At 34.6% G+C, this 288,358-nt stretch overlaps 2 protein-coding genes and 2 pseudogenes across 10 annotated transcripts; all 4 read right to left on the reverse strand.

Annotated features, from left to right (window-relative positions):
• Positions 1-6,608: 6,608 nt before the first annotated feature.
• MON2 (MON2 homolog, regulator of endosome-to-Golgi trafficking) lies at positions 6,609-122,289 on the reverse strand. The gene is given in 36 exon segments (XM_036018725.1): positions 6,609-8,283; positions 16,374-16,456; positions 18,490-18,697; positions 21,807-21,930; positions 23,269-23,329; positions 31,782-31,972; positions 35,653-35,781; positions 36,066-36,083; positions 36,703-36,846; positions 42,035-42,663; positions 45,899-46,097; positions 47,818-48,111; positions 50,434-50,596; positions 52,676-52,851; positions 54,648-54,758; positions 56,055-56,156; positions 58,920-59,010; positions 59,096-59,165; positions 59,244-59,274; positions 59,276-59,328; positions 59,708-59,809; positions 60,146-60,262; positions 62,381-62,565; positions 63,262-63,343; positions 67,153-67,385; positions 74,419-74,572; positions 75,483-75,619; positions 76,025-76,149; positions 85,502-85,696; positions 89,332-89,457; positions 90,242-90,339; positions 92,188-92,317; positions 96,513-96,644; positions 97,634-97,761; positions 109,007-109,070; positions 121,768-122,289. Coding segments are annotated over 36 exon segments (5,160 nt in total). The 5' UTR covers positions 121,879-122,289; the 3' UTR covers positions 6,609-8,119.
• LOC118499041 lies at positions 99,610-103,800 on the reverse strand (annotated as a pseudogene).
• A 32,329-nt stretch (positions 122,290-154,618) lies between the features above and the next one.
• USP15 (ubiquitin specific peptidase 15) lies at positions 154,619-268,102 on the reverse strand. Of its 9 annotated transcripts, XR_004901539.1 has the most exons (23): positions 267,958-268,100; positions 245,492-245,619; positions 239,765-239,895; positions 226,318-226,444; positions 219,286-219,431; positions 216,934-216,995; positions 203,824-203,910; positions 197,435-197,579; positions 174,343-174,516; positions 173,037-173,195; positions 172,733-172,957; positions 169,093-169,176; positions 168,905-168,999; positions 168,618-168,809; positions 167,638-167,753; positions 167,191-167,463; positions 166,712-166,782; positions 166,251-166,366; positions 165,446-165,595; positions 163,772-163,875; positions 160,788-160,876; positions 156,994-157,153; positions 156,467-156,579 (listed from the first exon to the last, which is right to left on the reverse strand). XR_004901539.1 is itself a non-coding variant. In XM_028533127.1 (22 exons), the coding sequence occupies exons 1-22, from the start codon at positions 268,044-268,046 to the stop codon at positions 156,397-156,399; spliced, it is 2,946 nt and encodes a 981-aa protein (XP_028388928.1). In that variant the 5' UTR covers positions 268,047-268,102; the 3' UTR covers positions 154,619-156,396. The 9 variants fall into 9 exon arrangements, 7 of the variants coding, with proteins under 7 accessions (XP_028388928.1, XP_028388930.1, XP_028388929.1 ...); XM_028533127.1 differs by lacking the exon at positions 156,994-157,153 and having other exon boundaries at positions 154,619-156,579; positions 267,958-268,102; XM_028533128.2 differs by lacking the exons at positions 156,994-157,153; positions 203,824-203,910 and having other exon boundaries at positions 155,239-156,579; positions 267,958-268,102.
• LOC118499042 lies at positions 255,166-260,113 on the reverse strand (annotated as a pseudogene).
• Positions 268,103-288,358: the final 20,256 nt, after the last annotated feature.

Below are 288,358 nucleotides of genomic sequence, written 5' to 3' on the forward strand. Positions count from 1 at the left end.
CCAGGCAAGTTGTCTCAGCCTCAAAACCCTGATTTCCCTCTCTGTAAACTAAGTATAGTAATACCTACTTTGCAGGATTTCTGTGAGGATTATCATTCCTTATAGGACTAATATAGGTAAAGCCCTGGCTCATACATTTCCACCTGACTGCTGGAAATATTTTGTAGAAATTTTTCAGCATCATACATTTATTACACAATTCAGGTTCTCAGAAAAAGAAAATTTAAAACAAATGATTTTTTTTGCAAGGTGGAGGGATGGTCTAGCATTGCTAGACAGGCAATACTAAAATTAGCTTCACTAAATTAAAAATAAATAGGAATGCTTGTAAAGCAAAAGAAATAATTATAAGAGTCTAATCCACTAGAGGATTATGTTTTTGACCTGACCTAGAATTTTTTTTAAGTTCAACATTTTTTGGCCTGGAATGTTAATATAAAGCTCTATATCTGCTTTCTTTCATAACTAATGATAGAGATATTTCATAATGTTCTTCTGTGTATTCTTTTATTTTTTCATTTTATATATTAATAATTTCAACAAAGCTCTCAAAAACACACCTTTCTTATTCTATTTTATAAAACAACTTTCCAAATTAACAGCATATGTAACCCATCTTAAACATATTTAAATCATTACTTACTAAGTCTTGTTAAGCAGACTCAGTGATGTGGGGTATTACCAATGTGTTGAACTTAGGATGAGAAAGCAAACACAAAGTATATTAAAGAAAAAGTGAATCATTTATCATATCTGAAAGTAAATTCTCAAAGTGGTTACAATGTTGAGTTATACTGAGAAAACTAGCACTGCTAGACAATAATTAAAAATCTAGAGTCATGCTGAGTGGTAACTGTAAAGCAAATTAAGGACCTATACAATCACAGCTATAACTATGAAGTTTTTGTGGAAAAACTATCCTTGGCCAGAAAGAAAATCTGTGTTTGAGGCCAAGAGACTTTCATCATTATAATACATAACGGATACATCTCAACCACATAAAAATTGCAGGGAAAGTGCAACAACAGCAGTATTACTTTCAAGAACTGCGTTAGGAGCTAAAAAAGAAACTCACAAAATTAGATAAATATATCCAGTCTGACATAAACACCATATGGGTAACTGCATTAACAGACAGGAGTTGTATGTTTTATGTTAAAATTATGACACAGAAGTAGTAAAGACTGGAAAGCAAGTGCAATTTGCACAGTTGGGTCTGAAGTCTAATATTTTATTTTATTTTTCTAGATAAAAAGAATAAGTTTGTAATATTATAGCTTTGGAATTTTTCTCATATGTTGTAAACTTCATAGAAAGCAGAGTTGTTATATTGTAATAGTTTCCCAAGTAATGGCATGATTTTTATCTTTCCTGCTTGTACTATTTATTGAATGTTAGTTTAAAATAAAACAATGTAACTAAATTTGCAGCAACTGAAAATGGTATCAAAATTCAAGGGTAATTTTCTTTTTCTTATCTGAGAGGCTAGAATCAATCAATCCCACAGTGTAATTAGAAATGTTTCGACTGACCATATCTCTATCACTGTAAGCACCAAGTGCATGGACACCAAAGGTATCCTAGAAAAACCTGGAGTGGAGTACTATAACATTCTAGGTCTTCTGTCAGAAGAATACTGCTCTGTAACAGAAAAACTGAGACAGCTGAAAGACATGGGCAATATGCTGCATCAAATCCTCCTATTTAGAAAACACAAGTCTAAAATAGCTCAAAGCATCTGTCTCCAAAAACAAACAAAAGACAAAAAAATAACCCTAATGTAAACTGATTTTAAAGGCTCCCCTTTTGAGAAAATTGCTATGATCTATCCACATAACAGACAGGACATGATTATTCCAAGTTTAGCTGCTGAATTAATCATATTCAGAGCAATCCCATTCTGTGTGTGTCCTTGGTGCTGAATCCTATGGCTTCGAAAGATAGTAGGAGCTCTAGTCACAAATTTAAGTTGTTCAATTATTTTATGATGTCAGGGAGACCTCACCTTTGAAAAAAAAAAAAGCAACAGTGGCTAAAGCAGAAGGTACTACCAGAGTCTCATTCAATAGACAGTTGGCAGTTAGTGGTTCTACCACTAACATATGATATCTCTTGAATAAGCTATAGGTGAAATTAGAGGAAGAGCTCGAAGAAAAGAGGCAAAGAATGTGAGAGATGAATGAAAGGAGAAAATAAGAAAAATAGGTAAATGTATAAAAAAGAAGGTAAGATAAACATAAAAATTTTTTTGAAGGAAGAAGGGAAAGATCCCATCAGTATGGGATAAAAAGGGAGAAAAATATATAGTCAAAGGTCTTAATTAGGATATATAGTATTACATTGATCAAAAACAACTTGACCCGCCATGCTCCTAGAACAGGACTCTTCTCTGGTTGCCCACACGCCTCCTGCACCTACCATGGCCACCATTCAGCAACTGGTAGGAAGATGGCGCTTAGTGGAGAGCAAAGACTTCGATGAGTACATGAAGGAACTAGGTGTGGGAATGGCTCTGTGGAAAATGGGTGCCTTGGCCAAACCACACTATCATTACTTTTGACGGCAAAAACCTCACTGTAAAAACTGAGAGCACATTGAAAATGTCAGTTCTCATGTAACCTGGGAGAGAAATTTGAAGAAACCACAGCTGATGGCAGAAAAACTCAGACCATCTGCAATTTTGTAAATGGTGCACTGGTTCAACATCAGGAGTGGGATGGGAGGGAAAGCCAGAGGCACACAGGGAGGAACTGAAGTGTCTGGCAACACAGAGAGAGCTGGGGGACAGCTTTCTCACAGACAGAAAGGCAGGCAGAGGCCATTGTCTCTTTTCCGAACCCTCCCCCAACAGAGCCACAGAGCTGACAGTGGGTGCTATATCTGAGGCTCCATCAACCTGGCTAACACTGTTTGCCCCACCCTGGAGACCCTCTGAGACTCTGTCCATCTAATCTACCAGCCCACTCAAGCTGTTAACAGTGGTCTTTCCATATGGATGGCTGGTCTCGGCTCATGCTTCACAACTTTCTAATCCTCTCAAAGAAGCAACAGCTGGCCTCAGTGAGTCCCCAGCCCCTGAACCTCTTGCTAAATGGTCCCAGGCCAGGAACTAGGAGCCACTAGCTGAGTTTCACAGCTTGACTTCACCTGGGAAACTCCAAGCCCAGAACAAGTAGCAGCCATCTCAGATTGCTTTATAGCCCAGGCAGGATGACCCCGGACAAAACACAGGTGGGGGCTGACCTTGCCCTGCACCACTCAGGAAACCTCAGAGCCTGTGCATCCAGTGGAGAGCTACAGACCACATCAGAGCACCACCACCCTGCTCCTGCACAACTGATTCTCCACAGAATTCGAAGGTTGATGGTCAGAGGTCACAGCCAGTCCTTACAGCTGACTGGCCTGGGTAAACCCCTCCCAATGATCTGCCAAAAGCAAGCAAGACTCAACTATAAGAGGAGGGTATACTCAGCCCACACGAAGGATGCACCCTGAATACCCAGCTTGGATGATAGGGGAAGCTGTGTCACTGGACTCTACAGGACACCTACTACATTAGGCCACGCTACCAAGACAGGGATTCATAGCAGGTCTACGTAACTGGTAGAAACAAACACGGGGAGGCTGCCAAGATGAGGAGTCAAAGAAAAAAAAAAACAGATCAAAACTCCAGAGAAAGAACTAAACAAAGTGGAGATAAGCAATCTATCAGATGCAGGATTTAAAACACTGTTATAAGGATGCTCAAGGAAATTTGTGAGGACCTCAACAGCATAAAAAAGATCCAGTCAGAAACGAAGGATTCATAGCTGAAATAAAGAACAACTTACAGGGAAACAACTGTAGAGTGGATGAAGCTGAGAATCAAATCAATGATTTGGAACATAAGGAAGTAAAAAACAACCAATCAGAACAAGAAGAAAAAAGAATCCAAAAAAACGAGGATAGTGTAAGCAGCCTCTGGGACAACTTCAAGCGTTCCAACATCCACATCATAGGGGTGCCAGAAGGAGAAGAGAAAGAGCAAAAAAATGGAAATCTACATGAAAAAGTAATGAAAGAAAACTTTCCTAATTTCGTGAAGGAAATAGACATGTAAGTCTAGGAGGTACAGAGTCTCCCAAACAAGACAGATTTAAGAGACCCACTCTGAGACACATCATAATTAAAATGCCAAAAGTTAAAGAATTTTAAAAACAGTGTGAGGAAAGCAGAGAGTTACCTACAAAGGAGTTCCCATAAAACTTTCAGCTGATTTCTCAAAAGAAACTTTGCAGGCAAGAAGAGATTGGAAAGAAGTATTCCAGGTGATGAAAAGTAAGGACCTGCAACTTAGATTGCTCTATCCAGCAAAGCTATCATTTAGAATGGAAGGGCAGATAAAGTGCTTCCCAAACAAGGTAAAGCTAAAGGAGTTCATCACCACACCATTATTATACAAAATGCCAAAGGGACTCATTTAAGAAAAAGAAGATCAAAACTAGGAACATTAAAATGGCAATAAATACATAACTATCAACAATTGAATCTAAGAAATAAATGAAGCAAACAAGCAGAAGAGAAACAGAATCACAAATATGGAGAACATTAGGATGGTGCCCAGTGGGGAGGGGCAGTCTGGGGCAATGAGGGAAAAGGTGAAGAGATTAAAAATACAGATTGACAGTTACAGAATAGCCAGGAAGGTATGTAAAGAGTAAGTATAGAAAATGGAGTTGTCAAACGATTTACATGCATGAACCAGGGACAGGAACCAAGGAAGGGGTATCACTGGAGGGAGTGGGGGCTGCTGGGTGGATGGGGCAAAGTGGTAGCATTAAAAAAAAAACCCTTAAAAGTAAGCTGTTCTTCCCTGGCTGGGTAGCTCACTTGGTGAGAGCATCATTCTGATATGCCAAGTTTGCAGGTTTGATCCCCGTGAGGGAACATAAAACAATCAACCAATGAATGCATAAATAAGTGGAACAAATTTCTCTCCTCTCCCTTCCCCTCTCTCCCTAAAATCAATAAATTTAAAACATGTTTTTAAAACAAAGAATAAAAACTAAGCTATTCCAAGTTAAAATTTTTAGTTTGTTTCCTTTGTAATTCAAGAAATAGTCAGAAAAGGAGTTTAATTGTTAGCAGATGTCTGTTGTCTAGCAATCTATATACCAGAAGGGACCCCCAAAACCTATATTTTATAAAAAATATGCATTTAGTCTTACATGCTTAAACTTCAGTCACCTTCAAAGTACTCTCCATTTGATGTGATATACCTACCAAGATTTTTCCACTGCTCAAAAGTTTTTGAATTCGTTGACTTTGATGCCTTCAGTGCTTCTGCCATTTTTTTTGTTTCACCTCTTCCACAATGGCAGAACATTTCCCTTTAAGGGTAAACAATAGAAAAGTCACCAGGGTGAGATTGGGTAAGTAGAGAGGGTGGGGCATGGGGGTCATGACATTTTTGGTCAAAAACTACCCAACACTCAGCATGTTGTGGGCAGGTGTGCTCATAATAACCCACCATGAATGGGCAAACATGTTGTGTCTTCAAAAAAAATTCACCGAAGCCGAACACAGCCTTTCATAACAGTGCCAGCTGGTATACGGATACAGAGGGGTTTCTAGAACACTCACCTAGGAGGGGAAGCCTGTACTACAAGGGGACCAGCTCCAGATTATTCTGGTTTTTTTTTTGTGGGGTGGCCCTCCTTCATATACGATAGGCACTGTCAGTGACAAAAGGTATTATGTGGAGGCTTAAAAGTTATGCCTAATGGACATTACTACTACTGTTTCGTGAACTAATCAGAGTCTCAATTGTCCTGCAAAATGATCCTAGCTTGGGCAGCTTTGTTTATGAACTAAAGAACTCAATTCATATCAACAAAACAAGGGCAATGTGTTAACCTCCCAGGTATCAGGATATTTTAGAAGATGTAGCCTAGAGGACTGCTTGACTCAAGGGAATAAATTACCAGTTGTGAGAGATATTCTAGGAGGAAAAACTTGTCAAATTATACCACCAAGCGTGTGGTCCACTTTGCTTGTCATTAAGACTGCCACTGATTACTGTATTATATGGTACTTATACATTCACCAAATTTATGTATTGAGCTATAGGGTATGATCCTGGTATTGAAAGCTAATACAATATTAGTAAACCACTCCGTTTATATAAATATATGTACACACCTTTGATTCACACTCAACTTCCACTTAGAGTATAATACTAATTGCAATTGATCTGTTATTTCTCAAGAATGGACATATTTTTACTTCATCTAAATTCTTGGCAGTATTTTTAACATGTTACTGAACTGGTATACTGCCCTTGTTATTCTAGTTCAATGCTTTATCAGTGATATGCATATTATTCTAATTTCCAATTTAACATAACCAAATACAGAATATAAACTAAATACACAGTTTGAGCAACTATTCTTTACAACTTTCTTTAAGGAAAATGCTGAAGACAGAATCTAGGAAATCCCATATTTTACATGAAATTATAAAATAGAAATTCATTAATTCATGTAAAAAAATACTATCCCCTCAAAAAAAAGATCCAACCATGTGTTTACAGATAATAGAGCAAATTATTACACAACTATGATAGCCTCAAAGTTTTACCTCATTCATTATTTAATTCTAATATCTTCTCATAGTTTTATAAATATGCTGGAGAGGCCTTATTATTAAAATCAAAGCCCTCCCAGCACACTAAAATGATGAGACCATTATGATTTTTATGAAAAATAATTTAAATGTCCTTGAGTCTTACATAAATGGTTACGAAAATTTAACTCAGAAAAAAATATAATAGCATAATCCATAAAACAGAAAACACAGTAAGCTAGGTCAGTTTTTTATAAGGACCAGTTAAGTCAATGTACTCAGGAGCACTTTTCTTCTTCACTAGGGTAGGAAAGTGAAACGAAATTAGCATTTTCTTCCATAACAGAAAGTTTACTATACTTCTAAATGCTTCTCTATCTCCAAAAATACACTTCTCGTTGTTTTAGAATACATACACATTTTATATTTGTGGGTTAGCATAGTTATTTTTCTTCTTGAGAAAACACTACAAAATGAAGCACTGAAATGAACAAAACCTTACAAGTAAAATTTTAGGAAATCTGAAATCATTTTGCCTGATTCATAATTGAAAGGCAGTGATAAATGTTATTAGTCAGTGGGGACAATCAGTAGAAATATAAAATATGAAAGTGTTAAAATCCAGACAGCAAATATAAAAACAGACAGACTTATGTAAAAGCTGGGGAAGATATTTAAAGAAATGAGGTATGATGGAATCAGAGTGCTACAATATATCTCAGTGTATTAAGTTAACCACCTGTACTTCAAAGTTGCAAAATCAGCAAATCATAAATTATTTGCTGCTATATTCACATGGCCTTTCTGGTCAGATGTAGTCACTAGCAACTACGTTTGAAATACTCATTAAGCTAACTGCATGATCATATGGTGAACATATGTGCCGCTGAAGAAGGCAAATTATAAGTAAAAATGTAAGCAAACAATTTTATATTAATAATAAATACAGCATTAAGCATTTAACATTATCAGTGTTTTAAAATTTTAAATAATAAATGCAACTATTTTATACAGAACTGTACCATTTATTATACACACATCAGTTCCTTTTGTTTACAAAGGCTGGTTATAGATAATATGGAATGTTACAGTACCATCTTGCATAAAATTTTATTACACTTTTGTATTTGAAAAAGGGCACAAAAACACCAGCCTAATAAATCTGACTGAATGAAATATCTTTTCTTTCTTTTTAAAAAGTACATCATTAACACATACACCACAAACTGTACATAAGCTCACTTTTAAATCACCAGTTGAAGATACGGTAGCAAGTATGTTGTAGTAGTAACTATCCCTCTCATCAGTTCAATTTATTAAAGGCTTACAATGATGCTCATTCAGAAACCTTTGTTGATAAGCTTGCAATATGAATTACTGAACTCAGGTAAGTACAGTTTAAAGGAGGCCAACAACAGCTGCCGTGAATTATTTGTAGTAAGAAATGTCTTCTCACAGAAGACTCACTGAGGAGCAAACATTCGTTAGGTATCTTCTTTAAATTTATTGTAGCTGGTCAAGATTCTCCATTTTGAACTTTGGATGCTGGTGGCTGCATGAAATCCTTAAAAGGAACTAGTGCCTCTTTAAGTGCAGAGCAGACTTCTGAAGATGAGCAGGTGATGCATTCTACTAGAGTTGGGTATAAGGCAATTACTTGTGCCCAAGTATTTCCATCAACTGTAATGCAAAAAGTATAAAAATCTTAAAAAGGTGGATTAAATATCAAAGGTAATCCAATTAACATAAACACAACCCTTTAAATTCAATGTGATGAAAAAGATTCTAAATTATATGGAGATTCCACAATCTCTTTTAATCTCTGGAAGATTTACTGCAATGTTTGATAAAATATCAAATTTTGATATTTTGATAGGTCAAAATAACACCACCAAGGTCAGTGGGCAGATACATCAATACCAACAAATTTGTTACATATTAAATGACACTGCAACTTTTTAAAAAGGTTTTATTTATTTATTTTTAGAGAGGGAAGGGAGGGAGGGAGGGGGAGAGAGAGAGAGAGAGAGAGAGAGAGAGAGAGAGAGAGAAAGAAACATCAATGTGTGGTTGCTGGGGGTTGTGGCCTGCAACCCAAGCATGTACCCTGACTGGGAATCAAACCTACGACACTTTGGTTCGCAGCCCGCGCTCAATCCACTGAGCTACGCCAGCCAGGGCTGACACTGCAATTTTTGAAGACCTTGGAAGCTAACTCAAGTGACTTAGATAATTCAAACCTTAGTCATTTTCAATATAACTGCCAGAGAATATAGTGTACATTTCAAGAACAATTAGAATACAGTTAATTTTTATGTAGTTATGTGATAAATATAAGCATATTAAATGATTTTCCCTGTAATGTCCTTGATATTGATTTTAATTTAAATGACCACACAGAGATTCATTCTTGTGCTGTTTGATAATCTTTGATGTATACCATTAGACTTAAACTGTAGTGGGGAGGGACTATCATGAACAACTAGTACAGCTGAATGATATTTAGAGAATGGACAAAATTGTTATATCCCAATTAGTTTGTAATTTCCTACTATTCTGAGATCACATATTACACTTCTATTTTCCTATAAGTATGTGTATACTATTGAGAGTGTAATAATAAAACATGATAATACATTTTTCTTACTTATGTATATGACACTGTGGAACAACTCTAAGTTTGGGACACAATATAGCATGAAAGCAAGAACACTATACTGTGCTTAAGGAGCTTTGATTTTATTTTTCACTCCAGCTTACTGAGTGCCTAAAAACCTTTCTGAAATAAGGCAGTGCTGGATATCCCTAATCAAGCCATATAGTTTCTCTTTATCTCAACTTCTGCTGTAGAATAAAGGAAAGTAAACCAAGTGTTCTTAAAGTGACTTCTTAAAAAACTCATGGTCAAGTAAGTTTGGCAAATGTCTATATTGGGGATTTATAATTCACATGAATTCATTAAAGGCTTATAGTAAAAGAATAGCTTTAATTTTATCTAATCCAGGATTTCCAAAGTTAATTTGATTATGAATTTTTTTTCATTTAGTACCTACTGACATAATTCATCACCATTAATATTCATTCCTTGGTACATATCCTGGGAAATGTTAATCTGTTAATTTCATCCCTTCTCCACCCAAACAGGAGCTCCCTTGGAGTAGCGGTGGGAAGAAGAAAAGGGGAGTGGGACTGATGGGTATTAATGAGGGAGGGGATATCAGGCAAAAGCTGTTCTGATTTTACCTGTTTTATATGTTGGGAACCCATATCAGATTTCACTTATAAAAACAATTTTGCTGCTTAATAGAAAACAAACAAAACATTTAACAACCACTGGTCAAAAAAATTTTAAACAGTCTGCTCTAGCTGCCTTCTGTGAAATTTTCCATTACTAATATAACAAAAGATTGCATAGAGAGAGATTCTGGGGAAGTAACAGAAATCTGTCAACTGGCAGGATCTGTTTGATGCCACTATTATGAATGGAACTCTGAAGTCTACTGAGGGCTTGCAACTTCCAGAGAAAAGACTTGACCAGTTTACTGCAGTTAATTTTGGTCAGTGTCAGCTGTTAGCACAGTAGCCGCTACCCAGCCCTCACCCCAGCCATGTGGTAGGCAGCTGTGCACATGTGCCCGAAGCACCTTGCCCACAGCAGCAGAAGCAGGAGGCCAATGTGGATGAAAAGGAACGTCCCTGTACCATCCTCCAAACACCATGATTTCTGTGCTCTGACTGCTGCTTCTGATCACAGAGATACAGACACAGAGACTTCAACAACAAAAAACCAAGTAACTTAATTAAAAAATGGACTTGAACTGACATCTCTCCAAAGGAGATATATAAATGATCAATAAAACACATAAACAGATGTTCAACATCACTAACCATCAAGGAAATAAAAACTACAATGAGATACTACCTCATACTCATTAGAATTGCTATAAAAAACAGAAAAGAACAAGTGTTGGTAAGAATATGAAGAATCTGGACCCTTGTTCATTGTTGGTGGAAATATCAAATGGTATAGCCACTGTGGAAAATGGTATCATGGTTCCTCAAAAAATAAAAAATAGAATATCATATAATCTAGCAATTCCACTTCTAGATATATATATACCCAAAAGCATCAAAAGCAGGGTCTTGAAGAGATATCTGTGCACACATGTTTATAGCAGCATTATTCACAATAGCTAAAGCATGGAAGCAACCCAAGTGTCCACTAATGGATGAATGGATAAGGAAAATGCAGGGGGGTGGGTGTGTACATGCACACAATGTAATATTATAAGCCTTAAAAGGAAGAAAATTCTGCAATATGCTACAATATAGATGAACCTTCATGACATTATACTAAGTGAAATAAGTCAGTCACAAAAAAAACTAATAATGTATGACTCAACTTATATGAGATACTCAGAGTAGTTAAAATCTTTGAGACAGAAAGTAAACTGGTCATTGCCAGATGGGAAGAATAGGGAATAGGGAGTTACTGTTTAATAAGTATAGAGTTTCAGTTACAAGATAAAAAGAGTTACAGAGATGGATAGTGCTGATGGTTGCACAACATTATAAATGTATTTAATACCACTAAACACTACACTTAATAATGGTTAAGATGATAAACTTTATGTTTATCTTATACAATAGAAAATTGAAAAGAAAAAAGATTGCACAGATTGAAACCTATCTAGATTGCCCCGACGGTTCATTACAGGAAAATACAGAAATACATCATTTAAGATAAACATCTTAAACTCTGGAGAAGCTACTTAAAATTTTTAAATTAAAATATTTTTTAAAAACTCACCCTAGATATTGGAGGGCACTTTGGACTTAACTATAAAAAAATGAAAAAGCGATATGCATTGATATGAAAGCTTCTTCGTGATATTTTATGAAGTGAGAAAAAAGTTCTGAACAGTAGGTATAATAAGGGGCACATTCACATGTGTTAAAAACTAGGGGCATACTGAAGTATGTATTTTGCATTTATATAATAAATTTATGGAAAGATCCCAAAACTAATAAAAACGGTTGCCTACAGTAACATAAGAGCTGATCGGGTATAGAACGGAGGAAAGATCTTAAGACTTAAAAAATTTTTCCTTCTATATCTTTTCATATTTTTGAAACATGTGTATGTTTACTCCCTATATTCAAATTTTTAAATAAAGATCAACTAAATATAAGTCCAACAAATGCCTCCTCTTCCAGTAGAAAACCCTAAAATAAATAACCAAAGTGCTAAACAGATGTTGGTTATACACTGGTTCCAAACCTGTAGCCATCCTCCTGAATTCATTTTGAGCTGGTTATGAGCAGTCCAACATATTTTTGCTGAGAAGGCCTGGCTTTGCCTAAGTTATTTCTTTTTATTCTGTTTCTTAATGAAGCTTATCATACCTTTTTATATGTTATTATATCATCTTCATCATTTATGGTTACATTTAAATTAAATTTTCACTTCATATGCCTAGAAGCATAATTCAAACTCTTTTTTTATATTTTCAGATTTTTAAAAGATTTTATTTATTTATTTTTAGAGAGGGAAGGGAGGGAGAAAGAGAGAGAGAGAAACATCAATGTGCGGTTGCTGGGGACCGTGGCCTGCAACCCAGGCATGTGCCCTGACTGGGAATCAAACCTGTGATGCTTTGGTTTGCAGCCCGTGCTCAATCCACTGAGCTATGCCAGCCAGGGCTTCAAACTTTCTTAAACAATTTTTAGCATTAATAATTACAGTGCCATATCCATGGCCCATCGACTTTGTTAAAAAAAAAAATAAAAAGGTTGCTGAGTCTTCTTTCCTTCCCTTTTCTTTCTTCTTCTTTTTTTTTGCGGTTTTATTTATTTATTTTTAGAGAGGGAAGAGAGGGAGAGAGAGAAACATCAATGTGCGGTTGCTGGGGGCCATGGCCTGCAACCCAGGCCTGTGCCCTGACTGGGAATCAAACCTGCGACACTTTGGTTCGCAGCCCGCGCTCAATCCACTGAGCTACGCCAGCCAGGGCCCCTTTTCTTCCTTTATACAAATTCTTGTTAAATTCTTGACAGCTGTCTAAAGAGCATACAAAACAATGAAAGTGCTATTCACTGAAATATACTGGTTATATTTAATATATATATAGCAATAACATGGGAAATAAAGAATTTCCTGTTTATGGAAATTAAGTATAATATATTTTAAATAATCAAACTGTATCTTATAATCTAATAAAGATTTTACTGACTGATCTCTAGAAAGTCAATGCGACTTCCGGCAAGATGGAGGCATAGGTGGACACACCGTACCTCCACGCACAACCAAGATTAGATCAACAACAATTTAGAGCCAGAATAACACCCAGAACTGATAGAGAATTTATCTGAAAGGAAGTCGGACAGCCAAGAAGTTGAAGTAGACCCGTTCATCCAGACCGGTATGAGGGGCTGAGAGGAGGAGTGGGCGCAGGTCGTGGCGCAAGGAGATCAGGGAGAACTGGGCGCATAAGGCAACTGGGAGCGTGTTAGCCTTCCGGGACGCAGCGATGGACCCTGAGTACGCCAGCGGTGGCTGGCGGACCCATTGAGGCGGCATTGTGGACCAGGGCAGAGCGAGCAACCCAGGATCCCAGAAAAGGGACTGAGACCCCAGGAGAACAGAGCTACCGCCATTGTTCCCTCCTGCCCCCGCGCCCGCCCCCACAGACAATGTCACAATCTAGCGACTGGGGTGCCCAGCCCAGGTGAAGACCTAAGGCTCTGCCCCTCACCGTAACAAGAGCGACCAGACCCCGGGAAAAAAAAAAAAGGGAGAGACAGAGACATGTCTCCAACAGAACAACAGATCAGTCCCCCAGGACTCATCCTTTTGAGTGACCAAGAAATAGCCAATCTATCAGATGCGCAGTTCAAAACACTGGTGATCAGGAAGTTCATGGAATTGGTTGATTTGGGGCGCAAACTAGATGAAAAAATGCAGGTTACCATAAAAGAGATGAAAGAAGATGCACAGAGAACCAATAGTGAAGGGAAGGAAACTGGGACTCAAAACAATAGAGTGGACCAGAAGGAAGAAAAAACAACCAAGCAGGAAAGAATGAAGAAATAAGAATTCAAAAAAACGAGGAGAAGCTTAGGAACCTCCAGGACATCTTTAAATGTTCCAACATCCGAATTAAAGGGGTACCAGAAGTGGAAAAGGAAAAGCAACACACTGAGCACATATTTGAACAAATAATAAAGGAGAACTTCCCCACTCTGGCAAAGGAAATAGACTTCCAAGAAATCCAGGAAGCTCAGAGAGCCCCAAAGAAGTTGGACCCAAGAAGAAACACACCAAGGCACATCATAATTACATTAGCCAAGGTAAAAATGAAGGAGAGAATCCTAGAAGCAGCAAGAGATAAGGGGACAGTAACCTACAAAGGAGTTCCCATCAGACTGTCAGCTGATTTCTCAAAAGAGATCTTGCAGGCAAGAAGGGGCTAGAAAGAAGTATTCCAAGTAATGAAAGGCAAGGACCTACATCCCAGATTGCTCTATCCAGCAAAGCTTTCATTTAAAATGGAAGGGCAGGTCAAGTGCTTCTCAGATAAGGTTAAGTTAAAGAAGTTTATCATCACCAAGCCCTTATTTTATGAAATGTTAAAGGGACTTATCTAAGAAAAGAAGATAAAGAAAAACCCTGTATAGTAAAAGGACAGCAAACTCACAATTATTAACAACCACACCTAAAGCAAAACCAAAAGAAACTAAGCAAACTACTAGAACAGGCACAGAACCACAGAAATGGAGATCACATGGAGGGTTAGCAACAGGGGAGTGGGAGGAGGAGAGAGGGGGAAAAGGTACAGAGAATAAGTAGCATAGAATGTAGGTTGAAAATAGATAGGGGGAGGGTAAGAATAGTATGGGAAATGTAGAAACTAAAGAAATTATAAGTATGATACATGGACACGACTAAAGGGGGGGATATGGGTAGGAGAGGGTGTACAGGGTGGAGGGGAGTGAAGGGGGAAAATGGGACAACTGTAATAGCATAATCAATAAAATATATTTTAAAAAAAAGAAAGTCAATGCATGGTTGGTTTCCTTCTCTGAAAAATCAGCCAGAATATTTTTTTTATAAGAATTCAAATTTGGGGGGAGAAAACTGTACTTGAACAATGATTAAAATAAAAAAAAATTAAAAAAAAGAATTCAAATTTGAAATTGATGTGATGAATTCAGGACATTGCTCCAGGATTTTTCTTAGAAATTCCACCCTTCCCTTTGTATTGAATAAATATAAGTCTGTTGCCTCTTAAGATTTCATATCACACTCACCATTTCTAGGCCAAAGCTACAAATGAGTAGATTTTGAAAATAGAGTTATATTTATTTTAATTATATAAAAACTGACAGAAACAAATATCTTGTGACTCACTTATTAGGAACTTCCTTTTTTCTTGGGTATTAAAAGTAATGCTGCTTAAAGTGCCATTGAACTAAGGTGTCAAAATGTATATCAATACACTTCCTTCTTTAACAAAGTCTAGTTGTATTAAAAAGTCAGCTGAACCAGTGTGTTTAGCGACACAACTGGCTTATATTTTGGTGCTAGCTCTTTACCTTGTCCTGGATCAGTACCAAACTCTTAGAATCAGTGGCTGGTCCAACAGACCAATTATAGAGGATTTAAAATACTAGAACAACACATGGTCCAAAAAGCCTCTTAAAAACTTTTCAATTTAAGGGTAGTGAATCATGTACAACTATAGTACAAATAGGGTGCTTTAAGACAAAGGTGCATATAAAAGAGCTAGGAATTCAACAAAAAGAGAACTCATTTACCTTTAAGGATTAAAAATAGGCTCAAAAGTGGAGTAATATTTGAATTGGGTGGATGGAGGCAGAAGAATGAAATAAGCATAGGGTTGGGAATACCTGGGCATTCAGAATTTCCCACTAGTCCTTATGTACCCTATTGGGAGAGCAGGGCACATGAGGTCTGGTGGGAAATCAAGTATTAATTAAGAATGGACTCAGACAGTACTCTTCACACATTTGGTAGGTAATGGTAAGTAAAAACAGCTATTTTTGTTTTGTTTTACAAGAATGAGAAAATGAATGGTCAGATATACCTTTGGAAAAATCATTTCTGGCAATAATGTAAAAAATAGATTGGATAGGAATGAGGAACAAAAAAGGAAAAATAAATGAGAAAGGGCTGTAAAAATGATTCGTAGTTAGTTATACAGTTTATCTCTATACAGTAAATCAGTACAAATATGAAACCTCCCCCTACCTTAAAAAATAAATTGTCCATGCAACACCCTGAATTCAGACCAATTTATTAAAAAAAAAGAAAAAACATTACAAGTTAATTTTACTTAATTTACTTTTTTTTAAAGATTTTATTTACTTTTAGAGAGGGGGGAAAGAAGGAAGAAATAGAGGGAGAGAACAGCAATGTGTGAGAGATACATTGATAGGTTGCCTCTCGCAGGCCCCCAGCTGGGGGCCTGGCTGGCAACCCAGGCATGTGCCCTGAACAGAAACCAAACCAGCATCCTTTTGGTACACAGGCCTGCACTCAATTCACTGAGCCACACCAGCCAGGGCACTTAATTGACATCTTAATGGACTTGATTCTTAGCTGTCATAAAGACTAGAAAAAAAAGAAGTCTAAAAGCTGAGGAGGATTTTATTCTCCTAAAATTCAGTTAACTTAATAATACAAAAGTACCTCACAAATTAAATGTAAATGTTATAAGTTCAGAATAACTGAGTTTCCAAACACTTACCATTCTCAGGCTGAGTTTTCTTAAGTGAGTCAATGAGAGTACTGACTGCTTTTAAAACAAATATGATTTCAGTTACTTGTTGCCTAAAAAAGAAATAGAAAATTATTCCCATTAAGATATTAAGGTATGCCATATGTGTTTTTTACTGTGTTTGTACAAATAGGAATACACTTTGGGAAACACAGAGTGTAATGCAAACTTAATGTTAGTTTTAAATTCTTACAAAAGAAAAATAATTTAATATATACTTTAATATACTGTATAAGATATACAGTTATTCTAACCATTAATTATCAATTTTAAAAAGGGGAGAGGCATTCCACCCATGTAAATCTAAATTTATTTGTAAGACATTTCATGTAACTACTTAAAATTAAAGCATTTTTATAGTATATGCTTTTAAAATTTTACCACGAAAGGGTTTTTTTTTATTTTTAGCTAATTAGTAATAGAAAGGATTTCCCAAAGAGTAAATGGAAATAAAGGCTACTATTACTTCCTAGCACATATTTTCATCTCCCTGTTTAAAAGTATGTTTAAAGTTACAATAGTGTTTTTATTTCACATTCCAATACAAGTAACATACTCAAAATCAGTTCTAAGGTGGCACTATTGGGAGACATTTAGTAATAAAGAATGAACTTGCACTAAAATATGAATGAGAGTAGTTTGAGTCCCTTGTTTCTGCCTATAGAAATAAAGTTCTTCTGCTATAGTATAAAGAGTGCCCCAACCCTATTCCTGGTATGCATCAGTGTTTTAATTCTACAAATAAGATTTTCCTAATGCTACGAAAGGGTACAATTTCAAGCCATCCTTTGTAAGCACTGAAGTATTTTATCCTGTTGCAATGTAGCTTTTTAGAAAATAATGTAATGGTAACTGCATCATAGTATGATACAATATAACACTTCATAGCACAACTATAAATAAGAGTCAATTAAAAAATGATAGAATACAAAACATTTAAAAATTAAGAAAAAAGTTATTTTTGAAATATAGGCTAATAAATATAAATATTCCAGGCAAAGCAACTTTATTACTGTTTATGCAAGTATACTTCAGATCAATTTTGATAAATCAATTTTCAATCACAACTATAACCAAGTTACTAGTCTTCGGAATGCTTTTGTATATAAATCTGAATATGAGGTATAATTTTTATGCTCTAGAAATTCAAAATACAATGAATCCTAAAAAATACAATGACTAATAAACACTGATAATTAAAGAACAAAGTACAGCATGTTACTATTTTTTCATTTGTCAAATTTGAAAATGTAAATAAATGATAAACTGGCAAATAATTTTAAAATGCTAAAAACTGAAGAAAGGGACATTCATATACTCCTTGGAGAATTTAAATTGGTAGAAATCTCTGGCAGCCAATTTGTAATACACATCAAAAGCTTCTATAATATTTATATCTTTTGATAAGTCGATCCCAACCCCAGAAATTTATTGTAAGTAAATAAGAATGTACACCAAAGATTTAGGGATAGTGATTTACCTCTCTAGTACTACATTAGGAAATCAGACCCACAGTGATTTTCCTCCTTCCTGACTTTAATAACTTTGTCTTCCAATATTATTTTGGTTGTTTTATTTGTTTTCCCTTAAAGTCTAGCTTACACATTAAAAAGTAGATTGGCAATATAATCCTAATTTATGAATGCATTTTTTTTGATGACTCTTATTTTATATCCCAACTTTGATTAGCTTTGGTTTAGCAGAAAGGCCTAAAGCCCCTTCCACCATTATAGTTCAGCTAAATGAGAAGCAGATCAGTTTAGGTGCAAGGACATAAGCAAATTAGATAAAAGAAGATCTATGATATGACTAGCTAACTTACAAAGAAACCTCGAAATGAGTGTTAAACTAGGAAGTTCCTAAAGTATAATTTATTAGTTTCTGTCCAGAGATATATACAATCATGCGCTCATACAAATCCATAAGCCCTTATCCAGAAATCCTTGTGAAAATAGTATATTTTAGAATTATAAATAGCCTCAGGTGAAGTTCAGTTCACTTATGAAAACACGTGGTTTTCACAGCTTTTTTTATTATTAATAACTGTAGTAGTATATTTTATTCTTTAATAAAATAAAATATGTACCTTGGAAGGGGGCATTTACCACTTAATCTTTCGTCCTCTATATAGCGATGTAGTACATCTTGTGACCTCTTTAAAAGCACTGAGAGTGCCATTCGTGAAATGTAGCCTTCTTGAGGTGTTGTGACTTTATTACTGAAGGAAAACTGGAGCAATGTTTCAAAACACATTTTAGAAAATTCTTCTCTTAAACGGATATCAATCTCAGCTTCTGTAAAATAATTTCTGATGGTTAATAACAGTTAAATTAATATACCTTAATGATAACTTTTAGAATATGTGTGTGTGCATAGGTATATGTACACACATACACACTTCCCCCTAGCAGGATAAAAAACAAGGCAAGACCATCCACTCTCATCTCTTCTACTCAACATTTTTCTTGTCATGGCCTTTTTATACCCTTCTACAGCACAGTAGAATACCCATCAGTAATATTCTACATGGTCAAACTTGCAATGACCTGTTTCTTTCTATCTTATTTTTTCTTCAGCAACATCATTCCTGGAGCCTGAATTCTGCTCCAGTCTGAACTAGTTGCTCTGGAGACATGTTGCACACCAGCTATATCCTGGAGCTAGTCTTTGCCCTCACCCTGTGAGTTGTTTTTATTCTCTCTTGTGCTATATCCTACTTCCTAGCTCTCATGCCTTCCCATTTCTTGGTTTACCCTTTTGTTTTCATGGAGCATATTCTGTAGTAGTTAAGAAAGAGTAAATAGGAAGTAAAATTTTTGAGACCTTGCATTTCTGAAAATGTTATTATTTTACTGTGATACTCAAAGTGTGGTTTCTAGCAGCATCCACATCACGAGAGAACTTGTTAGAAATGTAGGTTCTTGTGTCCCATACCAGACCTACTGAATCAGAAACTTCAGAGGTATAACCCAGCAACTACTCACCCTCTACTTGATTATAAAGCATGTTGACATTTGAGAATTACTGTTCTACACTCATACTTGGCCAACAGTAGGCCAAAGAATAAAATTCTATATTAAAAATCCTTTCTATTTACAATGGAAACCACTGCCTCAGTGTCTTTTAGCATCTAATGTGGCTACTGAGAATTCCAATATTATTTTGATACAACTCGTCTGTATGAAACTTTTTTCTTTTCTTTCTGAAATCTTTTAGGATCAAAAGAAACAGGTCCTGATGTTTTGATAGTTCACGATGACATGCTTTATTCTGGGTCCTTTTTCTTTTACTGTTCAGGGTCCTGAATGACCATTTTTAATCTGGAGATTTATTTTTTCACCTTGTTTCTTTGAGAATTTCCTCTCCTAGCTTTTTTCTGTTCTCTTTATGGAAGACCTAGTGTCCAATGTTATACCCCCTTTTTCATTTTATTTGTTTCTTCCCCTATTGTCCACATTTTTGTCTTTGCTGTACTTTCTGGGTTATTTCATTAATGTTTTCTTACAACCCTTCATTGAACTTGTTATTTCATCTATTATACTTTTAGTTTCTATGACCTATTTTAATGTTCTAATTATTCCCTTTTAATAACATTTTTCTTGTTTCATGGATGTAAAGTTTTCTTTTTTTCTCTTTGACCATCCTAATTATACCAATTGTGCTTTTCTTTTTTAAAATGTTTTCTATGACTGCATTATCTCTTCCCTCCCAGTTTCTTTCACCCCGTGTCATTTGTTTTGGTCTTTGGCTTTCATGTTGGAGGAATTCCTCAAATGTCTGTAAGTTTTGGCTGTCAGATCATACTTAAGAGCAGGATTCATAAGCGACCAAAACGATCACTGGAACCTCTGTTTTTACAGATTGGTCTTATTTAGCAAGGAAGGCTCTCTACATATATGTTTAAAGAACACTTAAAGTCAAAGTCACTGGAAGAAAGTCCATGTACCTTCCTCATCAGGGTACATTTAATAGTGTAAATGGCAAGAGACACTCATCAGCATACTACTGAAGAAGTATGCATGGTAACTCAGTAGTCCATATTTAGCCTACAATATTTTTACATGTAGTAATGATAAATATTGTTCTTAATGTGTATTTTATAAAAATGCTATCTAAAATTTGTCATATACTCAATAATAAAAAGTTGACTATATTAAGATAAATGGACTTTAAGATCTTTTTCTCTGAGGTTCTCATGTGTGTTAAATCCACAGTTTTAAAAACTGGGCTAGGGGAAAAAAACTAGTTTGTGAAGTAAGCAATAGGAGAGACATCTAGTGGTCAAGCTGTGCATATATATGCTCTTTAAAGGGTTGAGCACAGACCTGAGTGGTGTGGCTCAGTGGATTGAGTGTCAAACTGTGAACTGAAAGGCCACCAGTTCGATTCCCAGTCAGGGCACTTGCCTGGGTTGCAGGCCGCTCCCCAACTGGGGGCGTGCAAAAGGCAACCAATCAATGTATCTCTCACACATGGATGTTTCTCTCCTTCTTTCTCCCTTGCTTCCTCCTACTAAAAGTAAATAAATATTTTTTTAAAAGGAGAAGTGTTCAGCACAGCTTAGTAGAAGTCAGTCATGGCTCGGGTAAATTCTGGAGATTCAAGATAGGTACTGATGGCACATATTAATAATTTTTAATCATCTAACAGAAAAATTGTGTCATGATGCCACAGTTATATTAAACACTTAGGAACAGGTTTAGACAAAGAAATAACAGCAAAAAGCAATTTATATATTATTTCTCAATAAAGCAGCATGATATAATTAGAAGAAGTAGTTCTTTTTAAGGATGAACTTCAGTTTCCAGCCTTAAGATTGTGGGCAGTTTTCTTAAGCTTTTTAAACCCATTTCCCCTTTTGTAATATGGTGAAACCTATCTTCACAGAGGGATTGCAAGCAATGAGATTAATATTCTGGCACAAAACCCTACACATAGTAAGTATTCACTAAGTGTTAAGTTTCTCTAACTAATGTCAAGGTATCTTTTTTGTTTAAAGGAACTAACTCTGTATTTATAGTCCAGAAAGGTTGGTATTAATATCTTCATCTTACAGATAACAAAACTCAGCAAAGTTAAACCAACTACTAAGTGGTAGAATACACACGTATTACCTCCCAATAATCCATGACTTCACAAAACTGGTAACTTGTGTCACCCTGCAAGGCTTAAGTGGATTCCTTAAGTGTTTTGCAATTTAATTCACTGCATATAATTCACAGAATATTTACCACATTCTCCTCTTGTAAAGCTTAGTGTTCTAAATCACATTCTTAAACATTACCTCACTGTTCTCCAACATACATTTACCACAATCATAGGAGTAAACACTTTTATATTTAGTGTCTTCAAAAGTATTTCAATACTTACTAACATCTTAAAAAAGTCATTGAAATAACATACCTGTAAATGAAGATGACTGAGAATGTATGGAGCCCTTATTAAGCATGGTCATTATCTGACCGACAAATTCCTTAGGAATAAAATTGGCATAAGGTAGTATCTCAGTGCTGATAAGCTGAACTACCTAAAACAAAAGAGGCAAATTCAAATGCATTTTTTTCCTGAAAAAGACTTACTCAAATGATCATTTCTAAAAATCAGTTAAAGAATCTTCCTTAATAGAAGTACACCAACACTCTAATATTAATATAGAGGATGACTAGTCCGCTTCACCCACCAGTCTTAGTAAATAACTATCACAAAGTAGTCAATACTATAAACTGTTTACTATGCAACAATTTTAGTAAATGTTGACCTTCAACATGGTATATGCAAATAGTGTTCTAGAGAAAGAATCAGCATATGGAATTTATCCATGCTAGAATAAAATATCCAAAACAGGATTAAAAATAAGATTTGTATCACCTTTTAAAAGCATAAAAATGAGCTTTAAGAAAATGTAGAAGTTATAGTCACTTTTGTTCAATAGCTTATTTCTAATATATAATGTACTATTTTTTCCTTTTAAAGAAAAAGAAGGAAATTTTGAAAAGTTTACAAGCGTTTTAATATAGTAACTGGATAAAAGGCAGTATTTTGTATTTATAGGACCATGCTTATGCTTCTTATGTACACTTTAAAGTACTTGATTTGATTTACTTAAAAGTTCCCCTATCCCCACTTAAAGGAAAAACAAAACAATGATTTCCTCAAAAAAAAAAAATCCACAATCAAAAACTAATTCTTTAAACTCCATTTATATTCAACAAAATATATTCTTTAAAACTCATTTGCTTCAAGAATTCTAGCGGTGCCCTGGCTGGTGTGGCTCAGTGGTTGAGTGCCGGCCTACGAACCAAAGATTGCCAGTTCAATTCCCAGTCAGGGCAAATGCCTGGGTTGTAGGCCAGGTCCCCAGTAGAGGGAGCATGAGAGGCAACCACACATTGATAAAAATAAATAAATAAAATCTTCTAAAAAAAAAAAAAAAAAAAAGAAGAATTCCAGAGGTCATGTTTATGGCTGGTTAAAAACAACAACAAAAAAATCTAAGCAATTCATGGATTAATTTGAACTACAGACATCTGATTTATTAAACTGTAGAGTAAGCTCTTAAATATAGTACATGCTTGCTGACTAATGGATTTATTTTACTGAATCAACTGCTATTTAAAATTATTAAATGGACACAACTAAGTACCTAGAAAACATACACACAGTATAAGCTAACAAATATAAGGAAGTATTTAAAATTTTTCAGTGCTTTACAATTAACCATTAACCTTTATGAGAGTTTTAATACTTTTGGTTCAAGCTTAACCTATTACTTCATTTTATTCTTTTAGCAATTTTATAGTTTCAACATTCCACTATGTGGTTTTCACAAATGGTTAAAGGAAAATGTTTTAAATAGCTTCCTCACCTCAACATCAATACTTTCATTTCTCTGAAATTCTTGAATAGAGAGGTTATCTGGAGGTATGCTAAAAAAAAATAATAAAACACTTAGTTTTAAAGGTAAAATATTCCCTGGAAATACAAATAGAAAATAAACAGTAGTCAAGTGACAAAAAAATTGTATTTTCACCAGATTGGAAAATTACCATTTATTTAAATGAACAATATTTTTAAAAATTTGTATTGTACTTTTTTCCATTACCATTTTTAAAGAACAGTATTTTTAATTAAAGTCATTAGTATAAATTAATTATGAACATGAAATTCCAGCTACAAAAATACTTGATCCAGTCCTGAACTAAATAGAATCTGTAGTACTAAACTTCTTTCAGTACTACGAATGCAAAAACAAGGAAAAGTAAAGATATCATCATCATCTGCAGGTATAGCAAAAAGTACCACTGTGACAACATCTCAATTCCTTCATATTTCCAGTGATTTAAGAGAGTCTTGGTCAGGCTGCTGAATTATTCACACAGAGACTATCCATAAGTCATTAATTTTAACAGACCCAATATAGTAAAAATCTTTACAATAAAAGACAGAGACATCTTAAAAGAAGAGGACTGATTTGGCTTTCTAAAGCAGAGAATTGTTCCAGCAAGATCAGAAGAAATTGATAGTTCTGAGAGAACCAAGGCGAATTCTAGACCTTGTTGTTCATATTAAGAATGAGCACTTTTACAATCACCATGATCAGGAAGCAGCCCAAGTGTCCATCAGTAGATGAGTGGATAAAACAATTGAGACATTTACACAATGGAATACAACTGGTCCATAAAAAAGAAAATTTTACCCTTCGTGACAGCATAATGGATATGGAGAACATTATGCTAAATGAAATAAGCCAGTCAGAGAAAAGATAAATGCCATATGATTTCACTCATGTGGAATCTAACGAAGAAACTGAATTAACAAGCAAAATAGAGACAGATTCATAGTTAGAAAGTAGGATGACAGCTAAGGGATTGGGGGAGATGGTAGAGGAGGGACTGAGTAAAAAGGAAAAAGGACTCACAGACACGGACAACAGTGCTGGGGGGAGGCAGGTATAAGAGGACTAAATGGTAATGGAAAAAATACTATAAAGATTAAATTAAAAAAGCACTGTTCACAACTCACAACTATCAACAACCAAACCTAAAAAAACAAAGACAGAAACAAACCAGGCAAATTCTAGAACAGGGACAGAATCACAGAAATAAATGGAGATCACATGGAGGAGTTATCAGAGGGTAAGGAGGGGAATGGGGGAAAAGGTACAGAGAATAAGTAGCATAAATGGTAGGTACAAAATAGACAGGAGGAGGTTAAGAATAGTATAGGAAATGTAGAAGCCAAAGAACTTACACGTATGACCCATGGACAGGAACTAAGGGGGAGGAATGCAGGTGGGAGGGTGGGTGCAGGGCAGAGAGGAATCAAAGAAAAGAAGAAAATAAAATAAAATATACACACACAAATACCAATTGGCTGACTACCAATTTTTAATAAAAGCTTATTAGGACCATACACTAAAATATTAATATAATTGGGATCATATATCAGAAACACTTCATTGTATTTTTAAAATATCTTGTAATGAGCAAGAGTAGTATACAAAGCTAAAAACTGAACCATCCTCTTCTAATCTTAATGATCAATAAAATCAGGAAATTATTCAATTGTGCATAGGCTGGATTATCTGATATCAGAACCCAAACTAAGGCAATTTATTTTAACTGATAGTACCCTTACTAGATACTTTGAGCATATCAAAAACATTGGTTAAGCTTTGAAACACACTGATGATTAACAGAATTTACCTAAAAATTATAAAGGGAGGTGGTCAATATTGCAGGTACAAATGAGCCATATAAGGTTTTTTATATTCTCTAAGTTTGAAGTGTACAAGAGTGATTTTTTAAAAATTCTTTTAATTAGTCTTTATCTGAAATTAAAAAAAAAACCTTGAAATTGATGAAGCATTATTTATATTTTTTGTTAGTTCTCTCTGTATGGTACATTAAATTTTTTTATTGATATATAATTACAGCACCATAAATTCACCCTTTTAAAGTGTATAATTCAGTGCTGTTCAGTATATTCATAAAATTGTGCAATGATCATCTCTAATGCTAGTGACTTCTCATAGTAGTCCCTCCTCATTCTTCCCTCCTCCCATTTTTGGCAACCATTAATCTATTTTCTACCTCTATGGATTTGCCTATTTTGGGCATATTATATGAATGAGATTATATAATATATAGCCTTTTGTGTCTGGTTTGCTTCACTTAATGTTTTCAATATTCATCTATGTTGTAGCATGTATTAACATTCCATTCCTTTTTATGGCAGAATAGTCTGTTCACCAGGCAATGACCTTGGGGACTGTTTTCATTTTTGGCTATCATGATAATGCTGCTCTAGACATTAGTGTACAAGTTTTTGTGTGAACATGTTTCATTTCAATTATTTGGGTTAGTACTTAGTGATCTTTTAACTTAATGGTCCACAGACTATTAATTGTATGAAGTCATACAAGCCCACATACCTTCTAGAGGACAAGTACCAAGTTTTGGTACTCAAGAATTTGGCTAAATGAATTCCTAATGGACCTCAAATATCTACCAGATTACAGGCCTTATGTTTTACATCTTTGTGTTTCTTTTACTCATTTAAACTATTTACTTATGATAGTCCTCAATGATGTCCAAAGCCTTTCTTCTATTTGATTATGGTTTTATTTGTATTTTCTTCATAATTGTACCACCTTGCCAAAGCAGCCTGCAGACCAAAACAGTTGGGAAACATCACAGAGAAAGGTATTCAGAGTCTCAGAGTATGTGTTGATCAGGTTTATAAACTTAAAAATGTTTTGATATAAAAGATCCTTGAAAGTCAATAACATCTGAAAACCTAAGTCTTGCTATTCCAAGCAATATTCTGAAATTCTCTTCCTACTGTTGAAATACTCCCGGTGGACTTCCATTGTAGAACACAGTATATACGTAGCATAAAATAAAATTTAAAATATTATAGCTTGTGATTTCCAAAGTAATCAATTATTTGGAAAATAAAGACAAGGCCTCAGAAAACTGAAAATGTGCATAGTTTTTAAGTTCTCTTAGTGAGCACTTCATTTTTAGTATCAATTAACTAATAAAAACTTTCAATTTGGGCCTTAAAGTATTTTTGGACTATGAAACAAAAACTAAACTGGCTTTATCCATATCATGTAAACTTTTCAGTTAAAAACATTGATTAAAACATTAAAGCAAAGTATATACAATTGTGAACTTTTACAATTAGTCTAATGAATTATTTCTTCTTACAATTAAAGAAAATGATGCCTAGTGAGGGAAATGACCAGTTCAAGGTCAACAGAAAGTACATGGCAAAGTCAAGAGTAGCCCACAGGTTCCTTCTCAATACGGGGTTTGTTTCTGCCACTCCATGTTGTAGAAGGCTTAAATTTGTCATTAGGGTAACCACAACTTACAATATGATTCTGTGTTACAGGAGAGCAGAAGTTCAAACCCTTATTTTTTCTAGCCAAATTTAGAGGTAAATTTCCTAATCCAAAATATTTAGAGTTTTGGTCTTTAAATTTTTAGTTTAAAACATGGCTGTTTCATGAAAAAAGACATGGACAATGTCAGTTTGTCTTAAGGAAAAGAAATTATCATAAAGAGGGTAACAGTGGTAGAAAGCACTTTAAAAGCATTTCTGTTCCAGGCACTATTCTGAGCATTCATTTACTTTAAGTGATTTAACTCTCACAATAACCCTGTGAGATAGGTAGCATTATTGTTTCTACTTAACAGATGAGGGAAGTGAATCACTGAGAGGTAAAAATAACCTGTCCAAAACATCACAGTTACAAAGTATGGCTAAGATTTGAGTCCAGGTAGTCTGGTTCCTGAGTCAGTGCTCTTACCCACTATGCTAGCTGCTTCTTAGCCAATGTGATTTTTCAACATATCTAATATGCTCAAACCTTTTTTTAATGTAAGTAGGGCCTCAGGCAAAAGATTGTAATAAAATTAAACTACAACTGCATTAATACATATTACAGTAATGTAAATTCTCTATTACAGGGTCTTTGATTCCACTGTCTACTTTTCTGTACAAAAAGTACTTCAGAAAACTAAATATAATAAAATGAAAACATAGTTTGGAAAATAAAAAATGTTCCACAGGAAACTTGAAAATAAGGAAGATGGTGGAAAGACAGAAAAGAAAGTCTTAAGTAGCTTCTAATTTCAGTCCCTTGTGGTCAGAGAAAATGCTTGGTATGATTTCAATTTTCTTGAATTTGTTGAGGCTTGTTTTGTGTCCTATCATGTGGTCTATCTTTGGAAATGTTCCATGTGCATTTGAAAAGAATGTGTATTTAGTTTCTTTGGGACAAGGGGAGGGAATTTCAGGGGAATTACAGGGGGAAATGGGAAGGGTCTACAGGAACAAGTATAAAGGACACATGGACAAAAACTGGGTGGGGGTGGAAATGGGAGGGAGATGGGAGGGCTGGGTGGGTGGGCTGGGATGGGAATAAAAGACAGACAACAATTAAAATAAAATTTAAAAAATAATTTTAAAAATTCTTAAGTTGTACTTTGCAAAAATACAAAAAACAAAACTTATCTAAAAGATTATACAGAGGTGAAATCAGCATTATGAAGAAGTAAAACATTCTCTTTTTCTCTCCCCTTTTATCTACAATTAGAGGGACATCTGTAACCAGCAAAGATTCCTGTGTTCAATGCACTAGGATATGTAAAAGACCCACATGTCTGTACATCTGAAGGTGGTGGATTGGAATGAATAGGATAGGCAAAAAGGAAGGAATGGTAGGGATAATGCCTGTAACCTGGGTCCCCACCAAGTGGTGGCAGAGACCACAGCCCTATTGAGCGCTGCAGAAGTGGTAGAGATAAGGCTGCAACTCCAGCACCTCTCAGCAGTGGAAGTGCCTCACAGGCCCACTGTGCATGGAGCTAACAGCAGCAGAGGTACTGCACACAACTCTGACTACCCAGTCCAAGCATGGCCATCCCTGTGACCCTGACAGTGTTACCTGAAACAGCAAGGAAACTTACAACCTCAGCCTCAAGGCACCAGCAAGCCTAGAGTCACAAAAAGCAAGGAAGACCCCACATCTGACACTTCTGGCAGAGAATGTTGAGACTACTTACTCTCAGGTATTACTAGAATCAGCTCGGGTATGAGAAACCAAAAACTTGTGCTGTAGTGCCACCTACTGGTAAACTAAAGAAAAGACTCTAATTATCAATGGGCTCAGGAATAAATGAACAGAAGTATTTTACCAAAGAGAATGAAACTCTAAAAAAAGAACCAAACAGAAATTCTGGAGCTAAAGAACTCAATAAATGAGATGAAGAATGCATTGGAATCTTGACGGGTATGGCTCAGTTGATTGGCCATCATCCCTCAAAGTGAAAGGTTGCTGGTTCAATTCCCAGTTGTGGCACATGCCTGGGTCATGGGTTCAGAACCCGGCTGGGGGACATGTGATAGGCAACTGATCAATGTTTCTTTCTGTTTCTTTCTCCCTCCCTTTCTTTCTCTCTAAAAATAAAATTAAAAAGTCTTTTAAAAAGTACATTAGAAAGCACTGAAAATAGAACAGACCATATGGAAGAGAGAATTAGTGAGCTTGAAGGCAGAAACCTATAAATGATTCAGGTGGAAGAGAAGAGAGAACTAAGATTTTTTAAAAATGAAAGAACTCTACAAGAACTACCTGAGTCCATTAGAAAGGGCAACATAGGATTATGGGTACCTCAAGAGGAGAAATGAAGGAGAAGGAAACAGAGAGACATTTAAGGAAATAATAGATGAGAACTTCTCAATCCTGGAAAAATGAACTGGACATACAAGCATGAGAAGCTAATATAATACCTAATTATCTCAATGTAAAAGACCTTCTCCAAAACATGTTATATTAAAACTGTCTAAAGCTGATGATTAAAAACAACAAAAAAAGAATTCTTACAGCAGCCAGGGTAGAAAAGACAGTAACCTACAAATGAACCCCAACAGCCTATCATCAGATTTCCTAGCAGAAACACAGCAGGTCAGAGAGAGTAGAAGGACATATTCAAAATAATGAAAGATAAAAACTGCCGGACAAGAATATATTCAGCCAAGTTATCTTTCAGATATGAAGGAGAGATAAGGGCTCTCCTAGACAAAGAAAAGCTGAAGGAGTTCAACTCCTTCTTGCCTTACAAGAAATGTTGAAGGCAGCTGTTCTACTGTAAATGAAAAAAAAAAACAAAAAGCATATAAAACTTCAAGTAAGGTGATAGAGAGAATCAGAAAATTCCATTAGAAACTAGAGTCTCAGATACTTAATTATAGCATGTAGGTTAAAGGGAAAAATAAGCATTAAAAATAAGAATAGCTACTTCAATTTGGTAGCAAACATACATCATAAAAAAGGGATAATTTGTGACAACAGAAACATAAAAGGGAAGGAGGAAAAGAGCAGAACTTGTACAGGCAAGTGAAAATAACATGCTATCAGAAGAAAAAAGACTCTTTTATCTACAAGATACTTTATACCAAACTCACGGTAACCACAAAACAAAAATCACACCATGATCATGTACAATTTATTCCAGAGAAACAAAGACAGTTCAATATCCACAAATCAATCAACACGATAAACCACATTAACAAAATGAAAGATAAAAATCATGATTATCTCAACAGATGCAGAAAAAGCATCTTATAAGATTCAACATCCATTTGTGATACAAAAAACTTTCAATAAAATGGGTATAGAAGGAAAAGTATAATAGCTCAACATGACAAAGGCTAAATATTACAAAAACCACAGCTAGCATCATGGCAATGATGAAAAACTGAAAGCTTTTCCTTTGAGATCAAGAACAAGACAAAGATGCCCACTCTTGCAGTTTTGTTGAACACAATATATTGAAAGGTCTAGCCAGAGCAATTAGACAATAAAAGAAATAAAAGACATCCAAATTTGAAAGAAAGAAGTGAAATTGTCACTATTTGTGGATGGCATGATTTATATACAGAAAACCCTAAAGACTCTACCAACAACAACCAAAAAAAACCTACTAGGAATACTAAATGAATATAGTAATGATGAAGGGTACAAAATCAATTTGTGAAAATCTGTTGTGTTTCTATACACTAACAACACTCTATCAGAAAGAGAAATCAATAAAATAATCTCATTTACAATCACAACAAAAAGAATAAAATACCAAAGAGTATATTTAATATAGGAGGTAAAAGACTTGTAACCTGAAAATGTAAGATATGAATGAAAGAAATTGAAGTGACACAAAGAAATGGAAAAATACTCCATGGTCAGGAACTGGAAGAATTAACATGTTAAAATGTTCATGTTACGCAAAGCAATCTATAGACTCAATAAAATCCGTATCAAAATCCCTGTGGCATTTTTGCAGTTACAGAACAAAAAAATCCTCAAATTTTTATACAACCACAAAAAACCCCAAATAATCATAGGAATCCTGAGAAAAAAGAACAAAGCCAGAGGTATCATACTCCCTCCTTTCAAACTATTCTACAAGTGACAGTAATCAAAACAGCACGGCAGTGGCGGAAAAACAGACGTACAGACCAATGGAACAGAACTGAGAGCCCCGAAATAAACCCACATGTATAGATAGCTAAATATAACAAAGGAGCCAAGAACATAGAATGGAGAAAGTCTCGTCATTAAATGGTGTTGGGAAAACTGAACAATCATGTAAAAGAATGAAGCTAGACCACTGACTATCATACACAAAAATTAACTCAAAATGGATTAAAAACTGATGTAAGATCCAAAACCATACACTACACAGAAGACAACAGAGGTCCTAAGCTCCTAGACATCAGTTAGCAACATTTTTGTGGATCTGACCTCAAAAGCAACAGAAACAAAAACAAAAATAAACAAACAAAACCATATCAAACTAAAAGCTTCTGCATAGCAAAGGAAACCATCAATAAAATGAAAAGGCAACCAACTAAGAGAAGATATTTTCAAATGATATTTCTGATAAGGGGTTAATATGCAAAAATATGTATGAACTCATATAATGCAACAACAAATAAACAAAAAACAACCTGGTTAAAAAATAGGCAAAGGATCTGAATAGACATTTTTCCAAGAAAGGAAATGGACCCCTTTGGCTTCATGCAGTTAAAACCATGGTTCTTTAATTATGATGCATTTGTGTAGTCTTATATAGAGAGTCCTATCTTACAACCAAAACCACTGTAAACAGCACAATCTCCACTGCTCACAGATAATGTACCAAATGGATAAATGCCTAATCCAGTTGTGCCCTGTATACAACCTAGGATTCCCAATATAGCATAACTCTGTTAATGAATAATTAGAAATACTGTTTTTAGAGCAATTACAGGTACAATGTATACTTCTTGAAAGATCGTCCTAATTGCAAAAATAAATGATCTGACCTTTTAGTAAAGAGAAAGTCTTCAAAGGTGCTGGCTAGTTCTGGCCACATACTGTCAAATTTTCCTGAAGAAGCATGTTGCCGGGCAACAGGTAGCCCAATAGAAAGAACTTTGAGGAGAGAAGATACTGCTAGTTTCCATGTGCTTTCAGAAGGGCAGGAATACTTCAAACTGAGAGGAACCCTAAGTGTCTGTGAAAATAAAGACAATTTAACATAAGTATTCATTAAAACATGTACACAACTTTAATTATTTTTTAAAATGATAGCAGACAGAAAAAATAATAGCACAGGCATTTTCATTTAAAGAAGGATGCTATTTTCTAGAAAGATTAATTCTCAGTCATGGTCCTCAAATCCTACTGTCTCCATTTTATAACCAATGACCCTAAAAAAGTAACAACCTTGTTGGACCTCAGTTTCTCATCATAAAAAATACCGACGTTATCTGAAAGGTTAACAGTAGGAGTAGGAAACTTTAAACTTTGCAGCTTCCCTCGACTTAATATTGTAGAACTAGAACATTCTGCCACAGTTCTCCTATCAAAAAAAAATAACCTGACAGTCAGGGCTCTCCCGTCAAAGAAAGATCAATACTGTGTATGCTTTCCCACTAATACTTAGGGGGGAATAAACATAGCCTGAAGTATCAATAACTTGAAGTCATGTTTTAGCTCTAAAATTCTATGGATTGTGTATTATACTTTAACATTTTAATGTACTTTTTTCTTTTCTAAAAATTTTAGTAAAATAGGAAAATTCAAGAAAATTCTTCTTGAATTTTAGTAAAAATTCAAGAAGATGGTTTATTTTACGTTTAATCCTTGAGGATACAGGAGTAGAGCATCTGTGCTATATATAATGACTAAGATGTTGAGGCTTACTTTTTAATTGATCAACTTTGAGACAGGTTACTGTTAACCATGGAAGAACTAATTTGGTTGGTTCAGAATGGACTTCTCTGGTCACAGGTCTATTACGCAACTAGAAGACTAGACTGACCTAACTACTGGAGTGAGTTATCCCAGAGCAGTACCAATTAATAGTGTTAGCATACTGTCAGCTAAATTGCATTAGAGTGAAAATTCTGCTTTTATAAAACAATTCTAGTCAGAGAAAGATAAAGAGCAAAGAGATAAATTTTCATACATCAATGTTATGGCATGAATATAAAACCCTATTTCATTATCCTCCACAACAAATATTACTGAGTGCACATGTGAACCACTATATATCAGCATGAAATGGGCCTCCTCTACTAACAGATAAATAGCTTGTCCAGGATATATTTATCCCTTTCCTTGCCCCCTGCGCTTTAGGGGAAGCACATTCCACTTCTAGTTGGGAATTAGGGTAAGGAGATGATTAGGTTATTAAACTAATCTACTCCATTTCCCTGGCACAAGCACCAGTTCAAGAATAGACATGGGACTAACACTGGCCCACTTAAGGTTAATTTAAGAAACTTACAAATAATAATGTTATAGAAGCACATACACATTCCTCCTACTGGACACATAATCCCATTTTTAGCCTACCACTAAGAGGAAGAACACAGTTAATATATAGTCAACCCTTAGTAAGCAGAATAGAAAGAAAAAAAATTGGTTCTTGGTGATACTGATGAATTCCTGAATCAACCGATTCTAAAGCATCCTTGCCCCCATCTCTGAATTTTCCAACTAAGCATGCCAATAAATCTTCTTTATAGTTGAAAGTAGGTACAGCCTGTGTATGTCATTTGCAAACAAGAATACTACATTATATAAGGGACACATTCTGAATTAACATTTTATAACTCAAGGTTAGATAAAAGAAAAGTATGGTTTATTACTACAATTAGTATTTTACTGAAATCAAAGGAACGTTTAAACATTGCAGATCTACTCAATTTATACATTTTTTAAGAAATAAAGCAACTAATACAAGGATTGGAATATAGTGCATACTCAGCAAATGGATGTGGGACTGGGAAATTTAGTGCCTGCTGCCATAAAGCTCACACTTTTTGGGAAAGACAGAGCCTTGTACAATTAACCACAATACAATGTAGTAAGTGGCATCAACAAAGTGAGTACAGAAAGGAATTATTTAAATCTTTTAAATACGTCAAGCTGATTCATGTCACTCTGAAAAGTTCAACACTTCGATGGTTAAGGAATAAAATCTGATTCCTTATGATGGGTTATAAAACCCCAAAGCAGCTTTTCAGACTTATTCCAGGCCTTGTCATCTCCCAAAACTGAATTTCTCAACGTTTCTTTAAAATATATCATGATCTTTTACACAGTTTAGTTTACCTACAAAACCTACCTTTCCCTTTTTATCTACCAAACTCTACTACTCCTTCTTCAAGAGTCCCTTCCATTAATCCTTGCTAAAATCCCCTAGCCAGTTTAGTTACTTCTTGATCTATGGTGGGAACTAACTTTTTATTCTATACCGACTACCTGGCAAATACCATTAAATGCTGTATCTCAACTGATTCCCTTTTTATTTAAGGCATATAAGTAGTATTGGTATTATCTTTCTTTTACAGATGAGAAGCACCCTTGGGCTGGTTCATTTGTCCAAAATCATAGAGCAGCAAGTGCACTAATCTAAACCAGGTCTATCTGAATGCAGAGCTGCCCCCACTTAGCACTTAACACATGACATTGTTATTTGTTACCTTTCTATATTCCTTATATTAAATTATTAAATGTAAGAACTATATTATTCATTTTTAATCTTTACTATTTAATTAGTACCTGGCAACAAAGGTGCTTAAAAAATATTCTCAACAAATGAGAGAGGGACAATTGTGATGAGGTAAGTGGTGAAGGACAAAAAGAAGTACAACAAAAACAAAGGCAAGAAAGAATTTTTTAAGAGATAAGGGCAGTACCATGTTACAGGGAAGATAAAGAATTAGAAAAGGATTTAGGATGTGAAGAATTGATGTTCTGTAACTTGGAGTAAGTAGTTTCTGCAGCACAATATGGAAGTAAGCCAGCATGCAATAGGTTAAAACTGACTGGTGGCTAGGTGAAGGCCAAAAGCTGTTTAATAGAGTTTAGAAGTAAAGGAGAGCTGAAAGAGGATGGCAATTTGAATAGGAAGTAAATTGAAAGTTCTTATTAGGCTTCATCATCTTTCCAGGATAAAGTATAAGAGGCCAAAAGGAAAATGAAAGAAAGAATTACCAACAACAAAAAAAAAGGATGGCAAAAGGACTGAACACAAAGAGAGGGATGAACCCTGAAACGGAGAAAGGCCTTCTTCTTTGAGGGAGGACTGTTTATACTGGCCTGTATTTGTTCAGAATATAGATGACACATCCTTGCTCTAGGGAAAGAGCAAGTTTAAGTCTGTCCTTCAAAACAGAGGAAAAAACAAAAAATACACTTTTGGAGGAATGTAACACAGTCAACAAGAGCTGAATTTTAAAATAATTGTCAATACTGGAAACTAACGTAATAGTGTATGTCTACTGTATTTGAAGAATAAAATTAATTGTTAAGAGCATGCATGATCAGTTGAACCAATGTGCTGCACTTTGAATTTCTCACTGAATGCTCATCACCTTCAAAGTATGAGAAGTACTATCCCAAGAAACAGGATCATTAACTCGTCTTATGTGGCAAAATTGAAGGATTGTAAAAAATCTAATGCATACTGACTTTAAATATTTCTCATTAAAAAAATTTTATCATACTTTACAAAAAACAGATTCCTAAGTACTACTCATGAACACTGAAGCCACTATAAATAATAATATAAATTATATTTTCAATTTATCTCAGTATATGATAAAATATTATCTAAAGAGTAATTTCAACAATACTGTCATCATCAAATAAAAGTATAAATTTTTTTAAAAAAAGAAATACCTTAATAATATTCTGGAGTACTTTCTCATTCACCACTGCTTTGTGACAGGCTGTTTTTTGGTATAAATCCACAACTACTTCTAAAGATCTTTCAGCAAATGGTACATAATTCAAGGCTACCCATTCCGCCTAAAAAGTAATATTTTCACAAAGAGTTAAAAGTAAATAAGATGAAATGAAATTGTATTGTTTTCAAAGAAAAAGCTTCTTTGTCTTAAAGTTCAGGCCTTGGTATTACGTAAGACTATATTACATGCAAAGTTTTCAAAGATATATGTACTTCATGAAATAATAATTTTCAGCCAGGCAAAACTTAAAACTATCAGAAAAAGCACATAGAGCATTCTATCAAGAACTGGAAAAGATATACTTTGCTGCTATAAGTTAGGACAATTTTAGGAAATTTAACTCACCGGTGCAAATAGTTGGATCTATTGTGATTCCATTGTGTTGCAAGACAAATAGAATGAAAAACGTTAATACACATTAAAACTACTTTTCGGACCATGTAAAACTATAATTTTATGTTGTTTGAACAAAATCGGCATGTGCATGCATTCAGAAATTTACTTTTCTTGTAAGCCAAAACAAAGTTAAAATTTGCCAATTATGGCTATAAGAATCTTTTATGTAAAATCCAACTAAATTTCACACCAGTAGTAGACTTCTAATTTAACACACACAGATATCTTCATTTTGCATTTCAGGAATCTACTTTATGTAAGATTAGGGTTAGGGACTGAGAATCCATTCTGTAGTGCGATGGGCAGTTAAGAATGGAACTTTGAAGAAAGTGTACTACAGAGTAACACGAAGGCCAAACTTCCTGGAGAACCACTTGGGAAATGGAAATCATAAACAAGAAAAAAAGAAACACAGAAAAGATTTTCCAAATAGTATTTCTTCTCAGTGAAAACTGTTACCAGACATATGAAAGTTTATTTGTGAATGAAAAGTTTCTGAGATAATCAGAGTCCACTGTAAGTGGAAGTGACATGTGTTTATAAGCCATGAAGTATTACAGAATAAATATAATTTAAAATAAATTACCTGATTATATTTTGCATTCGCAATGTGCTTTGTTTCCAGCTGTCCATATTGTGGAGGTTTACAGGAAAATTCTACAAATGCCAGTAACTGGTCAAATATAGCTGGATACATTATCTGCATGTTCTCTGGTCCTACACAGATGGCCTATAAAAACAAAATATGAACAGTAAAATGCACAATCTTAACTCCATTAAGTTCTTTATAGTTGTATGCTCTTGTTTAACCAAATAATCTTAAATACTGTCCTATTTTATGTATCATACAATATTTTATAAGTCCAGAAGGGCATGTAAGCTATTTTAAACTATTATTGAATAAGGTATGTGCTAAGTGTATTAATCAACTAAAAATAACTTTTTAAACAAAAAGTGTGATATTTTACTTAACAGAATGGAAAAAGGTCAAGCAATTAAAGAGAAGTCCCAGGCAGTCTTGAGGTTTTACAATCTGATCATTTGTTCAGTAATATAGGCATTGGACTATTAAGAATGCTTCACAGATCAAGATGATATTGATTTCTATTTAAGTGATGAGATGAGTTCATTGAAATGACAGAGGACTTCTGCACCATGCCTGGTCTACTGACTTTAACAAATAATCATGTTCATTACATTTGGAAAAATAACTCATGTGTGAAAATTGTTTCTAAAAGAAATCTATGTATCATTTAAAAAAATTTTTTTATTTTTAATAGCTACTTTTTCTGAGCACCTACTGTGTGCCAGGCTTATTCTCATTTATTAACTTTTTAAAAAACATTTTATTTATTTTCAGAGAGGAAAGGGAGGGAGAAAAAGAGAGAGAGAGAGAAACATCAATGTGCGGTTGCTGGGGGTCATGGCCTGCAACCCAGGCATGTACCCTGACTGGGAATCGAACTATGTATCATTTTTAATGGAATACTATATATGTAATAATATCTAATGTACCTGAATATATAGATTTGATTTTTAAATTTTAAAATATTTTAACAGAATTAACATTGCTACAAATAATTTGATAAAAAGAATAAAATGCACATCTTCACACTGCAGCTTTTTTAAGTATTTTTTAAAAGATTTTATTTATTATTTATTTTTAGAGAGGGAAAGGAGAGAGGGAGAGAGAAAGAGAGAGAGAGAGACATTAATGTGTGGTTGCTGGGGGTTATGGCCTGCAACCCAGGCATGTACCCTGGCTGGGAATCAAACCTGCAACACTTTGGTTCGCAGCCCTCGCTCAATCCACTGAGCTACGCCAGCCAGGGCCACACTGCAGCTTTTAATTACCAATTCAAGTATGTCAAAAGTACTTAAAATAAATCTTATGTTTTTCATTTTTTTCTAGTTACCAATGGTGTTTTCTCCTCTCACCCTTCCAAATTTCCCTGTTTTAGTGTTTGTTTTTCTCTGTGGGAAAAATATTTAATGATATTATTTATAGAATGTCTGAAGTATATCTGTGCTCTACAATGCAAAACACATGGTCACTACACTTAAGGTAACCTCAAAATACTAAGTCAAAATTCAAACCATTCAAATTTTTAAGGAATTTCTTTAAAAAGATATTTACAACATTTATATTTTCATGTAATCTATGGCTTTTTAACCTGTCAGATAACAAATTAGTTTTATTTTCTCTCACAGAAAATGTAGCAATTTAGCTGTAACTTAAGTTGAGGTAAAACTGTCCTGAGATAGAAAGCAGTAGGCATAGTGCTGCCCATACCTTAGATCATCTTATAATTTTACAATGTAACAAAAAAATGACACCATCTCTCAATATTTAGCTGTTTTTATCAGAAACAGTGAATGGTGAACCTGAATGGTAAAAAAAAAAAAAAAATCTCTCTACTGACTGCTTCTAATAGTTTCATTTTTAAAAAATTTTTTATCCTTACCTGAGGACATTTTTTCATTGCTTTTTTAAAGAGAAAGAAGAGAGAGAAAACATTGATACAAGAGAGAAGCACTCTGGTTGCCCCACATGTGCCAGGATTGGGAATCTAATCTGTATTCTAGGTGTGTGCCCTGACCACAATCAAACCCACAACCTTTCAGTAATGGGACAATCCTCCAACCAACTGAGCCATACTGGCCAGGGCTCACCTTCTTCTTTATTAACTTCTTGCTCAGTCTGTAAACAAGCAGTAATTACTATGAAATGAGACAATTATCCTAAGTGAATCACTTTAGTAACTGAAAAAAAATAACCAAAAAGCTTTTATGGATACCTTAGAAAACTAAGTATCACAACAACTCTGGAATTATCTTAGCAGCAAATAATGACTTTGACTATATGTTGTGATTTTCTGTGGGGTTTTTTTGGTAAAAAGAAAACATATAAATAGTGTTATAGATTATAAAGCTATTCTGGGATCTCAAACTACACAATATGGAGTTGACTTTTTTTTAACAACAAACTCCATCTAAGAAAAATTTATTATTGGCTTTTCTCCTTCAGCATTCTGAAGTCTGTATACCACAAAAACCTACCATATAAACCTGATAACCGATTTTAGTCCAAAAGCTGAGAATAAATAAGCAATCTACATAGTATTTCCTATTAGTCCTTGAAAACTGTATATGTGAAAACAAGAAAAAAAACTGGATATCTAATCTTTGGATGGTTCAAGGTTTCTCTCATTGAGTCATGTACAATATTTCATTCAGTACCTACCATGTACTATGACGTTGCTAAAGAACTAGATAGTGCCTGGCTGGCATAGCTCAGTGGATGAGCGAGGGCTGTGAACCAAAGTGTTGCAGGTTCGATTCCCAGTCAGGGTACATGCCTGGGATGCAGGCCATGACCCCCAGCAACCCGCACACTGATTGTTTCTCTCTGTCTCTCTTTTCTCCCTCCCTTCCCTCTCTAAAAAATAATAAAATCTAAAAAAAAAAAAAAAAAAAGAACTAGACAGTAACAACTAAGTAACATTTTCTGAATGTTTAACTGTGCCAGGCACTATCTTACAAATATTACCTCATTTAATCAGGGAAAAAAGTTGATTTATTATTTTCATTTATAGATAAGGAATCTGAAGTATAGAGAGATTCAGAAACTTGTCCCTGAAGTAGAAGACTTGGCTTCATTGCAAACTCCAATGACACCACTTCACACACAATGTGACGGTGTCTCCTGGAGTGCCACTCAGCAACTGTGATGATGGTGGCAGATAGGGTATCTAGCTGTCTAACTTTAGGAAGTTTGGCAATAAATAAAACAGATGTAGTCTCCTCCTCTCAGATAAGAAAAGCAGATGATCAAATTATTGGGTCCCCCATGTATGTCAAAATATCCTGGCAAAAAAACTAAGTCAATTTGGTTGGGAACTAGTGATTTGAGAACTAAGAGAAGACTGTGACCCTGAATATAAGGGTAAACATGAAATCAAAAGTGAGTTTTTCCTTTAGGAAGGAAAATAGCATTTCATCAATAACATGCTTTGCTGAATAGCTTATTAGTTTAAAGTCCCAAAGCAAAAACACTTTCCAATACCCTTGGAGGAAAAATATAAAAGCACTCTTAAAGATAATAAAATGTGTTAATTTTTCTCTGTTAGGAAATTAAAGACCCCATGTTGTATTACTTTCAAGTATTATGTAACATCATTTAGATAACCTCATAAGTAATAAATGATGCATACAGTGAAAATTACTAATGCAAAATATTAATGGATATAAATGGAAAACAATAAAGCTTCTTAAGTTTCAGGTTGAAAGTAAATGCTGTTTTGAAAGCCATTAAAAGCTCAGGACAAATTCCTAGTAATTGAGATGAAAGATTCCACTTATTGTCTTATTGCTAAAGCAGATGGTTTTAAAAAAAATTACATGCTTTTTTCCCTTGAAAAGAATTTTTGGCATTTGATGTTTCTTCTTTATCATACTCTACTTATATATAAAAGTTGGACTCCAACATCTTACTGAGAGTTGTAAATTATAGGCATCCCACAAGACCTGTGGCTTTTCTTTTCTTTACTGATGGAACAACTTTTCCATTCCCTCTAGGCATTCTATAAGCAATTTATGAGCATGATCAATCAAGAGGAAAAAAGTAACTATTGAGAAGCTACTTTTTCCCCCCACTGCAATTAAAAACAGCTATTTTGATTTCAATTGTGAAAAACTGATATCCCTACAATACACATTTTTAATGCTAGATTCTCTTAAATTTTAAGTTTCTACACAATTTATTTTTTCTGTATAATAGGGCTAAAGAGATTAAAGAATTACTGCTCAGCTAGATTTCCCCTAGAGGCAATTAAGAGGTATTATCATGTAGCAGAAATCACTATTCTTACTGGGAAAGTTTCCATCATTCCAGCTGGATACATGCAATCGGTTTGTAGAAAACCTGATCTACATGACACAAATGGTTACTGATCACATCTGTGTATCAGGTTCTAGTTCCATTCTAACATTGTTAGAATGTCATAGCTACTTTGTTGGAATCACTGGCTCTTCAGCTGGCTTTTTATTTTCCTTTAGTATGTTGGTTGTTGTGAATTACATTAACAATTACCTTAAAGTTTAAAGAATTCTTTGATTTTGATCTGGAGTCATTTGCTAATTGGAATTTACTCAATGATTTTCAGGTCTGTTCTAGTAATTCTATTTGTTTAAACATTATTTATTTATTTATGTTTCAAGGGAGAACAAGGGAAGGAGAAAGGGAAAGAAACCTCAATTTGTGGTTGTTTCTTGTGTTCCCCCACCAAGGACCTGGCCCACAACCCAGGCATGTGCCCTGACTGGGGATCGAACCAGCGACCCATTGGTTCATAGGCTGGTGTTCAAGCCACTAAGCCACACCAGCCAGGGCTGTTTTAATAATGCTGTATAGTAACAAAACACATACAGGTAAAAATATGGCTTTATAAAATTTCTCTGAAATACTCTGTAAGTTTATCCTTACTTTTTAAAAAACAAGCTTCCAATAATTCCAGAGCTAAATTTAAGTGCAGATTTAAAAAAAAACAGCAAAGTATAATACCACTGCTTATTAATTTTCTAATTATATAAGTACGTTATGGAAGTTGTTATTCAAAAAAGGACTATCCTCTTATGAAGTCATGCATGAACAAATAAAAAATGCTGGTGAATAAAAACAGGATGTAGGCAGTTTCTTAAAGACTCTCAAAACAAACCTGAATTACCTTTTAAAAATACAACAGAAAACCACATGTTTTTAATATAGCTAGATCTTTACAATACTGAATTTATCCCAAAGTATACATACACAACAGTCTTGATGATCCAGAATTCATCCCCTCAAAATATATAACAAAGTAAAAAATTCCAGAGAACCAAATGCATTATTGTTCAGAGAGCCACTAGAATTCCATTACCTTTTGGAGAACATCTAAAGCTGTAAGTACAGCTTCCTGTAAACTTGTCAAAACTGCTTCAGTATAAGATGGAAGAATGAAGGGGGATGCATCTGAACTTATTGGGACTGAAACAGCACTGTGCAATATTACCCCCAATTTTTGCAAGTCATCCATGTTGAAACCAGTTTTTATGTGTTGGTAAAGAGCTGGAAATATTTGAATTAAAGCTGTAAGGAAAGGCTGGCTGGGAATGAAAGTCAGTTTATCAAAAGTAATAGGAGGCTTAGTGCTTTCAGATCCAATTCTATACCAGGTATTCCATGCAGCCCACCAGAGATTCAAATCTTCAAGCTCATCGGTAACTATGGGTGGCTCAGAGCTACTATATTTTCCAAGTCTTTCTCCAATGGAATCAGTTCTTACAAATGGCCTGTTCAGGCCAGGGCCTGATATGGACCCTATAAGGACAGGCACAGGAACATTAACTGCAGGTGGTGTCTCAGGTTTATCTGAGTCCCTGACAGGGGACACAATCTGTAAAATTTCCTGAAAGCTTTTCAGCGCAGCGAGAGATACTTCATTGTTTTTGCTGAGTGCTGCTGACTGTATGTGGTCAAGAAGAACATCCCATGCTCGTGAAAAGTCTCCTATATTAGGACGAAAAAATAAATATATATCACAAAAGTGATCACATTTTTCCTATTAGACATTTTAAATTCTATTTGCTTCATTTTACTGCTTAAACTCCTATGGAAGTAGAAAAAAACTGCTTAAGTACTAGGGTATTAACAGTGTGAATTAGAATCATTACAACCTGAAAATCCAGAAAACTTTTTTTCAGATACAGGAACAAAGGGCACCACAAAGAGATTACATAATAGGTATATCAATGTTTTGGTCTTAAAAACAAAACTAGAAAAGTAAGTATACATGTTTATACTATTTCCTAGTAGTTCTGCCAAAAGACAACAGAAAAAACACTTAAGAGGGTGAAAATAAAAGCTTTTCTATCACATCTTCAGTCTATCTATCTAACCTTTATTAATGATTAAGTAAAATGTTATCCTTAAACAAATTGGAAAATTACAAGTTATAACAGCATAATACACGTTTTTATAGGTCTAAATGTTTAAAATAAATTATGTCATGTTCCATTAAACCTTATCTTTACACTTAAGTTTTCATATTTAAATAATTCATAGTTGTATAACTTTCTTAAACATTTTTACATGTAACAGTTATTTAGGTAACAAGACAAAATGCACCACAAGGAAGAGACTGTCCTTTTACAATGAGTGTAAATTTGTTTCCTTCAAGTAAAACTGAGTCTGCTGATCCATAAGCAGCAGAGCCTGGGCTGAATGGTAGTTGCTGGTTTCCAATGATCAATTCAATCTCTTGCTCTACTTCTGGAACTAACTAAACACATTTATAATAAAGCTCTCTATGGCCAGGTGTAATTTGTTCCTATGAAGCCCAAGAAAAGTGACTGTATTCCTAAGCAATCTAGACTAATGGTTTTGTTAATAGCCATTTTTATTTTAAGAGCTGCTTTAATGCCTACATACTTGCATTTAAAAAGTGCAAAAATCACAGGAATTGATATTTTCCAAAGCAGGATAACATAAGTAGGTTATGAAATATAAACAATCGAGGTTTAAAATCTTCCACTTTGCAAAGGCTACAAACAACTTATTTATTTCTTTATAATTACTACTTTTAAAATTGTTCAATTACAGGTGACATTCAATATTATTTATAAAGTTTCAGGTGTACAGCACAATGGTTAGACACATAATTTACAAAGTGATCTCCCCAATAAATCTAGCACCTACCTGGCACCATACTTGATTTCTTTTTTTTAAACAGATGAACCCATATACCCAGGGAAGCATTCAGTTAATAAGAAAAGCTAGAAGTAAGTCTGGTATGAAACATAAGTGTGACTCTGCCTATATAAGACAAATCATAACACCTTCCCAGATATGCACTTCTTCTTCTCTATACTCATTTCTTTTATTAAAAATTAAGGTATAAATTTCTGGTCTTCAAGTTATAAAAAATTATCAAAGCAACACAAACTACTTAATGTCTTCACTTCTAAAAATCTAAATCTATACCTATTAGTTCTTAGCTTTTAAAATAAAGTAACTATTATGGAGGTATTAAAATAATGCTTATTTTGTCAAAATTCAGTTAAAATTGGTACATTTCATTGTACATACATTTTATATAAGATTTAAAGATATATATGCATGCATATATACATATATGTGTGTACATATACATATATGCATGTACACACACACACACACACACACACACGGTCAGGCACAAATAACGCCCCCTCTTTTTATTAGAAAATCATAAGCATGTAATTCTGTACCACAGCAATATCACACTCAAGCACACCATATGACATTTTAAGTGAAATGTTCAAATTAAAACTATAAAATATTACACCAATATTATTACCCTACCAAGCACACTCAAACAGGCATTACTTCTGTCAGACTATATATCTCCTGTGTGTAGATAGATACATAGATAAATTATCCTTAAAGTGCAAGAGAAATCAACCACTACTATAATAAATAGTGCTTATAAAAATAAGTTATTTTTGGAAAAAAGGAAAACTATACATGTGAAGAACACACAAAAAAGCCTAAGGAAAGAGTAAATATGCTTTTGCTTTAACATAAACAAAAAAAGAAGCCAAACAGAAACTAATAAACTAAAAAATAAAATAATATGTATAACATACTCACAATTATGTACAAAAGTATTTCTGTTCACTTTTTTCTATTATTTATCACTACCCATTCAATGGATGGTACTATAGTCGCCATCAGGGTTTCTCAATCTCAGTACTTCAGATATTTTGGGTTGGATAATTCTTTGCTATGGGGGCTATCCTATGCATTGTAAGATGTGTAACAGTATCCCATGCCTCTAGTCCCCAGATGCCAGCAGCGCCTGTCCCTCCCCAGTTGTGACAATGGAAAAACCCCCATATCTCTAAACATTGCCAAATGTCTTGAGGGGAAGAGGGGCAGGAGAAATCTGGCCCTGGTTGCAAACCACTGATTTACACCAGCAGGTTTCTAACTCATCTAATAGGGTCCTGCCGTCCTTGCCTGCTGCCATTTCATACCATACAAAGTGATCTTTCAGAACTGCCTATCTGATCGTGTACCATTATGAATAAAATCTTTTAGTGGACCTTCACTGTTCTTTGGATGAAGTCCCAACTTATGAATATGATCTCCAAAGTTTGGCATGGTTGGCCTCTCTCTAACTTTACAATCTGGAATCCCACTTTCTCTTGTTCTCTTCATTCCAGACCTTCAAACATACTAGGGTCCTCAACGTCCCCTTCTCAATCTCCTCTTTTACATGTTATTTCTGCCTATCTGCTCTTCACTTTTCATTTTACCTTAGCCTAATGAGCTACTACATACCCTTCAGATCTCAGGTAAAATACTGCTTTCACAGGGAAGCCTATCTGGACCGCGCTAACCTGGTTAAATACCTATTATAAGCTTACCATATATTACTCCTTTGTAGCATTTATAATTGTAGCAATTTTGCATTTTTAATGTAGTTATACTTTTTTTCTTCATGCCCATGACAGCAAGGATGACATGTATTTTGTTCATCACTGTATCCCCTAGAGGCTAGCCCATAGTACGTACCCAATACATATTTTCTCAAATGAAAATGTGCATACTTATGCACATACCACACATAAACACAAAGACTGGCAGTTAAGATTATTCTTGGGAAGTAGCATTATAAATGAATTTTTAAAAAGAATCTGTATTTTTCAAATTTCATTTAACATCAATTACTTGTATCGCCAGAAAAAAAATACATACATACCTAAAGGTTGCAGTAAATATCTTCTAGTGTTGAAGATTCTTGCTACTCCGGCCAATGTTAAAACCCATGTCTCAGCCCATTGCTTCTCTGCTGTGTCCCTTGAATGATGAATGAGAATATTGCCACCTCCAGATTCAATCTTTTCTTTGTCTGCAGTGGTAGAAGATTCTCGAACTCGGTCCAATAGATGAAAGAGAACCTAAATATTTATAAAAATACATAGAGAAAATAACTGATAACACAGCATAGGAAATTAGGAATTGTTACAAAAATTATACCTGACAATCTGATCAATCCCCATATATTAGAAGAATTGAACAACTGAGGTATTCTTATATTCTTAAGTTTATCCTTAAGGTCACGGAAAATGAAAAATTAAAATAAATTGGATAGAACATTGTCTAAGGCTGTTGAAGTGTCAGTGGAGCATCTACCCCCGGTAATGTATAAAAAAGGAACAAAACTAATGAGAAAGGTCTAGGCAAAAATACAATTATGAGACATCTAGATAGAAGTTATAACTCACACTTCAGTATGAGATGAAGATATTTGGAAAAATGAAACAGGAAGTACTTACAACTTGGAGAATGTTTACATTTAAAGGGTAGATTCAGAGCAAGGAATAGGAACAAAACAAAAAGTAATAGAAGCAGAAGCATGCTATGAAACAAACCAAAGAAAGAAATTTCAAGGAGAAACTAATCAGCAGTGTTAAATGCTACAAAAAAGATGAGTATGCTAAAAACTTGGCAGTTAGAAGACCACCTGTAACCTATGAACAATTTGTGTGGTTCTCAGATATGGCCTCAGAATCAACAGCATTAGCATCATCCAGGAAGTGCATAGATATGCAAATTATCAGGCCCCACACTAAGGAGAAAAAAACCAGAAACTCAAGAAGATAGGGGGGTGGTGGCTCAGCAATCTGTGCTTTAACAAGTCCTCTAGGTGATTCTGCTATTCGCTCATAAGGTTTAAGAAACTCTGCAGTAGAATAATATGGAAATCAAATTATAAGGGATAAAGGAGTGCAGGGGAAGTGAGGAAGAAGTAAATCACTGAGAATTAGGCAGCAAGATTAACAATGAAGTTGTTTGAAAGGAAAACGGAATCAGAAAAAATATCAATTTGCCTTAAACAGTAACAGAAACTTAAGCATGTTTGTGATCTGAGGAGCCGGAGATAAAGTTTGTGAGACAAAAGCAGGAGGGACAGGACCGGAGATAAAGTTGAGACAAAGACACAGGAGGGACCAGGGCTTTCATTTATTTTTATTGGGGAAGATACATTACTAATTTTAAGGAGACATTTAGAAGATGACATTTTAAAAACTTCATAGAATTATATGAATTTTATTCAAAAAATTCTATGATTTTATTAAAATGGAACAGATGAAACAAAAAAGGAGAGCCTTTTAGCAAAGAGGAAATGCTCACTAATTGGCTGTTGACTCTGTAATGAAGTTTTAAAGAGGATAAAAGAGAAAAACAAAAAAAATTGTATATTTTATGAACAGACATGTAGAATTAATCAATTGAAAGCTACTTTTGTTTGGTGATTCTCCAAGTAAATTTCACTGTTGTTGATATTCTTTTATTCATAAAATTCTTATTTGATTATATTATACTTTGGATTATGAGTAGTGGTTTAGCAACTCCTATTTTTACTTGGGAAAAAGGGAATGGCAAAGGAAGAAATCAGAGACGATAAGCAATGAAGACAGAAAAAGAGATGAGGTTTTAAATATTTAATGTTCTGTGTAAGGTGCAATTTAAAATATGACAAAGCTAACATTTTCTGTTTTGTAAAGTGCACAAATGCATGGAAATTCATCTTAAAAAATAATAGGAACAAGTTTAACTGAAAAAGTATATGTGTATTCCAATTAAAAGCTGGTAACTCAAGCTATTTTACAATACCTTCCAAATAACAGTGTGCCATGTTGAATGCTGTAATAAGGTTCCATGTGCACCGATCGTTGAAAACAGAGTTTGCCCGGCACTCTTCCTGACGGCAGGACGGGGGTCCACACACAGTTCACCCAGTTTTGCATACAGACACAACCACAGGCAATCAAACGGTGGTGCAGGGTGGAACGGCCGGTTTAAAACCACTCCTTTCTCTTCTGCCTGCTTTTGCTGTGCTGCCTCTTCTTTATTTAATTCTTTTTCAATAGTTTCCCCTCTTTGGAAAAAATAATCTGAAATATTCCACTAAAAAGCAAAGTAGGAAAATATAACTTTATTCAAGATTTTATTTTAAAGATATAAACAAATATGCAACCTATGGTTGTTTTACCTTTCAGAATAAAACATCTAAAAATTACTTCAGAAGTCTAGCAGAAGGGATTTAATGAAGACATCTCTTCCTCTGCCAAGTGTCTCTATCTAATTTCAGAAGACTATAGGGGACAAATCTTTTGCTAACATTAATATTTTAACAAATTTTATTATGAAAAATTCCAAGAACACAAAAAAGTAGGGAGAATATATCGATATGTTGACATACCCACCACCTAGATATAAAAATTGTTAATATTTTGTCATTTACTTCATGCCTATTTATAATCTCTATGAGAAAGGGGCTTTAAAAAACATTATTACCCTGTTAGGGTGATAAGACATTATCACCCTAACAAAATTATTACCAATTCCTTAATATCACTGAATATTTTGTAATTTCATACAAGAGCAATTAGTATCCCCAGACATATCATACGACTTCATTCTCAACCCAGCAAGGTATGCAATTAATGGGAATTATATCAATGGTAAAAATGTGAAGTCCAAAAACTACGAACATGAACATAAAATAAAGGAGGCAATATCTAACAGAAATCAACAATGAATAAATAACCACTGTTTGGGAGCAATTATCTACATATATAACATGCCTATGTTATTTCCCCATGTTATATCATAGTATAGTATTAAGTTATCTATCTTGTGAGGGGATTTAAGTTTGACTTTCAAAACTTCTGAGTTACAATATACATTCAGAAGTGTCTAAAATAGCTTTTAAATAAATTTATATTGACAACTCTGCATGTTTGTGTAATATTTAACAATACTCTTAGATTTTATTACTTTTATACTCAAAATAAGTAAAATGAGGCTCAGAAGGTCAATAATTTAACAAGAAGCAGACAAAATTAAAATACATATACAAAGTCTATCTGGAAAAAGTCCAGCCATTGGTAAGATAATGAGAACAGTTTGTGTGACATTGATGTTACCTGGCAGCCAAGGAGAGTAGACTGGAATAAGCATGTACGAACTATGACGACTCCACTGTGCTAGTCAGTGGGGGTGGTAGATGCCATCGAGTGAGTGTGTGTACTGTGTGGCCACTGCATTCAAAATGAATGAGTGAGTAGAACAACAAATCTACATCAAGTTTTGTACTAAGCTTGAACATTCCTACGTGGAAACTATTTGGGTGACTCAGGAGAGCACACCTAGGGGAAACTGGTGATTGGCAGCTTCATTGCAACAATGCACCTGCTTATGCATCATGTCTTGTGCAGAGTTTTTGGTGAAACATCAAATCATCCAGGTGGCTCAGCCCCCCTACAGCCCAGATTTAGAGCCCTGTGACTTCTGGCTTTTCTCAAAACTAAAATAACCTCTGAAAGGGAAGAGATTTCAGACTGTCAATGATGATAGAACAGTTGACAGCAATTGGGAGAACTGTGTGAGGTCCCATGGTGCCTGCTTTGAAGGGGACTGAGGCATCACTGTCCTATGTACAATGTTTCTCATATCTTGTATCTTCTTCAATAAATGTCCCTAGTTTTCATATTACATGGCTGGATACCTTCTGGACAGACCTCATATATCTGTTTCTACAGTCTAGGCTCTTCGTCATCACATGCTGTCTTCTTACAGCTAACAAAGCAGTGTTGACAAACTATAGGACTCTGTAAATGTTAAAACCTTTTATGGAAGCTTTATTTATATAAGTAGTATATGAAAACTTCCAAAATAATATTGAAAATCCATTAACTTTTATACTAGAGTCAACGGACTCTCTTGCATGTATATATTTTGTTTACTAAATTCCCCCAAACCTCATAAAAGTTAAATTTCATTTCAATATATCAAATTATTCCAAATAGTCTGCTATTAATGAATTACTTCTTTCCATTTCTTTTTTTTAAAGATCCCATTCATTCAGTTTCAGAGAGGGGGAAAAGAGGGAGAAAGAAAACAGCAGAGGAAACATCAGTGTGTGAGAGATCACATGCCCCTACGTGGGACCTGGCCCACAACCCAGGCACATGCTCTGACTGGGAATTGAACCAATGACCTTCAGGTTTGCAGGTCAGCACTCAATCTACTGAGCCACACCAGCCAGGGGTAATGAATTATTTCTTAAGTGATGTCACTTAATCCTTTATGCAAGATATGTTTGGTATTTCAGAGTCATTTAAATGACTCCTATAGAGCCAAAAGCAAATTTACTTAGCATTCACTCTCAACTGCAAATAGTACTCTCTAGGTTATACATATTAGAAGAAAAGCAGTGGTACTTACCAATAAACCTATGGAAGTTAAACTAATATTAAGTTCTTGGTTATGAAGTCCAAAGCTACCTGCAACATCTACAACTATCTGCAGGCAAGTGCAAGGCATGGTTGGTAGAAAATCTGTCACAACCAACTGAAGACACTGAAATGCTGTTCGTATCAAGGATTCTCTGAAAACACAAAAGAAATCTATACCCATGTATTTAAAAGAAATGTAAGAGAAATACATATCTTACAGTAATCTGTACCATGCAAAAATTCTGTGTTAAAATTTGAACAAAATCTTCTCAATATAGATTACATAGTACAGTATTTCAATGTTTACATAGATTTTAGAAAGACATACTTATTTAAAATAATTAAAAACTTTGCAAGAAATAAAAATAGTAGACTAGAAAAAGGAAAGGAAAATGTATATTAATGCCATATTATTTTTATTTGTATTTTGTGTCAACTAGCCCTAAAAAACTTAAGACACTGAATGAGAAAGAAAATTGCCCCCAGCTACATTTTTTTTTTTTTAAGATTTTATTTATTATTTTTTTAGAGAGGGAAGGGAGGGAGACAGAGAGAAACATCAATGTGCGGTTGCTGGGGGTTATGGCCTGCAGCCCAGGCATGTACCCTGACTGGAAATCGAACCTGCGACATTTTGGTTCGCAGCCCTTGCTCAATCCACTGAGCTACGCCAGCCAGGGCTCCCAGCTACATTCTTACTACTATATCCCCAATATCTAGCATGCCTAACACATGTAATACACACAATGAAATATTCACTGAATGAAAGGTAGTTCCTTATTCTTTTATATTTATACTATGTCTTATTATAAAATTCTAATCTAGTCTATAAAAGAAAAGAGTAACTGAATTTCATATAAAAAGAATAAGTAGTATTTTGTTTTTAAGATAAATTCTGGTGGTGAAAAATAATGATGAAAACAAATTATAATAGCTAACATATTGAATGTTTACTATGTCAGGCACTTTCTAAGAGTTTTACATATACTAATTTCATCCTAACAACAACAACCTATCTTATAACTGTACTGTAGGTTGGGAGAAGAAACTTCAGCTTCATTTAAGTTATGGCTGATCTTTTTGCTTTAATCATCTCAATATTTTGTAGGATTTAAGGAAATTTATTAGTACAAATAAATTTTAAAAATTAGATTTCCACAATAGTCTTGAGTAACTTAATCATGTAAAATTCCTAAATTAGCCATCAAAACAAGATATTGTGAATCCTGCAGAATTACACACAAATGCATCCAAATGTCAGCTAACTCCACTATAATGATCAATCTTAAAATTAAACAAATCCATACATTTATACTCCAAATGTGCATTCCCTATTTAGTTAATGATACTATCATCCACTGAGCTAAGTCAGAATTCTGGGAATCACTACTAATTCTATTTCCTATTTTCCCCTTTTCCCCTACAGTTAATCTGTTTAGTAGCTCCTCCTCTCTGTTTCTAAGAGGGCACTGCAGGCTTTCCCATCCACCCTTCCATGCTGCTTGACACAGTGACACGTTTCAAATGCATATCAGATTACATCACTCCTCTGATTAAAATCCTAAAATGCCTCACAAATGTATTGAGAATGAGTTCAAATAGTTTATAAAAGCATATAGTATCCTTCATAATTTTGGATCTATACTTTTCCAGGGGCACAGTCCCTCCCACTGGAGTCCTATTCTTCTGCGACATAAGGGATTACTCTCTCATTACAATATCCTACTTACAAGGCTTGTTCCTTTTCCATAGGGTTCTACTTTCACAGCAAGAACTACTTATCTGTGTAATCAGAATAACTAGCAAGCATAGTATTTAGAATATACTAGGCACAGAATAAATGTTTAATAAATTAACAAATCAATGAAAAAAAGTCACTTCAAAGCAATTTCTTAGACTATTTAATATATGCAAAGAGGTTAAGCCTTAAATGCAAATATTTAACGAAAAAACCCCAATCTTTGAATGTGTTATAAAGTTTGTTAGATTGATACATTTATCAAGAACCTTCATTCTTGTATAAATATCAAATAAACAGCAATCTTTCCATCCTTCCAAAACAAAGGTGAGCCCTAATAATTCAATGTAGTCACTTGAGGGTCGAGCTAAGAATAACTATAAATCTTGAACTTAAGCAGGAAGGGCATACATAAAAAATTACCACTACTACAAGAATCTAGAATAGTTTCCCCTTTTATATTACTTTTTGGATGTTAATTTTAAACACTTACCCTTGATCATTTCTGATTGCTCCCATGACTCCAAGCACTAATGGCCATCCAGGCCCAAGACTATCTCCCTGACTTTGAAGAATCTGCAACACACATTCTAGTTGCTTGAGTCGAATATCTGGATGGTTAATACTGGACATCTCCTTTAATGGGTTCAGTAAAAGCAACTGCAGCCTCTGAAAAGGGGGCAAGGCACTAATTAGGAAAAGAAGCCCCAAATAACAGAAAAGACTCTGCTGTTGCTTTTTTAAGTTTAAATTCACCTTCATTCAGGCTGCATTGGTAAATAGAAATTTTTTTAGTAAAATACACATTGATTATAATTTCTCTAACACTAATCATTAGACGTTATTTTGTCATCTATCTTTTTTAAATAAAAGAAAATAAAGTCAATCTTTAAGATGTTAAAAGACACTAATTACAGACCCATATAGAAATGAATCTCAAAAAACGAAATATATCTAAGCAATATCTAGCTCTATTTGGAGAAAGGAAAACAATTTCCAATTTCTAAAATTGCCTTTCATTTATTCTATGAATATATACCATATGTATTTAAATTTAAAATTCTCAATACTCCTAAAAAATAAGTAACTGGTAAACAAAGATGACAGATAAGCAAAAAAGCTGCTGGAGAGTTAGAAAGAGGAAGGAAAGAAGGAGGAAGGCAGGCAGGCACTCCATTCTAACTTTCAGCATATGAAAGCACATGTTTCATTTTTTTTATCCTCACCCCAGGACATTTTTTTTCATTGCTTTTAGAGAGAGGAAGGGAGAGAGAGAAACATTGATTGGTTGCCTCCTATACATGCCCAGCAAGGGGATGGAACCCACAATACAGGCATGTGCCCTGGCTGGGAATAAAACCCACAACTGTTTGGTACAGGATGACACTCTAACTGAATGAGCCACACCAGCCAATGTGCACTTTCAACTTTCATCTCTCCAAAGAATCATTTATTTAGTTCATTGAATGTCACTTGATCATGGTATATGATCTTTTTGATGTATTGCTGGATCTGGATTGCCAATATTTTGTTGAGGATTTTAGCCTCTATGTTCATCAGAGATACTGGCCTATAGTTTTCTTTCTTTGTTATATCTTTACTTGGTTTTGGAATTAGGATTATACTGACCTCGTAAAAAGAGTTTAGGAGTCTTCCCTAAACAAGGGTTTTCTTTTCAAAAAAAATTAAATTTCAGTAGGCAAAAAAATGTGAAATCACTAAAATAAAACCTCTATAAAAATATAGAACTTTTCTGTTTTGTTCATCATTTTATTCCAAAAGCTATGCTATTACCTGGCATATAGTATATATTCAATAAGTATTTGATGAGTAAATTGGTAGAATGCAATTATAATACAGTAAGCTAATGAGGGCAATGGGAATAGTTATTAAATGCCTCATTCCTAATCAATCTTCAAACAACAAAACTTTGGTGTATTTTTGAAAAACTGTGTAAGATATATGTGAATGATTAGGTAAGTCAGGACAAAGGACTCGAGACTAATGTAAATGCTGAAAGTATAAAATAACTTTTCTGGAATTACTGAAAAATAAAGATCTATTTCACTGTGTTTGCCTCCTTTGCCACTTGTTTTCTCCCCATGCAAGAGTAATGAGAAAAAAAAATCAGAGACAGGTAATGAACAAAGGAAAAGAATAATAATGTAGGGCACCAAAATGAGGCCTGAGCACTGGAACTTCTAGACTAGGAGACCAGTATAGGTAGCTTATTAACTTAGTTCAATATCATACACAAGAAAGTTTTTACAGTTTTAGAAAACTGTACCCCCCCCAAATTAGGCATATCAACCTTCCACAAGGGCTGCATAGCCTACATATAATAATAGATTATTAAGTAACAAAGCCTACTTTTAGAATATCAGCCATTTGATAAAGAAAAAAATTACATATGGAAAAAGATGATTTCACATTAAATATTCTTTTTAAAAAAGATTTTTTTCTACCTGGTTTTGTGAAAGTGGAGGTTCATGGTTAAATGTTAATCCTGCTTTAATAAGTGAAGTTAAAGCTTCTGCTCCCCATTCTCTCATTCGAGAATTTGGATGTTGGCAGACCTAAAGGTAAAAACATTGACCAAAAAGTTAAATATATACTATGTATACTTAAGCTCCCACATTAATTTGTGAAAAGAAAAGTGAAAACAATATATTTTTTATTCCTTCACATTTAAAACATTACATCAAATATTCACCAATAACAGTTGAAGAAAATATTATATCCAGAATATAAGTAAGCTTACCTTCTGAGTAGGCAAGAGGAAGCAATAGAGAGACAGAAGATAAAATATGAAACTAAACAAGTCACAAAAAATAGAAGAATTCCTAAAAGTAAATGATGTTCATCAGAGGTAAACAAAAGAAGCAGATACTTATATCCTTAATTAGGACCACCCTCATAAATAATTGTGCTTACAATTTGAAAAACAATTTTTTGCCTATTGAGAATGTCCATAATAAAGAAATATGCATATGTCCTTTAATAGCTCATAAAAGTAATACCCAATAAAATGGAAGAAAAGGAAAAGCATGTGGTACATTTTGTTTTTTCTATTAAGAATATACCTTTCTTTGGTTAGTAACTAATATAAAATGATCACAGCATCCTAAACCTAAACTTGCACATACACATGTATACTGACAGATAGGAGCTGTTATTAAGAGCAGCTAATTATTAAGAATCACCCTAACTTGAATACAAGAAAATACAAATCCAGATAAAATATCCTGGTGTTATTTATCATTAGTGATACTACACAAGATTCTTCCCTTTGTAGAAGATCTATCTTATATCATATGAAAGGCTATAAGGAGCAGAGTTTACTACCTTGAAATTTCAGAACTAACTGATAATGAGGTTTAGTGAAAGATTATAAAATAAAAGGGATCTTCAAGTTAACAGCTGAAGGAGACTACAGAGATTTCATTGCTATATGGCCCATTTTCAGCCAAAAAGAAAAGGAACCTATTCCTTTACAAGGCAATCAACTTCATTTAGTCCCTGATAACATATATAGACACAAGTACAGGAAAAAAGTTAATTCTGATTTTCGTATGGTTATCCAGACTCATTCATTGTTTATGTCTTTATTCTTAAAAAATACATAATATTACTTATTATTATTTACTTATGTATTATTATTTTTTAGAGAGAGGGGAGGGAGGGAGAAAGAGAGAGAGAAACGTCACTGTGTGGTTGCCTCTTATGTGGCCCACACTGGGGACCTGGCCTGCAACCCAGGCATGTGCCCTGACTGGGAATCAAACCAGCAACCCTTTGGTTTGCAGCCCACGCTCAAACCCACTGAGCTATACCAGCCAGGGCAAATTATATAATTTTTAAAAAGAGGTTACCTCAAGTAGATGGCCAGTTAGAGGTCTCCATAGAATTTCTATTCGGTGCATGTTAACTAGACCAGTTTCTAACAATTTAGCAACAGCAAAAAGAGATGGTTCCTAGAGAGAAAACATATTTCATTTTAATGTTAGAAGAAAAATTTGGGTAAATAAAACTGAGGAATACACTAAAGAGCATGACTATAATTAATGTATGATTAGCTAGTATGAAGTTAGCAATAAATATAACAAAACCTCAGTTATCATGATACAAATCTTTCTATCCACCCTTAAGTATCCAGAATAGCTCCGAATTGGAAAATTTGTTGGGAAGAGGCGGCTTAGTGAGGAAAAAGTAAATTCAAAAATTATACCAGATACAGAGAATGGCTAGTTCTTCTGACTAGAAGAATTCTGCTATGGACTGAAATCTGTGCCCCTAAAACTGCTATGTTGAAACTCTGATGCCCAATGTTATGGTATCTGGAGATAGAGCCTATAAGGAGATAATTAACATGAAGTGATGGTCATAGGATGAAACCCTGATGCAACAGGATTAGTATCCTTAGAAGAGATACCAAAGAGCTTGCAAGTGCATTCACCCTCTCCCTCTCTCATTAAAAGAATGTGTAGTGTCTAGGCCTTATAGTCAAAGATCCTACTCAGGAAGCCTATAATGTGGCCCTGACATTTGCATTTAAAAAACAAATCTCATAGCTGACTTTGATTGCAACACAGCAGTCACAGCCATGAGTGAAGTGGTTTAAGAATGGAACTCTGGAATGAGACATATGTGGGTTCAAATTCAGCTTCACCAATTACAAAATAGGTGATCTCAGGCAAATTACTTAAGCTACTTCATCCATAAAATATAGATACAACTACTGAACCTTACAGAGTTCAGTAAGAGAACATGATTAAGACAAGTTACAGAGTTATCTTAAACAACAATGTAAGTTAGTGTCTGACAATATAGTAAACAAACTATTATTTTGCCTTATTATTACATATTATGCTTATTCCTTTTGCTTTGTTATTTTTGTTACTGTTATGAGCATGGTAATATGCCTGCACAAGTATAATCAACATCACCTCCTTCTAAAGAATTTATAGGCTTACCATCAGCTACTCCTCAATACAATTAGCATAAATTCCTGAAATGAGGACCAAAATGAGATGACTGGTCACTTTAAAGCCACAGCTAAATACACATGTTATATACATCTTTACTACCCATAATATTTAACTTACTCAAACAGCTGATACTGATAAACTTTTAAAAATGTAGAAAAATGGGGAAGTTTCTATTTATTTGAGCATCTGTGTATTTATAATTTTTATAGAAAGCACAGTTGAATAATAAATTCTCTTATGCCTCCATCAAAAAACATTTTTATAAAGTTGATACTTGAATATTTTTACTTCCATTCAATAATTAGCACTCTATTTTGCAAAACTAAACCCTAAAATGCAGAGATGTGGACACATTCTCACAGAAGTCATCTCTATTCCAGCGTCCATTTTCTAACCATTTGTTCTCTCCAAGGATCTCTGAAATATCATACCTATTCCTACCACTCTAGGTTAACAATAAACTAATAATAATCAAATCTCATCTTTTTTTCAGTCCTCATTAATCTTAACTCTTTTTTAAAGGTTTTGAAAATTGGTTTCAGAGACAGAGAAAGCTGGGCCAGGTGGAGAGACTGAGTGAAAGAGAGAGAGAGAGAGAGAGAGAGAGAGAGACAGAGACAGAGAAACACCAACTGTTGTTCCACATACTTATGCATTCATTGGTTGATTCTTGTGCATGCCCTGACTTGGGATCAATCTCACAATCCCAGCATATTGGGATGATGCCCCAACCAACTGAGTGACCCAGTCAGGGCTGATCTTGACTTCTCGTAACATTTTTCTGTTTTGATTTCCATGATACTGCCCTATCCTACCTATCTAAATCCTACCATTCTTTCAATGTCTGGCTCCAATTCATCTTGATAAATCTTAATTCATTTTAGTAGAAATGTGTACCAAAAATGTCTAAAATGGTAATAAGGATTCAGAGAATTAGTGCTACATCACTTAATACTATACTATTTATTTGGACTGTTGTACCACCTTAACTGCCACTTAACCATGAGCCAAGTAATTCATATGCTCTTTAAAAGTAGAAATCTTATCTTTTCTAGCAGTGTCATGTACATAGTAAGCACTGTACTTGTTGAGTGAATGCATAAATTCTTAAGACATCTATCAGATATAAACTGGCTAAAATTTCATTAAAATAGTTTAAGATATTAAAAATATTTACTTTTGTTTTAAGAATTAATCTAAAGATACAGAATTATTAAGGATAACAAGAAACTTATTACTTCACTCTATTTTATAGTATCTCTGCCTTAATCTGGAGTAAACTCTAATACATATTTTCAAACACCTGGATGCCTATAATTCTTTAGGTGTGTGCTATAAAACCACTGCCTTAATAAGACCTATTGGCTAATCTTTAAATGAGTTACATGAGCCACAATGACAAACCATAGTATACAGAATTATAATTAAGGACTGGACAAAATTATAATTAAGAAGCACACGAAACACAGTTTATTTTCTATTATTACTTTCCATATGAAGAACTATAAGCCTCCTTCTGCCTCATCCTGTACATACTGGGACATATATAAGCCAAATCATGTTCTCTTCACTATTCCCTCAACAAATAACAATCATAAATGATAAAAAACTCAACAGAGTAGGGTTAGCCTACAAGGTATTACTTACTAATGTCCCACTAGTAAGGCACTGACATCATAATGAGTATACACCTTATTATAATAACTAAATAATATACCATATTTAAAACAAAAAGGTAGAATATCATACCTTATTATTTCCATAGGCCATATCCATTGCTTCTAGGGGATAAGGAGCAAAGTGCATTATTAAATGATGCAATGATACATCATCAAGGTATCTGAAATAAAAAATAAAATAAGTCATTCTTGATCAAAATATACACCTTAATAATGTTTCTACCAATTTAAAACCCTGATTCTTACTGTGAGCTTTCAAACAATCTTGAAAGGCTATTGGAAATCTATGGTAAATCTGTCATCACTGCTGTTGTTTAGAACCTAAGGGAAGAATAAATTAAATGTAATATATAAACATTTTGGGAAGCACTAATTAAGTAAGAATGACTAGAACTTACAGTACTGGGTCCTTCTACAGCTCTCCCCAGGTTTCAAGGCACCACCACTACTAGGCTTTAATCCAGAATCCATACAAGATGCTGAAAAAAAATTTTTTTTAAATGAAAACCTAAATTACTATATAAACCAAAAATCCTAATAACTAAAATTAAAACCTGCGTAGTAACTTTTCATAACTAAATTAAAAAAGTACTAGGTCTTCTAAAAACTAAATTTAAATCAGTAATTAATATACCTATAAAATACTCTTACCTAAGATAAGCAATAAAACTTAGGCCATTTCGAGAAGTATTCCATTATTCATACAATATAAGCTATGTCCTGCTTCCATTTTCCAACTTCTCTTTTTCATATTTACTGCCTATCCTCAGCCTGTTCAAAGTACAATGGGCACTGCTTAGTTATGTAGCTCTTAGATAGAAAGAGAATACTGACCTCTGACCCAGAGATTACACGTACCTGTAGATGTTGCCAAGACAAGTTGCCATGATGTTCCAAGAACAGCACCATGACAGTGTGCCAAGTTAAGTAAAGTCCTCATACACTGGATATTTTTGGAAGGTTAACTATTATTTAAAAAGATAGAACTGTTATGCATTCTTCAAAATTAAAAGCTTATAAAGAAGCATTAACATATTCAAACTGTTAAAAAATAAAAACTAAAAATTATTAAGAAAATATGTTTAGATGGTTTCTATAGAACAAATTCATTTACTTCAAGTTGGTTGTTATTTTTGATGGTTATGATAATGTCAACTGCACATTCATCTAATTTTTTCTAAAGCTAACACCCAGGTTTAAAGAAAGTAAATAAGTATAAATTTTGGCAACATACCAAAAAAGGTACAAAAAGTTTCCCTGAAAGTTAATTGGTAACCAAGGAAAAGAGCAAGTTCTTTACCATTACTGTTCCTTGAGGCTGGACTGCTAGGGGTTGACCCACAGCCACAACTTGCTGGTGAGATTCACTTGATGGACTTATCATCATAACATTTTGGCCCTGAATGGAATATGCTACAACAGAAAAGAATACCAAAATATTTAAAAATACTTTTTATGTTGCATTCAGAGTAATGTTTTATTTTAAGATACTAACTTGATTAAACTAAGTTCAACTATGATATTTACTTACCTATATGCAAACATTTTTAAAACTCAGGAAGTGCAGAAACAAGACAAATTAGGCAAATATTAAGTAATTTTCTACGTAACTTTAACAATAAATTTTCGTTAGACTTCTTTAAAAGCACTTAGAATTAGGACACTACTTTAAACATGTATTCTCAGTAAACTTTTCAGTTAGAGACCAAAATTCACACTTTCAGTATAAAAACTGAATGATCATATTGAAATAAATTTATATTGCATGTAACAAAGTAAAAAGTATATAATGAACTTGGTCATAGACCAGTATCTGCAAATTGTAAGGGACTACTCTAAATATAACAGAAAACTGTATAATATTGGCCTGATGCAAGAGAGTAGCAGTTTGGGTCAAATGTATCCTCTGCATTTTCTAATTTTCAGAGTAATTCTCAAATGTATACATTCACATCTGTATACAAATAAATGTTAAGTGTCAACAGCTGTTTTTGTAATCTAAAGTTTTCTTTCTTTAGCTTCAAACAGGGTCTCAACATTTACCCAAATCCTGAAAATTAACAAACTAATACCATATTAACATCCCAGGGTTCTCTTCTACTCAAGCAACAAATCTTTTCATTTCAGTTCAATACCCTGATGCCAAAATAACAATAATTACGGAAACCCCAGGAGCGTTGTGAAATAATAAATAAATACATAAATAAATCAGGCTCCCAGGTTAAAAGCAAATTAATTTGTTGTACTTTTTATGAATTTGATTCTTCAGATTCCTAGGGAAGGCAGAACAGGGACAGGGATCCCTTTGGAATACCTGGAAAACATAGTTTCTTCACACAGCTGGCTACAAAGATCACTGGTGATTCCTAAGGCAATAACACTGCAAAGAAAAACCTCAGCCCCCCTATCAATATGGCAAAGAAAAATCTCAGGGCCCCCACCCCAAAAGCCCCCAACTGTGTGTGAAAACTAGGATGGTTCAGGTAGAATTGAAGATGGAAAAAGAAATGTAAACCTTCATGTTCTTATTTAAAGTATTTAAAAATTGAGTTTCCTTTTCCATATAATTAACAAAAAAACTCTATCGATACGGTAGGAGATGGAAAACTTTCAAAACATCACGCACACAATCTTACAAAAGAGAGTCTTACAAACTCCAATTAGCAATCACTTTTCACACCTGATGATATTCCCATAAATTTATGTGAAGATACTATGTGGCAAAGAAGTATATGACTTTTTTCTTTCTATGAATCAATATAATCCTAAAGATATATTTTATGTGCATATAAAATGTTTACGTATATTTTATTGATTTTTTTTTATTTCACTCTGTTTAATATTTTCTACTAACAAGACACCTGGATCTGGGGTTTCGTTATTTAGGCAGCAGCTATACATAAAAAATAAATAAAAAATGTAAAACAAATGATTCGAAAGTATCCCACAAGAAAAGAATTTTCTGAATATCAACAATCTAAGTGGTTGCAAACATTACTGTTCTACAAACCACTACTTCAAGCATATGTTATAATTTACAAAGGATTGCCAGACATCTTCTTTTATCCTCCCAATTATTTTTTTTTGGAACATTTTATTTATTTATTTTTAGAGAGAGGGGAAGGAAGGGAGAAAGAGGAGAGAAACATCAATGTGTGGCTGACTCTTGTGCACTCCCTACCAGGGACCTGGCCCACAACCCAGGCATGTGCCCTGGACTGGGAATCCATCTGGCGATCCTTTGGTTTTGCAGGCTGGCACTCAATTCACTGAGCCACACCAACCAGGGCTCCTCTCAATTATTATTTAAAATTGGTATTATTCTCCCCTACCCTCATTTCTACTATTTTAAAAAGATGGAAGAAGTTGAAGTTCAGGGACATTAACTTCTCACAGAGGTCACAGAGTCTGTGAGTAGAAAAGAAGAGGCTTGGACTCAGAATTTCTATAATATTTTCTCTATGCTATATACCCCTCCACTAGATGAACAGGGTCTCAGAACTCAGAACTTAGAGTAAACTGAAGACTTACATTTGTTGGAAAGTGTGGCTGCAGTGGTGGTATTCAATACTGTAAGAGCATAATGGGGAGGCAGGGAACCTTTGCATATCGCAGTTATAAAGGCATCTCTTGAAGTTACTAGACCCAGTCTTCCACAAAGAGCAGCCATAGTCAGTTCAGCTTTTAAAATATTCTCAGTAGCAGCTTCATCTGTGCTGAAAAAAATAAAGTATTTTATGTAATATGATTATTATATTTTTAATTATAGGACAAGCATTATGTGGAATTAGGTATTCAGTGAAATTTCAAGAATATCTATTAATAATTGTCAAAATCAGTATACTTGAAAGAAGAATTTTAACTAATATATAGGTCAAAATTAAAAATATCAAGCATTTCAAAATCAGTGAGTTCTGAGATTTTGAAGAAAAACATCAAAGAAATCGAATTACTAGTTATCATAACTATAAAGCAGCAGTAAGGCTTGAGATAATTTTAGGGTTGTATTTTCCATTAAAATAGTCACAATAGTTCTGGTAGGGAGCAGGGCAAGAATGGGATGGGGGACAAGAATAGCCCTGACTGGTGTGGCTCAGTGGGTTGGGTGTCATACAGCAAAGTGAAAGGTTGTAGGTTCGATTCCTGTCAGGGAACATGCCTGGGTTGTGGGCTGTGACCCTGGTTGGGGGCGTGCGAGAGGTGACTGATTGATATTTCTCTTCCTTTCTTTCTCCCTCCCTTCCCCTCTCTTTAAAAATAAATAAGATCTTTTAAAAGAATACAAAGAAGAATAATATATACAAATAAAACACTAAAATTAGAAAATAATTCTTAGGGAAAATTTAGGTAAACCATTTTAGTGGGTTTTTTTAATTGTGACATGCAAAATAAAACTTATAAAGACTTAATACCTGGCATCAAGAAGGAGTGAGAGAGCAGCAAGTAGACCACACCAGCAAGCATTCACCATTTCTTCCCAAACAGCTCTGTTAGCTTAAAGAAAAAAAATACCACACAATATTTGATAATTACAGATGACACCTTACTTGACAATATTTCAAATTCTAAAATCTCCCTGGCCATGTGATAATATATCAAATATTCCATCAACAACTCAATTCTTCAATACTAAAGCTCTTACACTGAAAATATATTTGAATAAATGAAAACTTTAAAAGCACATTATAGTTTCAGAATTTAATGTCTTAAAATGAAGTTATTTTAAAATATCAACAGTAACATCTTTTTGTATACAAGTTAACTGACATCATATATATATATATATATATAAAAAACAAAACCACTATTTCAAGTGTATAATTTACAAAGGATTTCCAGGCATCTTCTTTTATCCTCTCCATTGTTGTTTAAAATTGGTATTATTCTCCTCTACCCCCATTACCACTATTTTCAAAAGATGGAAGAAACTGAAGTTCAGAGACATTAACTTCTCACTGAGGAAGTTTTATATTAGATCAATTCCTATTCCCTTTCCCTTAATTGGGCCAAACTTTCACCCCATGTGAACAGCTGGGAGTGAGTCAATGTAATGAGGTGGTTCAGCCAGAAGATTCATTACATACATTGGGAACTGAGCAAATAAGTAAACACATTGAGTAAAATGGGATCAAGTTTCTCACTGTGGAAGAAGGGAATTATAAATATGGAAAGTAAAATAAAAACCTTGTAATATTAAACTGTAACTGGAAAAAATGTTGTGATCTCTTGGTATTTAACATAAAGAAATATTTTTTTAATGTAGAGAGATGTGTGCTTATGTATGTGTATGTGTATTTTTAATGTATTTTATTGATTATGCTACTACAGTTGCCCCATTTTCCCCCATTATTCCCCTCCGCCTATAAACCCCCTTCCACCTGCAATGACCCCCACCCTAGTTCAAGTCCATGAGTCGTACATATAAGTTCTTTGCTTCTACATTTCCTATACTATTCTTAACCTCCCCCTATCTATTTTTTACCTACCATGTATGCTACTTATTCCTTGTATCTTTTCCTCCATTTGCCCCCTCCCCCTGCCAGCTGATAACCCTCAATGTGATCTCCATTTCTGTGATTCTTTTCTGTTTTTTGCTTAGTTTTTTTTTTAAGGTTCCGTTTTTAAGAGTTGTGAATTTGTTGTCATTTTACTGTTCACATTTTTTATCATCATCTTTTCCTTAGATAAGTCCCTTTAACATTTCATATAATAAGGGCTTGGTGATGATGAACTCCTTAACTTGACCTTATCTGGGAAGCACTTTATCTTCCCTTCCATTCTAAATGAAAGCTTTGCTGGATAGAATAATCTAGGTTGCAGGTCCTTGTCTTTCCTGTCTTTGAATACTTCTTTCCAGCCCCTTCTTGCCTGTAAGGTTTCTTTTGAAAAATCAGCTGATAGCCTTATGGGAATTCCTTTGTAGGTAACTCTCTGCTTTTCTCTTGCTGCTTTTAAAATTCTCTCTTTATCTTTAATCTTGGGTAATATAATTATGATGTGCCTTGGTGTGTGCTTCCTAGGGTCCAACTTCTTTGAGACTCTGAGCTTCCTGGACTTCCTGGAAACCTAGTTCCTTCGCCGGACTGGGAAACTCCTCTGTTGTTATTTTTTCAAACAAATTTTCAATTTCTTCCTCTTCTCTTCTCCTTCTGGTACTCCTATGATTCAGATGTTGAAACATTTAAAGTTGTCCTGCAGGTTCCTAAGCTTCCCCTCATATTTTTTGAATTTTTGTTCCTTCATTCTGTTGTGGTTGAATGTTTATTTCTTCCTTCTAATTCAAACCATTGATTTGAGTCCCAGTTTGCTTCCCTTCACTGTTGGTTCTCTTTACTTCACTTTTTATAGCTTTTACTTTTTCCTGTATTTTGCAACCATACTCAACCAATTCTGTGAGGATCCTGATAACCAGTGTTTTGAACTGTGCATCTGACAGACTGGCTATCTCTTTGTTGCTTAGTTGTATTCTTTCTGGAACTTTGATCTGTTCTTTCATTTGGGCCATTTTTTTTGTCTCGGTGCACCTGTTGTGTAGTAAGGGGTAGAGCCTTAGGTGTTCACCAGGGCAGGGCAACCCAGTCGCTGCATTGTGACACTGTATGTGGGGGAGGGGCCCGAGAGGGAATAATGCCACTTGCTCAGCTCTCTGCCCACTTTCAGTCACTCTGCCACTCCCCACAAGCAAACTAGGCCCTTCTAATTGGGCTAAATCTTGGGTGGGAGGGTTTCTGTACTTCTAAAACCCTGTGGGTCTCTCCAATGAACTTTCCTGTGAGGCCAGAAGTTTCTCCCATTGCCACAACCCCCACAGGTTTTTCCAGTCAGAGGTTTCGAGGCTTTGTTTCCCATGCTGGAACCCTGGGTTTCGTGGTCTGCCTCGGTCCCCAGTTGTTCCTCCCGGTTTATCTGCACACAAATGTGGAACCACCGCTCCATCAGCTGCCACTTTGCCCATCCCCATCCTCCAGCCACCACCTTGCCATGAGTTCTCTCCACCCTGGCTGCCCGTCTCCATTCCTCCTGCTTGTCTGGATGAATGTTTCTTCAATTACTTGGTTGTTGAACTTCCACATGGTTCAATTTTATTTCTGTTCTGGTTGTTTTTTTGCTTTTAAATTCGTTCTTGTCCTTCTTTTGGTTGTGGGAGGAGGCACAGTATGTCTACCTATGCCTCCATCTTGGCCGAAAGTCCTGTGTGTGTGTATTTTCTACGCAAATACCAAAAAGCATACCTAGTGCCCATGTGTTAATTTCTAAATACTATTCTGCACTAAAAGGAACAAGGGCTCCTTGAAAGAATAACTGGGCAAGAAAAATCCAAGATGAGCTTTGAACAATTTGTTGTATCAGACAATAAGAGCATGTTCAAAAAATTTTTAAAAAGGGCACGAAGATAGATTAAACGGTCACACAGGCTAGCTTGGAAAGAGTCCCCACTGGCCGTGTCAAGGACAATTTGCATGTCAAGCCAAATAATGATAATCACAAAGTATAACACTTTGAATAAAATAGGAATACAAGAATTCATACTAATATAAATAAATAATTAAAAAAATAAATGAGGGAGAAGGGAAAGCTCTTTTATAGTAGAGGTCTCAAAATATTTCTCCACATAAAGTTAAAAATTATCTTTACATTGAAGAAACATGGTGGACATGTTAACCAAATAACAAAAGCTAACATCACCAATAACATAACATACTGATACTGTATATCTCCTGATATGTGGAACACAATAGGAACAGCACAGCAACATTTCTGCCAAAAGTGATTAAATTGAATCAAATTATGAAAAAAACAGAAGACAAACCCAAACTGACTGGCCTATACTGTTAAAAAATGTCAAGGCCATATAAAACAAGAAGGAATTAAGAAACTTTTCAAGGTTAAAGGGCCGTATAGAGTCATGGGACTAAATTCAATATGTGACCCTGGGCCATAAAAATGTTACTGGGGCAATTGGGAAAATTTAAATGGGGTCTGGGATTAGATGATAATATTGGATTGATGCTTAATTTCTAATGGTGACTGTACTGTGGTTATATAGGAAACTGTCCTTATTTTTAGAAAATACACATTAAAGTATTAAGGGGCCTCACATCCCCAACTTATTCTGAAATGGTTCAGAAAAAAAAGGACAGTGACATATATATAAATAGAGAGAATGATAATGCAAATAGGGTGTTGTTGACTACTGGGAAATCAGGGTGAAGAATACATGGGAACTCTATTATTTTGCACCTCTCTGTAAATTTCAAATTATTTCAAATTAGTAATTAAAAATATAGATCATAAAAATATACCTCTTTCCTTATCCATTTGGTCTGATGTTGACTGTAATTCTGGCTGTTCCGATGACTGTGTTGGTGAAGAAGCTGCTTCACTGGTAGTCTGACATTCTGTTTCAACCTCTCCTAGCTCTCCTTCAATCATACTAGTGATTCCACGTACAAGGTCTAGCAAACAATGGAATGCCACAGACATGGCATAACCTTCTGGTATAGTTGGAGGCTCGACTTTGTCCAACATCTCTAGGCTGAAATTATGAAAAAAACAAAACACTAATTAGAAGCCTCAGTAGTGAAAATATATTAAACTATTTCTATAATCTGTAGATTACAGAAATACATTTAGTTTGCTATTAACAGAACAGCAAAAGTAAATAAACATTACTGAGTTCGTTTCCTCCTCCTGCATGGTATTCTAAGAAACTCATTAGAAAAGTTACAGCCTGACCACTGACATAACTGATTATTTTAATAATTTACTCTTTTGCCTCTCCCCAAATTGTGCCAAGATTTTCACGAATTGTTGATATTTAAAAAACCAAAATTTACATACAATGTAGAGTAAGATTTAAAGCAATTATAAAACATCTCAAATACTGACTTGGAGCTTTTAAAATAAGGTGCTATCAAATCAAATCAATCCTACAAAAAAGAAGATGCTTTCACACTGGGGAAAAAGTATTTATTATTGTGAGATATCAAGCTCACTTATCCCAGATAAAATCTGCCAACATGTTAAAAATAACACTTATAGCATCAATGTGTCAAGTTCAAATTTTAGAGGAATTTCTACCCATGGTTAGGACAAAGCTTTAAAAAAGACAACAAATGTTTTGTCTTAAATCATGGCAAATAGAGAATTATGGTTTTAGTTTCTTTAATTTCATAATATGTTGAGATAATTCAATGTAGAAAGAACAATTCAATGAGGAAAGAATTAATGGTGCTAGAACTGGATATTCACATATAAAAGAGTGAGATTGGAGCCCTATATTAAACAAAAATGAACACAAAATGAATCAGTGATCTAAATGTAAGAGGTAAAACTAAAACTTCTTAGAACACATGGGCAAAAACACTTACCCCCTGGGATGGCTACAACCAAAAGATAGACAACGACAAGCATTGTTGAGGATGTAGAGAAATCTCAACTCCCATACATTGTTGGTGGGAATGTAAAATGGTGTGGTCACTTGAGAAAATAGTTTGGCAGTTCTTCAAGAAGTTATACATACAGTAACTATATGACCCAACAATGTCACTTCTAGGTATGTATCCAAGAGAAATGAAAACATATGTCTATGCAAAAACTTGCAGACAAATGCTCATAGCAGCATTATTTATTGCCAAAAAGCGGAAACAATCCAAATGTCTATCATTAATGAAGAGATAAACAAAATGATATATCATACATTGGAATATTATTCAGCCATAAAAAGAAGTACCTACATGGATGAACCTTAAAAACATTATACTGAATGGAAGAAGCATGACACAAAAGAATATTTATTGTGTGACTCCATATATATGAAATAATATTCAGATCAGGCAAATCAACAGAGACAGAAAGTAGATTAGTGATTGCTGGGGGTGGGGAAAAGGAGACTGGAGAATGAATGCTAATGAATATGGGGTTTCTTTCTGGAATAAAAAATTTCTGGACTTAGATGGTGGTTATGACTGCATAACTTTTGAATATAACAAAACCATAAATTGTACACTGTAAAAGGGTGAATTTTATGGTATATGAATTATGTATCAAAAGCAAAATTAAAATCACTAAGAAAAGTTAATAAAACTTGTTCAGTATTTCAAATTCTAAAAGTCCCTGAATCATAATCAAGGATAAGGCAGAATGTTTATTAAAAAATGTAAAACTTGAGATAAAAAATAAAAACACATATAAATAGCTATCATTTATTGACTCTCAACCTGGGACTCCTCAAGTCTTTTGTATATATTCTCATTTAACTCCTCACAAAAACTCTAAGAGATTATGAAACTGAGGACTAAGGCAACAGTTATTAGTCAGTTTTTAACCCAAGTCAGATCCTAAAGCCTGCTAATTTAACTTCTAATATGTGCCAACTCTGAGCATTTTAAAATTTACATAATCAATAAAAATATATTTACATTATTATTCAAGAAATTTAAGCTCAAATGGAGAGGTAAAGTTTCTGGGTCTAATTTTTACCTGGCTAATTAGCCTTATAGAGCCACACACAAAACTAGTAAGTGTTAAGCAACTTGTTAAACAAATCCCTCTTTATAAAGAACATATGATCTACTGGGAAACTACATCTATAACAGATAAAATAATTCTAAATATCAGAAACTCTAATTCCCAAATTCTATGGTATAGACTTGAAGTGCTAAAATAGTTAAGAGACAAAGGTAATTTACACTTTTTATTTATACCACAAATGTAAGACAAAGCACACACTTTCTTACCTCACTGTTTCAGTGCTATTTTATTAGAATTACTACATAAACTCTGTTTTTATAAAACATAACACATTTATTTAAATATTTAAAAGTTAAGGGCAAGTTGCAAAAACTGTTACAAGCCCAACTTTGAAAGGAGCCACTGTAGAGAACTGAAAGAACATAGGACTTCTGATCAAGATGGAGGCATAAGTAGATGTACTTTTTTTCCTCGCTCAACCAAAAGAAGGACAACAATAAATTTAAAAACAAAAAAACCAGATGGCCAGAAAATCAAACCATATGGAAGTTCGACAACCAAGGAGTCAAAGAAGAAACATTTGGGACTTCCAGCAAGATGAAGGAATAGGTGGACGCACCATACCTCCTCACACAACCAAGATTAGAACAACAATAATTTACAGACAGAATAACACCCAGAACTGACAGAGGATTTATCTGAATGGAAGTCGGGCAGCCAAGAAGTTGAAGTAGACCCGTACATCCAGACTGGTAGGAGAAGACAAGCCAGGCGGGCGCGGGGCTGGCGCGGATCGGCGGCACGCGGAGGTCGGGGAAAATTTGGCACGAAATCAGTGCAACAGCCATCCGGGGCGCAAGAACACAGCGGTGGTCCCTGAGTATGCAAGCTGTGGCTGGCAGACCCAGTGAGGCAGCAATTGTGGACCAGGGCAGAGCTTGCAGCCCAGGATCCCAGAGAAGGGTCTGAGCCCAGGAGAACGGAACTACCGCCATTGTTCCCTCCGATCTCGGCTCCTGCCCCCGCCCCCGCCTCCACATATAATGTCACAATCTAGCAACTGGGGTGCCCAGCCCCGGTGAACACGTAAGGCTCCACCCCCCACCGTAACAAGAGCGACCAGACCAGGAAAAAAAAAAAGGAGAGGCAGGGAAAGATATGTTTCCAACAGAACAGATCAGTCCCCTAGGACTCATCCTTTTGAGCCACCAAGAAATAGCCAATCTATCAGATGCACAGTTCAAAACACTGGTGATCAGAAAGCTCACGGAATTGGTTGATTTTGGGCACAAATTAGCTGAAAGGATGCAGGTTACCATAAAAGAGATGCAGGAAGATATACGGAGGAGAGCCAATAGTGAAAGGAAGGAATCTGAGTCTCAAAACAATACAGTGGACCAGAAGGAAGATAGAATCAACCAAGCAGAAAAGCATGATGAAATAAGAATTCAAAAAAAATGAGGAAAAGCTTAAGAGCTTCCAGGACACCTTTGAATGTTCCAACATCCGAATTATAGGGGTACCAGAATGGGAAGGGGAAAAGCAACAAATTGAGCACGTATTTGAACAAATAATAAAGGAGAACTTCCCCAATCTAGCAAAGGGAACAGTCTTCCAAGAAATCCAAGAAGCTCAGAGAGTCCCAAAGAAGTTGGACCCAAGAAGAAACACACCAAGGCACATCATAATTACATTAGCCAAGGTAAAAATGAAGGAGAAAATCCTAGAAGCAGCAAGAGGTAAGGGGACAGTAACCTACAAAGGAGTTCCCATCAGACTGTCAGCTGATTTCTCCAAAGAGACCTTACAGGCAAGAAGGGGCTGGAAAGAAGTATTCCAAGTCATGAAAGACAAGGACCTACATCCCAGATTGCTCTATCCAGCAAAGCTTTCATTTAGAATGGAAGGGCAGATAAAGTGCTTCTCAGATAAGGTCAAGTTAAAGGAGTTCATCATCACCAAGCTCTTATTTTATGAAATGTTAAAGGGACTTATCTAAGAAAAGAAGATAAAAAAAAGACATGTAGAGTAAAAGGACAGCAGACTCACAATTATTAACAACCACACCTAAAGCAAAACCAAAAGAAACTAAGTAAACAACTAGAATAGGAACAGAACCACAGAAATGGAGGGCACATGGAGGGTCAGCAGCAGGGGGGGTGGGAGGAGGAGAGAGGGGGAAAAGGTATAGAGAATAAGTAGCATAGAATGTAGGTTGAAAATAGATAGGGGGAGGGCAAGAATAGTACGGGAGATGTAAAGAACTCATAAGTATGACACGTGGACATGAACTAAAGGGGGGGAATGTGGGTGGGAGAGGGGGTACAGGGTGGAGGGGAGAGAAGGGGGGAAATGGGACAACTGTAATAGCATAATCAATAAAATATATTTAAAAAAAGAAAAAAAAGGAAGAAACATTTATCTGGACTTGTAGGAGGGGCAGAAATGGACAGCCAAGGCAGAGTGGACATGCAGCAAGGCAGCGGTTGGAGGACAGGCAGTCCCACATTGGCATGGGGATAAACTGGGAGGAACAACCAGGGAGTGAGACAGCACAACCCAGGGTTCCATCGCAGGGAAATAAAGCCTCAAAACCTCTGGCTGTAAAAACCTGTAGGGGTTGTGTGTGTGTGTGGGGGGAGAAACTCCCTGTGTCTCTTAGCAGAGTCTGTTGGAGGGACCTACCCACCCAGCTGGGACCCACCCACCTGGGAATTAGCACTAAAAGGGGCCAATTTACTTGTGGGCAGCTGAGGAAGTGACCGAAAGCCAGTGGAGACCCAGCAAGCAAAGCAGCATTGTTCCCTCTTGGACCTCTCTACCTCATACAGCAACATAAGGCAGTGACCTGGGTTGCCCCGCCCTGGTGAATATCTAAAGCTCCACCCCTTACAACAGAACAGGTGTGCTGAGACAAAGAAATATAGCACAAATGAAAGAACAGATCAAAACTCTAGAAAAAGAACTAAGGAACAGGAGATAACCAACATATCACATGCAGATTTCAAAACACTGGTAATCAGTATGTTCACAGAAATGATTGGGGATGGATGCAAAATAAAGGAAGAAGTGAAGGTTATACAAAGTGAAATAAAGAAAAATATACAGGGAACCAACAGTGAAGAGAAGGAAACTATGCTTAAATCAACAATATGGAACAGAAGGAAGAAATAAACATTAAACTGGAACAGAATGAAGAAACAAGAACTCAAAAAAAAAATGAAAACAGGCTTAGAAGTCTCTGAAACAACTTGAAATGTTCCAACAGCCAAATTATAGGGGTGCCAGAAGAAGAGGAAGAGCAAGAAACTGAAAACTTATTTTAAAAAACAATGAAGGAAAACTTTCCCAATCTGGCAAAGGAAATAGGCATGCAAGTCTAGGAAGCTCACAGAGTCCCAAAGAAATCAGACCTAAGGAGGAACACACCAAGACACATCATAATTTAATTACCCAAGATTAAAAATAAAGAAAGAATCTTAAAAGCAGCCAGAGAAAAGCAGAGAGTTACCTACAAAGGAGTTCCCATAAGACTACTAGTTGATTTCTTAATAGAAGCCTTGCAGGCAAGAAGGAGCTGGAAAGAAGTATTTGAAGTCATGAAAGGCAAGGACCTACAACCTAGATTACTCTATCCAGCAAAGCTATCATTTAGGGAAGGGACGATAAAGTGTTTCCCAGATAAAGTCAAGTTAAAGGAGTTCATCCTCATCAAGCCCTTACTATATGAAATGTTAAAGGGACTTATCTAAGAAAAAGAAGAAAATCAAAACTATGAACAGTAAAATGACAAAAAACTTACAACTATCTACAACTGAACCTAAAAAACAAAAATGAAAACAAAGTAAGCAAGCAACTAGAACAGGAACAGATTCCCAGAAATGGAGATCACATGGAGGGTTATCAGTGAGGAGAGAGAGAATGGGGGAAAGGTACAGAGAATAAGTAGCACACATGGTAGGTAAAAAATAGACAGGGTGAGGTTAAGAATAGTAGAGGAAATGGAGAAGCGAAAGAACTTAAATGTATGACCCATGGACATGAACTAAGAGGGGAAATTCTGGAGGGAGTGGGGTGCAGGGCAGAAGGGAATAAAGGGGAAGAAAAAGAACAGGACAACTATAACAACACAATCAATAAAATATAATTAAAAAAGAATATGTTATAATACTTATGTTGAGACTACTTCTGTGTATATAGCAGTTAACTTTTTAAATTATAACACATTTAAAAGTCTAAAAAAAAACAGAATACACAATTAGAACAGAATAAACAATTAAATTTATATGTGAGGCTTCAAGAAAGTAATGAAAATAATTTTATACTGAACCTCACACTGAATTAATGAAATATGCCAAGCAACAGAGAAGCTCCAACATGAACATGCTAATTAATCCATGTGCAAAAGAACACCCAATGTTTTCTGGCTGAAAAGTTGATATATCACTGTTCTCTTTTTATACAAAAGGAAAATAAAATTTAAAAAGGTGAACTAATTTGCTGAAGGTAACTTAGTACTATTAGAAAACCTAAGTTCGCTCTGGCTGGCATAGCTCAGTGGATTGAGCTCGGGCTGCGAACCAAAGCATCGCAGGTTTGATTCCTGGTCAGGGCACATGCCTGGGTTGCAGGCCATGACCCCCAGCAACCGCACATTGATGTTTCTCTCTCTCTCTCTTTCTCCCTCCCTTCCCTCTCTAAAAATAAATAAATAAAATCTTTAAAAAAAAATAAAATAAAAAAAGAAAACCTTAGTTCACAGGATCTGAAATCAAGCCATACACTTAAATCAAAACACCATACAAAATAGCTGAATAGGTCCCTAGGTAAAAAGTCACAATTTGTTTTATAATGCTGTTAATCTCCAAATAGCACCAAAAAAAAGAAAGAAGAAAGAAAGAAAGAAAGAAAGAAAGAAAGAAAGAAAAAAAGCCAGTCCTACCTAAGTTTCTCAAAATATAACACAAGAAAATCAGTTCTAAAAATGTGTTAAAAATACTAGGTCTAAAATTTAAAATATAACAGGGTAATATTTTAGGATACAATATCATTCCCAACAATATCATTTTTTACAAAATAGTGCTATTACTACTTACTAGGTTGCTTTAGCACTGCCTTGTACTGTTATAGTCAGAATAGGTATCCAAGTTCCTCTGTACTCAAATGCTGGTAGTAACGTAACACCTCCACCAATCCCCAACATTCCTGAGTTAGCTGGTGCTGAGACAGTGCCACCTGCATTATTGTTTCCTATTATATAAGGGGAAGATAACAAAGATACCATTTCAGTACTTAATTACAAATCACTACTTGTCAAAGACCTGGTCAATTTTTAAAAACAGTGTTATATGCATGGGCCTGTGAATCAAAGCATCACCAGTTCAATCTCCATTCAGGGCACGTGCCTGGGTTGCAGGCCATGTTCCCAGTAGGGAGTGAGCAAGAGGCAACCACACATTGATGTTTCGCTCCCCCTCTTTCTCCCTCCCTTCCCTTCTGTCTAAAAATAAATAAATAAAATCTTAAAAAATAAAAATAAAAACAGTGCTATAGGAATGGATATCACACAAATAAATGAAATTTAACAATCTTGCTTTAGCTATTAGAGAGTCTACAGACAAACTTTATAATATACCTTTCATCAGTCACTTTTTATTAGAGGTGGGGAATAAAAAATAAAAAGCCACGAATCAGAAAATAAAAAGTGGAAGAAAAAGTAGGTAAAGGGAAACAAAGAGACATTGATTTCCAAATTTAAATACACTTTACCTGTTTTGTTAAAAGAATGACTAAAAGATCTCCTGACATAGTAACCAGACTTTTTAAAAGAGAGGCAACAAATGAGGTTTCTTCTAAAATGAAGATTAGCATCTAAACTTTTGATATTAGAAAAACTGAAAATATATCAGAAAAGAAAGCATATTCTGGAGAGAAATAAACACAGTTGCTTCAGTGAGATCAAATTATTCTTTAAATGCTAAGTCTTTATTTATACTTATATATAAAATATATATTATAAATAAATATAACATGTTATAAAACAGATATAATACATTTAGTTAATCCAAATTTCTCAGTCACAGGATTTCTATTAAACATCTGCTAGGACTAGTGAATATTATAAATTATGACAGAAGATACAAATATGAATAAGCCTTACCAGCTTGGTTTGCTGTAGCAGGATTTCCAGTAGGAGGGACAAGAAACAATGACTGGATAAAAGATCCCAGTGCATTTACAATATCACGAAAAACCTTGGTAGAATGTTGTTTCATATCATAGGACTGACAAAATGACCTGTAAAATAATTTTAAATGTTTCTGGGGAAAATATTTAGACATATCAAAAATTTTTGACTTTTTTAATATCAAGTAATGTTAATAAGTCAGTCTTAGTGCTATACTTAAAACTTCATACTTGAGTGGTTTTACTAATTTAGGACAAAGGTTCAGACTGAGACTAATGTTCTAAAAAAATTATCCTGGCCACGTTAACTCAGTATATTTGGCCAAGGGCTCTCATTAACCACACTTTATGCGACTTTCCAGTTCTTTCCATACCCACACCTCTACCCTCCCCAAATGTACACAATATACTTTTTTTTTTTTAGAAATCACTAAATATTTGGGAACAAATACTTAAACTTTTCCTACTGGCATAAATATGAACCTATACATTTAACAAAGTATTGCTGTAGTTTACCTTAACAGCTGAGGCTGCACACAGAGTCTGTGTATTGATTCTACTGCAACAGCTCGGAGCCACTGTGGTTTATCTGCATCCAGAAATTTCACCAGAAGTGACAGAAATATCTCACATTCAGTTACCTAAAGAGTGTAAGATTTTAAAATAATAGTTCTTTAAATTTAAGTATTATAAATTGCCTTCTTATTCTTAACTTGGTCCTATGGACAAATAAAATCTTTTAATTTTAAATAAAAATTCTGAATGGGGAGTAGAGAAAAAAAAAGAAAAAAAATAGTTGTATATGGAAAAACTAACAGTAAAAAACAAAAAAAAATAGTGTCTCTCTTAATACATCCCTAAAAACACACAATAGTGATCTGCTAACATGATTAATTTATTATCCTTTTTCTTTAGAAAGTACTATGCACCATCGTGCCACCCTTATTCCTGGCTGGTAAGCTGTTGATAGGATATGCTCTACCCCTTCAGTAATACCACATGGTTTTTCCATGTATTCTTTTGCTGTTTAAAAACAAACAGAAAATAAGCCAAGGCACCTTTAGTGTATGTTTTCTAGTAGGAAAACAAAAAGGAACCTTCAGTAGTTGACAGGTATAAGATACTTGAAATACCTAGAACAAAACTTCGTACATATTTATTAAACATCAGTTATCATTAACCTTTATTAATAACACAAACCATCTGTTATGCAAGCTGTTTGTATATAACTAATGTTTAAAGTCCATTTCTCAACATTATTCATTGAATGTCTGATGACTGAATGAATGAAAATGTAACCTAACCAATCTATCAGAGTTTAGAGGACTGTTTCTATTACATATTAGTTGAGGACAAACAGGACCTCTGGGAGGTGAGAATTAACCTGACATCTGTGATCACTAGGCTGAACTGAATCTTCCTTCTATTCCAAGTGTGACAAGTTTTTGCGTGTTTTAGCTAGGGGTGCCCTGAAATCAGTGAGTATACAAGGTCTGTCCTGAAAAAATCCAGCCATTGGTTTGAGTGTCATGGACGCAACCTGGCAGCTAAGGAGAGTGGACTGGAATGCACATGTGTGAATAATGAAGGTTTCACTGTAGTAGTCAGTAGGGGCAGTAGACACTGTTGAATGAGCATGTGCACTGTGTGGCCATCACATTCAAAATAACTGAGCAAGTACAGTAACAAATCTGCATCAAATTTTGCATTAGGTTTGAACATTCCTCCATGAAAACTATTCAGATGATTCAGAAGGTTGTAGCTATGGGCAACTGGTGACTGGCAGTTTCATGATGACAACATGCCCACAGATGTATCACCTCTCCTGCAGTGTTTTGGGGAAACATCAAATCACCCAGGTGACTCAGCCCCCCTACAGCCCAGATAAGGTGCCCTGCGACTTCTTACTTTTCCCAAACTAAAATCACCTTTGAAAGGAAAGAGATTTCAAACTGTCAGTGAGTCAGGAAAATATGATGGGGCAGCTGATGGTGACTGGGAGAACTGTGTGAGGTCCCGAGGTGCCTACTTTGAAGGGGACTGAGGTGTCACTGTCCTATGTACAATGTTTCTTGCATCTTGGATCTTCTTCAATACATGTCTCTATTTTTCATATTACATGGCTGAATAACTTCTGGACAGACCTCATACCATGGGGCAAGAAATTTGAGGAATATAGCAGCCCTCAGAATTTTAGTGCAAAGTCTTAGCAGTTGGTAATCTTTAAAAAAATATTTTATTTACAGAGAGAGAAGGGAAGGGCAAGAGAAAGAATGGGAGAGAAATATCAATGCACAACAGATCAGTTGCCTCCTACAGGCCCTCTGTTGAGGACCTGGCCTGAAACCCAGGCATGTGCCCTGCCTGGGAATTGAACCAGCAACCTTTTGGTTCACAGGTTGGCACTCAATCTACTGAGCCATACCAGCCAGGGCAGCAATTGGTAATTTTTAATGCCTTTCTGTATTTTGAACTGGATGCTTAAAAGTAGGACATTATCATGAGGATAAAGAAGGGGGGATAATTAAAACCAACTTTATCCTTAGACTGCTATGACTGGGGAAGTCATAAGGCAAAGGTTTGCCACTGTCCTAAACATGATGTAGTTGGCAAGCAATGGGTTGGAAGTCAGATGGCTCAGCTTCTTTAAACACCAGCTTTGTGGATTACAACAAGCTAGGTAACCTTCTTTTAAAGGACCTACACCTTCCTGAAAAATATGAGAAAAACAAACTCTTATACAAAGTGGCATGCAAATATAGAATGCATTATTATTATTTTTAATGAAATTATCCTCTTTTAGTGAAGAACTCTTAAAAGAAAGAATCATGGGCAACAGTTATATCTATAGAAGAATTTTAACATTAGTAAGTCTTTCAAATTGTGCTCTATTTGCTTTAGAGTGGAAGTAAAATAGAAACATGGTGATATAATTGATGGCTCACTGGTTAGGTTTTCAGGCCAGAAAACTAAGGATCTCAGAATCATTAAGTATATCAGAGCCAAAGAAATTACTAATGTTACAAAAGTTGCCTTAAAGAGTGCATCATCTCTTCTATGACAGAGTGAATCCAATACAAATCAAACAATCACTTAATTTATGTTATAGCCACTGAAATATTGTGATTTGAGTAAAAGAGAGCCTCTCTGCTGAAGTCTGGAACTTTGCTGTCCCTTCCTCCTTGCCAAGGGTGAAAGTCTAATCAGAGAACTAGTGTTGAGGACACTGAATTGTTCTCAAGGGCATCAATAAAAAGACCCTATTTTGGAACTCTTAAGCCTTTCCCCCTAGAGGATGCAGTCATAGGGAAACAGGTATCAAGTTTAGTACCTATGGCTTAAGTCCAATTGTGGTATGAAGATACTTCAAGAACTCCATTATATACTAGCATGAAGGGTGTTGAATGTTTCTGAATTCTTGTAGTTCTTTGATACCAGATAACAGTCAAGAAACAATGGATATTTGAGATGAATCAAAGTCATCCTGGTGGCAATACTAATGAATGCCTAAATAAGGAATCATGTATATAAGATAACTGTTGGCTTACGGGGTGTTGAAGAAAGCAGGTAGAATATTTAAAGGCAGGAGTCATGAATTATTAGTGATAAGATCCTCTGTTAGAGAAATGTATGTGCATTAGAAAATTAGGTTGGACAAGTCAATCTAGCCCTTTTCATTCCTTTTCAGAAGCAGTTAAGTCAAATTCAGAGAACAGATATACTAGGTGTTTTAAACTGTGCTCTATTTGCTTTAGAGTGGAAGTAAAATATAAATGTGGTGATATAATTGATGGCTCATCAGTTATAATTATATTTAATAAATTCCTTAAAGATATCTTCCTTAAAAAAGCTATCTGGGCACGGAGCCTAAGTGATTCAGTCGGCAGAGAAGAATCTAGCTCAGATGTTAGAAAGGGGTAAGAATATGGTACAGTTGATGTTTTATCTGTACCTAAATGACTGGGGCATTCCTCTAGATATGTTAACAGTACTAACTTTTGAAGATTAGTTATCTTCAGCTCTGAGCTACTCGACAGAACAAGATACGCTGATGAATATTGAGGGGAAACTCTGATTCTCTAGTGCAGGGGTGTCAAACTCATTTTCACTGGGGACCACATTAGCCTCAAGGCTGCCTTCAAAGGGCTGAATGTAATTTTAGGACTGTATAAATGTAACTACTCCTTAACAATTAAGCAAGAGCTCGGTGCTGCCATCAGGTAGAAACAAGGTGCCAGGTTGTATAAAACAAGGTGGAGGGCTGGATTTGACTCGGGGGCCTTGTGTTTGCCACCTGTGCTCTAGTGCACTGGTTGTCACAAGGTAGAGAGAGACAGCACAAGCTCTCTAGTGTCTCCTTTTATAAGGGAACTAATCCCATAATGAGGGTCCTACTCTTCTGATCCCATATAAACCTAATTATCTCCCAAAGACCCCATCTCCAAATACCATCATACTGGAGGGGACACAATTTAGCATCAAGTTTTATGAAAATAAAAGATAATTCGGTAATTCTTGGTTTGGGAACAGAAATAAAATGTGAATTCTGCATTTGCTCTGATGAAGATATAAACATGCTACATTATTGCTGAGAACAGAATACTTGACTGCCATGACTGACTGGTGGAAATGAAAAGGAAAATGAGGTCCTGGCAGGGTGGCTCAGCTGAGTGGAGTGTTACCACATATGCCAAAGGGTTGCGGGTTCAATTCCCAGTCAAGGCACATATCTAGGTTGTGGGTTCAATTTCCAGTTGGGGAGTGTATGGGAGGCAACCACTCAATGTTTCTCTCTCTACTCTCTAAAATCAATAAACATATCCTCAGCTGAGAATTTTTTAAAAAAGGAAAAGGAGGAATGACTTCTCTTTCTATAGTCTTATGTTAATTAGTTAAAACAGCATTTTAGCGAGGGAAGAGGAAAATGTCTTCCTAAGACAACTTTGATAATATTTAAGGAATACCATATTTTGCTGTGCATAATAAACACTTTTTGCCCAAATTTTTGAGAGAAAAATAAGGAAATACCTTATACATGGGTAGTACTAATTCTGTATCTATATAAATGTTTTTAATTCTTTTATTTAGGCTTATGTTTACACATTAAAAGTATAACTCTAGAAAGCAATGATGTCCATATGCAAAATGATACCTTGGAATACAATAATCAGTTTTGTTTCTAAATATAAATTAAAAATTGAACTAAAAAATTTAAATGAAAAATACTTTCCTGGAAGTTTGAGCCAAAAACATGGGTGTGCATTATACACTGGAGCAAACTATACACAACAAAATACAGTAAGTAGGGAAGTGACATATATTTGGCCTAGTCATAGGCAATAAACTCTCTGAGTTTTTGTTTATCTGGGAAAGTCTTAATTTTACCTTCACTTTAGGAGGAAAGTTTTGCTGGATACAATATTCTTAGTTGACTGCTCCCCTCCCTACCCCAGTACTCTGAATATGTCATTCCATTCTCTTCTGGCTGAAGAAATTTCTGCTGAGAAATCTTATTAGTATCTTCTGAGAGCACCCCTGCACTTGAAGAATTGCTTTTCTTTTGCTGCATTAAAGACACTTTGTGACTTTTGACAGCTTGATTATGTCTTAGAATAGACCTCTTTGGATTAATTCTAGTTTGAATTTTTTAAGCTTCATGAATTTGTATTTTTCTTCAAATTTGAGAAATCTTCAGCCATTACTTCTTCAAATAGTTTCTCTGCCCCTTTCTTAGTCTCCCATAATGCATTATGAAATTACAGGATATTATACATATAGATCTCTGCCCCAGACAGAGAACTCCTAAAACCCTTTTATATAGGGTTCTAATATTTGGTCTTTGACACCTAATTCCTGACAAAGATCACCTAATGTAATTTTCTAAGTGATAGGAGCATCTGGTAGAGCTCCTAAATCCCTTGGATTTCCTGGGTGATAGGAGCATCTTTTGTTCTAATGAGATAACTCTCAGTGGAAGCCAGGATAGTCAATGTTTACCAGAAAGACCAAGCCATGATTAGAAGATTGGTACTTTCAGGACTACCCCCAATTCTCCGGAGAGAGAGGAGAGGTGGACATTGAGTTAATTGATGCCTCCATGATGAAACTTCCATAAAAATCCCCAAAGCATGAAGTCTGGGGAGTTTCCAGGTTGGCAAATACATCAACATGTTAGGAGGATGGCATACCTACTTCATGGGGACAAAAGCTCCTGCTTTCAGGACCCTTCCAGACTGTACCCTATATATCTCTCCATCTGCCTGGTTATCGGTATCCTTTAAAATATCCTTTGTAATAAATCAGGAATACAGGTTACCCCCATTATCTAAAGTAGAGCATTCCTAAGAAAATATTAGTAAGGCAAAATGGAGTCAAGTTGAGTATCCCCTACTTACCAATAGTTTGTGTTACACAACTTTGCTTTTATGAAAGACCAACATTAGTACAGCAACAACATTTTTCATGAAAGCAAAAATCCTTTATATATTTCTTTCAGTTAACAAAAACAGGCACTAATGTAGGGTCTCCGAAAAGTGAAGTAACTTAACACAAACTTTCAGAAGGTAGGGGGATACCTCTAACAAGTAAAATATTTTCCTAGGTTCTGTGAACCACTCTAGCAAATTATTTAAACCAGAGTGAGTATCATGGTTTACAACCTCCCATTTGTAGCCAAGTTAGACAGAAGTTGTGGGTAACCTGGTTACCCACTTTTATGGAACTGAAATGTAGGACACCTAGCTGTCAGAGACTTGGTAACTGCAGGAAAAAAATCTCCATATCTGGTGTCAGAGGTATTGTATGAGTAGAACAGAGTTCTTTTTTCTTAGACATGCATATATTGGTCTGCTCCCATAAGTCCCTTAGGGTCTCTTAATTCTTTTTTTCTTTTTGCTCCTCTGACTTGACAATTTCAAATGGCCTGTCTTTAAGTCTGTCAATTCTTTCTTCTGCTTGATCCAGTCCACTGTTGATCTCATCTGGTAAATTTTTCACAACCATTACTGTATTCTTCAGCTTCAGAATTTTTTTATAGTTTCTATGATTTTGTTAATAGTCTCATTTTGTTCATATACAATTTTCCTGATTTCATTTAATTGTCTGTGTTCCTTTTAGCTCATTGAGCATCTTTATGGTAGTTATTTTAAATCCTTTCCAGGTAACTAATGGTGCTCCCTTTCTTTAGGGTCAGTTTCCAAAGATTTATTTTGTTCCTTTGGGCCATGTTTTCCCTTTTATTTGTATGCTGTATTTTCCGTTTAAATTGGGCATTTGAGAATACAATCAACTGTATTCTTTATGGATTAGTTTTATACAGAAAAGATCTTCACCCATCAATCCAGCTAGAGAATTTTGGGATCCTCACAAACCTTTTGTGCTAATGTGTCTCCTCTGGGCTTGTATGTGTAATTTCAGAGCTCAAGAGGTTTGCCTGTTTCTACTCAGGAGCTCTCCTGGTGTATGTCTGGAGTATTGCAATCTCTGGTAATGTAGCAAGCCTTAAGGCTTGCCTTTGTTTTCAACAGGCCCCCGGGAATTCAAGGGTGCTGCCACCTTTCCTGTCAGTGCTCCAAGAATTAGGTGAAACAAAAACCAGTCCCTTGGGTAGTACTGCAAAAAGTTAGAATGCTAGTTACACATTTCATCTTTTTTTTCCCACCTGAAAGAGGAGCCATAACTTTCAAACTTTCTCTTGATCATACCTGTGCTGTGCTATGCCAGGAGTGGGAGGAGGTATAGCAGGTAAGTGCAATGGACTGTCCTACCTACTATAATGACCGTCTTCTTGCCCTTGCCCTTGCATGGGGTGCTGTATTCTCTCAACTGGTTTCTGAAGTTTTCACAAATACAATCTGGTATATATACCACTGTTAAATCAGTGTCTCCATGGGAAACAAATGCCCTCAGCTTCCTATTCCACTATCTTGCTGATGTTACTCTGGTTTACATGTTTTAAAAGTTTCTTTGTGTAATGAAACACACTATAAATAAATATAATACAGAAAATATAATAGCTGACATGTATAATAGCTGACAAAAGCTTTTAATCTTTGGAGAAACTAAGCTATTTTTCATTTATTTTCAGCAAATTCCAACTCAACTTTAAAAGTTTCTAAGAGTTTTCAATGTAAAGACTCACAGAATTTCTCCTCCATTTAAAAAAATATATTTTTCAATTACATTTTACATTCAATATTATTTTATATTAGTTTCAGGTGTACAGCATAGTGGTTAGATAATCATATACTTTACAAAGTGTCCCCTGATACTTCAAGTATCATACATAATTATTACAATAATATTGACTGTATTCCCTATGCTGTACTTTATATTTCCGTGACTATTTTGTAACTACCAATTTGTAGTTGTTAACCTCTTCACCTTTTTCACCAAGCCCTCTAATCCCCACTCCCCTCTTGCAACCATAAGTGTGTTCTCTGTATCTATGAGTATGATTCTATTTTGTTTGTTTATTTTGTTCTTTAGATTACACATTTAAGTGAAATCATATGTCTGACTTATTTCACTTAGCACAATACTCTTTAGGCCCATCCATGCTGTCACAAATGGTAAGCTTTCATTCCTTTTTATGGCCAAGTAATAGTTCATTGTATATACGTACCACCACTATAATCCACTAATCTATTGATGGCACTTGGGTTGCTTCCATATTTTGGCCATTGTAAATAACATTGCCATGAACATAGGGGTGTCTGTATTTTTTCCAATTAGTGTTTTGGGTTTCTTCTTCTTCTCCCTTTTAATTGTACATAATTATATGACAAAGTGTTGGTTTTTCAGTTCAATATAATTGTTGGAAATTATATCAAAAATCTTATATTGCAGGGAGTATTGACTGTAATTTTTAAAAAGTTAATCCTTACAGAGAAAGATGGAGCTATGAACTAAGTTCATAAACTTATGTACCTACAGTTCATTTATATATTATTAATTTTGGTAGAACGAAATTGTCCAAGCCAACAATTATGAGTATACTAAAAGACTCTTAAACCCTTGGCACCAAACCCTGGTAACTTACAGTATCCCTAAATAGCAACGCATTGTAAAACGATTTGATTTTCTACAGATATTTCTAAACAATGCATTATATACATCAACATAAATTACAGATATATCCTGTGTGGCCAGAAATACTAGAAGTGCTTATAAAGATTATTTCTGAATTCATTTGACATAAAGGCATTAGGAATATGAAAAGAAAATTTCTATCAAGTATATTGTAAATATAGAAAAAACCTTATTTTAAAGAGCTCTCCTTAGAATTTAGTATAAAAACTACACTATCCATTAGCTTGTAATGTTGTTGCTTATCTCTAACATTTACTACACTGACTGCTCACAGTGGGTGATAAAAAATTATTTTTGTAAATTAAAATGAAAAATATAAATGCTAAAAAATCATACAATGCTAAATTGGACTAAACATAAAATTTAAAAAATATATAATACACCATTTTCTCTGACAAATATTTTTTAAATGTTTAAGAGTAAGCCATTACATTGATACAACTATGATCAGCAATATCACAGCATATTCTGCATCCATAAATTTATGTGAAATAGATACAATATGAACTGTAAGTCAAAACTGATGTCTAATCCTGGAGTTCACCAAATTTTTAACTTCTTAATTTGTTTATATATATGAAATAGCGTAACTGAAAACAGAATAAGTTGAAGATACTGTATTTTAATTTTCATCAAATTATCTGCTTTCAGATAATAGGCCATGATGCTCCTTAATGTACATTAAAAATACTACATAAATATATTGATAGAAAGATTTAAGGATGAAATGAACTTTTATACTCTTGCAGAGAATACCTATAGAAGAATACTTTTATGACGAGAATACCTCATAAAAGTCTGCTTAACTGAAGTGAAACAGCTAAATACACTATAACAGATCATCTTCAAGAAGAACACTGCCTGCAATTACACACAAAAATACATATGAAAGTTAGCACTTACCAAAAGACTGTAAAATTGCTTAATCAGAACAGATACAACTCTCAGCAAACGCATGCAGATAGGAAAATACGGTTTTTCAACTGGTGCTGGAGAAGATGAAGTGCTGGAACCTTGTCTGAACTTTATATTTGGAGAAAAGAGCTTTATCACAAGAGGACATACTCTTTCTTTTAAGAGGAAGCTAAATTCCTGGTGCTATTTGCAAAAATTTAAAAAAAAGGAGAAAAAAGTAATTAACTTAGTTTGTACTTAATGCTAAAACAGTTCCACTATTAAAGAAAACTTCTTAATAATCTGTATAGTTAAGCTTTATCATACATTTATTATTTTATTTTTATTGTTTACAAGCAATTCTGAAGTTAGTATTGCTGTTTAAAAGTATAAGATAAAATGACAATATTTCAATAGGATTTTTTTAAAGAATCTAAATTAAAAACAAACATTTAATGATTTTGGATCTAGTAATGCTTGTTGCTAGGAAGTTCAATTTTAGCAGGACACTAACAATTAAAAAAATAAAGAACAGAAGAAAGAAAAGAGATTACATCAACTCAGATAAAGTTTTTAAAAGAGGCAGCTGAGAGAAACCTTGATTAATAAAGTAAATATAAAAAGTTATACAATTTATTGATTCTTTTGTACAAAAGTAATTATATTCATACATGGATACATTAATTAATATAGTACTTTATTCTACTTAGACTGCTTAAACAGAACACAATAAGCTGATAAAAATATAGTTTTTTTAATCTAAAAAAATCTTGCAAGGACTTCATACAGTTTACTTATACTCATGGCATAGTAAGCAGAAAACCTCTCTTAACCTGTTAATTCCCTATGTAAGTAGTCCCATTTTACTGACAATACAAGGCCCAGTCAACATTTAATGTCTAACCTCAAATGCATATTATTTTGTCGTTTTAATCATTCAAATGTTGTTGAGGCTAAGAACAAAAACACAATCATAAATATCATTCAATCTAATCTTTTAATCTTACAAAAAGAAGAATAAGGCACAGAGCATAACCACAAAATTTTTTGCTCAGAGTCACAAAATTTTTGCCCTGACTGGTGTAGCTCAGTGGATTGAGCACAGGCCTATAAACCAAAGGGTTGCCAGTAGGATTCCCAGTCAGGGCACATGCCTGGATTGCAGGCCAGGTCCCCACTAGGGGGCGTGTGAGAGGTAACTATACATTGATGTTTCCCTCTTCTTCCCTTCCCCTCTCTCTAAAAATAAATAAATAAAATCTTTTTTAAAAATCACAAAATTTTTAATGTATTTAAAAAAGTCAGATTCATTCAAGGCAAACAGAGGGAAAAAATCAGATTCATTTGAGGAAAAAAATATGGATAAAAAGATAAAAGGCCTTGTATAATTTTATTTCCTAGAGAAAAATTAAGTTAGTCACTTTTAATTTCAAATTAATTCTTTCCAGACTTTTATATTCATTTTAATGTTCTTTCTAATTCTTTCCACCCAAAATGGAATCTTAGTGATTCAAAATGGAGTTTAGTGATTTGAAATTCTATGCTCATATCTACAGTTAGTTTCTTTGACTGCCAAAATTAACAGCATAATGAAGGTCATTTTCATACTTTACTAAGTAATTTTATGTATTGGTTAATTTATGAATATTACAGGCAACTGTTAAAGTCTTATCTATTCACTTTTACCCTGCACCATTCAACTGATTACAATTGATTTCCTCTGTAATCACCATGAACCACCCCAACTCCATTGAAATTATTCTCATTATACTCATGATGATCAAGCAAACCTTGTCTTTTCAGACTTCATCTTACTGGATCTCTCTGAAGCACTTGACTTAACTGATTACTTGGTTCCTCTTGAAGCTTTCTTTGCCTTTGTGTTTTGTATGTCCCACTGTCTCAGATGCACTCATGTCTTTCTGGCCTTAGTCTCTTTTATGTTCTTATCCTTTTATGCCTAACCATTTAACACTGAGATTCCTCAGAGCTCCAGAGTAACAGGCCCTAGTTTCCTAGTTTATGCCATCAACATGGGTGATCTTATTCATTCCCATGTCTTCAATTAACTACTATAAGCCACTGACATTTAAATTTACAACATCACTTCAGCCCAAAACTTGACTCTGAGCTCAAGATGCATAAATTCAACTAATATTGCAGTATCTCTTTCTGAAGTATCTGAGTATGTTTAAAACTGAATAATTTATACTTTGTAATGAAAATTTCCCACAGATTTATTCCATCTTAGCAAGCAATTCACTGCTTAAGCCAGAAAGCTACAAGTCATATTTGACTCATAAAGTATAGTAAGTTATATAGTTCTCTGATTTTATCTTGAAGACAACAAAAAAACTGGCTTTTTCCTCACCTACCACATTTCATTGATTTTATTCAGCAATTATTGGTTTATTGCTTAATATGTACCAAAAACTGTGCTAGGGAAAGGGGTTCAGGGTTAAGTTTAATTTTGTCTCTGTCCTTATTGAGCTTATTTTCTAGACACAGATCCTTTTTCAGGGTCACTGCTCTGGAGCATTCTTTTCCTGTTGTACCTATTTCTCCCAGCTAACTACTCTTCATCCTTCAGGTAAAAGCTTCATATGTTTGATTCATCACCAACTCCCCACCAGGTTTGGTACCTATATTACTCATTCCCATAGCACTTTTTATACTTTCCCCTCACAGCATTCATCACATCTTATCATTCAGTTAACACTTTCCTCCAAATTAGACTTTTAATCACCATAGGGCCAAAATTTTATCTGTCAATTAATTCGGTATCCTTGGCACAAAACACACAGACCAGCACACTCCAAGTGTTTGGTAAATTCTGGTTGAATTGAGTGAATAATGTGTGAAAGAAAATAAATATTTCTCTCTCAATGAAAATTTTACAAGAGTAAATTCTAGGATCTTACATAGAATAATTCTTCCCCCCAACCCATGCATTACAACAGGAAGAATAAAATGGAGTTAAGAATTGTGTGGGCACAATAAATCTGAACTGTAAAACTGTTTTTCAAATCTTTTCCTACAAAATCAGAAAATACAATCCCAAGTACAGAAATTTCTAGTGAGATTCATTTACCAACACATTCATTCATTCATTCATTCATTCACATATTTATCAAAGACCTGCCATATGCCAGGCACTGTTATAGGCATCTGTAAAACAACTAAGTTCCTGCCTCATACAGCTTACTTTCCTATAGAGAAAGAGAGAAATTAAACTAATATACAAATATATATATATGTCAGGAGGTAATAGTACTGAAAAGAAAAATAAAGAGGAGTAAGAAAGATAAGGATATTGGCGTGAATAAAAAGTTGTCATTTTATACAAAGTGATTGGGGAAGTTTTGTCTGATGAGTTGACCATTGAGCAAAGACCTCAAAAAAGTAAGGGAACAAGCCATATGGGAGAAAAGCATTCCAGACCCAGAAAACAGTACAAAGGCCTGAAGCTGGAGTCTACCTGAGTCACTTAAGAAACAGCAAGAATCAGAGAGCTTTTAAAAAGTAATGGCATAGGGAAGACTAAAAAAAGATAAGATAAAAGAATTTTGGGGACTGATCATTAAAGGTTCCATACACCATTATTAGGACTTCCTCTTTTACTCTGGGCAAAAATGACATTTACAGAAACAAGTTTACAAAAGACTGAAGAGATCTGACTTGTTTTAAAAGACCATTATGGATGTGGTATGATAAGCAACTACAACAGAATGGGATAGTACAGGTACAAAGAGACCAGTTAGTAAGCTAATGCAATAATTTAGGTAATCTGTGAAAAAAATAAAGATTAATTTTGTTGCAAGATACTACAAGTAGCTTACTTGTAAAAAGACTTGTGGAAAATCATTCAGGACCGACTCAAGTAATTCAAGGCCAAATGTTCGAGTCATTTCTGTCATGCCTACTAGCCAGTAAGGAGCATCAGCATTAACCAACTGACAAAGGTCCTGGGAAAATAAGTCAAATAATAAGTAATAAATAAAGAAAACATTCATATGCTGGAATAAAAGATGCTTTTCAAAACTCATAGTTCATAAAATTTTTAAATGTTATTTCTTCTTATACAGTTGTTTTTACTCTTTAGAAACAAAGCACTGGTAATTCAAGTTTCAACAAATTGGATTATATAAGAAAACTTTTAAAGAATCACATAACTATCAACAATATAGTACAAAGAAAAATGAATCACTTAACTGTTGATAATATATAGAGTACACAGATAAATGAACTACAACTACTGACAATATAAAGTACAAAGACAAATGGTTAATCTAAAGCTCATTTAATGAAAATCCACTTAACATGACCTTTGATCAAAATCAATTTCAGTACAGATGAATTTTATTTTACTTAAAAGATTTATTCATGACAAGTAATGTAAAAATCAGGTATTTGTATATCAAATTATATTAAGTAGACCACTTGTTACTTAAATTTTCCTATTAAAGAAATTATTTTTTAAGACTAGTCATCTTCAATTTACCTATTTGCTACTTGTATATTTAACTTATTTTATTTCCTTAAAGTGAAACATAATGTTTTATTATGTTAATTACCTATATAAATGCTCTTTAAAGTTTTAGAACTTTTTTGAAATACTACTTTTGATACTTTAAAATTTGACAATTTAAAAAATTTACACTTAAAAAAATAAATCAGACATATAAAATTCCAAAATAAAAATTCAAAATTACATTCTATAATGAAAATTATTTTTATTAACTGAAATACCTGGAAAAGCATATATGCATCTTTAGCACAAGGTTTGAGGGTACTGACAGATCTTCTGTTACTATTTGCTTGGACCAGTACTGGTTGTTCTATAATATCTGCAATCAAAGTAAGATAGGTTTTAGGGCTTTATAATGACCTTTAATAAATCAATTACTGCATCCTATTTAAAAGGTATGTTTAAAAGAGAAATGTATACTTTAATTAAAAGTTCAAAACTATGCCTCCAAAATGAAAAAAAAAATGGTAATCTATTTTTAAACAAAATGTCATAAAAAATCACTATTTACTGCCTTACATTCATTTTAATACATTTAGTATCTTTAGCCAAACATTTGATTTTCCCATTCTCCCATTATGCAGCCCCTTTATTTCACGGATTTGAAATTCACTGGATCTTTGAATGTGCCTTCAAATATCAAATATATAAAAGTATACAACCATAGTTAACACCCATATCATCTTATCATCTTCACAAGAATTAACTGCTTGATCTGCCCCAATTACTATGGCAGTTTTAGGTATTAACTAGAGAGTCAGTGTGCTTCCCAATTCAGCATTTCTTTGAACACTAATAAAATATCATTCACTATAAATTATGACAAGCAGTTTTAAAAAATCACTGACTAAATAACTACTTGAAAGTATGTTCTATCTTATTAGAAAGCATTAAATGAGATATTCATTCATCTTTAGTGACAGATGAAACTACCAATCTAGAAATTATATTGAGATTATGAATACATATGACATTCACATTAGAGAACCGCCCTGTTTTATCCTTGAAGCTTAATTTCCTAATATTTAAAACTGCTGGAATTCCAACTGCATTTCTTGTAGTAAAAATGCAGAAAAATCAAAATATCAAAGGCAGTGGAAATATTCTAATAAACCAACAGATTGAGAATACCTGAAACTAAATGTGAAAAAATCTGACCAATGGTTAATTTTAGAAGAAGTGAAGTAATTATTAGAGTAGGCAGTATTACCAATATTTAACTAGTACCTCCAACTTTACTGGTATTAACAAAAAAACATTAAATAAAATGAAATACTGAATGATATCAAGAGTTTAAGAAAAAAACAATATGTAAAGGGAAAAGTAGTTTAGTCTTTTATTTCCTGACTACATAAAGCAGAAAAACTGCTCACAATGGCAGCATCTTATGATCTTTTAAGCAATCATAAAAAAATCAGCTTTTCATCTAATAAGAATAATAAGTGAAAAAAATCATAATTTCTATAGCTAAAAGTCACCAAATTACAAAAACTGTAATAGTTTATCTGTCAGTTCTTTGAAAAGACATGTTTCTAAAGTTTTAGGAAATTTTTTAAATTACATAAAATGATGATAAAAATCACAATAAAAATATTTGATGAAAATAGAACATGATTAATCTCTACATTATGTAAACATTCTGTATTAACACATATTAATAGGCAGACAAAAATTCACATGAAGAAGCCCACTCTTATGATTTACACTAAAAAAATAATTCAAATGGAAAAAATATATATAAGAAGACACTAAATACTAATATGTCAAATACAATTAAGAATCACTGGGAAACTTGTTCTTTAAATTACAGAATAACAACAAAAATAAAAGAGTAATATGAAAAATATATATAATGTAATGTTTGGCTAAAAATACATTTGATACTGTTTGGTATAAAATGTGAAATTATCTTTATTATGAAATCATGCATATACTAGAAATATAAATAAAAATAAAGAGTTGATTTCTGGAGTGACAAAATTGTGGGGGATTTATTTTTTGAATTTCCATTATCAATACAATAATGTTGCTAAAATAAATACTTTTTAAAGTATTCTCATTTTTAGGTAGCCTAAGTTCACAGGAAAAAAGCTGAAAATCAATAAAAGAGAAATCATGGATATAAAAATCACCCACTGTTGAAAGAAAACAACTTTTGTCACTTTACCTCTGTGCCGTTCATCTTCAGCAACCATCCTCTCAAAAACAACAGTAACAACTTGTCTCACTGTAGCAGCAGCTGTATTATTGGTAATATTATCTTTTGTGAAGTGTAGTCGAAAACAAAGAACAATTGCCTAAAAAAATTTTTCATTTAGTGTGAAATAAGACAGAAGAACATGACTACTATATTTCATCTGATGTAACTCAAAATTAGATAATTTATGTTCAGCTACCTTAGTGACAGATACTAAAAGTCCTACCCTTTCATATAATTACAAAAACCCTTCTTTTAAAAAAAAAAAAAGATTTATTTGTTTGTTTTTAGAGAGAAGGGAAGGAAGGGAGAAAGAAAGGGAGAGAATGATCAATATGTGGTCGCCTCTTGCATGCCCCCAACTGGGGACTCAGCTCGCAACCCAGGCACATGCTGTGACTGGGAATCGAACTGGCGACCCCTTGGTTCACAGGCCAGCGTTCAATCCACTAAGCCACACCAGCCAGGGTGGCCTTCTATTTTGAAATAGTTCAAACTATTAATAAATACAGAGCCACATAAGGTTAGCTAAGGTTATGTGAAATACACCATTTACAATTTGGTCCTTTTAACATTTATATAATAACGTGCCATGCTATTTTACCCCAGAATGACTTGCTTTGCAAATAACAAGTACCCAAAGTTTCTTATATCACTAAATTATCTGAAGAGATACTATACAAACTTATTAAGCATATAAACAGATAAAACTATAATTTTGAAAAGCAGTCATTCTTAATATCAACTTTGTTAAAGTATCATTTATATACAATGAACCATATCTCTTGTAAAATTTACAGTTGATGAGTTCTGACCATTTATTCACCCCTGAAACTACTGCCACGATTGAGATGAGACATTTCCCTCAACCTGACAGTTGCCTTGTGTCCTTTTATAGTCCATGTTTATCTCTTTTACAGGCCATTTTTCCTCTGCCCTTGGCCCCAGACAACCCGCTCATCTGCTTTTTTCACTATAGATCAGCTGGCATTTTCTATAAATAGAATCATTTAATATGTACTCTTGTGTCTGGTTTCTTTCACTTGTAATACTTGTGATATTCGTACACATTGTTCTTTGTATCAGCAGTTTGTACTTTTTTTAAAAGCTTTTTTTTAAAGATTTTATTTATCCACTTTTAGAGAGGGAAGGGAGAGAGAAAGAGAGAGAGAAACATCAATGTGCGGTTGGTGGGGGTCAGGGCCTGCAACCCAGGCATGTAACCTGACTGGGAATTGAACCTGTGACACTTGGGTTCACAGCCCGCGCTCAATCCACTGAGCTACACCAGCCAGGGCAGTATTTTGTACTTTTTATTCTTGAGTAGTATTCCATGGCATGGGTATATCCATTCTTGCTTATCCATTCACCTGCTGATGGACACTTGAGATGTATCCACTTTATGGCTATTGTGAATAAAGCTGCTATGAACCTTCATATACAAGTCTCTGTGAAGACAACTCTTTCTATTTACTTTGGTTAAATAAATACCTAGTCATGAAATGGCTGACCTATATCGTAAGTATAGGTTAAACATTTTTAAAATATATTTTATTGATTATGCTATTACAGTTGTCCCATTTTCCCCCCTTCACTCCCCTCCACCCTGTACACCCTCTCCCACCCATATCCCCTTTCTTTAGTCATGTCCATGTATCATACTTGTAAGTTCTTTAGCTTCTACATTTCCCATACTATTCTTACCCTTCCCCTAGCTATTTTCAACCTACAATCTATGCTACTTATTCTCTGTACCTTTTCCCCCTCTCTCCTCCTCCCACTTCCCTGTTGCTAACCCTCCATGTGATCTCCATTGCTGTGGTTCTGTTCCTGTTCTAGTTGTTTGCTTAGTTTCTTTTGGTTTTGCTTTAGGTGTGGTTGTTAATAATTGTGAGTCTGCTGTCCTTTTACTCTACATGTCTTTTTTTTATCTTCTTTTCTTAGATAAGTCCCTTTAACATTTCATAAAATAAGAGCTTGGTGATGATGAACTCCTTTAACTTGACCTTACCTGAGAAGCACTTTATCTGCCCTTCCATTCTAAATGAAAGCTTTGCTAGACAGAGCAACCCGCACCTGGCTGCTTGTCTCCGCCCCTCCTACCGGTCTGGATGAACGGGTCTACTTCAACTTCTTGGCTGTCCAACTTCCATTCAGATAAATTCTCTGTCAGTTCTGGGTGTTATTCTGCCTCTAAATTGTTGTTGTTCTAATCTTGGTTGAGCGTGGACGTATAGTGTGTCCACCTATGCCTCCATCTTGCCAAAAGTATAGGTTAAATTTTTAAAGAAACAGCTAGTTTTCCAAAATGGCTTTATAATTTTATATTCCCTCCAGCAGTTATGTGTGAGTTCAGAACTATTCTACATCCTGAACACTTGATATGGTCAGTCTTTTAAAATTTTAGCTATTCTAATGGATGTGTAATGATATTTCCTTTTGGTTTTAATTTGCTTTTCCCTGACACATATTGCTGCTGAGCCAATTTCCATCTATTCTTTAGCCATTTGAATATCTTATATTGTGAAGTGTCTGTGAAATCATTTGTCCATTTTTATTGGTTCTACAAATGAATTGTAAGAATTTTTTATAAACTCCAGATAAAACTCTTTTATCAGATATTTTTAAATATTTTCCTCCATTCTGTGACTTCTTTTATGGATTTTTGCTCTACCTAAGAAATATCTGTCTACCCATGGTATAGTCTCCCCTATGTATTCTTCTAGATGTTTCACAGTTCTAAAAGAAATATTTTTGAACAAAACATGATAGTTTAAATTCTATACCTATCATATTAATTATATTAAAAGGTTTTAAGGAAACAAATAGCCTATCACTACCACTCTTTAAATTCCAAATGTATGGAAGCTTTCATATTACTCAATTTTGTATTATTTCTTTATCTTTCATCTTTCATTCCAAAATATTACATTTCCAAATTAACCAACATACTAAAACTAATGTCTATATTTCTTTATAAAACTATAATCAGTTCTTATTGCTTTGGTAGGTCAAATAATCTTTTATAAAATTTTTAAAAGTAACATATATGTCAGAACAATAATCTGACAGCTAGAAATGAAGAGGAACTACATACAACAAAATTATATACAGTGTGGCAAAAGTAGGTTTACAGTTATTTGGCAAATAATACAGTAATAAATAATAACACAAAAATAAACTGTGTTTCACATACAACTATAAACCCACTTTTGTCCAACCCTCTTTAAAAAACACATATTTTATGGAGCAGGTATGAGCTTAAAAGAATAAGCTATTCATAATTAAATAAAATTTCATTATGACCTAGGCACATCAAAAAATAACTAGAAAAGATATACTCTCTAGTGATTGTATATATAACCTAATCTGACAGTATGCTTTTCTACTTGGTAAGCCATGCGTTCTTAAAGGCATGCTAATTATAATAGAACTATTAGTAAAAGTTCAACAAATTCCTTAAACAATAAACCATTAATTGAAGACTGTTCTTTATACTACTCTCTGTACTTTCTGTTCTTTAGACATATTTAATAATTTTCAAAAAGTTTTTAAAGAGTGAAACAAATAATAGGCTAGCAAGTATATATTCCAAAGAAGGTGGGAGTAGTAAGAAATGAGAAATACCTATCATACATGCAGAGTTACGTAGTATAAATGCCAAAAGGACACATTCCAGCTACTTAATGGATAGGTTTAAACTACCTGGCTTACATATCATATATGTGTGAAATTATTTTTAAAAGGGGTAAGGGAGACCTGACCAATGTGGTATCATTCTGCAAAGCAGGGCACATGCCTGGGTTGCAGGTTTGGTCCCTGGTCAGGGTGCATGCAAGAGGCAACCAATCAATGTTTCTTTCTTCCTCTCCATGTCCCTCCCTTCCCCTCTCTCTAAAAATAAATAAACTTTTTTAAAAAGGAGAAGAGGGATAAGGGAGAGCTATCAAAGAAAATACTCAAGGCAGTTGTAGACGACACTGATAGCTAAAAGCACATTTTTTCCGTTACTTTCCTCTTTCTCTATTCTTATTCCTCTGTTACTTTTCTTTTCCATTTCCCGCTTATAACTAACCCTGTCATTTTCACCCAAAGGGCTTTGCTTCATCACCCTACCATGATTTCAACTCTAATCTGAGGAAAATGAGGCACTGACAGTTTTTAACCTGCAATATCCTTTATCACAATAACTACAGGGAAGTTGCCTTTGGTTTAAATCAGGCTTTTCTCTTTCAGCCAGCTTATTCAAGTACTGTCTCAAAGCACTTATGAACTTGGTCAAACAGGATTCCTACCTTAGAGAGGGCTTCATCATGAACCACTGTATTGGTTGTTAAAAGCACAAGAACTGTTTGAAGTAGCTTAAGTTCTTCAAGACTATTTTCCATTAGCTGCCAAAGCATGTTAATTATATTTCCAGCTGCAGTCTGTAAAATAATTATTTAATTACTGTCAACAAATAAAATGTAAGTGCTTAAGTCCCTAATTAGGAAAGGTATGCAAATATTACCTTACCTGGAGAGAATTTCTTGATCACAATAACAAAGCCCATGTTTCTATTTATACAGATCCAAACACATGTCTCTCAACTAATCTGAGACAAACCAATTAAATTTCTTCTCAAAAAATGAATTTCTTTAAAATATAATGTACCACTTGAACATTTGCAAATAATAGAATGAAATCCTGAAATACCTAGTCAAAATCAAAGCTCATGTCTACAACAATAATTCATTTGTATATTAAATATGGACATATGCAAATTACCTATGTGTCTGCTATAGCTTCTTTTTATTTCATCTACAATATGTGATAAAAAAACAAACTGCAACTTAATTAACAACATACTTATAATCTCAATTAAACCTAACAGTGTTTGGAATGCTACACTAAAAACAAAAGAATTTACCACTTCTATTAAAGTACTTATGAAGTACAAAGTTAAGGTTAACAGCATCACATTTAAAAACAGGATGCAGATTCATAGTGACAAAATGTTTTTCCTTGTTTTACCATCATAAGATTAGAAACAACAATATACTTAATTAATGAATAGCAAATATCACTGCAGATAATCTAGGAAACATTCATGATTTTCCTTCCTACCTTTAAAAGTTTTTATGCCTTGTATTCTTTGCAATGATATTGAAAATTTGCTTGTTCCAAAAATTATCATCTATATTACTGAACTGTGACTACTTATAAATGATTTGAAAAAAATGCACTTCATCTTTTTATTTATGAGTGCTTAATAATGAAATAATTTGCTAATCTTCTAAAATTAAGCCATATCCTTCAAGCACATTGCTAGTCATAAAACTGTTTTACATTAAATATCAGGTATGTTTCATTCTTCCCTATGAAAACTCCTGATTTGATTCTTAGGTGCATAGTTGAGATAAAATCTTCACATTACCTCAGACACAACTTCATGTGACATGAGTCTTTGAATGGCGGCCAAACATAGCTGAGTGATCTTCGGTTCTTTGGTTCCACAACCCATGAGAAAAGGCTGAACAACCTCTGAGCTGTTCTCTTTCAATGCTTTATTTAGAACACATATAAAATAAATTATTAAGTGTAATTCATAAGCAGCAATACATTTTTATATTACAACTAGTAAAAACAATAAAAAAAAACACTTTATGTAAAATAAACACCAAAATAAAAATCAAATATAAGAGTTAAAATATTTCAAATAGATGATACAAACTCCGTATCATCTACACCCCTTAACTACAGCTTTGCCATGCCTTTCTCCTGGCACTCTATCTTTCTGTTATTCTTCTTCTGCTATATTCTTTAAGGTTAACTTCTCAGAAGTTCTGTGCTACCTCAGAGAAGCATACTATTTCTTCAACAACGCAGAAGAAAAACTTGATAAAAATTCATATTATAGAGCAGAAAAAGTAATTTAAAATAGAAATCGCATCATCCCACCACACTTCTGAATGTTCAGAAACTCATAACTTTATTATATGCCTTGAATTTACATAACCTTAATTTCTTCAAGAAATAAGCTCATTAAAACAATAACATGACTCCTTTTATTAATGAAACATTACTTTAAGTTAATTGGAAACACATGCTGTAATTCTAGATCTTAATTTAACTCCTTCTACCAAGCCAATTTCTTCAGAAGTTTTAAAGTAGCAACAAAAATGTAAAAGGATAGAAAAGGGCATAAACTGAATTATACATTGTTACCACAGTCTGGTAACACTGGGGAGTCTTCCCCCATTGGCCAAGATGGCACAGTGGGAGGTTCTTGCACGAGCACACCAAAAGCTAGAAAGATGAATGGACAGGACCTGGGCACAACAAAAGCTAGCAGGATGACAGGATACAGAAAGAAAGCCCTCCTCTCCCTATCTGTATAAGAATTGCAGGCTTGAGCAGGAATATGAGGTGGTCTTTGATATGGGAATCTACCATTCTCCCAGGTCAGAAACTGAATAAACCTCTTTCATTTTGCACCAGCACCTGTCTCTGGAGTTTGATTTCTGCTGCCACAGACAGCCAAAACCACTTTTTTCAGTTTGAATATATAAGTTTATAAAATAAAATTAAATCAATACACATTGAATGGCTACACAAAGATGAAGAAGAAGGTTTGTTATCCTCAGGGAATATGAATAAATAATATGAAATTCTGAATCAAGAGCATATTAAACTTATACATTTGGTACATGCTTTCAAAGGTGCTATACCCAGCAATTATTTTTTGAGGTTAAGACTTCTGATAGACATACAAATCTGAGTTTTAACATGTTTTTCAAAAGAAATTCTGAGAATGTCATCCAGAATAGCCAGTTAAAAGTATGAAAACAATGTTAACATTAATTTTATCACTTAAATCCCTACCTTTCTGTTCCCAAGCCTCCCTTTATGACAGGGGTGTCAAACTCATTTTCACCGGGGGCCACATCAGCCTCACAATTGCCTTCTAAGGGCCAAATGTAATTTTAGGACTGTATAAATGTAAGTACTCCTTAACAGTTAAGTGAGAGCTCAGCACTTCGAGTAGAAACAAGGTGCCAGGCCAGATAAAACAAGGTGGAGGGCCAGATTCAGCCTGCTGGCCTTGTGTTTGCCACCTGTGTTTTATGGTATGGTAAATAAAGACTACAATTTCTTATACCATGCTCTATAAAGTCCCTCAGTATGACAATATAAATTAGTGAGTTAGAACACCTTTTAGATGGCAAATATGACTTCTAAAGAACAGTTTCCAAAAGGGCTCCTTTGCCTTATTTCCTTGCTTTCTTGTGCATAATGGTTTTGATTCAAATATGGAGATATAAACTTTCCATAACAATGTTTCAAAACATTTATGAATTATTAAAAGATGTCAATAAAGTTCTAAAGCATTAAATATCCTGCCATATTCAATCTTGCCAAAATCACTGAAATATGAAGCTAACCCTAACTCTGCTGAACATTTTTTTTTCATGCTGTGGTTTCTTTAATTAAACAGAATCTCGTATCACATATGCCAGCATGGAGTTTGTTACTCAGACTTCACAGGCATCTCTCCTTAATGCAATCAGCCCTGCACCAAGCGCAAAACTGGAAGTGATGATGACAATGATGATGATGATGATGATGATGATAATATCAGGCCCATTTGGCACTATGATACAAATGGGAAAAATAAACCAGGGAATCTTCCACTGGTCCCAGCCCCAGAATATTCCCACCAAGACAGCAACTCTCTTTTTAAAGGAACTGGAGTACGAGGAGGGGTCTAGATTTAAAGAACTACAAATACTAGCTTCAGATTCAGCATATGACCCTCAGCAGAGCGCAGGCTCGAGGCCCTGCCCTACCCAGTCCCACCCCAGCCTTCACATGGCCTTGAACTCGTCCATGCGCTGCTTGGTATTGCCCCACTAATATTTGCCTCATGTTCTCATTGTGGAGTAATGGGTCCTCTTGCTCTCATCTCTGGCCTGGAACAGCTCACTGGACAGAGTCATCAGCTGCTGGTGCACATGCTCTTTCTTCTCAGCCTTGGTGATCCGCTTCTCCTCATAGTGGTCATCCAGGATGCCCTCACTGGACAGCTCCATGCTGTAGCCTGTGTACTCTGTGCCCTCCTGCTGCAGGTTTTCCTGGGTATGATAGCCCACAGGCTGGTGGGGATGAGAGGGTAGGGGATGTCGAGCAGAGGGGGCGGGGGCACTGTCATCACAAGGTACAGCTTCTCCTTGGTCTTTACCAGGTCATCCTGGACTTCTGAGTCCAGTGTACTATGAGAGCTCTACAGCCAGCTGCTCCCAGCTCTTTATCTGATCTGCCGCCTGCCTCTCCAGCTCTTCCTTGGGACACAATGTGGTGAGGTGGTCAGCCTCCAGGCCCTCAGCCTCCTCTGATGCACGCTTCCACTCGTCCTCCAGCTGCAGAGCCCTCTGAATCTGGTCCTGGAGCTTTTTCTCAGCCTTCTTAGTTTTCTGCTTGTAGTTCTGGAGCCTGAGCATCACCTCCTCCTTCTCCCACATCATCTGCTCTTTCTCTCTCTCCAGTGTCTACCCTCTTCTCATTTTCCAGCTTCTCCTGCTCCAGCTGTTTCTCATGCTTATTCCCAAGCCTGGGACTTCATCTGCTGCACCTCAATGGTGTCGGGCTTCCTGCGGTGCATGTGTACAACTCATGGTTCTCCATGCAGAGCTGCAGTATTCTCTTGCTGATACGCAGGTGGGGAATGTAGAACACAAAGTCAGGTGCCTTCTTGTCAATGGGCTTAATGACAAACTTTTTGTCATTGAAAGAGATGTTCCTGATTTCACTCCACAGGAAGCCAATCTTTGGGGTCAATTTATCATCTTTCCCATAAATATTTAATCCAAGGGCATCCACTCCAAGCCAAAGGTCTGTTCCTCTCTCATTTTTTAATCTCAAAATAGTTGATTCCGCATGTTTCCAGGCCTTGAGTAATCTTCAGATATTCCACACTGCACTGTCTTTGAGCATGCTGTGGTGCTCGCCGTGCCACACCTGGATCCAGACCTCCCATTGGTCTCTGGTGAGCTTTTGCTGGTTCAAGACTAGCTTTGGGATCAGCCACTCTGAGCTCAGGTACCCGGACTTGTGCATTTCTTTGCTATAGTCTCCAAACTTGGCTTACACAGCACAGGAGCCAAGGACCACTGTGGTCTCAGGAGGGCAGTAGATCTCATGGCTAAGAATGCCCTCCTTCACTTGGAGGAAAAAGAGCTTCTGTGTGATGTCCTGGATAAGCTCCTCAGACACATCTTCAAGGAAGAACTTGGCCCTGAACTTGAACTGGAGACAGGATTCTCCTTCCTGACCTCCTAGGCTTACACCTTTTTATCAAGTTTCAACCAGGTAGGAAATCCTTTATTATCTACACACTGGAGGCCAAAGAACCACACTTTATGCAGGCCTATAATCTTAACCACCTGATGAGAAAGTTGTTTTCCTGTTGTATTTGGCTGGATGACGAACTCCAGCTCCACATCCATGATGGTAACTTGGGCACTGATTGGTTTCAGCATTTTTGGTTCCTGGTGGTTTTTCCTCAGTCCTCTGCAAACACAAGTTGCCAGCAACAGCTGAAGCAGTTCAGCTCTCAGGACCTGCGGAGCCTGCATGGGACTGCTGGACTCCTGACTATCAGTGTGTTGGTGCTGTGTGCCTGCCTGAACATTTTTAATTATTAAATGTTGTTCAAGCAAATAAAGTTTTCAGTAGTAACAAGTTACATTTATACTTTTTATGATGTTAACATGTGTTTCTCGTATAAATAACACAATAATGAAATAAAGTTAATAGGGCATGACTTGACCAACAAATAAGTATGTGGTATGACTAGAATTTGAAACTATGTCTTCTAACTCCTGCTTCACTATTTTCCCCACAACATTTTGATGCCACTCCCTAAAGAAAATAGCACTTGATACAAATGAAAATAACAAAGAGTTAAAATATCTAAGAAGAACCAGTGATGTGCACTTTAAAGTTGTCTGCATTAAGTCTCAGATAAATGAATGAAAGGGCTCCTGTCTTTATAGAAGAAAAACAATGTACTTCCATGGAGTCACTAATGACAATATTTGTAAGGCACATCCATAATATAAACACTACAAGAAAGAAAATCAGTGCCAATTAAACTACATTACAATGCTTACTAATCGCTTAAAATTTTCATTTCAATTTCATTGTCTAGATCAGGGGTCCCCAACCCCCAAGCGTGTACCAGTAAGAGTCCATGGCCTGTTAGGAACCGGGACATACAGCAGGAGGTGAGCAGCGGCAAGTGAGTGAAACTTCACTCACATTACAGCCTGGGCTCTGCATCCTGTCTGCTCCCCTCCCCACCCTCACTGAATGTGGAAAAACTGTCTTCCACAAACTGGTCTCCGGTACCAAAAAGGCTGGGCGGCTACTCTAGGCCATCAAGAGCACTGGTGATGCCTCATTTCGAGAAAGAGTACTTCACTACTGTCTCTGAGATCTTCTAAACCGATGACACCCATGTTTTGAGATTGGTGCTCTTTTTTACTTACAAGACATTAACAGAAAGTTTTGTGCAACAACTAAGATAACATTTTAAATAGCAAACTTAGCTGATATCGACAATGCACACAACAGATGCGCTGATATGAACAACTATAAAGAAGTTCACATGTGCACTGACAAAAACAACTACAACACTACTTGGCCCACAGTGATTCTTAGATGCTTCAATTGTATAATGCATACCAATTTGGGAAATATTAAAATGTTAAAAAACTACATCTTCAAATGAGTAGAATAAGGTGAGTAATAATGAAATGTTATATACAGGTCAGTCACAGTTATCCAGGTCTATAAAGCTGAGATAAACTTAGGATAGTAATAAAAACAATTTTTAAAAACTTTATTTTAATGTAACTCAAAGGAATCGAACCTCTATCTCTCGTCTCCTTCCTACTTTTTTCCTCCCAGTTTATATAAAAATATAATGGTCAATAGAGAAGTTACTATGTTACACAGAATAAATAATCAACAAAAAAATAAGCAAACCTATTGATCTATTCTGTCTTTTGAGGTATAGTGTGAAAAATAAAAATACATCCTCCATATCCAAATCACAATGCAGTAACATAAAGATCACCAGAAAAAAAACAACTACTGATTTTTCTTCTTTTAAAAATGATAGCTGTTCTAAGAAGCAGATATTAATTTTACTCTTCTATATGAGAGATAGGTGTTCTACTTTTGTATACAATAATTTTAATGATACTATTGAATATTTAAATGTAGTTTTATATAAAAACCTTATGGTTTTAGAGTCTAGAAATCACATGGAAGAAAAGGCTATACAGCAATATAAAGACATCTATCTTGTTTTAACAATTGTTTTTATCATCCCAGGAAAAAAGAAAATGTCAACTCTTTTTAATCAAAATTCTCTATTTCAATATCCATTAAAATATAAAGATAGCTTTTGGGGATTAAAAAAAGGTTATTTTCTACTTAAGTCCCTTAATAAGCAGAACTCCTTTAACAAAATAACACTAGGTGTTTGCTAAACATATTTTACTTCCAAATTTTATAACTGTGAGATTAAATGATGCACTTTCACACACCTGAAAGAGGTCCAGCAGGTCCCCATATCCTAGGGGTTTCCTTGCTCTGAGGAGTTTCACTGCATAATTGCAGTTTTTATCCTGGAAAAAAAGAATTAAACTAGGATACCCCACTATAAATCACATTTATAGGGGCTAATAAAGGTTTTATCATAATAAATTGTAATGATCATTAAATAATGAATTATGGTTCTTGTGAAAGAAATATAATGTGGAAACAACTGCTATCCTCAAAACCCTTAAAATCTACTTAGGGAAAAGACTGATATTCCCAAATCAAAAAAAAAAATTCAATGGTTCAAAAAGGCCTGAAAATGTTTTAAGTAATTCAAAAATTGAAGGACAAATAAAAGTATGGGCGATCTCATGTTAAAAATATGTTACTGTTAAAGGAAGGATTATTCAACAAATGATGTAGGTAGAGTTAGTAATTTTGCAAAGGAAAAAGTCTACATCCTCAAGTTTTCCTATACATTATTTTAAAAAATTGAACTGTAGAAAAACTAGAAAAAAATAAAAAATGACTATCAACTATGTGGTAGGAAATGGGCTCCCTAGGTGGAGGGCAACAAATCAGAAAATCAGATTATGCAAAAATAAAAGGGATCGAGATAAAAAATTAAAAGGTAAATGACTTTCAGAAAATACAATACACACAAAGGGAATTTAAGATCTGTGCTGTATAAACAACTCAAACAATTTGATGAGATACAAAAACTCAAACAAGTATAAAATAAAAAATAATTTAATCAGAGAAAAATGTTCAACATTAAAAAGAAATGTTGATTAAAATGAGAAGTTATCTGTCCAGTTACCAAAAAGATTTTTTAAAATAAATAATCTGGCAAGGATGTTATAAAAATATACTCATATATTGTTGGTAAAAGCACAAAGGTTTATCTTTTAAGAAAGCAGAGTGGTGACAAGTTCCAAGAACGTGTTCATTCCCTTTAAATAAATAATCTCATTTCTAGAAATTAATCTTAAAAAATTATAAATAATGAAACATGCCTAACATAAAGGGATGATTAAATAGACTACAACTGCTTACTGAAATATAGAGCAACTTAAAAAGAATAGAAAATATGGCATCAAAGAAAAGTACTTATGATATAATAAAAGGCAGGATACAAATTAAAATTTTAAAAAGTAAAAAAAAAGACAAGGAAAAAATAATACATAAGAACACACTATATTGTAGAGAAATTCTAGCCCATGAGGGCAAATTGTGAGCATGGCATTAGTCAACACCCCCTGTGTTTTCTAGCCTGGGTTATAGGAATAGCCTACCAAAAGACCTCTGCCTTAGTGATGGTACACAGAAACATATCTTCTGAACTGAGGTCAGAGTAATTTATATAAAAATATCAGTATGAATGTGTTACTTCCATGATGTCACACAATGGCACTACTTTAATCGTATACCCCAACAGACCAAGCTCAGGATGTTACACAATGGTAACACTTGAATAGTGTACTCCAATAAACCAAGCTTTCTTATACCTCATGTATTTAAGTAATCTCCTTTACTTTCCTCTACTATACCTTATTTGTCTGTCTGTCTCCTTTTCAAGCTTCAAGACTCACCTTCAGATTCTCAAGATAGATTAGGTACCTTCCTAAGTTCCCATAACAAGCCTGTCTATATTTCCATCAGGGCATATACTACATAGTGTTAGAATTCTCTGTTTAAGGTCTATCTCCTTCATTACTCTGTTATCTAGCTGAAATCAACTAAATAAGACAAAATTCATGTACTTAAGTAATCATAACATAAAATTGAAAAGGTAGGAAAACATACTAGAGGCAGCACTAAGAGACTTACTTGCAATTTTGGAGTGACTCAAGCTGTGCCTACATTTAATGAGGGATTACTTCTTCACAAGTAATGTTTGTTCAAACTACTAGCAATATAAAGAAGAATAAGATATTGATCCTGACCTCAGGAAACAAGTCATCTGGAAGGGAAAATTTCTGGCAAAGGATTTCAAAAAGTAGGCAAGGCAAACAGCATGAATGGTCAAACATGCTGTTCAAGTATATTTCTTGTATTTCCATATAGATTGTAGGTGAACTATAATAACTATCTTTGTATCTCCCCTGGTGATTCTTACATAATTATTTCCTACTAAGAATATGTTGTATGATATTGTGTAAATGTTTATGAAATATCGCAAGTATATGTATTGATAAAATAGAATATACTAAATAAAATCAGCAGATAAATTGCCTTTTAATGTTGGGGGAAGTTCCAAACTATATTTATACTCAAATTACTTACAGACCTTTTAGTAATAAGACCACGTAAAAATGAAAAAGGTGAGGGAAACTGTGTGAGGAAAGAACACAAATCAAACATGATGATTATCTATGTAAAAATTCTGTATGTATACTGACAGTAGCTGAAAGTAGCTATAGGTAGATGTAATCATTATGGTTTGGTATGGGGTTAAATATACAGTTTTAAAATATATCATAACTTCATTGATTTCCTTGTTTCAAAATATCTGCTCAGAAAGCAGATTCTCTGTTTATGTAATTTGTATAGCACAAGCCTGCTCAATTTCAAGTATATTGTAACATGGTAGTCAAATATAAGATTAAGGCATTGGCCTCATATACGAAAAACTTTATGTTGCTACCTCTCACTTAACAGAGTTTTATCATTAAAGAAAAAGGAAATTTTGAGAAAATGATCTGTATATTTGAATCAATGCTGACATTACCTGGCATAGCATTCCCACTTATGTCAGCATTCATGACAGCAGTGAAAACAAAGAAAAGTAAACATTAAAGGAGAATGCTTAAAAGAAGGGGAGGTGTAAAGCAAAGATTTATTCTGCAATGTAAATAACCTTCGTTTGGAAAATAAATCTAAGGAAACTAAAGTTGGCTACAAATTTATGCTGAGTATCATTAATCAGATTGATCCTAATTAAGGGTCTGGTTTGTATAGCAACCCTCTATGTTTTCTGAATATGCAGAGATAGAAGAATTCAATATCTCATCTAATTTAAGACTCCTCAATTGTATATCTTTAACATGCATTACAGCACAAAAACAGTAACCTATAGGAAATAAAAAAATATCAAACTAAAATTTTTTCTCAGTATCATTAACTGTATTCCGAATTAAGTAGTTTAGAAACTATATATTGACAAATTTAAACTCTGCTCTTAAAAGCCTTTAATTTTTCAACATGACAGTGGTCTAAAAATAACTAAAATTTGAGGTATCCATTGTTATAAATACTTGGTAAAAAATACCAGGAGAAAGTTTAAATGCTAAAACAGTTTATCGGGTACATGGATGGCTCTGGATACAATTGATATTAAAGCATGAACAATTAATTGTATGTACATAGAAATTTGTTCTACCTTGGTTTGAATAAAGCTAATTGCATAGTCTAATAAAAGCTAATAAAACTAACAGCCTACATATATACTAAACTCATACCGACTGAGACAAAATTTTTCTTACTCATCCTTAAGATTAACTAATTAGATATTTTACTTAGTATGCAAATCTGTAATAGACAGTGATCCTCCAAAGAAACCAGTCTTTTAAAAACATCTTCCATCAACTACAGACCCAATGAAATCTTTTATTAGTGAAGAATAATTAAGGACTTACCATAACATCAGCAATGATAGTAGCAAAAGTAAATATTTACAATGATATTCTAATATAATTGGCCTATCATGTCTCCAACTTAAAAATATCCAGGTCATAATTTTTCTTTAAACATTACTTTTCTCACAGTAACCAATCCACCCAACATGCATCTCCCAAAATCCACTTGCCCACCCTCCCAATCTAACAATACATGCCTTTGTCTTTACCTATCACTTTCACTATACCCCTTCTCAACATGCTCACAGAGCATTACTCAGTGCTGTGAATAATATTAGAAAACTATGTGGTGTTTTCACAGAATGTTCAAAATCAGAGAAGAGGCTGTGAGAAACAAGTGTAACTTAGGAGAGCTAACTTTAAGGGCAAATTTCCAGCAAAGCTGGAGAGCCTAAATGAAATCCACTCTCACCTCCTACCCTTAAGCTGCCCCCAAAAGTCTTCATTTCATTTGTAATACTCTTTGAAATTCCACCAATTAGGGATTTACTGGTATCTTTTTTTTCTTCAAAATGTAAAGAGATTTATGAGAATTAAAGAGATTCTTTACCAGTATTTAGACTTTGTGTACATTAACTTATAGGACTGCTTTTCTCCTACAACTGGCTGAGACCAATAGCACTATTAGAACTGGAAACGCAAACTGAAGGATCAGTGAAGTAAGCAATGGTTAAGTAGAAACACTGGGGGCAGGAGGTGGGAAAGTAGCTGGTGTGAAAACCTCACAATACCATGGGAGCACAATGCAGCAGGAAGAACTTAGCTCTAAAAAGCCCTGGATTTGAATCTGGTTCAACCACCTACCATGTGACCACAGGCAAATAATTTAATCTCTTTGCATCTCAACTTGCTCTACTATAAAGAATATTTCCCCACAAGGTTGTTATATAAAAAGAGTGGCACAAATACCTGACATATAACAAATTCTCAAAAATGTCACTCTTCTTCTTTTCCATGTCATTATTGAGGCAAGAACAGGTGCCTCTCTGCACCAACGAAAAGGAAGAAGTAGACTGTATCGAAACGGTGCCAAAGAGAAACTCTTAAAATTCCTTCTTGAACACCAAGTTCAATCAAGAAAATGTAAGAAAACACTTGTTTTCTTTTATTTACCACTCCTATTCTTTCTTCATGACTATACTGCCTTAGTCTCAGAACTCAAAACTCACATAGTAGTACTAAATTTATTGTAATACTATATTATGACTTGTTTATATTAAAGATAAAATAGATCTTAGAAGGTGGACTGAGAACCAATCTACCTTTCAATTCAATACAACAAATATTAATTGAATGTCCTATATGGGTAAGGTGTGTCTTAGGTGATTGACAAAAAGATGGAGGAAAGTGAAAAGATGAGTAAGAAAAATCCTGCCTTTAAGGAGTTGGTAGTTTTACGCTTTTGATTTCAGAGAATTTCATAGCATTCATCTCTGGGAAACCCAGTTAGTTAAAAAGTTAGAAACTTTATGCTACAGAAAACTGTTTTGTTTTGTTTTTTAAGACTGTACTTCTATTAGTCAAATTTTCATTAATTGTTGAATTTTTAATGCAAAAATTACCTGCCAAAATTTCGGTGTTTCGTGCAGCTATTGTTTTAACTTTTATTATTCCTGATTCAGCAGCCTGTAAGAATAAAAATAATTAGAACACAAAATTTACTATCAACATGAATTATCTAGGGAAAATAAATCATATATAATAGAAAAACCTAGAGCACAATCACTACTGTTTTTTATTTCCAAAACTCCAGACACTAAAGCCTACCAGTGATATATATATATATATATATATATATACACATATATGTATATATATAGTAATACAATATCGTTAATTTAATTGTTCACACACAGGCTCTGCACTACAGCATGTTGCTTTTCTCTGTGTTAAGGACATCTGGAATACCCTAATACCTCACAAATTTCAATGTTCAGAAAATAAAAACAATAAAAGCAAAGCCTAATGAAAAAAAAATTTCTCTTCCCCATTTCACACTTTCCTCCCCACCATAAAAATGGCATAACACTGCAACAGCAAATAAAAATGTTTTGGATTAGAAGTGAATGGATAACCAAGCACTGATAACCAAGCACTTGCTATACTTTTAAATTACACTTCTTTTAAAGAGCCAAGTTTCATACGGTGTCTAAACACTTCATCATAATTATGTTTAGCTAGCAGTACTCAAAAATCATATAGCATTTTATAAAATGCCACATAACTGTGATGTCCAATACAATAGCCATTGGCTACATGTGACTATTAAGCACTTTATACATGGCCAGCCTGAAATGAGCTGTACTTTAAGGTTGTTGTTTTTTAAAAATATTTTATTTATTTATTTTTAGAGAGACAGGAAAGGAAGGAGAAAGAGGAGGAGAGAAACATCAATGTATGAGAGAAACATCAATTGGCTACCTCTTGCATGCCCCCATCCAGGGTACCAGCCCACAACCCAGGCACGAGTCCTGACCAGGAATCAAACCAGTGACCTTTCGATTTGTGGAATGATGATGGCCAACCCACTGGGCCATACCAGTCAAGGATGTAAGTTCAAAATACAAACTAGATTTTTTGAAGACTCAGTATGATTTTAAAAAAGGTAAACTAACTCTTAAATATTTATATTAAATGTTAAAGTGACAATATTATAAATGTATGAGGTTATATATGTCATTAAAATTAATTTTACTTTTTAAAATCAATTTAAAATTATATATATGGATTACACTTACGGCCCACATTATTTTTCTATTGGTCAATGTTATCATATAATATTGATATACAACTTCCATCACAGAAACTCAGAACATTGTAACTATCAAGAAACATGCCTATTTTCTACATATACTGGTCTCTACACCTCGAAAAATAATACATAAATACTTACGAGCTATATGTCCAAGTTTCCCTATTAATTTTCTTGCTACTTGCTCATTTATTTTGTTACTTCTTATTACTTGCTAAGGGACATGTGGTAGCATGCTCTAAATGTCTAAAAACAATTGTGAAAGAACATCAGTGTCCTATGGGTTCTTAATTTAAGGGTAAGTGAATTAACAGATAAAATAAATAACATATTGTTGGCTATACTATGCATGGTAGACTTTGTCATTTTTTTTTTTTTTTGGCTTCCAATTTTTTTTTTTTTTGGCTTCCAACCAAGCCCTTGCTTGTGTTTGGAGAATTCCCAACTTCATGAGTTTTGATGCAAGATAGAGCCTATCTTGCACTATTGAAAATTGAAAATGCCAGATATGTACTTACTTTCCCACATGCCCTGGCAGCTTACACTTTTCTAATACACGTGTCTACCATATGGAGACTAGTTTACAGAAAAGCAGAGAAAGACAGTTCTTTCTCACAACAGCCATAGTGAAGGCAACATGCACTTTCCAAGAGCAGTGATGGCAGTAGAACCAGTGGTGGCATGAACTAGCCAGCACAACCGGTAGGGCAATCTGAGGCATCGAGTCACTGTTCAGCAGAAATGGCAGTAATGGTCTCACTGGCATGGTGTGCTGTGGTTCTAGCTGTTCAGACTCCCTTTGTTCTTGTACTTTTTCTAAGGGTGGCTCCATCCAGCCTTCTACAAATGCTGTGAGCCATTCAATTTCATTTCAGCTTCAATCAGCTAGAGTCAGCTTTCACTGCTCACAACTAAGGAGACTAAGGGATACACTTAGGACTTAGTAACTTTAAGTGGAAATATCCCAAATTAAAAGACCATATATAGTAAAAGTAAAGGGATTATTTAAAATAAATAAAAATAAAACAAATGGTCTACTGTAGGGAAAGAGTACTGATTTTTCTGATTATTTGGGGGCATTGCATATTAGAAACACTGGAAGTTTAAAAATAAATCCTGATGCCCAGCTTGCAACCCATTCCAATTAAATCAGAATGACTGCCAGTAAAAGCCAGGAATAAGAATTTTTAAAATCTTCAAATGATTTCAAAAGGCAGCAATATTTAGGAGTCTATTACAATAATATAATCAAGAGATGATGATGGACAGGCCAGAGGTGACAGTGATTGAGATAGTAAAAAGTGGTCAGGTTCTGGATATACTTTGACGATGTTCACAATAGCAAATTTACTACTGTAAAAACTAAAGAACACTGAAATTACTATGTATACTTTACATAATTATGTATACTCACATACCCCATCTCAAACTCCCTTGGGTAAATTTCTTACTGGGCCCGTTGAAATTAATCTGCAGTCACTGAAACTTCTTCCACCATCATTTTCAAATCTTCAACCTCTCCCCCTTCGCACCATGGCCCTATGTACGTACTCCGTATATGCTCAAATTAAATGTTTCATTCTGCTTCAGTCAAAAGAACCATCAAACTGAACCATCATAAATGTCAATGTAATTTGTCCTAATTTTCTGAATTCTGTCAGTATGACCTTTCTGAATCCCCGAAGTTTCCAAAAATCAGTCCTATAGCATGCCAGATGTCAGTAAAGGATGTCAAATTTCCCAGACACTATTTTGATTTCCTAAGACAAATAAGAGTAGACTCATATATGTGTCATAAATAAGTATAAATAAATCAAGTTGTAAGTAAGTATACAATATGTTTAACAAATATTTTTATAGATACACATGATAAGGAAGAGGACAATGGAGCATTTTTTTAAAAGTAGTTCCAAAGTAGTGTTTTTAAAGATATATAACTGGTATTTTCATTCCTAAACTCAAGAACTATCCAAAGGATTGTTTGTAGCCTTAGATACAATTAGACCTATCTTATACCTCCTCATTTTTTACACCCATATTCTGTCTGTCAAATTTGAAACTGTAACATCTTATTTTCATAGGCACCCTGTGTTGCTGACAAGTTGAACTATCAATGTTTACTGACAACACCTATATATCAGGGTTCCCCTAACCACTGCAATCTAACTTCATACCTAGGCCTAGCTCACATCTTCAAGAGTAGCCTCTATAAGGCTCTGGCAGGGTAGCTCAGTTGGTTAGAGTGTCGTCTTGATAGGCCAAGCTTGCGGGTTTAATTTCCAGTCAGGGTACATACAAGAACAACAAATGAATGCATAAATAAGTTGAGTAACAAATTGATGTCTCTGTCTCTACCCCCTTCTTCCCACCCCAAATCAATTAAAAAAAAGTAATCTGTACAAATGGAAATATTCAGATTAAGATTTCCTTGTATTTGTCAAGGACTATGTGTGTGAGTCTTTAACTTCTTGCTTTAAAAATATACCCTACTCTGATACGTTGTATCAGATACGTTGTATACCCATAGGGAAATTATGTAATTGTAAAAATAATTATTTTTTTCTGAATTGACCCTCATGGGGGAAAAAAAAAAAGCCACATTCTGTAGACTTGGATAGACTAAGTTAAGGTGGGTAGTTTAATATCCACCTCATCTCACAGAGGGCAATCTGTGAGTTGGGGGAGATAAAATACACTCTTAATACAGTCTTAAATACACTGCAGCATTTAATAGTTGTTACTCTTAAAATTAATCTCTTGACAAATATTTTTTCTTTTTCTCAATATCCTTTGCTTACCAAAATAGACACACCCACCAGGGATTCTGAATAGAGAGGCCAGAGACACAGAAAAGCAGCAAGGGGAGAGAATGCTGATTCCTCTTCCAAGACCACCTAGAATACCCTTAGCCTCATTTCTCACGAAATAAAATCTTCCTGGGCAAACTCACAATTCTGTGTTTTGAACTCTCTAAATTATGAAGACTCATAAATTATACTCCTCTTCCTTACCTGTCTACTAAACTATAGAACTTTTTAACCTAGATGTTTGAAAAACATCATAAATTCAAAATATTCATCTCTCTTAAATACACATAGACCAACTTCACCCTCAGCACCAGAAAAAACACTGTTTCTTCTGTCCATAATCTCTATTTCTCTGAGCAGTAGCAGCAGCAGCAGCAGCAGCAGCATCCATCAGATGTCACTGACCAGGGCTCTGGGGTTTCTCCCTCATCCCACAAATCTTATCAGCCAAGAAGACCATGTAGTCAACATGTATCTTGTGTTCTTTTCTTCTCAAATCCCATTTCTAATGCTTCAAATTTCTTTTCTCATTATCAACCTAAACTAAGAGATTTCTCTACTTATAATCTCATCTTCCATCTATCTGCTGTCTCAATTCAATGATTCCCAGTACTCAGCCTTACTAGTGCTTCCCAAAATTAAGTAGTGAAAGGACATCTTTTAAAAATTAAAAAATCTCATGGACCTATCCAGTCACTGACAAATTTAAGTATGTATAAATCAACCTTAAAATAAACTCCTTATTTTTATAGCTCTTAAATTATAAAGCCAACAAATTCACAAAATAAATACAAATACAAATTAATACTAATTTAATGTAGAAAATAATGTTTTGCTGAAATTAAACCAATGCTAAAAATATGAAGACAGCTATAGAGTTCTAGTATAGGTTCTTACGATGTCGGCACTCTTATAGAACCATAAGCAGTGACAGAAACCATTTCTTCCATCACTTTATTCTACGGTTACTACTAAAAAGACTTTACATCTTGTGAGCTTTCCATCGTTTGTCCCTATAACATTTTATCCCATTCATATTACATACCTCCTTCTCCATTCTAGCTGCAAGCCCCATGAGAATAAAAAACATATTTAATTCTTTCCTCCATATTACTAATGCCTATCACAGTGCCTATTATACAGTTACTATAAAATAAATGTTCCTAAACAAATAAATGAAAATTTCTAAATAGAAGGAGAGACTTTACTGCCCACTAATTGAAAAATCCAGGGGAAATTTGATCCAGAAACTCCCAATGCCATCAGGCCTGCAGTTTTACTTCTCTGCCCTTCTCTTAGTTTTCTTGGTTCCACGGGTAGGTTCATCCTCAGGCTGCTTCCAATCTTGGCAATAAAATTAGCTGTAGCTATTCTACACCTCACAATTTAACATGACACTATCTAGAAGGAGAGAAAGTGTCTCTTGCAGTAGTTCTTACAGAAGAAAAATGAAACTTTCCTTTCCCAGGAGCACTTACTGGCTATATGTGACTTGGTCAGAAATTAAGGTGATAAATGAAGTATTTAAATTAAATCAAACTAATCAAGGTGTCCTGGAGCAAGAAATGAGATTAATGCATTTAAATCCAAAGGTTTGAAAATGAAGGGAGAGTGTAGCCGCCTACCACTGAAGGAAACGAGAGGGAATGAAGGCTAGGCAGGGAATTAATAAATGTCCACTACTAGAAAACTATGTACAAATTTACTCATATAAAAAAATTAAATGCAGTTTCCCTTTACCAAAGTTCCTATGTTATATTTTTTTAAAAATACATACATATTTTTAAATACTCACATCTATGAGACTAGAGCCTCAAAATTAGAACAAATTTGCCAAAGGGCCAAATTAATTGTTCAGAGGAATAGGATGAAAAAGGAGTTAATGAAGAAATGTAAATTTCAATTTAATAACAATTTGGATAGAAAAATGTACTCATGTGGTACCAGGGAGGTATAATGCTGCCTGAAGACTTATGATTTTAGATGACAGGTAAAATCAAAAGACCCAGTCAAGCTCATACTTGGGAATACTTAACAGAGCTAGAACTCTGTCTAGAGGACAACATACTCATAAAACAATTACTACATTGAAACCAATAAGATTTTTTACTGTAAAATGCAATCAGTTTATAATCCCAAAGCCTTGAAAAATATTTACCTAATGATAGCTGACAAAACAGAAAAAAAGGATAGATATGTTAGAAATTACAGAGCTGAAAGGGACAGTTGACAGTGAATAAAGGAGAGCTGAGGAGAGAAGATAGCCAAATATGACTAAAGTAAGCAACAGTGATAAATACCATTTAACAGAACTAGTGAAATGGGAGGAAAAGACACATTTTAAGAAATAATTACAAAAAGTTCTACCTGAAGTATGTGAGAGATATTGGAAATAAAGGTTTACAGTTAGTGAAGTGGATATAGGAGTCAACAGCACTGTGGTAAGGCCAAAAGCAATGGGAGTAGATGATAGGGCAAAGGGGATGAGCATGGAGAAAGTAGAGGTCTGAGGACAGAACATGGGATACACTTATACGTAAAGAAAAGAAGAAGGAATACTGAGAGAAGAAATAGGGAAGTAGAGTGTTCCAAAAGTCAAAATGGAAGAATTCCAAGATGGAAAGAATGGCTCTTTGTCTTCAAATAATGAAGCAAGACACATAAATGGGAACAATGATAAAAACAAGCTAAGCATGTTTTAAAGGCATGTGCAACATGATATAATGGAAAAAGTAGAGGAGTTAGAGATGGGTGGACGCACATGAATTCACATTCCAGTTCTACCATCTTCTAGCTTTACTTACTAACTCATGCAAATTACTGAAACTCTCTAAACCATAGTTTCCTCACATGTGAAATTGAAATGGCATGTTGCAATAGAGTCAAGGATGCAAAGTCCCTAGCTTAATGGAAAGACAATGTTATACTCAACTTTGAGTTACCTTCATGAAGATAAAGGCATTTTATCATTCATTTCTGTATTTCCTGCCATACCTTATACTTAGGAAACTAGTAAATTTTTATTAAATTATAAAAAGTCTCTTCAAAAAGGACAGCTGATAAAAATCTGTGTTCCAAACCTTCCTCTCTTGCTGGCAACAAGGTGAAGTTACACACAACCATATTTCAAGGAGGTAAATACTGCTTCACAGATTCCAGTAGTTATTTTCAAAATGCACAAGGGCTTTTTTTCCCCCTTTGAGGGTCAATAACTCATAAGGGAAAAAAAGAGCTGTGTATAGAGGTTAATCAGCAACATTATCGATATCAGCAAGAGGAAATTGGAAACAAGCATTCTGAATGATGTTAAGTAAATTATTGTGCATGAACTATGATAAAAGATATTGCATCCATTGAAATAGTAATTAGAAAGACTTATATACATGGAAAAGGTTTAAGCTAAACTATCAAGTGAGAGAAAGTTACCAAATGCATGGACATGGTGATTACAGGTCTATCAATATAACTGGATAGGTGGATGCCAACTGGAAGAGGAGGCAAAAATGAAAATAATAGCTGCACAGAATCAGTTGGATTAAAGCAGGAGTCATAAGAAGACCATCTTGGAATATACCTCGTGGGAAGAGACCAAAGAGTTTTTCTGAACTGACAGCCTGGGAGCAAGCAGGACATCAGAAGTTGGCTTAAGGGAACCCATAAATTGTCCTAACTGGAGTCACATAATTTGACTACGATTTTTTCCCCCTTTGTTCAACATAATTTCAACCTGAAGAGGCAGCATGAAGGAACAGAAATAGAGTCGAAATCTGGGTGTAATCTCTGGGTTTAAACTCTGCTTTAATCCCTGCTCTGTCATTTATAAACTGAGTGAATTCAATTTTGTCATAGGTAAAATGGGCTTATCCTGGGATTTGAACAGGTCACTAACTAATGATTTTCTCCTCCTCCAAATAAGAATGTGAATAAAATTAAAATAGATGTAAAAAAAAAACACACCCATTACCCAGCTCTCATTCTTCACTGTCATAAGGTCCTGAAAATGAGATCTTCTCCCTACCAGAAGAGCCAACTGACTTGGGCCTCAGTCCCCAAAATAGCTGGCTTAAGGGAGAATCCTGTCATAGTAAGTAGAAGGCATCTTTTTCACCAAACATCTCCCTCAGCTAGTTAGCACTGGATGCTCTAGCACAGGACCTTTTTTTAAGGTAAAACTCCCTGCCAACCAACTTTTATCAGGACTGAATGGGCAAGAGGAAACTTAGAGCACACAGCCTAGGAAGACTACTTGCACCTTTTTATTATTTACACTCTTACCAAGTCCACTTCATTAAAAGAAAAAAAAACATTTAAAACCCTATTTCTGACCACCTCAACTCAAATGACCTTCATTCCCTTTGCTCTTCTACCACCCACTCGCTGGACTTCATCATCCTCTAGGACAGTAAGAACTACTTGGTATTCTAAGAAAACCCAATATCCTCACTACTGTCCCAACTCCTATCCTTCGGCTCTCTCCCCAGCTCCACTGATCTTTGAATTAATTTGTGCTGCTAGTCCTTCAACCCTTCCATCTTCTTCCAATCAATCAAAGTTCTGATGGATTTCCTTCTTTAGGAATCTAACCTATATTTTATGATCCATCATCACTCAACCACTTTCCCTGCCAACACTCTTAAGTATTCCAATCAATTTCTTCTCTAAAGTGATGCACTGCACCTCTCAAACTTCCTATCACTTCTTTCATCACTAATTAATCACAGCAACAAGCTTGTTTCCCTATCTTACCAAGAAAACAGAGGTCACAGGTCAAACTGCCCACAACTTCCTCTCTCTGCTATGCCCCTTACACAAATTTATCACATTCAAACCCATTCTTTTCTTTTCCCCTTCCTCTGGCAGAAGAGAATGTGTCCTGTCTCAACTTGAAAGCCAGTTCATACATTTATGCTCCTACAACTCCAGCTTACTCATGGACCTTGCTGTAGCAAGTTTTCCCTTTCTCTCCCATATCTTTAACCTTAGTCTACCCAGCTCTGTCCCTTTAATGCTTCTGTTTCCCATCTTTCTTTTTTCAGCCCATCTCTCACTTACACACTCTACTTGGCCCATCTTATCTATTCCCATCACTTCTACTATCATGTATAAACTGATACTCCTAAATCTGAAATTCTAGACCCTCCTCTTCAGTACCAACCCATCACCTTCAAATACCTACTGGTCAGTTCCCCTTAGAAGTCACACATAAATCTTAAACTTAATATATTTGTGGCCACTTATTTTCCCCCAATATTCCCTCCTATATTCTTTCTCTTCGTGATCCACCCAGTTTCCCAAGCCAGAAACCAGAGAGGTATCATAGATTTCTCTCCACATATACAAAAGGTCACTATGCCCTGGTAATTATACCTGACAAATCTCTAATCCATACTCTCTTTCATCCCCATCTACCACAATGCAAGCAACTTCCTGTCTACCTCAACTGCTACCTCATTGCAGGCAATCAACACTTTTTAAAATCTGCTCTCTCTGCCTCATTCTCAATCCCCTCTAACTGTTCCACCAATACTGTTACAGTCATGTTACCAAATGTGAATTTGATCATACACTCCCTCTTAAAAAGCAAAAAAAAAAAAAAAAAAAAAAGACTAATGGCTCCTAATCACCTTCAGCATCACATTTATTTTACATGGAAGACAAACATGTGATGTTTTCTCTGCCTAGAATGACCTCCACCATCACCACCACCTTCTTCTGTTGGCTATCTTCTACTCATGCTATAAAGACTCAGCTCAAGCCCTGACTGGTGTGGTTCAGTGGGTTGGGTGTCTGTTGGCTAGTGGCATGTGAGAGGCAACCAATAGATGTTTCTCTCCCTCCTTTTCTCCCTCACTTCCCTTCTTTCTAAAACAAACAAATAGTTGTAAAAATAAAGAGACCCAGCTCAAGATTTATAAACTCTGACCAAGCTTCCACACTCAGTTAGATCCCCCTCATCTGTTTCCACAGAGTTGTGCCTGCAAATAAGAAATGACCAAAAAGTTTTTATTCATTAAATACATCAACATAAAGAGGTTACTGCTTCTGAATGTCACTGAATATCAATTACATAGAAGTGACTTTACAAAGATTTAAAGTGATTTTTAAGACAAAATTTTCATGCAAATAGTCCAAAACAAATTAGTATATCTGTGGAATAAAAAAAAAAGAAAGTTACACTGCTGAAGTATGAAGATTTACATTTAAGAACTAAGGAAAATAAGCAGGGCAAAAAAGAGGAAGGAATATATTACTGTTACTATTAACTCCTCCCCTTATATAAAAATCACAGAATAGAAACAATTTAATATGCAAAGGACAGATTTACAAATGAAAATAATTAAGACAGAGAAAACTATGTAGAAAATCCAAAGATAAGTAATATCAGTAAATAAGACACTATCCTTCATCAATACCCTTTTTCCTGTTTCTCCATCAGATTTGAAATTTTAAAAATATCCAGCTTATCATTAATTTAAAAATATATATAGGCAAGCACTGTGGCCAAAAAAATAGAAATTACTAAAAACTCAAAATAAAGACTAAATATAGAATGCATTATGCATTTCATTCTACCTTGTTTAAACAGCATTGGAGAAGGATATATCCCTTCCAAAGAACATATGTGATTAGCATACTAAATTTGTGAGCAGCCTAATAAGTAATCACAAGTATTTTCAGGTAATACTTGTGAAGATACTGGGAGAGTATAAACTAGCAAACTAGTATGCATATGGAAATGCTTCTTATATGAAGAAAGGTTTTGTTTTAGAGTCTGTCAAGTACCACTAACACACCCCCTAAAACAAATAAAACTAGAAACTTATCAGTTCCTTAAAGAACAAAAGCCAAAAATTGGCATTGCTATTAAATTTCAGGAAAAATTTAATTCAACCAAACTTGTATAGTGTCTTGAAAGTTAAGGCTCACTCCTAAAAAATCATCACTACCAAGCTAAGTATGTCATTCTTATTTTAAACTTGTGACACAAAGTCAGTTTTCAATTCCTAAAGTAGAGCCCTAAGCGTATTAGAAATGCCATTGGTTAAGGAGTCAAAGTTCTTACATTCAATAAATTCTTACAGAGCATGTACTGCTTATGAAATTATGTATCAGATAATCACATTTACTTTTTGCCATTACCTCAACACTAGGTGCAATTACTAACAATCTCTTTAGCCAATGTTGAAGTAAAAAAGCTAATGAGCTTTTTTGAAAGTTCCTAGATTAGAAATGAACAGAGTTCTGGAACCTGGTAAGTTACCTGTTTGGAAATCTGAATGCTTTTTCCAGTAAAAATAATGTAATAAATGGCAAAAAAAAATTCCCAAACTAGAGGCCTACAATATAGAGGAAGCACACAGTTTTTATATTAGTTATATGAAGAGTCAGTTCTATAAATTATTGTTAAAATTATAAAATAGGACTTGACATTTTCTAAACAAGAGCATTTTTCTTATAACTGGAACAGCCTAATTTTAAAAATTACTTGTTATTACTTTCAACAGAAGATGATACAGAGAAAATGAAAAGCAATATCAAAATGAACTACTGAATATCTGAAATAAAATCTATCATAATGGTCATCTTTCCAAAAGTGGTACATCTGGTTCCCATCATTAAGTACTATTTGCTTACTTTAGTAAAGAAATACTAGATGGTGTTTGTTAAAAACTGATGAGACCAAAGCTCTTACAGAAAAGTTAAGGCTCCTTGGAAGCCTAAAATCCAAACTTTTGGGGGTAAGTTCTAACTTCAGACTCTTTATAATAATAAAGACAAAACAACTTAAAAAATTTTTAAACTATTACACAATTCCTTGGTGAACGTTTAGGACAATTAGTAAACGAAATTGTAGGTATACCAGACCACATTAAACAGACATAAAAATAATTGCTTTAACAAAAATATCACTGAACTATTTTATTTCAGAAATGAGGAAAGGTATTGAACAGCATTTTTCTTTTAAAGTTTAAGAGAAATTAAATGGAAGCTTAAGAGAAAGACCCAACAATGACTAAATGTTAAAAATTTCAATTCAGGAAATATTTGCAGAATTTAATTCGTAGATATTATTAATTTGAGCCTCTTTAATAATAACACTTTTGCTCTGACATCTTTCCCATCATAATCTAATAAATCCACCCTTTAGTCCTATTTTGCGTCTGAAATAAAACTGAAGTTCAAAGAGGTTGTATTCCCAGCACAAGCTTCCCACCACAGTATTGCTCATAACAAGGTTTAACATGGTTCTGTGGGTTATCAATACATGTTGTAAGTTAGGTGTCTCAGGATAACTTATTAATACTTTATGAATTGATACGGAGTTAAACCTCATGACAAGATCACAAGGAAAGCTACTTCCAATTGGGTAACACACGATAAAGGTGAGGAGCATAGATTTCACCACACGATGAATATTAGCTTTTAGAAGCAACAAACATAAAATTTTCAGTCCTGGCTTGGCTTTTCCGAGTTTGAAAACGGCCAGAAAAGGAGAGGCCAGAAGGGGCTGAACCGGCTCACACAGCGAACTTCATTCCTAACTCCGGAGAACAGGAGAGTATAGAAAATCAAAGTGCCTCCCTCAGATCTCTCCAAAGAAAACTATAAAAAGCGTTTGTGGAACAATCTACTGACTTGCAAACTTGGACAGGTGAAAGCCAAATGAAAATTAGGGCTGGAGGATGGCTGTGAAGGACTGGACTGGGTCTAACAGGAACCGGCAAGTTCACCGTGTCTTCTCCAGACCTCGCCCGAAGCTTACCTCCTTGACAGGTGGAAATTTCTTTTTGCACTCCAGGGACAAGGCCCTTAAGTCGCTCTGCATATTCTCCAGCAGCTTCTTCACTGCCTCGGGGCTGTTGGTGCCGGACATGATCCACCACGCTCCCAGACAATTTCAGAGCCGCACAAACTCCGGCACTGTCAGGTCGTTGGGGCGTCAGGCAGCTCCCTCCACGCACCACCGGATCTCCCGCAGCCGCTTCTGGGGCCCCGCGGGGACTCCGCTGGGCCTGGGATACCAACCCGAGCGAGACCAGCGCCCCCCGCAGCCTCCCGGCAAATCCCCCGATTCCTCTCCGCGGCACCCCCGCAGTCTTCCCGCACTGCTAGGCCCCGCCAGCTCCGGCCGAGGAGCCTACTATGCGGCAGGTCCCTCCCGCTGCCGCGGGGCCCAGCCACACCGGCTGTCACAAGCCAGCTCGGCCAGAAGCCTCAGCACTAGCTCCTCAAACCCCACAGAATCGCCAACGCCATTAGCCGAGTCGCCCACAATTCCGAGCGCTGCCGGGACACGTCAGCAGCACTTCCGGGCACCGCGGCCCCCGCCCCCGCCGTGGCCAACCCTGGAGGGCGAGCCACGGGCAGGGCGGGGCCAGGGGCGTGGACACGCTCGGGGCAGGCTCGGTTCCGGAAGGGGGCGACTGCAAAGGAGAGGGCTTAGTACTCTGCTTCAGCAAAACTTGCTTCCTTTTCGGTGACAAGTGTCTGAGCGGAGCACCGGGTATTCCTTGGCGTTACTCTTTGCGTGTGTTTGTGTTAAATTACATCTCGCCGTAAACAGTTTGCTTCCTTTTGGATTTATCATTTGTCGTGTCCTTCGTTTATGCCCTCGAATCTCCGGGTTAGTGGCCCCAAATCAACATCTACCCTGCTTTAATTTTTGTGTTTTGTTTTGTTTTGTTTTGTTTTTTGTTGTTTTTTACCTCCGTAAGCACCTAAATTGTAATTCCTCCATAGAGGTGAACTTACTGCAGAATAGCCCCACATATTTCTCTGAACTTCCAGACTCTCGCTGGCTTTACTTTCACCCAAAGGCGAAAATCCTTGAGTTCGCAGATTGGGCGCTACGCGATCTTCCCCTCCCACTTCACCGCCTATCCGCCTCCCTGCTAAAATAAAAGTTTCAGAAGCATCCGGATTGTTTGTTTCCTGCTGTATTTAGAGTGCCTTGGCACATAGTAGATGATCAATAAATGTGTTTAATGAATGACTACCCTACTAAAAACAGAATTTTGATGCTCAAATAAGGTATGATATAAGTCTGAAGTGCCAAGTACACGTGAAGCAAAGGTAAACATGAAGTCGTCTGTGCTGCTCCGAAGATCCAGGTCAGTATGCTTTTGTCCAAGACATTTGAGTAGGAACTAGAGAGAGGTAGTGTGAAAACCTGAACCAAGATAAAGGTAGGACATGAAGAAATAAACACCTTTATACAACTGAGTTGTTGACACCTTTACAGAATGGAAGACTGAGATTGTCAGTGTGTGGCAATGTTCAGCTGTAAAATAAGGACTTGCACCACGATTACTTTGTAAACAAAATATTTTTTTCCTGAGAAGCAGCGAAGTAAAAATGAATGAAGGTGGCACATGAGTAAGAGTAGTAAGCTCCTAGAAGAGGAATGTGGATCATTTGTGCCTATTACACAACTCCTGTATTTTATGTATTTTTCTAAACTGGATTTAGAAAAAAAAGTTTAGGTGGAATATGTGGAAGGCATTATTCTTGAGGCCTCAAGGAGCTTTTAAAAAAAGATGTTATGTATTTATTTTTAGAGATCCAGAGGGAGAAAGAGAGGGAAAGAAACATCAGTGTGTGGTTCCTTCTCACGGCCCCTGACTGGGGGCCTGGCCTGCAACCCAGTCATGTGCCCTGACTGGGAATGGAACTAGCAACTCTGGTTCGCAGGCCAGCAATCAGTACACTAAGACCCACCAGCCAGCGCTCAAGGAGCTTTTTAAAACAATTTTCTAGTCCTGGCCGTTGTGGCACATTCTCACAAAGACGGGATGTTCTTCCCAATCAGGGCATCTACCCAGGACTGTGGTTCAATCCACAGTCAGGGTGCCTATGAGAGGGCAACTAAGCAATGCTTCTCTCTCTCCCTCTCTCTCCCTTTCTCTCTGAAAGCAATGAAAAATGTCCTCAGGTGAGGATTTAAATTTTTTAAAACTAAAAAATAATTTTTTAATTATCTAATAATTGGCCCAGTAGTCTAGGATCAAGTGTTTGCCCAGTGTCTTTCCCTATGTAACCACTTTTTCTTTTAAAAATTAATTTTGTTATTATTAGTAACTTTGGCATTATTGACTCAAAATCAGCTTCCTTAGAGTCTTTTACATTTCTGTTATATATAGTTGAGGGAATGCAATTGGAATTCATTCATTAAAAAACAATATTTTCAATGATTGAAAAAACTATTTATTTAAGGTGAAACTATTACCTACATCTAGTATTCTGTAAACTTCTTTTCAAAAGTAGTTTTCTACATACATATGCCCTTAGAGATGGTCCTACCCCAGAAACAATGCATGGTTTTATACCAAAACCAAGCAAATTAGCAAAGGAAAAAAAAATTTTTGGTTTTATGAAATGAGCTAAATTCAGTAGTTAGCATTCTAAAAACACAATCATTTCTCTTTTAGTAGCAAAAACAAAATTCAAATACATAGTGTTCTTAAGTATTTCAAGAAGTACTTTCTTTTTTTAATTTAATCTTTATTATATTTTCCCCATTACCATTTAATCCCCTTAAACCCCCACCCTCCCAATAGTCTCCACACTGTTGTCCATATCCATGAGTCCTTTTTTGCTCCATCCCTCTACCCCCAACCTCCCCGCCAATAGCTGTTGTCTGCTCTCCATCTATGAGTCTGTCTCTGTTTTGCTTGTTAGTTCAGTTTGTTCATTAGATTCCATGTATGAGTGAAATCACATGGTATTTGTCTTTCCCTGACTGGCTGACTTCACTTAGCATAATATTCTCTAGGTCCATCCATACTGTCGCAAAAGTAGTACTTTCAAAATCAGAATACACTTATAAATGTTGGTATGAGTGTAGAATGGTCTTCTGTGACTACAAAATCTGTCTTCATTGAAAATTACATTAATAAATGCCTAATAAATTTAATTTTGTGTTACCATAAGTAATGCTTTCATGGCATTATCAAGTACTAGTTAAGCCTCAGGCCCTCCCTGATAAAACTGATAAACCCTCAGTTTGAATCTCAGCTCTGTTAGTACCTGAGTGATTCTAGCAATTTATTAAACCTCTCTAATCTTCAGTTTCTGCATCATTAAAAGAAGACAATACAGGTGCTTTCCTCTGAATGAGATATTGCTGGTACAGTACAATGACCGGCACACATTAAGTATTCCGTCAATGTTTTAAGTAGGTAGTAGAAAAAAGATAACATTGCAATCATCAATCACTGTCTTTTATTAACTTCTAACTAGACTTAATTATCAGCAAAATTTAACCTTCTAGTTGAAAATTAGGAAACCGATATATATTTCTGAACCTTTTTTGTGAATCTTTTAGAAAATTACTTTAGCCCTGGCTGGTGTGGTTCAGTGGATTAATTGTGAGCCTGCAAACCAAAAGGTTCCTGGTTCGATTCACCATCAGGGCACATGCCTGGGTTGCTGGCCAGGTCCCTGGTGGGAGACACATGAGGGGCAACCACACATTGATGTTTCTCTCCCTCTATCCCTCTCTTCCCCCCTCTAAAAAATAATGAAAATACAATCTTAAAAAAAGAAAATTAATCTATTTTGCCATGAGCAAGTGTTCATGTGTAACAAGAAAATTTGTCTAATATCTATCTCAGTTCAATGATGAAATACAAACATTACCCAGTGTACCTAATTGTTCAGTCCTTCAGTTTTCACCATCATTCATTTATTCTCCTCTTGTGTTTTTCTTTCTTCTACCTACTCCTTAGATATTAGTATTTCCTAGAATTCTATCATCTGCTTTCTTCTCTTCATTTCTCATCCCAGAGTAATCTTATGCATGCTAGTGGCTTGATTACTACCAATCTACTGATAGCACCCTGTATAACCTCTATATTGGCAAATACCAATAGAATGTTCAGATTAACAGAAATACCACAACAGAGACACCACTTGGGCTTACTTATCTAAGGGATACAGAGAGGAATGTAGGTGCAATATCTACTAAGAGATAAAAATGAAAGCTTCCAAACCTTCCGAATATTCAGACTTTCTGGAATATGTAACATCAGACCTAGAAACTTCCCTTCCCCTTCTGGTCCTAGTTTTACATACACAAAGATAGCTTGGCACTATATGTAACTTTCTCTAGAGATCACCTCAACTAGGCAAAGTAGCTCATGAGTCTTACATTATATAATGCCCACCATGATAGCTAAGTTGCAGTACAGAGGATATTCAGACATAAACAAATCCTTTATTCTCAGCTTCCCTAGACTAACACAGCCTAGTCCAATTATGTTTCTGAATTTAGCACTATGGGAATAAAACAAGAAACTGTTGCCAGATACCTTAAAAATCATAATATTACTGCCCTGGCTAGTGTAGTTTAGTGGATTAAGTGCAGGCCTGCAAATCAAAGTGTTTGCCAGTTCAATTCCCATGCAGGGCACATGCCTGGGTTTCGGCCAGGTCCCCAGTAGGGAGCACATGAAAGGCAACCACACATTGATGTTTCACTCCCCCTCTCCCTTCCTTCCCCTCTATCTAAAAATAAATAAATAAAATCTTTTAAATTAAAAAAAATAATCATGATATTAAGCTCTTATACACAAACTTACAACTCCAGAGCTCTTATGTGAGATACAGACATTGCCTTACTCTACATTTTCACCTGAAAGTCTCATTGGTACCTAACACTCTTCCCAGCAAATGGAGTTAGTCCTCTCCATACATTGCCAATCAAAGGCATCATCATCCACTGGTTGCCCAAACCAGGAACCTAAGAATCAAATCTGACTTTTCCAGTTCCCTCATCCACTGCATCTAAGGGGAATTGATTTTCTCCATTCTCAACTAGCTTGATTCAGGTCGTCATCATCATCTCTGGTTTGAAACAAGTTTCCAAAGTATAATTCCTAAAAGAATCTAAAAGTTAGATTTTTTTAGCAGTAGGGGTTCAAGGAAATAATACATGAGAAAACAGAGGAAAGGAATTTCAGGCCCTATGCAAACACAGAAAACCTTAGCATTCCTAACTGCTTAATTAATCTCAGCAGTAGATATGTTTTTGCTTGCTTTCTTCTCCCTTCTCTAGTACTTAAGTACTGCCAAGACACATCCACTCTGTGTCTCTGCTAAGATTTCTCCTACTTCTGATAACCAATTGCCTCACTCTTAATTTTTTATGTATGGAGATTCTGCTTTCTCATAGCTTCTGCTTCTTCACGTCTTTGGCTACCTCATGGCCTCTGCTATTTTTCTTCTTTGTCTGTGTCTTATTTAACTTGTATCTCACTACCCTACCAACTATATACTTTGTCTTTATCACATTCAAGTTTCTAAAGAAAAAATCTAAATAATTCAGAAAATAAAATATAGATGGTGTACTCTGCTTTGCTATGCTGTTTACCAGACTACCTCCTAAGTCACTGACAAGAACACAGATTAACTATCTTTGAAACATGGGACACCATGGTTCAAACTGGTGTGGGAAGGTCAATTGGTTTATGTGGTCAGGATAAGGGGTTCACATAGCATAGAACACGAGCATCTATAGTGAAGAAATGTAACAGATCTGTAATTGAATGAATTAATAAATATCAAATGTGTTTATAGATGCTTTCTTACCCACTTTTTTGAGTAATTATATTTTAAATGTTATTCAGTTTTTATGATTGAAGCTTAAAACTGTTAAACTCATAATTAATAGTTACTATGAATTTAAGTTTAGATTTACTTTGGTTAGTCTCACTCTATTATTTTTTTCTTTGTTATCATTCATTCTCTCTCTGATTTACCTTTCCTGAAATTAACTCATTTTTATGGTTTTCTTTTTCAAAGAATTTTACTTAGTGCAGAAATGATTAGTGTTTAATACCTCTTGGTACGTGCTGTCCATGTACTTCTTAAAATTTGTTCTCAAAGAATCCCTAAAGCTTTAATATTCAGAATTAGAAGTTATAACTTACTGACTGGTTTAAATTACATACTGACTGGAGATTTCTTTACAGAATAAAGAAATGATAACACAAGACAAATTAGGAGTGGAGAACCTAAAATTTACTATTTCAGACTCTGTGTTCCTAGACGTAAGAATAAGTTGTTTATATGTTTCTTATGGCTACTCTCCAAAATTATTCTGTAAACATTTTATTTTCTGTCTTTATTATAACTGCTTTCAGGACATAAAAATGATTCTTGTGTGTGGTACATCAACGTTTGTTTTGAATTGTGTGGAATGGCAGTAACAGTGAGGTAACAAAGAAGGAACAGGTTTATACTGCCTCCCTGTCTAGCTTTCTTCCTATGGCCTCTGTTTAATCTGTTCTCCTCTGACTGGTTCTTCCCACTTCTCAGCCTATTTATTGCTTTTTCACCAAATGGGCACATACAGTTTCATATTCTTACCCTTCCTAGTTAGACCTGTTTTAATGCAGTTAACACACCTATGTCCAGCTGCTTGACTAGACACCTCAAAATGTGATTTCGAGTTAAAAGACATCCCATAAAGGCACTTACAAGAGGCAGGAAGTCATGTTGTGTTAGTTCAGTATTTCCTAACGGGCAAAATCAGAAGAGAGGTCTATGTAAAGCAGCCTAAGTCCTCCTCTTAGTCTGAAGAGAGTTGCCATTTATGGAGCAACTGAGAAGTTCTCTACAAAATGCATTTACTATCTCATTTAATTTAATCTTTGCAAAAAGTTCTGTGAATTAAGAATCACTGTCTGCTTTACAGATGAGGAAACATAGGCTCAGAGAGATTAATTCACTTACTAAAGGTCCTGTAGCTAGGGAGTGTGAGTCAGAGTTCCACCTCAGGATTTTGACTCTAAATCGTATTCTCCTAATTCTGCATTTTAGAAGTGACAAGTTGTCCCATGAAAAATCTGGTAAAGCTTGAGGCCTGTCTCCTTCATTAATCTATTTCCTGATTATCTTATTGATTGGAATCTAACTTTCAGGTTGATTATTTGTTTAGGAAGAAAGAATTTTAGGTTTTTCATAAAATTCAATACATTTCTCTATGTGGAATAACATATCCTATTTAACTGTAAGCTTATTTTTCTGTCTTCAGTGGAAAGGCCCTTGTTATTTATAGCTATATTCCTGGCAACTGGCATATATATTCTAGGCTCCAGTAAATATTCGTTTTAGTTTTATAGGTTCTCATCCTCAATCATAGAGGAATAAAGGTACTGAGAAGTTATTCAGACAAGAATGCAAGTAAAGGAAAACAAAATAAAAGACTAGGGTTTACACATTGGGCAACCTGCTCCCACAAAGAAGACCAGGATAAGTCTGGTGGAGTGAAGTCTGCCATGTACCTCCCACCATACACCTTTCCTAAATTAGCTGCTTTTTTTCCTCAAGAAGCATTGGTTAAGTGATTGAGTGAGTGAATGAGTGATTGAGTAAGTAAATGAATGCTGTGACTAGAATGAGTTTTCTTTATTCAAATCTTCAGACCTCAGCCGTCAAAATACCTGGTCATTGTAAAAACAACTGTACGTCACATATGGTGTGTGCCAAAGGAAATGTCTCAAGTCTTTGGAATAAAACCTGAGTAACAACCCAGAATTCTTCTGCGATCAATGAAAATATTGTAGATTCTTGACCAACACTTGGTGACTTCACATGCAGTAATAGATGGCTTTTGTTATCTACCTCCCCTCTCCCTCTAACTTCTCCCCATTCCCCCACCTGCAGTCCTCGATACCCCAGGACATGCTATCTGCTCTGCAAAGCAAAAGGAAAGAAAAGGAATTAAAAGCAGGAATTTAATGGGGTGTGTTTTTTTTGGTCCCCTTTTCCCAGCAGTCCTGCTTCTCAGTTGCCTGCCTTTTCAGCCTGCCCCAACCATTAGCCAGACCTACATCTTCAGAGTCATCCATGTTGAAACAGGTGCAGCACTGCATTTGTTTCTCCCCGATTGATCTTTTCTTTTTTTTTTCCTTTTCATTGGTAAATGTACTCTGGTTCTTTTCAAGAAACAATACAAGATCTTTTTAGAGTTATAAGGCATTAGAGGTACAAGGATGTTAGAGATCATCTAACCCACTTGTTTTACAGAAATGCCCAAGGCAGCTGATGACCCAAGCTGTTCAGTGATGTTATCATAAGTGTAAAATTCCTAGCACACTGCTTGCCATATGACTGGTGTTCAAAACCCCAGAACTCTGTGTCCTATTAATACATAGCCAAGAATAACCAGTGACTGTTTTCCCTAATTACATGTACGCACCGAATTGCACATTTTTATTGTAAGACATTTGTGGGCACAGGTTTTATTTTTAAAAAATTATTAGCGAGGCCAAGCAGGGAGCTCCCAGGGCCTATGCCTTCACAGAAACACCAAGAAAAAAAAAAAAGAAAAGAAAAAGAAAACAAATAAAACTCTCAGAATTAACTTTGTGAGAACTCTAGTAAATAGTCAAAGACTTATAGCGACCAACAGAACACTGAATGAAGAAAAAAGTGACTTAAACCAGTAGGAGCGTTGTGTGGTATTTTAGTTTAGCCTTGTCCCACCCACTTCCCCAGTTTAGCTGGGGGTCTTCTAGATGACAGTTACTGTGCCTGGTACCAGCAAGAGGGGAGTGGACCTTGTTCCCAAGGAGTTGTGTTTGTCTGCTCTGATCTGTCTGGGAGGACAGACCAACACAATTGCCTTTGTTTCACCTGACTCAGAACTCTTTCAGGGTGCAAAAACCGCTAAGCGCGGACATTCTTTGAAAACATTGAAAGGCAAATGAACAAACTTAGGAATGTCTCTCTTGAATATTTAATATAGTCTAAATATTTATATATCTACATATGTAAATATGTGTATATAAATCATAGATATTTGTTGCGCGTGGGTCACCGGCCAGCAGTGACCACGGAACGCTGTGGATGGCTCGCCGAAAAACACGTGAGAAACAAACAAACATGCACAGAGACAAACTAGTTTCTGTGGGGAAGTAGGGACGAAATGGCCACCCCCCCTAGTGGGGAGCGCCCTGATTTACAGTCCATACCTGCTTTTATTGGGCTCATTTTGCATAATAATTCAGGTAAAGTACAGTACTTATTAGGGGGAAGTAAGGAACTATAGAAAACAAGGAACTCTGCTGGTCTATTGAGTCGGGGTCAAAGAGCTGTAAGACTTTGAGGAACAAACTTCCTCCTTGGACCCCTCTCATTCAACTGAGAACATTCTAAACAAAGAAGGTTTCACAGTAATTTACATGTTATTTCTTAGGCCTTAACCCCCCGGGGAATCTGCCCTTTTCAGCACAGAGCTGCACCACCCTGTCATTGTTTCAGGCTTAGTACGGGAACTAAGGCAATAAGGAGATTTTCTCCCAGACGATGAGAACTCAGGCTATGTCAAAGCCAAGGAGCAAGGGTCCGTCACCCTCTTTTGCTGCAGCCCCCCAAGTCCTTCTTTTGGGGGGCCTCCCAAAGTGATCGTGCCTGGCTTAGGTCGTTCCCCCCATGGGGAATCTTACCTGTCTTTGGCTAACCGACCAAGCTTTTTGGGGTTCAGTTATGAATAAAGCAGCAGAAGCAGTATTCCTGCCAGGGAGATAAGCTTTTGTCTCCTTGCTGGCTTAGGGTTCCAAGGGCGTTCCCTTAGCCTTAGCCTAGGCGGGGGTTTCAGCTTCTGATACCAGTCAGGGCGGTTCCCAACAGATATTTAGACAATATAAAGATAGAAAATATATACATATAATTTACATATATATTTAGACTATATTTACATATATATGAACATACATATATTTAGGCCACGAACTGCCAGCTGCTTTACGGGGTGGGTGGAGGAATCTGATCTTTCGCCCAAGTGTTCCTGTATCTTCACCTTTCTACTAACACTTCACGTTATTGGACTTTTTAGCAGTTTGATGGATTTAAAGTCACATCTCACAGTTTCAGTTTGTATTTATCTACTTAGTAATGATTTTTGTACATCTCTTTGTGCACTTATTGGATTTGTCCATGTTTCTATTGGGTTTCCTCATTGTTGACTTGGAGACCTTTTTCATATATTCTAGATGTTAAGCATCTCACCAGTACTGGACAGTATAAAGGAGATCTTCAAATTTGCCATATGTGTGTTAACTTTGTTCACAGGTTTTTTGGTGAAAATAAATCCTTAATTTTGATAAAGTCCAACTTTATCCAGGCCCTGGCTGAGGGGTCTTCATTATTTTTTGTCATTTCTTTAACTTAAGGTTTGTCCTCTCCGATGGTCCATTCCCACCTTCTATTTTATTCAAATTACTTAAGTTGAAGAGCCATGAGCTTGCATTATGTGGATTTAAATGTATCAGCCCATGCATGGATTTCAGAAAAAGGGGCATTCTACCAATTAATACTGACATTTCAGAATAGCTTTTCAAAGTTCTGCAAAGCTCATTAACAAAGCTGGTGACCAAAGTGGGCAGTATGCGGTCATCAGGATTAGGCCTGGGTAATCCTCCCAGATGTTTTCTCATAATATAATAGATGCACCTATAATTAGAAACTGACTTCTCTCTTTATTATCTGTACTCTTGAGTCCTTGACCAGTCCATTTTAAATGGGAAGGCCGTAGGGATGATATCTAAGAGTTATTCTTCACTCTCCCTAACTGTATGATTAACCTAGGTTTTATTTTGATTTAATGAGGAGTCTTTGTTGATCTTTTCAAACCATAAGGAGGCATCTGCAGGACCACCAAAACATTCAACTAATTCATAAAGGTCAGAAAGTCCTGGAGAATATGCCTCTAACCCTAATCTGAACTGTGTAAATTATTGTTTGTTTCTTCGTGGTTCAGGAAAGTCCTTTATCATATAAGGCAGACTGAGACTAATACATAAGATGACTTGTTGAGGAGGGACAATTGGGGCCCTTAACTTTCCTTCCGTCAGGTCCAAGTACCAGAGAAGGAGGCCCAGGGTCTTGAGTAACTATAGAAAACTGGGAAATCGGCAAACTAGGAACAGGTTTGGGGAAGGGTGCAGATATACAAGGAGTGTCAGGACATGGTAGAAGGGAAGACAGGAAGGACATGCAGATAGATGAGGAGAGGAAAAGGAGGCAGGTATGAATGCCTTTGAGGCTGGAATAGATGAGGGAATGACGGTTGAGGAGGACAAGTGGATCCTCGAGGGATTAAATAGCTAAAGGTAAAGCAGATTGAGATTGTCAAATGGCATGATAAAAGTAAGACTGAGAAAGCCACTTTTTAGTTTCTTCATATCAAGAGAAATAAGTAGATCATCATTAAGAGGGGGGTTCGGATACTTAGGATACAAGGGCTTCCCATAAATGAACCTACCTGGGAAGAGCCCAAGAACCCCAGAAAGAGGACACAGTAGCTCCAAACTATCCTTTGTAATATTTTGACTTTTTTGGACATATTAGACTGTGTTGGTGCCATAGTGATGGAACATATAGTCAGTAGGATAGGAACCCGGTGGAGGGAGAATTCCTCATGGAATTAGGCTGGTATTCAAATAAAGAAGAGACCTCACAAAAGATCTAGGAGGGTTCCCACTTAACAGGAAAAAGCCAGGAAGAATTCCATTCAACAGAAAGAGCCAGGGATTGGATCCACACTTCAAAAACAAAACAAAAAAAACAAACCCCAAACCAAAACAAAGCAGAAAACACAAAAACCAAAGATGACTTTGATTCAGGAAAATTCTCAAACAGAGAAGAGCCAGGAAGAATTTCTCTCCAGGATTAAATCCCTACTCAAAAAGTGCTGAGATGTTTCTAAGGATGAGTATAGCAGTTCCTCAAAAAATTAAAAATAGAATTACCATATAACCCAGCAATTCCACTTCTGGGCATATATCCAAAAGTACTGAAAGCAGGGTTTCAAAGAGATATTTGTACATATATATTCATAGCAACATTATTTATAATAGCCAAAAATGTGGAAGAAACCCACATGTTTATTGACAGATGAATGGATAAACAAAATGTGGTATATACATACAATGGAATATTATTAGCCTTAAAAAAAAAGAAATTCTGACACATGAATGCTACAACATGGATGAACCTTTTGAGGACATTATGCTAAGGAAACTAAGGCACTCAAAAACAACAAATACCATGTGACTACACTTATAAGAGGTATCTAGAGTAGTCAAACTCATAGAGGCATAAAGTAGAATGGTAGTTGCCAGAGGCTGGGGGCCAGGGTAGAGGGTCTGGAGAGCTATTGTTTAATTGGTATGAGTTTCAGTGTTTCAGGATGAAAAACTTCTCAAGATTTGTGGCACAACAATGTGAATATACTTAATAGTTAAGTAGGTTAAGTATATTAACCAATACTTAAAATGGTTCAATGGTAAATTTTACGTTATGCACATTTTACCACAATTAAATTTCTTTTTAAATTCCTATAAAAAGCCAAAATGACTTTTATCCAGGAAGATTCTTGATCAAACAGAAAAGAATCAAGAAGAGCCCTATTCAATAGAATGGAAGTAATTCATTATTGTGTTACAAGAAACAAATGTCTGAATGACTGAATTAGGAGCTGTGATTTGCCACTATGTTATTGGGCTACATTTTTTTCCCTTCAAAATTCATATGTTGAAGTTCTAACTCTCTGTATCTCAGAGCGTGATGATAGGGAGATAAAGCCTTTAAAGAGGTAATTAAGGTAAAATAAAGTCACATGGGTGTGCCCCAATCCAGTAAGACTGGCAGCCTTATAAAAGAACAGATTAAGACCCTTACACAACCAAAGGACAACCATCTTGTAGGACCCAGTGAGGAGGTGACCATCTTGTAGGCCTAGGATAGCAGTCTCAGAAGAAACCAAACCTGTGGACACCTCGATCTTGAACTTCCCAGCCTCCATTGAGAAAATAAATTTCTGTTGTTTAAGCACCCAGTTTGTGTTATTTTGTTATGGCAGCCCTAGCTGACTGAGGATCTCAATATCCTCAATAATTCATTGTGAATCTCAAGTTCCCCAACCTAGAAGGAAACAAATGATTTGAGGATCCAGCACAAATACCTGGTAAGAATAATTCTTCAAAGTCTCATTCATAGTATTATACTTTTATTTTTTTACTTATTGATCCATCTTCTCATTCGACATTGCATCCCCCCCCCCACCCCTTTCACTATAATCTTTTACTTCATTAAGAGAGGTATCAGTTTCCAACTAAATAACAATTATGCCCACAATTAATGCACTGGAAGAATGTTGCAAATTAGTAGCTGCCTCTTTTATACTTGCCATAACTTGGTAACCTTTTGGTTTGAGGGGTGGGAGGGATGACTATGCCCCCTGAAGAACTTGCAGACTGGTATGTGATCATTTTTTGCAATCTGGTTTTACACGTAGCTTTGCAATCTGGGTTTGTATGTAGTTGTTCACTACTTTAAGACCACTATGTCTACTTGTCACTGTACAAACAATTCTGAGGGCTAATATAAATTTTATTAATATAAAAATAGGAGTACAGGCCCTGGCTGGCATAGCTCAGTGGACTGAGCACGGGCTGGGAACCAAAGTGTTGCAGGTTCGATTCCCAGTCAGGGTACATGCCTGGGTTGCAGGCCATGACCCCCAGCAACCACACATTGATGTTTCTCTCTCTCTCTCTTTCTCCCTCCCTTCCCTCTCTAAAAATAAGTAAAATAAAATCTTTTAAAAAAATAGGAGTACAGTGAGAACTCAGTCACTGGAGAAATAAAACCAAACTGACAAAATACATTATCTATCAAATGTAAACCAAACTGTCAACCAGTTATTTTATATTTTATGGAAAAAATGTCTTACAGCCAAGTTTGTGCAGCAAAAATACTTAGAGCAAAGATGTTTAAGGTGAAATTACCTAGAATCCCAGCTAACAACCCTTCTGGGGGTGACCCCTACCACTGTTCTATTTGACAGCTGTTTGACAAGAGATGCCTGCAGAATCCCATAATCACTCACTGCTCTGTCCTCTTCTGTCTCATTTTCTTCCTTTCTCATTCCACTCTTATTTCACAATGGCCTCTGCCCTTATGTCTTGGCTTTCATGTCCACGGCCAGCCTTAATGCTACTTCTAGCAGCCCCTCTGACCCTGGCCCCATATTCACACTCCCATCAATAGTCTTATGTCCTCTGCCTTAAAGGTATCTCTTGCCATGTAGCTCTGTTCATTTTCCACTTATATTGTCTTCTCTACCAGTTCTCATCTTTGCCACTAGATTCATCTCTGTCATTAGACCCTGAATCCCTCCATTTCTCTCTTTTCTCTTTCTTAAATCTGGGCTTCTCTCTGACACCTGAGCATTTGTCGCCTCTGGACTTGACAATGCTCTCACTTTCCTTGCTTTTATCCTTAACTCTGGGAACTACTCTTACAGCAGAAGTGGTTGTTTTGTTTTGTTTCACTTTTTGGCCTAGAGTCTACATTTGTAATAGACTTTCACTTACTTTCACAGCCTGCCTTTTCCCCTCTCCCATGAAAGCACACTCAGACTTGGGGCCCCTTCCCCCCTGAGACCTCACTTTGTAGACTACATCTTCTCACCTGCTGGAACCCTCTCTCAGAACATGGTCCAACCTATGAATCCCAGTCATGGTCCAACCTATGAATCCTGGTGATTCATTGATCTTTTTCTTCCCCATCCACTGATTCTTTCTACACCATCACCAGCAGCCTCTACTTTCACTGTGGCTCAGTCTGAGTTAATCCTCCCTGTTACATGATAGTCAGCTCCACCAGCCCTGCTGACCAGCCTCTTCTCTCCCAACCATCTCAGGCATTGCATGTTCAAGCCTGCCCTTTTCAGCCCCACAAAGAAGGGAAGCATTCCCTCTGACCTCAGTTTTCATGTCTGGAAGAAGTTGGTGGAGATAGCTTTAGATATTCTATCATGATCAAAGTGTCTGGGGAAAAGCTGGGGAAAAGACCCTCTTGTTTCTCAGCCACAACCATAGGGATCCCAAGCTGATGAGCTGGAAAACTCAAAGAAGAAAGGAAAGGAGGAGAAGAAGAGAAAGCAGAAGGAACAGAGGAAGAAGTAGTTCTGAGTATATATGATGAGGTCTGTCTGGAAAGAGTCCAGCCATTGTTAATATAACAAGAATGGTTTGCACAACATTAATGTAACCAGGCAGACAAGGAGAGTGGACTGGAATGCACATAGGTGAACAATGATGACTTCACTGTACTAGTCAGTGGGGTGGTAGATGCTGTTGAGTGAGCATGTGTACTGTGTGGCTGTTGCATTCAAAATGACTGAGGAGAGCAACAAATCTGCATCAAATTTTCTGTCAATCTTGAACATTCCTCTGTGGAAACTATTTGGGTGATTCAGGAGGCCATAGCTATGGGCAACTGGTGACTGGCAGCTTCATCATGACAACATGCCTGCTCATGTGTCGTATCTCCTACAGACTTTTTAAGGGAAACATCAAATTACCTAGGTGATTCAGTTGCCCTACAGCCCAGATTTGGTGCCCTGAGACTTACAGATTTCCCAAAAACTAAAATCACCTTTGTAAGGGAAGAAATTTCAGACTCTTGATGAGAGCCAGGAAAACATGATGGAGCAGCTGATGGCAATTGGTAGAACTGTGTGAGGTCCCAAGGTACTACCTTGAAGGGGACTGAGGCATCATTGTCATATATATAATGTTTCTTGTACCTTGTATCTTGTTCAATAAATGTCTCTATTTTCCCTAATACCTGGCTGGGTACTTTCTAGACAGACCTTGTATATAGAGTTCAGAAACTAACGACTTCTCCTCACCTCGAAGATTGTTCACTTACCTTCATCCAGAACAGCCATGTCACCACAAACAGTTTCTTCTTTAGGGATGAAAATGTTAGCAAGAAAATTAGGGATTTCAGGGGGTTAAAGAGACCCAAGAAATAAATAACCCTGGCTGGCGTGGTTCAGTGGACTGAGTGCTGGCCTGCAAACCAGAACTGATTCCCAGTCAGGACACATGCCTGGGTTGCGGGCCAGGTCCCCAGTAGGGGGTGTGCAAGAGGCAACCACGCATTGATGTTTCTCTCCCTATCTTTCTCCCTCCCTTTCTCTCCCCTCTCTAAAACTAAATAAATAAATTTAAAAATCTTTTTTAAAAAAACAGAAAGACCCAGGAAATAGTCAAGTCCAAATAGCCCCTTGCTTCTTAACAAATCTAAGGAGACTGTAAAAACTAGTGACCTGGGAAATAATTGTATGGTAGATAGACATCTATGTGGTCCAGGGGCTTCAGTAAGCAAGGAATTCCTCACACCACTAAGCACTTTGATTGCCCAAGATCGACATTCAGGATAGCCCTGCTTTAAAGAGCAGCTTCCTGGTGACACTGGACACGGAGCTGGGGAACCAGTCCAGGCTGAAGCAGCCCAGGCCTGTTTGTGTTTCCTCTAGTTTCAGACAGTTTGACTTCTGGGTCTCTGAGTGTCATCTCAGAGTGGGGCCAGTAGAGCAGCCATTAGAGACTCAGAAGCTTCCCAGGTGTTTGCCATTGATGGGGAGGCCAGAGAGAGCAACCTGTGCTTGTGGGAACATACTCAACTTCAGGCTGCAAGAAAGAGCCAGAAAAACGATGCAATTCCGATGGTGGAGGAGGGTGTGTCAGGGACAGAAAGGATTGAAGGATTACCCAAGTCAGAGGGAAGAAGCAATCTGCCTAAGCCAGATACCTCCAGTTCTGCCATAGAATAGACAGGGTCCTTCCAAAGGAAAATGGGGAAATAACAAGCTATTTTCAGTGGCTTTGGTTCCATAAAAAAAGGCAAGGGGCAAGAAAGCCTACTGCAAAAAAGCCCAGTCAGTACCAGCTGCTATGCAGAGCCCAAGTTCAGATGAAAGTAGAGCTGACATTATGGGCTTTCGAGATCCTGAAGCTCAAGAGGCACATGCAAAGTCTTGGGGTTAAATCATGGAAAGAAACAGGGTCTTAGGTAGAATTTTACCGTATTTGAGAAAAGTCAGAACATTGAGGAATTCCAGTTCCAGGCATAGTTTTCACATGGGAAATCCTGTGTCTACAAGGCCCTTATCCAGATCAAAGGAAAAGGGACAAGTGCCATACCAAGCAGGCTCTGAGGATGGGAGTAGTCCTAGCAGGGACAAGGGTGACGATAACCCTGAGAGTCATTCTGTTTCAATGATCAAACGAAGGGAGAAAAGGTAAGTTTCCTGGAAAAACACAAAAAATCCAACTTTTTAACACAGTTGCGCTGGATCTGATTTCTGGGAGGGTATGGCCCTTTGTTATAATGGTTGTGAGTGCAGAAAGCCAGGAGGTCAAAGAGCAAGGTGATACCCTTGCTTAGCTCTTCAGTGTAAACTAGTGATGTGCTCATAATGTCCACGGTCCTTGAAGGGTGTGGTTCCCTGGGTAGTCCTATATTGCCTTTATCCAGACTTTTCAAACTTCTTAAGCAAAAACTCGGGGAAGCTAAATATCAAGCCCAAGTTTGCCCAGCTGGTGAAGCCTGATGCCTTGAGAGTATATGGTTCTCCTTCCAACTCCATCCTCAGTTGAGAATATATGCTGAATGTCAAGGTAGAAAATTTTGTTCTTTGGAGTTCTAAGGAGAAGCCAAATCTTTGTTTTGGAGAAAACAAAATTGACAGTCATAGCAGTAGAAACTTATTCTAATTTACCAGTTTTAACATAACAATAGGAATATTCATTTTTGCTATGCATCAATTATACAGCTTAAAAAGTAAAAGATTTCACATGTCTAATTAGAAGCATTTCTTTAATGTAGGTCTTGGAAAAATCAGAATAAATGCAGTAATTTATACAGCTGGACACTCCTGCCCTCTGCTGGCTAGAATTGACTGCAACCAGACTATCTCAGTTTAATTGTACTAACATAGTAATTCTTGAATTCTTGATACCTGTCAACTTCTCTAAGAGAAGACAGCCAGTTCTTCCTCCATGTTGACCAGGAAATTTCTTAGTTTATTTCCTTTAAGAGCCATACACCAAGACAGAAAGAGAAATATAGAATTGATAGATACGGAATAACTGGCATTTCTGCCTTCCCCTTCCATCTCTCCACCTTATTGCATTGAAATAGGCTGCCCAAGTACTGATTTGTTTCATTATATTTTAATAAGACAGAAACAATGCTTTTTTGATTCAAAATATAATAGGCCTGAAATAGTACCTGGTACACAAGAAGGTGCACAGTAAATTTATGTTGAATACATGAGTGGCAGCCAGAGAGAAAACTGGCAAGAGGCTGAGAGAAAGGAGGAAAAGAGACAGGACCTATTATTTCAAGGACTCTTCTCACCTATCTTTGAGAGAAGGGTTTATTTCAGAAATACTAATATTGCACTTAGTATGTTCTAGGCATAGGACATAGAAACCCAATTAAGTTGGGGCACATACACATTTGAAAAATATTCTTATATCGTCCCTATTATAACCCTATAAAATAAACACTATTATATTCATTTTACAGATGAAGAGACTCAAGGGGGAAGAGGTGAAGGTAAATTTCCCAAGCTAAATAGCTACTAAATGATGTGGCTGGGACTTGAACCCAGGAAGTTTGGATCCACAGCTCACACTTTCAACCAGCAGCATGGTGCCTCTCTAAAGGATGTGACAAAGAAGGGAGAGTGAGACAAAGAAGAAAAATAGCTTCAATAGTACGGTACCAATCTTTCCATGTAACTCACCTGTTGGCCGCAACATATTCATGTCATAGAGATGACATCACTAGAGAGAGAATCAAATTAATCAATTCAGTGCTTGTCACACTTGATCACAAAAGGGGCATTAATCACATAGGTGGGTAAAGCATCCATGGACTGGAGGCTTAGAGGATCCATGACAGTATAATGAGAGACATTTCTTATTAGTTTTTTTATTATAACTTAAAAACTTATTAAATCTTTTCACTTCTAACAATGGATAGATCACCCAGACAGAAAATCAGTGAAGAAACACTGGACTTAAACTACACATTAGATCAGAAGGCCCTAACAGACATTTACTGTACATTTCACGCAATAGCAGCAGAGTACACATTCTTCTCAAGTGCACAGAAATACTCTCCAGGATAGATCTTAGGCCACAAAAGAAGTCTTAATATATCTAAGATTGAAATAATATCAAGTATCTTTTCTGACTACAGTGATACAAAACTAGAAATTTAATGTAAGTAGAAAACTGAAAAACTCACAAATATGCAGAGATTAAACAATATGCTTCTGAATAACCAATGGTCAAAAAAGAAATAAAAAGAAAAATCACAAATATCTTGAGACAAATGAAAATGGAAACACAGCACACTAAACTTACGGGATTTAGCAAAAGCAGTCCTGAGAAGGAAGATCATGTAACAAATGCCTTTGTTAGAGAAAAAAAATCCCAATGAACAACCTAAGTTTACACCTCAAGGAAAAACAATAAACTAAGCCCAAAGTTAATACAATGAAGGAAATAAAATCAGAGTAGATATAAATGAAACTTAAAAAGTTTGTGTACAATTATTATTATTTCTTCCTTAAGTGTGTGACAAATAATTTAACAGTGAAACTTTGTTCTGGTCTTAGCACCATGGCTTAGAAGTCTCCACACCATGAGAACCAAATGGAAGAAGCAAATGCACAGGCTGAAGCACTAAAGAAAGATGAGGCAGAGGTCCAAGTAAACTGCCAGCTTTCCTACCCATTGAAGCCACAGGAGTAGACATAAGGGAAGCCAGAGGCCAGGGACATTGGTACAAACTGTGGACTGCATGCCTGCTGTCTAGAACTTCTCGATGAATCTAGAACATACATGCCACCTGATCAATGCGACCACCTTTTGAGAGACCCACCTACTCTTACAAAAACAGTCCCTCCTGGTCCTTTGCCCTGCACCTGTGACATTCTAGGCTGGATCTGTTCTCAGTTGTGGCTGAATGTAGTGCATATAATAAATAACCTCTTCTGTCTTAGCTGAAGGAAAAAACAGTGAAACTTCTTCAAAGCTGTTTTTTTTTGTTGGGGGGAGGGAGATTTAAAAAATTAGGTATTACATACAGTAAAATTAACAATATGTTGGTATACAGTACTATAAATTCAGTGAACCAATAAATTAATTATGATTTCATTTCTTTCAGGTAAATACCTAGAAGTGGGATTACTGGGTGGCATGGTTAATATATGTTTAACTTAAAAAAAAAACTGCCAAGCTCTTTGCTGAAGTGGCTATACTATTTTGCATTGCCACTAGTAATGTATGAGAGTTCCAGTTGCTCCACATCCTCACTGAAACTTGGCTTTTTTTATTTTTTTAATTTTAGCCATTCCAGTAGGTGTATAGTGGTATTACTTTGTGGTTTTAATTTGCATTTCTCTAATGACAAGATGTTGAGCATCTTTTCACCTGTTTATATTCCATCCATATATCTTATTTGGTGAAATGCCTGTTCAAATCTTTCCTATTTTTATTTTTAATTTATTTTTGACTTAAACATTTTATTGTATTTTTTCTATTACCATTTAGCCCCCTTATACCTCCCTATCCCCACAATCACCACACTCTTGTCCATGTCCATGAGTCCTTTTTTCTTTTTGCTCAATCCCTCTACCCCTAACCTCCCTCACCTCCCATAGCATCATCCTGCTCTCCATTTATGAGTCTGTCTCTATTTTACTTGTTAGTTCAATTTATCAGATTCCACATATGAATGAAATCATATGGTATTTTCCTTTCTGACTGGCTTATTTCACTTAGCATAATGTTCTCTAGGTCCCTCCATGCTGCGGCAAAGGGTACAATTTTCTTCTTTTTTGTGATTGAATAGTATGCCATGGTGTAAATGTCCCATAGTAGTTTTATCCACTCATCTCCTGATGGACACTTGGGCTTCTTCCATATTGTGGCAGTTATAAATAATGCTGCTAATGTTATTTGGAATTAGTGTTTTCAGTTTCTTTGGATATATTGTCAGAAGTGGGATCCCCTGGTCAAAAGGCAGATCCACTTTTAACATTTTGAAATATCTCCATACTGCTTTCCACAGTAGCTGCAGTCTGCACTTCTAGTGAGAGTATAAAAGGCTTCCCCTTTCTCCACATCCTCAGTAGCACTTGATGTTTGCAGATTTATTGATGATAGCCACTCTGATAGGTGTGAGATGGTATCTCATTGTGGTTTTAATTTGGAGTTCTCTGGTGATCAGTGACATTGAGCATCTTTTCATATATCTATTGGCCATCTGTGTGACCCCCTTGGAAGAAATGTGTATTCAGGTCCTTTGCCCATTTTTTCATTGGGCTGTTTGTTTGGTTTACTGTGTGTATTGAGTTTTGTAAGTTCTTTATAAATTTAGGATACTGACCTCTTTTTAGATGTATTGGTGAATATGTTCTTCCGGAAGATTTTGTGGGTTTTCTTTTTATTTTGTTGATGGTTTCCTTTGCAAAAACATTTTAGTTTAATGTAGTCCTATTTGTTTATTTTTCTTTTGTTGTCCTTGTCTTGGGAGGAATATCAGATAAAATATTGCTATGAGCAATGTTTGAGGTTTTACTGCCTATATTTTCTTTTAGGATTTTTATGGTTTGGGGCCTAACATTTAAGTCTTTTTTTTTTTTTTAAGATTTTTATTTATTTATTTTTTTTAGGGAGGGAAGGGAGGCAGATAGAGAGAGAGAGAAACATCAATGTGCGGTTGCTGGGGGTTCTGGCCTGCAACCCAGGAATGTACCCTGGCTGGGAATCGAACCTGGGACACTTTGGTTCCCAGCCCGCGCTCAATCCACTGAGCTATGCCAGCCAGGGGCACATTTAAGTCTTTATTTTAAAATTATATTTGTGTGTGGTATAAAGTGGTCTGGTTTTATTTTTCTGTACATATCTGTCCAATTTTCCCAACACCATGTATTGAATAAATTATCTTTAGCTCGTTGTATTCTGTGTTTGCTTCTTCTGTTGAATACTAACTGGTGATAAAGTTGTGAATTTACTTCTGCACTTTCTTTTCTGTTCCATTGATCTGTGTGTCTGTTTTTATGCCAGTGCCATGCTGTTTTGATTAATTGCTTCAAAGGTATTAAATACCTAGGAAATAATCTAACCAGGGATAAATGGCAGCACATACCATGTTCATGGATAGGAAGAATCAAGATCATTAAAATGTTCATACTACCCAGAGCAATCTATAGATTCCTGTTAAGATTCCAATGACATATGTCACATAACTAGAATAAATATTTCAGAAATTTATATGGAACCACAGAAGGCCCTGCATAGAAACAGTGATCCTGAGAAAGAAGAACAAAGCTGGAGAAATCACACTACCTAATAACAAACTATACTATAAGGTCATCATTTTAAAGGATTAAGGTGTTTCCTTATTGTTAAATATTGAGAGTTCTTTTCACATTTTTGGGTACAAGTCCTTTACCAGATATATCAGTTGCAAAGATTTTTCTCCCAGTCTGTCACTTGCCTTTTAATTCTTTCACAGTTTTTTTTTTTTTTGCAAAAAAGTCTTGCAATCTTTATAAAGTCTAAAGTGATATATATATATTTTTTATTTAAAGTGATAAATTTTTATATCATGCTTTTGGTGTCATAACTATGATTATTTTTGCCTAATTCATAGCAACAAAGATTTTCTTTTTTTTTTTTTTGCTAGAAATTTATAGAGTCTAATCAGTATTATTTCTTTGGTAAGTGTTTGATAAAACTCACCAGTGGAACTATTTGGATATAAGGTTTTCTCTGTTGGAAGACTTGCTACTAATTCAATTTTTCAAGTAGTTATAGGACTGTTCAAGTTATCTATTTTGTCTCGAGGCTTTTTAGTTGTCCTTGCTCAGGTATTTGTTATTTTCATTGAACTTGTCAAATTTAAAGTTGTCTGTAGTATTCCTTTATTCTTGCAATAACTGTATATTTGTAGTGATGCCTCCCCTCAATTCTATATTGGTCATTATTGTCTTCTCTTTTTCTTGATCACTGTGGTTAGAGGTTTATCAGTTATTGATCTTTTCAAAGAATCAGCTTTTGTTTTTATTTTCTCAATTGTTTTTGTTTTTCATTTTACTAATCTCTGCTCTTGTTTCCTTCTGCTTCCTTTGAGTTCAATTGTTCTTTTTAAACATTTTTTATCTTATTGTTTTTTCATCCTCACCCAAGGATATGTTTATTGATTTAGAAAGAGAGTAATGGAGGGAAGGAAGAACGAAGGAGGAGAAAGAAAGAGACAGAGATATAGTAATAGAGATAGAGAGAAATATTGATGTGAAATAATTGATTGGTTGTCTCCCATACACACTCTGACCAAGGACTGCACCCACAAACTTTTGGTGTACCAGAAGATGCTCCAACCAACTGAGCCACCCACCCAGGGCAACTCTATTTTATAAAATAGACTTTTAAAGTAGAGTCTTAGATGACTTGGCACTGCTCTTCTTTTACAAGCACTTAATGTTATAAACTTCCCCTAAGCCCTGCTTTAGGTATATTACTCATATTTTGGTATGTTGTGCTTTTTCATTTTCTTTCAATCTAATATATTCTCTAATTTTTTAAATGATCCTGTTTCTGTTTTTTTTTTTAAGAATCAATTGTTGACAGATATGTATTTATTACCATTGTATTAATATTTTTATCTTTTTCTTAAAGAAGACCCTTTAACATTTCATATAATACTGGTTTGGTGGTGATGAACTCCTTTAGCTTTCTATTGTCTGGGAAGTTCTTTATCTGTCCTTCAATTCTAAATGATAGTTTTGCTGGGCAATCTTGGTTGGACCTACATACAGGTCCTTGGTTTTCATCACTTTGAATATTTCTTTTTTAAAATTTTATTTTATTTTAATCATTGACTTTGAATATTTCTTGCCAATCCTTCCAGCCTGCAGAGTTTCTTGGGAAATCAGCTGACAGTCTTATGGGAGCTCCCTTGTAAGTAACTAACTGCTTTCTCTTGCTGCTTTTAAGATTCTCCCTTTAGCTTTAAAATTTGGCACTTTAATTAAGACGTGTCTTGTGTGGGCCTCTTTGAGTTCATCTTGTTTGGGACTCTCTGTGCTTCCTGGATTTGTGTGTCTGTTTCCTTCACCAAGTGAGGGAAGTTTTCTGTCATTTTTTGAAATAGGTTTCCAGTTTCATGCTCTCTTCTTCCAACACCCCCATAATGTGGATATTAGTACACTTGAAGTTGTCCCAGAGCCTTACTTTATCCTCATTAAAAAAGTTTTTCTTCTTGCTTTTCTAATTAGTTGTTTTTGCTTTCTTATATTTCAAATCAGTGATTTGGTTCTTGGTTTTATCTAATTGTTCTTTATTTCAATTAATGTATCCTTTGTTTTAGACCAGACTTTTTATGTGTGCTGTTGAGGACCTCACTAAATTCCTTGAGCATGCTTATAACCTGTGTTTTGAACTTTGCACCTGGTAGATTGCTTGTCTCTGTTTAGTTTAGTTCTTTTTCTGGAGCTTTGTTCTGTTCTTTCATTTGGGCCATGTCTTTGTCTCCTCATCTTGGCAGCTTCCCTGTGTTTATTTCTATGTGTTAGGTAGAGCAACTACATCTCCCAGGCTTGGTAGAGTGGCCTATGTAGTAGATGTCCTAAAGGGTCCAGTGGCATAGCCTCCCGGTTTACTCAAGCTGGGTAGTGAAGGTATGCCCCTGTGTGGGCTATAAGAATATATCCTCCTTTTGTAGTTGAGTGTTGATTGTTGTTGGCACATCCAAGGTCAGCCACTGACTGTGCTGTTTGGGGTCACTCAGCATAAGCTACAAAGTGATCTGCAGATGACTGCTACTTGTGCTGGGCTTAGAGGTGCCCAAATAAGGCCAAGCTCTGGACCAAGGCTGGCTGCTGGTAGTGCTGGACCTGGAGCGACTTAGCAAGAAGTATGGGGCTCACTGAAGCCAGATGCTGCTTGTTTGAAAAAATTTAGGAAAACCTGAAGCATGAGCCAAGACAAGCTATTTGTGTGAAAAAGCACTGGAAACAGTTTGGGTGGGCTCAAAAGTCGAGGGGGAGGACAGTCCTCAGGGAATCACCAGGGTGGAACAACAGTGTGAGCCAGGTTGATGGAGTCTCAGATATGGTGCTGCCTGCCAACTCTGTGGCTCTGTACAGGGAGGGCTCAGAAAACAAACAATGTCCTCTGCCAGCTCTTCTACCTGGTAGAAAACTGCCCCCCAGCTCTTGCCCTGATGTTGGATGATTCAATTCCTCCCCATAAGTCTATGATGCCTTTCAATCTGCTGCTCCCATGCTGGACTCAGAGGGAATGAGTCCAAGTAAGTCTGTGCATAAGCCCTTCAAAAGGAACTGCCTGAGACTCTAGCAGTTTGTCTTCCACAGCCTCAATCCTCGCTGGTTTTTCACAGCCAGAACTTATGGGGACTTATCATTCTGGTACTGGAGCCCTGGGCTCAGGAGCCTGGTGTGGGGCTGGGATGCCTTGCTCCTGAAATATCCTTCCCTGATTTTTATCTGCTACCAGTGGGAGCAGTACCACCCTGTTCTGTGTCTCTACCCTTCCTACCAGTCTCAATATAGTTTCTTCTTTAATTCTGTAGTATAGGATTTCCATTCAGCTCCATTTCTAATGTTTCTGAATGATGGCTGTTCTATAGTTTAGTTGTAATATTTTAATTAAAAAAATTTAGAGAGGGGAAGGGAGAAAGAGATGGAAACACATGCACGAGAGAAACATCAATCGGTTGCCTCTCACCTGCCCCCAACTGGGGGGTGTGGCCAGCAACCCAGGCATGTGCCCTGACTGGGAATTGAACTGGTGACATTTCAGATCACAGTGCAGTGGTCAACCCACTAAGCCACATCAGCCAAGACTAGTTATAATTTTGATGTGGTTGTGTAAGGAGTTGAGTCATACTTACCTATCCCTTAAGTCTATTTTCTAATTTCCTTTGTTACTGCCTCTTGGACCCTTAGGTTATTTAAAAGTGTGTTATAAAGTTTCTAACATTTTAAAGTATTTTAATGATTTTAAACATTGATTTCTAGGTTCTTTTACAAATTTTATTTTGTTGTTCAAGTACAATTTTCTTTTACTCCCATCCCAGCCCACCCACCCAGCCCTCTCCACCTCCCTCCCATTTCCACCCACACCTAGTTTTTGTAGTTTAATTCTATTATGTTTAGAAAACATACCTGGTATGATTTAAATTTCAGAAAGTCCCTTAAGGTTGTTTTAGGGACCAATATATGGATTATCTTGGTGAATATTCTATGTGCACTTGAGAAGAATGTGTACTTGACTGTTAGGTGGAATATTCTAAAACTATGAATTAAGTTGGTTGATAGTGTTACTCACATCTATATGCTTACTGACATTCAGTGTACCTGTTCTATCAGTTATGAGAGAGGCATCATGGTATCCCTAATTATAGATTTGTGCACTTTTGACATAACTACAGTCACCCTGGTTATAGTTACTCTGTCTTGTTTCAAACAGTTATGTGCACAGTATATTTTTCTTTTATATTTTACCTATTTTAAAAAATATTTTATTTTCAGAGAGGTGAACAGGGAGAAGAAGGGGAGAGAAGTATCAGTCAGTTGCCTCTTGCAACCCAGGCATATGCCCTGACTAGGAATCAAACTGGTGACCTCTTGGTTCGCAGGATAGCACTCAATCCACTGAACCACACCAGTCAGGGCTCACCTATTTGTGTGTGTATATTTAAGGCAAGTTTCTCATAGGTAACTCACATGGTTAGGACTTGATTTATTATCTGTGATTTTGTCCTTAATGGGTTAAATTGTGCCCCCCCCAAATTCATGTTGGTATCCTAACTAGTACCTCAGAATGTTACCATATCTGAAAATAGGGTCATTGCAGATATAATTGGTTAAAGTAAGGTCAAACTTCATACATAATACTGAATTTAGAATGTTATGATATTTTAAACTTATATTTGTTTAATGTCCCATCAGAAGTCAAATTGACTTCTAAGTCTTTAAAAATATGTACTCAGTGATATATCTGGGATAAAACAAAATCACAGTAAACACAGGGTGGGGTCAAAGTGGGTTTATAGTTGTTTATATGGGAAATAATACAATAATAAATAATACAAGAACAAATTGTTTCACATACTCACAACTATAAACCAGCTTTTGCCCCACCCATCCTGCAGAGTGATGTTTCAGATACTGAGCAAATTTCTTCATTTAATAACGATCACATACCATGCCCATCTTAACATCTACAAACAAGATGTTCCCACTGTATCATTTAGTCTAGTGGGGGGAAAACAGATGCATAAATTATATCTCAAAGTGGCAACTGGTGTCAGGAAGACCGAGAAAGTGTGTGTTGAAATAAGTCTTGAAGAATGTGTACAGGAGTTAGGCAAGTGAGATAAGACAGGTCATAAAAACTGAATACCAATGAGAGAAAACAGAGCTGTCGAACTGTATGGTACAGGAAGTTTGAGGGAAGGTGAGGAATTGGGTAAGTGAGCACCAGCTGAACAGGCAATCTGGGTGAACTGTTAGCGTACTCTTGGCTCTCTTGCTCAAGAAAGCTTATTAGAACCTGAGTGTGAATGATATTGAATAGCAATCATTGCTGTCATTTGTAAAGAGAACAACTATTCCCACACTTGGGTACTTCTTTATTCATAATAATACCTGCTGCATTCTTCATAATGCTCCAGACATAATTTAAAACTCTCATTTTGAAAGGTAGGTAATACTCAGTGCCAGGAGTGGGTGGCTCAGGTGGATGGGGTGTTTGTTAACAACCCTCTACAATTTAACTGCTCATTCTGAGAAAAATCATGTGCTTGCTAAGCAAATACACAGCTGCAAGAGTCTCACACTTCCTCCTAATCAGACAGTTCATTCCAAGCCCTCCTAGAAGGAAATCCTGGAGATGCTCTAGTTTGTAAAACAGAAAAATGAGAGGCAGAGAGGTAACATCATGTGCAGACAAGTGGTAGACCCACCAGAACTCAGGTGGTTTAACTCCTGAGTCTATGAGTCAGACTGCTCTGTTTTTATTCATGGTGTGGTTACAGGAGGACTTTAAGCTAAAGAGAGGAATAGAATCTATTTTTCAAAAAATGGAGATCATGCTGGCTAAAGAATAGACGATGGACTGAAGGACTGGTACTGGTGGCCAGAAGACACAATCCTGGTTAGTGGATCTGACTGTATATTTTTCAAAAGGGATGCCACATCTTAGTCTGCCATGGCATGCAGACTTATTTACTACTAGTTAAATGAAAATACCTATAATTATTACTGAACATATCCAACCACAATAAAAGCCATAATCTCTGGAGTTTGGATTGTTTCATATAATTTTAGATGATGACTTATGAAATTGGGGAAAAAAGATTACAAAATCAATGTCTGCTGAAGGCAGAGAAAAGATTCTAAATGTAAAAGCAGTGAAGTTAGGCTCATAAATACCTTTTAAAATTTTATTTGTTACCATATAACTAGATTTTAGTACCCAAGAAGAAATTTCAATTTTCAAGCTTACCATCATACCAAGACTTCTGTTCCAAGTCTTTCATAGGAGCTAGGAGAAAAATGTACACAAATAAACAAATATTAATTTGACTCACACTACTGATTCTCTTGATTTATAAATACTTTAATTTATAAACATAAATACTTTAATAATAACTTCAAAAGCTGGATCTGAGCCTTCCATTGAAGAAGTCTTTTATGGGCAATAACAGAGCTTTCCAGTTGTCCATGCTAGAAAACAGTCTTATTTTGCAAAGCCTGGAAGTTTCTACCTCCACATTCATTAACTCACTTAATCTTCACAAAAAACTGGTGTCATGGTTGAGAAAATTCAACCATGAAATTCTGAAGCAAATGTCTTGTTTAGAGCTAGCTGTGGTGACATGGTTCTAAATATAAAATGTTTCCTACAGTATCTCACTGCTTCCCAGCAAACACTGCCCAAGTATCTATTACTGATGTTCACTGTTTCAATCTGCAGGATTACTTCAACTCAAATAGAAACATGGCTCAAAATTGAATGTAACTGAATTTTATAAATTGGAGAGTTTTATCTTACTAAAGCCACTCAATATTTCAAAGTCCTATAGGAATTCCATTTTAAATTTAAAAAAATGTAATTTTTTCATATTAAATACTTTTTTTGGTTTTCCTAAATGAGAGCAATTCTAAAATAAGCCATGTTTGTAGGTTATTTTGTCTTAGTAATTTTTAGGACACTGTTAATTCACCACAGGAATTCGGAGGTTCAGGGGATGAACAAATGACCTGGGCATCTTGAGCTTCTTGCAGAAAATGAGTTAAAAGGGCATGATGGGATTAATTCTGTTGAACTCATAAAACTGAAAAACTGCCCAGTTGATATAAACAAAAAGATGGTTCTCACTAGAAAGGAAATAAAATACTTTCACTACTTACAGGGAGAGGTCAAGGGCAGAAGAAAGCAGGCCTTGTGAAAGAGTGAAGGCACGTACCTAAGGCCAGACATAAGCAGAGCATGGTCTGAATTATTTAAAGCCTAGTGTCCCTAAGAGTCAATTAGGAGGATGAGTAAGGAGTTACAATGTCTGTTAACCTCCAGTGTTCCTTTATGGTGTAAAGGAGAAGTCCTATAAAAAAGTTTTAATGTGACTTCCGTTTAACATATTACAAAGTTTAGGAATCCTGAAAGATTTTAAATAAGAATTAAAAAGCAAGGTAACAGTCAAGGTTTAAAACAATAGTTTGGGAAGTGTTAAGAATTTGTCACTACTGAGAAAAATGTTAAGAAAAAACATGATGGGAAAAGGCTGTTGGGATGTTTCCATATTTATTGTTTTACTTTTATGTGTATAAATTCCATTCCTTCACCAAGCTATATAGAACAAGCTGAAAGTTCCCAAGGAGGGAAAATTTTGAGCAAAATGAGCACCAACTTCAACCATGATTTTCTACAGAACATAGTTAATTAGCAATACAATTGAAACATTTAAAATATTTGATTTTGTGCATATTAAAAATATGCAGTCTTATTTTTCAGCATTTCCATTTAAAAGAACAATTTTCAAAGTTGCATTTTAGCTGCTTTGTATAGACATTTCTAGAAAAAAAAGACATAAAATACATTTGACTGATCTTCTCTCTGTCCTTTGACAGTCTAGTCCAAAATATTATGTCAAATTTTGATTTTAACAGTTTATTCACTTTCTGGATTCCCTTAATAACCTGGAGTTTTACGCTTTCACAACCCTGGCAATTTCCAGGCTCCCAAAGGCAGAGCTGAGATAGAATATAATCAGACAATGTATGATGTGGGGTGAGAATGCATATATTTGTCAAAAATAATTTTTGCATTGTTTCATATTATCCACTTTAAAATTCTTTACCCCACCATTACTGCAAATTAGGCTTGATCAGTATTTGAATTCTTACCATGTATATTTTTTCTTCCCAATTCTGATATTTAGAAAACTATTCTATGCAGCTTATAAAACTTTGAATATACTCATCCAATTTTGTTGCCTGAGCTTTCTGGAAATTCCTTTTCTTAATACATAGTAAATATCAATTAAACACATGCAAAACATACAAACTGAATTGAAATGCTCCCCAAGCTAGAATAATGCTCACAATTATATGTATTTTTCATTAGAAAAATTTGGTAACAAAACAATATAACATAGCTCTGCAACTTAATACGTAAGTCAGCAGGATATAAAACAACTCTTTTTTTTCTTTTTCTATCCCCTGGCACTTAAAAGAATTGTCAGTTATCAATAAAATTGTATTTTCAAGAGAAGTTGTTTAAAAAAAGCTTATTTTATTGTAGAGAAAAAAATGTGAATAAAGATTTCCAGTACTCTTCCTTGGCTTTAAAAATGAAATTTTCCTTTCCTTCTCAATCTTCTGAGATTTTAGAAAGCTTACTATTCCTTCCCCTAATGTACAAGAATTCTTCACATTTCTACCTTAAAAACTAAACTGGAGAGAATGTGCTCATCTACATTGTACAAGCAAAGACCACAAGCATACCAGGTAGGGGGTGGGTGGAAAGCAGGCAATAAATGAAACACCTCATCGGTAAAGAATTTAAATAAAACAGACTAAAAGTTGGCCTGCTTTTGATGATCACAATGCACCATTAATGTGCATTCCTGTGGTTAAGACTCCTACCAGAATGCCTCCCCCAACCCCTTGACTGAGACACCCCTTATCTTCTCTCAGAGTCTCCCAGCTTCTTTCTTATGTTATCGCCTCAGTGAAATTAGTTGATGAAAAATCACTGTCTTCATACTGTACCAATGGCTTTAGTGCTTACTGATCTTCATGCCCAAATCAGTATTTTGTGTAGTTTTCCTATCTAGTTGTCAGGAAAGCAAAGATTAAAATACGACTACTATGCAGATTATAGGAAAAAGCAAACATCTGAACAGCTTCTTTACAGAGTTTAATTAAAACTAAAGTAGAGGTGTAGAAAAAGTCATGAAAGTCAGGGTTGCATTCGGGGAAATGTAAAGAAGGGTCAGGTGAACGCTTCTTTACATTGTGATGAACCCTTAAGTTAGATGAACAAGATAAGGGAAAAATGCCATATAACATTTAAAATTGTAATAAATGTACAGAAGTTGAATTTTAAAAGGGAAAGGTTAATCAATATTCTAGCTGGTATCTTTCTTACTCAGTACTCAAATATTGAGCTGGGGATAAAGTTATTAGACTTCAAGATGACTTTCCATTTAGACTGAAGAAATAAGTAATGAGTATACTACATAGTTCACAAAGCACCTTCCCATAAACTACATGAGCTCATTTGAACTCTCAACAACCCTGTGAGGCTGTTAACAGTGGAAGGTATTATATACATATGAGGACAAATTATTGACTCCTCCACAGAGTAATCATGTGAGAACTTGAGAGTTTACTTACTGCTGTGTACCTTGGTTTCTCCATTTGAAAAATGGGGATGGTGACTGTTCCTACCTCACAGTTATTGTGGCAAATGAGATAATATATGTAACATTTAACATAGTACCTGGTCTGTGGTGAGTGCTCAATAAATGCTGCTTTTATTGTTATCATTATTTTACATGTAATGAGACAGACTCAGAGATTAAGTTCGAAGTCATATGACTACTAGGCAGCAAAGCTAGAAGTAGAAGTCTAGATATATTCTACTGGATATATTATTACCAATGAATATCTACTTTTAGAGTATAGATTAGCCTTTTATAAGACTTTTACAGTTTATTTTTTGCAGTTGACAATGTCATTTGTTTGACAAATCCAATGGCATTAATACCATGTCCAATGAAAAAACACTTCTTTTAGTGGGAATAGAATTACAGGTATTAAAAAAGAATGGTCTCTATAGATAATTAGGGTGGAAACTGAAATCTAGGGCTAGAAAAAGTTAATTTTGGCTTTTCTCTAAACCTCAGAAAAATGGAAATGTAGGCTATTAGCTGGTAGAGAGCGGAAGACTCCAAGCTCTGTGACTGCAGCAATATTCGTTTACTCTTAAGATGGTAAGTAGGTGCACAAACATCAGTTTAATGAATGTTTAAACTAAAAAAATAAACTTTAAAACATGTCCTTAAATGGTAGGATACACTGCTCTGATATGCCTTCTTTTCCATTTTTAACTACATGATAACTATAAAGTCTAGCATATAGTTAGTCATCTACCCATTTTTATCAAAAGATTCAGAGTAAGAAATAAAAGACTAAATAAGGCCTTGAATAGCTTTATTGAAATCTGTATAAATAAACATGCACATTTCAAATGTAAACTCAAGTGAACTCAAGTGCAGACAAAATTTTAACCTCTGTCATGCTGGAGGTTAGTTTACATTAAAAAAAAAAAAAAGAAAAAGAAAGAAAAAAAAAAAGAAAAGAAAAAACAAAAACAAACCCAAAGCAGCTTTTAAAATACCAGGATGGAAAACCAGCTTTAATATCAAGGTATAAAGCAAAGCCATGATCAACATACCTCATTTATTTATTATCCTGGTCAAATGCATTATTTTTTAAACTTTAAATGCTAACATAAATAAATAATTTACCAAAATGTGCACTCACAGAGTGAACTTTTATTTACAATACACAATTTATAATCTATTGTATTTGATTAGTTCAAGTGAAGAACATTATACTTTTTGCTTTAATAACAGTGGGACACAAAGCAATTTCTCAGGTAGTCGATAGGTGAAATGTGCCCCAGCATTTAGATTTTCTATTAAAGGCAGTATTGTATGCCAATTGACAATACATTCTTTGAACTAGATCAAAGGGAAAAAGCAGTGAATGAAAAATGTTTCAAATGTTCACACATATTTTTGGCATCCTGGATCCTTAAATGTGGTGAACTAAAATCAAATTCAAGGTTTGTATGCTTTATATACTGTACAGGTTCTAACTCTGGAACATGCAAATGCCAATTCTCTTATAGCAAGTTACCTTCTGAGAAATGCTGTAAGGCTATGGTGAATTCCATCAGGAACACACAAAGAAAGTTAACAGACCTACCTTTAAAGCCAATTGTCCATTAATGATTTAAAGGCCAGTATATGAAAAAATTTCTCATCCTAACCTTGATGTAATTATTACTATGGATACAGAATACTATTAAGTCTGTCCTTACATTACAATAATTGGGAGAGCTAAAAGTTGCCAAATTACCAAAAAATAAAAAATAAAAAATGGGGTAGAGAAAAACAGACAGCAAAAATTTTAATTGTGAACCAACACCAGATTAAAGATATGCATTTTAAAACAAGTCAAGAATTTGAATGTCTAATGAATAGATCTCAATAGCTGTGAAAAAAACTTACATTTAACTGAAAAATTACTTTAGATGGGGTATGAAATCTAGAACCTGTTTCCACAGTAAGATGATATTTAATGATACTACAAAAGGATATAACTTTTTCAAAATTGTTTCTTATCTCATGATTTGTTTTTTCAATAGGCCCACACTGATTACCAGGAATAGTTTGAAAATTTGGTTTTCCTAGAATACTACTGCAGTATTTATGCCACATTGATACTGCAGTTAAATATCGTAGTAGTATATGTGGCAGCCTAATGCACATGAACTAGATTATCCAAAAACTAAGTTCAGCCATAGTTTTCTTGCAGTATTATTAGAGCAAAATAAATGACCAACATCCACAAATTTAACATTTGTCATCAATTAACTCACATCCAAAAAATTAAAGAAAACATAATTCATCAAAACAGCAGCAAACTTAAAAGGGATTTATTTGTGATTTCCTATATATATTTAGCTTGTAAATACAAGACTGTAAATGTATTAAGAGACAATTTCTGTTAAAGTTTTCATTGTGTTTCACTTCAAGTACTGCACAAGTTAAAATCTGATAAAGGATTTACATTCGGTTATCTGAAACGCCCCATCTCAGACTTCTGTTTAATGTGGTGGATAACTTCAATTCAATAGATACCACCAGCAGGAAAGTCTCTCTTTTATGGCTTCTAGGACTTTCATTAGTTAGTGTGCATACAGTTTTCGTTTTCTATATCATTGTCATTATCATTGCTATCTTCATCACTTTCTAACGGGATGCCTGTGGCAGCTGAAGCACCTTTAGTTTCTCGATCAAGAGGGAAAAAGCCAGTTCCACTGAAAGTGTCTTGCCTCTGGTAGAAGAGTACATATGCTGCTTTGGACTGTCAAAACAAACAAAGGATGTTAAAAAGGTCATGATTCTCAAAGGTCACATTAAATATAGTAGGAATTTTTAGCCGGTACCCAATTTTGGGGATAGGGCATGAAATCAAATTAAGAAACCACACAAGGTCAGATGGAAGTTACGAACACTGATTAAATACAAGAGGACTTCTACTTATAAATGAATGAAGAATGGTCACTGGAATTTTAACATTTTTATTCTCTTCTAAGTTAGTTGGACAGATCAATAAATGCAACTATATTACAGATTAACCCAGTTACTCTATCATGGCATAGGATTCTATGCCTTCTTCCCTCCTGTCTCTAAGGAAAAGATAAGCTTTTTAAAATTCTAATTGCAACATTCTCTGTTTGCTCTCGAGTCCAACTTTCCTTCAGTCATCACTCTGTACCTTCAGTGAGTCCTTATCTTCTAGAATTAAGTCTTTCTCACAGCCCGGCTTGTAGTCTATTATTCATCATTCACTCTTCTGCACACTCCTCAATTCAATATGACCTAACTGTTGCACCAACCATTTTAATGAAATAGTTTTCACGAGGGTCAATAGTCTCCTATAAACAAATTAAATAAATGCCTTTTTAAAAGTTTTTTTAGTCAATCTCTCTATAGCATTTAATGTTTTACTACTCCTCTCTCCTGCATCCAACATCCAACAATTTTTAGCTTCTGTGATACCACTTTTCCTTAGGTCTTCTATCTCTATGGTTTTGTCTAACTTCTCTGAGAGTTCATTAAATCCTGCGCTTTAAAAAAAATTAATGTTCTGTCCTTAGCCCATCACTCTTTCTCACTGTGTATCTTCTTACTAGGAGACTCATTCAACCTACAGCTTCAACTGCTACCTAAAGACCCACAACTCAAACTTATAGAATTTGGAACTCTAGTCCAACTACTTAAGGAAAATTTCCATTCACATAGCTGTCACACACATACCTCAGACTTCAACAACACTTTTCCTATAGTTCATATTTTTGTGAATTGTGAAGAGTTTTCTTTAACTTTTTCCTCTCTGCATCTCTATATTTGTATCTTCATTTATATCTAAACTTAATCAAGTTCTTTAAATCCTATCTAGTAAATTTCATAAGTCCAGTCTCCATTTATCTGTACACTTATTACCACTGCTTTAAACTTATTATTATTACTTAAAATGTTTTTATTTTTCAGTTACAGTTAACATACAATATTCTATTAGTTTCAGGTGTACAACATAGTAAATTTAGAAGCCCTTAACTGCTTAAATTACATGACAGTGTCCTTTCTTTGGGGACAGACTATGATGGCCGTTTTTGCCTTTCTCAGTGCCTTCCAATATATCTTCTAGTGTTCTCAGACAGATGTTAAGATGCAAATTTTTTTAAAGGTCTCATTTATTTATTTTTAGGAGGAGTAAGGGAGAGAAAAAGAGAAGGAGAGAAACACTCATGTGCAAGAAATACATCAATAGGTTGCCTCTGGCATTTCCACAACTGGGGACCTGGCCTGCCACCCAGGGCATGTGCCCTGACTGGGAATCGAACTGGTGACCCTTTGGTTTGCAGGCTGGTGCTCAATCCACTGAGCCTCACCAGCCTAAGATGCAAATTTAATAGTGTTCTTCCACTGCTTAACAATCTATGCTTCTCAGACTTAAAAAAAAAAGGGTCTAAATAACCAAGAATGTCATCTTTCTTGGTCTGAGTTCCAAATTTAGCTAATTTCTGCCCCATATCCCTAACAAGAGTCTTTCCTTTCAGTAATACTAAATTATTTGCTTTTCCCCTAAATAACATCATCTGTCATGCCTCCTTACTTTTGTAGGTACTGTTCCTTTTGTGTAGAATATTTTGCTTCTTTTGTCTAACTTACTCCTATTTGCTTCAGACTCAGGTTAAACACTACTTTCTCTATGTAAACTTCCCTGCAGTGGTCCTATCTGCTTTAACCCCAAATCAGATATTTAATAGTGCTTATCATATATAATTGTTAATTTGCTTGTCTGTCATCTTTATATTATATCTCTTAAAATCAGATATTTGTCTTTTAACCTTGAAAAAGTCCTAAGTGTAGAAGGTGCTCAAATACTTGTTGATTAAATGAAGAAACACTGTTAAGATGGAAGTAACATCTGATTCATACAGTGTATATAAACAAGACATATTACTTATTGGAAAGCAAGTTACGTCAGTGCTGTCAAAGAGAGAGTCTTTGAAGGAGGATAATTGGCTATTTTGCAATGTTTTGGTTGGGAGACTAAACAGGAAAATATAATTGAAAAGTGAGAGATATAACTTTAAATTAGAAGTCTTAGACAAACTGGAAATGTAGTTAATTTGGGCATATGCACATTTTAAAAAATATTAAGAGTTCAAGCCTGTTCTTTGTTATAACTATAAGGAGATAAGCAACAGTACAAAGTTTATATGTCTATACATAGATTAAAAAAATTTGTAGGGAAATAATGCAAAATTATGTCTGTTCATCCAATGACAGATTAAAACCATGCCAATAAATGGCCTCAGAAGTTTATTAATTTATAAAGTCGAACAATTTAAGTTGAAGGATTTTAAAATATTATAAACTAAAACAAATGCTAGTCTCTGTGTTCAGGGGTTATATAATTTAAACTTAGGGAAAAAAGTAAAGCAGTTGGTACTTCCCACAATAACAGACAATAGGAAATATCACATGAGCAAATATTATACTTCTCATTCTTTGTAATACTGTGATCAATAAGTAAAATTTATAGAAAGGCAAAATTCATAGAAAAATAAACTATCAAGCAAGTCTTAACTTTGTTCTTAGAATATACTAGTCATCTTTTCATTAATCAATACTTTTAAAAAAATTAGTTATTTTTTTGAGACAGGGTTAGGGAGGGAGAAAGAGATGGAGAAAAGCATTAATGTGAGAGAGAAAACATTGATCAGTTGCCTCATATGTGCCCTGACCAGGAACCAAACCTGCAACCTAGGAGTGAGCTCTGATGGGGAATTAAACTGGAAACTGAATCAACTGAGCTACATCAGCCAGGGCAATCAATACCTTATAATAAAAATCTGTTCTGATGGGAAGCAAAACAAACACTGATATTTTGGCTGTGCCTTGTGGCTGATAAACTGATGCAAGTGTGAATGAATGTAACTTCCTTATTTCACTACTATTTAGAAAATATCAAAATAACAAATACACAGGGTTATTTTTTAAACATATCTGTAATCTTTTTTTTAAAGACTTCATTTATTTATTTTTAGAGAGGGGGGAAGAGAGGGAGCAAGGGAGGGAGAAAGAGAGGGAGAGAAACATCAATGTGTGGTTGCCTCTCACTTGATCCCCACTGGGGACCTGGCCTGCAACCCAGGCATGTGCCCTGATTGGGAATTGAACCAGTGACTCTTTGGTTCACAGGCCCGTACTCAATCCACTGAGCTACATCAGCCAGGGGGAACAAATCTATAATCTTTTATATAATCATGTCATTTTGAGTTTAAGTATTTAACTGTCATAAAGGATAAGACTTTATTTTAAAAATCACATACATAGTAAGGTCCTTAAAGAATTTTTAAAAAAAAATCCTCACCTGAGCATATGTTTATTGATTTATTTGGGGGGTGGTGGGAAGAGAGAGGGGGGGGGGGGGGGGGAGAGAGAGAGAGAGAGAGAGAGAGAGAGAGAGAGAGAGAGAGAGAGAGAGAGAGAGAGAGAGAGATCGGTTGCCCCTTGTACATACCCTGAATGAAGATCAAACCTGTAACCTAGGTATCCTAGGTATGTGCCCTGACTGGGAATCAAAACCACAATCTATTTTGGTTTATGAGATGATATTCCAATCAACTGAGTCACCCAGTCAGGGCAAAAACATTTTTTCTATTTTTGCATTCTGATTTTAAGTAGTCAATGTCTAGATATATCTGAGCCTACTCTTGGAGGAAATTTTTTTATTATAAAATAATTTGTTATTTTTTGTAGAAAACCCCAGTTTTCATGTTGAAAATTACTAGGAAAATTTCCATACTGAGGTTTATATTTTTGTTAGTGGGCAAATTCAGAAAACAAATTTCCACTTAGGGGACAATTTTACATTTTTAAAAATCAGAGCAAGTGTCTCTTAGCTATTATAGTTGCTAGAATATAGACTGCAGTGTCTCTTACGGGCTACTTTTAAAACTGGGTTCCTTGATTTTAGGAAATAAAAGACACACTTACCACAATTTGGTCTTCAGATGCAGTTGAGACACTACTGTCATCAAAGTAGTACCATTTTCCATCATCTTTATTTTTTGCAAAAGCAGTATCTAATGAAAAAATATAATCACTTCTATAACTGAAATGATTTATGGCTTCTTGGGGGGAACCCTAAAACTTTAAAATCATCTCTCTGAGGAATACCTATTAAAATCATATGAGAATCATCTATATATAAGGCCTATCTATTACCCATTCAGCTGATTCCATTCACTAAAGGTTTTTAGAATAATTCCCTATAATCTACAAGCCTCAAACACTTTTCATGTAAGATAACTTATAACTTTTTTCATCCCAGTGACAAACAGAACAAACTTATTATTTTTTAATTCACAGGATAACAATATTAATGATAATAAATGGTAATTAACATTTATCATGTACCAGACGCAGTGCCATGCAATTTGCATGCATTATTTATAATGAAGGTATTATTATTATTACAATTTTAGAGATAAGGAAGTGAGGAGTCAAGAAGTTTAATTTCTCCAACACCGTAGCTGTTAGGCAGCAGAGTTAAGATTCAAACCCAGGTATGTCTCTGACCCCAAAGTTAGAAACTTCAACCATAGTTTAACGTTTCTGTGACAAATGTTTTTGCAAAAATTCTATCTCACTAATTTGTAGTGGTTTTTACACCAAAATCATTTCAGTCTTAAACAAAAGTACAGAGCAAGAGAAAGGTACAGAACGATGAATTAATTTCTACAATTTTTAAAGATCTGCTTCATCTTTAAGTTGAAAAAACAGCCCTTTTCCCATTCCATGCTTTGTATAAACTACCTAGGAACTGGGAAAACAAAGTGTCAAAATGTCTCCCAAACAACTATCTGCTGTCATAGCTTTTAAAAATGACACTTTATAGGTGTCTTCTAAATAATTTTGTCACACACACACACACACACACACACACACACTTATTGTTCTTCTGGGTGAACGCTATCATGGGCCGTAAGTTTGTCAATATGAACTCATGTTTGTAAGTCGCTGCTGCACTTACAAATTAAAAGAAACATATTGTTAGACTGAATAAAAAGACAAAATCTAATAGCAATATGGTTTATAGAGAACAAATCCTACAAAAAGGCTCATAGAGTTGGCAAGATAAATGATATCAAGAGAAAGCTAGACTAACATTTATAATTTTGAGAAGAACAAAAGAGAAAAACGAATGTCAACTCCTGGAAAAAGGAATAACAGAGAAAGAAGAGGTACCCATTATAAACATAAATGCCACTAATACTGCCAAAAGACTAATAAAACCGTTAAAATAACAGATAAATCAACACTTTCAATGGAAGTCATGAAAAATTCCCCTCAGAAATTGGAATGAATGTGAAAAATGATCAGAGACAGTAATAATTTGAATTGATAAGGTTAAACTACTAGAGCAATATAGAACTCTGTTTGAATAGAAAATACATGTTTTTCAAGCACACAAACATTAAGAAACAGACCATTTATTAAGCCACATGGCAGCCTTAATAAATTTGTATGGATTAATATAATACAGACAATGCTCGCTACCAAATGAACAACAAAAGGAGAGCTGTATTAAAACCATTTAGAAAAGTGTATAATTGAAAACTAACTACATTCCAAATTTCATGGGATACAGATAAAGCAGTATTTAGAAGGAAATTTAGAACTTTTACTATAGCCTTCAAAAGAGGAAAAAAAAAAAGCACTCAACCCCAAAAGTTGGGAAAAGAACAACAGAACAAACCCAAAGTAACAAGAAGAAAAAATGCCAAAGGGAAGAGAAGAAATCAATAAAATAGAACACATACATATAATAACAAATAGGAAAAATTAATATAATGGAAAGCTAATTCTTTGAATAATAATAAGATGGACCTGAGAAGATCAATTAAAAAAAAGATAAAAGGTAAAGAAAAAAATAGCATAAGACTATCATAAACAATTATTCTCAAATAAATTAGAAAACATAGGTATATTTTTAGAAAAAAGAAAATGGCATAAAGTGCACATTTTGGAAAAAGAACACTGGATAGACTTCAAAAGCACGACATAAATAGAAAAGTTTAAGGCTCTAGGGCCCAAGTAGGTGAATTTTTACAGGTTAATTCTCCTAGACTTTCATGAATAGTTAATTCCTATACAATGCTCTGCTGCTTCGGGAAACAGAAAGAATCCTAGCCCATTTTATTAGAGTAGACATTGCACTTACAAATTAATTGCAACAACCCTAAATAAAATTATTAACCAAATCCAACTGGGTATATACAAAATACTAAAAGATAAGTAGGATTTCCCAGGAATGCAAAGATGTTTCAATATAAAAATCAACTGAAGAGTGTAGACTGGTATAACCATCCTAGACAGCCATGTAGCAGTACTTAGGTACTCATGATCCAGCAATCTCACTTCTGGGAGCGTAGCTCAAAGAAATTCTCACAAAGGGGACCATAAATAATGATGTTTATCAATCTTATGGTGGTAGAAAGTTAAAGACAATTTAGATGTACACCTTAATTTAGTAGAGAGATAAAATATGATATATCTGAGTCATGAGTTCAGAAACAACAGAATATATGGACACATGCTAAGTGTTAAGAGAAAAAGGTAAGATTTATAGCACAGTACCAATCATGTAATTTAACAATGATGCATGATTTATAAGAGAGATACACACATGTTAAACACATTAGAGAGAGCAGGGGAAAGAGAATGGAGAAGGACAGGAGTCTGGAATAGACATGTAATCTTCCTGTTCTTTTAAATAAGCAGTATGAAGAACTCAATCCTCTAATCCTGATGTCAAAAAACATTCAAAAGCAGATTCATTCATTAATCAACATTTACTGAACTACTACATGAAAGACATATCTCATGTTTCCCTTTAAGAAGTAATAGATATGTTAAGGAAAAAGTTTGGAGTTATCGAAACATAATTTTAGTAAAAAGAGAAACTGCAAACTTACAGTGTCCTCCTCCCATCCCTCCATAGTGGTTGGAAATGGCAATCAAATTATAGCGACAAGGACCTGCATTTGGATTAATTAGGAATTCCGACATATCCAAGTCACTGTTTTAAAAACAAATCAAGTTAGTTTTATGTTTTCTGTAAACGTAATGCATTCTGTTCTCTACTATCAGTACTGTTTGACATATATGTAGATACACAACATTTTTTGAAATGCAACCAGCTATTTATAATCTGTCATTCATGAAACTGGAACATGCCCATCTTCTAGCTTACAATTACTTCTGGTTATTCTTTTTGTACTTGCCTCGTTAAAAAGCAGTAATGACTCTAAACTTCTAATACATCTCTAATAGGTTCTACCTTATCATTACTTCCAGTTCTTGTAATTATATTGTCAAAATGTTATATTCTTGAGAACTTAGATGGCGCACAATTTTGCTAAAGAGAAAATTATCATTTTTTGGTTCCGTAACTGCAAAACAACTTCAACTTTAAATTTATAATCACCAATTAGAACAAGCAATCCACAGAATGTTTTTAATATTATAGTAATTATTCCCTTACAATTGCCTCTGTAATATATACCTGCCTTCAGCATTTGTCTATCAATGTGCTTTTAGCAAGATAGGAGAGTATCGAGTTCTTGTTGCAAAATTTTGTTTGATAAAGTCCTTCCTGGACTACATAAATGAGAACATAATATTCCCTTTTGGTCCTTCTGAATTCTCAAATATGTTTAGTGAAACCTTAAAAAAAAGACTACAAATATGTTATCTCCAGAATGCTTTATACCTTACTATGGCTATGATGTCATGCTCCCAACAATGCCATAAGAAAACTGAAGAGTGGTGACATAATAACACTGTGTTATTTTTCTAAGCAATTCTATTTTTCTGGTTTTATATATTACTTTAGTTATTTTTAAAAAAGAATACTTAGGCTCTGGCTGGTGTGGCTCAGTGAACTGAGCAACAGCCTGGAAACTGAAAAGTCACTGGTTCCATTCCCAGTGAGGGCCTGTGCCTGGGTTGTTTGCCATGTCTCCAGGTGAGGGAGTGTGAGAACCAACTGATCGATGTACCTCTCACACACTGGTGTCCCTCTCCCTCTTTTTCTCCCTCCCTTCTCCTCTATAAGTAAATAAAAAAATCTTTAAAAAAAAGCATATTTAGGAATGATGATTAATTCTCAGAAAAAAAAATCACTAAGGTCCCATGAATATCTTTAGATTTATAAACAAGACCGATGAACCCACAATAACGTAATAAAGAATGAGTTTTTATTTTATTTTATGTATTTATTTTTAGAGTGAAGGGAGGGAGACAGAGAGAAAGAGAGAGAAATATCAGTGTGTGGTTGCTGGGGGTCATGGCCTGCAACCCAGGCATGTACCCTGACTGGGAATCGAACCTGGGACACTTTGGTTCACAACCCGCACTCAATCCACTGAGCTACGCCAGCCAGGACTAAGAATGAGTTTTTTTAAAGTATGTTTTCGTTTTGTTCTTTGAAAAAAATCTCTAAGTAGAAATAAAAATTGTTACTGATCCTTACAGATTGTTAGAACTACTGAAATATCCACTCAAAAACTGAAACTGGGCCCAATGCTACCTAATGTCTACAAAAAGTTAGAGTTGTCCAATGTTTAGGAAATATAACCAAAACTTACTTGATAGGAAAATCAACTAAGGTATCCAACTTGTCTCTCATGTATCGACTGTAAGAAAATCGCTTGAGATGTACCACAAGTACTGGAGGCAGGGACCACAAATCCAATTTTTTTGTGGCTTGCTGATGTTCTTTACAATTTGGGCAATACCTAAAAGTAAAAAGAAACATTTAAAGCTTGGTAGAGGCAATTAAAACACTATATATAAAAAAGTTTGAAAAGTTCTATATTGTTTCAGTGAGCAGTTGCTGTATGTCTAATATACACTAGATTAAAAGGAATTTTTATTATCTTCAATATGTTTTCCAAATAGATTTAACTGTTATAAACTAGTATGTAAATAAGTATTCAAATAAATGATTAGGGCTAGATTATTTACATTTCAGTATGCTAAAAAGACATGGGTGTATCAGAAAGCTGTGCTGAGTTAGATACATTAGAAAAATCTCAAAGTTTCTGGGCTCTAATGGAATAATACCACAAAACATATTACAATTTCCCTAAAACAGTTTCTCTTAAAATGGCAGCACAGCTAAAAATTCTCCAGAAAAAGTAACTCAAATGACTTACTCATAGTAAAATGGATATTATGCAAAATATAGTAATGGGTTTAAAACTTAACGTTATAATACTTTTTTTTGTAAACATTCTCATCCCTCTTAATAGAGTATTATCATATACAAAGTGCTTAGTAGTTAAAATATGAAAGAGAATTTAGTAATCACCTTTCTAACTCCCTGTAGCACATACCTCAGTATACATTCTTAAAAAATATTAGAAGCAATTATTTAACTTTGTTTCTTACCAAGGATCTTCAGCACCTAGCTTTTCTTTTGTTGTAAAAAGCTCAATGCAATCTTTTAATTTCACAAAGGGTTTTTTAGGCGGTTTATATTCCACACTTTCATGTTTTTCAAAATCCTAAAGAGAAGTATTTCTTGAGTTAAGAAAACAAATGAAACAAAACTCATTTTAGTGATACCATCTTACTATGAATAGTAATGAAAAACTCCTAAACTTTTTCAAAAGAATCATAAAGCTTATTTCAGCTGATTGACACTACCCTTCTAAATAACTCCTGTATGCACACCTAAAAACAATTAGAAAGTATAAAAAGAGAGCATGTTCAAACTAACACGTCTTTTCTAGTATATAATTAACCAAGTTTATACTGGGAAAATAAACACATTTGGTAGAAGGCAAAGAATTAACAGAACAGTAGTGATCAACATGGAAAAGATAAAAAAGTAGTCTGTGAAGACTTACCTCAGCAGCGTTTTCATCAAAGTATCTTTTTTTCAAATCGGGATCCCAATCCAAAGCAAGAAAAGATCTTTCTAAGGTGGAAAACATATTTTTTCTTTAAAATTTAATATGCCTTAATGTTAAAATCAGTGTATTTTAATGTTAAGATATATATGAGAATAAACAAATAGCAGTTATATTTACTTTTATTAGGTGATCAGGGCAATTTCCAAGCCATTAAAATAGTTTAGGAGTTAAAAAATAAAACAAAACCTAATAAACACATGTTTTAGTATAATTAGAAATTAAGGCTTTTTAAAAAAGATTTTAGATAGATATGTAAATATTAAAATTCATGTGTTGAACTTTGTGGTTTTCACCTGAAAAAAAGTAACATACTTTGCTCAAATGTAGTGTTCCATCAAATCATTTTTTAAAATATATTTTATTGATTATGCTATTACAGTTGTCACATCAAGCCATTTTTCACAAACACTTACCATCTAGCCTAAGCTGCCTATCATCAAATCTTATATGCCTGGTATCGTCTTTGATGTAGTTGATATCAGTATTGCCTAAGTTGTTAAACTGGAATGTAAACAATCGTTTTTTGTGTCCCGTGAGTTGACCTTTGCAAGTTTCTTCAGTACATAATCCATTTTCAGAATCATTATCTCCTCCAACTGAATCTTCAGACTGACTGTTTTCATTCTCAGAGGGAAGTTCTTGATCTTGGCTGGATTCATCATCTGGTTCATCTGTTTCCATTTCACCTAATTTTAGATATTAGAAATCTTTAAATAATCTCAGTGCTACATTTAAAACTTATTAATATTAACGTTATTTTTCTCAGGCTTGCAGACATTTTTTAGTTCCTCAAACCCCAACTTCTCTCTGAGGCAATAATCCAAGTGAAGAGTTTTTACAGTTTAATAGGAAAGTCTTACTTGGTGAGCCTTCCTCATGTATGCCATTTGGGCCATTCCCATTAATATTTTGGTCCTTACAGCAGTGTAGGGATCCTTCAGTGTCTTCGGTTTCAGTAGATATTTTGACATATCGGCTTAAATAAAATTAGAAATCAAACAAGTTCAGTTTTGTAAAGGTAAGAACTTAAAAAACTTTTCTTTCAATAAAACAAAACTTTTTAATGCACTAACTGGTCATTTAGTAGACTCAAGGATAAGTCAGACTCAAGATAAAGTTCCATAAGTACTACTGACTAATCATTTGTTTTGATTGTGTTTATAAAAAATTAATTTGTTCTTCTTGCATTTTAACCTGTTTTTATGTGTTAAAATATGTGGCAAATATTTCCTCAGTTTAAAAAAGTATTATATAAAAATCCTTATTTAGATGAAATATATATTATTGCTAAGATCATTTATTGTTGTATGATGCAATCTTTATGGGTTATATAGGACTACAATGATTAAAATAGGTATTTAAGAATACTAACTATGTCAGCTATAAAGGATCAAGTGACATTCCTGATTAACTTAAAATTCAAATCAAGGTTTTCGGAAGACGGAAAGCAGTTGCCTTACAATACTATCAACAATGAAAGTTTATCCTTTTAGATAAATCTATTTATTTTCATGAGTTCTTGAACGAGCAGTAGGTATAAAGAAATAAGACATCTGATACTAGGATTTCAGAGTGCATACATAACAAACTTTTACTTTCTTCCAACGGTTAACTTTTGGTGTAGAACAGCTAAAAGAATTCATGCTTTGGGGGTCTGAAATTACCTTAGTAATGTTTTACACGATCGAGAACCTGGATCAGACTATATTTGGGTTTTTTTAATTGCTATCTCTCCAAACTAAGACAATACAGAATTATCTAATTATATTTTGACAGTGCCTTCCACGTTTACTTTCTTTACCTATTTTATATTGTTAATGTAGAATCATCTGACACTTACCACATTCTCAAAAGCAGAAGATTATAAAGTTTATCTTCGGTATTGTTTCGTGGTACAGCCATAAGAAAAGGCTGACCAAAAAGTGAAGAACCAGTATGGTGGGTATAACTTGAGTGTCTAAATTTTTCTCTTAGGCAAACAGGAATAATCACATGCTCTGTATCTTCTGTCCTATTGATGTTAATTTCAAACCTACAAGGACAAAACTGACTATAAATTCTGAAAACTTTTGTTATTCTTTTGAATTTTCCTCAAGTAATATTTTACACAATGAATTTTATACTTACACATAAATTTCATCCCGCTCTATAATACTACTAAGGTTTTCATCCATTGCGAATATTCTGTGAAATCTATGATTGAATATATCAGTAACTATCATCTAAAAAAAAACAACATATTTCTATTGAGCTGGTTTTACAACACTGCAAAACTAAACTTGAACTTATGTACTTCGAACCCAGAAACATCTTACCTTATCTGCAGGTACTCCTGATAAAGCAGACAATGCTGTACAAAGATCAAGTATGTTTCCAATTTTGGGCACAACCACTTTGTACTAAAACACAAAACAATTATAATGAATTGATTACTTTGCCAAAGAAATATTCAGTAGATGAGAATGGCCTCATGTTCTCTTCCTCACATTCACGCCTAGGCATTTGGCTCACAGTGTCTCCAATCTTACCATCACCCTTGGTGACAATGTCCACATGGGTTATTTGTGCCTTATGTTCTGTTTTCCAGTCCAACAAACTTGGCATCATCTTTGAACACTCTTCAACATTTTCACCTCCTATGTTCAACTGATTCACCCTGACACTAACCTTAATGTTAAGCGTTCAAGCCTTTGTCATTTGTCATCTCATCACTGCAAAAACATCTTCCCTGGTCTTAGCCCATCCATTCTAAGCCTTTCCAACCCAATCTTTGCACTAGCCAGTCTTCTTTCTCAAATACAAATCTGGTCACTTAGTCTCTCTACTTCATGATCTTTAATGGCTCCCTTAGTCTTTAGGGTAAAGTCCAAACTTCCCACCATGACATCAAGGTTCTTTGTGATGGAGCTTCTGCTTACCCTATTATTTACCTGTTTCTAAAAGTGGGTCATGTCCTCTCTCTTTTGCCATTAGCCCTTTGTACATGCCTCCTTCTTGGTCTATAATGCTTGTATTTCTACCTTTCATGTGCTCAAAACCTAATCATCCTTCAGGATTCAACATAGGAATCATCACCAGTTTGGGCAGGTTACTCTTTCTGTGTACTCATACAGCACCTAGTCATAGCCCTTTTACCACTCTATGAAAAACTTTTTGAGAACAAGGACTAGGAACACCTTTGTATTTAGAATACATGTTTAATACAATAAACTCTGATGACCTAAAAAACCTTCAGTGATGGAAAAAAACAAGTAGGCTAACTCAGCTAATTTCCCTTTCCTCTGCAACAGGTTAAAGCATAGAACCATGAGGCTATCATTTTGTATTTGTGTTGTTACTACTTCAAAGTGGAAAAAAAAATCCCAATTCATGTGTGCTGTCCATGGCTTTAACTTCCACAAATTTATATTTTTGGTCATCAAGTGAGAAAAGAGGTAACTTAATGAAATCCACTTTGCTGAAAATATAATCCATAAGTATAAATAAATCAAGTTACACTCACCTTACAGGCTAATGTGTAACTTGAATGCAATCTGTATAATATAGATTACTTTATATTGTTGGCATGGGAGAGTACTGCCTTTAACAAAGGTACTGTAGAGAAAGAATATCTACATTTTTTTTTTGGTGTTGTAATAAAATTTTTACTCATTGTTTTATATTTTTCTTATTCTATTATACTTATTGACATATATTTGTAAATTACAAATGAGAGAGGCAAGGGTGTAGTTTAGTACTGCTATAGTTTTCCTGCATTGAAAAAGATGTTGACAATCTTATAAACATGTGAATAAATGAGTATCTAAGGGATATGACTTTAGACATGTGAACATATCCCCTGGCCAAAAAGAAAAACCAGATCTCTACCGGCCCTGCTCATGGACAAGGGTAAGTACCAAGTTTCTCTTGCTCTCTACAATACTCTCAGCACTACTGGATGAAATACTGACAGGAGGGCACCAAATTCAATGAGTTCATGAAGGAAAAGCTGCAGCAAAAGAAATGGGTGAACTTTGCTTAACTGAGTAAATAAATAACTAGTCTCTACTAAACTTTAATTACTTATAATGAAAGGACCATATTTTTATAACCATTTCATACACTGCACCCTTGTTGATAGTAAATCCAAACAGTTCTACTAAATGAATGGTAACACCAAACCTGTTCCAAGTTTACCTTTCCAATAGATTTCATGAATATTGCTATGGGCTGAATTGTGTCCCCTCAATATTTCTATGTTGCCCTTGCCAGATGGCTTAGTTGGTTGAAGCACTGTCCCGTACACCAAAGGGTTGCGGGTTTGATTTCCAGTCAGGGCACATACCTAGATTGTGGGTTCAATCCCTGGTTGCGGCACATATGGAGTCAAATGAATGATGTTTCTCTCTCACATAGATGTTTCTCTACCTCTGTTTCTCTCTCTCCCTCTCTTCCTTTCTCTCTAAAATCAATAAACATATACTCGGGGGAGGATTAAAAAATTACAAAACAACAGAGCTTGTGTATGTACTTTCTTTCTGCTTGTTGTGTGAGGACGCACTGAGGAAGTGGCTGTCTGTAGACCGGGAAGAGAGTGCACTAGAAATCAACCACGCTGGCACTCTTATCTTAGTCTTCTAGTCTTCAGAACTATGAGAAAACAAATTTCTGCTGTTTAAACCACTTAGTCTATGGTAATTTGTTATGGCATCCTGAGTACAGTAATACAATATTATGTTCTAACAAACTGTACTATCTGGCTGGAAGCCTAAACTGAGGATCTTTAGTAAACAATCTTCTGTATTAGGAACCATGTCTGCTTTGTTTACCAGAGCTTCATACTAATCAGGTGTCTAATACATAGATGAATAAATTTTTTGAATACTACCGCTGCAATGGTACCTCCCATCATGAGGGTTGGAAATACAAAGATTTACAAAGTCCCTCCAGAGATATTTATATTATCTTCAAAGAACTCATGCTCTAGAGGAGAAAAGATCCAAGTATAAACCATAGGTCATAATGATATTTAATAAGTGCTATAATAAGAATTTAGAGCCCTGGCTGGCATAGCTCAGTGGATTGAGCGTGGGCTGCGAACCAAAGTGTCGCAGGTTCGATTCCAGTCAGGGTACATGACTGGGCTGCAGGCCACAGCCCCCAGCAACCACACATTGATGTTTCTCTCTCTCCCTATCTCCTTCCCTTCCCTCTCTAAAAATAAATAAAATCTTAAAAAAAATTAAAAAAAAAAAAAAGAATTTAGGAAAACAGAAGGCAGAAGAAGGAACTACTTTTATAGGGTGGGTCAAGTGTCAGAAACAAATTAGTTGATAACTAAAAGAAGACAATATAGTACTTTGCTCCACAAAATGTAAAATAATCCAATTATAACACTAGGAAATGAAATCAGGCAGACAATTGATATGAAGACCTAGCACAGGGTTCTTGAATAAACAATATTTGATACTTCAAACTATTAAAAGATTGGTCAATTATTGAAGGGAGTATTTTTAGTCTTTATTTTGATTTCTCTTCCAAGTTCTTAAGATACATAAAAAGTAGATGTATTTAAATTTACCATTATTTTATATAATGAATCAAAACAGGAATTAGTTTTACTTCCAATAACCACTAGGAAAAATTATACATAACATTAAAGAAATTTAAAGTTGGGAAATAACACTATATTAACAATCTTTGTAAGCTACTGTTCACCCCAACATTGTCAAATCAACCGACTTCCCATTTTTCTTTGATAAGAAAAAACCTTTGAGAATTTTGTTTGTATAGGACAAATAATGATACTTTGCACATCCTCACCCTTTCAAGTTTCTAAAAAGTTGTACTAATTTCCAAAGTGTCTAGCTTATAAAATCTTACACAAACATTATTATTAGACTGTGCTGTGGCATAAGGAATAAATACTAATTTTTTATAAAAAATAGCAAATGCAAAAAAATAATCATTACGTACCTGCATAGGTTTGGTAAGTGGGTCCATTCTAACTAAGTAAACTTCCAAGGTACGTTCTTTTTTCATGGGTAATGGAAGTGTCAAGTAACAAAAAGGATCAAATGTGACTGAAATCTTAGCACATTCAGGACAAACTAGAGTTGATTTAAAAAGGCCATGAAATATATCTACTATGATAGAATCATTTCTTTTTAAATGGTTTTCCCAGGCTTCTTCAGCAACTACCTATGAAGAACACACACACATATTACACAGAGATATCACATTATTAAAACAACGGTGACAATAATATCATTACGTTTACCTTATCTGGCCTTCCATCAGCATCTTTTAGTTGTATATATGGTTTTTTCCTAATTCTATTCAAATCTTCATGTAGTCCATCTAATAGGAAAGCTAATAGTTCCTGACAGTCCTGCTGCTGGTACCCAGAGAACTGAGGTGCAAAACGTCCTACCTGTGTCTGTAAGAAAAGCAAAACTATTAAATCAGTTCCAGGGACAAGACTGATTAAAAACAAAACAAAACAAAACAAAACATGTAGTCAACTCTCATTATTTATGACTTCCACATTTGTGAATTACCTCCTTGCTAAAATGTATTTTAACCCTAAATCAACTAATGACATTTTTACAGGCATTTGCAGATATGATAACTACATAAATACATATAATTGCATAACTAAAGATATTTTTAAATAACTAATATGTAAAGTAGAAATGCTGACCTGAGGAAAGAATAAGGGAAGCATATGGTAAAGTTTTTTTTTTAATAAATAATTGGGAACCACTATAAGATTAAAATTCAATAATATTTCTGGGTCACTAGAAAAAAGTTCCAAAGATCTCATTCAGTTTCTGTGTATAAAAAGTGGATGAATCTCATAGAGCTAACAAGAATATTCATGTTGGCATATATTGTCCCTAGTCTTTGCAGCACTATGTATATTTTTGATGAGACTAAAAAAACTGTGGAAGAAGAAAAGTCACATATCAAAAGCAAATTCACACCATTTTAAAAGATAATTATCTAGCAAAATGAAACTCATGAAACTAATTATGGGTAAGGGTTGAGAAATGGTTTGAACTAGTTTGTCCAAACTTTAGAAAGTTATACAGAAGTTTCTTTATTGCTGTTTTTATTTTTAAAGAACTAATATAGTTAATAAAATGTTACCTGGATGTTCTAATATGAATGTCGTTTAGGATGTTTGTATAAGAATGGCTGAAAACTGCTTATTTTCTTCAAAATTTTAATGATGTTAAACTACTTGAGATTTTATTGATTCTAAGAAGTAACCACTTTGAAAATTAGAATAAACTTGAAAGTTTAAGAATTATACATGACATTTCATAATTTTTCATTATTTCATCCCTTTCCTCCCCACTCTCCAGAGACTTTTAAAGACATTTTAAAACTAATCCTCTGTCCCATACTCCAGCTAGAAATTTAATACCACACATAATACTATTCATCTATTTATGTGTGCTACAAGGGCTGCAGAGCAAGCACTGCAATAGCTATGATTTTTTACCCTTTCCCCCCAAAGCCAATTTTGTCCTCTTGGGGGTGATACAGCCATCTCTGAAAACGTAATTTACTCTACTAACCTTAAAGGCTCTAGGTGTGACGTAGCTAAATTTTCCAGACCACATTTGCTTGATCAATTCAGCATAAGATTTAGCTATTTCACCTCTCATTCCTAAGGGATTGTCAAAATTCAGTTCTTCTTGATACTTATCATTGAGGAAATATTCAGTAAGTGGAGGTGTATTGCTCAAACACTGCAAAGAATAAAATGTATTTTCAAGTCAAAGTAACCACATATATTAAACATGTTAAAAATTAAGAAAGAAACAAACTGATTTGCCATAACACACAGAGAAAAATTTAAATGATAGCCTCTTGCACTAATAAGTAACTGGTCATATAAATGCTCAAATGATGCACTCAACTATTCATTTCCCAAATTTGAAATCAATTATTCATAGTAAATGATAATGCTGATATTTGTTGCTGTAAATTCTGCATTAATTTTAACCACAGCAAACTACCTGTTAACTGGGAAGGAAGCTCAGAGTTTTCTTTCCTTCTTTTACTTGATTGGTAGAAATTATGGATTGTGTACTCATCCCAGGCACCTGCAAATTAGCCTCAGTAGGTAAAAACTGAGATAGAGTGCAAGCACAAAATTAACTTAAAAGAGTATTTACTGCCTTCATTGTCAATTCCTTATCATAAAAGAGCAGCCTTTAAATTTTCCATTTGGTCTACCACTTTTAGACGGAATAGTACAGATTAGATGAACCTAAGAAAATAAACTTTTGTTATATGAACTCTGGCTAAGTGTGTTCTTACTTCTTCAAGCTCTTCTTCAATATCATAATCCAATTTTCCTTTATGGCAAGATTAAAACTATAAGTTACTTCTCCAACTCTTTTCCATTCTGAATTAAATAATCTAGGATTTAAAATAAACAGCAGAAGTACAGTTTTTCCACAATATTTTATTTTTGTTTTTTAATTTAATCTTTATGGTGGTTTTTTTCCATTACTATGTAGTCTCCTTACACCACCCTCCCACCAGCAATCACCACACTGTTGCCCATGTCTATGTGTCCTTTTTCCTTTTTGCTCAGTTCCTCTACCTACTAACTGTCCCCCGCACGACCCCACTAGCTGCCATTTGCTCTATGAGTCTGTATCTGTTTTGCTTGTTAGTTTTGTTTGTTCACCAGATTCCACATATGAGTGAAATCATGTGGTATTTGTCTTTCTCTGACTGGCTTGTTCCACTTAGCATAATGTTCTCTAGGTCTATCCATACTGCTGCAAAGGGTAAAATTTTCTTTTTTACAGCTAAGTAGAATTTCACTGTATTTCAAGATAGGGTAATTTAAAGTTGATAATACCACATAATATAAACCCACTATAACTTTATCATTTAGAGGTCTAGAGTCATTAAGTGGAATATATAATGAATGACATAGACATACATTCATATAGGTAACTTATGGTTTGCTGCAGGAAGACATTTGTCTTAAGCCAGGTGGCAAAGTATTTTAAGTAAAGCTGGTTGTAGGTAAAGTAGTAGAAACCCACTCTTATGAGAGCTTGAATTTATATTAGTGGAAATCAGAGGTTTTCAAAACTTGCTCACAACTCATTTGGATTAAGTTAAATAATCTTGATAGCTATGAAAGGTGCAGCCTGCTGAGTTCATGCTGATAACTGGGATGCTATAAGCTCTTACTATATACCATGTACTGTTTGGCTAAATGTCCAAAATTAAGCATATTCAACTTTTTGAAATAAATTATTGCATTCTATTTTGTGGTTTCAATTATAAATCAGTTTATGTTTACTCAATTAACCATAATATCTATTTTGGAATTTTTTAATATAATAAAAATAACACTGTCCAAATTAGTAGTCTAGCCCCCGTGTCAAGGCAAAAGGGAAGGTTGTTTATAATATAAAATTTGTTGTATAATTCTTAAGCCATGAAAATAATATAGACAGTTAAAAATATTTGGGGTGGGCTATATAAGCTTTAAAATCATTAACATACCATTTTCAGCAGAAAAGAATTTTATGTGAGCAAGTAGAGGTAGGTTACAATACAGGAGACAATTAGGGAAAGGATACTTTTCTACCTTTCTTCTTAACTCCTTTTAAATCTCAACTTTTCATAATGTTACATACCTGAGTTTCATTTTCACTTTTCCTTTTGACTGTTCTCTTATAAACCCAGCACTACAGACAGGGCCAGACAAACAAGAATATACCAGGGATACCCAGGGCATAAATGCCATCACTTAGCTGGCATTTACCAGATAATATTAATCAGATAATACTAGTATTAATCAGATAATAGTAGTATTATCTGATTTAGTATAAAGAGGATCAAAACTAAATAGTCAATGAAGCAAAGGGGAATTCAGACAGCATTTCCAACATTCACCAATTCGTTTTCAAATGCTTATATTTGATCACAGCTCAGGGTTATACTAAGAATATTCCATTACTGTCTGTAACATAGTTATACAAAAAACTCAATTTATGGCTTTATAAAACACCTCGAAGAATCTAGTTGTGCAAACGTAATTCTTGAATGTCGTTTTCACTTAATTATTCACATGTATCCTTATCTTGCAAAGAGTTTCCAAATATAATTGAAAATTTCTTAGTTTTCTAGTAGCATCCAGAGTGATCTTTCTAAAATTTACATCTACTCATGTTCTTTGCTATAAACCCTTTAATTGCAATTTCAGATTAAAAACGAGCTCTTTAGAAGAGTCTATCTTTTTCCACCCCTGTAGCCTCATCCCTTGTCAATACTTTTGTTTTTAAAAACTCCATCCCATCCTTAGTTGATTACTTGTGGCTCCATGCATTCTCTAAGTTTGCAACATCACTCTATGTAAAATGTCCCTTCTGTGTCTTGCTTCTACTAAGCCATCAAGATTCAGGTATCCTGCCTTCCTTGACCCCGTTACAATGTTTCCTCCTGTATGTTTCCACATTGCTTAGTGCTCACTTTCATTACATCATTTATTTTATAATATACTGTAACTTTAGTTTTTAGTTTGTCTGTCTTGTCAAATGGACTGAGACCTTCATGAGAACAGAAATCATGACATACTTTCTATCTCCAGCACTGAGCACCCATGTCCCTTGGCACTTGGTACATGCACAATAAACATATGCTTGACAAAAATGTTTTTTGCCTATATTTACTATATATTTACTATATTTACTATGTATTTATCCTCTCGGTTTTTTTACTCTCTTCTTTCAATGTTTGGCACAGAGTACTCTAGTACTAAGCAAGGCAATAACATAGTTGCTTATAATAAATAATACCAAGTTTCTTCAAGCCCGTCTATTTGAATACTATACCAAAAGAAGAACAGCATCTATTAACCCCCTTTTGTTTGACTTTCATTCAAGTCACTATCATCTCTGTAGTGTGTCTACTTAGATTTTTAAAATGTCCCTGACACAGAGACTACAGTTTATTTTCAGTGACACATGCCAGTTTGTAACTGAATATAATTACAAGCTAAATGACAACAAAACATAGTTTTAATGATACGTAAATTCCCATCAAGATACCATAACCAATATATTTTGAGATAAATCTTACATTTAAACTGTTAAGTCCTAAATGGCCCCCAAAAGCACACTATTTGAATATAGTGTTTTAAGAAGCTTACAAGCTATATTTTCTAAAAATTTATACAAACACATATATAAATATAGAAATTCAATAGCCAGGTTTAATTGTTCTACTAATGAAAAGATCATAATAGTTTAACAACTAAACTGATGTCAGACTTCTCTTCCTCATCTTGAAAATACCATTCTTTTCTTCTTGAAAATAACATTATTTTGTGGTGGGCACACAATGCAATATACAGATCTTGTATCACAGAAATGTACATTTGAGATGAGTTACTACATTCTTGAAATTATATAAAGACCAATTAAAATATTAAAAATTCTCTTATAACTTCTGACATAAATTTCATGGTATAGTTGGAATATAGTTAAACAACTAAAATATTTCCATGCCCCAGGTGATATCAGTATTAAATACCATTACTCTGGTAGAAGAAAGAAGGCAATTTCTTACAGTTGTTCACGAAGCTTTATTTGTAATTTATGTAACTCATTATTCAATATTTTAATATGAGGCTGTCTTAGAAAAACAGCTTTGACAAATACAGGATTATTGGATATATAGTCTGGTGCCATTAAATATATTTAAAAGTAATTTTTATTAGTTCAATAATAAAAATCATAACCAGAGTTTGAAGCATCTCTCTCAAAGATTCTACTATAAAAAATATCACTTTTCTATCTGGGACTGTTTCCCAAACAATTCCTTTCTTAAGACACGCTTACATCAAAATTCATACATATGTCAACATAGGAACTTTCCTTTTTAACTTGTGAGATATTTTGCTGAGTAATATAATATGGACTAGAAGTCACATGCAATGTGTTTTGCCTATGCAGATCTATTTCTTACTCTCAATGCTTCTTAAAACTGTAAAATAGAACAAAAGTCATCCATTCTTAACATATGTGGTTTTTCTTAGCAAAAACTGAGAATATATACGAATGTATCACAAAAACAAAATAAATTATGTAAACAGTATCAATATGCTATTTTTGTGGCTACTTATGAGTTTTGTGACACTCCATGGGTCACTTATCATTTTGAACTTCGTCTCTGTTAATTCATTTGATTTCAACTGCCTGACATTGACAAATGCTAACACTTCAATATTATAGGGAGAACTAGCTCTTATAATTCATCATAAAAAAAAATCCCATCCACATATGAAGTAATGTGCCTGATCATGCAATACACTATCTTAAGTCACATTTTGTTTACATCATAGTTAGGCCTTGAGTTGGTCCTAAAATTGGGTGGAATTTTGTCAAATACCATGTTAAAAGTAAAGCAATAATCAGTCTAAAGAAAAAGATTCTGTACCAGTAGTTACAAATCTTAAAGAAAAAGACAAAAATTTACATTAATGAACAGTAAAATCTACTCTTTAGGCTAAATATTTCTATATTTAAATATTTTTTATGATCCCTAGGTAAGTTAATAATGTACAAAATTGATAGGAGCATTTGAAGATCTAAGGATTAAAAAACTAAATTTCATATTTATTATATGGTAGACTTTTGGCATTCATTAATTTAGCCTGTGTGATTTAACAACTAGTTGCCTAACTGGAAGGTTCAGGACATGAGATGTGATGAAAAGTTGCTGATTCATAAGAAATGATGAAAAGGCTGGTGTATATGCAAGCCAATCATTTTGTGAGCAGACATGACTACTAAGTGTTCTTCAAAGTGGCTTCGTGGTTCTCTACTTGTGTTTATACATGCATATAAAATAGAAACTCTAAGTAATGAGTACCTTGAATGTTGATTTGAATTAGGATCTTAAGACATATTCTTTGGTTTAATGTATTAAGACTGAGCCTTAGTGTATTCCTCCCCTTCTTAGAATGTCCTTTTTCTTTAACACTCATCACAACACCACTTACAAATGTTACATCTTAGCACCTCAAGGAAGAGCTAATATTCCTTCCTCTGGGAAAACTCTATACCTTGAACTCACACTGAATTTATCTTAAGAGCAGAGTCCATGTCTTACTCTCCTTTGTACCTCAGGATCTAGCACAGTGCCGGACACATACCTCAATAAAATATTGAATGAATGAAAACTTGTATAGTAGGTTAGAAGCAGTCCTTACAGAGACTTAGAGCAGAAGGAAAACACTTGATTAAGAAATTTGAATCGCACCCTGTTATATAACTATAACCTATCTAAAAGTTCTACAATTCAAAATTAAAAGTCTGAATAATGCCAGAAGAGGCTTGCCTAAGAAGGAAAATAACTAGTATAGTGAATGTCTTCAAAACTGTCAAGATAAATCCATGTAAATAAAAGATAAGTGAAGAAGAAATAGAAATATATTTTTATGAAGACTCTTTACCCCAAACCTTCAATCTAGAACAAGACATAAGAACTCTAAGGATTCTTTTAAATGACAAATGTTTTATTGAGCAGACATTCTGCTATATAGTTCAATGCATACAGTCCTTTAACCACTGCCACGAGAATTTTTTTAAAATGCATATGCCATTCAACTATTTTATAATGTTTTAATTCTCTATGAGAAACTCGCTAGTTATAAATTTTCATCTTTAACCCAACTTCTTAAAGTTAGAATATTATATAAAATAAAATTTTCTTTCATTCTTTATTTGGAAAAGCTACAGTGCTCTGCACATAACCTTTCTTTATACACACATGCACAGATCCCACTGCTCTTACATTATTTTCAAAAACTGCCCCTATTAAATAATTTTCATCAACAAAACTGATCTTTCTAGAGCTCTCTGAAGTGACTTGTAGTCTTAATTTTGTATTTCACTATAAAGTTCTACATAGTTTTTAAAAAAACTAATGAAATGAAATAAAGTTCTACTATATTGTCAGATCTCAAGTTGGTAATCAACATGTTTTAGGAAATGAATAATTAGTAGCCATCCCAATAATTTGTAATGAATCTGGAATTTCCCCAGTACCTGGAAAATAGCCAAAGTAATCCCCTTCAAAAAGAGAAAGTTGTCTTTTGTAATGCTGAATATGAACCACTCCCTTTCTGTTCAGGTGCTCCAGAAGCCCAATTTTCAAGTGATCATGTATGCTCACTATTTTAGTAAACCGGTAACTAGAACAGGAAAGAAAACAAACTTAATTTTTGATTACCTAAAGCCTTTGAGTTGCATAACTCATTCTGTAACTGATCCAAATGTAATGCCCCTCTCAACTTTTTAATAAAAAGTAGCTACACCTTCAACTAAACAATACCAAAAATAAAAACCCATTCTAAAACAAGGAAAACATTTGATTATGATTTAAAAAATAAAACCTGAAGTAATCCATGGTTAAAGTAACCTCAGAATGCCCCAAATTATTTTTTCTGGATTTTAAGATTAGATGAATAAAGAATTTTCATATTTGCCATGTTACTCTTTTTCAATTTGTCACGATGACAGTAAAAATGTTCTGAACAGGAACTATATGATCCTGAAGCATTCTGTTAATATGGGAATATTGGCTATAGTTCTATAATTAAATAGATGAGGCAGGAAACTGATACAGACTTTTACAATGAAGAACTACAAATTGAAGCCTGCCCCTTCATCACGTAGAATTTAAAAATGAGTTATTTTTAAGACATCTGTTTTATTTTTTGTTACTTTTTACTTTAGGAAAGGCAAATCTCAATATATTTATGAAATAAATTCAGAAGCTTCACCACCAATTTTGAGAAAGCAAATACAACCACAGCCCTGGTTTTCTATTTTGCATTGCCAAATCTCTCTTCAAGTTTTCTTTAAAGAACATATTTAGGTAAATAAAATATGTGAATATAACTTTTCTTTTATTTATTTTTTAAAATATATTTTATTGATTATGCTATTACAGTTGTCCCATTTTACTCCCCTTTATTTCCCTCCACCCTGAACCACCCCTCCAACCAGCACTCCCACCCTTAGTTCATGTCCATGGGTGATACATGTAAGTTCTTTGGCTTCTACATTTCCTATACTATTCTTAACCTCCCTCTGTTTATTTTATACCTTATTTTAACTATGTTTACCCCTCCTCCAACTAGTCAGTGAAAAGAGAACTGGCATATATTCTACTTAAAATACTGGAATTTTATATAAAGTAGTTTTAAATACAGCATTTTTGAACTGAACAGGAATGTTGTAACATTACAACATATATCATGAATATGGTCAATATGTATAAGGCATGAATAAAATTAAACTTTATTTAAAGTCCCTGCTGTCACCCTCCTCTTCAAAGTCTATGGAATTTCTTCTCTATACAAAGCTTGAATTCAATACAGAATATTATGAAAACTCTAGAAAATACGAGAACGGGAAACGTTTTGTTGGCTAGCAAAGAAATGCCAATGTTCTACCCTCCCCTTCATCTACAGAACTGAGGAAGGAGAATTCTGGGTATGTCAAAAAGACTACTCTGTTATTTGCCATGGGTACGTCATGTAACTAAAGATATTAGTGTTAAAAAGCCACATTATGTAAAGACCACTGATTTTCATTTTAAAAGCTAAATGAAGAAATTGGACAGATGAACCACATTCAATACAGAGATAAATTTGAAAGCTTCTATGATAATGATTACACCAACAACGTTATAAAGTTTCTGGTATGTGTATTTCAATAAGGTTTTAAAATTACTAAACTGTAACAGCAATTGTCTAGTTTATTTTCTTTTTTTTAAGTAATGGGGTGTTTAATGAGGGACTTTAAGTTTAGATATTCACTTGATGGGAAGCTGCTAAAACCAAATGGTCCTAACAACATTAATAAACATCAGTGTAAGTTATATTTATTTTAAAATCTAAAGCTTATGAATTCAATGTTAATGTTTAGTATCTTATCTACTATCCCATTAATAATGCAAAACTGGCTAATAGAAATGAATGTCAATATTTTAGGCAGGCAAGACAGTCAAAGGGTTTAAGAAAAAACAACAGTAGTTTCCGCCAGGATGGAGGCATAGGTAGGAACCCTTTACTTCCTCGAACAACCAACAGGAGGATAACAACCAATCTAAAATCACTCTGTGCTTAGTGTTCTACAGTTTTTGAACACTAAGTGCCAGAAAATCAAACTGCATGAAACTCTGACAACCAAGGAATTAAAAAAAAAAATCAACCAGAACAACTAGACTGGTAAGGCAGCAGACCGTGTGGACAGAGATGGCTGAAGGCAAAACTGAGACTTAGACCTGACTGTGGACTTCAACTTAGAGTTGTAAAGTGGGCTAGAGCTGAGCAGGTGAGCCACATTGATCGCTCTCTGGCCCCTTCCCCACAGGCAGTGGTGCAGCAAGGAGGGTGGCCCTGGGGGGGAATACCTAAGGCCCTGCCCCCTTACAACTTACCAGGTATGCCCAGACAAAGAAATATGGCCCAAATAAAAGAACAGAGCAAAGCCTCAGAAAGAAAGGTAAGCAATGAGAACATAGGTAGTCTATCTGATGGAGAATTTAAAGCCCTGGTAATCAAAATGCTCACAGAACTGATGGAGCTTGGTCGAAAAATGAAAAAACAAATGAAGGATACCCAAAGTGAAATAAAGCAAAATATTCAGGGAACCAACAGTGACAGGAAGGACACCAGGACTCAAAGCAGCAATTTGGAACAAAAGGAAGAATATAAACATCCAACCAGAACAGAATAAAGAAACGAGAAACCAAATAATGAACAGGCTGAGGAATCTCTGGGACAACCTGAAATGCTCCAATATCTGAATTATAGAGGTGCCAGAAAGAGAAGAAGAGCAAGAAATTGAAAACTTATTTGAACAAATAATGAAGGAAAACTTCCCCAATCTGGCAAAGGAAACAGATTTTCAGGGAAGTCCAGAGAGCCCAGAGAGTCCCAAAGAAACTGGACCCACAAAGGAACACACCAAGGCACATCATCATTAAGTTACCCAAGATTAAAGACAAAGAAAGAATCCTAAAAGAAGCAAGAGGAAAGGAGTTACCTACAAAGGATTTCCCATTAGACTATCACCTGATTTCTCAAAAGAAACCTTGCAGGCAAGAAGGAACTGGAAAGAAGTATTTGAAGTCATGAAAGGCAAGGACCTACACACAAGATTACTCTATCCAGCAAAGCTATCATTTAGAATAGAAGGGCAGATAAAGTGCTTCCCAGATAAGGTCAAGTTAAAGGAGTTCATCATCACCAAGTCATTATTATATAAAATGTTAAAGGGACTTATCTACAAAAAAGAAGATAAAAAATATGAACAGTAAAATGACAACAAACTCACAACTATCAACAAAGGAACCTAAAAGGAAAGAAAAACTACGAAAATGAAAACTAAGCAAACAACTAGAATAGGAACAGAATCAGAGAAATTACACAGAGGGATTTCAGTGAGAAGGTGGAAGGGAGGAATAAGGGGAAGAGGTACAGGGAAGAAGCAGCATAATTAGTAGGAATAAAATAGATGGGGAGAGATAAAAAAATGGTATAGGAAACAGAAGACTCAAAGAAGTTATATGTACAACCCACGGACATGAACTAAGAGGGGGGAATGCTGGAAGGTTGGGGAAGCAGGGTGGAGGGGAAATAAAGGGAGAAAAATTGGAAAAACTATAATAGCATAATCAATAAAAATACTTAAAAAATAAACAAAAAAAACAATAGTTCTTTATAATTTGTTTGTGTTCAGTCTCTTGCACTTAATATTCAGTAAAATTTTTAAAAAATAAATGACTATTAAGAACTGTGTGATCTGTTGATCTTTTAGTTTTCCTGTAGAGGCATGCAGGAAGAAAAATATTTTTAAAAATATTTTATTTATTTGTTTTTAAAGAGAGGGGAAGGGAGGAAGAAAGAGAGGGAGAGAAACATCAATGTGTGGTTGCCTCTTACATGCCCCCAAATGGGGACCTGGCCTATAACCCAGGCATGTGCCCTGACTGGGAATCAAACTGGCGACCCTTTGGTTCACAGGCCCATGCTCAATCCACTGAGCCACACCAGCCATGGCAGAAAAGGATTTTTAAAAGTGTAAGTGATTTATCACATTCTTTAAGAGAAAACACCAAATCACATAGTTCTCTATCATTTCATTACCCTATACTTAAGGTGAGTTGAAAAAGAAATTTAAAAACCATGTGTATGAACAGCATGAACCATGAAGATTCCTGATTAATTTCATAATCAAAATTAACTTTAAATTTATCTAAATAATCGCTCAACAAATATTTATTAAGAACAAAAGATTATTTCAAGAGTCTCAAGAAATATAGAAGTAATGTTCTTAATTTTTTCCCATATTATTCACCGAACTCATTCAAGGAACTATTTGCATGGTTGTGGTGGGGTATGTTCTGCAAAGCTGTGATTAACGCAGCAGCCCAATCCATGTGCTACAGGTCAGTTACACTGGTGGAACCAAAACTGTAGTATTTCCTGGACTTTATATATATTGGTAGGTCTCTGACCCTTCAGTTGCAATAAGTAAATATATATATTATGTGTTATAATTCTTTTTAGAACTAATGTGCTCCTCAGCAGTTTAAGAAAGCTCCAGAAATATCATTAATCTGCTACTGGTCAAGCTATAAACATTCCTGGCAAGTTTTTCTAATGCAGTATTTCTCAAACCATCTATGTGGAAGAAGTACCTTTTTTAAAAAAAATTTCCAAATTGTCAAGACTGAGATACTTTAGTAAAAACAATAAAAATGAGCCACTAGGGAAATGCAATACAAAAAATACCATCCCCCCCAAAGCTCCATTGTTCAAATTAGATTTAATAGATGTAAAAGTATCCTGTCAAACTGTTATAAAAGTTTTGGATCACTTATCTTAATTTCTATACTTATTTTATTGCTGACAAGCACTGTCTCATTCATAGACACATTGTGAGAAACAATGTTCTTATGTACTTACTATTATCTGAGAGAATACCAATCATTGGAGATATAAAATAAAACCAAAGACAGTCTCTACTTTCATGATCCTAAGTAATAAGTATTTGTCAGAATAAAATGAGAGAAAAAAGGGTGGTATGGGGGAAATGTAGGGAAGTAAACTAATGAAGAGGAGACACTACACACAAAGAGGCTTGAAACTTAAGGAATTCCAAAAATATTCAGTTTTGGCTAGAAGGTAGATAGTGTTCAGTTTGAATTTTATACTTTAGGTGATGGGAATGGGTTTTAAACAAGGAAGTAACATAATCATATTTTCATTTGAAAACAATGACTCAAAGCAGTCTTCTAAATGGAAGGGAAGAGGATAAGTGATGGAACAAAGGTGAGTTCTAGGTATAGTTCAATAGTTCACATAAAAGATGCTCAAGTATTCAAACAGTGTACTGACAGGAGAGGAGAAAATAAATGGAAGTGATAGTTAAGAGGCGGTAGAATGAGCAGGACTTGGGCTAATAAATCTCAGATTTTTAACATGAGTTACTGGGTGGATAGTTGTACCTACAAGGGAATGTAAGAAAAGAATGAGGTCTCTGTGGAAATATGTTCAGTCTTACTGAGTTACAGTACCTAAGGAGAGAGAATTATGGTTGAGACAGATTTGTGACTTGTCAGTTCTAAGTAGACGTCAACTTCTCAAAGATAAAGAACCCAGCAAACAGTAAGTCAAAAGTAACCTTATAAAAAGCAATTTCTATGGGGTGGTATGACAGTCACAGTGATAACATAACAGCAGTTAATAGTTATGTACTGCTTACTGTGTGCCAAGCACTTTATTCTCATTTAATGTATGAAGACTAAGGGGCTTCATATCCAAGATCATACAACTAGTAAGTGAAAGAACTAGAATTTGAATTCAAGCTGTCATTATTATACTATAATAAGATAGTATACCTATCTTATTATCTTGATAATAATAATAATAAGATACCTATCTTGATAATAAGATAGGTATATTATCTTATTATCAAGAATTTCCTTCTCAACTACTAGTAACATTTTATCAAAAATTTGTTTTTAAATTTCTTTTGAAAACAGTTACTGAAATCCTTCTCCTGGCCAAGTATACAATGCTGGGAAAAGCCCTGGTCAATTACTAAATAATGATTTATAATACCTTAATTATATACCAAATCTGTAAAAGTACACAAACACCCATTCATGCATATATGATGGTGGAGCCAAAAAAAACCCAGAATTTATGTATAAAAAATTGCATATTTATTTTTACATGTTTAAACTTAAATCACCTTCAAAGTATTCTCCATTTGATACAATACACCTATTAAGACGTTTTTTCCACTGCTCACAACAGTTTTTGAACTTGTCAATTTGATACCTTTTAGTGCTTCTGCTGTTTATTGTTTCACCTCTTCCACAATGGCAAAACATTTCCCTTTAAGGACTTTTTTCATCGGGGAAACAAAAAGTCACTCAGAGTGAGATCAAGTGAATGGGGAGGGTAAGGCATGGGGGTCGGGTCGTTTTTGGTCAAGAACAGCATGGGTAGGTGCACTTGTAAACCACGCATCGTGAAATAGGCAAAGGCCTTGAGTCTTCAAAAAAAAAATTCTACTGAAATCAACACAGCCTCTCACAACAGTGCCAGCTGGTACACTGATACAGATGGGTTTCTAGAGCACTGACCTAGTGGGGGAAGCCTGTACTATAAGGGGCCCACCATTCATATACATAATGAATAGATATGTGTGTATGCATATTAGTGTGTTATGTGTCAATGATTCAGTTTAATCTCTCTAAAGGAAAGCCGAAGACATAATTATACAGAAGACATAACTATAAAACAGAGCAATTTCCCAGTCATCTTTGGTATAATTACTTTAGGAGATTATATTTGCTCCTTTGATATTATCGTGGCTTAAGATATTTTGGGTACTTCTCTTTTTTGGAGCTGATACATATATGAAAAACTATCATCTAGCACAAAGGAGGTCACGATATATGTTTACTGAGTATATGAACACTGTATGTTGTTATGGTAAAGTAGATTTCTGTGTTGGAAAAGGCATAAGTTATGTTATAGTTGTACCTCTGGTAATTCATTGCTATTTTTATGAGTACATGATCACAACATAAGTCATAATGAATAATGTACTCTACCAAATAAAATCAAGACCCAATTCAAATGTCACCTTCTTGGTGAAGCCCTTACTTATTTCTCAATGGCTTTCTTTGTCTCCACGACACCTGGCTGATCATGAGTATTACCATATTTATTTATATATTTATCTTATTCCCTACACCATGAATTTCTGGAGGATAAGCACTGTCTTTTTCAACTCTATATCAATAATGTCTAGAATAATACTTAGCACATAGTAGAGACTCAATGAATATTTACTGATTAGCTAAATAAATTAGCCTAATTAAAACAAGAAAACTGGTTTAGTTGCTCTTAATTCCCTTGCCTCTTTCTCTAATCTGAAATTAGTGTTTCACTTACACTTATTTATTGTATGAACTTAGTAATCTATTTTACACACCATGTAGTTGAACACTACTAGAGAAAATCTAAAGTGAACAAATTTATTCCATTCTAAATAAGTCTCCAACTTCAGATGAGATTGCAATGTTGCCAAGAAATTTACTCTTTCATTTTCAACTAATATATCTGGTCTTACATTTTCAAGACAATGGAAGTCATCACAAAAATCCAGAAATTAGTGTTCTTAATTTCTTTCTTCTTTCCTGTTGCAACAGCAGTATCTTTCCTGCACTGAATGTATTTGTAAGGCTTAGTCCTGGAACCTCTTTTTTATAGATGTTCTCATTTAGATGCAACATTTTCCCTGATTTAAATACAATCTACAACAGCTAGATTTCTGTTTCCAATCTAGGCTCTGGTCTGTATTTTATATACATCTGCCTATGACATATCTGCATGGATGTTTCATGGGTGTCACAAACTGTATAGGCCTAAAATTAATTCATAATCTCACCACAAATCTACTTCTCCAATTGTGTCTCTCCTCCTACCACTCCAGTTTTGTTAAATGGTTATTATGTACAAGTCAGAAAAGAGAGACACATATGTGATTTCCTTCACTTTGCATTAATTTCACTGCCTTCTACATGCCTGACACTGTTCTAGGTAATGGAGTTATAGCAATGACTAAAACAAAACCTGAGTTCATGGCGCATGTGTGTGCCTTGGAAGTAGGAGAAGGCAGATAGACAAACAGATATGAGGAAGACCCCCCCCAAGACCAGAATTATTTTTGGAGGGCAGGCCTCTTGTAGTACAGGTTTCCCTTGCTGGTGAGTGTTCTAGGAACCCATCTGTATCAGTGTACCAACTGGTGTTGGTGTGAGAGGCTGTGTTTAGCTTCAGAGGATTTTTTTTTTTTTGAAGACTCAAGGTATTTGCCCATTTCATGACAGGTGATTTACAAGTGCACCTGCCCACTCTGTGATTAGTGTTCAACAGTTTTTGACCAAAAATGGCCTGGCCCCTGTGTCCCACCTTCCCCATTCACCCAATTTCACCATTTTTTTTTGTTTTCCTGATTAAAAAAAAGTCCTCAAAGGGAAATGATTTGCCAATGTGGAAGAGGGGAAACAAAAAATGGTAGAAGCACTAAAAGGCATCAAAATCGACGAGTTCAAAAACTGTTTTGAGCAGTAAAAGAAATATCTCAGTAGGTGTATTGCATCAAATAGAGGGTACTTTGAAGGTGACTGAAGTTTAAACATGTAAAACTAAATATACAATTTTTTATAAATAAATTCTGGTTTTTTTTGGGTCTCTCCTCATGTAGGTCATGATTGATGTATGCAATGTAGGCAGGACAATTACTATTGTATATACAGTAGGAAAGGATCTGACTGATAATAGAAATCTAAAGGAAGTGAAAGAGCAAAGATATAAAATATTTGGAGAAAAACCTTCCAGGTATAGGAAATTTAAAGATGAGAGATCCTGAGTCAAGAAACATTCTTGGCAGGAGGGCTGGTGAAGATGGAGAAAAGTGAACACGGAGAAAAGTGAAGACCGAGAAAAGTGGTAGGAAATAAGATAGCAGGGGCTGGTTCATATAAAACCTATATTCCCTTTTAACAGCTTTAGCTTTTGTTGAATGAAATGAAAATGCATTTAGTGTTATGGACAAAGAGTAACAGGAAATGCCTTTGGTTTGAAAAGAATTGCTCTGACTACTCTTTCATAGAGTGACCATAGGGGTTAGTGGTATAAGCAGAGAAATGAGTCAGGAGTTAACTGCAATAATCCAGATGAGATGATGATAACCTCAAACTTCCAATGCTTTTGTAATACATTAAAATCTAAATTCCTCCTACATGATCTAGCTTTTGCTTACTTCTTCAAAATACCACTCCCTTTCAAATATTATTCCATAGGTTACTTAACTTTTGGTTCATCAAACTTTCCCATTATTAGGGTCTTTGCACATGTTGTTTCTCTACGTAACATCAACTCTCCCCTGCCTAACTCACACCTATTATTTGGTAATAGCTTAACTGTTACTTAAATGACTCCCGATATAAATTAGGTAATCTCCAAGTTCTTGTTATTGACTCACACACTCCATTTTTTCCTCATCAGGATACTAACCATAATTCATGATTTATTTAATGTTTATCTCCCCCACTAAACTGCATGGAAATAGATACTCTTTTGTTCACCATAGTATAATTAGTGTCTCTCAGAGTGAAAAGTGCTTAGTAGGCCCTCAATAAAAACTGCTGAATAAATGAATGGATACTTCACATAAGACTATCTGAAAAAAAATTACCTGGTTCAATCACCTACCAGATTCTGAAGATAATGCTCTGAAAAACTTCAGTTGTTAAATATAAACTTCATCATCAAAGGAAGAGAAATATCCATCAGTGATATTCAGAATGATGAAAGCAATTCCAAAAGTTCTTGAATTGTTTAAAACTCTTACCATCAAATGAGTATTGTATATACCTCCTACATAAACTGTTTTGAACTATACAACAGTTGCACTAGTTTTTGGAAGCATCTTGTTTTATGGGGCCATATATTTGGCATAAACTTAAAAATAGTTTTTATGTTCACACGAAAATGTTATTAAACTAAATCCCAACAAACTATACACTTAAAAATGATTAAAATGGTAAATTTTTATGCACATTTAACCAAAATAAAACATTTTAGAGTATTTCTTGTAAGTTGATTAGTATAATTTTGAAGATAGATTATCTAAGAATGTTCTGAATAACAACCTAGTTTTAACTCATTAATTAACTTGCCTTAGTGAATAACACGTCACTTAAACTTATCTTGCCTCAATTTCCTTATCAGTGAAACAAAGATACCTTATGCCCTTATTCAAACACCACTTGAAGAGAAATTAAGAAACAATGATATGAAAAACAATGTGCATTATGAAAAGAAGGGTACTGTTATTATCAGAGGCCACAGGTTTGTTACTGGGCTGTTAATATTTTCATGAGTTTATGAGAATTAGTAACTTATTTTAAATATTATTAATTAAAGCAATGGTTTTCAGTAACCAACTCACTGACCTGTATCTCTGCCCAGTATAGTTAATCATTTTAATAACTGTTATAAGATGTGATCACTGTAAGTAATCCTAATATATTTATATTAAATTAGTATTAATCTTTTACGGCCAGAGTAATGTAAAACAATTCTGTATTAGAACCATATGCACTTATTTACAAGTCCTTGAAATAACTCCTTCATTTCCCTGTATTCTATACTCACTCCATTTCCTACTATAGAATTGGGTCAGACAAAATATTTAAAAGCCACTATTATCAGAAAAGCATTAATCCTAGAGAAATTTGTATATTAATTCAGAAGAATGTGAAGAGTTCACAAAAAAGATTGTTTGCCCCTGTATCTGAGGTTAAGAAAGGCATGTTTCCATGACAACAAAAATAATTATTACCCAAGTTACACAGGTGCAAAGCATTCTTTTAGAGACACAATTTCTCCCCCAGTTATAAAAATAAATACTTACAGACTTATGCTACATAAACTCTTCCCCAAAATAATCTGCCTGAGAACTCAGATTCTCTTTTATCACTCCTATTGGTATTTGTATTGAGAAACTGAATGGTTCTAATATGAGTAAGGTAGTTTCCCTGTATTTTATCAAAATAGAAAGAAGACCTGATCAACTTGTCATTTGATTCTAATTTAACATATATTTGATGATAGTATATCACGTAATTTTTGCTACATAATATGGAAGGAACTCAAATAACTGAGTTTAATTTCTTGGATTAGATCAAAATCTGCCTTTGGAAAAAATACTTAAAATTTTTAGTCAGCCACATTCTCAGTTTGTCAGAAGAAGCAATTTTCTTCAAGATCCTGTTTTAAAATTCTTATGTCTCAGGGTTTAAGTGTTTCCTTTTTTGTTTTTTCCCAATGGAAACTATACTCATCTATTTAACTACAAGGTTGGTTAATTTGAAAATTAGAAAGGTTCATGTTAAACTGGGCTTCCAAGAATCTGTTCCAATAAATACAAAAATAATGTCTTAAGGTAAGAGTAGAAAAGAACTACATTAAACATATTTAAAGCTGTGAAGTACTGGAACATAGAAATAATAGCTTCAGTAATGATTTTCTCACTGTTTTTACAATAAAATTAGAACCTAGTTTCTTAAAAGAATGTTATTTCTGTGTATTATTCATTCTCTTTAATTAAGTCTTTAAAAGAACTTCAAAACTTTCTAATTAACATTCTTCTGAATTTACGGAATAAATTTTTTTCCTAATCCATAGGGAAAAAAGTGACTTTAAAAAATGCTTGGAATCACAGCTGATTTTACACTGTATGACAGGAATAATAGTTCCTTGATTACAATCATTTTTTTTTCCCAATGACTTTCTAGAGTCTATTTAAGAAGCCCTATTAATTCCAAGTAAAAAGTTTGAAAACAACCATCTACTTCCTTTCCAGTAGAAAAGACCATATCACTCCCCTGCTTCAAATCCATTTGAAGAGTTGCTTCTTCCAGGAAGCCAATCATAAGCCTCCTAGGCCTTGACAATAAAAAAAACAAGGTTGGAGTGCTCCTGAACCTACTCAACTAATGCTAATTAGAATTTTATCCAATTACAAAGAACTAGACATTTTCTGAATGGAGTAATACATTTAGGGCACTAGAAAACCATTTTGTGAACTGTACCATGGGGACATGGTGGTGTGTGCCTATAATTGTAACTACTCAGGAAGCTGAGGGCAAGGAAAACCTGAACTCAAGAATTTTGAGTTCCTTGTAGATTGAATATTCATACACAGTTCTTTGTTATTATATTTCTTGCCTATCAGTTTGTCTGGGGAGAACTAAACTAACACAGTTCAGAAAATTTACCATCTAATAAATATCACTGTTGAATAATACTAAGTGAAAAAGAATTAAAAGTACATTCAATTCTTTCTTCATTCACTAAGTCCAGACAAAGTGGAATAAGACCCATAGGAAAGAACATATATAGGGGCTATGGAATTTAGAATTTTTCCAGAGTCACTCTGCTTAATTCCTTGAGTTTAAAAACACAAAATAATAACAACCGAATACATACCTAATTCTTTTATGATGCACCAGTCACTATCCTAGCACCTTCATATCCATCAACTTACTTAATACCCACAAAACCCTTAAGGTATAGGTACTATTGTTTTCCTCATAGGAAAAATGACTCATAAAAATAACTTGTGTAGGATAACACAGCTAGCAAGTAGGAAAGATGTGTTTAATCCAGGCAGTGGAATTTCATACTCTGTGCTCCTAACCTATTATTAATTTTTGATGTGTTTTCTTTTTTCTAGCCAGAATATGGTTTCTAAACTATTCTTTAGAGAAGTGAGATCCCATGAGAATGCTTCTTGGGCTATCAAGTAAACAACAGAAAGCAGATGGGACTCTGGGCACTTCACCCAACCAAAGCAATTTCACTGCTTCTGTTTAAGTATAGACGATGCAAATAAACTTCTTAATAATTAATAATTAATAATCTTTGTAAGATGAGAATGTATTGTCCAAAAACATCTCACATTTTTTACCTTAATAAATTGAAACTACATGACAGTACTATACTCATCAGACAAAAAACACAAATACGTTTATATCAGAGAAAATCTTAAATACCAATATAATTAAACTGAATAATAACATCAAAACACACTGAGATTGGTGTTTAGTGGTTAACAATGAGTGATCAAAAGATTTCATTACTTTAAGACTATTGATGGGTTAAGCATAACCTGTTGTCACATAAAAAAATAGGTTTACTTTTCACGCTTGTTTATTTTTAGATATACCAATACATTCTGATGTACTAAAATGTCCACTCACATTTTTAGGATTACTAAATTAACTTAAGAAATTACATTAAAATTTAAATTATCAGTATAAACGTTATTTCATAATATTTTCTGATGTTCGTTAATTGTCTTTTATTTCACAGGAGTTATAAGAAACTTGGGAAAAAAACTACTCTATTAGTTATCTTTTATCATTTTCATCTGTTGACCTAAGAACATATGTGTTTATAAAACAGAAAAAAGTCTACTACCACCATTTTATATTCCCTCTTATTTTCATTTTTCAGCTTGAGAGCTTACATCTAAATCAATTAAAAATCATAGAAGGTTTAAGAAAATAAAACTGAAGTACTAGTTTATCTAGTTCTGGATTTCGATTAAAAGTCAAAAGTAGCAAAAATAAAAACTCATATTTTCTCTTCTCCAATTGCTTGGCGAGTTTTATTTTAGAGAAATACAATTTCCAACCAAGATACAGACATAAAATATATCCACTGCTTAAAATACTTTACTGAAATTTCATTAAAATTTTTTTTTACTTTATGATTATTGCCAGAAAATAACAAACTATCAACCTAACAAACCTCACCCTCATGGTGATCTGTCAGCTGAAATAGTACGTGTGAAAGTGAAACATATTGAGAGGAATGGCATTACTTCTACCAATTTATTGTAATGAAACTGCTGTGAACAGAGGCAAAGACTAATAAAATGAAGTTTGATACCTTAGAAGATATACAAGAGGCCCTGGCTAAGTAGCTCAGCTGTCAGAGCATCATCCTAGTATGACAAAATTGTGGGTTTGATCCCTGGTCAGGGCACGTATGAGATGCAACCAAAGAATGCATAAATAAGTTCAATGACAAATTGATTTCTCTCTTTTTCCTCCCCCCTTACTCTTTCTAAAATCAATAATAATAAAAAAATTAAAAAGAAAGTTAAATGCCAAACCTAGCTCAATATAGCTAATTAGATTATTTAATTTTAAAATATTTAAGATTCCATTTAATTATTTATTTAGAGAGAGGGCAGGAGGGAGGAGGAGAGCAAGAGAAACACCAGGTGAGAAACATCAATTGGTGGCCTCTCACATGCGCTCAGACAGGGGCCTTAACCCCAGGCACATGCGACAATCGGTAATCAGGTAATCGAACTAGTGAACTCTGGCTCTGTGGAACAATGCCCAACCAACTGAGCCATACCGGTTTGGGTGAATATTTAAATTTACCCAATCTGAGAATTTACAGTTCACCAAATTGAGAAATTACAGTTAACCATATGAAACAAACAGTATATGCACTATATCAAAGGAAAACAGAATACAGTATTGCCTTAGAAGGAATGTAAGCCAGAGCCTCCCATGAATCATTAGCATGAATACTTGTTTTCTTCTGAAAGACTCAAGTATCTGTTGTTTAAGCTGTTAAAATGTTTTCTTAATCCCTATGAAAAAGCACCAACATTGGTTTTCTATACTAGAATACTAAACATAAAGTCTCTAGAACCAAAGTAACTTTGACCGTTTATATAAAACATCTTACAGAGATGGTACTGAAGATGATTTTCAGTGATCAGGCTGAGTAGTCCAACAGACAGATATCCAAAAAAAAAAAAGTACAATTTGTCTGACCTATCCCTATCTCTGAAGTTTCAACACCAATGCCTTTACATCATTATCTAAGTATAAATATAAGGATAATTTGCTTTGGCTTGCTCTTATCAGATGAGTTCTCTTTCTCCTCTTCCAGAAAAGTAAAAATAAAAATGTAATTGTTCAGTTAGTGCTAGGATCCTAGGAAAAACAATTTTGAGTAAAATAACTCACATTAAGGTATAGACAATATTACTCATCAAAGAAGGTTTAAAGAAAGAGTTTATTAATGTATACAGTACATGCTGAACAGACAGGCTATTTCCTGAGTGGTTCAACTGTAAACCAAGAAATCAGAAAATAACCAATTATGATTACATTTTTAAAAGACTGCTAATCCCTAGTCTGCAGAGTTATGACAGTTTAATTCTAATTTCCCAAGAATGCTACAAAGACAATGGTTAATTGAAGGAACAACTGGATTAACAATAATGTACAAAAAGATTTATTTAGAATTCTTGATGGTGAACAGTTCTATACATTTCTCAGATAGTCAAAAAGATATGTAATAATGCTTATTAATCCATACTCTGCACTTTACCTTTTTTAATATATAATCTTTATCATGTATATATATTTTTTCCCATTGCCATTTAGTTCCAAAATACTCTATTCTCCCCAGGAATCAGCACACTGTTGTCTATGTCCATGAGTCCTTGTTCCTTGTAACTGCATCCCCCCACCCCCTCCACTAGCTGTCATCTGTTCTCCCCCTATGAGTCTGCCTCCTAGGCATAAGAGGTACAGTATTAAATATGAATGGAGAACAGAAAAAATGGCAGATTTAGAAATAAAAATTCAGAAAAAAGAGAGAAAACTTACCAGAAAAAAATTTAAGTATCAGAAACAGTGTATCATTATTTGAGGCTTTTGAAAAAGAATTTTATTTGTGAAAGGGGTAGTAAATAACCAGCTCTAATTTTATACATAGTGACAGTGATATTAAAATATACATGGGTCTTGTTACTTCCAAATCCATCAAAAACATAAATATTTAACAAGTTAAGTTGGAAGAGGGTATAGACAGCAAGAAAAAAAGAGAAGTTCCACGGAGAGACAAAGGGAAAAAAAGGGCAGTGATCTCTTATACCCTCAAATTAAGGATCTTTAAGAGAAAGTGATGTGTTAAAACATGTATAGAAAAGGAGGTCCATAAAATTTTCCCATTTCTAAAATCTTAATTTCACAGTATGATTAAAAAAGATTTAAAATAATTTTATTTAGAGTTAGTTAAATAAATAAATTTATTTATTGGTGACCATAAAATATTTATTCTCTAACATTCCCACCAATGTCCAAAAATACCCAAGAGACTTCTATTCAATATGCAGAGATCTCACTAGCTTTCTTTTCAGAGAGTCTAAGTTTTCTGTTTGGAATTACATTTTTGCATGAATTGATATTTAGTCTTCTACTATGTGGTCATCAATCATATGCCATCTAAATGAGGAATAAGATACTGATATTCTCCTACCAGCACTAGAATGAATGAGTCAAATGTGTATGCTTAAATATTCCATTTAAAAAGAAACCCTCAAAGCACATATAATACTCATAATGTGACATGTAAAACCCAATTCTACTCTTCTTATAGCCCTGATTTCCATGAAACACACAAGTTTCATATTGTTTGGAAATACCTACCTGAATAGCCGAGTTCATGAAACATGTGTTTCCCAAGTTACTTAGGCCACAGAGGCCTGGCTGCTCATTGTTTCTTCCAGGTTCTGAATAATCATAGTTCTTATAAGCAGTATATGATGGGAGACAATAATTTGAGTTTTTCACACTGGAAGAAAACAAAAAATATTTTTCATAATGCACCCAATTATTCAATATAGTTATAATGAACAGAGTATTTTAAACATATTGAGGTAGGTGGTCAGTCATTAAACTTTTTATAAAGCACTTAACTCAAGTTCTTCCTAAGACATGAACTTAAATCAAAATACTCTATTAATTAAGATACTACTCATACAATCAACAAAATCACTGTGTCATATACCATACCAACCAAAACAAACCACTATTATATCTTTCTACCCTTGATTAACTGGAGCAGCTTCATAGCTTGCCCCATTCTTCATTGCTCCATCAAATTTAAAACATTCAGATTTTAAACACCACCTGCAGCAATAAACCATCTGATTTATGTCCCTTTTATACCCTGCTACTGTAAGAGAATAGTAGAAACATGAGCAGCTGTACTTTAGTTACAGGCAAGAGCAGAATTTACAAGGCCTCTGTGACATCACTGTTCTGAAGATTCTATTTATAGCTTCTATGCTAGACTAGCAAAATCTAGTATTCAAATGTGGAAAAAAGCCAGGGGAGAGCAGGAATGCAAAAATAAAATGATTCTAAGCAAGTGCATTCCAGTATTATTTGGCTTCTCTTTGTATTAGTTAGAATAATGCAGTTTATTTAACTAGATAAATAAAACCTCAGGATAATTTATATTATCAGTATAATAAATACTAATCTTAAAAAAATATACAATCTTCAATCTTAGTGAATCAAGGTAATTTTAGAAAAAAGAAAAGTCAATCAATAAGTGAAATATTTTTTCTTTTCTTTCTCAAAAATATTCTATTTATTTATTTTTAGAGAGGGGAGGGGAGGGAGAGAGAAATGGAGAGAAACATCCATCAGTGGCTGGGCCTACACCCTAGGCATATGTCCTAACCAGGAACTGAACCAGTGACAACTTTTTGCTTTGAAGGATGATGCCCAACCAACTGAACCACACAGTTCAGGGACCCTCTTTCTTTTTACATGTAAAAAAATAATTTCCTGGAAAAGTATGGATTCTCCCTTAATTTTTAACAGATTATTTTATAAAATATTTGTGATGGATACTTTGTATATAATTCAAAAACATACTTTCAATTTTTTTTTTTTTTATTTCATTAGTACAAACCTGAACAAGACTCAGTGAGGTCATTCGCTAAAAGCAAACAATGATGTAAATAAAAAGCAAAAAATATTATAAATAAACATGACAATTTCAATTTTTTACAATTTGTTTGATATTTTTAAAAAGTTTTTAATTTCAAATATGTTGTATTGTAGCTTCTATACTACCACTTCATTATTTTAACAGCTTAAGTGGACTGTGCCACAGCTGTTCTAACAAAGCCTCTAATAAACACACACACAAGCTCACCCCAACAAGCTAAACAGGTAAAACACACAAAACCACATCAAACAAAATTACATGCTCAGTGCTAGCCCACTAATATTTTTGCATTTAAGAAAACATACCCCTCCATTAAAAACAAAAAGACTGAGTCCCTGACTAAAAAAACAATCTACCCTGGGATTAACAAAAATAGCAGCATCCAGAGAAATACAATCTTGATCATCAAATTCAGAATTGCTAGTCTTGCAGCCATATGTGTTTAAACTTAAAAAAAAAAAAGGGTATGAAACAAACAGAATTCAAGCATCTTCTGGTTTTTACAGATCATTAGCCTTATAATTAATATTTAATTTTATATTTCCAGTTATTAACAAGGTACAAGGCAACTATTAGCAATTCAAAATAAGTTCACTCAATGACTGATGACTGAATACTTGAATCTAACTTCAAAGACATGCAACAAAAAATTGAATCCTATTTTTTAAAAAAATTCTCTGAGTGCTAAAAATCAAGGTCTGCTATATACTAAGAAAGAGGCAAGGCCTATATTTTGTACACATTCTATACATTAAAAACATATATTCTGGGTATTAAAATATAAAATTTAAGCAGTCTACGAGCATACAGGGAAGGTATGCCCCAGTGCATGCTCATGCCTACACCTACATACATGTACGCACACAAATGCACATACACAGATGCAAGTAAAAAAACTTAAAGCACATTTACATGCTTATTCCATAAGTATATATTCAGTTATCTGTCTCTCCCACAAATAACACAAATGGGTGCTGGAAACTATTATTCTTTTTTTTTTTTTAAGATTTTTAAATTTATTTGATTTTTAGAGAGGAAAGGGAGGGAGATTGAGAGAGAGAGAGAGAAACATCAATGTGCGGTTGCTGGGGGTTATGGCCTGCAACCCAGGCATGTACCCTGGCTGGGAATCGAACCTGCGACACTTTGGTTCGCAGCCCGAGCTCAATCCACTGAGCCACGCCAGCCAGGGCTGAAACTATTATTCTTTGAGGCAACAGGATGTGATTTGCTGCAATAGCTTTTCCTATTTACTGAGAAATGAACAAAAAACTTATTTACAAATGCAGTTTTTGTTTTTGTCTTTTAAAACCCGAATCCTTAAAGAATTTCCGCATTTTAGTTTAAGTGACAGGGTAAGTATAAGCAAGTTCCAAAGATTCGGATTGTCTAGATGTACAATGACAAAAATTGATGAACTTAAAATACTTTAATACTATCTCGACTGGTCACTTACAATCTACATTTTATGTGCTTTCTAAATCAAGTATTAAAGTATGTAATGGGAAATACCAAAACCAACAGTTCTTTAAATACTTTGACAAAGTACATGGAAACTTAGGCTTGAAAGACAGATTCTATTTTTTCATGACTATTTCTGCTTTTTTTCCTAAAAGAGTATACGATCCTATAAAGCCATGCTACTTCAAAAATAAATACAATTACCATTAATCTTAACAGAAATTTTAATACTATACCAGATTAATTCTCACCTTAAATATAAATTAAAAGTATAACCTTTTTTGTAAAATTGAGCCCTTATCATTCTATAAAAATTTCAGACTGATTTTTCAATTAGCATTTACATTCGACATTATAAACATTATACATCTATAATTTAATTCTCATAACTATAATTATGCTCACTTTGCAGTTAATGAAATGACACTTGCAGCAAGTAGCTTGTTAAAAGCCAGATGGCTAGCTAGTTCTGGCACTCTCCAAAATCCATGTCCTTTTCCTGGCTTAATCTCTTACAGGGAATCATTTCCATTTCAAATAAGAACTTTAAATGAATTAACAGAAAAATAGAAATGTGTTCTGATGTGGAATGCTAAGAGTTGAGGCAATGAATACTTTAAGAAGATTTTTTAAAGGCAGTATTGTATCAAGGCAAATGTAGCAAGAGAGAAAAATGTAGGAAACAAAAAAAGAATGAATTTGGTACATATTAAAGATGTTCTTAAATTACAATTAGGGCAAGAACAAATGCTGTATGAACTAACAGGTAAAACAACTACATAGGGTAAACAAACAATAGTCCAGCAACTTGTTCTTCAGAATAAGTCCTTAGTAAAATCTTTATTAAACATAAATAATTCCAAGTTTACTTTGTTATTTACTTTACAGCCAATATTTTTATTTCTGGAAATGAAAATGGCCCATCTCGGTATTGTATCAGTTTAATTCAAATCTAAAGTTTGTAAATACATTTCATATTAAATGTACATTTCATATACAATGTATTAAAACTACCGACTTTAGTATATACTTTTACTTGTAGAATATCTCCACATATATAGTTTCAAAAATGCCCACAATCTAAAAAGGTCATTACTCACTTTACATATTTTTAATTAAAGGAATGATGCCGTTTCCATTTGAAGTCTTAAGCTGCTACTTATTTCCACAAATTGAACAGAAAATTAAGAAATAAATTCTAGGTGAAATAACTGTTTAGATATTTATGATAACATTTTTTGAAAATGGAAAAATACTTGTATATTATAAATATTTAAGTTTCACTCCTTATTTAAAAAGGCAAGCGTAACTTTTAAGCATGGTGATACCTCAGTAGCTACTTGCTTAAGGTTTCCTAATATGAAAGAACTATTTTAAAGTGCCTACAATAGACAAATACAAAAAGTTAAAAATATAATCTAGTCATAACAGTAGAGTCACTAGTTAATCATGGTTTAAAAAATAAGAAAATACTCCAATTCTTCTCTTAATATTTTCTGCAGTCAGAGTGGTTTTGAGATCAGATTTTACTGTCATATTTTTACTATGAGAGGGAAGTAAGACAAAACAGAAACACACCAGACCACATATACTAACAGTGACTCTAGTCAAAATACAGTCCTTGTTCAATAGTCTGTATACAATGTTAAAAATCTCTCTAAAGAGTAACTAAATACATGCTATACCTGGAACTGAATTATTTTATAGTAAATATCGGAGATATCCCCAACTGTAGAAACACAAGTAGTATTTTATCTCCTATATAAAATTATTTTTGATAAATTTAATCATATAAAACATAAACCAGATTAAAGGAAACTATTTCTTTTTAGTCATTTACCTGTGGATAAACATTTTTAAATAGAAAAGAACATACTATACTGCAATTCTGGATAATCACAGTGTCATATTTCATTATACTACAATATATTATTTATTACACTATGGTATACGTATCTTTTTATGAATCACTGAAATAATGGAATGAATGTTTTAAATCTTAACACATACGGCAAACTCTTCTCTAGAAAAGATGAACTAGTATTTCGACTAAACAATCCTTATATAGATATTCATCACTTAATTTTTCCCAATGAGACTGAGGCGGGAGAAAGTGGATAGATATCTCTATGGTTTTAATTTGTATATCTTTAGTTACTAGTGAATTAGAACATTTAAAATGCTTATATATTTTAATTTTTATTTTTATTGCCCAGCTGTATCATTTGCCCATTTTTCTAATTGTCTTAGAAAATTTCTCACTGATTTTTATGAACTTGATATATTAAGAATATTAACCCTTAGTATTTGCAACAAGTATTTTTCCATCTATTTGCCTTTTAATTTTTCTGCATTTGATGAAGAATAATTTAAAGTTTCAAAGGAAAATTATCAATAGCAATTCGATTTTCCTTACATTTCCTGGCTAACTTGCTTCATTCTCCATCAGTTTTAGAATGCTTTCTGATTACATTAAACTCATTTATATATAAAGGTCTATTTCTAGGCAGTGTTTTCTATTTCTAGTCTACTAATCTGTAAGTGTATTAGTGGGTCAGCAGTATGCAGTTAGAGTTCTTGTATCTTTATAATAGGTTACGATATTTAGTAAGATGACTCCTTTCTCATATTTCCTTTCCAAATCATTTTGACTATTCTTATATATTTATAATCCAGATGCATATTAAAATAATTTTGTCAATTATCCCCATTCTCCCCCTAAATATGAATTTTATGGGAAAACTAATTAAACCTATACATTCAATTAAAGGTGTTATTATAAAGATTAGTTGTCCAATAGGTTTAGCCTTTTTGAATTTACTCTTTTGGATAATCAGATGCCATTTATGAACTGGATAAGTACTACAGATATTTAACTATGTAAATACTGTTAATACATAAACCACAATGTACTTAACCAAGAAATAAAAAGAGAACAGTCATGTCTGGATTAACGTTCTTCCCATAATTTGACTGGATTGATTAAAATAAAGCTTTCTCCTTTTCTATAAAAGAAAAACCATGCCAATTTTCTAGGTAATACACCCATGTCAGAGGATCTGGTAAGGTCCAAGTGATTTTCAACTTTTTTTATTTCAGCAATAAAGCACACACCTTCACTAACTTTTATAAATTTCAGGATTCTGAATATTATTCAGGATGGGGCAAAGAACCTGTTTCTTTGAATGTTTTAAAAGAAAAAGTGATTGCCTTTATAATAAACATAAAAATTGTATGCTTTACAATTGTAAATCACTGATAAACACTTTTAAAAAATACTATATATTACATATCTAGTTCTAAAATGACATCTGAAATTTATATTCCTTCTAAAAAACTGAATTCTAACAGATTTCTATATGTATTTCAGTGTTTAGAATGTAAAATTCTAAAAAGTGCTTTATTTCTTTTAGTAAATTGCTGTATTAAATCAAGGAAAAGTTTATGTGTTCTTTCCTGAGAAGTTACTACTAGAAGATCTGACCAGTAATTTTTTAAAAAATCAGTTTTAATGCATTAAGACTTTTATCCTAAATTTTAGATACATGAGATTTTTTTGCAACCACAATAGGGCGATCAATTAAACAAAGAGTTCTTAAGATTCAGTGCTTACTTTCTGTTGTTGATGTTGTTATAATTATTTGATAGAGATGAAGGAGAGATCTTTGGTAAAGTTGAAAAATTGGATGCACCTGGGGACCTTTAAAAATATGAAAATGTTAAATTAGATAAAAACGCGGAATTTTAAAATTAATTATGAAATAAAGAAAAGAACCAGTAGATGACAATGTATGTAGTAAATGAATGCTGGAAAACAGATTTATGAGTAAAATCACTATATATCTTTTGGTTTTCAATTTCCAATGTATTCTTTTATATAAAAAAAATAGTACAAAGGGAAGTACTTTCAAAAGGAATTTATGATATTAAATAAACAACTTGATATTACTCCCAAAGATTTACTAACCCAATAACACTATGAGTTCAGATAACCACAATGAATATATTGCAATCAATAATTTCCTTAAATGAATAGAATTAAAATATTAATTTTTAAGGAAACATAAATAAAATGCATTTTGTGTCTCAGTAGGTGCCATGACATTCTAATTATATATATCGGCAGAGATACCTCTGATATACCGATTCTTTACAATGTAGGGAACAGAAAGAGAACAGCGTAAGAGTTCAAAACATAATCCCAGAAGTAATATTTGGCCAAAGTTATCTCTGCAAACACAGAAGAGACATAGATGTGACTGTATGTTGCATACCTCACTAATTCAAAATCTTTTTGGAGAAATCCCAGTTACTAGCCTTTATTCAACTATTGCTTTAAAGGCATATTGATTAATTTAAAATCAACAAACCCACTATAAAGTACTTAAAAGCTTACAGAAGATTTCATTTCCATTTTAACTTTATAAACAATTTAAATTTACTAGGCAACATTTAGCCATGGCCTGTAAAAAGACAACTTTTAGTCTAGTATCTCAGTCATCATAAATTCTAAATTGGCGAGGCCCAAAGTGATCAGTTTTTTAAAAATTATTTTATTTCCTCTACTCAAATGCTAATGAACAATGAAATGGCCAATGGGCAGGAAAGTACAGCTTTCAGCAAACTGGATTTCTTTAAATCTATGTGCTTAGAATACATTATGCAGAATAAATGATGGGTAATAGAATTTCTTACATATACAATTTTTAATTTAATTTTTGACATTTTATATATTATAAAATCTTGGTAAAAATTTTTCTTCATTTTAAAGGTTCTTTTTGTTGATGCAGGCTGTATATAGGTAGATTACATTGAGATTTCTATTTAGGTGCCTTTCTGAACAGAAGACCCTTACAACCAACCAAATTTTAATATAAAACAAGTTAGAGGATCTATTTAAAAGGCCATTTAATAATCCTAATAATTTAAGGTATGCTAGTTTTAAAATATTAATAAAAATATAGGAGTATCCAGGCATTTTTCCCTTATGTTTGGAATGCTAAATTAGAAAAAAAACCCTACATTTACCAGACATTGAGATATAATAAATTAAGGAGTTGCTCATTTTTCAAAATGTTTGACTATATTTTAAATTCATTACAACTTTTCAGAGACATAGATATAAACCAAAATGTACAGAGATTTTACTTATAGCAAAAATTATGAAAATAAAGATAAATCACATCATCCAATAAAGTGGCTGAGGTACATATACAGGGCAAAAGTAGGTTTTCAGTTGTTCATATGGAAAATAATACAATAAATAATAATATAAGAATAAACCATTTTGTGTACTCAAAACTGTAAACCTACTTTTGCCTCACCCTGTATGTTATTTTCTTTCTTTTTCTGTCCATCTGTGGCCTTTTTACTGTTCATTAACTACTCTATCCAAGGATAGTATTAGAAGTTTCTATGAAATTAATTAAAACATTCAAGCGTTGATTAAATGATTACCAAGACTTCACCCTTGGTAAATAGTAGGAATATAAAGACATTGTTTCTGATCTCAAATAGCTCACAAATTAATGAAAGAAAAGGACACATAAGCAAAATGACCATAAAACAGTATAAAAACTATGACAAATTTTAAAATTATAACAGAATATAAAATTTTGTGGGCAGTAACATGCAGTAATTTTAAAACTTTGTGCACAGAGGGGTAGGGGGAACTGAGAGTATTTCAGGTAGCAAGAACAGCACATGCAAATATAGCAAACTAGAGATATTATAAGGTGTTTAGGGAGTTAATAAATTTGGATTGGCTGAAAGAGTAGGAAGAATGTAGTGATAGGAACACAAGTTAGTAAGGTGTGTATGATAACAAAGAATCTTTCATGTTCTGTGAAGGAATATGGATTTTATCCAATTGTGTTAGGGGAAGTAGAAAGATTTTAATAGGGTATCAACATAATCAGATTTGCGTTCTAGAAAGGTAACTCCCGGGGAAAAGAAAGACACTTAAGATTGGAAGCTCATTTAGGAGACCATAAAAATAATAAAGGTAAGAATTAATAAAGGCTGGGGCTAAGAGAGTAGAATGGCAAGGGCAACATGTCTTGAATGTTTAGGAAACAATTCTCAAAGTACAGTCCAGGGGGCTCTAAGATCCTTTCAGGGTGCCCATCTATGAGGTCAAAACTATTTTCATAACAATATCAAAATGCTATTTAAATGGTATTTGACCTTTTTCACAGGGTGAATAATTGTAATGACAGTATAAAAAAAATGCTGGGTAAAAATGCTGCCATATTAGCATGAATTAAAGCAGTAGGACCAAACTATATACTGGAACCACTGTATTCTTTACTACATCCCCACCCCTGGAGTAGAAAATACAGTTCCACTTAATAATATCCATGTTAAAAAATAAAAATTATTAATTTTATTAAATCATGACCTTTATCTTCTTTTAATATTGTGTAACAAATCAGAAAGTTTTCAAAAAGCACACCTACCTACCAAAGTAACATGGTTGTCATGAAAAGTAGTGCAATTATCTGAATTTCAAGCAAACTAGCCCTTCTTCTCATGACACCACTCTTTTCACTGTTTTATATAAAAGGCTATCTGGCAGATGTTTTCTCAAAAATACAGGAAGGGGGCCTGCAACTTCAAGGAAAACAACTTTTTGTTGCCAATGACCAAATTCAAATGTTCAACCAAAAAAACAGAACTTTGGAAAACTAAGTCAAGTTTCCAAGTCAGGCCACAGTGAGCCTGATAGCTTCCTACTACTCAAACTTTTCTCATAAAATTGGTGATGTTTTAACAAGTGTGATTTTAAAAATATATTGTATAATGAAATATATCATCACTTGGAATACCTGCATTTACCCAGTGAATCAACATTCTCCACTGCATGAAGATTTTAATGTAACAGTATAAAAAGTTCATTGACCTGACTTTAAATTCCACATTGTAATTAACTTTTCATCATTAAACCACCACCAGCTGAGTTCTGATGTAGTATCAATCATCTGAAAAACTTTTCCCTGTACCAGCTATATATTTCTGTGAGGCTAGATATATAACCCAAACTATACATCTCAATAAATTGAAAGCAGAAGCACTTAAGAGAATTTAGATATCTTCTATTCAGTAAAATATTAAAGACATCTGCAAAAACGTAGAGCAATTCTGTTGTCCTCAGTACATCTTTTTTGAAAATAGTTATTTTTCACAAAATATGTCAAAATATAATAGTTTTATATTATTTATAAATACATATTTAAAATTTTATTTTGAATTTCTAAAATATATGTATCAATAGATATAAACCAATGACGGAAGTTCTTTGGGTCCTGAACTTTTAAGAATGTAAAAGGGTACTGAGATCAAAACATTTGAAAACTTTAGGTTTAGGAGGTAGAATCTGTAAGACTTGGTGACTAATTAAATAAGAGAAACAAAGTTAAAGGAAGAACTCAAGATGGTATCTGAAATAAAGAAGACAGGATATAGATATAGTTTAGGTTGAGGAGGTGGGAGAATGCGGGTTAAAAAGATTTTGAGTTCAATATGACATGGTAATTCCTATATGACATTTAGGAAAAATCTGAAATTCAGAAGAGAGCTCCACTGGAAATACAGAAAGGCACATCTGTGTCAGTTTGAGCTAAACAGGATTAGCGCAGAGTCCATCCACTGATTTTGAGTGTATTATGGTATGAAAGGAGAGGTCCTCAGATGGAAATTTGTGGAGTATCAATTTATTTAAAGCATGAGAAGAGCTGCTGCATACAGTCAGTGGAATTATATAATGCACAGTGCCAAGGAAAGTCTTTTACACAGACTGCAATGTGAACAATACCCTCAAGAACTGCTTAGTATACAATCTGTACAACCAAACATAGCAGCCCAGGAAAGGAAGAGAGACAGTCAGAGAGAGGATTGGTCAGAGAGGTGAAAATACTACCTGAAAAACTATGGTATAATGGATTCAAATTCTTTAGAAGATAGTTACCAAAAGGAAGTTTTAAAGAAAGGTGAAATAAACTACGTTAAAAAAAAGTCTAATAAGGAATAGTTAAGTATGGCCTTTTTAAAGAAACTGGCTGTCAAAACAAAAATTTAAGAATGGAAGAATGGTATTTGAGGAAAGTTTATGGCTTTTTTTTTTAAAGATGGAAGAGATTTGTTTGTATTTATAGGCTATGGGAAAATGACTCTGGAAAAGAAACAGGAATAAATGAGCATTATTTGACTGTCTACTATATTGTAGTAGAGTGCTAAGCATTTGTATAGGTATAAGAGAAAGGATAAAAGAAAAAGCAAAGTCTAGGAAGCATTGGATTGGGATAAATAACTGGTGGAGAGATTGTTCTCAAGCATCATGAAGATTAGAGAGAGGAGAGATGTGGTCCACAGGTCACTTTAAAATATAACACTTTTAAAATGCTGTTACAGATACTGATCACTTAGTTATTCTAGTTTTCACTTCTGACCAACCTACCTAACATTTAGTTTTTTTTAGAGGCTGACTAGTCAGTCTGTGGATTATAACCTGAGCCCTTTGGCTCTCTTCCTTTGATGTAATTTAGATTATATCATTAGCAATTCTGCTCTAATGTCTTTCTAAAGAGAAGAGACAAAAACGCTTAGAATATTACATATAGCTATTAAGCCATAGATTAGGTACTAAATTTAACCAACCTAGTGTTAAACTAATTTTTGCTAGTTTGAGGCAGATGTAATATAAGGCGGTGATTTATAACAAGACAGAAAAAGGTAAAACATAAATGTAGCTAAAATAATTTCATAGAGAAAATTAAACTTTATCCCTGACAACTGAATGCACTATTTCAATTTCCCTATTCTTGATTTTTCGATGAAAAGCATGCAATTCAAGACTAAGTTAAACTTCTAACTTCAATAGAAAAATACATCTTATTCTTGGTAAATTAACTGAATACTGAACATACTAGTAAATCTAATACCATGCTGAGGAACCAAGAAACAAAAAAAAGAAAGAAAGGAAGAAAGAAAGAAAGAGAGAGAAAGAAAAAAGAGAGAGCGGTTAAGTCTGAAAGCTGACATAGCGAAAATTATTTAAAGATTTAAATAGTTTATTTAAATTACTTAAACATTTTTATAGTTACTTTCAAATCTGACATAACAACCCAACTTTGTAAAATCTAACAATTATAAATCAAAATTATCTTTAAAAAAACAAGAGCAATTTGAAACTTTCTCAGTTTTTAACAATTATGCTGATATAAATTCTTGGAGAAAAAAATGACATCTCTTGAAAAATTAAACACTTTTACTGTTGTGAGATACAGATTAATTCATTGCAATAAGCAGTTGCTACATTTGTCTCTGCTAATGTCAGGAAGGGTGTTAGGAACTTAAAGGTAAACAAAAGTGAGTTGAAGGGAATTTATATATAAATTGCTTCTTATAATTTTATTTTTTAATAAATAAATTTATTAACTTATTAACTGCTAGTTAAGGCATTTTTATTTTCAACTTCTTATTATAGAAATTTCCAAACATACACAAGCCCTCATATACCCTATATCAGTCACTCAGCTTTAAAAATTAATGTTCTGTCACTCTTTGTAATCTCCTCAGCCTTCCCCCATGTCTTTGCTGGAATATTTTAAAGCAAATCTCAGGCATTCATCAGTAAACCTGTAAACACTACAGTATTCAACCACAATAGGTGACAAATCTTTTTTAATACCATTGTTAGTCCCAATCTAATAGCTCATGTTCAGTTTTATCCCAATTTTCTCAAAGTATCTTCTCTCCTGAAATTGGTTAGTTTGAATCAGAATCTTAAAAAAGTCAATATATTTGCAGATTAGTTAATCTTCCAAGGCCCTTACTGCTCCTGTCAACTGAATTCTTCTCTGGCTTTATCTTATTGTGACTATGTCCATTTTCCATTTGTCCTGATTTCTGTATTCCTATAGTTAACTTTGACTTACACAGGTTACTGTTAATTGCTCAATTCCTTTTTGGAACAAATCAGGGGAGAGAGGAAGAAATAACATAGCCAAGAATTGTCTGTGAGTACCTGTGAATATCAAGCATCTATGTGAGAACTGTGCACTTATATTACATTCATTTATGCATAAAATAACTGTCTAAATCTTCTAACTTCAATTAAATTTGGAAATCACCTTTTAAAAAAAGATTTTATCCATTTTATTTTTAGATAGAGGGGAAGGGAATAGAAAGAGAGGAAGAGGAACATTGAGGTGTGGTTGCCTCTCATGTGCCCCCCACTGGGGACCTGGCCTACAACCCAGGCATTTGCCCTGATTGGGAATCAAACTGTTGACCCCTTGGTTCACAGGCCAGCACTCAATCCACTAAGTCACACTAGCCAGGGCCAAATTTATGTACTTTCATAGAAACATTAAGAGTGTGATTTCTGTGAATTATACCTCTTTTAGTATCAACAACAGAACTGCATAACTAAATCTACTGAAGTTTCAATATGCAGAGGCCATCATGCTTATAAATACTTGAGATGTCTCAGCAAAATTTCTGTTAAAAAGAAAACAATACATGATAGAAGTTTCCTTATATTTTAATAATTTTCAATCAAATAGGTCTATCTACCATTTCTAAATCCATTTCTACAGTTATTTAGTAATTATGTATGCTAAATGGACTTAATTAATCTCTAAAAATTCTAAAGCATACACTAAGTTTCTTCTATTTGCATTTAAACAGGTATTGTAGGGTACTGAAAAAGACTGTAAAAAAAAAAAACCCCCAAACCAGAAACAGAATATTGCAGAGTCACCTGGGTGGTTATTATTTATCCTGACCAAAAGTAGTATGCAATGGTTTTATTTATAAAGTGCTCCCTCTCTCCAGGCACTCAGGGACAGAGTACTGCAAAAATACTAAATGGCACTAGATACAGTTTGTAGTTTATAGTTAGGGCTTCAGTCACCAAATTGGAATTCTGTTAATCAGGACAACACAGATGGTAGAGGGAGAATGTGTGAGTAAGACTACTGGCTTAGTTTTCCATTTGATTTTTTCAGCGTCTCATATCTTATCTGGTTGATTTGGTTTCTTCTCTGGCTATTTTCTAGCCCATGAAAACTGCCTTTTTACAATCATCAATGACACTCTTTTTTCACTAGATACTCAATAATGTCTTTTGTCAATATTTTTGAGCAATTAATGAAGATGTCTGAATTAAATCAACTTTCTATGATACTCTCACAAGAGGAATTTTTACTTATTTCAGAAAACCAGCAACATTTGCAATTTTTCTATAATGTTAATAACTCTAAGGCATTCTTTGAAATAACTATACCTAAATGAAACAATAAGAAAAAATAGTATAATTTAGTCAAAATTTATTAAAGTTTTTACCTTAGTTAGAAGTTATAGCTAAGGAAGAAGGTGCTAACATTAAACAAATTTTCTGGAATTCTATTAGTAAGGGAGACTCTATTGGTTAGTTTCTCCTCCGTTTAGTACCATCCAGTCTTCTACAACTATTCCAGTTTAATTATTTAGAAATACAATTTAAACTAGCTACACATCCCCAACAAGTAGGTTATCACCTGCTAACAAAATCTTTGTAAAATGGTCATACTTTAACAGAAAAGAAAAGCAACCTCAGAGGATTTATAATTTTTCTAAGGTGTCATTAGAAAATACAGTGATTTTGAGAACTCTTAAGAAATTACAAAGCCCTGGCTGGCATAGCTCAGTGGATTGAGCGCGGGCTGGGAACCAAAGTGTCCCAGGTTCGATTCCCAGCCAGGGTACATTCCTGGGTTGCAGGCCATAACCCCCAACAACCGCACATTGATGTTTCTCTCTCTCTCTATCTTCCTCCCTTCCCTCTCTAAAAATAAATAAATAAAATCTTAAAAAAAAAAAAAAAAGAAATTACACACTTCAAAGTAGATTAGAAATGAAAGTTTTGGAAAAAAACTAATCACTTGAGTATTTTTAAAATATAATTTAAATATAAAGATAAAAATTTCAAGTAACATTTTGTTATCTAGAGAAAAATCCAGACAGAAAACTTTGAGTTTTTTTTAAGGTAGGTTTTAGATTTCTAGTAAGATTTTGAGTTTTTTAGATTACATACATTTTTAAAAGTTCAGTACATGTTGTAAACAAAATTATAGTCAACCCTTAACATTTTAAACTATGTAGCACTTACTCTCAGTTAAGTAGTCCAAAAATTTGTGCTTCAGCTAAGGATATATGATCTCAATTCTGATCAAAATGGGCCTAGTACAACTTTAGTATCTTCAAAGCACTTAAGTTTCTCTGTTTTCAGCAGTATAAAAAAGTCAGATAAGTAAGACACTAACATACTTTCTCTTATGCTTACTGTAGTGGTATTCTTACCTTTTGTTGTTCATAGCAGCACCTAAAATGCAGATTCCTGGGCCCATGAAAGATTAACATTCTGCTGGTCAGGGGTGAGGACCCTGGAAGCTGCTGTCTATGGTGGTTTACATATCACACATTAAGAAACACTGCCGACAGAATTTCTACCAAATCAGAAATTCTTGGGATGGGTCTAGAAAACTGTGTTTTAACAAACTCAACAGGTGATCCTTCTTTTACCATATTACAGCTTTTAATAACTTTCCCTCAACATTTTAAAAAGATTTTATTTATGTATTTTAGAGGGAAAGGAGTGAGAAAGAGAGGGAAACATGAATGTGCTAGAGAAACATCAATAGGTTGCCTCTTGCATGCCCTCAACCAGGGACCCTGCCTACAACCAGGGGATGTGCCCTGATTGGGAATCAAACCAGAAACCTCTTGATTTGTGGAATGATGCCCAACCCACTGAACTACACCAGTCAGGGCAATTTTCAACTTTTGATGCTCTGTGTAGGAACTGGTTATGTGCTAAGCCATATGAGCACCCAACAGATCCCAGGTTAGGGATGTTTTATTAGAACTAGCATCTCCATACCATATTAAGGACAAGGAGCTGTCTCCTGACAGACATGATGGAAATTTTGAGTGTACAAAACAGGCTGTTCTGTATCTCAATATCTTGAAATTTCTTTCTTGAGGGTCTAAAATTAAATGCCCTATGCTGGAGCTGAATTTGTCTAAATTACATGTGTTTATAATGTGACTTCAATAAATATACAGAATTCCACTTTTTTTGGAAACAGGTATTCATCCAGAAAAAAAAACTGCATCCTTATCTCAATTATACACATATAAATAAAAACAAGTGACAATTCCTCAACCTTTTGTTTTCTTTTCTAACCAGTACTCCAATTTTTGTACACTTTAAGTGCTATTTCTATATTCTTAAACATTTTTATACAATATGTTCTATTCTTTAACATAAACATACATAATGGTACTGTATTAAACTTAAATTTACAAAATGGTACTGAATTAAAATCTCATTTTGTTTTTATTTTTTTCTCTCAATTTTATGTTTTAAAACTTATCCAGTTTTAAAGATTGCACCATTATTACTTCCACCTGCTACACTGATATCCACAGTACACCACCATTCTTCTTTCATTGAATTAATTGGGTTGACATTGATTCACAATACCATACAGATTTCAAATGTACAACTTAACAAAACATCATTCGTATACCGCATCTTAATCACTTAATCTGTGACAGAGACTTAAGCTAAGCTACCTCCAAATTACCCCTACCACTACCACAAACAATACAGCTACAAAGACTGTGCCATCAGGGACCTGTGTAAAAATTCCACTGAGTGCTGGGTTAGAGGGATTAAGCATTCTTGATTTAACTGAACACTGACTGATTTACAGAATGGTGGTACTAGTTTATATTCCCACCATTATACAGAAGACTTCTCTCACAACCCTCTACACACTTTGTATTGGCTATCTTTTAAATTTGTGTCATTCTGAAGACCATTAGGTTGTATTTTATGCCTTATTTTTTCTAATTACGAATGAATTTGTATATATCCTCATCTACCTGTTAGCACTTGGACTTCCCCTTATTATTGAGTACCAGCCTCCGAACCAAAGGGCCGATGGTTCATTTCCCAGTCAGGGCACATGCCTGGGTTGTGGGTCAAGTCCCCAGTATGGGGTGTGCAAGAGGCAACCACATATTGATGTTCCTCTCTCTCTCTTCCCCTCTACCTAAAAATAAATAAAATCTTAAAGACTAAATGTGAATATTCATAAAGATATTCCTAACTTCTAAAACTTCATCAAGAAATCTACATAATTCTACCATGTGCTTTTTATATTCTTCTTATAGTAAGTTCTACCCTTGTATTATATCCAACTGAATAGAGTAAGAATAAAATGTGACTAATGTATTTAGGCACATTCTCATGAAATTTAAATTAAAAAACTTTACACAAGGTAAAAAGGATAGAGAACCATTTATTAAAGATGCATTTTAGTTTTGAAGAAAAGTAAGTTCCAGATCTTTCTTCTCTTTTATTTACTACAGCGATCTTCAACCTTTTGCATCTTATGGCACACATCAATTACTAAAATTCTGCAGCACATCAAAAGATATATTTTTTGCCAATTTGACAAAAAAAGGTATTTTGATTCATTCACACCAGAAGGCTATTGTTGTGTTGGTTGTTTTTATTTTTTTTATTTGGCAATCTAAGGGAAAAAAGGTCAGGGCCCCTGAGTAAATGGTCAGGTATTGCATGTTTTAAAAATTCTTGTGGCAAACAGTGTGTCATGGGGCATACCAGTTGAAAACTGCTGATTTACTGTATTAGTGAATAAAAATTATCATTAATTTAGTTGAGTCATTATTTTAAGTATTTCAAAATACTGGTCTACATTTTTATTAGAAAACCTGGAACTCCAAAAGCTCTAGAAACTTAAAAATTTTTTCGAAGTTCATTTGAGTGTAATCTAACATGAACTAATATGAGACTATTTATAATCCTTATTATCCTATTGAGTGTAAATGCTTGCTGAATATTAATGCATTTGATTATGACAGGTCCCCCTGAGCTCTACTGAAATATAAAATAATAGGTGGCATATGCACCTATTTACTTCTCAAAGGCTTACTTATTTTTAAAAAGATTTTATTTATTTGTTTTTAGAGAGAGGAGAAGGGAAGGAGAAAGAGAGGGAGAGAAACATAGATCAGTTCCCTCACATCCTGCCGCCCAACTGCAGGGACCTCACACACAACCTAGGCAAGTGCCTTGACCTGAAATTGAACCTGTTACCTTTCAGTTCTCAGACAAATGCTCAACCCACCGAGCCACACCAGCCAGGGCTCCAGGGTTTAAAGATATAACTAGCCTTAAGTGTTTTTTAATAATGGAGTATAGATCCTAGACCAAGGTCATGAAGCTCTTCCCCGAAGATTTCTTTTAGAAGTTTTATGGATCTGGGCTTTATTTTTAAATCTTTAAACCACATATCTGATAAAGAATGAATATCCAAAAATATAAGAAACTCCTACAATTCAACAGCAGAAGAAACCAAATAACCAGATTAAAAAATGGACCTATGACTTGAATAGACATTTCTCCAAAGAAGGCATTCAAATGGTCAACAGGTATATGAAAAGATGGTTAACATAAGTAATCACTGTAGAAATTCTCATTAAAACCAGGAGATATCCCCTCACATCTATTAGGGTGCTGTTATCAAAAGAACAAAAGATATGTGCTAACAAGAATGTGGAGAAATTGGAATCCTTACTGTTGATGAAAATGTAAAATAATGCAGTTGACATGAAAAACAGTAGAAAGTTACTAAAAAGAAATAAAAATAGAAATACAGTATGATCCAGAAATCTCACTTCTGGGTATTTATCCAGAGAAACCAAAATCAGTATCTCATAAAGATATCTTCATTCCCATGTTCACTGCAGTACAATTTATAACAGCTAAGATATGGAAACAATCTAAATGTCCATCAACAAATGAATGGTTGTAGAAAATGTGGTATATACGTAGATTGGAATATTATTCAACCTGCTGTGTGTGATAACAGGGATGAATGTGGGATATACTATGCTCGGTAAAATTAGCTTATCACATTAGGACAAATACTGTGTGATTCTACTTATATGAAGTATCTAAACTAGTCAAACTCATAGAAACAAAGTAAAATGGTAGTTACTGACAGAAGGAGGAAATGAAAAGTTAGTGTTCAACAGGAACAGCTTCAATTATACAAGATGAACAAATTCTAAAGATCTGCTGTACAATGATGTGCTTAGAGTTAACAGTGCTGTATTGTGAACTTAAAAATTTGTTAAGACGGTGTATTTCAAGTATTTTTAAAAAGTTAAAAAGATTTCTAATTTTTCATCCTTCATTTACTATCAAAAGCAATCCTTATACTCTTGTATCTCTCCTTGTGCTTCTATATTCTGAAACATTGATTTTAATAAATAAAAATGTAACTTTCATAGCAGAATCATTATGATAAAGAATGTTCTTTTAGCAGACACTTGAGAATATCACAAACTTAAAATATTAAACAAAATGTTTAACAGTGATTTAACTGTATTAGACAATATAACATAACATTTATAACCTTTATACTGTACCTCACTCTGTAAGAAATTTGAATTGGAAGCCTTTTTAGTAATAGAATATTAATTTAGGGAACAAATTTAGATAACTCCTATACTGAAAATAAAATATTAAAATATAAAGAATATATGTACAGCACACAATTAGATTCTATCGTTCTGGATTTCATCATCTCAAATCAAAGGCTTCTAAATCATGCAATATGCCATAAAAAATGGAAGCACTTACTTAGGAGTAGAAGGACCCCTTGGCCATGTTCCATCTTCATTTTTCTGTTCTATCACTAACACCTAAAAATACGACACAATAAAAGAGTGTTTTTCTTAACCCCAATGTTAAAAGAGTTTTAGAAGACTAGCTGGACTCACTAAGAAACTAAAGTAACCCTGTTGATTAATTAAAGGACACACCAGACAAAGTGAACAGATATTTGCATTTTGGTTCCAAAGCTGGGCAAAGGAGACACAAATTTAAGGAGTCAATTATAAGACGCAAGGAACTGCAAACACACACACAGACACACACACACACACAAGGAAGAGAGATAAGGATCACTCATTTTGGGAGGCAAACTCTTCAGTAACATATTTTTGTTTTACTCCCTAATAAGAATACTTAAAATTTTAGTAAAAAAAAAATTAAAAGTCAAGGGCAGTGTTTATTTTATTTATCATTACTCAGAAAATAACCTATAAAATCCGTAAAAATGCATTATTTTGGGAAATGTTCCTATTTCAAAATCTGGTAAATGCATCCCTAGCAAGATGATCAAATTATTTAAATTTTTGAAGCCTCAGTTTTCTAATGTACATGATAGAAATAATAATAGCCATTACATAAAATCAATCACTGAAAAGAGTTAAAGAAATAACACTATATATTTCAAATTGTACTATGAGCTACCTCAAGGCCTGCTGAATGGTAACCAAGGAGAGAGATTTATTCTCTTGGCAGCCAAGAAAGAGAGAGTTGGCTGGCAAGAGGGGAGTGTTGACTAACCAGTAAAGTTCCAAGTTCCTCACTCCAGCTTCAGTCAGGCAACTCTCCTTTGAATTGTAAAACATATTAAATTTTTAATATTTCACTTAAGAATATAATGGCTAAAATAAGTATTAAAATCACTGCTCTTTTATATCTTATTACAAGATTTGACATATAGTAAACATTTACTAAAAATTAAGTTCCTTCTGTTCCTTTGAATTTTTAACAACTTGTATCATATTACTGATGTCAATAGTAATTTTAAATAAAACAAAGCAGAACAAGACAAAATCTTCCATATATTGGAGCACCAGGCTCTGTGTTAAGTACTAAAAATAATAAAAACAAAAATAAGTAAGACACAAAGTCCAATCAAAACCAACACCTCATAGTCTAGTGGGGGGCTCAATATATAAATAACTGAAGTACATAATGATACAAAAGACATACATAAATTATTATGAAAGTTAAGGGAATAACTTTTTCTCCAAACTAGAAAAATCCTGTACCTCAAATAGACATTGATAAAAATAGATCAGAAAGGCTGAAGAGATTATTTTACATCTGAGCTGGAAATGAAGGACTAATAATCTGATCTGGTTACACTACATGACAGAACTAATGGTTAATATGAATATTTTGATGTTAAAAAAACTTTTTGCTGACTGGATGCAGGGATTGGGAAGAAGGCCTTTGAAACAATATGTAGGAACGCACAAGAGGATGAACAACACAGTAATGTTTAGGGCACAAGTGGTTCAGTTTGGTTTTGTTAGAGTGTAAATCACAAAACAAGGATAATCTAAAGATGATGGAAGACTGGCAAAAGGTCAAACTATACCTTACAAGCTGTGTTAAGGTGCTTGGACTTTATTCTGTAATTGTTAAAGAGCTAGGAAGGTTTATGAAAAGAAAATAATAAGGTTTGCATTTTAGAAAGAGGACTGTAACAGAAATACAGAATATTGAGAGTGGACATGCAAAACACCGGAGGCAGAGGGATCTGCTAAGAAAGACAGGGGCTGGAAATGACATAGAGATTAATTCAAGAAACGATCAGAAGATAGAATCAGTAGGACTTGCTGATTTCTCAACACATTCATTTATTTGGATTATATCATAAAGAAAGAAGAAGAGGTTGACACCTCCGTGGGAGCTGGTAAACTACAGTTCACTTAGCTCACTGACTGCATTTGGAAATAGTTTGTTGGAACATAACCATTTCCATGTTTACATATCCTCTCTAATGGCTATTTTCATGCTACCTCAATGGCAGAGTTGTAGTTGTGACAGAGGTCATATGGACAGTAGAGGGAAAAATATGTACTATTTGACCCTTTACAGAAAGTTTGCTGACCTATCTTATTAGCTGTTTTTTTTTTTTTGATGGAACACAACTTCTTTTTTATATTCAAGTTCAAGAAGTGAAATGGAAGGTATGGCTAGTGTCCAGTAGGGGAACAGAAGAAATGAGTTAGAAAAAGGAAGCCAGAGCCAGCAAAACCCCACACAGATTATCAGGATATCCAAAAAATATTTGTGACTCCAGAAAGTTTCATGTATGGTATACTTAAGATAAATAGCACTGCTAAACAATACCTGTCCTTGGTATAAACCAGCATCCTGAATGGTGCTGTCTGGTTTATTCAGAGGTTCAAATGTATTACTCATGTATTTGTTCCACAATCTGGTTTCCTTTTCATCTGGAATATTGAAGATTTTTCTTATTTCCTTTTCAATTGTATCTAGATTTAAGGAGAAAAGATATATAAATATAACAAACCTTTAAATATATACCACACAGAGCTAAGTGTTCACCAGCATAAAAATCCTAAATTTAAAATATTGATATGATAGTAAAAACAGATAAATATGTAAAAAAATACATAAAAACCAATAAAGAAGGTATGCTTTTTAAAGAACAAAATAGTAATTATAACTCTGACAGATGATTTACTTGGGGAAACTGAGATCTCAAAAGGTACAGGAGTTCAATCATAACATCACATTTTATGTCACACAAAATAAAGTTTAAATTTTTATACATTATAATAAATTTTTACTTTTATAAGAAAGCAACATAATTTTTCTGATGATATACAGGAGTTAGAAGAAAATAAAGTATGATTCAGAGATGTTACAAATGAAAAATATTTTTAATTATAACCAATTTCAGAACAATTAATATTAAATTGAATATAACTTACAGTTTAAATAGCTAACTAAAAATAGAATATATGGCCACAAAAGAAAGGGCCTTCTTTGAAGGGATGTCTGTATTGGTCAAAACTTTTTGTTTTGAAGCTAAAACCATATAATTTACTTACTTATAAATCAACTATCTAAGTGGAAGAAGTCTTTTTTATTTTTTTTTAAACTGGAGCAGCTTAACCTACTATAAAATAAGACAGGAATATCTATAGATTTGAGAGTACAAATGCAATTAAGCTTCAGTACCATATAGTTAAATAAATTTAAAAAAATTTTAAGCATTAGAAAGAGATATTAGAAAATACTATTAAATCTATTGAATTCTAGTTAATAACTTGCTTGACTTAGACTCAAGTATACTAATTAAAATATGAAATATGAAGAAATATAGAATACCTCTAAATTTTAGAATACTTGATTAGTTTTGGAAAAAAACCCACATTATTTACAAAATACTAAGCCTACATTTTCTCTGAAGAAATACAAACACCCCTGCCTATTTTACATAATTAAATTTAGTCCAATGATACTGTTTATGTTCTACCTGGCAGCTAATGTTTTTTAATAGTCTTACAGTTAGTAAGATTTTGATTAGGGCATTAAATTAGCAGTACATCTTACAGTGTAACTTAGAGCAAATTAGTCAGAACATTTAAATAATTACATAAATAAATATACTGCATGTTATTTTGGGGAAGGGGGTAACTTTTTTTTTATTGAAGTATAAATGTATACAGAAAAATGCACAAAATTATCAGTATATCATGAAAAATTTCCGAAGTGGACACACAATGTAAACAGCACCTGAATCAAGGAACAGAACATTATGTAGGAAGGAGGATGGAGGAAAAAGCTGAAGAAGGGAAGTCACTGCAGTTTTTCTATAAAACTGAATACTTTTTCCTTACTGGAGAAATAATTCTTGATCATTGCAAAAATTCAGAAAATATAAATACAGTACAAGTAAAATGTCTCCCTAAAGATAAGCACTGTTAACATTTTGATATTTCTTCTTTCAGATATTTTTTCTATTAATACACAGATATTTATACACATAATCTAAACGTGCAAACACATATTAGAATTTCTTCTTCAGGGAATTTTGCAATCTACCCATAAAGAACATTGTAGGCAGAAGGTGTAATGCAAAGGCCCTGAGGTGGGAATGTATTTGGCATTTTTTAGAACGGCATTGTGCACAAATGTGACTTAAGTGAGAAAAGCAATGTAAAAATGTGAACATAAAGGTACTTATGTAGGTCACATAGAATCTTGTGAGTTATCAAATTATCCTACTTTATCTGAGTAGAAGGAAAGCTGCTGCAGAGCTTTGATCAAAGTAGGGAAATGTTCTGACATTTTAAATGTTCCTTTTGCCGTCAGTGAAAAACAAACTGGAGTACAGGTATGGGGGGAGAGATTAGGCTACTGCAGCAATCCAAAACAAGGTGGTAGTGGGGGGAGCAGTAGAAGCAATCTTAAGTGGTCAGACTAAGACTAGGTTCTGAAAGAACTGCTAAAGACGACATGCTCCTAAGATTACAGGCAGAGTGAAAAATAAAAACAGTTTAATTTCATATTTATTTGGGGATTCTTGTAAGACACAAGTGAAGATACGGAATTACGGAAAAGTTTTGGATAGAAGACATACATTTAAAAGACAACAATATGCACAAAATTATTTAAAGCCAGCAGACTGGAGGAAATCACCAAGAAAAAGAGGGGAGATTCAAGGATGAAGCAGGAGACAGTGATGTTTTAAGATCAGGACTATATAGAGTATCTCACAATGGACCCTGAGAAGATGCAGCTAGTGAGAACATATGCCCTGGAAGCCATGTGAAGAGAAAGTGTTTATTGATGGAATAATTAGTATGTTAATATTCCTGGCAGATTATAAAGACATGGAAGACTTTGAAATTACCATGGCATTTATTAATGCAGAGGTATTAAAAACTACCACAGAAACAGGATCAAGGGAGTGGTAGGCTTGAATATCTGATGTATTAGGCTCAAAAGAGAATGGCAGCAGAGGAAGTGGGAGCCAGAAAGCAGAATGCACAAATTGAGATTTGGCAAGTGCACTTTTAGATAGTGACAGTCTATGGGAATTGGTGGCTGAGTCTGGGTGCAGATCAAGATCACTGGAGGGTGAATTTCACTCATAGTTGGGATATAAAACTGAAACTGATAGACACAGACAATAGTATGCTGGTCACCAGAGGGTTCAGGGTTGGAGGAGTAGCAAAGAAAAAGGGGGCCAAATATATGGTGATGGAAGATGATCTGACTTTGGGTGGTAGGCACACAATGCGACATACAGATCATGTATCAAAGAATGCACACTTGAAACCTATAAAATCTTATTACCCAATGTCACCCAATAAATTCAATAAAAAAGAATATCAAGGCATTGAGAACATGTGTATATTTTCCCCATATATTAATCTGATTCCATTAGGCAGTTAATAAAAAGCATACAGAGGCAGAAAAATATTAACACAGATAAGAGAAAACTGTGACAAATATTTCTAGTAAAAACATTTGATGTTAAAGTTAGGTAATTCTATTAATAAATCTTGTAAACATAAAGCATTTTTCAAGAAGTTTTATAACAAAAATTATTTTTTAGTGTTATCCTTAAAGAAAAAATAAAGCCAAATTTATCTTTCTTATTGGAACATTCAATACACAAATATATTAATTTAGGAAGAAAAATATTCAAAGGCAAAGTATACTGGTTCTGAGTGTAGTAAATTAATTAGTTTCTGCTTATGGCTACTATCATTTTAATTATAAATCAACGTAGGTAGTATGGGCTGAAAAAGGAACACTTATTAATTTGGTAAAAACAAAAAACAGGTATTTATCTTTCTTAATTCTATTTATATATTTATATAGCTATATTTTATGTACATAGCTATTTTGATAATTTTTAATCACAATTTTTAAAAAGACTAGAAAGGAAATAATACATTCCATGTTTTCTTTCTTACTATCCAAATTCTTTATTGTTTCAAAACTTACTTCGGAAAAACAAAATCAGCCAAATTACCACTTGCATAAATGGTGTACAGCAGCAATTAAGACACAAGGTTCTGATATAAAATCCCTCATTATGGAATTAAAATACTGGCTCTATCACTTGGAACCAGGGTGAACATAGGTATGTTACATAACCTTTGGAAGCCTCAGCTTTACCACCTAAGAGATGACAATACAGCATTGAAGTTTAAATTAAAAATTCCTCTAAAGTTCCTAATATGTAGTAAGTATTCAATAACTACTAAGTAGTATGATAACTAAAACCATAAAATCTCTAAAATTCCTGACTTGGTTAACTTTAATAATTTTTGTAAAACTTTTTGCACAGAAAGCAAAGTTGCTCTAATCTAGATTTTCAAACTTTTAAAACTAAGACCTCCAGGAAGAAATTGTGACCTAGTATTCACGTACACATATTGATTATTCTATTGTAGTATTTTCTATTCCATTCTCTTTACTTCACAGTTTAATGACTATTAATAATGCAGTTTGGAACCATTGTGCTAATAAAAAAATATTTTACCTACAAAAATTCAGCTCATATACAATTTTAAGGCATATATTCAATACATGTAGTATTGAAAAGTATTAGTAAATGTAAACTACACTGATTAAATCTATAAAAATAAAACTTTTTTTTATATATTTTATCCACACCCAAGGATTATGCTTTTTGATTATAGACAGAGGGGAAAGAAAGGGAAAAGACAGGGAGAGAAACATCCATGTGAGAGAGAAACACTGACTGGCTGCCTTTTCTATACACCCCTATCAGGACCAAACTCACAACCTAGGCATGTACCCTGACTGGGGATTAAATCCATGACCTTTCAGTTTGCAGGACACCACCCAACCAAGCCACATTAGGTAGGGCCAAATCATAAACTTTTTGAAGCAGAAATTCTTTACAAATTGTGTATTTCCTTAATAAATTCTTACTTAGAACTTAATGTGAGAACTCCATGATGCTTGTTCTGAATTTAGAAATCAAACTAACTGCTAATTTTCATGTAAGTTTTAAAATATTATTCAGTAAACTGTTCTAAACTAAGATTCTGATGACCTCATTTTATATATAATTTTCCTATAGAAATGAGGTAGAAGAAAATATTAAATTTCAAAGATAACTAAAAAACATCATGTCTATCAAGTATTTTAAGAGGTAGCTTCTCATTTATATTCCAATTGGCTGAACATTTCAGAGATTAGTCTCGGAATTAATTTTAATAGACTATCCTCCTTGGTAGACTTTGATTCTTATTGTGCACATTTTCATATCATGTTTAATGTAATTTTATATACAGTAGTCCCCCTCTTATCTACAATTTTGCTTTCTGCAGTCTCAAAATACTAAATGGAGAATTCCAAAAACATGCAATTCTTAAATTTTAGATTGCACAAGTTCTGTGTAGCATGACGAAATCTCATGCTGTCTGCTTTGTCCTGCCTAGAACACAAATCATTCCTTGTCTGGCACATCCTACCAGGATATGTTGCCTGACGTCCAGTCACTCCTCAGTTGTCTTAGTTATCAGATCGACTGCTATGGTACTGCAGTGCTTGTGTTCAAATGACCCTTACTTTACTTAATAATGGTCCCAAAGTACAGGAGTAGCGATGCTGGAAATTTGGAATGCTAAAGAGAGCCCATAAAGTGCTTCCTTTAAGTGAAAAGGTGAATATAATACTATTAAATACTTTGAGAAAGACCACATTCACACAACTTTTATTACAGCATATTGTCACAACTATTCTATTAGTTATTACTATTATTAATAATCTCTTACTGTGCTTAATTTATAAGTTAAACTTTATCATAGGTAGGTATGTACAAAAGGAAACATAGTACAAGGACATATAGGGTTCAGTATTATCCCTGGTTTCAGGCTTCCACTGAGGTACTTGGAACATATGGCCCACTGATAAGGGGGCACTACTGTGTTATGTTGAAAACTTTCAGTATTTAGTATGTGGAAATGCTTTCTTTTCCTAAATATGTTCCACAAATCTAGAAGTTGAAAACTTATTTTTTTCATAATAGTATGATAGTTATATATGGAATTCCTGATATTTTAAGCATTCATTTAAAAAAGATGACTGAGTTACTGAAATTACATCTCAAACTTATAAATGTTCAAGCTAAAACAAAGAGGGTGAAAATAAAAAATTCATACATAATATTTTATTTGGTAAAAACATTAGGATTAACCAAGCACTGAGTATTGAAGGATGATATTACTTTTATGAACAATATAGGTTAAAAGTATTTTCCTGCTGTGAAATAGGTAACTGGTAAAAAATCATTTAAATGACTTATGAAATTCTTAAATACATTTATTTACTTTTAATCAAAGTGTACTTAATGAGTGGTTCTAACAAGGAAAACTATACAGTGCTATAATTCATAAATGTGCTAGCCTTTCTTCCTCACTTAGGTATGCTGCGTTAAGTGTTATCACCACTGTCCATTTACATTTTCCAACAAGATGAAATTATTACCATCATCTTGTTTTCCAGTAACTACCTCTTATAATTTTTATTTTAGGATGTTTTTATCAAAAAGTAGTACAATTTTGTTATTAAATTAGTAATCATTTATTTAGAAATCATTTTATTCAATATATTCTTGATCTGAAATTAAAATGTAACTTTTAAATAGAATAAAAAAATTTATGTATACTTCCATTTATATATGTAGACATATGAATATATATAGATATGTAGACACATAAGTATATAAAGGGAATTAGGTACACTTATATTTGAGAGTATAATTCCCCAATGTACTCCCTATAGAAGTTCTACTTTAAGCCTGGCTGGCGTAGCTCAGTGGATTGAGCTCGAGCTGCGAACCAAAGTATCGCAGGTTTGATTCCCAGTCAGGGCACATGCCTGGGTTGCAGGCCATGGCCCCCAGCAACCGCACATTGATGTTTCTCTATTTCTCTCTGTGTTTCTGTTTCTGTTTCTGTCTCTCTCTCTCTCCCCCCTTTCTCCCTTCCCTCTCTAAAAATAAATAAATACAATCTTAAAAAAAATATGAACAACAGAAACCTCATGTTTTTTTAAAAAAAGTTCTACTTTAATGTATAATCCTGTTACAAGCAAAATGTACATTTCCAATGCTAAACTAAAATTATTTGATTTTTTTAAAAAAGTAAAATGGCACAAATGTTAAATTCATCGAATAATGTAAAATAGATTTAGAAACTATAAATAATTCAACTGTAAGCTAACATATATTACATCAGGCTTGGAAATCTATAATGATATGTACAGACCCTTAAAATCATCACCATCCTGGTAGCATATAATAAATAGAATTATAATTAAATTTCTAATAGTAATGACTTAACAGAGAGGATCTTGCTTTACCTATTGTGTCAGCTTTGCTAAATCTTCGGGTTACAACATTGTTCATGTTTCCATTTTCACAGAGCTTCAATTCTGTGAGATATACTTCTACTTTGCAGTGCTTGACAAACATACCCTGTTCAACCACCTAAAAAATAAAACAAAACAGTGTCAACTACAGTGCACTACAATTTCATTGTCTCTAATAGAATACATTTCTCTAAAGAGGCTATAGGAAAAAAACACAGATCTCCAACAAAAAACAGTAACTAGTAAAATATATCAATATAAGATAAAATATACTATTTGAAAAAGCAAGAAACACTTTTGGGAAATTTAACATTTAACAGAATATGAATAATCATATTACACACTAATAGTTTAGAAAGGTATTCAACTTACTATGGAGATACTTAGGTACATAATGAATACATTCAGTATTTATGATGAAGAAGTCTACTCAAAATATATATATATAGCTCTGATTAAAGATAGAAACATAACAGAGCTTTTCATACTTGATTTTAAGCGAAAAACCTTGTAAAATTGAGTTTTATACAATTTAAGTTAGCAATAGTTGTATCACTCTTTACATTAAAATATTTTAAAATAACTCCAAATTACTGCTGCCAAAATATTCATCTGTGCCCTGAACTGATGTTAGTTTTTCATCCTAAGATGACTTTGTTCGACCTTTAAATGTATACTTAGTAGTTCTATGCAACAAATGAAAAAAAAAAAAAAGCTAAGCATGCAAGCAATAAAGCAGAAATACAGACAGAAAATATGCATATATCAGGGTCACCTTTTTAGTAAGTATATTTCCTTTTGATCTTCTAAAGGTTAACTGTAGGATTTCAGTCATGAATACTGTTGCTGAAAATAGTCATCAGCCTGATATGTGATACATTAGACAAATATGGCAAAAGGGAGGCTCCAAATGACTCTTGTACTCACAAGCTTAGCATCAATTTAGTAAGCAACTTATAAATTTCTCTTTTACTTGTAGGAAAATTGTTTAAGCTAAAAAAATTCAAATTTAGTTTATTTAGCACTTAATGTCCAAGGCAACACAATTTTTATGATACTTTGTCATATACATTCTATTTCACTTCTAAAACAGGTTAACAGCCTGCACCTCTCCTTCTATTAACTTAATTCATTTCACAAACCAATATGTAAATCACTTCTCTTAACTAATGTAATGTTTTATCTCTTATGCTCATTTATTTTGAAGTTAAGAATGTAGCAAAAGATATTGCTTGTAGCTATATTTAAGTAGAAAAACTAGGAATCAAATATTAGCATTGATTAAAAATTTCTCCTCTAAGACTCAGTATCTGAGTAGCAATCCTAAAATAATATTATACTAAGATACTACTAATCTTTGATAAGTTGCTAAAAACTACAGGCCTCATTTTTATGGGAAAAATGAAATGAACAACAACAGGTCAGGTAATGAAATAAAGAAACAGGATAAAATAACAAAAATATGGAAAATCCCACATAATAATTTATATTGAGGTATACAAAATATTTTAAAGACAATTTTCATAACACTAGTGGGTATTTTCCTGAAAAATACCTGATGATTTAACTGTCAGAAAGTCATTGTAAACAGTGGAAAAAAAACCCCATCAGGATTTCAAAATCTACACTTCACTGGGATTCAAAATTTTTCCATTTTTTCCTTCTCTCTAGCAATATCTTACATTACTAAAACACTCACTATCACTACTTAGAATACTAACACATTTATTATATTACTACTTATAAAAATACTGTATTAAAAAGCTGTTCTTTTAAAGAAAATATCTTTGTCCTCCAACTATTTCCATTTGAAATGACCATACTATATGAATGACTGAAGCTTGAATACAATGGCACCATTGCACAGAAAATAATCATATTTATGTATTAGTGTTATAGTTTTATTAATTTGTTTATATATAACACCTCCTTTACTTGTTTACATCAAGTCTCCTATGTTCATTAAAAATGTTTGTACTGAAAATAATCATTTAAAAAATGGCTATGAAGACTAACAGAAGGAAACAGGCTTACACAAATAGAAAATAAAGTTATATTTGCCTATTATTATAACCATTAAAATAATACACTTGAAATTCAAGACTGAAGGTGAATATTCAAATAGTTATGCTTCAGAATTAGAGGTGACAGTTAAAATTTTTTTTAAGTGAAATATGTTATATTCCTATAAACACAGAACAAGCACAAGATGAAGTAGCTCCCTGTCTAAAATATAAGGCTTATGGTTATATAAAAATATTTTCATTAATTCAAGGACTAAACTCCAAGTGCCTATTTCTTCTCTTTTGGAAATAGAAAGGATTTTTTAAAGAAATCTGTTACTCTACAACAATTTAACAGCACTAGGCTTAATGGACACATTTACTATCTTTGAGGAATTAGCTACATTCATTTTTGCAGCACTTACGAAGCATCTATACTTAGTGCTAGGCATAACAGGTGCATTAGACCTAGGCTCTGGAGTCAGAGTGAGAGCACCTAGTGGTAAAGACAGAAAAGCACAGAAGTATAACACAAAGATGAAATAATAGTTTTTAATACATAACAAATCCTACATATTATTTTCTATCCACAAATATTACAGGATGTGTTTCATTTTTCAAAAACAAGGACTGAAACATAATCATAATAGCATTATCACAACTAAAATAATTCAATTGAATCTCATAATATCAAATATATAGTCAATGCTCAAATTGTCTCTCCTGTCTCATTTTAATATAGTGTTTCAACCAGGATCCAAATAAAACCTACACATTACAAATAACAAATAAAGTCACTTAAATAGAGAACTTAATAGTTGACCATCCATCTCTATATTCTTGCAATTTTTATTAAGGCTACTTAATCAATAGTGAAATATATTCTAAAGATGATGCGAATGCTATCTAGTTACTGCTTTTTTGTGATGGTGGTAGGTATAAATTAATCAGTGCATAGATCAAGGTGGGCAAACTATGACCCACAAACTAAATCTGACTCACCATCTATTTTTTTTATAAATCTAGTTTTGACTCTTCTTTTACTAATTAATTAATTAATTTATTTATTTTTAGAGAGGGGAAGGGAGGGAGAAAGAGAGGGAGAGAAACATCAATGTGTGGTTGCCTCTCATGTGGCCCCACTGGGGACCTAGCCTGAAACCCAGGAATGTGCCCTGACTGGGATTCGAACCTGCGACACTTCAGCCATCTATTTTTTTAAAATAACATTTTATGGAACACAGCCACACCCATTCATTTATGTATGGTCTATGGCTGCTTTTGCACCCCAAACAGTAGAGATGAGTAGTTTCCACAGAGACTATTTTGGCCCACAAAGCTGAAAATATTTACCATCTGTGCCCTTACAGAAAAAAGTCTGGTGACTCCTCTGGCCATTAATTCATTAGGTCTTTTTAAATTCTGCTCAGTGACATTTTGTAAATTTCAGTGTAGAAAAGCTGTTTTTGTTGGTTTATTCCTAAGTATTTTGATCTGTTATAAACATAACTTCAAAATTCAACTTTATTTGCTGGTTATATCCACCTACCTGCTAAACTTAATTCTAATTGTGTATCAGTACATTTTTTTTTTAAATTTCAACACATAAAATTATGTCTCCTAGACCAATACAATTTTATTTCTTCTTTTTCAACCTTTATTTATTTTAGTTCTTTTCCATGCATTATCATACTGGCTAAAACTTCTAATACAGTTATCCTTGTCTTGTGACTGATCTGAGAGGGCAAGCTTTGAGTATTTTTATCAATAAGTGTATCTGCATAGTTTCTACTCCTAGTCTTTCATTTGTAAGAGTTTAAAAAAATCATACATGAATACCGAATTTTACCAAATGTTTTTCTGCATCTCTTGAGGTTATTTTTCTTCTTCAGCTGCTACCAAAATTATAAGTAATTTTCAAAATTGCATTTGAGCTGTGACCAGTGTGGCTCAGTGGGTTGGACATTCTCCTGAAAGGTGAAAGGTTCAAGGTTGGATTCCTGGTCCAGCACATGCCTGGGCTGTGGGGCCATCCCTTATCGGGTAGCATGCAGGAGACAACCAATTAATGTTTGTCTCACACATTGATGTTTCTCTCCTTCCCTTCCCCTTTCTCTTAAATAAATAAATAAATCTGAAAAAATGCAGTTTAGCCATTTATTGCTCTTTTTACTTATTGTTTGATTTGGCTTGCTAAATTGTGTTTTGAAATTAAGCATCTATATTCATAAGTAAGACTAGCCTGTAATTTTTATTGTAATGCCCTTCAAGGTTTTGTGTCATGTTTATGCTAGCCACAAAATAAATTTGGAAGCTTTCTATTTTCTGAAAGAGAATAGGATCGGTATGCTTCTTCCTTAAATATTTGGTAGAATATACTAACGAAACCTTCTGGACCTGCATTTTTCTTTGTGGGAAGATTTTCATTTAACAATTTTATTTCTTTAATCACTAAGTGCCATTCAGTTTTGTATTTCTCACTGTTTCAACATTAAGTTGTATTTTTGTAGGAATTTGTCCACATCAGCTAAAATTTCAAATTATTGCATAAAGTTGTTCAAAACATAATCTTTTAAAAAATCTTTAGGCTCTGCTATGATGTGCCCTTTTCATTACTAATATAGGTCATCTGTGTTTATTCTCTTTGTATTTTTGATCAGGCTTGATAGAAGTCATCTTTATTTTATTGGTCTCATTTCACTGTTCTAATCATGAGTAAACTTTGTTAACTTAGCGTATTTTTTTTTCAATTTCATTAGTGTCTACTATACATTGTTCTTTCTTCACTAGGTTTAATTTTCTTTTCTTTACTTCTTGATTTTCAGACTTTCTTCTTTTCTAATATATGCATTTAAGCTATATAAAGTTCCTTCTAAGAATGGCTTTAATCACCCTTTTATGTTGTATTGTTATTCTTTTTCAGTTGAAAATATTAGATAATTTTAGAATAAAGAAATCTGTCTTCTGCACTAAGTGCTATGCAATCACTGGGTCATGAGAGTTAACCACATTGTTCACACTGGTTTCCATGCTCACTCATGTGGTTGCTGGCAGGCCTCAGTTCCTCTCCAGCTGTTGTCAGAGACTTCACTTTCTCATCATGTGGATCTATAGGCTGCCTCCATGGCTTGTTTCAGAGTGACTGACCCAAGAGGCAGTAAAAGAGCATTCCCGAAGTTAGAACTACCCGTATAAACTAATTTCAGAAATGACATACAATCACTTCTGCCATATTTTACTAGTCACACAGACCAACCGTGGTCCAATGTGGGAGGTTACCATACAGTGTGAATACCATGTGGTGGTGATCACTGGAGAGTCTCTTTGTAGCTGGCTATCACAGTCTACCCTCATCCCATTATAACACCAAATCGGAGTTCAGAAACTTATTATCTATATCTAATCCAGGTGTAGATAAAGATCCTTGGAGGTAGTTCCTTAAGCATCTGGAGTACAGTTCCCCTTAATCTATAGGCATGTGGACTAAGCTATAAGTTTTCTGTCCCACACATACCCTGAATAAAATGATGGGGCATACAGAAGATAATCTTTTATATGTTCCTGTAAAAATGGGGGAAAAGAGGAGGCACAAAGGAGCCAATGGCCTATAGCAATTCTGAAATCCACCTGGGCAAATACTGAAAAGACCCTTCAATAGGACTCACTTCATAACACTAGGTTCTGCTTTCTGGGTCATGTCTTTTTCATAAAAAACTAATACATATTTGCAGTTGAGTAAATTCTTTGTCTGATTTCTGTTTGTAGAAGTTTGGGAGGTCAAAAGCCTCTTTCATTTTACATAGTCTCTGCAGTTCAAGACGGAAGTTGTTCTTGAAAACACTGTAGGTTTCCAGTGGCTCTCACTGGAGTTATTCCATTAGACAAAAGTCACACACACAGAAGTCCTCTCTACCTGGAGTTTATGCTGAAGAGCACAAAGTCTTTAAGTTTCTTACAAGCCTTATTGTTCTTAGAAGCCCGAATGTTGACAGAAGGATGAAATATACTCTAAAATTCTGGTTTTTTTCTTCTATCAATCATGCAGCCTAGTTATTACATAAATAAAATGCAAGATGGGAAAAGAGGTGGGAAGGAAACTGTAGATTAAAACAGACTTAAAATTAGGTATTTATATATATTTACCAATACTAAGTACCTTCATTATTAGCAATTTTTAAAAATTAAATTTATTGGGGTGACACTGGCTAATAATACTATGTAAGTTTCAAGTGTACAATTCTGTAATACCTAATCTGTATACTGCATTGTGTGCTCACCATTCACAGTTTAGTCTCCATCATCATATAGTTCACCCCCTTCTTCCCTTACTTCTCCCCCACCCCACCTCCCCTCTGGGAACCTTCATATTGTTGTATGTGCCCATAAGTTTGTTTTGTTCATTTGTTGCTTTCCTTTGTAAAAAAAAAATAAGTGAGATAAAGATTTATTCAAGAGTCTTACAAACTGAGAAAACGGCTAGACAAAAACCCAGACGTGTTCTGAAGAAGAAATGTAAGAGTTCTTATAATAAAAAGTACATTCTAAAGAAATCATCATTCTTGCATTCTTAGCTCTAGGGTTGGTCCAGGATGATTATCAAGTCAGATATTGGGAGGTCTGGTCATGTCCAGTGGTCTGGATAATAGATGCCAGGGGGGTATCAGATGGCCTGGATACCTAAGTCCTTCTGAGAGTAATCAGAAGTTTATTTGAAGGTTGGTTTATGTCCAGATGTATATCTAAGTATTGATGCAGGATAGCTGTGTGCACCATGACAAATCACTCAACCTTTGTGAGCCACAGTTGTCCCGTCCAATGACATGCTCAAAGGTGACCAGAGCAGGCCTTAACCAGGAGAACTCAGGTGAGGTGTTGTCTCTTGCTCAGTTTTATATCCCACATATGAGTGAAATCATATGTGTCTTGTTCTTTTCTGTCTGACTTATTCTGCTAAACATGATACTCTCAAGATCCATCCATGTTGTCACAAATGGCAGTATTTCATCCTTTTGTATGGCTGAGTAGTATTCCATTGAATATCTGTACCACAACTTCTTTATGTAGTTATTCATCAAAGGAGTTAGGTTGTTTCCATGTCTTGGCTACTGTGAATAATGCTGCAATGAACAGAGAGGGGTACGTATATCTTTACGAGTATGTTTTCAAATATTTCAGGTAGATATCCAGAAACGGAACTGCTGGGTTATCTGGTACCTCTATTCTTAATATTTTGAGGAGTCTTCATACTGTTTCCATAGTGGCTATATTGGTTTACAATCCCGCCAGCTGTGTGTGAGGGTCCCTTTTTCTCTATATTCTCCTTAACCCTTGTTATTTCTTGTCTTATTGATGATAGCCATTCTAACAGGTGTGAGATGGTATTATACCTTTTTAAAAAATTTTATTTACTTACTTTTAGAGAGGGGGGAAGGAAGGGGGAAAGAGAGGGAGAGAAACAGCAATATGTCAGAGGTGATATCTCTGACACATCAATAGGCTGGCAATCAAGAGGCCTCAACTGGTTGCCTCTTGCACGCCCCTAACCAGGGACATGGCCCGGAACCCAGGCATGTGTGTACCCTGCCCAGGAATCAAACCAGCCACCTTTCAGCTGGCAAGCTGATGCTCAATCCACTGAGCCACTCCAGACAGTTCCACACTATGGTTTTCATTTGCACTTCCCTTTTAGCTAGTGAAGTTTAGCATCTTCTCAACTTCACTAGATAAAGGGGAAAGGCCTTTTGTTTGAATAGAGTTGTGGGGCACCATCACCAACTTTTCTGTGTCTTTTTTTAAAGATTTTATTAATTTACTTTTAGAGAGAGGGGAAGGAAGGGAGAGGGAGAGAAACATCAATGTGTGGTTGCCTCTCGTGCATGCCTACTGGGAACCTGGCCTGCAGCCTGGGCATGTGCCCTGACTGGGAATCGAATCAGGGACCCTTTCATTTGTGGGCCAGGACTCAATCCACTGAGTCACACCAGCCAGGGCTGACTTTTCTGAGGTCTTAACAATGAATTTTATAATCACACCTAGGCTTCAACTTTAGACCATATTTTCCTGAAAGTGACTTGAGTTTGATCTTTGCTCAGAGAACTTCTTAGTTTTAGCAGTCTGTCTTTAGAAGCAGCTAGAAATCTTCAAAACTAGGAAGTCTTTGTTCCTTTTTATTTACAGTCCTTTCTTTAGCTTCTCTCTCTCTTCTGACATCTGAGTATAGCAGCAGAAGAGGAAACCAGGCAGTACTTTCAACATTTTGACAGATTGTTCAGTTCATTAGATATATTTTTCTACCTTTCAATTTACTACAATTATCATGTGGCTAAACTTTCTGCGACCTTATAACAGAGACCACTTTCTTCTAGGTTTTAATAAGACTTGCCTCACTTTCTTTAAAGTCCTCATTGGCACCTTCCTCGAAATCTGAAATCCTATTACCAATTTATTCAAGGCTCTTTAGGCTTTCATTAATACTCTTGTAAGTTCTAATGGCTTTTATCCACTGCCCGGTTCCAAAACTACCATCACATTCCAAGTTATATAGGCAGCACACTACTTCTACTTACCAAAATCTGTATTACCTATCTATTGCTACATAATAAATAATCCCCAAATTTAGTGGCTTCGCAAAGCATACATGTCACATAGTTTCTCAGGTCAAGAATCTGGAGCAGCTTAGCTGGGTTGTTCTGGCTTGAGGTTTCTTGTGAGATTATTGTCAAGCTGTGTATGGGCTGGAGCTTCAATTATCTGGAAGTCTGAATGAGATAGGAGGATTCACTTCCAAGGTCATTCATGATTGTTGGTAGTCCTCTGTTGCCTTCTTGTCCAGTGAACTCATTTCCTTACCATATGAAGCCCTCCACAGGCTGAGTATACATATTGAGAAATGAGAGAGAGAGCATGAGGGTGTGTGCACCCTGTATGTAAGCCGAGGTATCTTTTACAATCTTTTCAATAAGATATAACTGACATAAAATATTGTTAATTTCAAGTATACAACATAGATTCGATATTTGTATATACTGAAAAATGATCATCGCAGTAATTCTAGTTAACATCTGTCACCATGCAGAGTTACAAAATTTTTCCTTGTGATGAGAACTTTGAAGATCCACTCTCTCAACAACTTTCAAATATGAAATATAGTACTTTTAACTACAGTTACCAAACTGTACACTACAACATCCCCATGACTTCTTTATAACTGGAAGTCTGTTTCTTTTTACCCCCTCCATTCTAAAAATCTAGTCTTGACAGTGATATGCCATAACATCCTGCTACATGCTACTGGCTACACAGACCAATATGATACCAAGACCCTGGTACAGTGTTAAAAGGGAACTACCCAGGGATGTGGATATGAGGAAGATAGGAGGTGAAGATCACTAGGGGTCATCTTGGAAACTACTATATTAGCTTCTATGCTAATATTGTTATGTACTTAAACTTTATATATATATTTTCATCTCTGTAAGAAATTATTACTATTTTAAACAGGCTGCCTTAAGATTTATTCACAATATTTACTTTTATCAGTCTACATTTTTCCTGTGTCTCCAAGCTTCCATATGAAGTAGTTTTCTTTCCATTCTGCAGACTGTTTTGTATTTCCTTTAATTCAGGTCTCCTGGTAACAAATTCTACTGATTTGTCTACCTTAAAATGGCTTTTTCTAAAGGATTTTGTCTTTAGTCATAGAATTCTAGGTTACCAGTTATTTTTTCTCAGCGTGTTGAAAATTTTTTGCTTTCATCTCTCTTGAGAAATCATTTCTTTGCCATATCCTTACTTTGAAGGTAATATTCAATATATCTTTTGGCTGGCTACTATAGAAATTCTTCTCCTCATTGAATTTATTGGGGTGACACCCATTGATAAAATTATACAGGTTTCAGGTGCACAATCCTACAACATGTCATCTGTATACTGTATTGTATGTTCATCACTCCACGTCAAGTAAGTCTCCTGTCCATCACCTTTAATCTCCCCCTCCCCGCAGCAATCACCACACTGTTGTCCATGTCCGTGAGTTTTTTTGCCTTTCTTTTCTTTTTTTTTTTTTTTTTTGCTCAATCTCTCCACCTCTTGCAATCCAGCCACCTTCCTGACAGAAATATCTTTTTACATTTGCTGGCTATGGCTATGTTGTATTTACTGGCTGTGGTTTTATTATTTCAGCTTGGGATTCACAGAATTTGAGTCTTTAGCATGGTAATTTTCATTTATTTCGGGAAATTCTCAGCTATCATAACCTCTAGGACTACGACCCCATTCTTCACTCTTCAAGAGTTCACTCATATATATATGTTAAACTTATTCACTGTATTCCATGTGTCCCTTTGCCTTTTTAAATATTTTCCATTCTTCAGTCTCTCTAAGCTTTAGTCTATATATTTTACACTGATATTATCATTTACTTTACAAATTGTCTTTGGTTCTGTTTAATTTAGTATTTTACCTAAATGTTGTCTTTAATTCTTAATTTTTTCATATCATTCAGTTTTAGAATTACACTTGGTTCCTAACAGTTCTGTACTTCTTTTCAACTGTCTTTTATATATTTTAAAGTAATATACATAGTATTTTAAAGTCTCTGTCTGATAACTCCATTATCTGGATTCTTATGGGTCTGTTTCTGTGGTCTACAGTTTCTCTTGGATTTTAATTTCATTGTATTTCCTGCTCATTTGTCTTTTTTTTAAATTGAATGTATGACATTAGAAATGAAACATTTTAGAAATGATTTGAAGCCCAGGAAGATGATTAACTTGTTTCTTCATAACAGCTAGGGGTATTACCAACCCTAGATTCCAATCAGAGACTAGTAAAAGTCAAAGCTGGGCTTCAGACCCAGTCTGAAAGTCTATTCTTTAACTAGTTCCACTAGCATCAGAGTCATGAGGGGCATACTGTAAATGGAAATTCCCAGAATGATTTATTTAATTTTGGAGGAAGACACATTTTAATAAAAACTCCAGGTAATTTTATGTATACTAAAGTTTGAAAATTACTTAACAGGTTGAATAAATTTCACCTACTTTAAAAAAAAAATGTATGATTTCCTAGTAGACCTGTTAGATGTTTTTCTTTCTACCTGTGTAAAGCTTTCATGATTCTCTTTCTTTTTTGCTTAACTTTGCTTATCAGGCACAGATCTCAAGAAATGCTAACAAAACCTATTTGAAAAACGTAATGCTAATGAAGTTGTGGTTGGTCTATTTACCACTAATAATAATGATTTGTTCTATAGTATGCTACATCTATTTAGGAAAAAGATATATCATTCAGGTTAAAAGTAATACAGTTTAAAATATTTGAAGAAGATATTTCAGACACAGATTTTCCTTTACCCCAGAAATGAAGTTCTTCTAGATAGTTTTATAGCTAATTAGTTTCTTCAAATGTTCAAACACTCAATCCTCCAGAAATATAGATAAAACTATAGACCTTTTTATACACATAAGACTAGCATTCCTAATAGAGAGGAATCCTAATTTTGAAATGACTACAAGAAAAGGCTGAGTGAAACTAAGAAAATAAACTCAGTCAAAGGCACATTCTACTTAGAAAACAACATTTGATCCTAACCTAAAGCATAAATATACAAATAAAAATAAAAAGTTAATATAGCAATTTTGTAGCAGTAGTTTCAAATAAATCCAAATATAGTTTGGTCTACCAGATAAACTTCTACCAGAAGTTTATACTTATATGTTACATAATTCATCTTTTTAATTGGTTCCATGTAGGGGGAAAACCCCAAATGGAACTATGAGCATAACTATGCTCAGAGATTCTGGTTCTCCCTCCAACTTTTCCCTTCACTCCCCTCCTCACCCAAATACATTATCAAACACTTGTGTAATGCTGGCAGATCTACTTTAAGCATTTGGTATTCTTTTACTATTGCAATACTCTCACTTTCATAAATGACTTTTTGGACCCCAAAAGTAAAGAAAATCATTCTTTTTTTTTTTTTAAATCTTCTAGACTATAATTGTAAAGCTTTAAAATGAATGACAAAGAATGACAAAGATATATGTATTTTCAAGTTTTTTTTTAAAATTATGCTGCCATATTTTTCTTCAAGTTTTAGTTTCTTTCTTATTTTCTAATTGTTTCATCAAGAAAGCAGTGCTGCCTTGGCCAGTATGGTTCAGTTGGTTGGAACCTTGTCCCATATACCAAAAGGCTGGGGGTTAGACTCCTGGTTAGGGCGTATACCTGAGTTGCTGGTTTGATCCCTGGGAGGAGCACGTATGAGAAGCAATCAATCAATGTTTCTCTCTTACATCAATGTTGTTCACTCTCTCCCCCTTCCCCCCTCTCTAAAATCAATATATAGTAAAGAAAAAAAAAAGCAGTGTTGCACAGTGGTTAAGAGGCTGCCTTAATTTGTAAACTTATGTGACTATCTAAAAGGCCCTGAACCTCTCTTCTTCCCTCATTTCCTCATCTATAAAATGGAGACAATAATACTAACCTCATAGGGTTTTCTGTGAGAATTAATTTAGTTAATAATGTATACAGTAGTCCCCTATTATCCAAGGGGGAAACATTCCAGGACCCCTCCATGGATGCCTGAAACCACTAACAGTACTGAATGTACTATGTTTTTTCCCTATACATATGTACATACCTATGATAAAGTTTATTTATAAACTACGCACAATAAGAGATTAACCATAACTGATATAAAACAGAACACAAGACAATATACTGAAATAGACACGTGAATGTGGTATCTCTCTCTTAACCAATTTAATGACTGAAAAGGCTACTAAGTGAGTAACAGGTAGGAAGCAAATGCAGCATAGTTATGCTGAACAAAGGAATGATTCACATCCCAGGCAGAATGGAGTGAGATAATGTGAGGGTTCAACATGCTATGTAGAATGGTATGCAACTTAAAACTTATGAATTGTTTAATTCTGGAATTTTTCCATTTAATTGTTTTTTTTAAAAGATTTTGTTTATTTCTTTTTAGATAGAGCAGAAGGGAGACAGAAAGAGTGGGAGAGAAACACCAATGTGTGGTTGCCTCTCACACACCCCAACCAGGGACCTGGCCTGCAACCCAGGCATGTGCCCTGACTGGGAATCGAACCAACAACCATTTAGTTCACAGGTCGGTGCTCAATACACTGTGCCACACCAGCTAGGGCCCATTTAATATTTTTGGGTCATGATTGACTGTATATAACTGAAACCATGTAAAATAAAATCACAAATAAGTAGGGACTACTTTTATATGCTTATAATAGTGGACAGTAAATAGTAATCCCTCTATATGTGTTAGCTGTTATACAGTGTATAGTAACATTTTGATAATCTTAATCTCAAATATAATTGGCAATGCTTCAAAAGTCACTGAATTAACAATAAAATGTGAATTATTAAAACATTTTTAATCAGTTATTTTTAATACGTACCTTTCTTGCTATTGGTTCCTGACCTTCCATCAATGTGTACCAGCTGACAAGTTTATTCCAGCCCTCAGTTGGCAATAGTATGTAATCCAATTCATCAATAAGATGCTCCTTAAGTGATTGGGCATCACCATCTACAAAAGAAAAAACAAATTCAATATATAAAAAGAAACAATGGTACATACCTCTAAATACTCTGGTTATAGACATCACAAATTACTTAAACTCACAAACACTAATTTAAATATTTAAATAAATTTTGAAGAACACACTGAAAAGATTCATATCTAACTCTGTATATTCCAAAATGAACTGTTGCTTTAAAAAATTACAGTGGTTAGCAATTAGCATTAGTCAAGCAAAAGAGTTTAAAAATATAATTTTTCTTGTATTAGGCTCTTAAAAATATAATAAAGTGTAATTGTTACCCAAGCAACCTTGAAAAAGAGTGTTTCCCAAATATTTTAAGTATCAGAGAACCCTGACATGGTAATAGTGGTCATTCCAGCATTAGCTGATGAAGGAACCTCAAAACAAGTCAATATCCTATCACAATGACTCCAAAGCACATGGAGCTGGAAACCATGATGGAAATCACAAAAGGACATCTTGTGAACCAACTCATTATTCCAGAGGGCCCATAATCTAGACTCATCCCCAGAGGTAAAGTGGAAGTAGTTTTTCAGATGTGGTTCTAATTCTATGATCCACTTTCAAAATGGTGTTTAAACTAAAAATTTAATACAGGACAGGACAGAGACTTGAATTATACTATGTCTACATCAAAGTTGTAATCTCAGATTCATTTATTATAATCTAGTCATTTACTTCAATTTCAAAAGTACACACAGAGAAATAGCTTATTAAGTTACAGAAAACATAAAGGAGGTTTTCTCATTCTGAGACAGTCTTAAATTATCCAACATGGTAAAACAAATTGTTTCTAGTAGCATTTCAATAATAAGACCATACTATTCTTATTAGATATAAGAATATAAATTAAGCAAGAAGCAAGAAAAATGCTGAAAGGGTTAAGAGAAAGTTATTCTATCTATGATTAATCTGTGGTCACAGAATCACACTATACTTTGAGAAAATAGGTTTCATCTAGAGCAGAAATGGGAAATCTCTGAATTTTATCATATGCACTTCAACAATGGATGCAAATGAAGCATTAAATTTTAAGCTCAAGGACTTCAGGCCAAGATGGAGGCATAGGTAGACACACTGTGCAGCCTCGTACAACCAAAGGAAGGACAACAATAATTTAAAAACAAAAAACAACCAGAACTGACAGAAAATCGAACTGTATGGAAGTCCAAGAACCAAGGAGTTAAAGAAGAAACATTCATCCAGACCAGTAGGAGAAGCGGAGAAGGGCAGCCAGGCAGAGAGGACCCACAGGAAGGCAGCAGCTGGCAGACCCGGTGAAGCAGCGGATTGTGGAGTGGTGGTCCCACATTCAAGTGCAGATAAACTGGGAGGAACGACTGGGGAATGAGACAGACCATACAACCCGGGGTTCTAGCGTGGGGAAATAAAGTCTCAAACCTCTGACTGAAAACATCGGTGGGAGCTGAGGCAGCAGAAGAAACTCCCAGCCTCACAAGAGAGTTTGTTGGAGAGATCCACAGGGTCCCAGGATGTACACAAACCCACCAACCCAGGAATCAGCACCAGAAGGGCCCAATTTGATTGTGGGTAGCAGACGAAGTGACCGAAATCCAGCAGAGAGCAGAGCAAGCACCACTGTTCCCTCTCAGAACCATCTCGCATATACAGTGTCAACTCAGCTATGTGGGTTGCCTTGTCCTGGTGAACACCTAAAGCTCTGTCCCTTATACCTAACTGGTGCGATGAGACCGGAAGAAAAAAAAAAAGGCCCAAATGAAAGAACAGATCAAAGCTTCAGAACAAATACAACTAAGCTATGGAGAGATAGCCAACCTATCAGATGCACAGTTCAAAATACTGATAATCAGAATGCTCACAAAATTGGTTGAATTTGGTTGCAAATTAGATGAAAAAATGAAGGGTACAATAAGTGAAATGAAGAAAAATACACAGGGAACCAACAGTGATGGGAAGGAAACCAGGACTCAAATCAACAGTGAACACCAGAAGGAAGAAAGAAACATTCAACCAGAAAAGAATGAAGAAACAAGAATTCAAAAAAATGAAGAGGGGCTTAGGAACTTCCAAGACATCTTTAAATGTCCCAACATCCAAATCATAGGAGTATCAGAAAGAGAAGATGAAGAGAAACAGGTGGAATATTTATTTGAACAAATAATAAAGGAGAACTTCCCCAATTTGGCAAAGGAAATAGACTTCTAGGAAGTCCAGGGAGCTCAGAGAGTCCCAAAGAAGTTGGACCCAAGGAGGAACACACCAAGGCACATCATAATTACATTACCCAAGATTAAAATGAAGGAGAGAATCCTAGAATCAGCAAGAGAAAAGGAGGCAGTTACCTACAAAGCAGTTCCCATCAGGCTGTCAGCTGATTTCTCAAAAGAGAGCTTACAGGCAAGAAGGGTCTGGAAAGAAGTATTCCAAGTCATGAAAGACAAGGACCTACAGCCAACATTAATCTATCCAGCAAGGCTTTCATTTAGAATGGAAGGGCAGATAAAGTGCTTTTCAGATAAGGTCAAGTTAAAGGAGTTCATCACCACCAATCCCTTATTATATGAAATGTTAAAGGGATTTATCCTAGAAAAAGAAAATAAAAAATATGAACAATAGAATGACAACAAAATCAGTTATTAACAACCACACCTAAAACAAAAACAAAAGCAAACTAAGCAAACAACTAGAATAGGAACAGAATCACAGAAATGGAGATCACATGGAGGATTATGGGCAGGGGAGTAGGAGGGGGAGAGAGGGGGAAAAGGTACAGAGAATAAGTAGCATAAATGGTAGGTAGAAACTAGAAAGGGGGAGGTTAAGAACAGTATAGGAAATGTAGAGGCCAATGAACTTATATGTATGATCCATTGACATGAACTAAAGAGGAGGAATGTGGGTGGGAGGGGGTGTGCAGGGCAGAGGGGAATAAAGGGGGGGAAATGGGACAACTGTAGTAGCATAATCAATACAATATATTTAAAAATATTTAAGCTCAGTTTTTTTTTCTTTTGGAATCTTTTTTTTTTATTTTAATCATTGTTCAAGTACAGTTTTCTCCCCCCTACTCCCATTCCAGCCCACCCACCCAACCCTCCCCCCTTCCCCCCCATTACCCCCCACCCCTAGTTTTTGTCCATGTGTCCTCTGAATTCGTTCCTGTAAACCCTACCCATTCCCCCCTGAAATTTCCTCTTCTCTCCCCTCTGGTCACTGTCAGACTATCCCCTATTTCAGTGTCTTTGGTTATATTTTGCTAGTTTTTTGTTTTGTTTTGTTTTGTTGTTTAGATTCCTGTTAAAGGTGATATCATGTGGTATTTGTCTTTCACTGCCTGGCTTGTTTCGCTTAGCATAATGCTTTCCAGCTCCATCCATGCTGTTGCAAAGGGTATGAGCTCCTTCTTTCTTTCTGCTGCATAGAATTCCATTGTGTAAATGTACCATAGTTTTTTGATCCATTCATTTACTGATGGGCATCTAGGTTGCTTCCAGCACCTAGCTATTGTAAATTAAGCTCAGTTTTTAAAAAACCTTAGTTATTATTTTTAAATTCTTTTTTAAAGGATTTATTTATTTTTAGGGAGGGAAGGGAGGGAGATAGAGAGAGAGAGAGAGAGAGAAACATCAATGTGCGGTTGCTGGGGGTTATGGCCTGCAACCCAGGAATGTACCCTGGCTGGGAATCGAACCTGGGACACTTTGGTTCCCAGCCCGCGCTCAATCCACTGAGCTACGCCAGCCAGGTTATTTTTAAATTCTTGATGAAAACTGATATTTTTAGGATGTTCTGAAGGTGGAAGAAACTTAAATATTCTAAACCCCTGTATGGATAATGTACTATGAGACATGATACAACAGATAACCATGTTATCTCAGTCAATCATCAAAGTGATCCTATAAAATGGGTATCTCTATTTTAGACTAGAAAAATATATTCAGGGAAATCAAATAACTTGCCCAAGATCATACATATGAAAATTGCAGGTACAGAAAAAGATGTTGTTATAGAAAATAAACCCTGTTATCTCAATTGATTTTTAAAACTACTATGAAGTAAATATCTCCACTTTTATTAGTCAACAGATTCACGTATTGATTAACTTGCCTACGGTTACACAGACAGACAATTATAGACTAAATTCAAACACAAATTGTTTTACTCTAACATCCATTTTCTTTCACTATAACAAAATGCCTCAAAAAATAAAATGAAGTTTAAAATTAAGACTTCTATGCTCTCTTCCACAATAAGATTTTGAGTAAGTGATTTTATTGTACACCAGAATCTAGATAGTTATTTGTATCCAGTGGACAAAATAAATTATTTTAAGGGGGAAAACACCCCTAAACTAAACACAGAATGGCTGCTATTTGTTACTTTTGTGTTTACAGATGTACAAATAAACTGCACGTATTTAACATAGTTTGATAAGTTTTGACATATGATACCAGCGTGAAACCATCACTACTACCCAAATTATGACATATCTATCACCTGCAGATACATCCTTGTGGTCTTTTGTAATCTCTCCTTTCTGTTCATCCAGGTCCACCACCCTATTGCCAGAAAACCACTTATCTGTGTTTTGCAACTATAGATTATTTTGCATGTTTTAGAATTTTATATGAAAACTTTGTCTGCTTTCTGTTACTATAGGCAAAACTGCAGTTTCTATATTCTTAGATAAAAATAGTATGTACTACTTTGTGTGGCTTCATTTATGCCGAATCATTATCTTGAGGTCCACTCATGTTTTTATGTATCAATAGTTCATTCCTTTTAATTGGTGAGTAGGATTTCATTATACAAATATACTATAATTTGTTCATCCATTTGGCTGTTGATAGGCATTTTGGGTTGTTTCCAATTTTCTCTATGACATAACATTGCTATGACCACTTGTGTACAAGTTTTCATATGGATACATGCTTTCATTTTTCTTGGGTGATTGCCTAGGAGTGGAATGGCTGGCTCCTATGGTAATATGTTCAGCATTTTGGGAAACTGCCAGCGTATTTCATTTCCAGAAACAATGTATGAAAGTTCTACTTGCTCCACATCCTTAACCCTTGGTATGGGTCAGTCTTTTAAATTTTAATCATTTTAATACATGTATAGTGGTACTTCATTGTGCTTTTAATCTTTATTTCTTTAATAACTAATGATATCGAGTATCTTTGCATATGCTTTTTGAAAACTCAGGTGAAGTCATCTGTTTCCATTGGACTTTATTAATGCAAAGATCTAAGAATACATACCAGTGTTCCCTAATATAAATAAAAAATTTTGTATCCATCAGAAAAAAACAAGGTACAACACAATATTCCCCCTAAATAATAAGACAGTGCTTTCTAATTTACATTCTCCACTTGAAGGTTTAAATAATAAACCTTTATTACATCATAAATGAAAAAAATTTGTTACAATATTGACTAACTTTGACAGAATAATCTGAGTTCACTGGGTCAAATCTATAATACAAAGAAATTTCTAATTTATTGATTTATCTACATTAACATTTTCTATATTACATATATTGACTATAACATATTGAAATGAACACATTACAACTTCACTGAAAGAATGAAATAATACCTTTGAGAAGTCCAGAGTTATCAATGGGTCCAGGATATACATTTTGATCTCCCATCTGGTATTTGTCCCAACTGTCAAAGCCAACATATTTTTTCCACTGTTTGAACCAGCGACTATCAACCAGGTACCTGAAAAAACAAAAATTGTAAAGGAAATGAGAAACTATAGAACAGCACAGTAACTATTTCTGATATTTCATTTTATATTAAAGTATGTGACTACTTCAAAGAGAATAATTTCAATGTCACAATATTTGAAAAGAAAATATTTTCACTTGTATAAAGTATTATTTCTACAAATATCTGTTGCTAGAAGACAGGTAGTAACATACACATTTTAAAAAATTACTTATTACCACTTCTAAATATGCAAGTAACAGCTCTTCACTAAAATATCTGCCAACTGAACAAAAACCCCAAAGGTAATCATAAAAATCAAAACAAATTTTAAAATGAAATGTGATAAAATATAAGGAAATAAAAATGGTTCTTTTGCAAAAAAGTTACAAATACAATATATTAATTTATATTTTACTTTATCTTTTTTGGAGTAAGAAAAGCAATTATTAAAGGTTTGCAAGAGTGATTATAATAATTACCATCAAAATTTTTTTAAAATAACTTTAAAAACAATTAGCTTCCTTATCAAAAAATGTTAATAGCAATACTACTATATCCAACTATTTCTTGTACAGTAGTAAATCTACTAGGACAAGCATTTTTGATTTAAAAAGTGTTTTCACCAAGCATTTTAAGCATTAATGAAACAATATTCATATTATTTTCAAATACCTAGGTTTAGTTTTTCATCAGATGACCAGTGCCAGAAAAAGTAAAACAATGGTTCTTTAGCAAAGAGAACACTAAAACATCATAAATGTAAAGAACTTTAGCCCTGGCTGATGTGGCTCAGTGGACTGAGCAGTGGCCTGTGGACCAAAAGGTTGCTGGCTTGATTCCCGGTCAGGGCATATACCCGGGTTGCAGACCAGGTCCCCACTTATGGGTATGCAAAAGACAACTGATTGATGTTTCTCTGGCACATCGATGTTTCTTTTCCTCTTTCTCCCTCCTTTCCCCTCTTACTAAAAATAAAGGTATATAAGATCTTAAAAATTTTTTTTATAAATTTCTTTTATTCCAAATACACTATACCTACTATGAAATACTACTTTACTGGTTCCTAATTATTTTAATTCTTTTCCAGAAATATTCCCCATAATGAACCAGGTTTAACCACGAAAATCAAAAGTAAAGGTTAATATGATGTGTAGAGCCCATATGTACAATAACACAGGTAACCAAGGTTTTAGATCACCATTCTGATGTTTTCGTGCTCACTACATACAAGCACTATAGGAATAATGCTATAATTATGTCTGAAAGTCTCTGAGGCAAATACATCAACCTAACAAAAACCCCGAATTCTTACAGAATATTTATTAACTGTTTAATTCCCTAAAAGTGGACACGGCAGAATTTCTATACCTGAGTACTCCAAACCCACTATTATGGTTATGCAACTGAAAGTCCTCAAAGCATAAAATCTGGGATTTATGAGGAAAAAAAAATTGAGAGACTAAGTCATAAGAAAACCCCGTTTCTAAAATAAAATAGTTTGGAATAGCAATGAGCTTACATGTTAAATTGATAATAAAGGAATTTTTACTTAGTAGTATTTCACCCATCAAAAATGTTTTCCTTTCTCCATTGCAATTTAAACTATTCAGACATTTCATTTGCTTTCTTTGCAAATAAATACCAAACTAGGTAGCCTTTCCCCTATTTCATTCGTCTTCTTTTCTATCAGTGTTTCAGTTTCATAGTCTTAAATACTTTAACCCTGATATTTTTTAGGGCAAGGTCCCCCTGCTTGTTTGTGTTGCAAATTGTGTTAACTATCTTTGTCCATTTGTTCTTACACATGAATTTTAGAAAAAATGTATCAAGTTCCACACAAACATGCACACACAAAAAACAGTTTAAGATTTTGATTGGAATTGTGTTGAATTTATAGATTAACAATATTATAATTTAAAATGCCATTTATAAAACTTACTTTAAAAACTATTAGAGGTATACTATCAAAATTCTATTTTTATTTATTTAAAAGATATTTCTAAATGATGAGACTTTACCTCCCAAAGTATTTAATAATTCTTCACAGTTATAGTGGATATATGCACTGGGCAGTATTCATCTGATGCTGTAACATGATACTATTATCAAACTCTTCTGTTTGATGAGTATTTAGCTGCTTTCAACACTACCTTCAATTGCAAAGGGGCATCATACTTATACTACAGGCCACCTATATCTTACTTATGGAATTTTGTGGCATGGAAATATGAGGGAAGTAGAAAAAAATAGGAACATCTATTACAGAAATAATGTTTAGTTTTCTTATATTTACTCATGAAAGACAACAATAAGTAGACAAATATAAAATTTTATTTCAAGACATTAATACATAGATATGCTGTCCTATAAAAACACTACTCCTAATCTATGAATCTGCCACAATCCCAATTCTTTATTTTCTTTAATCCTCACCCAAGGATATGTTTATTGATTTGAGAGAGAGAGAAAGGGGGGCTGGGGAGGGACAGTAAGATGAAGAGGGGGAGGGAAGCAGGGAAAGAAGGAGAGAGAGGAGTAGAAAAAGGGGAAGAGAGAGAGGGAGAGAGAGAGGGAGAGGAAGGAGGAGGAGGGAGAGAAGAGAGAGAAAGATTCATTAGTTACCTCCCAGACATGTCCTGACTAGGGATTGAACCCACAACCTTTTGGTGTATGGGACAATGCTCCAAAAGACTGAGCCAACTGGCCAGGGTCCAATTCTTCAATTAAAACTAATAAAAGCCTAGAACAGAATCAATAGCTCACCAAGATGACAAATGATTGAACAGAGACCTGAATTTATACATTATCAACAGCACTTTTAATCTTTTGTTATGTTCCAATGGTCCAGATAAGCTCAATTTTAGCTTGAGTTTCTTATTTTGAAAAGTTGTAACTGTTTGTGAAGACTGATATTTCATGACTTTTATTCTTCACAAATAGTCATAATTATGACTAAGATGAAAGCTGAACTCTTAACATTGCCTATAAGTCTTACATGATCTGCTCCTCCCTACCTTTCTAGTCTCAGCTGGTATCATTTATCTTTGTGGAGAGACCTAGCTATAAGAGCCTTCTTTCAATTTCTGGACAATGTCCTGCCTCATGGCTCCTTCTGCCTGGAATATTCTTTTATTGCTCTCAACACCTAGTTAACTCCTATCATCTTCTAGATAGCCTAAATGTCACTTCCTTGGGGAATCCTTCCACAAACCTCTTCCTGTTTCCTCTCAATTTGCAGAAAACAAAACAAACAAACCAAAAAAAAAAAAAAGCAAAATGGCAATCTCAGTTTACTAGATATCAAGACTTTTATTAAATTACAGAAATTACTTATTAACATCTGCCATTTACTCTTGGGCCAGGCACATACTTCTAAGTACTCACCATATTGGCTCATTTACTCTATCCAATGAGATAGGCATTTTAAAAATTTCACAGGCACATAGAAATTAATTTGCCCAAGGTTACAAAGTTAGTGCCAGGCCTGTGATTAAGAAAATGTGATATTGGCATAGGGAAAAGCAAAAATACCACTGAAAACAGCACAAAGAAACAAGAACCAGGCTCATATATGTGGAACTATGATACACAACAAAAGCATCATTACAAACTAGCGGGGAAAGATCTGTCTATGTACATGGGAAAAAATTAGAGCTCTACCTTGCACATGTAGTCAGCTCTACTCTAATGCTTGTTTCAAAAACTTGAATGTGTTAAAAGTGATTAATGTATTAGGGAGTATCAACACAAATTTCAGTGTATGCTTAACCACTGTTTCATCCACAAGGAGGGCTAGGATTAAGATGAAGCAAGTAAGATAGATGCGTAGGGGTCCTAACAAGGAGTGTCTCCTTAAATTGTACACCCTAGGTGCTTTTCTTGCCATCCCTTAATCTTAACTCTGAAACAAATCTTAGGTGAATATACAAAACTACTAGGTGTACTGAGCCACACATGAATGCATAAAACACATACATTTCAATCACCTACCTAAATTCACTTGCATTATGAGCCACACATTCCACAACTGCAGTTACAACTTCTTGACAGATTTCAGATAAACTTACTTCCACCACTTCACAACTTACAAGCTGCAAACCTTCTGAATCCTACTTCCACAAACAAGCTTTATCTTTTTCAAAATAAAATGTATTTTGTGGTACTTATGCATTTCTTAACCATTTAACATATGTAAAACTGTGCTACCATTTTTAAGTATATATTTTTTAATATGTCATTGAAAAAAAATTTTGAGTGTTGTGCACCAACCCCATTTTCCCCATATGCCCTTGTGGCTTTTATTGCATGATTTTGTAATATATATAACATAGTGATTTTTAGGAACACATGTTGTGTTACAGAAAAACTACGTAAAAATAAATTATAGTAGGATTAAAAACAAATATGAAAGCAAAAGTATAATTTTTAAAAAAGGTATAGGAGAAAGTCCTTGTTACTTCAGAGTAGATGAAGAGTCAAGACAAAAAGCAAAATGCCTTAAAGATAGTTTGATAAACTTGCCAAGGTTAAAATGAAAAGATTCTTTTCAGCAAATATAACACCAAATAGAGACAAGACACAGGAAGATACTTCTATCACATGTAACCAACAAAGGATTAGAATACATGAACTCATTAATTAAAAAGAAAAGGAAGAAAAAAGGGCAATTTTTTCACAGAGCAGGGAAACAGAATGGCCTCTATACATATGAGATGTTCAATCTCATTATCAATAGGAAAAATACAAATTAACATAATACTGTATCATTCTCATGAAATTAGTGAACAGCACATGCATGCACAACAGTAAGAGTGAAAAAAATGTGTAGTAACAGAAATGCATATACTGTCAATGGGAATATCAATTAGAACCCTCACCTGAGAGAATAATTTGGCAATATCTGTTAAAAGTGAAGATATGCATACCATATAATCATGTATTGTCACTGCTAAGTTTTATCCTAGAGAAACTCTTGCACTTATTTACACGAGTACAACTATAAGAATATATACTACAGAATAATTTGTAAGAATAAAAAATTGAGAAAAACCTCATACTCATTATTCATACCCAGAAATACTACACAAAACTGAAAGGAAAAATATATTCTCAAATATATTTGAGAAAATACATGTATTTTCTCAAATATATGTAATAAACTCTCATGTCATAAATAATATATATTATTTACAGATTCATGTATGTTAGAAGTATAAAATAAATAATAAAAATCAGTTTCAGGGTAGTGGCTTCCTCTGTCAAGGGGCCAGAAGGGGATGGGATTAGGGAAATATAAAAAGATTCAACTGTATCTTTATTGTTTTTTTTTTAAACTAAGGTGTACAGAGATACTTTGTTACACCTTTCAATGTACTCTTCTGTCTTTGTGAAATATAACATTATGTTGTTTTCTTAAACTAAGGTGTACATAGGTATTTTGTCATACTTTCTTTTGTACTTTTCTGTCTTTGTGAATATGACATTAAATATGATTAATATTTTCTATTTAACACAGAATAATGGTATATATATCTTCACATACATGCACACAAAGGTACACACTATGAATAATGTTGAGGCCAATAAAACTGATAGAGTTAAGTGACAGTGAAAAAATGAAGAGAAATCTAAAGCATAAAGATAAGTAAAATAACTATAAATACAGTTTAGGTTTTTTAAACTGGGATAAAAGTATGTAGAGCAAAATATATAAAATGCATAGTTTTAGTTTGACTTTATTTTGAAAAATTTCATAATTTTACATCATCTCATATTTATTTTTTATAATAAATTCTCTCTTTCAAACTGAAGAATTTGCATTAAGTTTTAGTAAAAATTTACATAAGCCTTGAAGAATTTCCTTTGGAAAAGCATGATTTATTTGACTCTTTCTCAATCTATCAAATTATGATTCTGATATATACTAATATATTCATTTTCAGGGAATCATTTCCTTTTGGGAACTAGAGCAACCAGTAAGTAAGCCAGAACAGTAAAGATAACTGGATGACATATCACAAGAAAAGCAAAGCATATAAAGTACAGGAAGTAGATTATTACTCTTGATATTTGGGAAGATAATATAAGCAAAACAATCATTCAGAAAAAAATCCCAAAACTGACATACTGATTTTAGGCTGATCAACCTTGACTACCAAATATCAGATAAACTACAGACTTGCCACCATCTAAAATTCACCTAAATACTAATGTGCAAACATTTAGATGGCTCAAAGTACAGAGAAGTAATTAACTGCTTTACACAATGGGTAATTTTTTTTTTGCACAAAAGAAATCTATACTTTATGGATGAGACTAAGGGTGAAATATTTCTGAATAACACTGAACCATCTGACTATGTTCCCAGTATTAGAAAAGCTACAAAGTAAATGTACTAAAATATGATCAAGATCACTTTACAACTAAGGCCTCTCAGTGTGGCTTAATCAGTACCACTTCCCTTTGTTTCAGTGGTTTGCAAGATTTTATGAGGGTGCCTCACACATGATTATTACTCATGATTCCCATATAATAGTATTCAATATAAAAAGTTTTCTTATGTTAATATTATCTGGGTTCAAAAATTACTAAGGGAAATCTCATGGACATTAAAGATCTATAGTCTTCAACCTCTAAAGTCCTTCAAAGATGACCCTTTAGTATATGTCCAGTAGAGTCTTCTCTACTTTCAATAATAATTTGAAACTTTTGTCAGTCTAAATCTCTAAACCACTAGATAAAATAGACAACCATATGCCTACTTTTCAAGGAAGTCAGAAGCCTCGACTTTTTTTCTTGTTGCACACCTTAATATTACCAATCTTACCTGATTCCCTTGTATATCAGTGGAGGATATAACTCTCCTTAAATCCAAGACTAATGATTTTTGTTCCAATGCTCTGAATCTAATTTCCTTCTACCTTCTTGAAATTTGCCACAATTAACAGCCCCTACCTATTGTTTATCCCAGTATCTATTGGATGTTCCTCGCACCCTCCCTTCCTCTCTTCCCTCCTTCCTTCTCTCTTTCTCTCTCTATTCCACCAGCATATAAAAACAACCATCTACTTTACACTTCCTTCCAAACCACCTTCTATCTCACATACTTATTTTCTCCCATTTTTCTGATTTGTCCTTGCAGCCAAGTTTATCTTTTCTCAATCCTCACTCTTCGACCTGTTATGATAGGTCTTTCTACCTCAATGGGCCCTCAAAAAGGCTCTCACAGACCTGACTGTGTGGCTCAATTGGTTGGGCATCATTCTGCAAAGCAAAAGGTTGCAGGTTTGACTGCTGGTCAGGGCACATGGCTGGGTTGCGGGTTTGGTCTGTGCACACAGGAGAGGCAACCAATCAATGTTTCTTTCTCACATCCAGGTTTCCCTCTCTTTCTCCCTCCCCTCCTTTCTCTCTAAAAAATAAATAAAATCTTTTTTTAAAAAGGTACTCACAAAGTCACCAACTACTACCCTAACAAATCCAAAGGATCCATAATTTTACGTACCTTGTCAATCCTTTTAAAAAAGTGATTCCTGAACAAGACAGGGATGTCTGTTTTCACCACTCTTATTCAACATAGCACTGGAAGTCTTAGCCACAGCAATCAGACAGGGAGAAGTAAAAGGCATCCAATTGGAAAGGAGGAAGTTACACTACCATTATTTACAGATGACATGATACTGTACATAGAAAACCCTAAAAACTACATGAAAAAGCTACTAGAATAAATGGAGAGGAAGCAAGAAAACCCCACTTACTATTGCAATGGCAAAAAATAAGGTACCTAGGTATAAATTCAACCAAGGAGGTAAAGAAACCTGTACTCAGAAAACTATAGGACACTGAAGAAAGAAACTGAGGAAGATACAAATAACTCAGGAAGATAAAAAAAAGTGGAAGCATACACCATGTTCCTGGATTGCTAGAGGTAACATCATTTGAATGTTCATACTATCCAAAGCAATCTACAGGATCAATTCAATTCCTATTAAAATACCAATGGTATATTTCACAGAGCTAAAACAAATATTCCAAAAATTTACATGGAACCAAAAGACCCTCAATAACCTCAGCAATCTTGACAAAGAAGAACAAAGTTGGAGGTATCACAATACTATCAAACTATACTATAAGGCCACCCTGATCAAAACAGTATGAGAACAAGGATAGAGATAGTAGGAATAGAACACAGAGCCCAGAAATCAATTCACACCTATATGGGTAATTAATATTTGACAAAGGAGACAAGAAGATACAATGGGGTAAAGACAGTCTCCTCAATAAATGATGTTGAGAAAACTGGACAAATACATGCAGAAAAATGAAACTAGATAATTAACTTGCACAACACACAAGAATAAACTAAAAAATGGATAAAAGATTTAAATGTAAGTCATGAAACCATAAAAATCCTGGAAGAAAACATAGGAAGTAAAGTCTCAGACATACCTTGGAGCAATATTTTTTCTGATAAATCTCCTAGAGCAATGGAAAAAAAAAAACCCCACAATGGCAATACATAAAAATGAAAGGCTTCTGCACAGCAAAAGAAACCATCCACAAAATGAAAAGGGAACTCACTCTATGGGAGAACACACTAACCAATGATACATCTCATAAGGGGTTAATGTCCAAAATATATAAAGAACTTCTACAACTCAGCACTAGGAAGACAAACAACCCAATTTAAACATGGGCAAAGGACCTGAATAGACACTTCTCCAAAGAGAACACAGAGATTGCCAAAAGATATTGAAAAAATGCTCAATGTCACTAAACAGCAGAGAGATACAAATTAAAACCACAATGAGATATCACCTCACAACCCCAAGAATGGCTACCAGAAATAAATCAACAAACTAGTGTTGGTGAGGATGTGGAAAACAGGGAACCCTAGTGCACTGTTGGTGGGAATGCACACTGTTGTAGCCACTGTGGAAAACAGTATGGAATTTCCTCAAAAATTAAAAATTGAACTGCCTTTTGACACAGTGATCCCACTGCTGGGAATATATCCTAAGAACCAGAAAACACCAATTTGAAAGAATATATACACTCTTGTGTTCCTTGCAGAGTTATTTACAATATCTAAGATCTGGAAACAGTCTAAGTGCCCATCAGCAGGTGAGTGGATAAAAGAAGCTGTGGTACATTTACACAGTGGAATACTACACAGCTATAAAAAGAGAAATCTTACCTTTTGTGATAGCATGGACTGACCTGGAGATTATTATGCTAAGTGAAATAAGCCAGTCAGAGACAGACAAATACAAAATGATCTCACTGATATGTAGAATCTAACAAACAAAATAAACTGATGAACACAATAGAAACAGAGGCATGAGACCTGGAACAGACGGAGAGCTGTCAGAGGGAGGGCAGAGAGGAGGGCTGGATAAAAGAAGGTGAAGGGATTAGCCGAAGAACATATGCGCATAACCCATGGACACAGGCAACAGTGTGGCAATGGCCAGAGGGAAGGGGGAAGCTAGGACTGAGATGAGGAGGGGGAATGGTGGGGGGCATAGGGGCATACGCAACATCAGTATAAAAAATAAAGGAAAATAGTAATTTCACTTTTTTTGAGGGGAATACTTTTTAAAAAACATTCTCTTCCTGTTTAAATGTTAGTAGTTGTTCTCTAATTTCCTCTTCTCTTAATGCCTATACTCTACAATACTGTAATTCATATTGGTAATTCCAAAATCTGTGTCCCCAGGCCAGTCCCTAAGTTCCAATTTCTATTAATCCATGTCAATTTGGATTTTTCAGACATTTCAACCTTGAATCATCAGTGATCTTCCTACTTTCAAATGTACTTCTCTAGTATTCTTTTAATAAGTGGTATCATAAGTAATTGAACATCCCAAGCCAGAAACCAGAAATATTGTATATTCCTCTCTCACCCCATAACACCTAGTAACCAAATCTGTCCCTTTCCTCTTCATGCTCAGAAAAGCACCTTAGTTTTTTACCTGCCCTTCCCCATTATTTTTAATGGCATAAATTACTGTAACAGCTGCCCAACTTGTCTCTCTGTTTAAGTTTGCCTTCTTTCAATGGGTCCTCCATTCTGCTGCTACATTTTATTTTATTATTAAATTTTTTCATCACAAGTTGCCAATAGCACTTTTTCTTTTCAACATCCTGTTCTGCAACTTCCTTAGCTCTTTTTGCCTGGATTCCAAAGAGTCAGGCATTGGTACAGGTCATGCAGAAACTGGCTAATCAGCTTCAAGTTCTTCTCTTCCCTGATGACCTTGGCTTTTTCCTTGTAGACATTCCATAGGGTCATGACTGGTCCTGTCAGCTAGGTGGCCAACTTGAGGTCTTCGGCAGAACTATCTTCCTTGTTGGGGCCACGAACTGTGCGGGGAAGAGGATGAGTAGAGCAATACTCCCTCAGCTGCTGTGCACTGGCCTGCAGACACTTGGGTCTCGTTCAGCCTCCTCGGATCCAAAGAGATCCCAATGGTCTGGGTCACCATTTTGTGGATGCAAGTCACCCTTAACAGAGGCTGCAGCTCCTGCTGCTAGCACTTTGGTGTGGAACCTCAGCATCTTACTGTGGGCCAGATGGGTCCTGCCCCAGGGTGCACAGGGTGATGGGTCTTGGCTTGCTGGCCTTGTGTCTGCAGACCTTCTGCACAGGCTGGTTAAACCACATGACAATGCACCATGGCCAGTCCTTGTGGAAGTGGGGTTTCAGGATCATGCTGTTTTAGCTGGGTGCCATAGCTACTGCCTACCTGCCTTCCAGAAGGAGAACAGCCACAACCAGAAAAGCCACAGATATTTTAAAAAGAAATATCAGTCCTCTATGTAAATTAAAACTCTAATACCATATAACAATACATGGTTTATATTTATATAAAGTTTTTCTCTATAGAGTGCTTTCACATTAGTTAGTTTATCATTAGAATAACTTTTACCAAGGTCACATGACACTACTGAGTGAGTATGCAGGGCCAGTTTTCAGTATGTACTCTAGTTTTCAGATTCTAAAATTCATGCTCTTTCTACCATATTCAACTTTATTTTAAATCCCATATATTTAGCAAAGACGAGAGGTATAACAGATGCTTGGTAAAATCATACATCACATCCCCTCTTTATGAAATGCTAAGGGTCCTTTTTATAAAGTAAAATAGCAGGAAAAATACAATGTTATTAACAAGTTATAAATAAGAATGGACATACTTAATTAAAAGGAGTAGTCTAGAAATTTTTATCCATTTTACTTATGAACAAAATAAGTATTTTCAAAGAGGGCCTATCAGGAACTTAGCAGTAAAGCCTGATATGACAGCCATGTTTTCACCTCAAGACTACATGAAAAACACTATATAAGAGTTTTCTTGACTTGTGGTAAACACTAAATTGCAGATCAATTTTTTTTCACACCTATTCTCAATTTGTGGTCATGATTATTTTTGCTTGTATCTTAACTGCTGAAATCAGACTTCAATAGATATGAACTCTAAATTTACTGTAGAAAAGTACTAGACCAAAATTCTTCCTGACATTACTTGCTGTGAGGTCTTAAAGAAGTTACTCAGCACTAAAATCTTCAGACTGAGTGTCTTAGAAATGGAAATTCATTCATTCTAAAAATATTTACTGGAGGTCTAGTATGCTATTCCATATGAATAGGTGGTTATCAAAATAGCCCAGGTCCCTATGTTCATGGAATTCAGAATCGAGTGGAGAAACAGTACGTAATTAAGATATATAGTAAAATATCATTATAAATGCTGTGAACAAAAGTACAAGAACTATGAAAGCATAAAAAAGAGCCCCTGTTTAGAAGGAAGGAAAGTCTCTTTGAGAAAGTAACATTTTAGCGTATGAATAGAAGTTATTTCAGGAAGAGTAAGGGGGGAAAAGATGTCTATACTGACAGAACACTATGTGCTTGGGCCAGAACAACTTTGGGAATTTGGTATTTGGAGGAATTTAATAAATGAGGTTGGTGTTTATGACCGGGGGGGAGAAATCCTAGGATGGAGAAGTGGTTTGGAGCTAGACTACATACATAGTGCCCTTTAAGGTAATGATAAGGATTTTTTATCCTAAATGTAATGAGAAAAGATTGAAGGGTTTTTAGATGGGAAGAGATATGATTTGACTTGCATTTCACAAAGATCCCTGAGAATATTTTATGTGATTATTGAGAGGATCAAATACATGGGAAATGATTATTAAATAAAAAACTCACATAGTTATGTTATGAGTAGTTTAAAAGGTCTAAATTGTAGGTTCCAAATACTCTGAAGGCATCAAGAAAGACAATTTTAGTGCGGTCTGTATAGAATGATTAAATGGCTCCAGAGAGGCTAGGTCAATTTTAGTACTCCAAATAAATCTGAGTTAAGTTTTAGACAGTCTTCAAATGCAAAAAAAGCTACATTAAAAACTAAATAGGCCAGATTTGGGGGGAGGATTGTTGGGGAGGTTGTGGGGAGGGGTAGACAAGAGAGTTTCAAAAGTTGTTTAGTGTTTTTAGATACATTAAAAGCAAATTTAAGATATATAGGGACCAATAAATGATTCAGAAATAGTCCTTGATACAGTTTAAGAGTAGTACATGGAAATGAGTTAATCCCAATAGCAGAATTCAGGAAACCACAGTTTTATTATTATTATTTAGTATATGTTCACAGTGACAACTTTCAGATAAGAAGTCCATAATGCTTAATTACCTAATACTGACATAAAATATAACATTGTTTATTTTTTAAAAATCCTACCTTCCTCTCAGCAAAGTAGGCATAAGATAGTCATTCTTTTACAACAAAAAAATCCACAAAATCAACTTAACCCAATGTACCACACTTAATCTCAGAACAATATATATAACTTTTTTGTGCAAAATTAATGGCATAAACAATTCTGTATGTTATTTTGTTAATTCCCTCTGTGACTAATCTTCTCATTTAATAAAATACTGTGTAAATTAAATTTGAGTGGTAATAGCATTAAGCCATTTTTAATAAAGGAGACATCGATAATATCTAGCATTTTACCAAATATTTCATTGAATTTTCTTTAAGTACCACAAACTAAAACTAAGATTTTCATTGTTTTAATAAAATTTAACCAAAGAAATCTATGAATTATTTTAAATAAGCAAATGGCTTGGTCAATCATCCCTGTATATCTTAAGTTTTAGATTTCAAGCATTTCCAACCTATTTTCTGCTCTGCACATTAAATTCATCAGTTAGCAAGAACTCATTTTTATGACCTCTTTTCTTTTTACATCTAAACTAAAACACGAATAAGGAACTCTAGAAGGAGGCCAAGTAAGATTGTAAAAGTGAAAAGAAAACCCACAGATAGGGAAGAAATTTTGCAATCATCCATTGGATAATGAACTTGGATTTAAAATCTGTAAAGAAGTTTTGAAACTCAATAATACAAAGACAAACAACCAAATTTAAAAATGGGCAAAGGATCTAGACAGACATTTTGCCAAAGATATACAAATGGCCAATAAGCACATATGAACAGATGTGCAACATCATCAGCCATTAGGGAAATGCAATTCAAAACAGCAATGAGATACTACTACACACCCACTAAGATGGCTATAATCAAAAAGACAGTAACATGCTTCCAAGGACGGGGAGAAGCCAGCAGCCCCATGCACTGCTGGTGGCAATGTAATATGCTGCAGTCTCTTTGGAAAAGTCTGTCAGCTCCTCAAAACATTAAATATAGGGACCCAGCAATTCCACTCCTAAGTATAACACCAAGAGAAATTAAAACTATGACCACACAAAAACTTGCACACAATGTTCACAGCCAAAAAATGTAAACAACCCAAAGGTCCATCAATTCATGAAGGGAAAAATTCAATGTGGTCTCTCTGTACAATGAAATGTTTGGCAATAAAAATAAATGAAATATTGATACTACAACATGGATAGACCTAAAAAACATTATGCTAAGTGAATGAAGCCAGACACAAAAATCACATGATTCCATTTATATGAAATACTAAGAATAGGTAAAGCTATAGAACAGAATGTAGATTAGTAGCTGCTTAGACTAGAGCAGGGGGAGTTGGGGAGAAGTTGGAGGACTGCTAATAAGCAGGGGTATCTTTTAGAGATGATAATATTCCAAAATTGATTGTGGTGATGCGTGCATGACTGTGAGTATATCCAAACCTGGTGAATGGTACACAAGTTGTATGATGAATTACATCATAATAAAGCTGTTATACATCTTTTTAAAGGGTAGGATTATTAAAAATGATTTTACAGAGATTAGTTTTGAGTAGGTTTTGAAGTCAGGAATTGGTAAAATGTATTTCAAAATGTATTTGAAATAATATGAATGATGTATAAGGCAAGAATAAGTAAATAATTTGCAGGAAATGGGACCCACCATCTGTATATAATAAACCAGAGCTATATTAGTTAGAAATGAAATTACTAAGACTAGAATGCTAACCCAAGGAGACCCAGAAAAATTTAGAGGTTCCTCATATGAGTAAATGAGAAAGCTGTCACTTGTTGATTTCAATACTTCCAAGTATTCGTCCCTCAAAAAGCTGCTTCTGTAATATGGGTATGGCTCTATCACTCATATGCAGGCAGCACAGTTGAAAATGCAGGCTTTTAGAGTTGACTGGCTAAGTTAGAATTCCTGCTCTACCGTGTGTAGTGAAATCTGTACCCTAGTTTCTGGAACTGCAAAATGAGAATACTCACTTATTTCATATACATAAAAAGCTGTTAACATAGTAAATGAGTGGTAGCCATAGCTAAAACTATATGGTCCATATAATACTTAGCTATACTTCCCCCGAGAATCAAGTTTCCTCAGCTTGAATTCCATTCAAACTTATGAATATGTTTTCTACTTATAAAGATAAATATCTTGATTAAACTGTTTAACTTTGTCAAGCTGTTCAAGTACACTGTTAAATAATATAAAACAATCCAAATGATTAGTTTTTTTTTTTTTTTTTTTACCACAATCACTTCACTCTTATCATTCCTAATCTTTTTGTTTTCCACTAAAGGAACCTGATGCTCTTTTCACTCAACTAATTAATTTTGTCTCTAATGCTCTCAGGTTTTGATTTAACCGACTCTCTAAAACTTAGAAATAGTCTTGCCTCAAAGCCACTCTTAGACTTGCCTGTAAGTCTTTGACTTCCTTCACAAAGGAAGCCTTTCTATGGCTACTTCTGCTAAACAATTTTCCCTAACAGTAAGGAATTATTTGCTAATATCTGAATCTTCTCAGGGCTAAAAAGAAGTGGGCATTAGCATTCTTAGCTCCCCACATGGAAAAGAAAAAGTAGTTACTACCCTCCTTTTCTTTTTGGAGAGCTATAAGGAAAACATGCAGAATCCCACTGATGGAAGCAGAAGTGTTCTAGGCATAATGAAATACAGGTTAATTCTACAGAAGTTTTCTGCTTAGTTACAAGATGGCCTCTTTACTTCTTTTTGAGGAAACGTTTTTGACATTCTCTCAGATACATCATTTTAATCTGTATGCAAAACTGAGGTCACTTAATAAGTCTTATTCTAGGTTTCTTTAGTAGTGACTTCTATGTAACCTGGATAATAAAATGAAAGGAACTACATTCTTGTTTCAAGAATAGATGGAGAAAAAATCAGGAGAAATGGCTTCAAAGGAATAAATTTAAGGTAGAGTATGAATTGCAGTGGTAACTGAGGAAATGAAAATAAAAGGCACAAACTGAACTGATATTACTCAAGGAAGGAAAAAAAACTAGCAACTGTTGAAAATTTCTATGTGGGGACTAATAAGGAATAGGTTACTAGTTTAATGACTTAATGAAATACTGTTTGAGTTGCATTTGAGTACTGACAAGCATTAAACATTTTTAATACTAAGAAAATGTTAATATACCCAGTGTTTTAAATCACTATAAACTATGTACTTAAACCTAAACCAGCTCTGAAATTATCAAACAGCTACAAAGGTAAATAAGGGCACTTTAAAGGCTACACAGTACAAAGCATTTAGTATAGTGGCTAGCACAGAGTACACATTCAATAAATGTTCACTAGTGGTGGTATTATCACTCGCAAACCACATGTTAAACCACCTGATTTCTCTGAGTTCAGATTCCTTATCTAAAAGAAAGGACTATAAACACATACTTGACCCTTATTTTGAGGGTCAAATCAAATATTGCGAACACACTTCTCAACCATCCCCTTATCTCCCTGCCAATATAGCTAATGGGTTCAATTCACTTTTATAAAAATCATGGTTTATTAATAAAGTGATTCTCAAAATGAAAAGAAAAATCAGTAAACTCATGTAATAAAATGGATATATCTAATGACTAAGATGGAAAAACTGACTGTTGTACTAGCAGTAATGCTACTCAGAATGTCAGTTTTCCAGAAGTATTAAAGAGGTGTCAATAAAGTCATGTACCTTCTACTGTCTTAATTCAAACGTCTTTTACTTTGAAAATTTACTCAAAGTTATTTCTGAAGAAATCAGTTGGTAAACATGGAACATAAAATACCAATCATTCATATTTGCATTTTCTGGCTGGGCTGTTCCTCTGGACTCATAGTCCAAAAGGAGAGGCTTAAGTATTTGTGGCTTACTATAAACTTTCAAAGTACAGGCAAAGTACCAAAGCACTATCTTACAAGTCCTTACTAACTGCTTGATATGTTATTTCTGTAAAAGTATAGGAGAAGGAGCCACAGGGTCTCTAATAAAAACTTATGATTACTGATAAACAATTAACACCCAAAATCTAAATAACAAATGATTCCAGTTATTTTAGTTTAAATGCACTTTTGGATCAAAATGACATTCATTCTACATATTCAGTTAATCACCTATTAAATCTTTTTTATAAAAGATCTTATTTATTTATTTTTAGGGAGAGGGGAAGGGAAAGAGGAGGAGAGGGAGAGAAACATCAATGTGTGGTTGCCTCTTGCGTGCCCCTCACCAGGGACCTGGCCTGCAACCCAAGCATGTGCCCTGACTGGGAATCAAACTGGTGACCCTTTGGCTCACAGGCCTGTGCTCAATCCACTGAACTATACCAGCTGGGGCTCACCTATTAATCTTTAAACATATTTTAATTTCAAGAAGCAAGATATTAAGATTCTCTCTGCATTCTGTCATACATAAAGTGAAGATTCACAAAAGATGAGCTGGAGACAGAATGGTAGAATTGTGCCACTAAATTAAAAGAGACTCCATTAAAAGAGAAAGAAATAGTGATTCTTTTCTTTTCAAAGTGAAACTATATTTTAAAATGCATCTTGAAAATAAGAGGCAGTGCAATACAGTGATTTTAGGGCCTGAATTAAAGTCCTAGACTATGTCCTTGGGTTCAAATCTCAGGTATATCACTATATGAACACCTCTCTGAGCCTGGATTCCTATTCTGTCAAACGTGAATTGTGGCACATTCACATTCTAGTGCCCTAGAACTGTGGTTCTAAGTGAGTTAACATGTGTAAGTACTTAAAACAGTATGTAGCATGGTGTTTTTAAATGTAATATTGTAGGTCATGGTCAGACAAACTTTTCCTTCTTATACTTATGTGCAAGCAAGATTAAATGTTACCACAATACCATTCTGTTAAAAGACCATTTATTTAATAACTTGCGTGTGCTAATGGGACACAGTATGATGTAGGAAAAAATTAAGTCTAAATGTCACTAAACAGATAAATAAAATCACTGGCTAAAGCTCTGGGTCATCTTGGCCACACATGGTACGTCAATCTTGGATTCACTAACAATTCAGAAGTGATTTTAAAAATATATGAAAATTAAATTTTTCAAAAATGTTTTTTTCAATTTTAAAAAACTAAAATTTGAAAAAATGCTTTAATGTCACTTTTTCTGCCCTTATTTTCACCAATTTACCAACACTAAATAAGTTTTGCTTTCTGGTTTCATTTCCTGAAAATGATGTAATCATACCTTATTTTAGTGGTAAACACTTTGGCACAACTTAAAAAAATTTTAGCAGTAACAGTAACATAAAAATTTATTTAGGAAATATATACTAAACAAATTGAAGTTCATATTGATTAACAGTGTTAATTTACATTATTAACTGATGTGATTATAGGTTGTTTTCTGTTAGTGTAAATCAAAGTTGTACAACATAGGGGACCATATAAAATAAAGCCTCAAAGATTTCTGAGTAGAAGAGTGTGAATGGAAGGAAAGCTCTAAAAATGAAATCAATGTCTCCTATCTAAAAACCTCATTGATCTGATGGACTATTCCTTGGCAATTTATTGAAACAAAAATATCATATACCTTTTAAATGATTCTCAATATAAATTACAATTACTCTCTGACATGTAAAATTGTTTGTAAAGTTAGCTATGTGCCACCACTGAACATACTTGCACATAAAAAGTAGTGGAAATAATTGATAAGTGACATTTAATAAAAATGGGGAAATAAAGCAGAGATTTGGATGATTTGTAGTTATTTGTTTATTTACACATAATAGGTCTGTTTTACAAGATATCTCCAAAGAAATTATTCCATAACCCCCAACTTGTCTTTGAAACTCATTTATTTAATTACCATCCCTTTAACAATGTTCCTCTATCCCCAATATACTTACATGGAATGTACTTTAAATAAATTTTCCTTTTGTCTCATCAAGAAAAACCACCATGTATCTGAAGATTAAGTTATCTTACATCCATCCTAAACTAAATAACTCTAGATCCTTTATCATTTTTCAATAGTTCTTAAATTCTAACAATCTTGTTTATGGTAGCTGAAACACAGATCAAGAAACAGCATTATGAGACTACTGCTTTACTCCTTCTAGTGGAAATAGTGTTATTTTCATACCTTACCTTTTTAAGAGGTATCAATTTTGACTTTTTTGTCACTACAGAGTCTAGTACCAAGCATATCATAAAATTTGTTCTTCTTCATCTTAGACCCATGTAATGTATTTTCAGCTCTAGAAAGTCAGTTTGCAGATAAAAATCATTCACTATTTACAAATAAACAAACTCCCAAATCCAATAAGAATAAAATCTTTATTTACCCTTGCCCAGGTGTTAGTTTCCAGAGTACTACTAGACAGTTCTTATCTGCAAAGTGCTCACAACGTAATTAATAAAATGTATTCATTTTAATAATGTGACTATAACATCAAACATTAGTAATAAACTTTCAAGAATAAACTTACGGTAAACCTACCATTTTTCTTAACGGTCCAAATAGTCTTTCCAAAATAGTTATATACATATACCAAGACAATATTCCATTTGTGTACTGCCCATTTCAGTTTAAAAAATAACACAGCATTTGCCCAAATACCCATGAAAAACTATTCCAAAGATTGGAAAAATGTTAAAAAGAGAAATAATTTTTAATGTGTTAAAAACTAATTTTAATGAGTTCAAAAAACATAAGCCCAAGTAACAACTAAATTATAAATATCTCTACTAGTTCCGTATTTGTGGATAATTAAATTATTCACCTTAAAACTCTGAATCAAACTTCTGCTCTTAGTTTCTTTTTTTGATAGGTTTCACCCGCTAACTGCAAGTAAACTGGCTCACATGTAAACCAAACTGATTTCTGCAACTCCCCAGTAACATCTTGCTTCTCCATTTTTTTCTCTTAAAATATGCAGGGAAATCAGAGTGAGGAGAAAAATTCTGTTGTTAAATACACGGTATTCAGTTTCCCCGTTTCTAAAATGCAAGCACTAAAATTTATGGATTTCCTCTATTTACTCTTTAAAATGATTTACTGTAACTCTATCAAAAGGCAAAAATACTTTCACTTTAAGAATACCAAATGTCTTATCAGCAGATGAGTGGATAAACAAGCTGTGGTAAATTTACACAATGGAATACTACTTGGCCATAAAAAAAAAAAAAAAGACATCTTACCCTTTGCAATAGCATCGATGGACCTAGAGAGCATTATGCTAAGTGAAATATGCCGGGCAGAGAAAGACAAGTACTATATGATTTCACTCATGTGGAATCTATGAGGACAACGTACTAACAAGCAAAATAGGGACAGACTCAGAGAGCAAGCTGACAGCTGACCATGGGAAGGTTAGGCTGGGGATGGAGAGATTGAGCAAAAAAAGAAAAAACCCACAGATATGCACAACACTGTGGTGATGGGGGGATGCCCCAAGGTGAAGGTGGAGGAGGGTATAGGGAGCATAAATGGTAATGTTCCCATACCCTCCTTAACTTGTGGTAATGAACACACAATACACTTGTACAGATGATCTGTTGTAGAACTGCATCTGAAACCTGTGTAATTTTGCTAACCAGTGTCATCACCTCAATAAATTCAGTAATAAAATAAAAATACCAAGCCCTGGCTGATGTAGCTCAGTGGATGAGCTCGGGCTGCGAACCAAAGCATCCCAGGTTCAATTCCCAGTCAGGGCACATGCCTGGGTTGCAGGCCATGGCCCCCAGCAACTGCACATTGATGTTTCTCTCTCTCTCTTTCTCCCTCCCTTCCCTCTCTAAAAATAAGTAAGTAAAATCTTAAAAAACCCCCCAAACTTTAAAAAGTTTAATGCGCACATATATTGCTATCATCTTGTAGTGTCAATACCAATTATCAGTATTAACAAAAACATTGCATTAAAGAGGAGTAATAGACATATAATATTCATATTTTAAGTCACAGATTTCTATTTTGTGGAAATACACATTTACCTTTTTATGAGGTGGTAATAGTCCAGGTGAATTAAGAATTTTTAGGTGTTCTTTAACAAACAATAGGAAGCAAGGGCTGATTTAATCTTTAACAATTCACAGGCCAGTGTTTCATTAATGTCCTAGAAAATGTCCAATTTCCCCACAGTAATAAACATCTTAGGAATACTCCAATATAAGTCACAATTATTAAATTATATTTGTTGCAGCAATGCAACAAGTACATGTTTACATCCTTGGAGATTTCTATTATATAAATATAGTATGAAGCCTAACTAAATAAGAAAGAAAGTATCAAGACTTAGATCAAAGTACTTAAATTCGAGTCCCAAGTCTGCCACCTACCAGCTTACTTAACAATGATACTAAAACCATAACATTGTATCAAAAGTAAATGGCAGTAATAACAATGTAACTAAAATTTAATCTTATCTCATAAATAGAAGAAATCATGTTTTAGAATATTTCACAGAATCAAGGTAAAACCCATACAATGAAATTATGATTGTCTATTTTCATAGGTGAAGATACTTTAAGTGTAATGATTTAAGTTAACTTTCTTCAAAGTCATACTGCAAGTTAGGTGGTGCAACGAATTCGGATCTAAATCTAATGCTGCTTCCACTAAGCCATATTGGGGTACACGAAAAAACTCTGTAAATTAAACACCACTGTTACGGTGAAAATGGAAAGTGAAAACAATTTTTAAAGAGGCACATCATCTTTCCTCATAAACACCATGTTCTGTTTATGCTACACATTCATATATTTGTTATTTTGGATACCACTTGATATTGCCGACAAGTAATGAAATCTCCACCATACTTCCTTCAGGATATTAAGTACATCCTTTGGTATTTTACAAGTTTGTATACTAGCAAGTGACTTAAGCCTCAAGTGGACTTATCTACTTTTTGCAGGCCTACGTTATGTTTCAAAAGGGAGGGAAGGGCTGCACTTCTAAGAAATGCTGCCGGTTTCTATCAAGCCTATACTAAAGCTCAAGACCACGTGGTATCTCTCCGAAGCCTAAGGTTTCCTACTCCTTCCTCTCCTTCTTGACAAGGAACTGGAAACTAAGGTTTCCTTCTCTTAAGTGATGCCCTGACACATGCCACCTGTGTAGTACAAACCGCAAACATCCTGTAGCCTGCCTCCCGGAAGAATACAATAATCAAAATAATAAGGAACTTGGATACCGACAATGCCGGGGAAAGGAAATGACCGGAGGAGTACAGCGGGTGAGATGGTGATAAGCCGCAGGACCAGGACCTGTCAAACACTTAAAGATCCACGCCGAACGCCTGTAACCTGTCGTTCGGGAAGGCCTGAAGTGGGAGCGGCACTACCCGAAGAAGGAGGGCGAAGGGGACTACACGAGCCCGAGCCACCGCCGCCGCTCCTGCCGCTGCCGCTCCCTACCAGCCTCTCAGTCTGTCCGGACAAGCCACGAAACCTGGCCCTCATCTTGGGTCCAATCTTTCCCCGAACATTTCCGGAGTGGCCAAAACCCTGCTGCCCAGGGCGCCGCCGCCGGACCTGCCCGCACCTGTCACTAGCGAAAGATATCAGCCCGCAGTTCCCGCCCAGCTCTCCACCATCCTCCTGCAACCGCAGCCACCTCAACCCTTTTCCCTCACCAGGTGTCCCCTTTCCGGAGCGAGGTTTTGAGCAGCGCCGCGATGTCAGACCGCTGGATGTCCAGATCCGCCGCTCCGCCTTCCGCCATCTTCTTCCACTAGCGGTAGCGGAGGCGGCAGCGACGGCGGCACGCCCCAGAGCATTGTGGGAATGGCGTCCTGCGGCCCCTCCCAGTCGCAGGTCGAAACCAAAAGAGACGTAGGGGGGTGGTGCGACTCGGTACAGGAGCTAACCCGGGAACGAGTGGAGTGCGCTACTTTGGTCTGCTGCCCCCTTTCCCTGATCCGGGGCCGTGCTCGTCAAGCATTTCGCTTTGGCTCCTTCCCTCCCGGGACCGCCCGGTTTTAACTCTCGTTGGGGAGCTTTGTCCTCTCTCGTTTGACCCGTGACACTGCCCCGTCCATCCTCGACTTTTACCTTCTACCTTTTACAAGAGACGCCTGAAAACCCTTATTTGCGCATAGGGGAGGGTGGAGTGGGGGGCGTGGAGACGGCTGAGCTATGGCAAAAATTTGAACAGCTCCGTGGCTAATCTTTTTGTTGCCGGTCACAGAACTTAAGCTCGATTTGGACCAAGCAAAAAGCAATCCGAAACCAAAGGTTTGGCCACAATGCCCTCCCTGAGCTCCTTCCTGCCGTAGGTGGAGAGCTTTTATATGCTCTTTGTGCTTCCTCCCCAGGCACACCCAGACAGCTAACCTGCAGTGAAAAACATGTTCCAGTTGCTCCGTGAACACGGCGTAAAATATGTATCGAATAATGCCAGGTACTAAAGGGGAAGAAAACATCTAAGAAACACCATCACCTGGATGTAATAAGTAACGTTTTCTTTGTCACATCTTCCCATGATGTGTGTACACCTGAAAAGAGAATACCAACTTTTTTTTTAACTTGGCACAATGACTTTTTAAATAAATTGTGATGTTTTTATAGGGACTTTATTTTTTTTAAGATTTATTTTTTAGAGAGGGAAGGGAGGGAGAAAGAGAGAGAAACATCAATGTGCGGTTGCTGGAGGCCATGGCCTGCAACCCAGGAATGTACCCTGACTGGGAATTGAACCCGCGATACTTTGGTTTGCAGCCCGCGCTCAAGAATACCAACTTTTATTTGAAGTCAGTGGTGTTACAAGTGGGGAAATCGAGTCTCTCAAAAATCTAATGCACAAAGTAGAGAGGCAAGCTTATAACCCAAGTTACAAAGCCCACGTGCTATTTATCAACTATAGCACACTCACTATTTCTTACAAAAACCTGAGCTAAAATATAAACTGGGCTGCACTGGCTTCATCTTCTTTTTTTTTTTTTAACCTCTATACACCTGGTGGCTACCACAGAGCTGCCTAACATACCAACCACCTAAGTATTTGTTTAATAAATGAATTGGGCAAAACTGTATTTCCAAACATAAAGACATACAGCTATTTTACTTTAACATAATAGAAATGATGTGAAAAGTCCAAAGATGAATAAGAATTATGGTATGCTCTATATGTTTTTCTATTTTTAATGTCTTCACCAACTCATTTGGTGGGAATGCAGTAAAGGTGGGTGTAATTATGCTAGTAAGAAGAACTGAACTGTTTTAAATGAAAGCAGTATATGTATAGAGACGCATTATGATTTGTGTGTATCAGCATTATGATTGCTTATGTTCTTCGTAATAATATTTTGCATTATCATGTCATTCTTGAGTTGAGGGTCTGAAAACAGCTTCCAGTAACTGTTATTTCTTATATTATTTGACTCTTATTTTGACAGGTTAAAAATTAGACTTTCTCTAACCAAAAGTATAACCAAAGGGTCACATTCCTTGCTCCCCCACCCCCACCTCCTTTCCCAGCCAACCTCTGAAAGGCAAGTAAATTTCCAGAGAGGCAATGTGATATGAGAAGAATATTGGAGTCATGAACACGAGTTCAAATCTCACCTCAACCTCTACCTGCAAAGTACTTACTGTAACTTTTATTTTAATCATAAAATTGAGGATAGTAATACCTACCTTAGAGGATTTTTATGAAGATTAAATGAAACATATGTGTTTATTGTCTGGGACATAGTAGCCAGTCAATAAACACTTATATTGTTTACTGATGACAGGATGAATTACAACATATAGTATACAAATTATATCACAATAAAGCTATTGAAAAAAAGCATTACAGACTTTGAAGGCAAAACCATGATATCGTTTTATAAACATAACGAGAAGTGATGCCTTATGTACACTCTGCTGTCCAATGTCCTTTCAGAGAAAATGCATTTTTGAAATGCTGAAGCCTGTTTCCATGTTCAAGGCACTGAGTTTCCTGGGTATAAATATGCAAGTTCAATGTCAATTTCAATTATACATCAGATTTATGATGTCATTTTGTAGACCTATTTAGTTACTTTCAGAGTTAGGAAAGAAATAATAGCTACAGTATTTCACCAACAAGCACCTAACAAATGGCAACCCTATGAGGCATTATTATTATTCCCATCCTGTAGATGAGTAATTAAAGCAAATGGCAGAGCCCAAATTTGAAACCAAGCAGTCTACCTCCAGATTCTAGAAGTTTTTATTTTTCTACTGACCTTTATGATCTTGATTATAGCAATAAACTTTCTAGTGATTTCAGTTTACTAATTTTTGGAAATTCTATGTATTTACTTATGCTTCTTCTATTTCTCTTCTATTATGAAGAGAAATAAGATATTGTTCATAAATACTAAATTGTTTTAGGTCCACATCTCTTAATGACTAACTAAGTAGATTATTGATTAGGAATATTACTTTCCTTTGAATCACACAGATAATTGAATATAAGGCAGAGTTACATCTGCTTACTTGGAATGAATGCCTTTATTGATGCTTGCCTTAGTAATTTTATAAGAACATATTATTTTCTTGGTGATTGTCTTTGCCTTCTCAGTCTCAGACTCTAGATACCCTTCTTGATTATTAAAAATTTAACCTATAGCTTTGAGAAAAGGTGTATGCTGAGTTCTTTAGAAATTGGCTTGATATGAGCAAAGTGCACCTTACATAAAAAGACAGAATAGATTTTGAAATTAGAGGTGTTCTAGGAAAGATTCCTTGATTTTCCCATTAATTCCCCTCTCTGCTCACCAATGTTTAAATGATTCCTTTCATAGAGGTTCTTGTATTCAAAGATTAAGAGGTAGGACTTCAATGTGAATACTCCAGGAGAGAGTAAGGCTTAAAACTAGGGTGTCACATAGACCAATGAAACATATTAGAGAGCCAAGAAATAAACCCAAGTCTCTATGGTCAATTAATATTTGACAAAAGTGGCAGAAGCATAAAATGGAGTAAAAATAGCTTTTTCAACAAATGGTGTTGGGAGAGCTGGGCAGCTACATGCAAAAAAATGAAGCTCGATCACTAACTTACACCATACCCCAAAATAAATTCAAGGTGAATAAGACCCTTAAATGTAAGTCATGACATCATAAAAGTCCTAGAGGAGAACAAGGGCAGGAAAATATCAGATATTCCATGCAGCAATATGTTCACCAATATGTCCCCTAGAGCAAGGAATAAACAAATGGGATCTCATCAAAATAAAAAGCTTCTGCACAGCAAAAGAAAAAGCATTAAAATAAAAAGAGAACCAACCACATAGGAAAACATATTTGCCAATGATACCTCAAACAAGGGCTTGATCTCCAAAATATATAATGAACTCATATGACTCCACTCCAGGAAGACAAACAACCCAATTAAAAAATGGGCAAAGGACTTGAACAGACAGTTCACCAAGGAGGACATACAGAGGGCCCAGAGACATATGAAAAGATGCTCAGCATCACTAGCTGTCAGAGAGATGCAAATTAAAACCACAATGAGATACCACTTCACACTGGTCAGAATGGCCATCATAAATCAACAAACAATAAGTGTTGGAGAAGAAGTGGAGAAAAGGGAACCCTAGTGCACAGTTGGTGGGAATGCAGACTGGTGCAGCCACTGTGGAAAACTGTATGGAATTTCCTCAGAAAATAAAAAATGGAACTGTCTTTTCACCCTGCAATTCCACTGCTGGGACTATACCTCAAGAATCCTGAAACACTAACCCAAAAGAACTTATGCACCCCAATGTTCATAGCAGTACAATTTACAATGGCCAAGTGCTGGAAGCAACCTAAGTGTCCGTCAGTAAATGAGTGGATCAAAAAACAATGATACATTTACACAGTGGAATTCTATGCAGCAGAGAGAAAGAAGGAGCTCCTACCCTTTGCATTAGCATGGGTGGAACTGGAGAGCATTGTGTAAGTGAAATAAGCCAGGCAGAGAGGGACAAATACCATATGATCTCACCTATAAGTGGAACTTAATCAACAAAACAGACAAACAAACAAGAAGCAAAATATAATCAGAGATGTTGAAACAAAGAACAAACTGACAGTAGCCAGAGGGGAGGTGGGAGAGGATAATGGGTGGAAAAGGGGGAAGGATTTTCAGGAACATGTATAAAGGACACATGGACAAAACCAAAGAGGGTAGGATCAAGGGTGGAAAGTAGAGATTCCTGGGGTGGGGGGAGTGGTGGGGGCAAAATGGAGACAACTGTACTTGAACAACAATGAAAAATAAATAACAAACAAACAAACAAACAAAAACTAAGGTGTCAAATGAGAGCCGCTTTTCAGCCTGGGATGGAAGAGAGAAAGAAAAAGAAAAGCACTGTGTTTTTTAGTGAAGCTGAATGGGAGAACATACAAAGAATTCCAGGACATGCTTTGCCTACCTCACAATTTGGTTTGGTGCTGGTTACATGAGCCTAGGGAAGAATCTGCCAGAATCAGCACATCCCCTGAGGAACAATGATTGATGACCTAGCTATCTCTTTCTCAACTCTTCCTAACTTTGGTCTGCAGAAACCACTGTTTTCTTTCCACCTTGTCCTTCCTCTACAGTTATTTCCTCTGATAGCTCCCTCATCCCCCAAATTTTATTCAGCACTCTCAAGTCTTCATTCTTTTCTCTTTTGTAATTTTATAACTCCTTTCTCCCTTAAACTCTCTGAACAACAAAAGGCAGTGGAAAGATGGGGGAGTAGTGCAAACACCAAAACAGCATGTAGTGCAATGCTAAATCCGGCAATGATATTTTGAAACGAGATAGGAATAAAATTCAGTGTTACCATGAAGTATTTAAAACTTAAAAAAAATACAGAGGCTCCTTATTTTAGACAAAGTCTAGGTCCTGATAAAGAGAGGAAGAAAGCCGTGAAATGAATACAGTGTCTTGTACAAAGGGCCAGTATACTTGGATTTTGACTCTGGCACAGTGCCACTAACTAGCTGGGTAATGTTGGCCAAGTTATTTAATCTCTGTGAGCATTAGTTTTCTTATTAAAAATAAGCTGATTAGACTCTTGCAGGGCTGAAACTTACATGTCTGCAAGGGTTAGATATAGTTAACATAAATGGATGAAGCAAATCCATTGTAAGATGATAAGGGGTTGTGGGGACTCTGATGAACTGTCTGTCCCAAATAAAGCTTTTTAAACTACAAAATAATAACAACATAAATGGTATGTTTTTTATCCTCCTAAAGGACCTGGAAAGTTTCATTTTAACATGGCCATGAATTCTGCGAATTGATTAATCTGCATTGCTACATGATATTCTCTTGTTTTGGAAGCACATGCAAAATGCTATGAAAGCTGACACCACTCGAAAGATTGATGTCAGTCCGCTCTATAGTAAATACTCACTAGATGATAGTAGAACTAAACTGAATTGAATGAAAAAATAAATCAAACAGTCTTATAGGTTTAGAATTATAGCAAAAAAAAAATCCTTAATAGACAGTATGTTTTTGGATCCTAGATATTTAAAATGAAATGTATTTGTACTGTGGGAAACTTCCAAGAAAGAATTTAGATGTCCTGTCCAACCAAGGGTGGTATATATAGATCAAATCAAGGTTGATAGTAGGGAAAATATGCATGTTATATTTTTGTTATTTTTTGCATATTTATGGATAGATTTCGAGGTTAAATATATTATTTATATTTACTGACAAATTTCAAAGTTGTTGAAGACTTATTTCATGAAAAAAGAAAAAATATTAAGCAGCTTCTGGGTCCTCTCCCAAACTTCATAATAATGGGTGGACTTTAGAAAACGAAATCATTTCAAACATGCTGAACTTTTGTTTTAAAGAACAAGTTAAATTACACAAAATGTTGTTCTTAACTTTACATACTTGATCATTGTTGCTTAAACTAGTTTCATACAAGAGCTTAAAAATATTTTTTTTCATGTTCATGGGCCCTGGAAATCTACACATCAAAGTGAAGTAGAGAGTTGTGTAATGATCCAGTAATTCTGCAACTACACAGATTCCAAAGAGATTAACTTGATTTTCTTCCAAGAGTCGACTGAATTATTCAGGTTTTCTTCTTGGACACTCCTTCTCTTCATTTTAGCTTAGACAGCAAAAAGATTAAACTGCTTGCAAAGAATTTTAGAACAATATAAGAGCAGGGCTTAACGTATAACTGTATGTTCTGGGAGTCATATAAACATTGAATGAGACATTTCTTCGTGATGTTATCTTCCAGGTATCTCTAAGAAGTAGGGTGCTGCAGACCCTATTAAAGGACTGTTAGAAGACATCAGAAATGAAGACAAAACAAGTCTAGTGATTTCATAAATATATTTACCAACACTTTTAGTTGCTAACCAGCGTGATTCTTTTTAGAGCTTTTGAACTATGTTAATTATAGATTTATGAATTATTAGTGGTCCAATGATACTATGTGATACATGGGACCTAGTTTCTATAGTAAGGGATTCATGAGATATGTAGAAAATAATAATATACTTCTACCTATAATTTAAGTTAATGTTTATGGAAATTTAATAGAAATAGTGGAAAGATTATCCATTTTAGAATCAGAAAGACCTATATTTGAATGCTTCACTTTGCTGCTTGCTAGTTCTGTGATACCAAAAACTTCAGTTTCTTCATCTTTAAAATAAGAATAATAGGCTTATTTTGTAGGATTCAGTCAAAAGAGAATGACATATTAAGTGTGAAACTCATAATAGAACTCAACATGTAGTAGCAACTTAATGGAACAACTTCTATCCCCAGCCCTCTAGGATTTTTTAATTTCAGTAAATTAAATAAACTCTCATATAGCTCTCAGATACTGTAACTAGCATCACTTTACTAGGATTTTTTGTTCTTAGAAATTAATAATTTCTTCAGTAAAGATGCTGGCTTATATCAGTGGGTTGGTTACATATTCAACAATTTCTTCAATTTGATATTTCTACATTATTCATTTATAGTCCATTGGGCTTCTTTTTTTTTTAGTAGATAAACTGTATTTCTGTTAAAACACACAAACACAGAACACTAAGAACTGTATTTGATTGATGATAAATATTTTTAGTAAAAGTACTGAATTTTTCTATTGAAAGAGGTGTACTGTATATATAAAACACCTAATTTAAGATATGTTAAGCTATTAGTATTTAAATCTATCATACAAATATATACTATAGCATATAGATTTCTATAATTAGAGATAATGTTTAAGCAGAGGGAATTAAATAATTGTATCATGTACCATACATATTTCTCTATGACAATTTAAATGTGTAATAATTTGCAGACTATCAAAATCTGTTCACTTTATATATTTTTTCTTTTTTTTGTATTCACTTTATATATTTTTTCTTTTTTTTTTTTTTTTTTGCTTATTGACTTTAGAGAGAGGGGAAGAAAGGAAGAGATGGGGGAATATCAATGTGAAAGAGAAACATTCATCAGCTACCTCTTGTGCATGTACCGACTAGTACCAACTTGAGACTGAACCTGCTAACTAGGCATGTGCCCTGACCAGGAATTGAACCTATGATCTTTCAGTTTACTGGCTTTTGCTCCACCCAATTGAGCCACACCAGCCAGGGCAAGCTTCACAGTCTTTATTATTGCATTTAAGGATCTCCACACTAGAAAATATTACTATTAAAATTTTATTTCATTTTGAGAACACTAAAAAGAGGAAAAGATTTTTTTAGGCTACTGTCATGCTCAATCTTTGGTTACATAAGAATCAAAGAATCCCTTACTATATGAACTGTTAAAGGGACTTATCTAAGAAAAAGAAGATCAAAACTATGGACAGTAAAATGACAACAAACCCACAACTATCAACAACTGAAGCTGGAAAACAAAAACAAAAACAAACTAAGGAAACAACTAGAACAGAATCACAGAAATGGAGATCTCATGGAGGGTTATCAGTGGGGAGAGGGAGTGGGGAGAATGGATGAAAAGGTACAGGGAATAAGTGGCATAAATGGTAGGTACACAATGGACAGTGGGAATGGAGAAGCTGAAGAACTTATATGTATGACCCATGGACATGAACTAAGTGGGAGAAATGCTGGAGGGAGGGGCATGAAGGGTGGTGGGGGATAAAGGGGAGAAAATGGGACAACTGTAACAGTATAATCAATAAAATATACTTAAAACATTAAAAAATTATAAATACATAAATTTCTATTGTTTACAAGCCAAAAAAAAAAAAATCACAGAGGGGATATGTAAAAATGGCACATTCTTGGGTACCTCCCAAATCAGAAAATTAGGAGGCCAGAATTAGGAATTTTTAGTGTTGAAAGCTCCCTAGATGATTTTGTGCAGGTAAGTAGTCTTCTGAGAAATCTTGACTTTTAGAGAGCAAGACTACAGCATGTTTAAATGAAAGCATAGGTAATTACTCTTTTTGTGATGGTGGATCCCACCCTTACTCAACCGCAAAATGAGCTTAAATGGTCTTTTCTTCCTGGGCCCATGTTTCTTCTGTCAACACAACATGCCTAAGGGCCATCTTGGGGACCCGTGGGATAGAAAACATGATTTTCCTAAAAAGTACTGAAAGTTCTTATGTATTGTTTATAAAACTAACTCCTTTGGACTCTCATATTTTGACAGGTGACAAAGAATGTAACATGAGAATGAAAGGAGTCTTGAGTAAACAAACTATTAGATAACACACAGAGACTATGGCACTATGAAGATGGCTTTTAAACTAAGAATGATTAAGTATAATTAAGTTTAAGAGAAAAAAATATAGAAAAATGCTATTTAGAGTTGCATGTCCCTTAACTGGAGACAGAAGGAATTAAAAGAATTTGGTTAGCAATAATTAAGATTTCCTGTTTGGGAGTTACTGCCAAATAATTCAGGGAATCTCCTTTATTAATATATTTAAAATTGTAGTTGAATGTTTTCTTGTTTAAAGTCAGGGCTTTCTATTTGTCATCCTGATATCTAATTTAGCCCTAAATGTCTAAAATAAATGTTGAGGAGATAAGCTCTCATTCACTTTCTGTACCTCAAATAGTAAAAAGCAAACTTCTGAAAGGACAAAGAAAATTAAAGATGAACTATTTGAAAATATGAAGTAAATATTATTTAGATAATATTTTCAATGGCTGATATATATGAAAGAGGCTAAAGGGGACAATCTAAACAAATGCTTGATTATTCAAATTACAAATGGGGAAGAAAAAGAATCTTTGAAAACATAAATTTGTAGAGTCAGAGTCAAATGATCCTGGAACTCAATGGACCTATAGCAATTATCTGTTTAATCTTTACCTTTTAGGTGAGCAATTTAATACCTAGAGAGATTATTGCTTACCAAGGTCATAAAGCTAGTAAAAGGTAGAGTGAAGAATAGCGTTCAAATGACGACTCTTATTTCATTGCCTTTACTGCAATATCACACTGATTCAGTCACTCTACATATGAGCATTCTTAATGTAATATGATTAGCTACTAAATTGGAAACTGTACTGACAGTGCCATTGGTCATGATACTCCCTATAGCAAAGATGTCTTACTTTCCCAAATGTATGTATTTTCCCTTGTCTTCCATAGCAATAGAAATTTCAGCTAAACAACATGGCCCACATAAACACACACTATGGATTTAAACGACCATACATTTAACTCAATGTATACAATCTAGTGTCTTTTAGTATATTCATAAAGCTGCACATCCATCACAACAATTTTAGAATATTGTCATTGCCCTCTTCCCACATGCCATGTTGCTTAGCTGTCACCGCAAACCCCTTTTCTCCATCCCAAATAACCACAAATCTATTTTCTTTCTCTATAGATTTGCCTATTCTGGACGCTTCATGTAAATAGAATCATCCAATATGTGTTACTTTGTGACTTGCCTCCTTGATTTAACATAATGTTTTCAATGTTCATCCATGTTGTTTCCACTTTTGGCCTACTATGAAAAATGTTGCTATGAACATTTGTGTACAAATGTTTGTGTGAACATGTTTTCATTTCTCTTGGGTATGTACCTAGGAGTTGGATTGCTGGGTCAAATGGTCCCTCAATGTTTGGTCATTTGAAGAATTGTCAGACTCTTTTCTAAAGTGGCTGCATCATTTTACATTGCCACTAATAGTCTACAAGGGTTCCAAATTCTCCACATCCTCAGCAACTCTTGTTACTATATCTTTTTGATTATAGGCAACCTCGTGTGTGTGAAGTGGTGGCTCATTGTGGTTTTGATTTGCATTTCCTTGATAGCTAATGATATTGAGCATGTTTTCATTTGCTTATTGGCCAGTTGTGTATCTCCCTTGGAGAAATGTCTATCAGGTCTTTGGAGAAATGAAAATGTCCATTTTATCTTTTTGTTATTGAGTTGTAAGTGTTGTTTATATAATTTAGATACTAACCCCTTTCAAATAGATGACCTGTAAAAATTTTCTTCCATTCCATAAATTATCTGTTCACTTTTTTGTTGGTGTCCTAAAAGCAAAAGTTATAATTTTGATGTCTGGTTTTATCTTTTTGTTGTTTTTATTGTGTAATATCTAAGACACCATTGTTTCATTCAAGGTCCTAAAGACTTATACCTATGTTTTCTTCTCAGTGTTTTTTAGATTGGGATCTTATATTTAGTGTTTGATCCATTTTGCATTAATTGTGTGTACTGTGAAGGAAAAGCCCAATTTAATTCTTTTCCATTGTAGAAATCAGTTGTTTTAGCACCATTTGATGAAGATATTATTTTTTTCACCCATTTAATCGTCTCAGCACTCTTTTTGAAAGTCAATTAACAATAACTGTGGACACTTTCAATTCTATTCCATTCATCTCTATTTTTATCTTTGTGGCAGTGTCACGTTGCCATGATTACTCTAGCTTTGTAATAAGTTGTGAAATTGAGAAGGGTTATTCTTTTAACTTTGTTCTACTCTGGCAAGATTGTTTTGGCTATTCTGGGACCCCTTAAAATTACAAATGAATATTAGAATTAGATTCTCAATTTTTGTGAAGAAGTCATCTTGGATTTGGATAAAGTTTACTTGGAATTTGTAGATCAGTTTGGTAGGTATTGTCATCTTAATGATGTTTTCTTCCAATTCATGAACATGGGATCACACCATAGTTTCATAATCTTCCTTGCAAATATATGTGGCCATGATGTAGGTTGTGTTTAATAGAATGTAAGTGAAAGTGACATGTGAAATTTTTTATTCATGCTCTTAAAAGGAAAGATCATGTTTATCACATCCCCATTCTCTTCCCCTTTCTGCTGACTGAAAATTGGAGATAGTCATGGCAGCTATATCTTTTCCCATAAATTGGAAGCCCCCTATTGATAATGACAGAGCATCCAGCTGTGCCATCCCCCGACCCCCCAACTGTGTGCATGGACTTCTAGGTGAAAGAGGAGTTTCTCTCTTAAAACACTGTATTCTAGATAATTTTGTTACTGTAGCCTAACCTGTATCTAACCTAATATATTCTCTTAAAAGAACACTCTTTGCTATTAGAGTGTCTTATTTCCATGTAAATTTAAATACAAATAATATTTTTTAACAGTGTAGTGGTTTATGATTTTCAAATTGTTTATATATATTCATCTTATTTTTTTAACTGTAACTTTGTAAAGTGTGAAGGAATGATACTTTTGTATTTCATAGATGAAGAAAATGAGGCTCGAAGAGGTTAAGTGGCCTGTTGTAAGTCATTTAGCTATTAAGCACAGAGAACTACAATCTAGGTTTTCTGCTACTCTAGTGCACTTTTCACCCCATCATACTTAGTTTTCTAAAACAACTATATTTTGTATAAAAAAGAACCATTTATTCAATCAACAAATATTTTTGAATACCTGTTACTTGCTTTGAGTCCTAAGTCAACTACAATTCCTCAAACACAGAATTTCAAAGTAACATTAAAAGAATATTCACTTACTGATCTGTTCTGCAATGTCATTATTTGTTACCTTTGCATTATTAATTTATCAATTAGACCACTTTAATAGACTTTCATACTTGTCATCGGTGCTTAGATTATCAATTATATGTTTGCAACTTTCCTTTCTCAGTCATTTTAGAGAAGTGCTCTTTTCTTAAACACTCATATATTACATAGACCTGAAGTAATATTCTAAGTCATAGTGCTGGTGCAGCACTATAATGCCCAAGATATCTGATTAAATAAACAATTCTCATACAAGCATTTGGAAATCTGGAAACTTTTGTCAACATGGTTCATCTAATCCATGCTGAACTAATAGAAATGGTAGATAAGATTAGATCTAAAATTATTCAGTTATGAAAAAGCCAGGTATCATAAATCAAAACAAAAATAAAATGTAAAGAATAATAGGCATACATTGTCATTATATATAACCATTATACATGTATGGGGAAGGGATACAGATCAGAATGTAGAACCTGCTGAATGGAGGTTGTTAACCTAATGATATAGAAATCAGGTAAAAGCAAGTGAAAATCACCAATAAGTATGGAAAACTGTATGGAATTTCTTCAGAAAACTAAAAATGGAACTTTCTTTTGACTCAGCAATACCACAGCTGGAATTCTGTGGTATCAGAATTCCCTATACCCTAAGAATTTCTATACCCTAAGAATTCTGAAATACCAATTCAAAAGAACCTATGCACCCCAATGTTCACAGCAGCACAATTTATAATAGCCAAGTGCTAGAAGCAACCTAAGTGCCCATCAATAAATGAGTGGGTAAAAAACTCGTACATTTACACAATGGAATACCACACAGCAGAAAGAAAGAAGGAGCTCCTACCCTTTGCAGTAGCATGGATGGAACTGGAGAGCATTATGCTAAGTGAAATAAGCAAGGCAGTGAAAGACAAGTACCATATGATGTCACGTATAAGTAGAACCTAATCAACAAAACAAACAAGCAAAATATAACCAGAGATGTTGAAATAAATAACAAACTGACTAACCAGAAGGGAGAGGGAGAGGGATAATGGGGGAAGATAGGAGAAATGTTGTTAAGGAACATGTATAAAGGACCCATGGACAAAGCCAAAGGGGGTAGGTTCAAAGGTGTGAGGCAGTGATGGGTGGGGCGGGAGAGCATAGTGGGCTGAAAATGGAGACAACTTTACTTGAACAACAATATAAATAAATAAAGAGATAAATAAATAAATAAACAAAACTTTTTAAAAAAGAAAAGGCAGGGATATTTTATAAAATGAGTAAAATGCTACCAATGTGAAATGAATATGAAATAATAGCTATAATGATTAAGAGAAGATTGCTACCTAGCCACCACCTCAGTTTCCTGGATTTACACAGTGGGGTTAGTTTTTGTGAGTTCAAGTCCCTGGCCTTTAATCTCACAACAAAACAGATGATCAGTCCATGAACATTAACCTTTAAACAATCATGGGTCTATACTGCTGCTTGGTTTAATTGACTGAATAATGTTTAAAAAATTACTTCATTTACTTGATAAACTGAAATGGTTATAGGGTTTCATTCCAGCCTAAAAGTACATGATATGCATTTATAAATATGGACTAATGCAGTTCTTAAAGCCAAATCTGCTAGTGCTACCTTGTAGGTCCAGCATCATAAGCACAAAAGCATATTCTTGCCATGCTTCCTTTATCAGTGATATTAAGTGGAGCAGCTTAACATTCAAATGTAGTCTCTATATGAAAATATGTAATGAAAAACTGATATCCTGATAGTCTTTCTTATTATGTAAATTTTTCATAACTTTGAGTGCTTTTATTTTCTTAATATCTTAGTATTTATAATCTGAATAACTTATTTAAAATCTGAATAATTTAGCTTATAGTTTCCAAACAATTTTATGTAAAGCACATATTTGTTATCTACTTTTCAGGTCACTGACTCATTTAAAAGGACTTTTAAGTGAAAATGGCTTGAGAAGAAAATGACTTATTTTTAAACAATAAGTTTTTGATGAGAGTTTTACAAGTTGGTTAGTTCATACTGCTTATAGATTATGTTCATATAGAATATGTAAATTTCAATTCATGTGAACTTTGCTCCAATCAAAGTATTATGTTCTCTCAGACTAAGAAGGCTTTGTTTTGTGGATTTGTAGTCACAGACAAGGTTGGTGTGAAATTAAATTTTAAAGTTGAAAATATTTTAAAAATATAGGGAATTACACAAAGTAATTAAACATACACCTATGAAATGACTACAAAGAATCCTGAATAGTTAACATTTTGTCATATTTGCTTTTTTTTATGATAAAGTGACTAAAACATTGAGGATAAATTAGAGTCTTTGGCCCCCTATCCCATTTCCTTCCTCATTCCTCATAATTTAATGTATGTCCTTCTGTTAAAATGTGATTTTACACATATGAAAATGTATTCAGATAAAATATATAATATTGTTTTATGTTTGAAACTTTATATAAATGAATTTATCCAATTTATCCTGAGTAAGTCATTTTGTATTTGCTTGTATTAACCAGCATCGTTTTTGTGATATATTCATGTTGATATATATATGTAATTAATGGGTTGTTTGTATTTGCTATATGATATTCTGTCATTGAAACATACCATATTTTATTTATTTATTCTCATTCTGCTGGATATTTCAGTTTTGGCCAATATTTTGCTTTTACAAACAATACTATAATGAACATCCTTACATGTATCCCCTTGTAAACATGAATGAGTTTCTCTAGAGTATGTATCTAAAAGTAGAAATGTTCATGTTAACCTCCCTGACCTTCATTTACTTATTCCAAAAGTATTACACCCATATAGTATAGTTAAAAATGGATACTGTTAAGAATATATTATAATAATTTAATTCTCTTTTTCTACTTTCTGCTGCTGCTCCCTGGAAGCCACCACTTTCAACTGTTTTCAGAGTTGATTCTGACATTTATTTCCATTAAATGTTGGGTTGGCCAAAAAGTTCCTTTAGTTTTTTCCATATGATGGCTCTAGTAGTGCTCAGTTGTCTTTAACTTCATCCAAAACAATTTTGTTAGCTTATGCTATGACAGCTGTCATATCAGTGTGCATTTAAAAAACATCAAAATGAGTGAATTTTTGAGCAGCCATTTTAATATTGAAGATTGAAGAAAATATACAACATTTTAGGTATATTATGCTTTATTATTTCAAGAAAGGTAAGAACACAACTGAAAAAGCAAAAAGAGACTTGTGCAGCGTATGGACTGCACAAGTCCATATTCTGAAGATCCTAGACTGAATGAATGTGTCAAAGTGGTTTGTGACGTTTCTCGTTACTACTGACATTTTGGCCAAATAATTCTTTGCTGTGGGGCTGTCTTATGCATTGGAAGATGTTTAGCAGCAGCCTTGTCCTCTGCCCACTAGAAGCCAATAGCAGGAGATAGTCAACATACTTAAATATCCAAATCAATAAGGTTATTGGTGAAAATGAAAAATGTGTCATTTATTGTATAGAAAAAACTAAACGGACTTTTGGTCCAACTCAGTATATATGCATATACTGGCATTGCTTGATTATTAATCCTGGAGATTTGTTACCTTGCTGTTTAGGGACATAAAAACTTTAGTTCATTACAGCTTCTCATTTCTTCCTTCTACTCTGCCATACAAAATCTCAACTTTGGGTATTAAATTTCTACCCGTGTCAGCATTTTTTGACTATGTAAATATTGATCACTACTGAGCCAAGCATTAAACTATGCTTTTATATCTATGTTGTTCTTTTTTTCCTTTTTCTGAAGTTAATAATTGCTTGATTTCTCATTTTTGAATTAGCTGTCTTTGAAAATTTGGCTAAATGGTTCCCAAGTACCAAAATCTCCATAAAATATATCTCAATATCATTTTTTTGTTAGCCCTACACTTTTAACACAATTTATTTGTTGTATTTTCAATGAACACATCTGCTGTCCTGCTAACCTGAATTGTTTGCAGTCTCTGCTTTGATGTTCACTGTTGCCTTGAAACTTCCTTTTGTCACCATTTTTGGAAATGCTCTTTGCTTTCATCTATGTTCTGGAGCTGGACAGAGAAAAAGGAGGAAAAGGATCCCGCTGCTCAGTTTGACTTCTTTTCATCACCTTCACGTATGCCTGATAACCTTCAAATTGGTGCATCTCTGTGCTTCTAGAAAACAGACACATTTATCTCTGGGGACTGGGGAAGGGCAGCTGCCTGGCTTCCTTGAGGAAGAGGATGTGGGGGTCAAATTACTAGCTATACAGTCTCAGACACAACCCTGTGTTTTCAACTCCTTCTTTGCATCACTGCCTGCAATTCTTGAGCATTTCTGGGGTTCTGAGGGTAAGGCAGCTTGCTTTTCTTGCTTCTACCAGTATATGCAAAGATGTACTTTGTGTTTCTGTTTCTTGTTCTCCTTGTTGCTTTAGGTAATTTTCAAACGGGGAAGCAGAAACATCTTCCCTTCTTTCTGTTGTGGTACATTGGTTCTTCTAAGGACCCGGAAGTTGGATTTCCATATTCCAAATAACTACTGTGGCAGCAGTTGATGGAACCAAATTAGGAACTTGACTGAGACATCACTAAATTAGACTTGAAATTACCTGAAAACAACAACAAAAAACCTAAATAAAGTTTTTGTATCAGGCAGGATAAGGACATAATGTTGAAAAATTAAATGAGTGTAAAAACAAATAAAAGTATAATCATTTTTCAAGATGAAAAAGATAGTTCTGACTTTTCCTTTTGAAAAGTCACCTCAAAACAATAAAGAGAAGAAAAATAATAAAACTCAATCTTTGTCTTTGATGCAACTAAGAGACATTTGTATTCCCAAACCACAGTAAATGAAGACAGGAAGCAGGTCAAATCTAAGCACTTACAGTGGAAGTACCAATGGGAGACAAGTTTGCTGGATGAGATGACCCCAATTTAATTTTATAAGTTTGTATTTCATTACTTTCATACACGTCCTTCCTGTTTAAACCAAAATGGACCCTTCAGTTTCCCAGACTATATTTTTATTTCATATCTTCATGCTATGCAATAACAGGTGCTATTCTCACTGCATAGAAGAATGATTTTCAACCTTGGCATGTGTATTTCAGATGGGGGGGTGTTGAGAATTGAATATTCTCCTGGTGATCTAATATACACTGAGGATTAAAAACCACTGGTCTGAAATGTCCTCACCACTCCTCTTCTCCCTGCATGCTTCTCTGTAGCCAAATTCTACTCATTGTTTCTGGACATCTCAAGAACAACCTCAAACTCTTCTTGCTCCTCTTCGCCCTCCATTGCCCTATTCAGGTATTATTTCTTCCTCCACTAATTCTCTGTATCTCTTCATTTGGGCACTTCTTAAGGTACACAGTATGTTCTTCCACATGGAGGAGTTATACTTACTCTCCATTTCTGTCATCCCCATACTGTAGATCCCTGAATGGACTGAGCATTTATTTATTCATTTTTACATCTCTCAAAGCATCTAGCCCAGGGACTTACATATAAGTGGGTTCTCAATAACCATTTGTTACATTGAGTAATTCAAATCCTTTTGATGAGGTACTTGTTTTTAACTGAAAAAACTGAGATTTGAAATCTATGGGATGTGATAATAAGGGTGCAATCAATAGCAGGTCAGATGCATGATTATTTCATGTCTGAGTGTACAGGTTAAAATATTAAAAATCTGGCTAGCTGTAATGTTTCTAACACAAAGTTACATAATATACAAATCTTGAAGCATGTACCCAAGTCTACAATTTCTAATTTCCTATGTTGGAAAACAACTCTCAAATGAGAACCACCTTTAATTATGATAGATCTCCAGAGTCAATAATTAGAGAACCTATTAAGTAGTATTTGCTGACTAAAAAATTACACAACATTGGAAACAGGAAATAATGGTGCAATATGTCAAAGCAATAGTCTCATTATTCATACTTCTTGAGCAAGCCGGCCTTTGCCTGTTGAGTCCACTCAGGCTGAGGGTTAGCTAAAAGCTTCCTGGATCTGAGAGTTATGTCTGGCCTCTACTGGAGGTATACTTGGTGCCATAGTGGTCATACTTTCCTTTGATTAGCATTCAAGACAAATTAGTCTTATAACATCAAAATAAACATGGTGACAGTTATAGTCAAATAACAATGACCAGCACTCTCCATCTTAACTGCTCCTTTAACTTCTTTTGGTCCCAGGCCCCCTAGATCTTCATCATTATCAATGTGCTACTGAGGAAGCACAATCAGTTCCACTTTACTGCTTGGTGCTGATGGACACCAAACCCCAAATCAGACATTCTTCCTCAAGGAGTTTATCTAACATGTGGCATAGGTAGAAAGAGTAAGTCTTTATAAGATACATTTTACAATAGATGCCGCTCCTCTGGTTCACCCACTCTGAAAGCCAAAATTTGAATAAAATAATCAAATGAGGTCTATCCAATTCACATATCTATTTATCACAGTTCCTAAAGGCTTTATTTTATCTCAGCATTTAATGATAATAACAAAAGTGACACTAACAATAATAATACATTGTAGTAAATTAAAAACTTATGTGAGAGCATTACCATTCTGAACTATGGAATAGACTACATTAAATTTACTATGTAGTAAATATATATACCAATATACATATATTTATATTTACTGCACAGTATAGATATTATATATGTTATATTATATATTATATATATTTACTGCATATATATAAAATACACATATAATTTATATGACTGGAAACTTTTTTTATAATCCTGTCTTTTATGGAGAGTAGATCTTTAGTGTCATTGAGACAAACATTAGATAATCATTTTGGTTACTTTTCTCTGTGCAACAAAGTACCCCAAATTTAGTGGCTGAAAACAACAACCGCCATTTATTTTGTTCATGAGTCTGTGATTTGGGCAGGACACAGTGGGGATACCTGTTTCACAAGGTGTCATTGGGGTGGCTTGAGTAATTCAATGGCAGGGAATGCAAATCACCTGAAATGCACTCATATATCTGACAATTGACATTGGCTGTTGTCTGGGACTTCAGTTAGGGCTCTTGGTTAGATGGATCGTTTACAAGTGTCCTCTCCATGTGACTGCTACTGAACAGCAAGTGGGGTCCTATTGCCCACTGCTACCCTTTAGGCAAAAATCTGGAGGCAAAGGTTTGGTGATAAAGGAAAGGAATCTTTATTCAAAAGTTACAGTTTTGGAATAACAGCTTTCCTCATGCATTAGTCACTTAGGCCTATCAATTAAGGCTAAACTCTTTAACTCTTTAGTTGTGGCTTTACTCACTTAAGCTCTTCAATTAAGGCTTAACTCTTGAACACCTAAGTTCTCCTATTATTCCCTGTTAGTTTTCATTATCTTCTATAAGACTACTTTACAAACTAAAATGACATAAGATACAAAAGCAACACAATTTTAGAAGAATAGCAGGCTTCTTCCTCAGAGCCCATCCCCTCTAAAACACCCAAAGAAGAATAACCCTTCAGACCAGCCTGATCCTAGGCTGTGTGTGGAGGTTCTTCTCCCATCCAAAATCCATCCAAAGTACCGTCCTTTGAGAAATGCAGGTAGCTACAGAATAATCATCTAGGCATCCTTAAGGAAGAGACCATCAGAGCCTGTCTCTGCCCTTTTATTTTAAGTCTTCTTGCCCATAATTCCATGCACTCTGGAGGCGTTCAGCTTCTCAGCCAATCTTGTCCTAGACTGTTTATCATTGCCTAGAGCAATCTCCTCCAACAGCCCCTCCCTACTTCCCTCGGTGATCTGATCAGATCTCTCTGTATTAGGACTGCTTAATCTTCTCACAGCCTGGGGGCTTGATTCAAAAAATAGGATTTCAAGAGGGCAAAGGGGGAAGGCATATCATTTTTATGACCTAGCCTTGAGAGTCACATAGCATCACTCGCACTATACTCTATTGATTGAAGTAGTCACAACTATTCACTGGTGAGACAAGCGAAGGGCTATTCCTTGATGAGAGGAATATTGGTGTCATTCCATAATAAGATTTGTGTAAAAATGTGTAAAAGTTGGAAGATGGGAATCAATGCTGAAGACTGGGGATGATTAGTATGCTGATGAGACTCAGTGAGTA

This window comes from Phyllostomus discolor, chromosome 2 (genome assembly GCF_004126475.2).
Source record: "Phyllostomus discolor isolate MPI-MPIP mPhyDis1 chromosome 2, mPhyDis1.pri.v3, whole genome shotgun sequence".
Taxonomy (NCBI): domain Eukaryota; kingdom Metazoa; phylum Chordata; class Mammalia; order Chiroptera; family Phyllostomidae; genus Phyllostomus; species Phyllostomus discolor.

Coding starts and splice junctions, on each gene's coding strand:
- USP15 (XM_028533127.1), bottom strand. CDS start 268,046: ATGGCGGAAGGCGGAGCGGCGGATCTGGACATCCAGCGGTCTGACATC. Junction 197,580..203,823: donor AACAACATCAACAACAGAAA/GTAAGCACTGAA, acceptor GTTTTCTTCCAG/TGTGAAAAACTCAAATTATT. Junction 172,958..173,036: donor CTGATGGAAGGCCAGATAAG/GTAAACGTAATG, acceptor TGTTCTTCATAG/GTAGTTGCTGAAGAAGCCTG.